The 288,358-nt window shown below is 35.9% G+C and overlaps 1 protein-coding gene across 1 annotated transcript; it reads left to right on the forward strand.

Moving 5' to 3' along the window:
- The first annotated feature begins 17,772 nt into the window (after nt 1-17,772).
- LOC123530477 (early endosome antigen 1-like) lies at nt 17,773-203,271 on the forward strand. The gene is made up of 40 exons (XM_053520786.1): nt 17,773-17,909; nt 20,580-20,627; nt 21,403-21,507; nt 23,895-23,995; nt 26,197-26,305; nt 27,740-27,803; nt 28,645-28,751; nt 29,031-29,117; nt 37,292-37,350; nt 39,243-39,383; nt 40,706-40,774; nt 41,600-41,668; nt 43,894-43,999; nt 45,764-46,140; nt 47,064-47,244; nt 51,368-51,535; nt 51,909-52,046; nt 53,546-53,632; nt 63,837-63,919; nt 67,394-67,487; nt 68,367-68,420; nt 70,319-70,342; nt 71,490-71,624; nt 72,481-72,609; nt 75,543-75,665; nt 82,071-82,169; nt 86,027-86,149; nt 88,953-89,012; nt 91,401-91,544; nt 93,678-93,767; nt 105,788-106,576; nt 106,803-106,892; nt 109,290-109,421; nt 110,930-111,025; nt 154,374-154,463; nt 170,494-170,677; nt 173,553-173,607; nt 178,646-178,766; nt 180,664-180,762; nt 199,437-203,271. The coding sequence occupies exons 1-40, from the start codon at nt 17,874-17,876 to the stop codon at nt 199,560-199,562; spliced, it is 4,992 nt and encodes a 1,663-aa protein (XP_053376761.1). The 5' UTR covers nt 17,773-17,873; the 3' UTR covers nt 199,563-203,271.
- Nucleotides 203,272-288,358: the final 85,087 nt, after the last annotated feature.

Raw genomic sequence — 288,358 nt, forward strand, 5'->3', positions numbered from 1 at the left:
ACTCTCGTCCAATCAGGCAGAGTGTTGCATAAATCTTCCAGTTTGATAAATTATCTATAATGCGTAATCAAGTAGTTTGATTTGCAAACTGAAGTCACGTGGCATAGGTAACGAAAACGAATTTAGACGGCGTCGCCGAAAAAAGTTTCTTTCATACGGATATTTCATTCATAGGTGCGAATTAATTTACCTTCATTATGTAATATTTTCTAATGTTATCTGAAAGGATAACAGAGAGCTGTATGGCATAATGATTAATCTATATCATTTACAGAATCACGTCGAAATTATAGCTATCTATGTATTGTGGACAGCTATACAAATTTATATGCCATACATGCTGAAATGTTAGAACTATTTCGGAGGCGATTGTTTACTGGTTGCTTGTAGGTAGGTCATATTAAGAGTATCTGAACCGTATTGTTAACTCCGGGGCTAATCGCCCCAAAAAGGTAAACATATCATTATTCAAACAAACTGTATAATGTATAATACTTTCTGCCCTTCAAATCACAGATCGAGTAGAAAGCGGATATGTAATCGTCATACCTATAAGAAGAACATTTTTGGAATGAGTTAAGATGTCTCACGAGTTTTGACGTGTTTTTTTTTTTTTTTTTTTTTTTGCCAGTTTTTTTTTTTTGTTTTGTTTTGTTTTTGTTTTTGTTTTTTTTTGTGTGTTTTTTTGGGGGTTTTTTTTTGTGGGAGAAACATTAGAAACATATAAATTATAATATAATTGAATACTAGGAGTAACACAAAAATCAGTGGTACTGCATACAGAACTCTTTGTAGGAAACTAAAATAAAAAATAATAAAAAATTCATTAGTTAAAATATGTTTTAGTGAAACAATATCTTTTCACAAACAACAAAAAATCACCTCAGATGTTTTATTAATTCGCATGTCATTAAAATTGCCTCGCTCAATTTTTGTATCATTTACATTAAAATCAACAGTGTTTTTGTTATAGAAAAATGTCATTATGAAGCAAAACAGGCTTTTGTATCCGTTTAGTGATATTGTTAATCAGTTTGTCAAAGTTGATCTCGGTGGCAAACAAGTTGCAGATAAATAAACAAGTTGTTGGCAAACGCGTGTCGGAATGTATTACAACAAGCCGAAATTAGCTAAAAGTATATGAGGTATTTTTTTTCGGCGAATGCCGTACTAAGAACGAATTCGTGACCTGGACTGACCCATGTCATGTGACTACAGTTTGCAAAACGCATTATTCTCCGCGCTCACAGTACGAGTACTTGTGGTGGCTTTTTGTGAGTGCAGTGTGCAGTGTATGCCGTAAATGACGAGTTTTTCCTTCCGATTAGCAAAATTTTTAATTTTTATTTTTAATGTCTGACCTGACCCTAATAATGGCATCAGAATTAACAACACAAACGAGAAAAATAAGTTTCACTAGAAAAAAGAAGCAGTAAAGAAATCAACGAGCAGAAAAGAAAGCAATTTGTGTGGGACATCACGTGGAAAATTCCTTTCGCTTTCAGTTTGATGAATGCCCCAGAAAGAAGGTTACCTTTTTCGTGTGTAATAATTTTATCTTTTTATTTTATTTTAAATACTGATTTGTTATATTGTAGGCATTGTTATTTGCCACATTTATGTCATATGATATGGTGTAATAGACCTTTTATTCCAAACGAAATTCCGGATACTGCTTTTAAAGTTAATTTATGCTAATTTTAAAACCTACTTTATTGTGCTACTTATATTTAAGTTTTATATACTTCTACTTCTGTATAAGCATTTGTTGACGATAGTCATGCATTTGTGTCGTCAGTCGTTTAGCATTGTCGAGTGTCGTTTCGCATTGTCGTGTGTCGTACATATCACAGTGTTGCAATGTCACCTCGCATAGTCGTGATGTCGCTTCGCATTGTCGTATGTTACCTTCCGAACGCGACGGGCGGCATTACAACTGGCACGAACAGGATTGCTTAGAACAACTCTTATGTAACGTTGCCGAATGCACAATGGTGAATCACCGAAAATCAAACCACTGAGAGTACTGAAATGCGGATGTATCGAGAAAAAGTTGTAACGGCATTTTTTAAGTTCAAAATTTGGAGGTATGGTTTCAGAACTTTCAAAAACGTGAATTCACCACTAATAGCTCTCCACAGAAACAATTGGCCCCACAACAGTTGCTTTAGGGAAATTTCTAAAGGCTCTAGCGGACTGAAAAATCAGCAAGACATATATTTAAAAGGCGTAGAGAAAACTTCAATATAAATCTCAAACTTGTGCTATCTGGAGAAGCTTTTAGTGTATAAAGTACAAATTATTCACTGCCATTCGTAGTTGCTTGGCAGCTATTCACCGTGTAAACAAACATGACGGATAAGATTCCTGGCAACAGGTGCATTGGATAAAAAAAAATCATTAAAATATGTTAAAATTACATTTAATACCCTGTAGAGACCCCTAGCTAGTTCAGCTATTAACAGCTCCCTCATAATTGGGAACCCAGGTCGTGTCCGGGTACAGTGTAATGGGTATTCCAAACCGGTTTTCATAAACAAATTGGACAAGTGTTTCATGCACAGTATCAATAGACCATTAAATTGACAACAAGAAGACATTTATGATTTATGAAATATCTCTCGCTTTGCATAATATTTAAATTTTCCCTACCTGTTTCGAGTCATTTCTAGGTATTCCGAATCACTTTTGTCGTTACTTACTAGTTTAGTAAAATGGGCTTCTTCGGCCTTATATGGCAACGTAAAAATGCTGTATGAACGCTGTATATATTTATTGTTACATTTTTAAACATCGGAACAAACCGAATGGTCCACACTAACTATTGACATCACTGAAAAGAATGGATATTTTAGGGTGGAAGAGAAGTGAGGCACATATAACACGGCCTAGGTTATTTAGTTATATGACATTCCTTTCAACACTACCCGTACGATGTCTTTGAAATCTCTGACTTGTGTAAATAAGGCGAAATATATAGACATATGTCCACTTTCGGTTTTGAATCAGTCCTATTTCAAAACTTTGAAAAGTTCTCACGTCAAGAGCTGCCTTCGCTCTGCAGATCGACCTGCATACATAAAAAGTATAACCATTTCTGAGTGGAAATACATTGCCCCTTTTTTGAAATAATGTCTTAAATTTGTCACAGAAAGTAAAATATACACTCACCCTCTTCCTTTGTTTACATTTCTCGTATAGTTCCGGTCATTGGTGCCGCCTCGGAAGTATCACTGACTCTTTATCAGAACAGAACAGAACAGAACAGAACAGAACTTTATTGAAGAAGCACAAATTACAAATTAACATTTTGCAATAACATGTGCGCAAAACATATATACAAGAAATTCACAAGCGGGTATTGGTATTGGTGATATATACATTTTATGTTTGTGGGGAAAGTGGTTAATCTTTTTCTTTTCTTTTGTCTAAATTTAATATATTGCAGAAATACATAAAACGGACGACAAGAGTGCTTGTAGTTTGTATATACGGGCAGGTGCAGTAATCGCCGATTCTCACAACCATTTAATATGTTTGTTTGTTTTTCTTAATAAAAACAACATTAACAACTACAAAAACATATAACAATGGATTATACATAGATAGATACTGTAACTATAAATTTAAACTTATGAACGGACATAGACGAGTATATACTGTTACATTACCTTTAAAATGGACTTAGGTGAATACTGTAACTTTAAATTTTAAAATTGTGAACGAACATTGATGAATACTGTAACTATAAAACGGCCATAGATGAATACTAAAACTAAAAAATTGAAGTTGTGAAAAGGCGTAGATGAATAGTCTGTAAATATAGAATTAAACTTGTAAACGGGCATACTTGAATACTGGAGCTATAAATTAAAACACGTGAACGGACATAGATGAGTACTGTATCTATAAACCGAACAAAGATGAATTCTGAAATTAAAAACATTAAAGTTGTACTGTAACTCTAAATTTAAAATTGTGAACGGACATAGATTAATACTATAACTGTAAATTTAAACTTGTAAACGGACCTAGATGAATACTGTAAGTATAAAACGAACATAGATGAATACTGAAACAAAGAAAAGAAAAGAAAGTTGTGAACGGACATAGATCAATACTGTAACTATATACCTAAACTTATGACAGACCTAGATGAATACTGTAATAAGAAGGACATAGATAAATACTGAAACAAAGAAAAAAGCTGTGAACGGACATAGTTGAATACTGTAATTATAAATTCAAACGTATGAACAGACATAGATAAAGACTGTAACTATAAAACGGGCATAGATTAATACTTCAGCTTGAAAAAAAAAAATATAAATATAAAGTAAATTAGTGAACGGGCATATTAAATGAATACAGTCATGATAAATCAAACTTGTGGACGGCTAAAGGCATTCATAATAAATCGAACGTATTTAGCAAGATTCGTCAGCTGTTTCGGATTTCTAGTGGCAAGTAGTTCCTTGAATTTCGGGATATTAGGTCTTGTATAGAATTTTCTAGGGATAAGTTTAGTTCGCTTTTCTTTAAAGGATGGGCATACAAGTAAGTAATGAAATTCGTCTCCCAAGTCATTTAAAGGGCACAGAACACATTTACGCTCCTCGTGTGGGATAAATGACTGGCTCCACCGGCCTGTTTCTATTGGGAATCTATGGTTGCCTGTACGGAAATGCATAATTGGGCGTCTAAGGGAATTCGGAAGTAAAGTAAAATATTCCTCAAAGGATATGCTATCTTTAAAACAACTATACATTTTTCCCTTATTTGAAGTTTCAAGTTTCGAAGACCAGGCCTGTATGTATTGATCAGTCAAAGTACGTTTAACCTGTTTATGTATAGTTTTACAACTTAGTGAGTGCTGGTTCAACCATAAGTGAGAATTTCCAGTTGAGTCAAGGATTTGTTTAATGAAATCAGCCCATTTAAAGGTATGAGTTGACTGTATCATATGTAGATAACAATTATAGGAGTATTTAGTGTTTTGGGACAGAATTAACTTGTTCCAGAAGTTGACCATTCGGGATTTAATGATTATTTCGATAGGGTAGCGTCCAAGTTCAGCATACAACATATATCTAGGGGTACTTTTTCTGGTCTTAGTAATTTTGCGTAGAAAATTGGTGTGGACTTGCTCTATCATATCCAAATTTTCAAAACCCCATATATCACTCCCGTACGTTAGAATAGGGAGGACTGTGTGGTCGAATAACTTCAATTGTAAATCGACAGGAAGGTCAAGGTTATTGATCCTCATATATAACAAATTCATGGCTTTATTTGCCTGTGAAATTACGTGTTTTCTACAAGATAGAAAAGATCCAGAGCTTGAGAAAATTACACCTAAATATTTATATTCTTTAACAGTTTCAATAGATTGACCATTAATATTGAAAATGTACTTGCTGGGTTTATTAGTACCAAAGACGACAACTTTTGTTTTAGAGAAATTAATTTTTAACCTCCACATATGACAATAGTTGTAGAAGTTATCTAGGCATGACTGGAAATTAGTCTCATTTTCACCTATAATAATTGTATCGTCTGCATAGAGTAGTACTAATATTTTCAAAAAGTGAAGGGCGTTATTCCCGTGAAAATCAATTATGATGCTGTTGTCATCTCGAATGAGGACAGATTCTAGGTCATTAAGGTATAGAGAAAAGAGAACAGGCAAAAGATTCTCACCCTGTCTCACCCCGGTGAAGCTAGAGAAGAAGGCAGATGTTTGACCATTAACATTGACGCATGATTTAATGTCAGAATACATATTACGGATGACGTTAAGGATTTTGCCTGATATGCCAGTTTCATACAATTTATTCCAAAGTCCAACTCGCCACAATGAATCGAAGGCAACTGAAAAATCTATAAAGGAGCACATCAACTTTTTCTTCTCTGACCTTAATTTTTCAATAAGGAAATAAAGGATGAATATATGTTCACTAGTAGAGTACCCAGATCTAAATCCGGCCTGATTTTCATTTAAAAGATGGTTATCATTAAGAAATTCATTTATACGGTTGTTAAGGACCGCTGTAAAAACTTTTCCGAGACAACTAAGTATTGTGATAGGCCTATAATTCGTGGGGTTTAGCGGGGACCCTTTATTTTTAAAAATGGGCTTAATACATCCAATTAACCAAGAGTCTGGTAGGACACCCGAATCCAGAATAGTATTAAAAAGAGAAACATAAAAAGGGACCATGACCGTTCGTGTACTTTTCAAGTACTCATTATTTATATTATCAATTTGGGATGCAGCTTTACCATTATTTAGCTTAGAAATAACTTTTAAAATTTCCGTCTCTGAAATTTTCCTATTTAGGGCATTATCGTTTTCAATAAACGATGGTGGCTCATTCAAATTACAACCGTCATCAGGTTGGAAGGAATTAACATCTTTAAAATAATCATAAAATTCAGAAACGCTCGGCATTTTTTCCGCTTCCCTATGAGACAGGCTATTTAAATATCTCCAATAATCCTTAGGTTTATGCGAACTCATTGCACGCAATTTTCGTTCATTATTATACCTGTGTTTATTTATAAAAACATTCATGGTCTGTTTATAGTGCTTACTGGCGGATTTTAACCTGGATTTATTGAGGTCGTTTTTATGCAGTTGGTAAGTTTTGCGTGCTTTATTGTAATTATTTCTTGCCCGCCGACATTGAGGCCCAAACCAGGGTTTAGAGGAAAGGTTATTTATCTCATTGTTTTGTGTTGGGGTAAAGTATTTACCGCATGTAAATGTCAATTCGGCAGATTGGGCAAAGATTTGTGACATTTTTTCGGTGACCTTGTTAACATGCTGTTTAATATTGGAATTTTCTACGGGTGAGTTAAGTAAACAACTTAACTCTTGTAGACACGCGGGGTTTAGGTTTTGAACGAAGTCGCTTTGCTTACTGTCAATCCATTTTGGGTGTCTCTTAGGGGTATGGGACTGTGACGGGGGTCCTGAGACACTTGCGGTTTTCTGGGCGGGGTGGTAATAGTCAGGTCCATGGTTAAAATTCGGTGGCCGTCAGAGAATAAAGTATCAAGCTCAACTACATCAAAATCACTGATGTACTGTAAACAATTTGCTGAAGAGATAGAATAATCTATTACAGAATGATCTCGAAATGTTAACATGCCACGAGATTTATCTTTACCTACCCTTCCATTCAAAATAAAAAGGTTATTATTTTTACATATTTCAAGTAACTTGCGTCCAGTGTTGTTAACTTTACTACACTGTGATATCCTGTCGCGAGAAATATTTAAATCCATTAGCTTTTGAATTTGGTTAAAAGAGTATATCGTTTCCTCATCAAAATCAAGGAACTTCGATAAAAAATCATCTAATTCAATATAATCTGGGAGATTAGATGTATGACCATTGGCATCTCCCGTCAACATAAGAAAATCATAGTTACTACATTTCGATGCAATATCAGTTTGAAATTCAAAAAACTCATCCTCATTAAAAAATCGTGATTGCTCAGGTTGAACATACATAGCACCAATGACAAATTCTTGCTTTTTACCTTTAAAAAAAGTATCAATTTTGAGCCAGTAAACGTACTCGCAATTAGATTCTAAAATATGGACTTTATCAAGAATAGAATTGTGAATAAAATAACCAATTCCTCCTGATTTGCGTTTAAATCTTTCTGAACGCGGCTTTGAGAAAAATGTATAGTTCGGAATATCAATAATATCAAATTTGTCGAGTTTCGTTTCAGTTACACAAAATATGGAAAACTGTTCGATCATTTTTATAAATTCTGGGTAATTAAGCATTGTCTTTAAACCACAGACATTTAGGCTACCTATTTTCAAATTTTGTTCACAAAAGTTTGGTTCAGTTGAGTTACACACATTTTCATTTGATACAATGTTAGGTTCAGGACAACTATGATCGCCTGGTTCAGACATAAAGTTTATCTTTTTCAAACAATATATCCCCATATACAACATATGAACTTTGTAAATGTACACAAACCCTCTGCTTAGAGGAACAAGGCAACTTCAGACACTGTTCACAGAACGCCACAGACCCCGTGAGTTCCTACTGCCCAGTGTTCACGCAACCGGTGTTGCTATCAGCACTATCTGCCATAGGTGGCTCCAGCTCAGGCTGTTGCAGTGGTCGATGAACCTCTAGCAGATAGCCCGTGGAAGTGCGAGGAATATCACGTGCGGGAGCATTGTCGTTACTCTCGCTTATGTCCTTGGCACTGAGATGCTCCTCTACCTGTTTTGTGTTGTCTCCGCCGTGCACCGGGTCATCGTCGGTGATGTCCTCAACGGTGGTGGACATGTTAGCAGAGGCTTTAATAGAGGCCTCAGCAGCACGCTGAAATTTCTCCTGGATTCGACTTTTAACGTCCGAGTTTCTCGATCCACGGAGAACATCAAACCATCCAGGAAATAAGTTGCGCACGGTATCACCATTAATTTCCAGAGCTGCAGGGAACTTCAACTTGACATTCCTAGCACCATACTTATTTCTGGCCGCCTTATATTCAGGCCATAGTTCCTGGCGTGCCTCACGGATCTCCCTCGGATAGTCACGAGAGACACCGAAATCGGAGCCCTTTAGCAGTGTGGCATTATCAAGTATTCGGTCAGTGACAGCAGGGTCACTAAACGTCACCAGAATTGGACGGTGTCGAGGTTTCACATTGGGGCGCGCACGAGTAACTTGTCGCCTCCCGATTCGGAAAGCCTTTGTGATTTTAAATGTATCTATGTTAATTTGAAGCCTCTTTCTAATGAAATCCGTGATTATTAAGACGCAGTCGTCAGAATCAAGTTCAGGATGGCCGCTAAATATGAGGTTACCACGCAGCTGACGGGCCTCCATGTCGATACTTTTATACTCGAGTAAGCGTAACCTTGACTCGGTTACGTCGTGTACCGCCGCTGTGTAATACATGTGCCTATTAATACATTCTAGTTTAAAGTTAATTGGACCAAATTGGACCATCATGTCAAATAGGCTATTCATTTTCTCTCCCATATCGAGATTCACAAACTTCTCTTTTGAAGGAGGCACGAAACAATGGCCGGGTACATCAAATGGGTGGGGTGATCCGTCTGTTGACGTGGCACTCGACGAACGGCGTTGGCGTTTTTTTGTATTGTGCACAAAATCTTCGCTCAAAGGCGCAAATTTACCTTTATATGACATTTTAAAGTCCAAATGTTCAGTTCCAAACCATAAAATACACTTTTACTCCACTTTAAACACAGTTTATTTTCAAATTTTACGGAGCAGATTTTAAAACGTCCGCCATAACCAATACCCACAATTCTCCTCCCTCAACTCACCTTCGTAAAGAGAGGGAGCCAGTGTTTAGAGGCCGTGTATATGTTATGAATGAAAAACTATTTGGTATAGTATAGTACAGAAAAAGTGTGGTGATTCGGAAAACCACATATTTAATGACTTTTGTTTGATACAGACAACTTTTTATAACAAATGTTTAAAAACTCATATACATTTTTATTATATACCTACATGAATTATGTCAAAAATACGGCTTTTATTTCACAAGTAAATATGACCAGACAGAAAAAAATGCGTATTGTACCTTCTGTATTGTATGTTGCCGGACTACTTCCTTTTAATATGCATGACCTGATATAGTTCTATGAATAGCGCACGCAAAAACTTTACTAATTTCTATTTTAACATCGACACATGTTGAAGATTTCATTTGAAAACAAAACAACAAAAAAGGTGGATTTATGTAACAAAAGGGTCATTACTAGAGTAGCTACACGGGTGGTAAACGCTCAATCCAATTCCCACTGGGAATACGCTTAAAATGGGTTGTGCGACGTCTGGTGCTGGTGTTGCGTGTCAATATATACAAAATCGAGGTAGGTGGGTTTTTGTTTTTGAAATTAATGACACATTTACGTGTGTTTTCGAAAAAAGCAATATGCTATTCGACACAAAAATGAATAAAGATTGTATGTGTGAAATACCAACTGATTAATTTAAGAATCGGCCCTGTTATCACGAAAACTGCTGGCTCGAACCATGGAGGTAATATAGTTACCTCCATGCTCGAACCGTCAAAAAAGTATGGAATCATGAAAAATGCAAATTTTCTAACTCTTGTGCATTCTTTTTGGAAATGTGACGCTTCTAATGATCAAACAGGTGTAAAACAGTCATGAATATTACATACACTTGAAATAAATGTTTCTTTTGTGGGAAAGATTGGCAAAAAAATATCGGGAATGGGGTTGCGCCCCGGGAATGGAGTTGCGCGAAGGCTGGTCTGGACCCATGCTGGTCGCAAACGCACTGTATTGGTTTTCTCATGTAGCGGCTCAATTATATGGCTATAGGCCTATGCGCTTTGAGAATATATTGAGGTCTGATATTTTCAGTCGCATTCTTTTCTTTAGCTGATCTATCTTACCTGTTTTGTAGAAAACAATTATCTACCAACATAATTATTATACAACGCTTACGTAACGATGTCTGAACGAAAATTTCTGGTTCGCAAATTTAAGAACGAACGTTGCTGTTAGACTGTCGCTGGTATACATGTATATTAAACGGAGGCTTCTTGTCACTCATCCCGGTTTCGTATCCAGTTAAATGTACTAAAGATGACACTTCAGCTCTTGAAAGGTTTGAATCAATATTGTTTTGAAAACATAAAAATGGTTCACCAATTAAGGAGACAAGAAAATACCAGACAGTTTTGTGTCGGTTCGAAGATGTAATCAATGCACGCGCTATGATAACGTGACTTTTTTGTGTTTTGTAAGTACGAAATGTACTATAATTTTAGGAAATAAACAATTTCGTTTTTTGTGTTTACGAAATAAGATTTCATTAAAACGTATTTCATCATGAATTCGTATTTAAGATAAACATTTCGTATTTACCAAAACGGATTTCGCATAAACACAATAATATTTCAGGAAAAAGGGAACTGAATGAGAAACTTAATGTGCCATCGCATACACCAACTTTGCGACAGTCATTGCATGTTTTGGAGAGAGAGTCGGTTATTTTTTATTCTTGGAAAAATACATAATGATTATACAATCGATTTAATTAAATCTTGTAATATGATTCTACAAAGTACCAATATTACTGATGAAGAAAACGTATTTCGGTGATTTTTGAAATCAATTCACATGTTCTTATGAAATCTGAAGCGATGCCACTTATGGAAGGGAATACCCGTCAGTACATGCTTCATGCTGTGTGGCGTTATACCTTGCCCGTGAAAAGAAATTTTGTCCGTTCTTCTGTCCGTCTCAAATTTTTGTCTGGCCGATGACTTGAAAACTTCCTATGGGGCTTAAATTACATTGCAGTGATAGAGAGAGAGAGAGTACTAGTACTGCATAGGAACCATGACTTTATCATATTATCTTCCTTTTCTAGTGGGAATTTTTTATAAATGTCATAATATTTAGTTGGCAATACGAGGAAATACAGAGCGCAGGAATCTGTAATTATTCTCGAATGATCTCCCTTTTTACTTACTTCTAACGTTTCACGACCCTTAGGCTACTATTAAATAGAATTTAAAGAAACTGTAATTAATAATGGGGATCAACTAGAGGAAACAGGGACTGTAACTTTGTCTTGAATAATATCCAAAGTGCCTCCCTTATTGTACCTAAATTTTGTCCAGAGAATCAATCTGTATAGATGACAGTAAGAGCAAATGCCGAAAGATAGAACCGTAAATATATTTTGAAAACTTTTTAAAGCAATTAACACTTCATAGTTTAAATAAATTGTTATCAAGTAGCAATCCATCGTAAATGACACAAGCACCTTGAGATCTGTTAAAGCGTTTTATTTTATTGAAAACATGTAGATAATTGCTAAAACTGATACGGTAGTACCGTGCTATTTTAGCGCGTCCAAACCAGAAGAGGTCAGAGTTTCACGCGCCAGGTAAACACACGCGTTACATGAAAGTGTACAAGTAAATATACCAGGTTTTCACCAATATTTCATGTAAGACTGACCTTTTTGTGACTTTCATTTAGGTTTTTGCTCTTCCTTACTTCTGTGTTGTAATCGAAAACATAGTGACAGAAGTAATGTAGAAAATAGCGAGATTTTTATCCAAGCTGTCCAGAGGGTTGGGAGAAAAGCAGACATGTTAGATAATTTTTCTTGCCTATCCCGTTCAACATAGATCATGGTGACAAATAGGTTTTGGTATTTCCTGGCATTATTGTTCTTTCTCAAGAGAAGGAACACTTATGGTGAACATGTCACACTTGACTGAGCATGTAATGGTTGCAAGGGTATCATCAAAGGAATCCGATTTCCCGTAGGGCGCCGCCATCTTGGACTCATGCATATTCATTACAAATAGCCGCTAGCCCAATATGTGTTTACGCATAATCAATCTTTATTTCAGTCTTTATAGTGCAATACAACTACTAAAATAACAGAACAACAAGACACAATAATAAAGTTTAAATCATGTAACTCCTCAATTGAATATATTATAGTAAAGAATCGAGATTAATGAAATGAATATGAATATGCATCATCTAAAAATAGACTCCCGCCAAAAAAAAATTTACGTAATGAAATTGTCCCTGGTCACGTGATTTTTTTTAGCTTCCAACGTTTCGGATTTGCAGGTGCTTTCTTTTGCGTACTTTTTTTACTCTTCCTGATTTGTTTTTCGAATCGTAAATGCATGTATTAAATTTCTTTGTGTTAAGTGTGCAGGTACTCGCTGGTGTAGTCGCGTGATGAAAATATCCGAAACACAGACTGCAAGACAAACGCTTCCAAATAGCAGAATATGTACTGCACTTGCTTATATTAAAAAAACAATTTTGGGTTATGATAAAACTGTTAATACTTAGATTAGTTCTTAATTAAGTTTGCACCAATAATGACAGCACATATTTTTCTCATTGCATTATTAAACATTACGCTAAAACAATATCCCTTAAAAAGAATATTTTATATGCGCTAGAAAGAACCTTTTGGTAAGCTAAATCTTGGTTTTATAGCTTATGATGTCATAATAGTGCACGCTATGTATAAGTTCGATAATACTTAAAAGTGTGTTACCGGCATCATGCGCGGGGGAATCTCAGGGAACGTAATTTGGGTAGCAAACGAGCCTCGTAAATTGGGTAGCAAACGAGCCTCGTAGAGTTTGCTATCAAATTACGTTCCCTGAGATTCTCCCAAGCATGATGATACTCGCCGGTAACACACGCGTATGTATTGTCTAACTGATTTCTTGCATGATTAGAAACAGTAAACTGAACACATTTTTTTAAATATCTTAAATTTAAAATTTTTAAAAATACTTCCCCTCTTGAGCCTCCCTTAGAAACATTTCATGGTAAACCCCCAACTACCATATAAAAGCCAGAAGATTGCGCTTGGCAGGTTTTTATATAGATCTAAATTATGCATGCTTCACATCAGATCCCTTTTTCAAAATTTTAAATAAACTACTGAAAAAAAAAAGTTATAAAAAAGTGCATAAGTACGCAGTGAAACATTCTTTATCGGGTGTAATTGTTTTTTCAAAACAAATAGTTGTGAAATAGAGTTTCAAAAATAATTTAAACTAACTGCTAAAAATTTGAATTTGCGTGGGGGGGGGGGGAGGCGCTAACGAGGTCATGAACCCTAGAGAAATAGGGAAGGTAAACAAACCCCACGTGGCTAATTTTATCAACAAACGTTTCATGTATCGATGAAATTAACACCTAGAGCATATTGTAAAGCTTTGCCTTAAACGTAATTTGAATTTTTAAACTGAATAGAATATCATAATCATTTTTGCAGTTATATTTTATGTTATTTAAAAAATCAAGTTTTAAATCAAGATGTAGAGAACTAAACTACAGAAATACAGTAATAAATTATTTCAAATAGCTTATCATTTTCAATACCTTATCACAGCAACACTTGCTAATTTGTGTGTATTGTTCTACATCCCAGACAGAGAAAACTGTGAGCGATACCTGTGTGTAACGGAATTTAGAGCACGGCTAACCGTGGCGATACCAGAATTTAGAAAACACAAAACTTCAAAGGAAAATGCCGCAGTCATGCAATAATTTAGACAAGGATTTTCCAAAGGGAAAGACAGGAATATCTTAGCCTGGTTCCCGTCGTAGCAGTTAAGGGACATGTAATCTAGACCAGGAATATCTATCCCTGGCTCGTGCTCGGACAAATGTATACTTTCCCCGCTAGGTAGGCAAGAATGAATCATACTTCAGCGTTGAAGCAAACACTAATGCAAATAAATGGAGCTTTTGCGAAAAAAATGCAATAGAATGAAGAAAGGATCTAAATCTAGGCATGTGAATTTACAGAATCTGATGAGCTAGATTATACCTTAGTAAAATTATGCATATCTTTGTAAAAGCTGAACTTTTCATAATGAAACTTCGTAAAGTGTTTGGCTTTAAACACGCTATAAAAAGTAGAAATATTATTACGAACCAGAGACCACCATTTCAAAAAAGAACAGGGAAATTCCTTGGAATAAGTTAATCAATCGTACACCTGGGAATAAGTGAATTTTTAGTCCATTCTGATTCGGTTTCCTCCGACCATGCCAACAATATTGTAAACTGGGACCATATCATTTACGTGAAATATCACTTTTCATACAAAGTTCTCCTTTAGTTATCTTTAAAAATCATGCATGGTTACATATATGTGCACATTTCGATTTATGGACGGTCGAACACTCTGTATCCGTAATGTTATAATGAAATTCTATGGGAAAACAATCGGTGGTGTATAAATTGGACCTTTTCTGTCTATATAATGTGGTTATTGTACTGTTGTACAATAAAGTAGCAATATACCATTAATAATCTTATTTCCTATACGAAACTAGGACCTGTTTTACAGCAATAAAACGTCTGTATAAGATCTGTATCTTGAAATTACAGCTGTAAAAGAGTTGTACATGTGATATAACCAGAAAAACAGTTGAAATTTGCATGTGTAAAATAATGTCACATATCAATCAAACTTATTAAGTATGGTTTGTAAATACAATAAGCATGATTTATTAAAATGATTTTATATTAATACATGTGTATATACAGCTAAATTACCATTTTTCAAGGCACTCATCTTGATGTTGATGAAGTAACAACTTTTTGTGTTTTGTTATGTGATAAGTGCACGTTAACTCGTGAGAAATAAGCACTCAAATCAAGCCCATAATCCATACAAATATATTAGGCTTGTTAAAAATATGTAAACAATGCAGGCCTGTGGTCAAAAATTTTATTTCCAAAACGAAACATATCTTAGTTCTCCATTTCCTCTTGCCCTTTCTCAATAGCATCGTGTTTTCTTTTACCCTACCGCGTTTCAGTATGTATCACTTAGCATTCTATCGCATGTTCCTATCACATGCTAGGTAAAAATGGCGGCGTAAGAATTTAATGTTTTGAAAGGAGAAATTGAAAGAAGCGAAAAGGAGTAAATTCAACGGGAGTAGAGATAGGGTTCTTTATGGGAATATAAGTCTCTGAAAATCTGACATGCTAGAAAATGTTGAAAAAATCGTTATAAAGTAAGTGTATTTTATATGAAATAAAGAACAGCCGGATTTAGAGGTGTTCAGCCTATACAGCGTATTATAGGTTAGAGACCACCAATTGTGTTCCCATAGACTTACATTGTAACATAATGGCGTGTACGGCCTTCCATACATCGAAACATGTATACCTAATTGCAAGTTTTTCAAAAACTATCTTAGTTCTACCAAAATATCGGACGAAAAACATATGAATAGTGATACTTTATTTAAGTAATTTTCGTGTGAATGACATGACCCCCTGTTTACATCATTGACATGGCGGGAGAAATTCGTTTAATAAAACTTTTTTTCAATACACATAAAATGTAGCAAATTTTGTCAAAATGTATAATAAAATACTGTAAATGCAGTGAAAAAATATCAATTTTGAAAAAATAATCACTTCCTGGGTTTGTTTACATGACTGACTAATCAGAACGCACAGACGTTACCTTATTCCCAGGTATACACTTACCTCATTCCCAGTAAGTTCCCTGTACTGTTTTGAATTGGTGGTCTCTGACCACTAAGGGAATAAGGTCAGTAATTCGGTCGAAAATGTGCTTCCGTGGTAGTCGAAAAAAGTCCATAGTAAATATATCCCAATTTTCCCATTTTTGCGCAAACTCGTGTAGAACGAGTGCTTAAATAAAACTTTTTCACTGCTAGAATACATTCTGCATGAAATGAGATTGTTTTCGTGTCCATACACCCCACAAGTTTTGCAGATCGAAACCGGAAGTAGTAATATGCGCCATTTTTAGAGTAGTAAAGCACAAGTGACTAGCATTTCACTAGGAACTATTCAACGTCCTATTTTCTTTTCAATTTTTCGTTAATTTATGAAAAATAGGTGTTGGGAAAAGTGATGTTCTATAAAGATACGACATGAAGTTGTCGTTTTTATATGAAACAAAGAATGATTTGAATTACTGACCTTCAACTTAAGGTAACTTTCTAGGCAAATGGCGAATACAAATAGAGTCCTCAGTTTATTTGCTCTGTAGAGCTATTTTCCTTCTTTTCTTTGCATTTATTTTGCTAAAATCACATGGCAAATCTATGCTTAACATGAAGGTAGTATTTTCATAATGAAATAACAACATGATAGAATTTTTCATGGAAACTTAGATCATACACCACAACTACAATTTGGTGTCTCATTTTTTAGCTGATTTTGCAGCTTGTGTGTTTGACTGAAAATATTTTTCTTGCATCAAACATGACCCCCACTTTTCTTTTGATTTTTTTCGGCACTGACAATATTCCTCAAATAAATGTAAGCTACAGACATTTAAAACGGGTCCTGATGTGTGCTGTGGCCATTGGAAATATGCCAATTTTAACCGTATACGTTTTTCTATTCAATATTGTAGTGATGTTAAATACAATGTCAATCAAGTGATAGCAGCTCCTCCCACTAGCTCCCTAGCAGGATACCATTATATGTTAGTTGAATACATGCATACGATATGACCACATGTAGTGCCTTAGTAAATAAACTTGTAGAATAGTTTTATTGCGTTACTCATTTCTCAATACAGTACAAATATCATAATAAATATTAATATTTTTACTTGAAAATTGACATATAAACGTGGAATTATATTCTTAATAATGGCTCAAAAGGATTTTAAAAATAGTTTCCAACTTTTAATTTTACAATTTCATTTTGCTTGTGACTTCCGCGCAGAATCGGGCGAAATCAACACCCGTATAAGTTTTTCTTTTCAAAGCCATACTAAATATAAATATTTTTTCTTGAACATTTGCATACAAACGTAGAATTATATTCTAAATAATAGCTCAAAAGGATTTTGAAAAAATATTCATTACTTTAAATCTTATGATTTGATTTTGCCTGTTACTTTAGATTTCCGCGCATATATAATCGGGCGATAACCGTATAAGTTTTTGCTTTCATAACCATACTAAATATAGATATTTTTTCTTGAAAATTGGCATACGCGCGTAGAATTATATTCTTAATAAAAGCTTGAAAGGATTTTAAAAAAAATTCATTACTTTAAATTTTATGATTTGATTTCGCTTATTTGATTTTATTTCGCTATTCAGTCATACTTGTCAGTTTTATATAGAATAAAGAAGAACAGCTATTTAGTGTGTTGTAACCTCTACAAAATTTAACGGTGGCTGACCTTTTTGTTGCATCTACTGTGACAAAATATCCTGTCACCGGTTTGCAATGTTGTGGGCGTAGTTTCAGTTAAAATCACATTTTACCGATAATTTAAGTAGTTTTACTTCTCTCTAAAGACAAGAATGTTTAAAAGACTCTTGAAAAAAGACAATGACAAGGTATTAACTATTTGTCATTTTAGGTCATTGCAATTCTGGAATATGAAATTGTGCACTCGTAGCCGGTTATGTTTATTTCGGATAGTTGCATTTGTCTACAGTGTGTAGAAAACGACTGTGTTTATGCAGATGTTAAAACCGTTGCTATATTCATAAATATCCATAGCATTTTGCCTGTCATGCCTAAATTTAATGTTAGCTGATCATAATTCGTCAAATAACAGATTTTCCCTTAGGCGCGTATATTCCTCGTTTCAGTTTGGTAATGAAAATCAGTATTTGGTTCATTCTCTGCAAATAGCAAATTCAGTTTCTGTTGCGATCAAATGTCAGAGAATTTCATCTGTCATGCCGATTTTTTCTTTTCGTTCATGTTACTGTTATGCCGATTAGTGTCCTTATCCACAATCTATACAGGTGTGGTCTTAAGACACGAAGTACACATTTTTTTCTGCCATCGAAAGAAGCGTGGTCATACGGTGATAATTATTTTACCGATGAATAATTGCTTTCGCATACAAAATGGCGCGTGGAGAAAGCGCCACTTCCGGTAAACAAGATCTCGTTTTTTTGTCACGAGAGGTTTGCGAGATTTGCTCTATATGCCTTTCAAGTTGCCAATCTATTTATTTTTATAGCTCTTTGATTAGCCTCCATGTACCATCTCGACCCAGTTTTACACTATTTTGTGGTAATTATATAGGTTAAAAAATAATCAGATATAAGATATTGACATTGATTGGTACACTGACCTTTTTCAAAGCTGTGTATTCTATTTTGGGATGTTCACTTCTACTACATGACGTAATACAGGTATGTACATGTAGGTAGGTTTGATCGATAATCACATTCTACAGAGAACCAATTCTCGACCTTTCACCAGTACTGCCTTTACGGTGTCATGAACAAAATCAGACAAATATTTCAGCAATAAAATTTAATGCATTTATTTAAATAGTCCATAAGTTTATATATAGTCTCATCAAAATGAGAAAATATGTACACATGTATGTGTTAGCTCTGACAGACGGGAAACAGATCAAAACATAAATAATTAGATTTTCTTGTAAATTTTATGAGGTCAGTGCACTTTGTCAGTTAGAAAAGGATATGAATAAAATATTCTATAAAACACTTAGCAATACTTTGCTCAAAACTGGCAAAAAAACAATGAAAATGCCAATAGATTAGTAAAGTACCTTTGCAAAGAGCGGTAATTCCATGATATATTGAAATCAATCGAGAGATGGTGGCGTTTGATAATTGGTACAAGGAGGCTATATTTCTATTTTTGACATAAGGTATATCAAAGTTAAAAGACTATTTTATTAGCATCATGATGATTGTTTAAGGTATTAAATTGTGCTCCCTGCTACAAGTAGACACCATCAATTATATGACTGAAAAATTGTTGAAAAAGATGTTAAACCCTAACACACACACAAATCAACTGACATTAAATAGATATTAAATTTAAATTTAAAACAACATTCAAAAAAAGGGTAATATTACACAGATTATACCTGTTTTCAACTAAGTAAATTAACTAATTAATGTCACAGGGTGAGAAAAATGTGCAGCCAGGTCGACTGAGACTTAAACCGTGGCCTCAGAATACTATACTGATGCTCTACCGACTGAGCTACCTGGCCGTCTACACATTTTCTGACCATTTTAATATTCAAGTCCTTTACCGCGACATACTCTCCCTCGTCCTCGAATTTCTGATGGGACATAGAACTAGATAAACATGATCTCGGATTTTATTCAGTCACGATCCCACGTTGGGTGTCAAATGTCACAGGGTGAAACAAATATGCAATCAGTCCAGGGCTCGAACCTGGGTCCCCTTGCTTACAGGGTGATTGCTGTACCGACTGGGCTAACCGGCTGCCTGACACATATTCTCCCCTAAGGTAACCAAGTCTGAACCGTGACTGACACTAATAAATTAATTAATTGCATTACAATTACTACAATTATATGAATCCTTAGAAAACTTAAAACTGCATACCTTAATTATACGTAGTTATTGTACATTAATGTGTGTTTTTTTGTTGTTTTTTTTCATAATTATGTTAAAAAAATACATATGTATACAGTATGTTTATTGGTATGGATAACAAAAATAATCGCACAACTTTTCTGTTTATACTTTTTATCCATATTCGGTTTTAAAGCTCATCCAGAGCTTACGATGTATAGTTTTATGTCTGGCTGTCATAATATAAAACTGACCTATCTTATCTAATATTATCTTTCCAGGCATGATCATGATTAATTTTGACTTTGAGTGATAAAAATAGTTGGCACAATGGTTGTGCAGATAAAGAAAATGATTGGCATGACCATCATGTGGACAGCTTTGGCCAAATTTAACTTTAAATAGACTGATTTATTCAAAATTGCTTTAACTTAATCACATTTTATTGTGTGGCATTAAACATAACGTGGTGTTTTGGTTAGCACTACAAGTTGTCTAACACGGACATTGTTCAAATGCCATTTCACTAAAAGCAAGAAATGTATAGGTATTTAGCAATTATTAGAACGAAATATTCAACACATAATTTGCAGAGATGCTATTTTCCTTACACTTTTCCCACCAATAAAGTATCCCATTACACCTTTGTACATGTATTTAGTCATTTTCCAATATTCCCCTTTCAGCCTGCTGCAGCTTCAAGCACATTCCAGCAATCCAAGACAGAAGCTCAGGTATAATTACAGAAGCACAACTGGTTGTATAAGAGCTGTAGAAAATTTTTATCTCAAGTAATATTAGACAGAGAATATAACTAGGAAGATCACATACTATTAACTAATATGGTATATTTTACATAGGAGCTTCCTTGCATAAAAAAGTATGCCATGCTTGGACCAACAAACCTTTTAGTTCTATGCAGAGAATGTTAATTTCGTGTATTTCTACATTGTGGGAAATTTAAAAATATTTGTTACAGAAACAGCTGACCCAGTTTCAAAATAATTTCATAGAAATGTTCTTTTGAGTGACCCTTTACTAGGATTGTTCTTATTATTCAGATTCATCAGAAACATGGCCTCTAGTTTCCCTATACATATATTGTTGGAACTTAAAAAATCTTATCTGATGTTTTTTGGGGGTGACCATCTGATTCTGTAAAAAATGTTCATAATATTTTGCTTTATCAAAAACACGGCTGCCAGAGCTAAGAATAGAAAAAATGTTCACATGCCATGTTCTCTTAACCACTGGTCCGATTATAGGGTTTGCTTACTGTAAAAAAGGAGATATTTCAAAATTGATAGCCTTACAAAATGAAATAAAACTGAAGTCCTGTACAAAACTACAGTTTATGTACCGGTAATTACATAAAGACCTGTACAAAAATACAGTTTATGTACCGGTAATTACATGAAGTCCTGTACAAAACTACAGTTTATGTACTGGTAATTACATGTATTTTAGATATCATTGTAAAGTTGTAGTGTTCTTCATGTCCATTTTCAGGGATTTCTTTGTCCAACATGTATGAAAAATCTACCATCTGCAGATGCCTTACACAAACACTTTGATACAGAACATAATGCCACTGCTCCTGCTGGTGATTCTGGGGTAATTTCTATATATAGTGCTTGTTCTTTAGTATAGTTTTAAAGTCAGTTTACAAGTGCTTAGAAAATGATTAAGTTTACTAGAAATAGGCCACTACTGTTAGTATATAAATGTTCAGTGGTTTGAAAACGTAAAATCCTGATCTTTGTCAAACTCTGGATTCCATGTGAGCACCTTTGTATAAAAACCAGCATTAGGGTTTTGCAACAAGCAAGCATCCAGATCAGTGCACATTCATAGTGTTTGTTTATTCCCACATCCATACTGTTACTGTTTGTTTATCTCCATATCAATACTGTTACTGTTTGTTTATCACCACATTTATACTGTTACTGTTTGTTTATCCCCACATCCATACTGTTACTGTTTGTTTATCCCCACATCCATACTGTTACTGTTTGTTTATCCCCACATCCATACTGTTACTGTTTGTTTATTCCAAGATTCATACTGTTACTGTTTGTTTATCTCCACATCAATACTGTAACTGTTTGTTTATCACCACCTCCATGCTGTTACTGTTTGTTTATTCCCACGTCCATACTGTTACTGTTTGTTTATCACGACATCCATAGTGTTACTGATTGTTTATCACCACATTCATACCGTTACTGTTTGTTTATTCCCACATCAATACTGTTACTGTTTGTTTATCACCACATCCATACTGTTACTGTTTGTTTATCCATACATCCATACAGTTACTTTTGTTTATTGTCACATCCATACTGTTACTGTTTGTTTATCTCCACATCAATACTGTTACTTTCATTTATCACCACATCCATACTGTTACTTTTTGTTTATCCCCACATCCATACTGTTACTGTTTGCTTATTCCCACATCCATACTGTTACTGTGCTTATTCCCACATCCATACTGTTACTGTTTTGTTTATTCCCACATCCATACTGTTACTGTTTGTTTATCCCCACATCCATATTGTTACTGTTTGTTTATCCCCACATCCATACTGTTACTGTTTGTTTATCCTCATATCCATACTGTTACTGTTTGTTTACTCCACATCCATACTGTAACTGTTTGTTTTTATCCACATCCATACTGTTACTGCTTGCTTACTCCCACATGCATACTGTTACTGTTTGTTTATCCCCTCATCCATACTGTTACTGTTTGTTTTTCCATACTGTTACTGTTTGCTTATTCCCACATCCATACTGTTACTGTTTGTTTATCCCCACATCCATAATGTTACTGTTTGTTTATCCCCACATCCATACTGTTACTGTTTGTTTATCCCCACATCCATACTGTTACTGTTTGTTTACTCCACATCCATACTGTAACTGTTTGTTTTTATCCACATCCATACTGTTACTGTTTGTTTATCCCCTCATCCATACTTTAACTGTTTGTTTTTCCATACTGTTACTGTTTGCTTATTCCAAAATCCATACTGTTACTGTTTGTTTATCCCCACATCCATAATGTTACTGTTTGCTTATCCCCACATCCATACTGATACTGTTTGTTTATCCCCACATTCATGCTGTTACTGTTTGCATATCCCTACATCCATACTGTTACTGTTTGTTTATCCCCACATCCATACTGTTACTGTTTGTTTATCCCCACATCCATACTGTTACTGTTTGTTTACTCCACATCCATACTGTTACTGTTTGTTTATCCCCACATCCAAAATGTTACTGTTTGCTTATCCCCACATCCATACTGTTACTGTTTGTTTATCCCCACATCCATACTGTTACTGTTTGTTTATCCCCACATCCATAATGTTACTGTTTGCTTATCCCCACATCCATACTGTTACTGTTTGTTTATCCCCACATCCATACTGTTACTGTTTGTTTATCCCCTCATCCATACTGTTACTGTTTGTTTTTCCATACTGTTACTGTTTGCTTATTCCCACATCCATACTGTTACTGTTTGTTTATCCCCACATCCATAATGTTACTGTTTGCTTATACCCACATCCATACTGATACTGTTTGTTTATCCCCACATTCATGCTGTTACTGTTTGCATATCCCTACATCCATACTGTTCCTGTTTGTTTATCCCCACATCCATACTGTTACTGTTTGTTTATCCCCACATCCATGTTGTTACTGTTTGTTTACTCCACATCCATACTGTTACTGTTTGTTTATCCCCACATCCATAATGTTACTGTTTGCTTATCCCCACATCCATACTGTTACTGTTTGTTTACTCCACATCCATACTGTTACTGTTTGTTTTTATCCACATCCATACTCTTACTGTTTGCTTATTCCCACATCCATACTGTTACTGTTTGCTTATTCCCACATCCATACTGTTACTGTTTGTTTATCCCCACATCCATACTGTTACTGTTTGTTTATCCCCACAGGTGTTTTGATTTCTTTTGTAGGAGGGGTTTCTGTGCCCAATGTGTCACAAGTCCTTGACCTCAGCAGAAGAACTTCAGACCCACTATGAGGACACACATGAACATAAAGGATCAGAAAACAGGTGAAAAATATTTCATATATGTTAAGTTTTCATTAGGTTTTTAGGAAAGGAAGACTATCTATTCAAATTGATTTGAACCAATATAAGTTTCAATCTGTGGTTCAGGAACCTGAGAAGGATGTAGATTTAAGTAAACCATTCAAACCTGGATGAAGGAATCTAGTTGTGAAGGGAAAGTAAGGTAATAGACCTGTAACAATAATCGGCAAATTACGCTTTCACCATATGTGATTTCGGCATTTTCTGATTTTCATGGAAAGTCGTGTTGAGTTTTGCGACATTTTACATTCGAAACATTCCAAAATTGCCTAACTAGAGTATGTAATTACACGAAAATTGCCGAGGATCAGTATAGGTCCATAGACTTAATGTATTATATTTCTCCAAAATGGAAAAATGTGTAAAAAGACAAAACTTTATGTACAAGTCTATGTCAGTTTCTCAAAAACAAAAAGCTTTTCAGGTTTGATGTGTCAGGTGTGTTTAATCAAAATTATGGGAGCAAAGAAACTGCCGTTTCTAAGCAGAGTCTTTAGTGAACTTAACGGATGTCATGGTTGCCAGTTTTTGATACCCACTTGCAATTTTTTGCTAACCTTAATTGTGATCGAGTCACAGATTTATATGTTTCCTTACATTATGAACTTTATCTAGTAAACAGCTTTATTTATAAATCTTATTTATTTTGATATGAACAGATTGTGAGATACATATATATTGTTAGACCTTATTGAGACTACATTTATCAATTATGAGACACTAATTATACGTCATGAGGATTTAGTCTTTAATTGTCATATTTCATTCAAAATGAGAAGACTTTATTCATAAATTATGAGGTTTTATATAGGTTGTATTAGAAATCATGACATTCCTTCTGGAAATCAAAAAGACTTAATTTATAAATGATGAGCATTTATTTATAAATCTTTCAAATGAATTTATAGATTATGATAATATTTGTACCCCCCGACAACAAAGTTGTAAGGGGGGGGGTATACTGGTTTCAGGTTGTCTGTCTGTCCGTCTGGTCGTCTGTCCGTGGACGCAATCTTGTGCGCACCATCTCTCCTTATCCCCTTGACAGAATTTAATGAAACTTCACACAAGTGATCAGTACCAACAGTAGTTGTGCATGGGGCATGTTAGGTTCTTTAAGAAAAAAAATTTGCAGAGTTATGGGACTTTGTTTTTTTGTTACTATACTATAAACATAGACACAATCTTGTGCGCACCATCTCTCCTCATCCCCTTGACACAATTTAATGAAACTTCACACAAGTGATCAGTACCAACAGTAGTTGTGCATGGGGCATGTTAGGTTCTTTAAGAAAAAAATTTGCAGAGTTATGGGACTTTGTTTTTTTGTTACTATACTATATACATAGACACAATCTTGTGCGCACCATCTCTCCTCATCCCCTTGACACAATTTAATGAAACTTCACACAAGTGATCAGTACCAACAGTAGTTGTGCATGGGGCATGTTAGGTTCTTTTAGAAAAAAAATTTGCAGAGTTATGGCACTTTGTTTTTTTGTTACTATACTATATACATAGACACAATCTTGTGCGCACCATCTCTCCTCATCCCCTTGACAGAATTTAATGAAACTTCACACAACTGATCAGTAACAACAGTAGTTGTGCAAGGGGCATGTTAGGTTCTTTCAGAAAAAAAAATTGCAGAGTTATGGGACTTTGTTTTCTTGTTACTATACTATATACATAGACACAATCTTGTGCGCACCATTTCTCCTCATCTCCTTGACACAATTTAATGAAACTTCACACAACTGATCAGTAACAACAGTAGTTGTGCATGGGGCATGTTTAGGTTCTTTCAGCGACAAAAATTGCAGAGTTATGGGACTTTGTTTCTTGTTAACATACTATGTACATACAGCCTGCATATGCAATCTTGTGCGTGCCTAATCTACCAAACCCTTGCACACAATTTAATGAAACTTCACACAAGTGATCAGTACCAACCCTAGTTGTGCATGGTGCATGTTACATTCTTTTAGATAAATATTCTGCATAGTTATGGGTTTTTTGTTACTATATTGTATACATACAGTCCACATAATTATGCAGTCTTGTGTGTGTCAAATTCAATGTACTGTGTCAGTGCATGCGGGGGGTACATTCATCACCTTTAGTGATAGCTCTAGTTTTATAAGTTGTGAAACTTTATTTAGGGATGGTGATGTGTTTGCACTACGTAGAGAGATTGAGGAGCTGAGGAAAGCACTGGCTGACCAAGCTGGCAGGCATGGGAAAAAATCTTCTAAACCATTGTCAGAGGAGGTACCCCAAAACTGTTACCTTTTTTCCTTGTCATATGTCTTTACATAACATACAGCATCATTAGTTAGAGTTTGTTTGAAAGAAAAGTTGTATAAATTTATCTGTTAATACAACATTGTACCAGACACCCATAGCAGAGTGGTAAAGGCTTTGGGCCAGTTCTTCCCACCTCTTTTGGTTCCACCTCTGCTTGGGTTGTGAAGGAAGCTATCCAGCTGACTATACCGGGGCTTATCCAAGTCTGAAATAACATCTGAAGAAGCACCTAATAGTATTCACCCTTAAAGCCCAAAAGTTGCTATTTGACTTTAATTGTGTCTGTGTGACTTTGAACTGCACAAAGCAAAGAAAGAAACAAAGAAAATTAATCCTATAAATTGCGTAGATCCTTTGTATTGAAGGTGTCGTCAAAACATTTTGACTTTACATGACTCTATGTCAAAGACTCTGGAGGCATACAGTGTTTGAATTGTCAGTCAGTAAGTCTGTCCATTCATCCCTCAGTCACACTTTTTTGTGTACTTCTACAGTTTCCATCTAATTCAAAAGAAATTGGATAAATGCCATCTGCATGAAGTGGAGTTGGACTTCATAATTTTTTTCTGTCAAGCATTTCCAGAGGGAATGTGTCATCCAATCTTGACATCATTCTTGTTAATAACTTTGTCAAAAAAGAGATACAGTTTTGTTATAGAGGCAGATGTGTTCAAATCTTCTTTTAAAGGGGAGGGGATCATCAAATGTTCTATTATAGAGGATTCTCTTATAAAGCAGTGGTAATAGAGGAGAGGTCATCAAATGTTCTTTTAAAAATGAGGGTCATCAAATGTTCTGTACTGGAGGAGTGGCATCAGATGTTCTGATATAGAGGAGGGTCATTAGATAAGAAGAGAGTGTCATCGAATATTCTGTTCAAGAGGTGGGGATCATCAAGTGTTCTGTTCAAGAGGCGGGGATTATCAAGTGTTCTGTTCAAGAGGCGGGGAATCAAATGTTCTGTTATATAGAAGGTGGCATCAGATATTCTGATAAAGAACAGGGTGTCATCAAATGTTCTGTTATAAAGCAGGGACTATCAAATGTCCTGATAAAGAGTTGGGGGTCATCAAATGTTCTGTTATATAGAAGGGATCATCCAATATTCTGATAAGAGTAGGCGGCCATCAAATATTCTGTTAAAGAGCAGTTGTCTGGTGTTAAACATTATCATGCTGGACACGATTGACCTTTGCGACCATTGTAGAGATATGTACGGATGTGCAGGCTGATCAAGATCTGCACTGTTTGTCATTCAGTCAATATCTCTTGTGTAAGCACCCCTTTTAACAGTTGATGGTACCTTCCAAATTGAAAGATGGACAAGTTCATTATAGAAATTTAGCAGGGTAAGGGTAAAACATACCCAGTAATACATATATGAAAATCTTTGGACAGGATCAAGATGAACTGGAGATGATGCGATTACAGCTGAAAGGATCTGAAGAAGCAAGGACCTTATGTAAGAATGTTTCCTATTCCAACAGTGAAATAAACTGATATAAACACAAGAGCTCATGACATTTGTTTGTTGAGAAAAATATCTTGGATCCATTTTAATTTCTTGGAGCTTATCTGGTATGTTCATGTATTTATTATAGAAATTTAATTTCTTCAAGTTGTCCTTAATATTACTTGACAGCATGTAGTGAGGGTCAAAATAGTTTCACCATTATGTCAAATGTATGGAAGAACTTTAAAAGATTCAATATTGTCTTATTATGCAATAAGTTTCTGTCTATATTTCAAATGAAGATAGAGATTTAAGATTCACAGTTAATAATGAAGTAATATTTCAGTGGGATCTGAGGTTCACCATTTACATTGAAGTAATATTTCAGTGGGATCTGAGGTTCACTGTTTACAATGAAGTAATATTTCAGTGGGATCTGAGGATCACCATTTACAATGAAGTAATATTTCAGTGGGATCTGAGGATCACTGTTTACATTGAAGTAATATTTCAGTGGGATCTGAGGATCACTGTTTACATTGTAGTAATATTTCAGTGGGATCAGAGGATCACCATTTACACTGCAGTAATATTTTAGTTAGATTTGATGATCACCATTTACAGTGCAGTAATATTTCATTGGGTTCTGAGATTCACCATTTTCATGAAGTAATATGCAAGTAGGATGTGAGGTTCACCATTTACAGTGAAGTAATATTTCAGTGGGTTCTGGGCTTCACCATTTAAAAATGAAGTAATATTTCAGTGGGATCTGAGGTTCACCATTTAAAATGAAATAATATTTCAGTGGGATCTGAGGTTCACCATTTAAAATGAAGTAATATTTCAGTGGGATCTGAGGTTCACCATTTACAAACTAAGATAGCTGAACTGTCGGCGGAAGTAGATTCTTTGAAGGAAGAAAAAACTGTGTACCAAAATAAAGCAGCTGAACTTGTAAGTATGAATTTAACAATTCTGGTCACAGTTTGTTTAACCACCTGTTTATAAATAATATGTGCGATAGGAAAATTGAAACTGTTAACTACTTTTAGATGGAGAAAGGTCCATGTCTAAACTGTACATTGTTGTGGTTTATATCTGTCTTTTAAACCTTGAAAATGACTTTTTGGCTGTTTGAAGGTTATTACACAAAGTTAAGTATGATACCTTTTCATTTGATTGTTCCAGAGACAATGAGTTGCTTACATTCATATTTTTGCCAATGTATTGCAGGCAACAGCTACAGTGAATGCCAAGGCTAAAGCAGATGAATATGAGGGTCAGAAAGGTGCACTGGAAGATCACCTTAAATCATTAAAAGTAAGTTCAATAGTTTACATTAGTCACCTTAAATCATTAAAATTAAAATCAACGGTAAACACTAAACACTTTAAATCATTAAAAGGTATGATCAATAGCTAGTCGTAAATACCTTAAATCATTAAAGTTAAAATAAGTAGTAAACATTAAACGCCTTAAATCATTAAAAGGTAAGATCAATAGCTAGTCATAAATACCTTAAATCATTAAAGTTAAAATAAGTAGTAAACATTAAATGCCTTAAATCATTAAAAGGTAAGATCAATAGCTAGTCATAAATACCTTAAATCATTAAAGTTTAAATAAGTAGTAAACATTAAACGCCTTAAATCATTAAAAGGTAAGATCAATAGCTAGTCGTAAATACCTTAAATCATTAAAGTTTAAATAAGTAGTAAACATTAAATGCCTTAAATCATTAAAAGGTAAGATCAATAACTAGTCGTAAATATCTTAAATCATTAAAGTTAGAATAAGTAGTAAACATTAAACGCCTTAATCATTAAAAGGTAAGATCAATAGCTAGTCGTAAATACCTTAAATCATTAAAGTTAGAAGAAGTAGTAAACATTAAATGCCTTAAATCATTAAAAGGTAAGATCAATAGGTAGCATTAAATACCTTCAGGATGTAGGATCAAATTTTTTATACTATTAAGAATTCGACATTCAAACTAAGTTTTACTTTTTAGTGATTCACAATAGCATCTTATTGCAGTAGAACTGTCAGCAAAGTTGATATTGCATATCTTTTCTTCAGATCTTTAAAACTGCTGGGTAGCTTTTGTAAAGGTAGCACCAGTTATATACCTCATCAATGTGGTATGCAGAACACACATTCCAGGTCACTAGGTCCAAGGTCAAGGTCATACTTTGAGGTCAAAAGTCAGACAGCATAATATAAAGTCTGCTTAGTATTTTCTAAATTGCTTGGAAGATTTTCATCATCATGACCATTTGCAGAGTACCCAACCCAGGTCGTTAGGTCCAAGGTCAAGGTCGTATTCAAAGGTCGGAAATCAAATGCTGTAAATTTGTGTCTTCTCCATATCTGCTAAACCTCTGGAATGACTTTATGAAACTAGCATCTATTGTAAACCTCATTCAGATGACATGCAGAGTGCCCAATCTTGGTCACTAGGTCCAAGGTCAAGGTTACACTTGGAGGCCAAAGATCAGATAGCTTAGATTTGTGTCTTCTCATTAGCCCACCATCATCAGATGGTGGGCTATTCAAATCACTCTGCGTCCGTGGTCCGTCGTCCTTCCGTCTGTCCGTCATTCCGTCCGTCCTTCTGTTAACAATTTCTCGTTATCGCATCTCCTCAGAAACTACCAGGGGGATTTTGACCAAACTTTGTCAGAATGATGTATTGGTACCCTAGTTGTGTCCCCCTGAAAATCAGACTGGTTCAACAATTTTTGAATGAGTTATGGCCCTTTGTTTATTTCTATAATGTACATAGATTTATATAGGGAAAAACTTTGAAAATCTTCATGTCCAAAACCACAGAGCCTAGGGCTTTGATATTTGGTTTGAAGCATCATCTAGTGGTCTTCTACCAAGATGATTCAAATTATTTCCCTGAGTCCTAATATGGCCCCGCCCCGGGGGTCACATGGTTTATATAGACTTATATAGGGAAAAACTTTGAAAAACCTCTTGTTCAAAACCACAGGGCCTAGGGCTTTGATATTTTGTATGTGACATCATCTAGTGGTCTTCTACTAAGATTATTCAAATTATCCCACTAAGGTCAAATATGGCCCCGCCCTGGGGGTCACATTGTTCATATAAACTTGTATAGGGAAAAGCTTTTAAAATATTCTTGTCAATAACCTACAACATTCAGATTTGGACCACATGTTTGGTTTTGAGTGGCAAGATGAACTTTGACATGAGTTGACCTTGATTTTGACCTAGTGACCTACTTTCTTATTTATGTAGCTACAGCCTTCAAATTTGGACCACTTGCATAGTTTTGTGCACTGAAAAAAACTTTGACCTGACATTGACCTAGTGCCCTCTTTCAATTTTGAAGGTACAGCTTCAAATTGGACCACATGCATAGTTTTGTGTCTGAATTGAAATTTGACCTTGATTTGACCTAGTGACCTACTTCACATTTTTCAAGCTACAGCTTCAAATTTGGACCACATGATAGTTTTGTGTACCGAAACAAAGCTTGACTTTTACATTGACCTAGTGACCTACTTCACATTTTGAAGTACAGCTTAATTTGGACCACATGCATAGCTCTTGTTCCGAAATAAAATTTGACCTTGTTTTGACCTGGACCTACTTTCATATTTCTCGAGCTACAGCCTTCAAATTGGGACAGCTTGCATAGTTTTGTGTACCGAAATGAACTTTGACCTTAAGATTAAACTAGTGACCTGCTTTCACATTTCTGTAGCTACAGCTTCAAATTGACCACATGTATAGTTGTGTACCGAAACAACTTTGACCTTGACATTGACCTAATGACCTACTTTCACATTTTGAAGGTACAGGCTTTAAATTTGGACCACATGCATAGATTGTGTTCTGAAGTGTAATTTGACCATGTATTTGGCCTTGTGACCTACTTTCACATTTCACAAGTTACAGCCTTCAAATTTGGACCACTTGCATAGTTTTGTGTACCGAAATAAACTTTGACCTTAAGATTGACCTAGTGACCTACTTTTAAATTTCTCAAACAACAGCCTTCAAACTTGATGCACATGCATAATTTTGTGTACAAAGAACTTTTTCCTTGAAATTGATCTAGTGACCTACTTTCACATTTCTCAAGCTACAGCTTTCGAATTTGGACCACATGCACAGTGTTGTGTACGGAAATGAAATTTGACCTTGAGCTAGTCATTAAGTCTTGAAATTTGGAACACTCAAAAATGGCACATTGGTGGGCGCAAAGATCACTCTGTGATCTCTTGTTTTTAGCTCACCTGTCACAAAGTGACAAGGTGGGCTTTTGTGATCGCGTGGTGTCCGTCGTCCATCGTGCGTGCGTGCGTCCGCACGTAAACTTTTGCTTGTGACCACTCTAGAGGTCACATTTTTCATGGGATCTTTATGAAAGTTGGTCAGAATGTTCATCTTGATGATATCTAGGTCAAATTCGAAACTGGGTCACATGCCATCAAAAACTAGGTCCGTAGGTCTAAAAATAGAAAAACCTTGTGACCTCTCTATAGGCCATATATTTCACAAGATCTTCATGAAAATTGGTCAGAATGTTCAGCTTGTGGTATCTAGGTCAAGTCAAACTGGGTCAGTGCCGTCAAAACTAGTCATAGTCTAAAAATAGAAAAACCTGGTGACCTCTCTAGAGGCCATATAATTCACAGATCTCATGAAATTGTCAGAATGTTCACCTTGATATATCTAGTCAAGTCGAAACTAGTCATGTGCCTTCAAAACTAGGTCAGTAGATCAATAATAGAAAAACCTTGTGACCTATCTAAAGGCCATATTTTCATGGGATCTGTATAAAGTTGTCTGAATGTTCATCTTGATGATATCTAGTCAAGTTCGAAATGGTCACGTGCGGTCAAAAACTAGTCATAGTCTAAAATAGAAAAACCTTTGACCTTTCTAGAGCCATATATTCATGAGTCTTCATGAAAATTGTTCAATGTTCACCTTGATGATATCTAGGTCAGGTTCGAAAGTGGATCACGTGCCATCAAAAACTAGGTCAGTAGGTCAAATAATAGAAAAACCTTGTAACCTCTCTAGAGGCCATATTTTTCATGGGATCTGTATGAAAGTTGGTCTGAATGTTCATCTTGATGATATCTAGGTCAAGTTTGAAACTGGGTCATGTGCGGTCAAAAACTAGGTCAGTACGTCAAATAATAGAAAAACCTTGTGACCTCTCTAAAGGCCATATTTTTCATGGGATCTGTATGAAAATTGGTCTGAATGTTCATCTTGATGATATCTAGGTCAAGTTCGAAACAGGGTCATGTGCGGTCAAAAACTAGGTCAGTAGGTCTAAAAATAGAAAAACCTTGTGACCTCTCTAGAGGCCATACTTGTGAATGGATCTCTATAAAAATTGGTCAGAATGTTCACCTTGATGATATCTAGGTCAAGTTTGAAACTGGGTCACGTGCCTTAAAAAACTAGGTCAGTAGGTCAAATAATAGAAAAACCTTTTGATCTCTTTAGAGGCCAAACTTTTCATGGGATCTGTATGAAATTGGTCTGAATGTTCATCTTGATGATATCTAGGTCAAGTTTGAAACTGGGTCAACTGCGGTCAAAAACTAGGTCAGTAGGTCTAAAATTATTAAAATCTTTTGACCTCTCTAGAGGCGATATTTTTGAATGGATCTTCATGAAAATTGATCTGAGTGTTCACCTTGATGATATCTAGGTCAAGTTCGAAACTGGGTCACATGCGGTCAAAAACTAGGCCAGTAAGTATAAAAATAGAAAAACCTTGTGACCTCTCTAGAGGCCATATTTTTCATGAGATCTTCATGAAAATTAGTGAGAATGTTCACCTTGATGATATCTAGTTAAAGTTCAAAACAGGGTCACGTACCTTCGAAAACTAGGTCAATAGGTCAAATAATAGAAAAACCTTGTGACCTCTCTAGAGACCATATTTTTCAATGGATCTTCATGAAAATTGGTCAGAATTTTTATCTTGATAATATGTAGGTCAAGTTCAAAACTGGGTCACATGAGCTCAAAAACTAGGTCACTATGTCAAATAATAGAAAAAAACGACGTCATACTCAAAACTGGGTCATGTGGGAAGAGGTGAGCGATTCAGGACTATCATGGTCCTCTTGTTCTTAACTACTGGAAAGAATTCATGACACTAGCTTCAGTTGTTAATCCCCCACCACTCGTGGTGGGCGGGGGGTTATAGGAATGGTCTCTGTCCATCCATCCTTCTGTCTTCCGTCCTTCCGTCCGTGCATAACAGTTAGTGTCCATTCTTTATCTCCTTAACCCCTTGAAGGATTTTCATGAAACTTGGGTCAAATGATCACCTCATCAAGACGATGTGCAGAACTCATGAGTCAGCCATGTTGGCTCAAGGTCAAGGTCACAACTCAAGGTCAAAGGTTTGAGCCTTCTATTTTTGTCCGCTCTGTATCACCTAAACCCCTTGAAGGATTTTCAAATTCATTGATGTCGTCATACATGGACTTTAAAATATACTTAACAATGTCAATGCTTCCGCCCAATACCATCAACCCTTTCACTATCCATAACAGTGGCGGGGGATATAGCTGTCTTTCAGACTGCATTGTTAGACTAGTGAGGATGACATGCAGAGTGAGTGCACAGCCCAAATCACCAGCTCCAAGATCAAGGTCATACTTAAATGATAAGAAGGTCATGATCACAATGTTTTACTTTTCTCATATAAAATCAGCATTTGGGGGCATTAATCACCGTTAGTGATAGCTCTAGTTTATATTTGGTGGTCTGTAACTTTTTAGCTCACCTGTCACAAAGTGACAAGGTGAGCTATTGTGACCGCTTGATGTCCGTCGTCCGTCGTCCATCAACAATTTCTAAAAAAATCTTCTTCTTGAAAACCACTGGGCAGAATTACACCAAACTTCACAGGAATGATCCATGGATGGCCCCCTTTCAAAATTTTTCAAGAATTGAATTCCATGCAGAACTCTGGTTGCCATGGCAACCGAAAAGAAAAACTTTAAAAATCTTCTTCTCAAAAACCAGATGCCCTAGAGCTTAGATATTTGGTATGAAGCATTGCCTAGTGGACCTCTACCAAGTTTATTCAAATCATGACCCCGGGGTCAAAATTGACCCCGCCCCAGGTGTCACTTGATTTTACATAGGAAAATCTTATAAAATCTTCTTCTCAAAAACCAGAAGCCCTAGAGCTTAGATATTTGACATGTAGCATTGCCTAGTGGACGTCTACTAAAATTGTTCAAATCATGACCCCAGGGTCAAAATTGACCCCGCCCCAGGGGTCACTTGATTTTACATAGGAAAATCTTCAATTTTTTTAAAAAAATAAACCAGAAGGCCTAGAGCTTAGATATTTGACATGTAGCATTGCCTAGTGGACCTCTACAAAAAAATTTCAAATCATGATCCCCGGGTTCAAAATTGACTCGCCCCAGGGGTCACTTGATTTTACATACAACCATGCTGAATTTACATTATGTAAAACCAATGATTACACATTGAAAAATACTAGGAGACCATTTTATCTCCGATTTGTACAATAAAGTACCGTTCTTGACAACGAATGTAGGAAAATCTTCAAAAAATTTCTAAGAATAAACCAGAAGGCCTAGAGCTTAGATATTTTACATGTAGCATTGCCTAGAGGACCTTTACAAGATTTGTTCAAATCATGACCCCCGGGGTCAAAATTGACCCCGCCCCAGGGGTCACTTGATTTTACATAGGAAAATCTTCAAAAATTTTCTAAAAATAAACCAGAAGGCCTAGAGCTTAGATATTTGACATGTAGCATTGCCTAGTGGACCTTTACAAGATTTGTTCAAATCATGACCCCCGGGGTCAAGATTGACCCCACCCCAGGGGTCACTTGATTTTACATAGGAAAATCTTCAAAAAATTTCTAAAAATAAACCAGAAGGCCTAGAGCTTAGATATTTCGCATTGCATAGTGGACCTTTACAAGATTTGTTCAAATCCCCATGGTCAAATTGACCCCGCCCCATGGGGTTACTTGATTGTAAATAGAAAAATCTTCAAAATTTTCTAAAAATAAACCAGAAGGCCTAGAGCTTAGATATTTGACATGTAGCATTGCCTAGTGGACCTCTTCAAAATTTGTTCAAATCTTGACCCCCCCCCCCCCCCCCCCCCCAATGGTCAAATTGACCCAGCCCCAGGGGTTACTTGATTGTACATAGGGGAATTTTCATAAATTTGCTAAAAATAAACCAGAAGGCCTAGATCTTAGATATTTGATATGTAACATTGCCTAGTAGACTTCTACAAACTTTATTCAAATCATGACCCCTTGGATAAAATTGGCCCCCCTGCAGGGGTAACTTGATCTTCCAAACCATTTCTAAAAAACATCAGTTTGACATTTGAAACATGTAGCTCATATTACTCAGGTGAGCAATCCAGGGTCATCTTGACCCTCTTGTTTTATGCATAGAAGAATATTCAGATAAGGTAGTGCGAATTTTCACTATAAAGTGATGGTATAACATGTTTTATTTTATGCTCTTCAGTGAAATACTGAAATTTATCAGTGAAATAAAATTGATATTTTCACTGTTTCAAACAGTGAAAATATCATTTTTAATTTTCACTGGTAGAGACCTACGGAACTACACTTCAATGCGAAATAATATGAATTATAAATGATAGAAAATTCCTTGCAAAATATTCTTCAGTAAAGGTATAGATGTATAAAATTAATAACAAGATCATAAATATTTACATTTCTATAATAATTAAAAGTAAAAGAAATCAGGAAACGTTATATAGCTATTTACATTTTTTCTACCAAGATATCCTGACGTCACGACATTATGACGTCATGATGCGAAGCATGTGACATTGCGCGGACATACTTGATATAATTTGGTTAAAACCATTAAAAATGCATAAAATAAATAGAAAATTTGTTTGTTTCAGGGTAAGATCAAAATCTTTTTCACTCGTAACACCATAATTTACATTTTCACTCGTGGCTGTGTCACTTGTGAAAATATTACATTATAGTGTTCACTCGGTGAAATATATTTCAATCTTACACTAAACAAACAAATATCCTCTATATAATGATTAAAAGGTGAAATAAGTATGTGTGATATATGCATGTATAGATATTTGTCGTTTCTAGTCTATACATTCAGTGTACCTTTTCTTTTGTCAAAATGCCATTACTCACAGGAATCACACTTCTTTTTACGGTCATATTTCTAATTTAATTGCTGACACCTAAAAGTACTTTTCCACTATTATCAAAAGAATGACACAAATGTAGACTCTTTTAAAAAGTAACATTTTAGGCAAGTTTTATTGTATTTAAAAGTAAATTTTTTTCTGGGTATAGAGCTTTTCATTTGCTGCTTTGAGACAAAATATTTTTTTTTTTTGGTTAACAGTTTTTTTGTTTTTTTTTTGGTGAAGAGCTTTTTCATTTGCTTATAGAGAAATATTTTCTTTTGCAGGAACAAATAGAAGCTAAGGAACGGTATGCCCAGAGCTTAGAGACTCAGCTGTCACAGAGGTATTGTCATTTAGTGTCTTTGTAGCTAGCCTTTAGTCAAACGTGACCCATTTTCTCCCATGTCTGTTTCAGATTGTTTATCCATTTTTTACCGACCTTACTTTCAGGTGTATATTGTATCAGTGGATGATTTTGTCCTTAAATTACACTAACTTTTAGAATATGTCCTACTATGAAATTTCTTTGATCCCACTGATCTGTAAAAATACATAAAATGCATGGTATACAGATGGAATACTGGTCTGTATGCTTCATATTTTATTTGGAATACTCATATTTGTAGGATCATTTTAGACATTTTATATGCCTAAAGAGATGTAGTGTATGATGGCACAGGTTATCATTCTGTTGGCAATTTTATGCCTGTCTATTTGCAATTTCATTTCTGCAGAAAATCTTTAGAATGCTTTGACTTATTATCCACAAACTTAATTCGCACATTGCAGGTGGGTAGTGGATGACCTCTATTGATTTTTAGGTCAGTGTGTCAAAGGTCACAGTAACTGTTAGTACAGCAAACCTATCTGCTCAATATATATTGAGAACCTGTTGGCATAAAGCTTGGCAAGTACAATTCTTATAGGAAGGGGAATAACCAGATTATTTTGAAGTTGTAGGGTTAAAAATCAAGGTCACAGTAGTTAGTACAGAAACCGTTTTCACTCAGTACCTTGAGAACCCATTGACCAACAATCCTGAGACTTGGCAGGCGCATTTCCCATGACCCCTATTGATTTTGAGGTCAGTTGATCAAAGGTCATGGTGTGTGTTAATTCAAAAACTGTTTTTGCTTCATATCTACAGAATACTTTGACCTACAGTCCACAGACCTGGCAGGCTTATTGCTCATATGTAGTGCATGACCCCTATTGATTCAGTGGGTCAAACATCACATTATTTGTTAGTATTAAACTGTTTTTGCTCAGTGTCTTAAAACATCTTTACAATCCTTTCACTTGGCAGGCATTGTATTTGATCTGATGTCTAAGGTCAAGGTCACATTGACTTAGTGAAAAACTGTCTTTTCTCAATATTTTAAGAACAGACATTAAGCCCTCAAACTGTGCAGGCACATTGTCAATGAGCAGTTGATGACTCCTATTGAGACTGCTGACAATGAGTCAAAGGCCAAGGTCAAAGTGACTGTTTGTGTAATAATTGTTTCCACTCTATATTTTAGAATGATTTGATGTATCTTGGTCAAAGGATATGATCAGTATCATGTGAAGTGATGGCCATAGTATGTGATTATGCTGATCATCCATCTGTCTGTCTGCACTTATGGTTCAGAATAATTTGACCTGTTATTCTAATACTTGATAAACACATTGCTTTGCCGCACAATGATGCTCTTGTGTAGATGTCACTATTTATCAATTTGAAATCTCTTTTGAGCCCGTCACTGATTGAGTTTGAAAGCTTGCTTGAATTCTGCATGTAAGGAATACATTCAGCTGACTAATAGAAGGTTGATGGTTCTACCCACATGGTTGCCCTTGCTGATATTATGCGCATAGGGTCTTCCTTCTCCTTCAAAAGCTCAAAAGTCGCCGTATGACCTGGTATTGTGTTGGTGTGATGTTAAATCCAATGAAAAAGATAGAATCTTATTTGAAAGTAAAATACTTAAAGTAATGATAAGATATAACAACTTGTCAAAAATAAATTTTATTCATACCTTTTCCAGTCAAGTCTGTGCTTAAGATCACCACAGAGTTTAGTCCTCAAATATAAAACCTGCTTATCCATTTGTAGTGTAAATTTACCTCTCAAAGATCCCTTTTTTCCATTTCCCTGTGACAGTCTTTACAGACAGGTCTGACTGTTCATGCACATTGTCTATGTACAACTATCCTTGCCTTTTGTTTACCCATATCTACCCATACACACAGACCTGGCACTGAAGATGTTGTTGTGTTGAAGAAAGAGTTGATATCTGTACAGACGTTGATGGACAAAGTGGCTTTAGAACAGGAGAAGGAGAAAGAGACTGTACAACAACAGTGTGATAAACTCAAGCAGCAAATAAACTTGTATGTTACTTTATTGCTACTTTACATTTAGCCTGCTAAATTTCCAAAATGGACTGGTCCATCATTCAATTTGGGCAGTACCATATTTTATTTGAAGGGGTGTTCAATGAAAATTTACTGACTGAATACCAAACAGTGCAGACCATGGATGTACAGGCTGATCTTGGTTTATCCTGGTCGCAAAGGCAGAATCACTTGTTGACAGCAGGCTAAAGGTTAAATGTGGCAGTTGAATAGGGAATTTTGAAAAATAAATTGTTGAATATTTTACATTTTACAAAAAATTGGCTCAGTAATGATTTAAAGTTATCTTCTGCCTAACCTCCGTCTTTTCTAAAAATGCTTACTATGATAAGTTTCAGATTATTGTTGGGTAAAATATTGTTAAACCTAAGCGAAAAGAATCCTATAAGATGTTTTTTCAAGTTTGAATAACTGTGAAATGCGAAAGGAATCCCTGCATAAACTTTGTCAACTGATTTCATTTTATATCTAGCATGCCTATGATAGCTTCAAATAGCTTTATAGAAAATAAGCCTAAAATCTTTCTTTAAATAAATGATCTACTGTAAATGGTCAGAGTCATCTTAGTACAATTTCCTTTGAACTTTTCTTATTCCTCCTTATTTTCGAACAATTTCAGAGTTTGCTGTTTTGTTCGAAAGTTTCTCCACCAATCGTGCTTTGCCACTGAATCAAGATAGACATGTTTAATTTGAAAGGAGATTTATCATTTTGCAAAGTTACACTAATTGAATTCCATCCCATGTTTCATGATGCAAATGTCGTAAATTGGCTAAAATATTGGTTGGGCATTTTAAATGGAAACCATGGACATGTACACAGCAACAAAGTGTTTATTTGACTCAGGTTCCCTTTAAATGTTATGGTTAGCCATGTATATTTCACTCCAGCATTTATATTAGTAAACATTCCTAAACCTTCATGTTTACTTAAGAGTCTAAGAAGGCCCTCTTGTGGCCAGTTGGTTAAGGTCACCGACTGAATCACTTGCCCCTCACCAATATGGGTTTGAGCCTTGCATGGGGCATTGAATTCTTCATGTGAGGCAGCCATCCAGCTGGCTTATGGAAGGTTAGTGGTTCTACCCAGATGCCCGCTCATGGTGAAATAATGCCAGGATGGGCATCTGGGGTCTTCCTCCACCAACAAAAGCTGAGTAGTTGCCATATGACCTTTATTTGTGTCAGTGTGATATTAAACCCAACAAAAAAAATAGATTCTAAGATAACTAAATTTGCATTTTCACTGGGCATGTGTCCTACAATATTGATGACATTCTTGTTCGGGGATATTTTTAGATCTGAGGAAGAGATTGCAAAACTGAAGGAAGACCTAGCAAAAGCTCCTAAAGAAGATGATATTAAGAGGTATGTAACGGTCTTCTCTTGTCTTATTTATTATGGTGTTACACATGTTGAATATGGTACAGTGTTATGATTTTGCTTATATAAAGCTGTAATTTGCCCTGTATATTTATACAAAGCAAAATTTATGATTGTTTTCAATGGTAAATAAGTTTGTTAATAGTATAGTTATTCTGGTGCAATGTTGTTTAGTTGTTTGGAGCTTCAGCATGCACCAGCATGCAAAGTTTCATTATGATTAAATGTTTATAGTTTATTAGCTTTTTATTGAGAAATATGCACAAGTTCTGCAGAGGAAATAGTGCGCGACTTCGGGATTCCAGTATTATTCCCCTAAAGAACAGGTGCATATTTCTTGACAGACAGCTAATAATCTTTTGGTTACGTATGTATGTATGCATACTAATATTATATAAGTACATGTAGTATGAATTTGTTCAATAGCCTGACATTCAGTAAAACTGACAATACTTAAAATTAACAAACAAATTAATGCAACAACACATGTAAAAATGATGTTATGCATTCAGTCAAAAATTCAGACATCAGTATGAAAAAATATACATGTTTCAAGTTTCATTGTAACTTAACACAGAATAAAAACAACTATGTAATTAATGCTGCCAGTCCTGTAATTTAAAAAAAAAGTATCCACAGTGTATAGTTGTGGAGAACATTTCTCTGCTCAGGGTTTAATAGCTAAAATGGCCTGCTGTAAGGTTACATGCCTTTGTGGGCATGAACATTTATTATTGCACAGTATTTAATGTAATTGTTTTATAAATCTTGTGTTTGTAGAATTCTTGCAAACATTTTTGTTCACTTCAGATATGAAGAGCAGATAAGGAAACTTGAATCAGACCTTGAGAAATCTCCAAAATCAGACGAAGTTGCAAGGTCAGAGAATTGATGTATTACACTCTTCCTTCTGTTTGTATGTGTTATTTTTGTCCCCACTAACTGCTGTTTGTATGTGATAATGTTGTTCCCACACACTTCAGTTTATATGTGTCTCAGTTGTCCCCACACACTTCAGTTTGTATGTGTCACTGTTGTCCCCACTAACTGCTGTTTGTATGTGTCACTATTGTCCCCACTAACTGCTGTTTGTATGTGATAGTGTTGTCCCCACACACTTCAGTTTGTATGTATCACCGTTGTCCCCACTAACTGCTGTTTGTATGTGATAGTGTTGTCCCCACACACTTCAGTTTATATGTGTCTCAGTTGTCCCCACACACTTCAGTTTGTATGTGTCACTGTTGTCCCCACTAACTGCTGTTTGTATGTGATAGTGTTGTTCCCACACACTTCAGTTTGTATGTATCACCATTGTCCCCACTAACTGCTGTTTGTATGTGATAGTGTTGTCCCCACACACTTCAGTTTATATGTGTCTCAGTTGTCCCCACACACTTCTGTTTGTATGTGTCACTGTTGTCCCCACTAACTGCTGTTTGTATATGTCACTATTGTCCCTATGGCATACTGTTTGGGTCAAAAGTTCCCAGATACCACCAGTAGTAATAAAATCATACCTGCAGGTATAAATTGGAAATGTTTGTATGTGCCACAGTTTTCCCCACAAACTGCTGTCCCCACACACTTCTGTTTGTATGTGTCACTGTTGTCCCCACACACTTCTGTTTGTTTGTGTCACTGTTGTCCCCACTAACTGCTGTTTGTTTGTGTCACTGTTGTCCCTACTATGCTGTTTATATGTGTCTCAGTTGTACCCACACACTTCTGTTTGTATGTGTCATTTTTGTTCCCACTAATTGCTGTTTGCATGTGTCATTTTTGTCCCCACTAACTGCTGTTTGTATGTGTCACTGTTGTCCCCACTAACTGCTGTTTGTATGTGTCACTGTTGTCCCCATTAACTGCTGTTTGTATGTATCGTTATGACGCTGGTGTCCATCTGTCCGTCCGTCCATTAGCAGTTTCGTGTCTGCTCTGTAACTCTTGACCCCCTTGAAGGATTTCAAGGAAACTTGACACAAATGCCTGTTCCGGATGACTCGCTTCAAGGTCAAGGTCACACTTAAGGGTCAAAGGTCATATATGACTTTGCTTTGTGTATATTGCTCTGCATTGCAGTGCTCTTGTCTTTGGCAGATCTCTTTTGTGTTCACTTACAATATTTTTTTTTAATTACTTCCCTTTTATGTTACTATAAATAGCTTATTTTGAAACTTTTTTATTATTGGCCGTAGGGAAAAAACGAGACCACTTTTCTGTGGTACAACATGGATGGTATCTCCAATTTTTAGGTGTATTTTTACATAACTGTACCTGATAAGGATTTTTTTTGTGGACTTTGAATATTTTTTTTGTGGACTTTGTTTTTTTGAAGTTTTCCTTTAGTTGTTCCAGTCCTTTGGGCTACAACAGTCAAGTTCTTTAAATTTTGCTCCCATCCTATGATGTAACCCTTCGGGCGTATATTGCCCTGCTTGGAGGAGCTCTTGTTGTTGTCCTTACTAACTGCTGTTTGTATGTGTCATTGTTGTCCTTGTATGTATCACTGTTGTCCGCACTAACTGCTGTTTGTATGTATCACTGTTGTCCCCACTAACTGCTGTTTGTGTGTATCACTGTTGTCCCCACTAACTGCTGTTTGTATGTGTCACTGTTGTCCCCACTAACTGCTGTTTGTATGTGTCACTGTTGTCCCCACTAACTGCTGTTTGTATGTATCACTGTTGTCCCCACTAACTGCTGTTTGTATGTATCACTGCTGTCCTTACTAACTGCTGTTTGTATGTGTCACTTTTGTCCCCACTAACTGATGTTTGTATGTGTCACTGTTGTCCCCACTAACTGCTGTTTGTATTTATCACTGCTGTCCTTACTAACTGCTGTTTGTATATATCACTGCTGTCCTTACTAACTGTTGTTTGTATGTGTCACTGTTGTCCCCACTAACTGCTGTGTGTATGTGTCACTGTTGTCCCCACTAACTGCTGTTTGTATGTGTCACTGTTGTCCCCATTTACTGCTGTTTGTATGTTAGTTTTACTATAAATTGACTTGAAATCTAATTAAAAGCAAGTTAAACTTTTCCTTAACCAAACCTTTGTTACAACAAAGACAAACCCACAAATAAATTTTGTTTGCAGACTTGAGACATCATTACAGAAGGCTGAGGAGCAGCTGAAGCTGTATGAGTCTCAAACAAGCTCCAAAGATGGTGAGGTGAAATCACTGCTTGAGAAACAAGGCCAGGTATAGTTTGGATTGTTCTGTAGAACATTTGTAATAATTAATCAACTTTATAATGTTCTATATCTTTGCTTCTTTAAATGTGTGACAATTTCTTTTTTTTGTGCAAAGTTTTACTTACAGATGATATTTTTATATAACAGATACCCGATCCTGTGCCAGACAGTTTGCAAAGCTTGAGAGTAAAAATATGTTAGTACTAGTCCACTTGTTTTTTTCCCCTCAACTTGTAGACACAGTCTTTTGGTTCAGCATGCTTCGAATGAAAGACTGGTTGTCATTACTTTAATTTGTCAGACATACATGAAACATACATCAGGCCTACATGAAACATACATCAGGCAGACATCAGACATACATCAGGCATACATCAGGCAAATATCTGACATACATCAGACATACATGAAACATACATCAGACATACATCAGGCATACATCAGACAAGCATGAAACATACATCAGGCAGACATCAGACATACATCAGGCATACATCAAACATACATCAGGCATACATGAAACATACATCAGGCACATATCAGACATACATCGTGCATACATGAAACATACATCAGACATACATCAGGCATACATGAAACATACATCAGGCATACATCAGACATACATCAGGCATACATGAAACATACATCAGACATACATCAGGCATACAAGAAACATACATCAGGCATACATGAGACATACATCAGGCATACATCAGACAAACATGAGACATACATCAGACATACATCAGGCATACATGAGACATACATCAGGCATACATCAGACAAACATGAGACATTCATCAGACATACATCGGGCATACATGAAACATACATCAGGCATACATCAGACAAACATGAGACATACATCAGACATACATCGGGCATACATGAAACATACATCAGGCAGACATCAGACATACATCAGGCATACATCAGGCAAACATCAGACATACATCGGGCATACATGAAACATACATCAGACATACATCAGACATACATCAGGCAAACATGAAACATACATCAGGCATACATCAAACATACATCAGGCATACATGAAACATACATCAGGCATACATGAAACATACATGAGGCATACATGAAACATACATTCGGCATACATGAAACATACATCAGGCATACATGAAACATACATGAGGCATACATGAAACATACATCAGGCATACATCAGACATACATCAGGCATACATGAAACATACATCAGGCAGACATATATCATATTTACATTATTTACATATCTCTAAAGACTTCAGTCATTTTGAAATTACCATTATGTGTGCATGGTATGAATCACATTTTGTGATGATTTTCAAAAATATTCAAATAACATGTAGCCTGTAATTGTACTGCCTCATGTGTGTAACAGATTATCCTTGTTTCGTGATATGACAATTAGACTTTGAATGATTGCATTATTGATGTATTATTTTTACTCGGCACATAATGACAAAAGCAGTTTAACCTTTAGCCTGCTGTCAGCAAGTGATTCTGCCTTTGCAACCAGTGCATGCCTGTGCAGGCTGATCATGATCTGCACTGTTTGCTATTCAGTCAGTAAATTTTCAGTGAGCACACCTTTGAATAATAAATGGTATATTGCCCAAATCGAATGATGGACCAGTCCATTTTAGAAATTTAGCAGGTTAAAGATTAAACTGTGGGTTATCCCTTGTCATACAATGCTATGAAAGTCTTTTAGAGATTTATTAAACCTAAGTCGCCAGTTTATATTTATTACTAATATTTCAAGGCCACACAAAAATTGGAAGATTTACAAAGGACCATGCAAGAAAAGGAATCTTATATAGCAAAATTAAAATCTAAGTTGGAAAAATCTGGAAATGAATTGAAACAACTACAAGATCAGTTTGCTACAAAGGAAAAAGAAATTACTCAGCAGTTAAATGAAAACCAAAGAAAACTTGAGGAAAAAGATAGACAAAACAGTCAGTTGAAATCAGACAAAGAGCAATTATCCAATCAAGTGAAAGAGTATCAGTCAAAGGAAGAAGATGTCAGCCAATCACTGGGCTCGACACAGAAGCAAGTGAAGGAAAAGGACAGCATAATTAAACAGTTAGAAAATGACTTATCTAAGTCAGGACATGAAAAGAAGAATCTTGAAAGGTAAGAATGATTAGGTGAGCCGTGCCATGGGAAAACCAACATAGTGGGTATGCGACCAGCATGGATCCAGACCAGCCTGCGCATCCGCGCAGTCTGGTCAGGATCCATGCTGTTCGCTAATAGTTTCTCCAATTCCAATAGGCTTTAAAAGCGAACAGCATGGAGCCTGACCAGACTGCGCGGATGCGCAGGCTGGTCTGGATCCATGCTGGTCGCATACCCACTATGTTGGTTTTGTCATGGCACGGCTCAGGTATTAATTTATCTGCTTCAAGAATGGAAGGTCATAGGTTTGATACCTGCCCTTGTCATACCAAAGATGTGAAAAATTCTATCATTACCAAGTAGCAGCCTCCCTTAGTGCTCAGCATTGAAAGGGATTCTGGTTCCTTTTCTCTTATTCCTTCCTGGCCATGGAATTCATCAGGAATGAGGTGTTCAGTATGATTAATATTATATGCTGTAGAACTTTTTCTCCATCAATCTAAAATAAATTAGTATAAACTAAGAAGATATGCCAATTGCATTGTTCAAATTATAAATTCATCATTCTGATGGTAAAATTTCAATATAAAAAATTGGTTTTGTTTGAGCTCAAATTTTAATGTATGGACAAAAACAGTTGCTTATAGATGAAGAGTAAAGAGAAAAGCAAGAACTGTTGTAAATCCATAGAGAGGATTTTGTTATGTCAAATTTCAGTTTTATGTTTTTAAAAATTGAATAAGAGTTAAATGTCTCAATATTTTGATAAATAAAGCAAGTCTCTCATACTGCCGAGAGTTGAGTGCAAAAATATTGTATGTTCTTTATTTATACCAAGTTTTGCACTTAGCCCACGTAATGTGTTAACTGCTTGATTAAAGGTATATTTTTTAACAGCACTCACTAGTATGTGAGAAATGGCTTGTATCAATTTTCAGTCAGATAAGTTCTAAGACAGAGGAGATAGGTAAAGCTCAGACAGAGATAAAGGAGAGGGATGAACAGATAGAGAAGATGAAAAGTGAGCTAGAACAGACTGTACTTGAGCTTAAACAAGCTCAGAACCAACTTGTCATGAAAGATGAACAGCTGATACATATTCAAAACACCATGCTGAAGGTACGTGTAGTATGACAGGGACCATCAGTCGAGGGGCAAAAATGAAAGAAATCTAAGTGCTTCTTTATTGATGTGCTCTCAGACACCTTTCGCATTCACCGCTTAATCAGCACTTTTTTTTTAAAGCTCACCTGAGCAGTGCTCATGGTGAGCTATTGTGATCACGCTGTGTTCATTGAGCGGCCATCTGTCTGTCATCAACAATTGTTTAAAAGACATCGCCCCCAAAACCGCTGAATGGATTTTGATGAAATTTAGCATGGATGGTCCTCTACCAAAGTTGTTCAAACGGTTCTGCTTGCTTGCACATAGCCAGAGATAAAAATAGAAAAATTTTCAAACAAGTCTCCTAAACCGATGATTCGATTTTGAAATAATTTCACACAAATGGTCCTTATGGTCACTTTCCCCTATATGTATATATTGGAAATTTTAAAAAATCTTCTTTTGTGAAACTGCTGGCCCGATTTTAAAATAACTTTACACATTGTCAAATGGTCCTTGTGTGACCCTCTACCAAGGTTGTTAAAAATTTTCTGATTCATCAAAAAACATGGCCATCAGAGGGTGGGGTCACTTTTCATCATCAGTTTCTTTAAATAACATCTCCTGCATTACCACTGAATGGATTTTGATGAAACTTTACACAAATAATCTCTGGGTAGCCCTTTCAAAGTTTTTCAAATGATTCCGGTTCATTGAACATATGGGTCTTATTGGGTAAAAATAGGTTTTCAGCTATCGGACTTTAAAAATCCTTTTCTCTAGAGCTTTGATATTTGGCATGTGATATAAGGGTTTGGCTCTCTACCATAATTGTCCAAATTATTGCCCTAAAAAAAAAGTGACATGTACTTACTATAGGCTTTTATGTAAGAAACTTTGAAAATCTTCTCTGAATCAATAATAGCTAGAGCCTTGATATTTGGCCTGTGATATCAGATTTGTAATTTCTACCTTAATTGTTCAAATTATTGCCCTAGGTTCAAAAATGTGTGTTGACGTGTATATAATATAGGCTAATATAGAAGAAACCTAACTCTGTACTTAGACAAACACACTCAAAGCCTTGTACACAGGTGAGCACTTTTTTGAAGTTGTTAGAATATTTATGCCCCCCTTCGAAGAAGGAGGGGTATATTGTTTTGCAGATGTCGGTCGGTTGGTCTGTCGGTCGGTCGTTCGGAATGTAGTCCAGTCCGTTTCCAGATGATAACTCAAGAACGCTTGGGCCTAGGATCATGAAAGTTGATAGGGAGGTTGATCATCACCAGCAGATGACCCCTATTGATTTTTAGGTCTATATCAAAGGTCAAGGTCACAGTGACCCTGAATAGTAAAACGGTTTCCGGATGATAACTCAAGAACACTCGGGCCTAGGATCATGAAAATTGATAGGGAAGTTGGTCATGACCAGCAGATGACCCCTATTGATTTTGAGGTCAGTATGTTAAAGGTCAAGGTCACAGTGACCCTGAACAGTTAAACGGTTTCCGGATGATAACTCAAGAACGCTTAGGCCTAGGGTCACGAAAATTTATAGGGAGGTTGGTCATGACCAGCAGATGACCCCTATTGATTTTGAGGTCAGTATGTCAAAGGTCAAGGTAACAGTGACCAGGAACAGTAAAATGGTTTTCAGGCAATAACTCAAGAACACTTGGGCCTAGTATCAAGAAAATTGATAGATAGGTTGGCCATGACCAGCAGATGACCCCGATTGATTTTGAGGTCATTAGATCAAAGGTCAAGGTCACATTTGCCAGGAACAGTTAAACGGTTTCTTTGATATTTTATATATGACATCATCTAGTGGTACTCTACTAAGATTATTCAAATTATTCCCCTAGGGTCAAATATGGCTCCGCCCTGGGGGTCACATGGTTTACATAGACTTATTAGGGAAAAACTTTGAAAATCTTCTTGTCCAAACCACAAAGACTATGGCTTTGATATTTTGTAATGTAGCATCATCTAGTGGTTCTCTACCAAGTTTGTTCAAATTATCCCCCTAGGGTCAAATATGCCCCGCCCCAGGGGTCGGTCACATGGTTCATATAGACTTATATAGGGAAAAACTTAGAATCTTCATGTCCATAACTAACATCATTCAAATTTGGACCACATGTATAGTTTTGAGTGGCAAGATGAACCTTGACATGAGTTGACCTTGATCTTGACCTAGTGACCTACTTTCACATTTCTGTAGTTACAGCCTTCAAATTTGGACCACATGCATAGGTTTGCGCACGGAAAAAAACTTTGACCTTGTTATTGACCTAGTGACCTACTTTCACATTTTTGAAGGTGCAGGCTTCAAATTTGGACCACATGCATAGTTTTTTGTTCCAATATAAAATTTGACCTTGATTTTGACCTAGTGACCTACTTTCACATTTCTCTAGCTATAGCCTTCAAATTTGGACCACATGCATAGTTTTGTGTACCAAAATGAACTTTGATCTTGAGATTGACCTTGTGACCTACTTTCACATTTCTGAAGGTACAGGCTTCAAATTTGGACCACATGCATAATTTTGTGTTCCGAAATAAAATTTGACCTTGATTTTGACCTAGTGCCCTACTTTCACATTTCTCAAGCTACAGCCTTCAAATTTGAACCACATGCATAGTTTTGTGTACCAAAATGAACTTTGATCTTGAGATTGACCTTGTGACCTACTTTCACATTTCTGAAGGTACAGGCTTCAAATTTGGACCACTTGCGTAGTTTTGTGTTCCGAAATAAAATTTGACCTTGATTTTGACCTAGTGCCCTACTTTCACATTTCTCAAGCTACAGCCTTCAAATTTGAACCACATGCATAGTTTTGTGTACCAAAATGAACTTTGATCTTGAGATTGACCTTGTGACCTACTTTCACATTTCTGAAGCTACAGGCTTCAAATTTGGAACGCATGCATATTTTTGTGTTCTGAATTGAAATTTGACATTGATTTTTACCTATTACCTACTTTCACATTTCTCAAGCTGCAGCCTCCAAATTTGAAGCACATGTACAATTCTGTCTACCGAAATTGATTTTGACCTTGAAATTGATCTTGTGACCTACTTTCACATTTCTCAAGCCACAGCTTTCAAATTTGGACCACATACACATTGTTTTGTACCGAAATGAAAACTGACCTTGATTTTGACCTTGAGCTAGTCTTGAAATTTGGAACATTCAAAAATGGCTCAGTGGATGGCGCCAAGATCACACTGTAATCTCTTGTTAGGTTAAAGGTCAAGGTCGGATTAAACCAGAATGGTAGAACTTTCGTTTACAGTGAGCATATCATTTCTGTTCCTTGTGCAATTACTGAATGCATCAAGGGGGGCATTTCGTGTTTGACGAGCTGTTGTATCTTTTGGCTTTGTAAAATATTGTTATATTTAAGTAGTTTTTAGCTGTTCATGTTCAAAACATCATGCTGAATGTAGGTAGATGGTCAAGCATCAAGGGTGAATAGTTGGATTGTTATGCTACCCAAAGATACGCGTGCGTCTGTGTAAATTCTTGTCAGTGCTGTAACTCTGCCATCCATAAAGGGACTTTGAAATAGGTTGGCATAAATGTTTGCCTTAATGAGAAGACTTGTCATGTGCAAGACCAGACACCTAGCTCCAAAGTCAAGGTCACACTTAGAAGTCAAATGTTAACAGGGTCTTTTTTGTGTCCGGTTCATAACTCTGCTTAAATATTCCCCATATTGAAACGATGTGTCATGCACAAGATCCAGACCTCTAGCTCTAAGGTCAAGGTCACACTTAGAAGTCAAAGGTTAACATGGTCTGTTTCTTGTCTTGTCCATAACTCTGCCATTTATCAAGGGATTTGAAAATAATTTGACATAAATGTTAATGATATTGAGATGGTGTGTCACCTTTATGACCTGGTTCTCTCGGGTCAAGGTCAAGGTCACAAAATGATTCATACCTAAACTATTTTGGCATATTTTGCACAGACAGCTGTAGCATTCTTTGGCATGCTTCAGGGGCATTTGTCACTTATAATGACAGCTCTTTTTTACTCTCCAGATGTCACAATTTAGGCCCAGTCATTACAAAACTTGATCAGTATGTTTTTTCTTAATTATTCTTTATATGTAACGTATACAGGGACAGGAAAAGAGTGACAGCGTGTACCAGAAACTGCAGGAGAAGTCTGTAAAGATAACAGAACTAACAACAGTGATAGATAAACTGCAAACAGATATATCACAGCTTAACAGACAGCTAGAGGAAAATGATGCCAAGTTTACAGACACAGCTGATGAACTTAAAAAGGTAGCATTTAGCTATATACAAATGCAAGATTATTCCATTTATTTTTTAACTTTCTGTAAAAGTGAATATAAAAATTTCCAATATGAATGTCTAGGTTTTTACATAAAAGTAAAATAAGATTCCCTTGAACATAACGAACAAAACTAATAAAAAGAAAACTTGATTGTGTTAACTGAGAAACAGCCAATACTGAAGAATCCATTTTATTACGTTGATGTCAAAGGTCATCTTTATAGTTAACAGCAACTAAATTCTTACAAATAAAAAAAAAATAGGTTGTAATGTTGAGAGTATACAATGTTGAGTGATCAAAATAGATACTAAATTTCTATGCTAGCATCTATGATGGCCAACTTTATATTGTTTATTACAGCTACAGTGTACTGTAGAAGAGAAGGACAAACTAGTGACGGCTCTTGAGAAAGAGAAGATGGAAGCTAAAATAGAATTTCAAGGACAGTTACACAACAAGGAACTACAAATTAATCAAGTTACTGTCGATTTGGAAAAGGTTTGTAGTTTCCATGCATTTAGCTTATACTACTTTATTTTAGGTTGATTGTGTAGAAAGTCCTACAACTTATTTTAGTCACTCTTAACACCTAATTCCTGATTGAATCCATCGCCATGAGGTTAAGAGATGAGAAGCCAGTTTCCCTTTTAATGCTGAGCACCAAGTGATAGAGCTATCTAAGCAGTTTCCATATGATTAGATTAAAGTTAACATTGAAAAAAGACGAAAAAACTTTTGTAATTCCAATTTTGATAGACAGTAATGGGGTAATGATAGAATGTATCTGATTCTGATATGGATGTTGTTGTAAAATTGTACTCTTTATCATGTTATTTGTGATCAGCACATGTATGTTTGTTTATCATTACCTTTATGTAACTGCATAGATGTATAGTTAAACTACTTGTCAGAATTACATCTAACTTGGTCAGTAGCATCCTGGCTTGAACCTCTTTCAAATTTATCTGAATGATCAAGCTTGGCACCTTTAAAGGGATGTCAAAGATAAGGTTAGAAAACCTTTAAACAACTTCTTCTCATGAACTGCTTTATGGATCTTCATCAACTTTGGTCTGTAGCATTATTATAAGGTCCTCTGCCAAATTTGATCAGATGAAGGGGCCCATTTTAGGGGCCACTAGAGCTAAAAATAGAAATACCTTTAAATGACTGCTCACCTCATGAACTGCTTGATGGATTTTCATCAAGTATTTTCTGTAGCATCATTGTAAGGTCTTCTCCCAATTTTTAATGGGGTTGCTTGGTCACTTTTAGAGTCAGCTAGAGTCTAAAATAGAAAGACCTTGATTATATTCAGATGAGTTGCTTAGGCCCATTTGGGCCTCTTGTTTAATATATCTTTTACTTAAAAATATAGATTTGCTACATTCATATTCTATGAAATCATTTAAATCCCAGGGCATTAAACTTTGTGGTTTCAGCAGTTACAGCATTTTCATTGGGATATGAATTCTTGAATTTAAAATTAGAAATAACTGTAACTGGAGATTGTGTTTGTTCATTTGGATTAAATTTCATTGATTAATGCAACCATGAAATTCATGAAAATTTGACCCCAACATATATTAACCTTTAGCCTGCTGCCCGCAAGTGATTCTGCCTTTGCAGCCAGTGCAGACCAAGGTCAGGCTGCACATCTGTGCAAGCTGATCGTGGTCTGCACTGTTTGCTATTCAGTCAGTAAATTTTCAGTGAACACCCCATCGATTAATAATTGCTACTGCCCAAGTTGAATGATGGACCAGTTAATGATTCTGTAGTGTGCTACAAGATTGACTATATCTAGATTTGCGGACTTCAAAAGTCAACAAAATTTAAAGAAAAGCACAAATCCCTACAACTTAATGCAGTAACATATTAGGCTACAGTACATTTTTGTAGATGTCCAACTCTTCTTCTTTGAATGCTTTATCCTGTTTGAGAAAATTACCAACATTTTATAATGATTGGAGTAAATATTTCATGGTAAATTTCAGTGTCAGTCTCTGCAGGAGAAAGGTAAATCTGAGTTGGAAGACTTGAATAAACACCTGTCATCTATACAAGAACAATATGAGACACAGGTAAATCTTCCATCATTATATATTTCTCCAGCATACCTAAAATTAAAACTTTATCTAAATTTGTCATCCACCACCTTCATTTAGGAAGAGGGAGTATAATATTTTGCTCATTGTCTGTGGGTCGGTCTGTCCTTATGTCTGTTGGTCCATCAGTCAGTAGATCATTTGATTTCTGATCAGTAAAGTTCTTAAGAATGCTTGGCCCTACAATGGTCTAACTTCAATGGATAATTGCATGCTGTTGATAGATGAATATCATTGCTTTGGGGTCAGTTGGTCAAAGGTCAAGGTCAGATCAAGATAGCAGTGACCTTAAGACTGAAAATGATTTGAGCTCAGTAACTAAAGAATGCCTTGGCTTATGTTGTCAAACTTCATGCAATGATTGTACTCATCCATGCCACCCATGATGGCATATTGGAGGCAACTGTGTATGTAACTGAATGCTCTGACCTTGATCTTTTGACCAAACATTGGGGTCATTTACAGGCTACAGTCAGGCTATAATCAATCATTCTATAAAGTTTTTAAGGCCACATGCCCAAGTATTCTCCAGATACTGACCAGATACAATTTTCAGGCTAAATGTGACTATGTACTTGACCTTCAAGCTACTGAACCCTAAAACAATAGGGGTCATGTTATCCTATGAAGTTTGACAACTGTAGGCTACATTTATAGTAAATCATTTAGCAGAAACCGTTTCCATTCACAAGATCATTGTGACCGTCACCCTTGACCAACTGACCCCAAAAATATTTAAGGTTATCATCCCACCGCAGGAAATCACCATCAAGTTTGTAGGCAGTAGGCCAGCTGGTTTTTAACTTATTAACCCTTTGAAGCATTCAGACCACTGTGACATTCACAAACTGGACTCAAAAACAAAAGGGGTCATTTACTCACCAAATGAGTACAAACAACTCTTGTTTACATTTACGACCAGTTACCAAAATAGAAGGACTTTGGTCTCTTTGTGTTTTGAAGGGTAGGGCAAGATACAGGAATTACTGATTCTTTATGTGCAAGGTGTAAAGTACCCTACACAGTCCTATCACAAAGACCATGAAAATTTTCTTATCAGAAAATTGCAAACACATCTTGCCAAACCTTTGCATGGAGATATGTGCTGTTCACAGTTATATCATTGCATGGGGGTATTTGATATTCACAGATATATCTTTGTATAGGGGTATTACCTTTTCGGAGTTATATCATTGTATGTGGGTATTTGATATTCACAGATATATCTTTGTATAGATATATTTGCTGTTACGAGTTACATCATTGTACGAAGGTACTTGCTGTTCATAGTTACATCATTGTACGAAGGTACTTGCTGTTCATAGTTACATCATTGTAGGAAGGTACTTGCTGTTCACAGTTACATCATTGTACAAAGGTACTCGCTGTTCACAGTTACATCATTGTACGGAGGTACTCGCTGTTCACAGTTACATCATTGTACGAAGGTACTTGCTGTTCATAGTTACATCATTGTATGAAGGTACTTGGAGAGATTTTGTTGTAACATGGCACAAATGTTCACCACCATGAGGCACCCTTGTTTTTAGAATTATGTCCCTTTGTTTTACTATAAATAGATTATATTGTTACTTTTTTATTACTGGCCGTAGGGAAAAATCGAGACCATTTTTCTGTGGTACAACATGCATGTTACATCGAATTTTTAGGTGTATTTTGACCTATCTCTACTTGGTAAAGAGTTTTGTGTGTACATATAATAGATTTTTTTTTTAGGGTTAAGTTCCTGTTGTTTTTACTATAAATAACTTATATGATAACTTCTTTATAATTGGCAAAAAAAATCCATACGAAAACAACTGTAGGTTTTTATATATGCAAATTTTAATCCGAGTGTTTTGATATAACATATTGTATATAAGGTACATTATTTTATTACTCAAAATAAAAACCAATTATCTCATACAACACTCTTTATTCATCAAGAATATGCACTGATACTTACAACGATAGTTAAACATACGCATGATACATTTTGTAATAATTTGATTAAATTCAGTAGAAGTATATTGACAATATTGGGAGTTGATCGGCCGCTCATGACTCAACAAGGGTCTCACCGTGTAGAGTCGTTAAAAGCACAGCAAAATCCGTCGACCGAGAGGAGAACAGACGCACCAACCCAAGGCTTGCAAAAACAACGCAACTGGGCAATCCATCGAACTTCGAATTGTGAATCCAACCCAGCCCGGGTGTCACCGGGATGCAGTCAAATGCACAACCCTAGCCAATGTAAAGCGAGGCAATATAACACAACGGACCACAAGGCAAAGCAATGCAAGACACTTTGTACTTTGTAACAGGTATCACTCAAACAACGCAAAGTAACGCAAGACACTTTGTACTTTGTAACAGGTGTCACTCAAAGGCAAAGCAACACAAGACACTTTGCACTTTATAACAGGTATCACTCAAATGCAAACACACAACAATTTCAATTGAACGTCGAGCTACCATTCCACCCATTTCGGGTTTCACCGAGAATGAGCGAAACCGCAACACGAGTCAATGAAAGGCAAGGCAAGGCAAGGCAAGGCAAGGCAAAGTGACACCACTGAGAGCAACGCAACATACGCAACATACGCAACACACGCAACACTAGGAATTGCCAAGTACTAGGGCGAAACCTTTTACTATCCAGTTAACACAAACTGGTAAACATATGATACCCCAAAGTACGCAACTTGAATGCAAACATACAGACACCGTATCCGCTCACCTCACGGCCGACAGAATTTTGCTGCCAACATATTATGAGCGACAATATCCATCAAGCCAGTATTATAAATAAACACCTTTTACTTATAGTATTATGACAAGATGAAGAAAAACTAATATTAAGGTCTATCAAATGTCACAGTTAAAAAGCCAGAGTCTTACATAATAATTGTAACCACAAGTAATAGTAGAATTTTCTTAGTGATATCCAACTGTGATCACAAAGTTTTTAAGTTCACATGAAATAATATTTACGACAGTCAATACTTCCTATAATTATTTTCCTGTCCTTGAATTTCATGTCAATACGACACATTTAACTTAAAAAGTGAAACTTATTCTAATAATTTTATTACTTCACTATTGTCTTCTTGTACATTTAGTTTATATATTTTAATACTAGAAATACGTATATTAATATCAATCAACTATCCCATGCCTTTTTAAAGAAGTATAAAATCTTTCAAATTATACTGGAGAGTCTTATACAAATATAGTCACGCCCATGCTAAACCGTTTTCTTAAATAACAAAATTTATATACACTGCATCAAAATGTCACAGTTTTTTCTTCATAACACGGTATGAACATCTCACATTTGGAAGTCCTTGGTCACGTAACAAGATGACCTCTAGCCCCGTCATACATTTTGATGGCTGGATGTGTTATCTCCTGCAGTGTTATTGCTCTCCGGTATATCACCCTCATCAATTTACTTTGGCACGGTTTAAACCCTGCAATTGTAAGTAAAAGACGGCAGTACCTAACAACTCAGTCGTCAAGACCGGGTGGACAATAACAATTAACTTAAACTAGAACATCAACGTTAGCTATTGTTAAATAGATGGACTTTATGCAAATTTCCTTTACAACTTTGAACCAATTTCATAAAACATTCCACAGATGATGTAAGATCAACATAAATAGATCAGTAAAGTGTATATAAAAATACTGACAAAGTATTCTAGCAAGTTGTTAAAACTACAATACTAGCCCGAAATTAAAGATGCAAAACTCTATGTTTCGAAAGTTTCCTATAAATACAGGGTGTGGCGGGCGGGTAGTTTTGACGTTACCGACGGTGTAGCTAGCAAAATGTGGGAGAACTGCACGAGATTATTGGTATTTATATTATATCGACTGGGTACCAGTATCAATAGGAACCAGTTCAGATTAGCCAAGTGTAACAATATCGATGACACGTTTATCTTCGAAAACAGACGACAATTTAATAAACTAGCAGACGGTAATTAACGAGCAACAATTTAAGAAAAAATAAATTAAATTATTTTAATTCTAAAATAATTTCCACTATTTTATTACTCAAAATAAAAACCAATTATCTCATACAACACTCTTTATTCATCAAGAATATGCACTGATACTTACAACGATAGTAAAACATACGCATGATACATTTTGTAATAATTTAATTAAATTCAGTAAAAGTATATTGACAATATTGGGAGTTGATCGGCCGCTCATGACTCAACAAGGGTCTCACCGTGTAGAGTCGTTAAAAGCACAGCAAAATCCGTCGACCGAGAGGAGAACAGACGCACCAACCCAAGGCTTGCAAAAACAACCCAACTGGGCAATCCATCGAACTTCGAATTGTGAATCCAACCCAGCCCGGGTGTCACCGGGATGCAGTCAAATGCACAACCCTAGCCAATGTAAAGCGAGGCAATATAACACAACGGACCACAAGGCAAAGCAATGCAAGACACTTTGTACTTTGTAACAGGTATCACTCAAACAACGCAAAGTAACGCAAGACACTTTGTACTTTGTAACAGGTGTCACTCAAAGGCAAAGCAACACAAGACACTTTGCACTTTATAACAGGTATCACTCAAATGCAAACACACAACAATTTCAATTGAACGTCGAGCTACCATTCCACCCATTTCGGGTTTCACCGAGAATGAGCGAAACCGCAACACGAGTCAATGAAAGGCAAGGCAAGGCAAGGCAAGGCAAAGTGACACCACTGAGAGCAACGCAACATACGCAACACTAGGAATTGCCAAGTACTAGGGCGAAACCTTTTACTATCCAGTTAACACAAACTGGTAAACATATGATACCCCAAAGTACGCAACTTGAATGCAAACATACAGACACCGTATCCGCTCACCTCACGGCCGACAGAATTTTGCCTCCACAATAAATTTATAATTTATCCGCCAAAATTCTACGGCCTTTCAAACTCTTCTTTAAAAAATCGCATTTTTTATGTAATCACCAAAAAACTGTAGTCCTACTTTCTTATACTGTATTCCATCTGACCGAAACAAAATGTGGCATAGCATCAATATCGAGCCTAATTATAATGAATTTGCCACCTGAATAAACTAACTTGCGGTAGGCCATATATTACTAAATCTAATCTTACAACTTCCAAAGCTATGATTTTGATATAACTTGCATCAACAATTAGACAGTACAAGCTCCCCTTTTAAAGATTTGGCTGAAACGGCAGAAAAAAGAAAAAACTGACATTTTACTCCAGATTAACGAGTAGAAGTCCTGAGTTTACGATCATTTCTCTATTAATTGAGATAATTAATGCACATACAGAACACATTTTGTCTGCGCCTATAGAAAAATTTATGTGACCCGATTTCTACTCCTTAATTCTGAAATAACGGGTTTTGATAGATACATATTTCATTGTTTTGAAATTTTATATACGCATATTTGTTCTCAACTACGGACAAGTCTGAAACTTGAACAATTTGTATGTTAATCGTTTGCTCACATAAACAAACCAAAGTATGATACAATAAACAAAGTCAAACATATTTTCAACTCGTATTCCTCGTATATCGTGCACGGGAAACAGTCGCATTTGACCTTTATTAAAAACTTTGTCGATAGAGCCCGCTTGTCTCGGGTAGCACAATTATTTCGACAGCCGTCTAACAGTTCATTTATGACGAAACCCGTATGTAAATGAAAAACCCGTGCAGTTTGTGAAATAAATTTAAAGCCCTGCTCCCGTCCTACATTTTAACCTTGAATCGTAACTGAAAAAGCAAGAAAATCCCGACTATGAACAGTGATACCTGTCAAAATAGAGTCTATTTTATATATAATTCTATATGAAATACCATTAGTTTTGCGTGCAACAGTGTGGTACGTGCCTATTATAATCATGGTTGCATACACACAACAGAATTAATTGAATAGCAGCGGGGTAGGATTTTAAGCCTGTAATGTAAGTTAAATTCGTCTTTCACAAAACAACATACACTATAAGAAAATAATGTGATGGGTTGATATCGGTCATTGTTAAGGTAAACGGTAAGTGATTTTTTTTTTTTATAATGATTTAATAGCTGTATTGTATGTAACTGAGGTATAAGTGCTACTTTTATTTAAGATTGTAACATTATGTTCGAACTCTATGGATCTACATCAGGAGCTGCTTATCTGAATCTGAATAACTTAAACCAAAAATGTCATCGTGACGACCTGGTACATGTTCAGCGTATATAGGAAAGCAATAAAATCTGACAACTACATGATAGTTTGTACAAGATACTTATAACTGCCCTATTGAGGCAAAAGAGCTTTTAGATTTATTACTTATTATTCAGCAGTTGTTTAATAAGTCTGATCCCCAAACCACAACCGCCGCTAAGATTGGAAACAATTCCGTCAATGTTATGTTTGCTGTAAATCCAGGTCTGTATCATAAATCAAGTCATCAGTGACCAGTGACGGTGAAAATAAATACCAAAATCGGAATATTCACCCGGGTACTATCAATAGACAAAATTATAAATCTTAGTTTGTAACAGAAAAAACTGAAATCCAACTGATTTTTTTTTGTAAAAATCATAACATTGTTAAATATCCTAATTCTTGTATGATGATATAGTTTTGTCAGACCAAAAACGGCGAGTAAAGATTGACCGGTAAAAATTGTCATCGTGACGAACCGGTACAATCTTAGAAATGTGACAATTTATTAGTGTTCAGCTTTGATTTATGCAGATTCTAAAATCTAGCAAACTATTCAAATGTTATGTACCTGGTTAAGTTACAAATGAAAGCTACTTTAATTGATATGTCAACGTCCTCGTGTATCTGCTTCTATGCTACATAACGTAAACTATTTATAAATGGTTAAATTGAACCTGCTGCGCATGAATGACGTAAACTGAGATCCGAAGTGACCTAATTATTGAGCCCATTTATATTAACCGTTAATAAGATCGTTCATTGTTTGGTAAATGGTGAGTTCCTCTATATTCACCTGAAATATTTTTGTGAAATGAAACATTTTACTGAAATCTTGAAATTTAGCAGTGGGACCGGCTACTCGGTCAGTTTCAATATTATTTTAAATTTGCATATTGATTATTCTGAATTCAGTGAAACGTATTTAACTATAACTCTTAAAGTGAACATAGCAATTCAATTAAATTAGAAGACAGTTTGTGTAACAGATAAGATGTTCCAACTTTTATGTTTCCTAAACTGACAGAATCTGAGAAGTGATCCTTTATGAAAGGAAACTCGAACAAAAAGACGAAAACTTTTGATTACTTAAAGACTTTATATGCGCGTTGAAATTTGTACACTTTACATCGTAAGCAAATTTGCGAATAAACCACGTACGATTACAGAAATTACAGTCATAATACATATGCATAAAAACTGATGTTAACTGGTTTAACCAGCATGTAATGGCCCATAAATTACTGTTTGACTTATACCATGGAGCTGAAGTGCTTTGACGTAAAAGAAATTGATCGTCATAACTCGTGAATGAATAAGTTCTTCTAACGCAATGCGCGATCTCTGAAGTTATACATATAATGCAATATCTCATCAATTTTGTAAGAATACCTGGTATACTGAAATGTAAGTGATGAATTCATTAGTAGATTTCTCAAAAAAACTTAATATTTTACTGTACATTCAATGCGCTAATAACTATTCAGATTAACTACCAAACCCCTTTTGACTGTGCATTTCGGTTGTAATACCTAATTTATCTACTCGCCTTAACATTTAATTAAAGCTGACCCTGAATCGCTAAGTAAACATCTGTCGAGCGTAAAGTTTGTAAAGAAATGTCAAATACAGTTCAATTACTAGGTCATTCGTACCAGAAGTTTTCAAAACAAATATTTCTCTACATGCAAAATTCTTATAAATATCAAAATATGAAAATCGTAGCTAGGATACAAAAACTAAATCTAATTTTACAAACATGATGTTTACAAGAACGAACTGTTGTTAGACACCTGCTCCAGTTCTACCTTATAACCTTAAATTGACACTGAAAAAGCATGGAAATCATGACTATGAACAGAGACGCCTGTCAAAATAGCGACTATTAAATCAAATTATACATTTGTGCATACAAAACACCTTTGATTTTGCGAGCTAAGTGTAGTACATGTTGCCTTATGTCATCAAAAGTTATATACACAGTAAAATTTGAATAACCGTGGAACCGAGTTTACTGATATTGTATGCCAAAATAGAGTCAAAAGGATAGCCTGTAGACGCGTGCGTAGATATATATTTGCGTCGCCACACCCCATTCGTGAATATTATGAAAAAACCTAAGGCTCTATGTTTGAACAAGAAACAATCTACTAAATCTGTGATATTATGTTTTGACATACCGGCAGAAGATTGGTAACACCGTCAACAACATTCTCTTCTAAAGCATCTGCACCTAGCATCCCTCTTGCCATTGTCCTGAGGAGCATACTGCAGAACATTTCTGTTGCAAGGATTCCTCCGAAATATCAGTTCCCGCCTTTGACCACGAGGCATTGCAATGATAAATCAAAACATGTAAATAGTTTTGACGTTACCGACGGTGTAGCTAGCAAAATGTGAGAGAACTGCACGAGATTATTGGTATTTATATTATATCGACTGGGTACCAGTATCAATAGGAACCAGTTCAGATCAGCCAAGTGTAACAATATCGATGACACGTTTATCTTCGAAAACAGACGACAATTTAATAAACTAGCAGACGGTAATTAACGAGCAACAATTTAAGAAAAAATAAATTAAATTATTTTAATTCTAAAATAATTTCCAATATTATTTATAAATCATTGACAGATATCAGTTCATTATGTTATACTGCAGTAGAGAAAATTAAGTGCTTTCCAGTAGGGGACTTTGTATTGCATAGCAATACTTCATTCACTTGTTTATGTGGAGGTACATGCTGTTCACAGTTAATTATTTATGTGGAGGTACATGCTGTTCACAGTTAATTATTTATATGGAGGTACATGCTGTTCACAGTTAATTATTTATGTGGAGGTACATGCTGTTCACAGTTAATTATTTATATGGAGGTACATGCTGTTCAAAGTTAATTATTTATGTGGAGGTATTTGCTGTTCACAGTTAATTATTTGAGTGGAGGTATTTGCTGTTTACAGTTACATTATTGTCTGGAGATAACTTCTGTTCACAATTTTCTCTTTGGTTGGAGGTATTTGTTCTTCACAGTTATATCATTGTATGGAGGTATTTGCTCTTCAATGTTATATTGTATGGAGGTATTTATTCTTCACAGTGATATGATTGTGTAGAGGTATTTGTTCTTCACAGTGATATGATTGTATGGAGGTATTTGTTCTTCACAGTGATATGATTGTATGGAGGTATTTGTTCTTCACAGTTATATCATTGTATGGAGGTATTTGTTCTTCAATGTTATATTGTATGGAGGTTTTTATTCTTCACAGTGATATGATTGTGTAGAGGTATTTGTTCTTCACAGTCATTTGATTGTGTAGAGGTATTTGTTCTTCACAGTGATATGATTGTATGGAGGTATTTGCTGCTCTTAGTTATATCACTATGGAGGTATTTGCTCTTCAATGTTATATTGTATGGAGGTATTTATTCTTCACAGTGATATGATTGTGTAGAGGTATTTGTTCTTCACAGTGATATGATTGTATGGAGGTATTTGTTCTTCACAGTGATATGATTGTATGGAGGTATTTGTTCTTCACAGTGATATGATTGTATGGAGGTATTTGTTCTTCACAGTTATATCATTGTATGGAGGTATTTGTTCTTCAATGTTATATTGTATGGAGGTATTTATTCTTCACAGTGATATGATTGTGTAGAGGTATTTTTTCTTCACAGTCATTTGATTGTGTAGAGGTATTTGTTCTTCACAGTGATATGATTGTATGGAGGTATTTGCTGCTCTTAGTTATATCACTATGGAGGTATTTGATCTTCATAGATATATCATTAACAATTGGTTAGACCATATTGTGACCGCAGTGTCAAAATATTCCTAGCTTTATACATGTTGGGCTTAATCTTGAGTGGTTGTTGGTGTTTTTCCATGAATTGAAAGCAAGCAAAGACATGTATGATATCTTAGCCTTGTTTAACTCACTGTATATATATATATATATGACAGTGCAAGGAGAATGATGAAAGTAAGAGCCAGATCAGAGAGTTGTCTTCTAAACTAGAAGAGGAACGCAGGCAGATTAAACTGAGGTATAAACATTTTCTGTCAAATAATCTTACAAATTATGTATCTATAGCAAATTATCATAATATTTTTATTTACTATTTATTAGGGATGGCAACGAATAGCATATTTGGTATTCGAATATTTGGTCAACCTTCGGAACGAATATTTGGTCATTAACTGATCAACAAATCAACTAAAATCCTACGGGTTTATCATACCCTAATCAGCGACATGCGTTAATTCTACTTTCGTTTACACCGGAAGTAATTCAGACATTAGACATTGACGAAATAAAACTGATAAATCGTTCTCATCACTAGTATAAAATATTTGTTATTTGCCATCATATACATACTGGTACTGATGATAAACCCAAACAGAAAATGAGGTTTTTTACCTGTAACTTTTTTATTTCTGCAAATTGTAATCAATGGTCGGTATCATAATAAAGCTTAACCTTTGCTGAAAACTTTACATTATTCAAATTTATATTTAGTAAGCAAACTCACACGAAGTGAGGCCCTGAAAGGGGTATGTAAAATGAGGATTGTATGAGTGTTGACTGATGATAAATTCGAACACTTTGTCATTTACAAAATTTTTTTGGTATTATTTTATACCTCAAAATATATGACTGAAAACAAACGTGTAACACTTGTTTTTTATTCTATCAAATACTTGTCTTTTAGGGATTATACAATACCCAAATCTAATAACATTCATACAAGATTAAAAAATGGCATGTTATGGTCACTCAATAAATCTGACGGGGTGTCCCGCCAGATTGTTCGAAATTCCATCGACCGGAAGGAGACCGGACGGTTGCTTTAAACATATACACTATCAAAGTAGAAAATTAATGAGGTGGCATAATTTAGTTGTCTGACTGATGCATAATGCATTCAGCAATTTGAGCGATTCACTATACAGCTAAGCAACGCAATACCAGCTAAATACCGATGCGACACTTGGGTGCCAACAAGGCAAACTATAACGGACACAAAGGCTACGATTCCATCAAGCAAAGCTAGGTAGATATTGTCTCAGTACTAGGACAATACCTATGCAACAACATTATTCTGCAAACGTTAGACTGATTTCATTTCTTGTTTACAGCAATTATAAACAGCAATACTACGTTAGTAGCCATAAAACAACAACACCAATACTATGACAACAGCAAAACTACGTTAACAGCTATGTAATCCACGCATTAGCCACTGGACAAAATATTTCGCGCTACCCGGATTGAAGGTCCCCGACCAGCGCGGGTGCCCGGCGCATGATCAGAAACCTGAATCCGAGATACATTTAGAATCAAGATCTTAATTTTGGCGATTACTAATATTCAGATGTTTACAAAAATATAACACATTCGGTCACCCTCCGATCGACAGAATTTTTTCGGCCCTAGATATATATGTGAAGACAGTTTAATGAGTGACTTATTTCATAGGTCTTATAAATGTCTATGTTGTTAATATACACACATAACAAAAATTAATAATTCTCGGGATACGTCACATATCTGAGACATATTGTCTTATCACTATGCGGCACAGAAAATATGAAGTCACGTATGGTATAAACATATACATTTCACTACGAAGTTCATGGTTTCCATCTTGTTGAATGCTTTAATGTTAACAGATTTAATCTCACATCGGCACATTGTTCTTCTGAGCACATCTTGATACATCTCTACCAGTTTAACGTCATACATCAATAGTTGACACTGGATTTGTCTGTGACGTCATTATCTCCCGATCTCAGTTTAACAGCAACGTTCCTGGAACATACAAACTATCAAGAACAGTCAATTTGTTCAAGTAACCTTAGAACTAAAATATTTATTGACTGTTGTTATAATCAACACATATACCATTGGGGAGTGGCGGGTGGGTTAAAGTTTTAGAGCGTCGTACTTTACTTCTGTCTTGTGAAGATTCAACTGAAAGCGTTACACGTTTGCTCGAGTTTTTCTTTACACAGCCTGGTTCCTATATACTACGCTTTTAAGATCAAAAATAGAACAGACCAGGAACCAAAACCGGTTTTGCGACTACAAGCGTGACCATCATTCTGCAGTGGCGTAGCCAGTTACAGTAGAACGCTATTTTTCGCAAAAATAAAATTAATTATTTTTATTCAAAATAATTTTAATTATTACATTGAAACTTTCTCCAAAAAGCTGCATCAGTCATTCCTGATCAAGAAAAGTTACCAAATATCAGGCCTTCATGTTTCGAGAGTGAGCATGTGCAAAAAACACCCTCTTCCCCAGTAATTTTGGATAAATATTTTTTATACAAATAAATGTAAGTCATTTATTTATACAAAATATTAACCAATTTTGTTTTTGTTTACACCAGTTGGTGTTGTAAGTGGAAACTATTAGATGGTGTGTTAAATTTTATAAATAACTGATTGCAATCGAATATTTCCAAGGTGGTCGACTTTATCATCTGTCCGGGTTTATCATCAGTACCAGTATGATTTATATAGGATTTTATTTATAGCTATTTCTTATTGGGATATAGCCCTCGCAAGAGTGGGGTTTCTCCACACATATTATTATCGGATGATCAGATGAAATACTTTAAAGTGGCAGACGTTTAGGTACATTCACTGCGGGATTGGGGTCAAATAAAGAAAAAAAATTCTTAACTTTACGGCTCTTTGTCTGAAAATTGAGTATTGATTAATGCATTTATTCGTCATTTCAGTCAGATTATCCGATTTACGTAAAAAATAATATGCATCCCATTTAACATGTTTTCTTTAGTTTTCGGCATTTATCTTTACTCAGATACATCTTTTATTGACTTTGATTGAGTAATTAGTTCAAGTGATGTCTGATACTTTTTAATTACGCGTGGTTCACACCTACCAAGAACAAGCGGGTTGTAACGGGTCTACATCAATCAGTGACCATTAAAATTTTCTAAAGGTAAGCAATAAGCAATATTTACTACAGAGTACACTGTCGTCACCATAGCGATGGACAGTCTCGGCACGCTAATATACAAATTGACATGTCTGATAACAACAGAAGCCATTTTCGCGCGAACTTATTATGAAAGCAGGTTTTGGCATATTAGAGAAACGATTTTTTTTGTTCTTTCAATTGGCTTTTTTTATTCTTATTTTTTCCGGATATTTGAATAGTGAAACGGTATTCGAATATTCGTGTAATGAACGAATATTCGAATAATTGTTGCCATCCCTACTATTTATGTAATTCCGTGGGACTACCTGTATTTTAGTAAGCTAATAATTTAAGAAATATCCTATCTTTCTTGTCTTTCCTTGGTATAAGATACTCCAGATTACAGTGATAATGTAAAAAATATGAACCTGCTTTTGCTACATGATGTTTTAAACTTTAGTTCAGACTCATTTTAATAGTTTTCTTGCTTTGTTTTGATATTGTGATGCTTTTATTATACTTGAACATAATGTGGACTTAAATTTTGATCTTAATTTTATACACTTAGGGATGAGAAACTCACTGAGTCTGACAGCCAATTAATAGCTTGTAAAAGTGAAATACAGCAACTTGGTAATGAAAGGACAGAGCTTATTGCCAAGGTAGGTAATGACAAGATAAACCTTATTGCTAACTTAGGTAATGAAAGGACAAGGCTTATTGCCATGGCAGGTAATGACAAGATAAATCTTATTGCTAACGTAGGTAATGAAAGGACAAGGCTTATTGCCATGGCAGGTAATGACAAGATAAACCTTATTGCTAATGTAGGTAATGAAAGGACAAGGCTTATTGCCATGGCAGGTAATGACAAGATAAACCTTATTGCTAACGTAGGTAATGAAAGGACAAGGCTTATTGCCATGGCAGGTAATGACAAGGTAATGACAAGATAAACCTTATTGCTAACGTAGGTAATGAAAGGACAAGGCTTATTGCCATGGCAGGTAATGACAAGATAAACCTTATTGTTAACGTAGGTAATGAAAGGACAAGGCTTATTGCCATGGCAGGTATTGAATGGACAGATCTTATTGCAAAGGCAAGTAATGAAAGGTCAGAGCTTTTTACAAAGATGGATAATGAAAGGAAAAAGTTTACTGCTAAGGTAGGTGAAAAGGCTAAAATGTTTTGCTGTGGTAAATAGTCATTTACAGACATTTCAGGAATGGCCCTGTATCTGAAGACAATAGATCTGGATGTAATGGTATAAAGCTGAGATTAATTTTAAGCCTCCAGTACCTGATATGGTTGATTTACTTGAATTTATTTTGAAATAGAACGTTTGTGTTCTGTGGCTTGTCTCTGTCCTCACAAGTTGCATGAATGATAATGTCACAGTGTGAAAAAGTAAAATTTACACTTAAATCTTACATTTCAGTAAACCACTGAAAGGCATGAAATAAAAGTATCTCTTTCACATCCTTTACATAAGAGACTTGTGCTTTGGTAATAGAATTGCTGATTTGTTTTTGTTATAGATTGAAGCAGGAGAAGGTGTTGAAACAGCTATAAACCAACTAAAAGATGAAAAGGTAATATATCTACACCCTGAACAAGCCCTGTACAAATTTAATAAATACCATAATTGTCAACTTTAGTAATCTGTGCTCATGCCTCAAATCAGCAGTGACTTTCACGAGCCTTTTCAACTGACCTCTGTTGGTACCTAAACCATCATTGTATCATTCATGTTTCGCTTTTCTGATCACAAAATGCTCTAGGTTAACATTTTGATACTCTTATTATGTTGTCTGCTCTTGAAGTGGATGCTCTGCCAGTAGGCTACAAAAGCAGTTCAATCACTACCATTGTTAATTCTGAAACATGAAATGTGAAAAATTCTGTATTATATATTTCTTTGCTGCTGTAAATTGATTTAATGAAAATATCTTCAAAAACCAGATAATCAATATCTAAAGACAACGTAGATGTCATCTCCTACATGCAAAATGAGGAAGACATCCAGCTGGCTTATGGAAGGTCGGTGGTTCTACCCAGGTTCCCGCTCGTGATGAAATAATGCACAGAGGGGCACCTGGGGTCTTCCTCTACCATCAAAGCTGGAAAGTCGCCATATGACCTATAATTGTGTCGGTGCGACATTAACTAACCAAAGGACCAAAATAAAATACTATTCATACAAAGATTAAAAGGACCAAAATAGCATAGTTAAGTGTATAAAATTACAGTGAATATCTCAACAGGAATGCCTCTGCCCACTATTGCATTAAAATGTATCAATATAAATCGCTTGATCGTTAATTCAAAGATAATTTGAAAGTTAAGTATATACTAGTGGTGTTGATTTGTCCCATTAAATACAAATGTAGGAGTCATTCTCACAGTTGACATACATCACACAAAAAAGTTAAGAAAGTGAAAAGGTCAGCTAACTTATTGCATCTGGAGAACATTGCTATAACTTCCAATACTATCGATGTTTAGGGACCATACAGAAAAAAAAATACACTTCTAATATTAAACAAAATTAAAAGACGTAATCTTGAATCAGAAAAAGACATTAAAGCACAAGAGGACATTATTCACTTTGGCATGAATGTTGGATTGTAATGTCATTTTATACCTTTTTTGAAGGTGTAGACAAACCAGTTATGTTTTGTTTGGACAGAGTTATTCTTTGCATCTGGTGTAGAGGTAGATCAGAGATAGATAAAACTAGTCATGTTTTATTCAGACACAGTTGTTGTTAGCATCAGAGGTAGATAAAACCAGTCATGTTTTATTCAAACACAGTTGTTGTTAGCATCAGAGGTAGATAAAACCAGACATGTTTTATTCAGACACAGTTGTTGTTAGCATCAGAGATAGATAAAACCAGTCATGTTTTATTCAGAAACAGTTGTTGTTAGCATCAGAGATAGATAAAACCAGTCATGTTTTATTCAGACACAGTTGTTGTTAGCATCAGAGATAGATAAAACCAGTCATGTTTTATTCAGACACAGTTGTTGTTAGCATCAGAGATAGATAAAACCAGTCATGTTTTATTCAGACACAGTTGTTGTTAGCATCAGAGGTAGATAAAACCAGTCATGTTTTATTCAGACACAGTTGTTGTTAGCATCAGAGATAGTTAAAACCAGTCATGTTTTATTCAGACACAGTTGTTGTTAGCATCAGAGGTAGATAAAACCAGACATGTTTTATTCAGAAACAGTTGATGTTAGCATCAGAGATAGATAAAAAACACAGTTGTCATGTATACTTTTATTCAGAAACAGTTGTTTTGTTAGCATCATAGAGTAGATAAAACCAGTCATGTTTTATTCAGACACAGTTGTTGTTAGCATCAAGGTAGATAAACGAATCCAGTGTACATAGTGAAAATATTTATTCAGACACAGTTGTTGTTAGCATCAGAGGTAGATTAGAACGTAGTTATAAACACCAGTCAACATGTTTTATTCAGACACAGTTGTTGTTAGCATCAGAGGTAAGATAAAACCAGACATGTTTTATTCAGAAACAGTTGTTGTTAGCATCAGAGATAGATAAAACCAGTCATGTTTTATTCAGACACAGTTGTTGTTAGCATCAGAGGTAGATAAAACCAGACATGTTTTATTCAGAAACAGTTGTTGTTAGCATTAGAGGTAGCATTAGAGGTAGATAAAACCAGTCATGTTTTATTCAGACACAGTTGTTGTTAGCATCAGAGATAGATAAAAAACCAGACATGTTTTATTCAGAAACAGTTGTTGTTAGCATCAGAGATAGATAAAACCAGTCATGTTTTATTCAGACACAGTTGTTGTTAGCATCAGAGATAGATAAAACCAGTCATGTTTTATTCAGAAACAGTTGATGTTAGCATCAGAGGTAGATAAAACCAGTCATGTTTTATTCAGACACAGTTGTTGTAAGCATCAGAGATAGATAAAATCAGTCATGTTTTATTCAGAAACAGTTGTTGTTAGCATCAGAGATAGATAAAACCAGTCATGTTTTATTCAGAAACAGTTGTTGTTAGCATCAAAGATAGATAAAACCAGTCATGTTTTATTCAGACACAGTTGTTGTTAGCATCAAAGGTAGATAAAACCAGACATGTTTTATTCAGAAACAGTTGTTGTTAGCATTAGAGGTAGCATTAGAGGTAGATAAAACCAGTCATGTTTTATTCAGACACAGTTGTTGTTAGCATCAGAGGTAGATAAAACCAGACATGTTTTATTCAGAAACAGTTGTTGTTAGCATCAGAGATAGATAAAACCAGTCATGTTTTATTCAGACACAGTTGTTGTTAGCATCAGAGGTAGATAAAACCAGTCATGTTTTATTCAGACACAGTTGTTGTTAGCATCAGAGGTAGATAAAACCAGACATGTTTTATTCAGAAACAGTTGTTGTTAGCATTAGAGGTAGCATTAGAGGTAGATAAAACCAGTCATGTTTTATTCAGAAACAGTTGTTGTTAGCATAAGAGGTAGCATTAGAGGTAGATAAAACCAGTCATGTTTTATTTCAGACAAGAGTTGTTGTTAGCATTAGAGGTAGATAACACCAGTCATGTTTTATTCAGACACAGTTGTTGTTAGCATTAGGTGTAGATCTATAAAGCCAGACATGTTTTATTTCAGAGAGAGTTGTTGTTAGCATCAGAAGCAGCTAAAGCCAGTCAGAGGGCAGACCTTGAGGACCATATAAAAACCGCTCAAAATAGTCTTGATGAGAAAAAGTCAGAACTGAACAGGGTACAGCAACAATTAGAAAAGGTCAGTAGTTTTCGATGTACACTTCTCTGCTAAGCAAAACAAAATTCCACTGCAAAATTTGGAGTATTTCAAGTTAAATGGGGATTTTTTAATGAAAGTTGTTCAATGTTTTAGGGGACTACTGATACCAGAGATTGTAGGGTTATAACTTTTGTAAATAAATGAACCACATTGTATTTTTGTGTTTATTAAAGATGAAGGTCAGACTGACTCTTAATTCCTTAATCACTGCAAAATGTTGGGCCTGTTGAAAAGAACACTATGTTGGATGGTTATAAGTGATATGTCTGTGGATTGTAGTGTTTTATGGGTCAGTGGTTACGACAGCATGGACATTGAAATGTTCCAAGCATTAACTTTAGAAGGTTTCCAGTGATTGTAAATAATAGGAGATCAGATGTTAAGGACATGTTTGAGGCTTATAATATGTCCAGCTTGTTTGCTTTGCAGTTGCATTCCTTCTTCATGGTTAGATGAAGCTAAAGTGTAAATGATGTTAAAGGCTATGTTATGTAACATATCTAAATATTGAAATAAGGGCCTCCAGGGCCTCCAGGGCCTCCAGGGCCAACTTGTGAAGGTTGAAGGCTTTAAATCACTTGGCCCTCACTGTTATGGGTTCAAAACCTGGCTTGGGGTTTAAAATTCTTTCATAGAAAGAAGCCATCTATGTCGGTGTCTGTCTATGCCAGAAATGTTGCCTGGAAGGGCACCTTAGGTCTTCTGCCACGACAAAAAGCTGCAAAAATTGCCATATGATCTGTAATTGTGTCAGCATGATATTAAACCCAACTAAAACGACATAAGAAAATATTGAATATTGAAATATGAATATTTTATGTGTTTGCTGTTACAGGCACATACAGATATAGCAAGTTTAAAGAAGAAAGGTGCAGAACAAGAGGAGTCACTGAAGAACCTCACTGATAAACATAGTGAGCTTGTACAGCAACATACAGCCCTAGATAGACACATGATTGAAAAGGTATACAATATTTTACACTGCTGTGAAGTTTATGTAAATTGAGATTCAAGTTACTGTGAAATTAATGATATTTTATGGATGGTAAAATTTTGTGTGTCTCATGGTTGCCTGAATCCACACAACAAAATATCAAGGAACAATTAAAATTTCCTTTCATTTTCCTGAAAGTTTTAGAATCCACAAATTGATATTCATACCTCATCCATCAGAGGTTCATCAAAATCCCGAGACAAACCTCTGTAGATTTTTTTCATTTATTTGATGAGCATGCACACTAGTAATTGCTACTGAGAATAGTTTCTGCCAATCTGTGTTTGCCATTATTTGACATACTAAATTGAATCTTTGAACATCATCTAAGCACGATTAATAAAAATTTATTCCTCTAGTTGGATGTTTAGAAATTTACCTCAAGAAATAATAACATATATTGTAATTCGGTGCCTATATCGGAAAGGATGCAGTCACACTTTTCACAGTCGATTTTGATTGGTTTGAAAAGATTTGTCGCAAAGCGATGCTGATTGGTTGAAACTTATACCTGTGATGTAACCAAACTAAAAGTATAGGCAAAATGTGCCAGAGATTCAACCAGGAAACCATAATATAGACCTGTGGTATGTTATAATAATTGATATTAGGAAAACACAAAATTTCATGATTGTGAAATTAAACAGTTTCAGAATACACCTTATTGTTGAATTATTGCCTACAAGTATGTAGGGTCTTGATGGTCTGATGAAATCTGCTCTTATCATTTGACAATGTTTTAGGCCAGAAATAACATATATAGGATAAAGGTCTTAGCTCAGTTTGCTTTGACCAAGGCAGACAAAATCCCCACAAAGATTTTTCAGTTAAAACAAAAGGTATATCTAAATTTTCTCTTCATTCTGTTTAAAAATGTATATTAATCATATTAAAAAATTAAATTCATTAATTTCTTTTAACCTTTTTAGCTCACCAGAGTCTGTTGTCAACAATTTGACTGTTAACACTCTAGAGGTCTAAATTTTAGCCCAATCTTAATGAAATTTGGTCAGAATGTTACCCTCAATAAAATCTTGGGACGAGTTTGATATTGGGTCATCTGGGTTAAAAAACTAGGTCACCAGGTCAAATCAAAGGAAAAGCTTGTTAACACTCTAGAGGCCACATTTATGACTATATCTTCATGAAACTTGGTCAGAATGTTAATCTTGATGATCTTTAAGGTAAGTTTGAATCTGGGTCATCTGGGGTCAAAAACTAGGTCACCAGGTCAAATCAAAGGAAAAGTTAGTTAGCACTCTAGAGGCCACATTTATGGTCATATATTTATGAAGCTTTTTCAGAATAATCTTGATGATCTTTAGGTCGAGTTTAAATCTGGGTCAGGTGGGGTCAATAAATAGGTCACCAGGTCAAATCAAAGGAAAAGCTAGTTAACACTCTAGAGGCCACATTTATGACCATATCTTAATGAAACTTGGTCAGAATGTTAATCTTGATGATCTATAGGTAAAGTTCAAATCTGGGTCAGGTGGGGTCATAAACTAGGCCACCAGGTCACATCAGAGGAAAAACTTGTTATTACTCTAGAGGCAATATCTGTATGAAACTTGGTCAGAATGTTAATCTTGATGATCTTTAGGTTAAGATCAAATCTGGGTCAAGTTGGTTTAAAAACTAGGTCACCAGGTCAAAAAATCAAAGGAAAAACTTGTTAACACTCTAGAGGCTACATTTATGACTGTATCTTCATGAATCTTGGTCAGAAAGTTAACCTTGATGATCTTTAGGTCAAAGTTTGAATCTGGGTCATGTGGGGTCAAAAACTAAGTCACCAGGTCAAATCAAGGGAAAAGCTGGCTAACACTCTAGAGGCTACATTTATGACCTTATCTTAATGAAACTTGGTCAGAATGTTACCCTCAATAAAATCTTGGACGATTTCGATATTGGATCGTGTGAGGTCAAAAACTAGGTCACCAGGTCAAATCAAAGGAAAAGCTTGTTAATACTCTAGAGGCCACATTCATGGCTGTATCTCTATGAAACTTAATCAGAATGTTTGTCTTGATGACCTCTAGGTCAAGTTCGAATCTGGATCATGTGGGATCAAAAACTACGTCACCAGGTCAACAAATCAAAGGAAAAACTTATTAACACTCTAGAGGTCACATTTATGACTGTATCTTCATGAATCTTGGTCAGAATGTTAAACTTGATGATCTTTAGGTCAAGTTCGAATCTGGGTCTTGTGGGGTCAAAACTAGGTCACTAGGTCAAATCAATGGAAAAGCTAGTTAACTCTCTAGAGGCTACATTTATGACTGTATCTTAATGAAACTTGGTCAGAATGTTAATCTTAATGATCTAAAGATCAGGTTCCAATCTGGGTCAAGTGGGGTCAGAAACTAGGCCACCAGGTCAAATCAATGGTAAAGCTTGTTAACAATCTAGAGGCCACATTCATGAATGTATCTTCATGAAACTTGGTCAGAATGTTAATCTTAATGATCTTTAGGTCAGGTTCGAATCTGGGTCATGTGGGGCCAAAACGAGGTCACTAGGTCAGATCAAAGGAAAAGCTAGTTAACACTTTAGAGGCCACATTTATGACCATATCTTAATGAAACTTGCTCAGAATGTTAATCTTGATGATCTGATCTTTAGATCCATAGGTCAGGTGAGCGATACAGGGCCGTCAGGGCCCTCTTGTTTTTCCAGAGCTTTTTCTTTTTTTGTTAACAAAATCAAAGGGGTAATTTTATATGCCTTAGGTAAGATTGAGCGGTAAGGGATTTGACCCCGGGGGTGGAGATGCAGATTTTGTACTACATTCGATTTTAGGATCTACATGTATCTATTTTGGGAATTTTTCAACAGTAGCAAGGAAACATGATGGTAAGGGAGTTTTTTACCTTGTTCTTATGTTTATTATGATAAAGGTTTCTCAGTTGGAGGAGTTACAGCAGCAACATACAACTGTTCAGGAAGATTTAAAGACCTCTCAGAACACTGCTGAAGAAAGGCGTCTAGAACTTATTCAAGTCCAGCTGGATTTTACTCATGTAAGAAATTGTTGTTTTTTGGTTGTTTTTTTTTTTTTTAGCTCATCTGTACATGAAGTGCTCAAGGTGAGCTATTGTGACCCAGTCATTGTCCAGCGTCCGTCAACATTTGCCTTGTGAACACTCTAGAGGCCACAGTTGTGACCCAATCTTTATGAAACTTGGTCAGAATGTTTTGTCTTGATGATCTCTAGGTCAAGTTTGTAACTGGGTCGTGTGGGGTCAAAAACTAGGTCAGTAGGCCAGATCAAAGAAAAATCTTATTAACACTCTAGAGTCCACAGTTTAAGTTTGAAACTCATGAGAGTTGGTCAGAATGTTTGTCTTGATGACCTCTATGTCAAGTTCGAATCTGGATCAAGTGGGGTCAAAAACTTGGTCACTCGTTCAAATTAAAGAAAAACTGTGAGTTTGCAATAGGGGTCAAATCAAAGGAAAAGCTTGTTAACACGCTAGAGGCCACATTTATGACCAAATCTTCATGAAACTTGGTCAGAATGTTTATCTTGATGAATTTTAACCCAAGTTCAGATCTGGGTCGTGTGGGTTCAAAAACTAGGGCACTCAGTCAAATTAAAGAAAAACTGTGAGTTTGCAATAAGGGTCAAATCAAAGGGAAAGCTTGTTAACACGCTAGAGGCCACATTTATGACCCTGTCTTCATGAAAGTTGGTCGTAATGTTTGTCTTGATGCTCTTTAGCCCAAGTTCGAATCTGGGTCATGTGGGGTCAAAAACTAGGTCTGTAGGCCAGGTCAAAGGAAAATATTGTTAACACTCCACAGTTGAAGTTTGAACTCATGAGAATTAGTTAGAATGTTTGTCTTGATGAAATTTAGGTCAAGTTTGAATATGGGTCATCAGGGGTCAACAACTAGGTCACCAGGTCAAATCAAAGAAAAACTGTGCAATAGGGGCTGCATTTTTGACTGGATATTTGTGAAAATTTGATCAGGATGATTTTCTTAATGAAATCTAGATCAAGTTCGAATCTGGGTCATCTGGGGTCAAAAACTAGGTCACCTTGTCAAATCAAAGATAAACCTTATGTATGCAATAGGGGCTGCATTTTTCATTTGATGTACATGAAACTTGGTCAGAATGTTTGTCTCCATGAAATCTCAGATGAGTTTTTATCTGGGTCAGGTGGGGTCAAAAACTAGGTCAGCAGGTCAAATCAAAGAAAAGCTTGTTTACACTCTAGGGGCCACATCTTTGATTCTATCTTCATAGAAGTTGTTCAGAATGTTTGTTATCATGAAGTCTTGGAATATTTTGAATCTGTGTCACGTGGGGTCATAAACTAGGTCACTAGATCAATCAAAGGAAAAGCTTGTTTACACTCGAGAGGCGATTTTTTTTTGCTCCAATCTTCCCGAAACTTTGTCAGAATGTTTGTTTTCATAAAATCTTGGATGAATTCTAATCTGGGTCATGTGGGATCAAAAACTAGGTCACTAGGTCAAATCAAAGAAAATGCTTGTTCAAGAGGCCACATTTTTGGTCCAATCTTAATGAAAATTGGTCAGAATATTTGTCTCCATGAAATCACTAGGTCAAACATGTTTACACTGTTATGGTGTGTTACTCAATAGAGTGATCTAGGGCCATCTTGGCCCACTTATTTTCATTACATATTGACTTTTAAAATGCAACAGTTGGATCTGAGTCAGATAGATCTAGAAAAGTCATTTACTCTGAAATCATTAATGTTCGTGGGGGACTAATTTTGGTGGATTTCGTGGTTGAGTCAATCCATGAAATTTAATCCCAACGAACAAGTAAAATTCCCATTCATTTTATGTTCAGAAGTTGATATCCACGAATTCATATCCCCGCGAAATTGCCGTTTTGACCAAAACCACGAAATTTCATGCCCACGAAATTAAATGATTTTACAGTATATGGCATCAAGAATGTCTTTTGTACTGGAGTTCCTCACTGAAAGAACAAGGTTGATATAATGCCAGACGTTACAGCATTGCCTTGGTTCCAGAAACTAACAAAATTTCAATAATCTTTTTAAAAAAAAATTGCTGAAATCTGTAATGTTTGGTAAAATGTGCTTTATAATTAATTGATTGATTTATAGAGAAATATTGTAAAAACAATTCCACAGCATTAAACCTCTAAAACTTACTATAACATTATTTTTTCTGGGGAGTTGATTAAGAACAAAAGCATCCTTGAACTTTGATTTAGTTTACTATTTAAGGTAACATAACTGAAATACTGTTGAAGAAAATGTCATCTAGTCAAAGTCATATCTGAAATGTCCTATTTTACAGTATAAAGTTGGCAAGAAGAGTGGAATAATTATGTCTCCCCCAGGAGACATATTGTTTTTGCCCTGTCCGTCCGTCCGTCCGTCCTTTCGTCCGTCCATCCTTCCGTCCGTCCGTCACACTTCATTTCCGAGCAATAACTGGAGAACCATTTGACCTAGAACCTTCAAACTTCATAGGGTTGTAGGGCTGCTGGGGTAGACGACCCCTATTGTTTTTGGGGTCACTCCGTCAAAGGTCAAGGTCACAAGGGCCTGAACATTGAAAACCATTTCCGATCAATAACTAGAGAACCACTTGACCAGAATGTTGAAACTTCATAGGATATTGGTCATGAAGAGTAGATGACCCTATTGATTTTGGGGTCACTCCATCAAAGGTCAAGGTCACAGGGGCTGAACATTGATAACCATTTCGATCAATAACTTGAGAACCACTTGACCCAGAATGTTGAAACTTCATAGGATGATTGATCATGAAGAGTAGATGACCCTATTGATTTGGATCACTCTGTCAAAAGTCAAGGTCACAGGGGCCTGAACATTGAAAACCATTTCTGTCAATAACTAGAGAACCACTTGACCAGAATGTGAAAATTCATAAGATGATTGTACATGCGAAGTAGATGACCCCTATCGATTTTGGGGTCACTCCTTTAAAGGTCAAGGTCACAGGGGCCTGAACATTGAAAACCATTTCCGGTCAGTAACTTGAGAACCACTTGACCCAGAATGTTGAAACTTAATAGGATGATTGGTCATGCAGAGTAGATGACCCCTAACGATGTTAGGGTCACTCTGTTAAAGGTCAAGGCCACAGGGGCCTGAACATGGAAAACCATTTCCAATCAATAACTAGAGAACCTCTCGACCCAGAATGTTGAAACTTCATAGGATGATTGAACATTCAGAGTAGATGACCCCTATTGTTTTAGGGTCACTCCGTTAAAGGTCAAGGTCACAGTGGCCTGTTCATGTAAAATCATTTTTTAGAAATAACTTGAGAACCACTTGACCTACAATGTTGAAACTTAATAGGATGATTGGACATGCAGAGTAGATGACCCCTATTTATTTTGAGGTCACTTGATCAAAGGTCAAGGTCACAGAAGCCTGAACAGTGACTTGAGAACCACTAGGCCAAGAGTGTTGAAATTTAGCGGGATGATTGGACATGCCAAGTAGATGATCCCTATTGCAGCCAACCATCAGTGTCTCTTTGACTTTCGCTCCTGACCCCTATTGACTTCTTGCCTATAGGACTTTGCATTGGGGGAGACATGCGCTTTTTTACAAAAGCATTTTCTAGTTTCTACTTGATATGGTCAGAATTCCTTTTTAAAATCTATGGCATGGTTAAAACTAACACATCTTTGGTCAAAAATAAAAAAAAGAAGAAAAAAAAGGGGCCTGAACATGGAAAACTGTTTCTAATCAATTACTTCAGAACCACTTGACCAAGAATGTTGAACTTTAAAGGATGATTGGACATACAGAGAAGATGACCCCTATTGATTTTGGGTTTACTCCATTAAAGGTCAAGGTCACAAGGGCCTGAACATGGAAAACTGTTTCCATTCAATAACATGACAGCCACTTGACCCAGAAAGTTGAAACTTCATAGATTGATTGGACATGCAGAGCAGATGATCCCTATTGATTTTGGGGTCACTCCATCAAAGGTCAAGGTCACAGGGGCCTGAACATTAAAAACCATTTCCGATCAATAACTTGAGAACCACTTGACCCAGAATGTTGAAACTTCATAGGATGATTGATCATGAAGAGTAGATGACCCCTATTGATTTTGGGATCACTCTGTCAAAGGTCAAGGTCACAGGGGCCTGAACATTGAAAACCATTTCTGATCAATAACTAGAGAACCACTTGACCCCGAATGTTGAAACTTCATAGGATGATTGGTCATGAAGAGTAGATGACCCCTATTGATTTTGGGGTCACTCCGTCAAAGGACAAGGTCACAGGGGCCTGAACATTGAAAACCATTTCCGATCAATAACTAGAGAACCACTTGACCCAGAATGTTGAAACTTCATAAGATGATTGTACATGCAAAGAAGATGACCCCTATTGATTTTGGGGTCAGTCTGTTAAAGGTCAAGGTCACAGTGGCCTGTTCATGTAAAATCATTTTTTGGAAATAACTTGAGAACCACTTGACCTACAATGTTGAAACTTAATAGGATGATTGGACATGCAGAGTAGATGACCCCTATTTATTTTAAGGTCACTTGATCAAAGGTCAAGGTCACAGGAGCCTGAACAGTGACTTGAGAACCACTAGGCCAAGAGTGTTGAAATTTAGCGGGATGACTGGACATGTCAAGTAGATGATCCCTATTGCAGCCAACCATCAGTGTCTCTTTGATTTTTGCTCCTGACCCCTATTGACTTCTTGTCTATAGGACTTTGCATTGGGGGAGACATTGCGCTTTTTTACAAAAGCATTTTCTAGTTTCCCTTATCTTTTACTGTATAAACTTTTAAGGGGCCAAGGAGTATGAAATAACTTCCCTTATCTTTTACAGTATAAAGGTGGCAAGGAGAGTGAAATAACTTCCCTTATCTTTTACAGTATAAAGGTGGCAAGGAGTGTGAAATAACTTCCCTTATCTTTTACAGTATAAACTTTTAAGGTGGCAAGGAGTATGAAATAACTTCCCTTATCTTTTACAGTATAACCTTTAAGGTGGCAAGGAGTGTGAAATAACTTCTCTTATCGTTAAAGTATAAAGGAGGCTAGGAGAGTGAAATAACGTCCATTGTCTTTTACAGGGTAAAGTTGGAAAGGAGAGTGAAATAATTTCCCTTATCTTTTACTGTACAATGGAACCCCTCAGAACCAGAACCCCTGAAAAGTGGAAACCCTCCAAACAGAACAATTTTCATGGTCCCAAATTTCAATCTTCCTTTTTCATTACAAAATCTCCCTGAATACTGGAACCCCTCTCCTCCTGAAACTGAATAGAGTATCAGAATTGTTTCTGTACAATGCAAAAAAGATGACCCCTGAATATAGAACAACCTAATTGAAAAAATATTGGGTGACACTTAATTCCTTTGCAAAATATCAACAGTTTACGGGATTTGCAATTGTTTGTCATAATTTGTTTACTTTTGCCAGTGGGGCAAGGTGTGGTGATAAGTCGGTCATAATTGTTAAAAACAAATTCAGATGTCAGTTATTGAATGGGATTTAGATCAGCAATGTTCCTTAATATTTGAGAAATTATTTTTAAAAGTCATTAATTTGATCATAAAAGTGTTGATTGCATGTGTTCTCTTAGAAAAAAAAGTCATTTTGTTCAAGGCCAAGTTGGAAAATAACTTCCCTTATCTTTTACAGTATAAAGATGGCAAGGAGAGTGAAATATTTGCATATATCAGTTACAGTTAAAACGTTCCTTATCTTTTACAGTATAAAGATGGCACTGAGAATTAAAAAGTTCTTTGTCTTTTACAGTATAAAGGTGGCACTGAGAGTTAAAAAGTTTCTTATCTTTTACAGTATAAAGATGGCACTGAGAGTTAAAAAGTTCCTTATCTTTTACAGTATAAAGATGGCACTGAGTGTTAAAAAGTTCCTTATCTTTTACAGTATAAAGATGGCAAAGAGAGTGAAATATGTGCAGTTATCAGTTACAGTATAAAGATGGCATTGAGATTTAAAAAGTTCCTTATCTTTTACAGTATAAAGATGGCACTGAGAGTTAAAAAGTTCCTTATCTTTTACAGTATAAAGATGGCAAAGAGTGAAATATGTGCAGTTATCAGTTACAGTATAAAGATGGCACTGAAAGTTAAAAAGTTCTTTGTCTTTTACAGAATAAAGATGGCACTGAGAGTTAAAAAGTTCCTTATCTTTTACAGTAAAAAGATGGCACTGAGAGTTAAAAAGTTCCTTATCTTTTACAGTATAAAGATGGCAAAGAGAGTGAAATATGTGCAGTTATCAGTTACAGTATAAAGATGGCATTGAGAGTGAAATATGTGCAGTTAACAGTTACAGTATAAAGACGGCAAAGAGAGTGAAATATGTGCAGTTATCAGTTACAGTATAAAAATGGCATCGAGAGTTAAAAAGTTCCTTATCTTTTACAGTATAAAGATGGCAAGGAGAGTGAAATAAGTTCTCTGAAAGAGATGGTCAGTAAACTTGAACAGAAAGATGTCAGCACTACTGAAAAACTGAAGAGCAAGGTAATACGCATTACAGCTAAATGAAACCCATTTCTTCCCATGGTAAATCCAGCCAAATGACCTAGATTCCATAACTCTTGCTTTTATTTTGATGAAATTATGCCCCTTTTGTACCAATTCTTATAAAAAATATTCTGATTGTGACTGGGAGTGAGGTAGAATTCTGGTAACCACACATTACAACTAATAAAACTTCACACACTTCTTCATATGGTAGTGCAAACTGAATGACATAGGTCCCATTACTCTTGCTTTCATTTTCATTGAATTATGTGCCTTTTTATACTTACATTTTTGTGCCTCCAAAAAAACTTTTTGGGTGTAGTGGCACTTAGAGTTGCCCTTGTCTGTCCATCCATGCGAATTTGTGTTGTGCATATCTCAAAAAGAATTTGACCCAGAGTAATCAAACCTCACAGGATTGTATTCAGCAAGTGAAGTTGTGCACCAAGTGTTTTAATTAGGATGTCTAGACCAGTTAGACCAGAGTAATAGCCCTTGATTAAGTCAAAAATATGCATAAATCGCATAGAAGTTTGTGTCTCTTGTATCTCAAAAAGTATTTTATTTAGAGTCATAAAACATTAGGGGATTGTTAAATAGTATGTGAAGTGTGCACCTTTTGTTCTTTTGGGATTTCACTCAGTCAGACCAGAGTTATGGTTCTTGGTTTAGTGAGAAATACACAGGAAGTGCTTAAAAGTTTGTGTTGCATAATTATATCTAAAAATCATCTAGAGTCATGAAATCAATTAGAAATATTTTTCAGCATGTAAATTTTTTGCACTTAAGTTTTGTTTTTAGCTCGACTATTCGAAGAATAGTCTAGCTATTCTACTCACCCTGGCGTCGGCGTCGGCGTCACACCTTGGTTAAGTTTTTGCATGCAAGTACATACAGCCATCAATTAAAGGCATATAGCTTTGAAACTTATTTTTTCTTTTTCTAGGACAATTACCAACCTCTCTGGGTCAAGTCCCATAACTCTGACATGTATTTTGAGCAAATTATGCCCCCTTTTGGACTTAGAAAATTTTGGTTAAAGTTTTACATGCAAGTTACTATCTCCAAAACTAATGCAGATATTGATTTGAAACTTCACATGTGTCTTCGGGGTTATAAATCTAGTTGATAGCAGCAAGTCCCATAACTCTGACCTTCATTTTGGCCAAATTATGCCCCCTTTTGGACTTAGAAAATTCTGGTTAAAGTTTTGCGTGCAAGTACATACAGCTATTTCTAAAAGGCATATAGATTTGAAACTTATTTTTTCTTTTTCTAGATCAATTACCAACCTCACTGGGTCAAGACCCATAACTCTGACATGTATTTTGAGCAAATTATGCCCCCTTTTAGACTTAGAAAATTTTGGTTAAAGTTTTACATGCAAGTTACTATCTCCAAAACTAATGCAGATATTGATTTGAAACTTCACATGTGTCTTCGGGGTTATAAATCTAGTTGATAGCAGCAAGTCCCATAACTCTGACCTTCATTTTGGCCAAATTATGCCCCCTTTTGGACTTAGAAAATTCTGGTTAAAGTTCTGCGTGCAAGTACATACAGCCATCAATTAAAGGCATATAGCTTTGAAACTTATTTTTTCTTTTTCTAGGACAATTACCAACCTCTCTGGGTCAAGTCCCATAACTCTGACATGTATTTTGAGCAAATTATGCCCCCTTTTAGACTTAGAAAATTTTGGTTAAAGTTTTACATGCAAGTTACTATCTCCAAAACTAATGCAGATATTGATTTGAAACTTCACTTGTGTCTTCGGGGTTATAAAACTAGTTGATAGCATCAAGTCCCATAACTCTGACCTTCATTTTGGCCAAATTATGTCCCCTTTTGGACTTAGCAAATTCTGGTTAAAGTTTTGCGTGCAAGTACATACGGCTATTACTAAAAGGCATATAGATTTGAAACTTATTTTTTCTTTTTCTAGATCAATTACTAACCTCACTGGATCAAGTCCCATAACTCTGGCATGTATTTTGGGCAAATTATGCCCCCTTTTAGACTTTGAAAATTCTGGTTAAAGTTTTACATGCAAGTTTCTATCTCCAAAACTAATGCAGATATTGAATTGAAACTTCACATGTGCCTTCGGGGTTATAAAACTAGTTGATAGCAGCAAGTCCCGTAACTGATATGCATTTTGGTCAAATTATTCCCCCTTTTGAACTTAAAACTCTTTTGATATTTAACCTTTTTGGGTAATATTTTCCTGCTTCTGGGACAATATTTCGAATAGTCGAGCTTGGCTGTCTTACGGACAGCTCTTGTTTGGATTTCATTCTGCAAGACCAGAGTTATGGCCCTTTGACATAGTCGAAAATATGTATTAAGGGCATAAATGTTTGTGTCCCAAGTGTTGACAGTAATCATTGATCTTAGATCACACAAGTTTTTGGAATGAAGGCCACCATAAGGGTCGCAGAACTAAAGAGGGGTACAAGGGAAAGTGTTCAGCCAAATCACGTGTTGGTTATACAGTAATGTAGTTGAGACATTTATTTTTCTTTTTTTTCCTCTGATGTATTGACAAAAAATAGTAGAAAAAACCAAGTCAATATTAGATTTATATTTTCATTAGATCAATACTGATACATGTATAACAAATTTTTATGTTACCCCTATAACCCCCGCGATTCTACCTGTTTATCGATTGATTAACACATTTGGGCACGTTGCTGTCAAGGATATAATGTATACATGCAGCAATATACATTTTATTCTAATTATAGGATGTTTATTGTTTGAGAGCGATTAGCGGTTTTGCAAAATTAAAACTGGTTTCACCTAGAAATCAAATCAGATCCGATTAACAGAGTAATCGTCCCCATCCGTATAAAGTGCCAAAAGTTTGTGTTGCACATGTCTCAAAAAGTATTTGACCTGAAGTCATGAAATATTATACTGTACTGGGTTTATGAATCATCATTTGAAGTTGTGTACCTGAGGTTTTGTATGGGATTCCACTCAGCCAGACCATAGTTATGGTCCTTTACATAATCAAAACTATGCATAAAGGACCTAAAAGTTTGTGTCACACGTGTCTCAAAAAATGTTTGAGCTAGTGTCATGAAACATTAGGAGTTTGTTTGTCAGCATGTGATGTTGTGCACATTGGATTTCGTTCAGGATTTCACACAGCCATACCAGAGTTATGGTGCCCTTGACTTAGTCAGAAATATGCATTATACGCCTAAAATTTGTGTTATATGTATCTTGAAAAGTTGACCTGTAGTCATGAAACCATGTAGGAATATTATTCAGCATGTGAAGTTTTGCACCTGGGTTTTATTTGGGATTTGTCTCACCCCTCTTTCCCCTCCTATTCTCTACACCCCCACCCAACCCCCCTCTCCTCCCCTAAAAATTACCCTTGTAGGTTCTTTAATCTTGTGTCCTTGATGATGTTTTGTAATATCCATACCTCTTCTACCCACACACCCCAATCCACAAGACTCACACTCCCAACCCAAAGTGATATGAAAGTTTATTTAGTCTTGCATTATTAACAAGTAGCATATGACCACATGGTTGACAGGAAGTTGAAGCACTAGTCTGCTATGGAGACATGTCTTGTTTTACTTTTAGTTTCTTGTGTTTTATGATATGATATCTAAGTATTCCATCATCTGCCACCCACCCACATTCACCCCCACTCACCCCATCTCTGTTATTATCCCTACACCACCTATTTACTTCTAGTTTCTTGGGTTTTATGATATTATCTCTTAGTATCCCATCATCTGCCACCCAGCCACATTGTTCTTCCCCAATCACCCCATCCCTATTATTATCACACCACCACCCATTTACTTCTAGACAACTCTTGTTAATTACAGAGTATGGAGTTTGAGACATTGAAGGACTCGCATGAAGAGACAAAACTGTCACTGTCACAGACACACAAACAGATGGAAGAGTATAAAAGTCTGTCAGAGGAACTCGAGGGCAGTCTAGAGAAGGTAGTAATTTTCTAAATGGAAACACTGAGCTAAGTCATTGAATTTGAAAACAAAATGCAGATGCATTCACCATTACAGTAGCGAATCAGACGTATCACACCAATAAATTATAAATGTAGCTGCTGACTTTAGCCTAGCTACTGTAAAAGCAGAAATTTTTGCGAGGGTTTAATTTTCGCTCTACATCTCGCGAAATTTAATCCTCGCGTAAATATTCACCATTAGTATAATTCAAATTCATATAGGATACCATTTTTACAATTTCGTGAATATTAAACCTTGCAAACATACCCAAAATTTCAAATTCGCGAAAGTTTGACCCAGCGAAAATATGTGCTTTTACAGTATATGTATACCATTCAACTATGATAGATTTAAATTAGAAAGTCTTTTCATGGCAAAAATTATTGCTTTACATGTACCTATCAATCTTTCAATGTGAAATACGTAAAGGACATTGAAATGGGTGATAGGTTACTGAATTTCCATTGTAAATTAATGAAATTTTAATCTATGTTGATGGATGCAATTCAGTCGAAAAACCAGAAATATCTGAGAGACATTGTCATATACAGGTGTTAACATACAGGAAACATCTGTTTCTATGAGTGAAACCTGAGTAACAAAGTAAGTACAGAGTGAAATATGCTGACTCGAGTACCCAGATTTGCTTGAGAATTGATGGCTCAATCAACTAGTCATGCTCAGACAAATTATGTGGTTCCATGCTTTTTAGCTCACGTCACAAAGTGACAAGGTGAGCTTTTGTGACAAGGTGAGCTTTTGTGATCACGCAGCGTCCGTCGTCCGTCCATCGTCCGTGCGTGTTTGCGTGCGTCCTCCTTAAACTTTTGCTTGTGACCACTCTAGAGGTCACATTTTTCATGGGATCTTTATGAAAGTTGGTCAGAATGTTCCTCTTGATGATATCTAGGTCAAGTTCGAAACTGGGTCACGTGCGGTCCAAAACTAGGTCAGTAGGTCTAAAAATAGAAAAACCTTGTGACCTCTCTAGAGGCCATACTTTTCAAGGATCTTCATGAAAGTTAGTCAGAATGTTCATCTTGATGATATCTAGGTCAAGTTCGAAACTGGGTCACATGCCATCAAAAACTAGGTCAGTAGGTCAAATAATAAAAAAACCTTGTGACCTCTCTAGAAGCGATATTTTTCATGGGATCTGTATGAAAGTTGGTCTGTCTGAATGTTCGTCTTCATGATATCTAGGTCAAGTTCGAAACTGGGTCACGTGCAATCCAAAACTAGGTCAGTAGGTCTAAAAATAGAAAAACCTTGTGACCTCTCTAGAGGCCATACTTTTCAATTGATCTTCATGAAATTTAGTCAAAATGTTCACCTTAATGATATCTAGGTCAAGTTTGAAACTGGGTCACGTTCCATCAAAAACTAGGTCAGTAGGTCAAATAATAAAAAACTGTGACCTGTCTAGAGGCCATATTTTCCATGGTATCTGTATGAAAGTTGGTCTGAATGTTCATCTTGATGATATCTAGGTCAAATTTGAAACTGGGTCAACTGCGGTCAAAAACTAGGTCAGTAGATCTAAAAATAGAAAAAACCTTGTGACATCTCTAGAGGCTATACTTTTGAATGGATCTTCATGAAAATTGGTCAGAATGTTCACCTTGATGATATCTAGTTTAAGTTTGAACCTGGGTCACGTGCCTTCAAAAACTAGTTAAGTAGGTCAAATAATAAAAAAGACATTGTGACCTCTCTAGAGGCCATATTTTTCATTGGATCTGTATGAAAGTTGGTCTGAATGTTTATCTTGATGATATCTAGGTCAAGTTCGAAACTGGGTCAACTGCGATCAAAAACTAGGTCAGTAGGTCTAAAAATAGAAAAAACCTTTTGACCTCTCTAGAGGCCATATTTTTCATGAGATCTTCATGAAAATTAGTGAGAATGTTCACCTTGATGATATCTATGTCAAGTTCAAAACTTGGTCATTTGCCTTCAAAAACTAGGTCATTAGGTCAAATAATAGAAAAACCTTGTGACCTCTCTAGAGGCCATATTTTTCATGGGATCTGTATGAAAATTGGTCTGAATGTTCATCTTGATGATTTCTAGGTCAAGTTTAAAACTGGGTCACTTGAGCTCAAAAACTAGGTCACTATGTAAAATAATAGAAAAAACGACGTCATACTCAGTTCAAAACTGGGTCATGTGGGGACAGGTGAGTGATTCAGGACCATCATGGTCCTCTTGTTCCTTATATCTTCTATGTTTGTATCACTTGAAATTGCAGGATAACATGACCATTTTGAATACCCCCGTGTGACTACTAGTGATCGGTGTTTTACAGTAACTGGTTAAAAGAAATCTTTAGTAATAAATTTGACAAGCTTTAAATTAGTCTGTACAGTAGATGTAAAATAAATAAAAATTGTGACAAGGACTTTGTCGTGATTACAATTTTGTCTAAGGAATAAATTGGCTGGCTGATATAAACCTTCTTATTTGTAGGTGATTGCATAACTAAAAACATTAAAACATCATACAGTTATGATTTAAGATCAAAACTTTTGTAGCTTTCTTTGTTTGTCACAGACAGGAAACTTAAAAAAGTATTGGTATTTAGTATGAAGCAGCTATCACATAGCTATATTTCCAAGATTTTGCCTAATAGAGCAAGGAGCCGTTTCACAGGCCTCATGGGGTGTTTGTGAAGGTGTTTGTGAACATGATGTAAACAACGTTGTGTCAAATTTTAATTATTGCAGAAAAAAACTTTATATGTGTGAAATAACTGGATAAAATTTTTTTGCTTCTACAGGAAAAAATGGATCGTAAAAACGAGAAACAAAAATTGCAAGACCAGGTTGAGGCACAACAGGTGAGTGTATTTGTTCAGTATCTGTATAACATTAACATTGTGTTGTTCTCGGCAAGGTAAAAAGACTCTGAATGAGATACTGTTTAATGGCAAAGAAACATCATGTAATAGGCAGTGGCTTGTAAATATCACAGTAAGATACTTCTTTACTTAAATTTATAACTGCCCGAAATGAAATGTTATTGAATTTAGTAGTTGTTTGCTACATGTATTTAGTTCACAGACAAGGCTTGTGGCTTTCAAACACTACAGAGGGGTGCTGTGTTGTTTCGTTTAATCAAAGAAAGTCTTTTAAATCTTATCATGCTGGGCACGATTGATTCTGCCTTTGCGACCAGTGTAGATCATGATCAGCCTGCACATCTGTGCAGTCTGATAATGATTTGCACTGTTCACCATTCAGTCAGTATCTTTTTGATAAGCACCCCTTTTAACAGTTAATGGTACTGTCCAAATTGAAAGACGGACAAGTTCATTATAGAAATTTAGCAGGGTAAGGGTTAATGACAGAAGTTTTAGTACTGTAGGTCCGAGACTGTGGAATGATATACCTATATTAGTCAGTCTAAATCCATTTTTAAGAAGAATCTGGAAATATTGTGTTTAAGAGATTTTTTATGCATTGTTTAAGGACACAACAGTTAATTTTGTTTTGCATAGCTGTGCCAGTTGTGTTTTTATGCTTTCCTTATAACGTTAATTGGTAGTGCTTCTACATAAAATGGATATTTTTATGGTTTTTATAATTATTAGAATGTGTCATAATAGCTTTTTAGCTCATCTATGCGCAAAGTGTTGCAGTCACTCACGGTCTGTCTGTACATTGTCCATCCGTCCACAGAAGACATCTTGTCTAAAGCCATTTGTATTATGAGACTTGGCCCGGATGTTCCCTTAATGGTCCTTTACAAAAGCTTTTCAAAGAGTTTTATTCCTTGCAGAACTACCGTTGCCAAGCAACAGAAAATAAAAACTTAAAATGTCTTCTCAGAAACTGTTTGCCAGATTTCAAAGTAATTTGACAGAAATGTTGCGTTGGTGACCTACTAATAAATTTGTTCAGATTATTCTAATTCATCAAAAATATGGTGGCTAGAGGGTGTGGTCACTTTTCCCAGTATGTATATAGTGGGAACGTTGAAACTCTTCTCAGAAATTGCTTGCCCTATGTCATAGTAATTTCACAGAATGTTCTTTGCTCTACCCTCAACCAGGATTTTTAGAAATTCTCTAATTTAACAGAAAACATGGCTGCCAGAAGGTGTCGCTTTTCCCTATAACATATGTAATGGAACATCAAAACATCTTCTTGTCAGAAACTTCTGGTCAGACTTCAAAATTATTTCACACAAGTGTTCCTTGGCTGACCAACTCCTAGGATTGTTTTAAGTTATTCTGATTTGTCAAAAGACATGACAGCCAAAGGTCATGGTCAGTTTTTCCTAAATGCATGTATTGGGGAGTTTACTGGAAGTGAGGATTTGACCCTCCTCTGAGCACAGGTTTATTTGAAGTGAGGTTTTGACCCTTCTCAGAGCACAGGTTTATTTAAAGTGAGGTTTTGACCCTTCTCAGAGCACAGGTTTATTTAAAGTGAGGTTTTTACCCTTCTCTGAGCACAGGTTTATTTAAAGTGAGGTTTTTACCCTTCTCAGAGCACAGGTTTATTTAAAGTGAGGTTTTTACCCTTCTCTGAGTACAGGTTTATTTAAAGTGAGGTTTTTCCCCTTCTCTGAGCACAGGTTTATGTAAAGTGAGGTTTTGACCCTTCTCAGAGCACAGGTTTATTTAAAGTGGGTTTTGATCCTTCTCTGAGCACAGGTTTATTTAAAGTGAGGTTTTTGCCCTTCTATATTAAGTTAAGTTTTGGTTTAGGAAGTGAAATTAGACCTTTTTGTATGAGCATTTTTAAAGGATGTGAAGTTTTGGCCCTTCTTGGAGCTTTTTAAGACAAAAAATGGTATGGTTCTAGAAGTGAAGTTTAAGCCTTTTAAGACAATGTTTGTAGGAAGTAATGTTTTGGCCCTTCTCTGAGCACTTTTGTTGGAAGTGAGATGTAGGTCTAGCTTCTAGCAATTTTATAGGGCTTTGGCCCATCTTTGAGTTTGTATGTAGAGGGGTTGGCCCTTCTCTGAGTTCTAGTTGATTTTGAGTGAAGTTTTGGTTTTTTCATGTTTATAGAAAATGAAGTTGTGAGATTTTTGCCACTCTCTAAGCAGTTGATTTTGACAACTGTTCTCTAAGCATGCTTGACCTAATTATTAGTCCTAATATATGCTATAGACTTAAGTGACAAGAGTTAACAGCTGAGCTTGAGTTAACCATTCATTTGTGTTGAGAAAAAATCTTAGAAGTCATTCTCTTCATAATATTGTGTACATGTTACAGAGAGAATTATCAGAGAAGACAGTTAATGAAACACAGCTGACATCAACAGTATCAGAACTTCAAGAGTCAATGTCCAGCCTACAGGAAGAGAAAACACAACTAAAAAATCAAGTTTCTGTCTTGCAGGAGCAGCTACAAACACAGGTGATATTCATAGTGATGTCAACTTTGTGTAAGGTTCAGATACAGGTAAAACTCCTACTGAGGTCAACTCAGTAGTTGGAAAATTACTACTGAGGTCAGCTACAAACACAGATAATATTCATACTGAGGTCAGCTTTGTGTAAGGTTGAGATACAGGTTAAATTCCAACTGAGGGCAAGTATGTAGTGTTAAATTACTACTGAGGTCAATTTTATTTAAGGTTCAAACACAGGGGCCTCCGTGGCCGAGTGGTTAAGGTCGCTGACTTCAAATCACTTGCCCCTCATCGATGTAGGTTCAAGCCTCACTCGGGGCGTTGAATTCTTCATGTGAGGAAGCCATCCAGCTGGCTTACAGAAGGTTGGTGGTTCTACCCAGGTGCCCGCTCATGATGAAATAATGCACGGAGGGGCACCTGGGGTCTTCCTCCACCATTAAAGCTGGAAAGTTGCCATATGACCTATCATGTGTCGGTACGACGTTAAATCCAACAAAAAAAAAAAAAAAAAAGGTTCAGACACAAGTAATATTCCTATCAGACCCTTTCTCACAATTTTGTGAATGCCACCAACACCAGTTAAATTTGGAAAATATCCCAATAACTTGCCTAAATTGAGAAAAAATTGAACATTAATAAATGTATATATTTTTCTTGGGTATTATTTGGAAATTTTGGAATGCAGCTTTATAATGCTGTATAAGAAGCTGTTATTTGCTTACTTAAATAAATATGAATTCATACAAAGTAGCAAAACTATCGAAAAATAGTAAAATACATGGGATATTTAAGTTTAGAAATGGAAAAGACATACTTTTTAGCTCGTCTGATTTTTGAAAAAAAAATCTACGAGGTATTGTCGTCACTTGATCGTTGGCGTCGGTTAAAATTTTTGTTTAGGTCCACCTTTTCTCAAACACTGTAAGAGTTACAGATTTGAAACTTTGCACACTTGTTTACCATCATTAGGGTACTATGTAGGCAAAGAACCATAACTCTGATATGCATTTTGTCAGAATTATGGCCTTTTTTGTACTTAAAAAATTTTAGTTTATCGGTTAAAATTTTTGTTTAGGTCCACCTTCTCCCAAAAACTATAAAAGCTACAGCTTTGAAACTTTGCACACTTGTTTATCATTATTAGGGGACTATGTAGGCCAAGATCCATAACTCGTTTGCATTTTGTTAGAATTATAGCCCTTTTTGTACTTAGACGATTTTAACTATAACTCTTTTCTACTTGCAGACGAGCAATGGCACCCATAGGCGGTGCTCTTGTTTACTTTGTTATTGCCTCCTCTTCATAAAACAAATATCTGCCTTCTGAGGTGAAATGTTTATGAGGTTTACTCCTACTGGTGTCAACTTGTATAAGTTTCCAACACAGGTAAAGTTCTACTGATGTCAGCTGTGTGTTAGACATGTAAAATTCATACTGTTGTCAACATTGTGTAGGGTTCAAACATGGGTAAATTTCTACTGAGGTCAGCTTTGTGTAGGTTCAAACATGGCAAATTTCTACTGAGGTCAATTTTGTATAGGTTCAAACATAGGTAAATTTCTACTGAGGTCAGCTTTGTGCAGGTTCAAACATAGGTAAATTTCTACTGAGGTCAGCTTTGTGTAGGTTCAAACATGGTAAATTTCTACTGAGGTCAACTTTGTGTAGGTTCAAACATGGTAAATTTCTACTTAATTCAGTTTTGTTTCTACTGTGGTATTTCAATTTTGTGTAAGGTTTAGACTAGTAAAATTCTGATGAGGTCAGCGTTTTGTAAGGATCAACCACAGGCAAATTTCTAGTGTGGTCAGTGCTGCATAAGGTTCAAATACAGGTAAATTTCTACTGTGGTCAGTTTTGTTTAAGACTCAAATGCAGCTAAATTCCAGCTGAGGTCAACTCTGATGAGATGTAAGAAAGTGGTAAAATCCTCCTACTGGGGTCAACTTTAAGTATTAAGTGTATTGCGTATTTCATTGAATCGCATGTAAATGTACATTGTATAACAAGGTATAAGAATGGTGAAAATCCAGAAATTGCATGCATTCAATGTAACATTTAACCAGAAAGCAAATTATTATAGTGTTGATTAAAGATGAGCATTTTAATGGATGCTTTATTGATTGTGTTTCAGGTCGAAACATTTGAGTCAGAGAGAAAACTTTCAACAGATCAGTTACAACAAAAACAGTCTGAGCAAGTGCAATTAAACGATAAACTAGAGGTATTTCTTGTTGCGTTTTTGCACTTCTAGAATTTGCCAATATTGCAAGTTACGATTCACATGTAAATTGTGGTGCTCAAGTAAAACAGATTAGAGGAAGTAATTATAGGGAAAAAAAATTTTCTGATGTTTATGCATGTGCAGACCCTGCATGATAATGTGCACATTTAACACTAAAAGTTGTCTGTTGATTACATACATGTATGTATTCTTCACTGTGTTTGAATAGTAGTATTATATTCAAAATTTAAATCTTTCACATTCTACCATGATTTGTGGAACATATTTGCTATTTGTATTTTCATGACAACAACTTGAGAAACATTTTTGTGCCCCCATCCCTTCCATTTTTTTGGGGGGTGGGGAAGGGGGCAGGGCTGGGGGTCACTTAGAGTTTCCCTCGTCCATCTGTTTGTATTGTGCATATCTCAAAAAGTATTTGACTTGAGTCATCAAACCTCACAGGATTATTATTCAGTATGTGAAGTTGCGAATCAGGTGTTTTTATGGCCCTTGACTTAGTCAGAATATGATTTGGGGCACCAGTGTACAGTGGACATTCATCTAGTTTACTGTTTCAGTCTTTTTATATTTCTGTATTTTTTAAAGATCACTATAAGCTATATGCAGAAATTCTTTGACTTTTACTCAAATTAAACAAGCATTGATCATGGTGTAATGTCACTGCACCCTTCTCTGCCCGATCTTCATGAGACCCATACCAAATAGACAGAAGGTTTGACTTTATGACATCTAGGTCAGAAACTGGGTCTTCTAGGATGAAAAGCAAATGTCACTAGGTCTGATCATAGAAAAAAGCTTAGAGGTCACATTTTCTACATGACACTATGACAGAATGCAGGCCTCCTAGTGAAACCTTTAAAACCTTTAAAAACCTTTAATTTCAGAGCAAACCTTTAAAACCTTTAAATCTTTTGAAAAAACCTTTAAAACGGCCAAATAGCCTGATATTTTCACTCAGAACCTATATTTTTGTTCAAACTGCTTGCCGTGCCAGTTTAAAGCAAGAAATGGTTATACTACTGTATTTCTTCCCCCCTTTTAAGTGTTGTTATTAGGATACTGCTTGTGTATCTTTCATCTTGAGTTTTTCAGAATGCTGTTGTGTTCTCCAGACCACATACATGTAATAAATACATACATGTGATACGTCCCGGATTGTCCAGGATTGTCCCGGAAATTACATACTCGTCCCAGTGTCCCGGAAGTCTTGAATTGTCCCAGAAAAATAAAAATACAGGAACAAATAAAAATAATCCCCCAAAAAACTTGTTTTTTTTGTCTATGACTTGTTGAATTTTACACAATAAACAGTCCCCGGTGTCACATTGTTTCTTCCTAATCAGTTTCATGCCCTCGAGCGGGACACGTGTTGATTAAGTCCGCTTTGATCACGCGACGATCTTTTGATGACACTGATTTAGTTACAGTCAGTTATTATGATGACCCTGATTAAGAACTGACAGGATTATGCAATCAATAACTGTTTTATGGTACTTAAATTAGGAACAATAGTCGTAAATCTGTTTGTTTTAGCACGTTGGCGGTAAAGCTACATCTAGCCTTTATGGAAGAGATTATTGAAAACTGTCAATTAAACGATAATTATTTTAAAAGGTTGTAATAATTTAAGATCAAGAGCGATTGTCACACATTCTAAATTAAAATATTGAATGCCTTTGCCGACGGACCCATGGAAATTGACCCGACTCCAAATATCTGATATTGGCGATTTTATTTACAAGATATATTTTATTCCTTTAAGGATTCAATTTAATTTTTAGCTCATCTGATTTTTTGAAAAAAAATGATGAGTTATTGTCATCACTTGAGCGGTTGTCGGCGTCGGCGTCGGTGTCGGCGTTGGCGTTGCTTGGTTAAGTTTTATGTTTAGGTCAGCTTTTCTCCTAAACTATCAAAGCTATTGCTTTGAAACTTGGAATACTTGTTCACCATCATAAGCTGACCCTGTATAGCAAGAAACATAACTCCATCTTGCATTTTGCAAGATTTATGGCCCCTTTTGTACTTAGAAAATATCAGATTTCTTGGTTAAGTTTTATGTTTAGGTCAACTTTTCTCCTAAACTATCAAAGCTATTGCTTTGAAACTTGGAATACTTGTTCACCATCATAAGCAGACCCTGTACATCAAGAAACATAACTCCATCTTGCTTTTTGCAAGAATTATTGCCCCTTTTGGACTTAGAAAATCAGTTTTCTTGGTTAAATTTTATGTTTAGGTCAACTTTTATCCTAAACTATCAAAGCTATTGGTTTAAAACTTGCAACAGTTTTTCACCATCATAAGTGGACCCTGTACAGCAAGAAACATAACTCCATCCTGCTTTTTGCAAGAATGATGGCCCCTTTTGGACTTAGAAAATATCAGATTTCTTGGTTAAGTTTTATGTTTAGGTCAACTTTTTCTCTTAAACCATCAAAACTATTGCTTTAAAACTTGCAACTGTTGTTCATCATCATAAGCTGACCCTGTAAAGCAAGCAACATAACTCCATCCTGCTTTTTGCAATAATTATTGCCCCTTTTGGACTTAGAAAAATCATTTTCTTGGTTGAATATTATGTTTAAGTCAACTTTTCTCATAAACTATCAAAGCTATTGCTTTAAAACTTGCAACAGTTTTTCACCATCATAAGTGGACACTGTACATCAAGAAACATAACTCTATCCTGCTTTTTGCAAGAATGATGGCCCTTTTTAGACTTAGAAAATCATGGGTAGGACAATATTTCTATTATACAAAAAAAAATCAGATGAGCGTCAGCACCCGCAAGGCGGTGCTCTTGTTAAATAAATGTTTAAGCCTTAGAATGATACCAAATTAGCTAGAATCTAAATCACGATGACCAGGTTGATTCTTCATATATACATGTAGTAAGTCTCCTAATTCTGTTCACCTCGGGAACGCAATAAATTCACGTGCCGAACTATAGATGTGTATTACCCGTACAATGTATTTACCTCCCTTGGAAAGCTAGACGACATTTGCAGCAAATTAAACAGTAAGTGAGTGAACAATGTTTATCTCGCAAAACTACATGTAATATTACGATATTTTTGCATGAAACAGACGAATACCAATGTCACGATGTATGTCCCAGACAAAAGGTAAAAATCCCGGAAATTTTAACTCAGAATCCCGGAAACGTTCTGAAAAATTATGGCATGTATGAGTAAAAACCTATATATATTATGTGTTTTCAACGAGAATTCCGACAAAAATAGCCTTTATTTACTCTTTATTTTTTAATATTTTACACTAAAAGGCCTTTATTTCCATAGATAGGAGCCTTTATAAAAACCTTTATTTTTGTTCAGGCCTGCTAGGAGGCCTGCAGAATGATTGTTAAATGAAATCTGGGTAAAAGTGGAAATGGGTCAATAAGGGTGTCAAACAGGTCAAGTGAGTGATACAGGGCCTTCATTGCTTTCTTGTTTCATATTATGGTTTACACTTCCAGATTATCGGTAAGGTCAACATACGTAGCTTCATTTGCAGTATGGATCAGAGGGTCAGCATCTCTTGTTGAGGATAATATAGTATTAGTCGGATCGTTCTTTGCCTTATTCATATTTCCAATTTTTGTTTGCTTAAAAAAAATCTGTATAGACATATTGAACTGCTTTTTGTACTAATATACATGTACAGTGATTTGTGATTTTCAACAGTATATTGTAGAAGCAGTTATAGGACAAGGGGTAGCTGGAGAATCAATTTTGATTTGGAACTTTCAGGCTTGTTGTCTTGTCAGCATGATGTCCCATTAAGAATCAGATAATGTGAATTAATGGCACTGACCAATTTGATAAGCTTGAAATCTGTTCTAATGGTGGTTTGAGAATTTTAGAACATGTTTAATGATTGTAAAACTTTAGTCAATGTTAAATTTTGTGTCTCACAACAAGAATGAATGTGATAACTCAATAGTTGTTTTATTTTGAGATGTGTTTTATTAAAACTCTGTATTGAAACTGTTTTAACGAAATTAAGAATAAACAATATAATCATTTTATATTGTAGCGTGTGATAAAATATAATTTACATTGTAAATGGCAATGTTTTATAATACTATAATATGAATGCAACTTTGAATTACAAGACCTAAAGCTTGAAATTTATAATTCAGGGGTGTAGTTCGGCTAAAATGGAATTGTAGGCCACTGCCAAAGGAGGGTATGGCATGCTTCCACAGAAACGTTCACATTATAGATGCAAAATGGTGCTTTTTGGTTTATATCTGGACTTTTACGTTTTTCATTTTTCAAAATGAAGTGTAGACCCAGGATAGCTATTGTACAATTTAGAATGTACACCAGTGTCAAAGACATAGCTTGACCGTTATGGAAGTAAAAGTCACTGTTCTAATGGTGATGGGGGGATGTTTCCCCAGAAAAAAATGCATTCCAGATAAAACATGATGCGTTTTAGCGAAATTCATAATTCAAGGGCTTTGCTAGGCTAAAATGGAAATACATGCCTCTTGGGCATGCTCCCCCATAAAAATTGCACAAATTAGATGCAAAATGGTGTATTTTAGCAAAATTCACAATTCCGGATTTTAGCAAGGCCAAAATGGAAGTGTAGGCCACTGTCCTAGGGGGTGACCGGGTCAGGAAAAATTGCACATTAAAGATACAAATTGATGCGTTTTTTTGTGTATATCTGGACCTTTAAACTTTTTCATGAAGTGTAGGCCCGGGGGAACTACAGTACCATATAGAAAGTACAACAGTTTCAAGTGGGTAGCAGGGCCAAAATGGAAGTGTAAGCCACTGTTTTAGGGTGTTTAGTGGGGGAGTGGGCAGTCATGCTCCCCCGGAAGATTTTTTACATTCTAAATGCAAAATATGGTGCTTTCTGGCGAAATTCATAATTCAGGGGCGTGGCTAGGCCAAAATGGAAGTGTAAGCCACTGTACAAGGAGTATTTGGAAGCATGCTCCCTGTAGAATTCTTACATTATACATACAAAGTGGTGCAGGTTTGGTGTACATCAGGACTTCAACATTTTTCCTAATGAAGTGTAGGTCAGGGGCAACTACTGTACCTCAAAGAAAGTACACCCGTGTCAGTGTAGCTGGGCCAAAATAGAAGTGTAAGCAATTGTTCTAGGGGTTAGGGGGCATGCTTCCCTGGAAAATTGTTGCATTCTTAGTTAATTTCTAAATGCAAAATGATGCGTTTTGGCGCATTTGTAACCTTTCCGGTGTTTAAATCATCGATGCTACAGACTAAAACACTGGAAAGGGAATGCATGACCAGTGTATAATATTGATATATTTTTTGCACTGCCTCTTTCCAAAATTAAATACGCCAATGTTTATTTAGTACACACATATATTTCCAGTTTTTTCTATAAAACTGTGTACATTTAATGAAGAAATACCATAAGTACTTTAATATTCAATTTATATTTTAACATTATGTACAATAAGTAAATATTTAAAGGTCTTTCAAATTTACTTACAGAATATTACTTTTTATTGACTCGGCCTGACAATAATTCATAATACCTATGCTCTTAAGTCAATGATTACAATCTTAAGTCAGAATGCCTGAAAGACCTTCAGTCAGATTGTCTGACGTTTATTCAGAATAACTGGGACTAATAATATCAGAATGCCTATGCTCTTAAGTTAAAATGATGCGATCACAAGTCAGAATGACTGTGACCTTAATTCAGAATGTCTTTGAATCAAGTTCAGAATGCCTATGCCCTTAAGTCAAAATGACTGCAATCACAAGTCAGAATAACTTTGACCTTTATTCAGAATGTCTTTGAATCAAGTTCAGAATGCATATGCCCTTAAGTTAAAATGACTGTGATCACAAGTCAGAATGACTGTGACCTTTCTTCAGAATGTCTTTGAATCAAGTTCAGAATGCCTATGCCCTTAAGTCAAAATGACTGCAATCACAAGTCAGAATAACTGTGACCTTTATTCAGAATGTCTTTGAATCAAGTTCAGAATGCCTATGCCCTTAAGCCAAAATGACTGCGATCACAAGTCAGAATAACTGTGACTTTTATTCAGAATGACTTTGAATCAAGTTCAGAATGCCTACGCCTTAAGTCAAAATGACAGAGATCACAAGTCAGAATAGCTGTGACCTTTATTCAGAATGACTTTGAATCAAGTTCAGAATGCCTACGCCTTAATTCAAAATGACAGAGATCACAAGTCAGAATAACTGTGACCTTTATTCAGAATGTCTTTGAATAAATTTCAAAATGCCTATGCCCTTAAGTCAAAATGACTGTGATCACAAGTCAGAATAACTGTGACCTTTATTCAGAATGATTTTGAATCAAGTTCAGAATGTCTATGCCCTTAGGTCAAAATGACTGCGATCGCAAGTCAGAATAACTGTGACCTTTATTCAGAATGTCTTTGAATCAAGTTTGGAATGCCTATGCCCTTAAGTCAAATGACTGCGATCACAAGTCAGAATAACTGTGACCTTTATTCAGAATGACTTTGAACCAAGTTCAGAATGCCTATGTCGTTAAGTCAAAATGACTGCGATCACAAGTCAGAATAACTGTGACCTTTATTCAGAATGTCTTTGAATCAATTTCAGAATGCCTATGCCCTTAAGTCAAAATGACAGAATAACTGTGACCTTTATTCAGAATGACTTTGAATCCATTTCAGAATGCCTATGCCCTTAGGTCAAAATGACTGCGATCACAAGTCAGAATAACTGTGACCTTTATTCAGAATGACTTTGAATTAAGTTCAGAATACCTATGCCCTTAGGTCAAAATGACTGCGATCACAAGTCAGAATAACTGTGACCTTTATTCAGAATGACTTTAAATCAAGTAACTACAATGATAGTGACATTAATTCAGAATTAATCCAGAATGACTATGACAGTAATGCAGAAAAACATACCTTAACTCACAATGACTTTCATGGATGACTGACAAAAATGAGACTACTTTTCAGTGCAAAAAATAACTCTTATGTGAAGTTTGGTAAATAAAAGTCTGTTGACCATACAATGACCAAGTGTGTAGCAGTTGTCCATCTAAAGATGAGAAGACTGCTTTCAGTGCAAGGAATAACTCTCAGCTAAGTGTAGTAAATGATATTAACCTCCACAAACACGTAAATTCAAAGGAATAATTCAGGAAATCAGACACTGAACTTGTTGAAAAAGAGCCGTGTGATTTTCATTAATAATAAAAACAAATCAATGCTTTTGTTGTATATAGTTACATTGTGAACATAGCTGAGATGAGCACACATTTTTGATAGAAAAATGTATCTCACTGCATTTTATACATTAATAAAATTATGCAACATTGAAACACTGAGACTAGAAATAGAAAACTAAGCCATCAAAACTGTGGACTTAAAGAGTTGGTGCTGTTGCCATATACATGTGTAGTTTTTTGTTTTACACATTCCTTCTTATCATTTCATACAATGTCCAGAATTGACCACTGTTTTAATTTATAGCCCTGCTGCTGAGTGTTAATGTCCATTTTATTGACTTTGGGGGTTAATATTAATTACATGCCTCATCTTAGCAATCTAGGAGAAATTCCCTCTCTACCCTTGTCCTATAACTGGAAGGTGAATTTTGCTCACGATCACAAACATGGTAGACTGGAGTGAGTGTGAAGATGAATGACTAGTTATTTGTTCAATTTATATGCAGTCTTACCAATAATTTGACCTGCGACTATTTGTTATGTGCTGAAGCTATTCAGGTTGTGTGTATTTCATGTCAGATGTATTTACACAAATATTTGTAGCCACTAAATCCCCTGTCGTCATGAAAACGTGAAATACAGTGTTTGCTAACATTTTAGGATTGTAGTACTGTTACCGCAGAGCCATTGCTTTTTAGTCCCCTACCGGTGGAACACCAGACGGGACTATAGGAATGCCCCCAGTCCGTCCATCCATCCGCAAATCTGGATCCTACGATAACTCAAAAAGTATTCAAGCTAGGTTAATAAAACTTGGTATGTTATGGAGGGCAGTATGTAGATTATGCAGGTACATGACACATGTTTGTCGGTCAAAGGTCAAGGTCACTATTGAAGGTCAAGTAAAAATTGTTTCTGCTCCATTACTTTTATTTGCATTGATGGATTATCTTAGTGCTACACACAAACGTTCCCCATGATGAAACAATATGTCAACGCATGATCTATGCTTGTCAGTTAAAGGTCAAGGTCACTGTTCAAGGTCAAGTAAGTATTTGATTCTGCTCCATTACTTTTAATTGCATTGAAGGAATTTTTTTAGTACAACACAGAAATGTTTCCCATGATTAGACTATGGTCGAGCATATGACCCATGGTTGTCAGTCAAAGGTCAAGGTCACTATTGAAGGTCAAGTACAAAATTTGTTTCTGCTCCATTACTTTTAATTGCATTGAAGGATTTTTAGCTCAACTATTCGAAGAATAAGACTTAGTAGAGCTATCCTACTCACCACGGTGTCGGTGTGGGCGTCTGTGTCACACCTTAGTTAAGTTTTTAGCTCACCTGAGTAATGCTCAAGTGAGTTATTGTGATCACTCGATGTCCGTCGTTTGTCGTCTGTCAACATTTTGCTTGTGTATGCGAGAAAGGCTGTAATTTTCAATTGGTCTTCATGAAATTTGGTCAGAATGATTGCCTTAATGAATTAGAATATGGGTCATTTGGGGTCAATAACCTTGTGTATACAATAGGGGCTGCATTTTTCAGTGGATCTTCATGAAATTTGATCAGAAGTTGTCATGATGAAAGCTAGGTCTAGTTCAATATGGGTCATTTTAGGTCAAAAACTAGGTCACTGGTCAAATCAAAGAAAAACCTTGCCTATGCAAAGGGTGGCATTTTAGCAGGATATTCCTTAAATTGATCAAATGTTTCCTATGATGCAATCTAGGGCAGTTCAGAATGGGTCACTTGGGTCAAAAACTAGGTCACGGGTCAAATAAAAGAATAATTTGTGTAAGCGTTAGGGCTGCACTTTAGATGGATATTCATGAATTTGATCTGCAATGTCAGCCAGTATATCAAGAAGTACCTTGTTCTATGTCACAGTGGCGACCTAGGACCTTGTCTCTGTTTGTACCATAGTCCATATTTGAAAAACATTTAAGATAAAGCTATGAAACTTTTCACACTGTGTACATCATAAATGTTCTGTTTTAGCTAGAGTAATAACTCTATCAAGGTTTTGCTGAATATGGCCCCTTTAATACAATCTTGGTTAGTTTAGCTCGACATACAAGTATAAGAGAACTATTGTACTCGCTCCTGGCGTCGGCGTCATCTGCATCCCACCTTGGGTTAAATTTTGGTGCACTTTTTCTTTTTAACTTATATCGTAATACTGGTATGATTGATTCAAACTGAATCATATTCCTCATACATCCACATCATGACATAAGGGCCATATTGCCACCAAATATTTCATGAATTATCCCCCTTACTTAGATTTTCAGTAATGTTTGATGCACTTTCACCTGTCTCTGAATTACTGAATGGATTTGTTCAAACTTAAAATATTGTTCAAATCATCACCCATATATATGAACAAGGAGATAACCTTGGCACCATTTTTAAATGAATTATTCCCTTTTACTTAGAATTTCAGGTTAAAGTTTGGTGCATTTCAGCTTACACTGTATTAGCTGAATGGATTTGATTCAAACTAATAAGTGTCAGCATCACACCACATCAGTAGACAAAGATGGTAATTGCACAATATTTCTTGAATTATCCCCTTTTTACTTAGAATTTCAGGTTAAAGTTTGGTGCACTTTCACTCTATCTCTGTTATTACGAATGGACTGATTCAAACTAAGCAATTGTTCAACATATTACTTATATATGACACTAAGGTCTACTCTGGGCCAATTTTTCATGAATTATTCCCCTTTACTTAGAATTTAGTTAAAGTTTGATTCATTTTCACTCTGTCTCTGGTTTAATTACTGAAATGGATTGATTCAAACTTAAAACTAGTGTTCAACATCATCACCCACACATATGAGCAAGTGCATAACTCTGGCACCAATTTTTCAGAATATTCCCTTTTTACTTAGATTTTAGGTTAAAGTTTGTTCACTTTAACTCTGTTCTTTTAACTGAAATGGATTTGATTCAACTTAAAACTGTGTTCAACATCATCACCACAAACTATGACACAAGTAATAACTCTGGAACAAATTAATGATTTGCCTTTTGCTAGATAAAACTTATGTGTTGATACATTTTATTCTACCTCTTGTTACTCTTGTTGAATTTGAGATAACTCAGGCTATTGTGCAATATCTTCATCCACAATTGGAGTCATTAAACACTCCAGTGACAGCTCTAGTTTCCTCAGATGTGCCCAGTTTCACTATCCAGCATCGAAATAGTCGAGCACGCTGTCTCCTGTGACAGCTCTTGTTCGTAACCTGTTTGACATATGGCTTTGAAACTTTTATCACTTATTATAACAGTTTATATCTGTAGGCAAGAGTACATAACTCTGTCAACTATTTTGGCTGAATTATGGCCCTTTTTGGACTTGGAAATTGGTACAATTTTCATAGAAGTCAACGTTTTGTCAAAACTATTTGACATGTGGATTTGAAACTTTGAACACTTTTTTATCATCATGATTTCCATCTGTAGGCAAGACTACATAACTCTGTCAACTATTTTGGCTGAATTATGGCCCTTTTTGGACTTGGAAATTGGTACAATTTTCGTACAAGTCAGCATTTTGTCAAAACTATTTGACATGTGGCTTTGAAACTTGAACACTTTTTTATCATCATGATTTCCATCTGTAGGCAAGACTACATAACTCTGTCAACTATTTTAGCTGAATTATGGCCCGTTTTGGACTTGGAAATTGGTACAATTTTCATAGAAGTCAACGTTTTGTCAAAACTATTTGACATGTGGATTTGAAACTTTGAACACCTCTTAATTGTCATGGTCTCCATCTGTAGGCAAGACTACATAACTCTGTCAACTATTTTGGCTGAATTACTGCCCTTTATGGACTTAGAAATCAGTTAAATTTTTCATACCAGTCCATATTTTGCCTAACCTGTTTGTCAAATGGCTTTGAAACTTTGGCTGCTTGTTTACCATCATAGTCTACATATGTAGGCAAGACTACATAACTAGGACAAGGTCTTTAGCTCAGTTATGGCCTCTTTTTTACATAGAAACTAGTTAAATTTCGAATACCATTCCATATTTTGTCTAAACTGTTTGATATATGGCTTTGAAACTTTGAACACTTGCTTACCATCATGGTCACACATTGCCATATAGTGCAAGACTTATCCAAATCCACAAATACAGGTACACTGTTTGTCTTATCTATTTTTATGCCCCCGAAGGGAGGCATATTAGTTTTCAACTGTCCGTCCGTTCGTTAGTTAGTTAGTTCGTTAGTCACAACGTTAACTTTTTGCATGAAGGCACTTTACTCGTGAACCACTGCACCCAGGACCTTCAAACTTCACATGCTGATAGTACTTATTGAGTATACCACCCCTACTGACTTTGGGGTCACCAGGTCAAAGGTCAAGATCACAGGGGCCAACGTTAACTTTTTGCATGAATGCCTTTTACTTGCAAACCACTGCACCCAGGACCTTCAAACTTCACATGCTGATAGTAATTATTGTTCTTCTTTTGTCTGAAAATCTCTGGTAATATTTTGACCCCATACTTCCCTCAATTCTTTGAATAGTCAAGCACGTTCTCAACACACAGCTCTTGTTTTAGTACTACGCAGAAATGTTCCCCATGATTAGACTATGTGTCGCGCATGGTTGTCAGTCAAAGATCAAAGTCGCTATTGAAGGTCAAGTGAAAAAAAATTTCACCGGTAGGGGACTTCTGTATTGCCACTGCAGTACTCGGTCACTTGTTATATTTACTTTAAAGATTATATTTTGTTTATTTTATATCACAAGTGTCTTTTCTAAGACTTTGTATAATTTTATAGGATGTACAAAAGGCATTATCAGGTACGCAAGAGAAACTGAGCATAACAGAAAAACAACTGTCAGAAAAACTACAGGAGTTAAATGCTGTTAAGGAAACAAAAAATAAAAGTGAGAATGAGTTCAGTGAACTGCAGGCTCAGTTCACAGTGACAACTGCTGATCTTAAAAACACTAAAGATGAATTGAACACTCTGAAAAATGAGGCTAAATCTTTGAAAGATAATTGCGTTTTACTTGAAGAGGAAAAGGATAAAAGTGCTAAAACACTTACACATTGCCAAAATGAATTAGAAGAAAAAAGAAGTGCCATATTGTCATTAGAAGAAAAACTGTCCAGTACACAGGGAGATTTAGAAATTACTAAGTCAGAGTTGCAGGAGAAAAAATTGTCATTAGATGAGACGAACACACTCTTAACAAAAGTAAAAAGTGAGTCAGAAGCTCTGAACACTAAGTGTAAAGAAAGCGATGAGAAAATTGTCATCCTTGAAAAAAGTTTGAATGAAACAAAACAAGTTGGAAGTGAGAAAAGTAATGACCTTGCTAAAAGTGAGGCAGAATTAAAAGAAACGACTGAACATCTGAAAAATGTGGAAGAACAGCTTACTGTTTGTAGAGCTGAACTGCAGAAAACTGAAGAAAACTTAGCTACAGTTTCGTCTGAGTTAAAAGAAAAGACAGAACAGTTCAATAGCTTGCAAGAAAAGCAGTGTAAACTGGCTGAGGAATTAAATGAAGCAACTGAAAGAGAGAGGGAATTGAACAACTCATTTGATGAGCTCAGTGAGGTATTTAGCATTAAAAACGTATTATGGACCAGTTAAGTAGAAATCACATTCACCTCTTACAATCAGTCTAAATGGTCAAAGTTGAATACATTGTTTAGATGTGTGAATTAACTGATTTCTCAAGGTGAGCTTTAGAATTTGTATTCAATTTGATCAGAACCTTTTACAGCCAATGCAACAGTGGTAACAGATGCCAAAGAATGATGTCAGAAAGTTTCTGTTTTAGGTTCGTAATGCTATGAATGCACAGATGGTGAAATTGGACCAAGAACTTCAAGAAGCTAGAGCAGACAGTGTGGAGCTGACGAAATATAAAGTGAGTTGGTGGATTTCCATCTTAAAATACATTATTCTTTGCCATAATTTGTTCAAATTATTTCAACATTTCAAAGATCAGTATAATGAACACAGCTGTCAGAGGACAGTAATGTTTATCTGTTTAAAAGCCTTGTCACTATAAGCAGGTAAAATATTGAAACAAGTATAAAAGCCTGCTCGCTTAGGGAGAGCTCAGATCTACGATTCATGGGGTCGCGAGTTCGATAACTGGGCAAGGCGCATGTTCTCCGCGAGGATTTGATAAAAGACTGTGTCTGACATCATTCGTCCTCCACCTCTGATTGGTTTAGTCAAGATATTGACATTGCCATTTGGTGCAGAAATTAAGCAGAAAAAATCAAACAAAACAAATGAATTCAAATTCTGGAGACAGCAGGTTAAATGCTATCACTTGAAGCAAAGAAATCATTCTACTCCCAAACAATCAATGACAATAAACACAACCTATAATTGCTTTGGAAAAATCTAAAAGATCTTGTCGGGCAAAACTACCTCTTATCAAACTAACTACATGAATGATGAGCAAAATAATCCAATACTAGATCCTCTGGTTACTGCTGAAGCATTCAACTCATTTTGTGATAAATGTGTTTAAAATGGTTCAAAATCCTCTTCAAATAATAGACAAGACCAGTGAAACTTTGATACACAATTTTGTTAGCAGCAGAATAACAACAGCACCATTTCAGATTCCGCTTGTCACAGAAGAATTAATATTAAAAGAGCTCAAGGTCTTAGATGCATCAAAAGCAACAGGGCTTGATGATATTGGACCAAGAATTCTTAACCTAAGCCACATTGTAATCTCAAAACCACTCACCAAAATATTTAACATGAGCATCACTACAGGCAAATTTCCAGAAAGGTTCAAAATGACAAAAATAACACCAGTTTTTAAAGAGGGATCGAAGTCTGCAAAGGCAATTATAGACCTATACTAGTTTTATCAAAACTTCCTGAAAAGCATGTGTCTAATAATCAAAAAACTTTTTAGACATTAATGAACTTCTACATCACAAAGCCCGCCCACTTAGCTCAGTAGGGAGAGCGTTGGTCTATGGATCGCGGGGTCGCGAGTTCGATCCTCGGGCGGGGCTTATGTTCTCCGTGACGATTTGATAAAAGACATTGTGTCTGAAATCATTCATCCTCCACTTCTGATAATTCATGTGGGGAAGTTGGCAGTTACTTGCGGAGAATAGGTTTGTACTGGTACAGAATCCAGAAACACTGGTTAGGTTAACTGCCCGCCGTTACATGACTGAAATACTGTTGAAAAACGACGTTAAACCCAAAACAAACAAAATCTACATCACAAACAGTCTGGCTTCAGAGCAAATTATTCATGTGAGGCAATCATTGACGATTGGATAATTGCAATTAACAATAAATCTTACGTTGGGACCATATTTCTTGATTTGACCCAACGCTTTCGACCTAGTAAATCACTATAATTGAGCCGTACCATGAGAAAACCAACATAGTGCATTTGTGACCAGCATGGATCCTGACCAGCCTGCGCATCTACGCAGTCTGGTCAGGATCCAAATACTGTTCACTTTCAAACCCTATTGCAATTAGAGAAACCTTTGGCGAACACTGTATGGATTCTGACCAGACTATTCTATTCTGGACCTATAATCTGGAATAGTATCCAAAAATTCATTCGCTTTCCAGACAATCTACAAAAATTCAAAACATCCTACATAAGGTGGAAGTACACTGGTAGGATACCATAAGACTTAATTTTTAACTCACCATGTTTATTTAAATACATGTACATTTTAAGTTTAACATGTGTCGGTCATTTTCATTACACTTGATCTTTACCACATTAACTTGCCTTTGTATTTATGTATGTACATATATGTCATTTTTTTCACCATTTTCTAGACTTTTTAACTTAACATATGAATTACAAATAGTAGGAAATACCTTGCAAATATACTAAACAAAGATATACATATAGGTACCTGTATGAACATAAAGATTATAGCTGAGCCATAAAAAAGTGTGAATGAAATCTTAAAAAACTTCTTAGAAATATTTGACAATATTTCAACAAAGATATTGTGAAGTCATGACATTGTGACGTCATGACGCAATGCACATGTTGTGCGCTGGTAAAATGGGTATAATTTGAATAAAACCATTGAAAATCATAAGAAAAAGAAAATTTGTCTGTTTAACATGTAAGATTGAAATATATTTCACTTGGGAACACTATAATTTACATCTTCACTTGGGCTATGCCATTTGTGAAAATATCACATATGGTGTTCACTCTGTGAAATATATCATAATCTTACACTGAAACAAACAAAACATCCTCTATGTATTGCAGCTCTTGTGTACAATAATATTTTGTTTGCAGCAAGCTGCAGAGCCTGAATTAGAGGAATTAAAGAAGGTAAACACAGAATTGAAGGCAATGACAGAATCTTTTGAATCAGACATTCGGAATCTGAAGGCAAGTCTGGAAGAAGAGAAAAAAGAGAGACAACAGGTAAAGCATTCTTACTCTTTTTCTAATAGCAAAATTACTGTCGGAATAAAGACTGGAATTTGCAAGTTTGTAAAATGCTGAACCTAAAAATAACTAATTGTTGACACATTTATGAAATTGATTGTTTCATTTCGAGACTGTTTATCTCACTCAAGTATTCAAATGCTTAGATGGGATTGAAGTAAGTATTGAAAAGTCTTTGAACAACTTATGAATTACTTGATGGAATTTTACCAAAGCTGTCCTGAATCATTTAGATTTACCCTTGTTCATATGTCTGTTGGTCCGATCAGATGTCCATCCATCTGTCTGTTTGAAGTTTCGTATGTCTGTTGGTCCGATTAGATGTCCGTCCATCTGTCTGTATGAACTTTCATATGTCTGTTGGTCTGATTAGATGTCCGTCCATCTGTCTGTATGAAGTTTCATATGTCTGTTGGTCCGATCAGATGTCCGTCCGTCCGTCTGTACGAAGTTTTGTCATGCATATCTCAAAATCTATATGATCTGGAATCATAAAACATCATAGGATTGTAATTGAGCATCAGAAGTTATGTGTTTGCGGTTTTGTTTGGGATTTCACTCAGTAAGGCAAGGTTTTTTCAGCTTCTTGTGTTTCTTGATGTTTGGTAATATCTATTCCCTCACCACTCCTTTCCCTCCCCTTCTCCCTTTAAGTGATTTCAAGTTCTGAACCTGTGGTTTTGTTTTAGATTTCCTCAGTAAGATGAGAGTTATGGCCCATTGACTGTTAAAAATATGCATAAAGTGCCTAAAAATTTGTATTGCACATATCTCAGTAAAAAACCTGAAACATATGGCTATTGTTAAACATGTGAAGTTATGCCTTTTGGATTTTATTTGGGATTTAACTCCTTACTTACCCGTCCCTCACTGATACCCCATTTATGCACACACAAAAAAAGTGTTTACTCTTTCAGTTCCATGCATTTCTTGATGGTGTTTTGTAGTATCATTCCTTTCCTCTCCCCGCCGCTCGCACCCCTAGGTCAAGGTTATATGAAATAATATTTGGTCTTGCATTGTCAACAAGTAACATAACAATATAGTGACAGGAAGTGGGGGCACCATTGTCGTAACAACACACATCTGGTTTTTCAGAAATATATACAGAAATGTATTCAAATTGTAAAAAACGATTTGTCAGTTATGAACACTGTGTCAGTTGCAGGAAAGTTTTACTTGTACAAACAACTTAAATGAATACAAATACACAAAACAGATTACTGTGGAATCATTAATATTTGTGGGGGACTAATTTTTCGTGGATTTCATGGCTGAGTCAATCCACGAAATTTAATCCCAACGAACAAGTTTAATTTCCATTCATTTTACCCCTGGGGTGAAAATTCAAATCCACGAATTCATATCCCCACGAAATTGCCATTTTGACTAAAACCACGAAATTTCATGCCCACAAAATTAAATGATTTTACAGTACTTGTCAGATATTCCATGTAAAGCACTAGATGTGTTTGTTCCTGCAGGAAGTAGCAGCACTGGAGGAAGCTAAGGGAATTCTGATAACACAAAAAGTGGAACTACAAAATCAACTTGATGGCATGGAAGATAAAATTAAACAGGTATGTTTATAGACTGTATAAAGTACACTAGTAACGTTCTGGCATCCAGTCATGCTGAGAGCTGAACTGAGTTAAATGAGGAATAACTTACAAAATTTTTTCTCCTTTAATGTTTGGTATGTAGCATTGCCTTGTGGTTCTCTACCAAGATTGTTCAAATTATGCCCCTGGGGTAAAAAGAAGCCCTGCCTCGGGGATCCCAAGTTTACATAGACATATAGGATTTTTTTTTAAAAATCTTCTTGTCTGAAACTGCAAGGCCTAGGCTTTTGATTTTTGATATGTTGCATTGCCTAGTGGTTCTTTACCAAGATTGTTGAAATTATGCCTCTGGGATAAAAAGAGGCCCTACCCTGGGGTCCCAGGTTTTACATAGACTTACATAGGAAAAAACTTCTAAAAATCTTCTTGACTGAAAGTTCAAGGCCTGTGCTTTTGATATTCAGTATGTAACATTGCCTAGTGGCTCTTTAACAAGATTGTTCAAATTATGCCCCTGGGATGAAAAGAGGCCCCGCCCCGAGGGTCACATAGTTTTTATATGAGTTATATAGGAAAAAATACTTCAAAAATTATCTGATCATATTTCCTAGACTGTTTAATTATAATTACCATATGACCCCAAGTAATTAGGTGTCATTTGACTGTAACCTTGACCTACTGACCTACTTTCTTGTTTTTTAAGATACAGCCTTGAAATTTGGATGACACGTACAGTTTTGCACACTGATCTTAAAACTGACTTTCAGTGACCATGAATTTGACATACTGACCTACTTTCTTGTGTTTTAAGATACAGCCTTGAAATTTGGATGACATGTACAGTTTTGCATGACGATCTTAAAACTGATTTTCAGTGGCCTTGAATGTGACCTACTGACCTACTTCCTTGTTTTTTAAGGTACAGCTTTGAAATTTTGATGACTTGTATAGTTTTGCATGCCGATCTTTAAACAGACTTTCAGCGACCATTAGTGTGACCTACTGACCTACTTTCTTGTTTTCTAAGCTACAGCAAAAGGATTTGGACCACCAGTCCTGTAATGTTTTTTTTACAGATTTCAAAAGTAATTTTGCATAATCTTTACCTTGACCCACTCTCCTAATTTTCTTGTTTTTAAAGACATAGGTGAGAAATTTGTTCAAGCAAGCAACTCTACTCAGGTGAGCGGTATAGGGCTATTATGGCCCTCTTTTTTGCAAGAATTATACCCCCTTTTGGACTTAGAAAATATCAGATTTCTTGGTTAAGTTTTATGTTTAGGTAAACTTTTCTCCTAAACTATCAAAGCTGTTGCTTTAAAACTTGCAACATTTGTTCACCATCAATAGCTGACTCTGTACAGCAAGAAACATAACATAACTCCTACTGCTTTTTGCAAGAATTATGGCCCCTTTTGGACTTAGAAAATATCAGATTTCTTGGTTAAGTTTTGCGTTTAGGTCAACTTTTCTCCTTAACAGTCACAGCTATTGCTTCAAAACTTGGAGCAGTTATTCGCAATTAAAAGCTGACTGTGCACAGCAAGTACCATAACTCTACATTGCTTTTTGCAAGAATTATGGCCCCTTTTGGACTTAGAAAATCAGATTTCTTGGTTAAGTTTTGTGTTAAGGTCAGCTTTTCTCCTAAACTATCAAAGCTATTGCTCTAAAACTTGCAACACTTGTTTACCATCAAAAGCGGACTCTGTACAGGAAAAAAAAACCCAACTCCATCCTGCTTTTTGCAAGAATTATGGCCCCTTTTGGACTTAAAAAATATCATAAAAACACACGGGTAGGACAGTATTTCTATTATACAGAGACAAAAAAATCAGATGAGCATCTTCACCCACAAGGCAGTGCTCTTGTTTATATTTTTAATGAGTAAAAAGCAATTTCACTATATAAATCTAGGTTTATTTCCAATCTTTTTTTGCTACTGCACATGTGCAAAAAATCTAGGAATGTCTAAGATGTGCAGATTATCAATGGATATTCGCCAAATAAAAAGAAAAGATATGCCAGTAAATTTCATTAATTCCTCTGCTTATTAAGTGACAATTAAAAGATAATAAAATCAATACTTTTTTTTGTTTAAAATGCAATTTACAACCTCTGAAACCATTTCCTAAGTCAGTTAAACATCTAAAAAAGGAAATGTTCAATTTATTTTTGCAGTTTCGTATTTGTCCAGACAATTTCCTAAAAAATGCCGGTCTATAAAATCTCCAAGATTTTTATCAAATCTCCTTGAAATTCAACTGAAATCTCCTGGAAAATTGTCCAGGGAACTTTACATGCTTGTGTAGGTCAAAGGTCAAGGTCACAGTAACCTGTAGACTATGAAACAGTTTCTGCTGAAAAAATAGGGGAAAAAATGTTTTCGCTGTCATACTTCTTATGATGATTGCCTGTAGTCAGTAGAGGTTAGTTGTTTTTGAGGTAATTTAGCAAAAGGTCAAGGTCACAGCATACTAAATTACTTACCCACTTTCCTCCAAAAGGCCATAACACTTACCCCCAACAGGCCATACCCACTTACCTCCAACAGGCAATACCCACTTACCCCCAACAGGCCATACCCACTTACCTCCAACAGGCCATACCCACTTACCCCAAACAGGCCATACCTACTTACCACTTACCTCCAACAGGCCATACCCACTTACCCCCAACAGGCCATACCCACTTACCCTCAACAGGCCATACCCACTTACCTCCAACAGGCAATACCCACTTACCCCCAACAGGCCATACCCACTTACCCCCAACAGGCCATACCCACTTACCTCCAACAGGCCATGTCACTTACACCATCATCAGATGGTGGGCTATTCAAATCACTCTGCGTCCGTGGTACGTCGTCCTTCCGTCCGTCTGTCATTCCGTCCGTCCATCCATCCATCCTTCCGTTAACAGTTTCTCGTTATCGCATCTCCTCAGAAACTACTAGGGGGATTTTGATTTTCAACAATTTTTTAGTAAGTTATGGCCCTTTGTTTATTTCTATAATTTACATAGATTTATATAGGGAAAAACTTTGAAAATCTTCTTGCCCAAAACCACAGAGCCTAGGGCTTTGATATATGGTATGAAGCATCATCTAGTGGTCCTCTACCAAGATGATTCAAATTATTTCCCCGGGGGTCACATGGTTTATATAGACTTATATAGGGAAAAACTTTGAAAAACATCTTGTCCAAAACCACAGGGCCTAGGGCTTTGATATTTTGTATGTGACATCATCTAGTAGTCTTCTACTAAGATTGTTCAAATAATCCCCCTAGGGTCAAATATGACCCCGCCCCGGGGCTCACATGGTTTACATAGACTTATATAGGGAAAAACTTTGAAAATCTTCTTGTCCAAACCACAAAGCCTAGGGCTTTGATATTTGTAATGTAGCATCATCTAGTGGTTCTCTACCAAGTATGTTAAAATTATCCCCCTAGGGTCAAATATGGCCCCGCCCTGGGGGTCACATGGTTCATATAGACTTACATAGGGAAAGGCTTTTAAAAACTTCTTGTCAATAACCTACAACATTCAGATTTGGACCACCTGTATGGTTTTGAGTGGCAAGATGAACCTTGACATGAGTTGACCTTGATTTTGACCTAGTGACCTACTTTCACATTTCTGTAGCTACAACCTTCAAATTTGGACCATATGCATAGTTTTGTGCACTGAAATAAACTTTGACCTTGACATTGACCTAGTGACCTACTTTCACATTTTTGAAGGTACAGGCTTCAAATTTGGACCACATGCATAGTTTCGTGTTCCGAAATGAAATTTGACCTTGATTTTGACCCAGTGACCTACTTTCACATTTCTCAAGCTACAGCCTTCAAATTTCGACCACATGCATGGTTTTATATACAGAAACAAACTTTGACCTTTACATTGACCTAGTGACCTACTTTCACATTTTTGAAGGTACAGGCTTCAAATTTGGACCACATGCAGAATTCTGTATTCCGAAATAAAATTTGACCTTGATTTTGGCCTAGTGACCTACTTTTACATTTCTCAAGCTACAGCCTTCAAATTTGGACCATGTGCATGGTTTTGTGTACCGAAACAAACTTTGACCTTTACTTTGACCTAGTGACCTACTTTCACATTTTTGAAGGTACAGGCTTCAAATTTGGACCACATGCATAGTTTTATATTCCGAAATAAAATTTGACGTTGATTTTGACCTAGTGACCTACTTTCACATTTCTCAAGCTACAGCCTTCAAATTTGGACCACTTGCATAGTTTTGTGTACCGAAATGAACTTTGACCTTAAAATTGACCTAGTGACCTACTTTCACATTTCTGTAGCTACAGGCTTCAAATTTAGACCACATGCATAGGATTGTGTACCGAAACAAACTTTGACCTTGACATTGACCTAGTGATCTACTTTCACATTTTTGAAGGTATAGGCTTCAAATTTGGACCAAATTCATAGATTTGTGTTCTGAAGTGAAATTTGACCTTGATTTTGACCTAGTGACCTACTTTCACATTTCTCAAGCTACAGCCTTCAAATTTGGACCACTTGCATAGTTTTGTGTACCGAAATAAACTTTGACCTTAAGATTGACCTAGTGACCTACTTTCAACTTTCTCAAACTACAGTCTTCAAACTTGATGCACATGCATAGTTTTGTGTACAAAGAACTTTGTCCTTGAAATTGATCTAGTGACCTACTTTCACATTTCTCAAGCTACTGCTTTCGAATTTAGACCACATGCACAGTGTTGTGTACGGAAATGAAATTTGACCTTGAGCTAGTCAGTAAGTCGTGAAATTTGGAACACACAAAAATGGCACATTGGTGGGCGCCAAGATCACTCTGTGATCTCTTGTTATTTTCATAAGTTCAGCATCTGTCAAATGGTAAAAAAAAAAAAAGTGGAAAGTTCAGATATAAAACCTTTTATTTGATCATTTTCAGAATAAACAGTATACAACATCTGTCTGCCATAAGAACAGCCAAGCCATAAAACCATGATCAGTATGTTATTTTTGCCCAGTTTTTCTAGTAGAAACTACTAGGGCCCCTGCTTACTTGTGAAGCAATTAACCTTATCACCATAGCAGTAAAATTCCTGGCCCCTGTAGAGTAATGGGACCACAGGTCATCACAATTAGTGATTTATTGTGGTGTAGTTGTTTCTGGATCATTTTTGATGTACATGGTTAATTTGGACAATGCTTAGATTTATATACAAAAAAATTGGTTATTTTATAGTGACATATTTCACATTTTCAATAAAGTATTTGGATAGTTGCATATTTGTGTCGAAATGAACTTTGAATAAAATTATAGATCTATTTCATTTCTGTAGTACAGGCTCAAATTCCACGCTAGATGTTACAAAATTGCTTGCATTGAATTAGTATCAAGATAATTCTTTATATATGGCTCAATGGCTGCAACTAATCTTTTTCTGGTAATTACTTGATTTTACTTCTTTTCAATTTTCGCTACGAGTTAAATGTTGTCGCTCATGCATAAGTTGTGTACCGACGACATAAGATTGACCTGGATAATGTTGACGCTCAAGATAAGTTGTATGTGCACATATAGATTTTGTAACCGTGAAAGATTTGATCCTTCAAATAAGATGTTGTGATGCACAGATGCAAGTGTTGTGCTACAATAAGATGTTGATTGGCTGAGATAAGTGTTGATCGACTCAAGATAAGGAATTGTGCGCACGAGATAGTGTAGGCGCAAGAATTATTTAATCCTTAAATAAAAACAAAATGAGTCTAAAATACACCTTAGAGTGTACATAAATATCATATATGATTTGATAATTGTCGCGAAATAAGTCAGTCCAACTTTGTTTAAATGCTCAACTTGCATTGGTCCAATGGTAAATTATCGAGACATAGGTAGTTCGAACAATGATTTCAATATTATTAGGTAGACTTGCTAGAGAAACATGTGTACTGCATATTTCTAGCATTACTAAGAAAGTATGGAAAAGCATAAAATACAGTTTTATGCTATTTAAAAACTTATTTATACCAATAAGATGTGGTTTTAAAGGCAAATGGATCAATTAAAATAGATGGATCATCATCTGGTTCATGCATAATAATTGGATGTAATAAAATTTATAATCTATAAACCTTTTACTCATCTGTTTTTTGAAACAAAATATTATTGTCTCTTGAGGTTGATCGCGTCGGAAGTGGTGTCGCGTCGGGTCTGCGTCGCGTTGCCTGGTAAGTTTAGTTTAGTAGTTTTCTAATATAAGCTGTTGCTTGAAACTGGATACTTGTTACCATCAAGCTGATGTTAGCAAGATAAGATGATCCTATTTGCTGTTTTGCTAAGATTATGGCCTTTTGTACTTAGAAAATATCAGATTCTTGGTTAAGTTTTATGTACTTAGGTCAAATTTTTAAACTGTCAAAGACTAAATTGCATTGAAACTTAATATGTACCATATTCATAAGCTGTACCTGTACAGCAAGAAAATATACATCCATCTTGCTTTTTGCAAGATAATTATTGCCCCTTATTGGACTTGCAAAATCATTTTCTTGTAAGCTTATTATGTTCTGTCAGTTTTATCCTAAAATATCAAAGCTAATTAGCGTTTAAATTTGCAACACTTGTTACCATCATATAGTTTGACCTGTAAGCAAGAAAATAATCCATCCTGCTTTTTGCAAGATTATTGGCCCCTGTTTGTACTTAGAAATTATCCAATTTCTTGGTTAAGTTTATGTTTAGGTCCAACTTTTTCTCTTAAACTATAAAGATATTGCTTTAAACTTGAACTCCTGTTCACCATCATAAGTGACCCTGTACAGCAAGCAGCGTAACTCCATTCTGATTTTTGCAATAATTATTGCCCCTTTTTGACTTAGAAAATCATTTTCTTGGTTGAGTATTATGTTTAAGTCAACTTTTCTCATAAACTATCAAAGCTATTGCTTTAAAACTTGCAACCGTTTTTCACCATCATAAGTGGACACTGTACATCAAGAAACATAACTCTATCCTGCTTTTTGCAAGAATGATGGCCCTTTTTAGACTTAGAAAATCATGGGTAGGACAATATTTCTATTACACAAAAAAAATCAGATGAGCGTCAGCACCCGCAAGGCGGTGCTCTTGTTTATATTTTTTACAGCTATAATTCCAGTAACTTTATGCTGCTTAAATCTATGATATTATGATTATTTTTAAAAACAGTGCTGTGTTCGTAAAGAATAAAACAAAATAAAGAACAGTTAAATTCAAGTATTTTTCATGCATTTGGCTTAACAGTCTGTACTCAGACAGACTGGAAAGCAAATGTGTATCAAGTGAATATATAAATTATAAAATCATGTATCTGGTCGGTCTTATTTCTGCAGATAGGATACTAAGGATAGCCATGCAGTGGTTTCTTAGACCATAGTTAGGTGACATGTGAGGTATTGCCACTGATCATATCAATTTGCACCAGTCCTTGTCTGAATAAACAGCTTTTGATTAACTAATGTTCATTAAATGGTCATAAAATTGCATGCATGGATTAGGGGAAAAGAGAGAAATTCTCTGAGATCTGGGCAAAAACAAACTGGGATATCTTCCATACTTTGATTTTTCAATTATAAGTGATTTTGTCAGTGCACGGTTCGATAAAATGTAACGGGATTGTTATTGCATCTTTAAATGAATTATGACAGTCGATTCATATAATACTGATTGACGTGCTGTCTTAGAGGCATCATTGTTGCAATAAGGTATTTAGTTGAACTGTTAATATTATCATCCATGAATCTTAAATGTAAAATAGTTAGTTTATTTGCAAAAAATTGAATCGTCTTTAGAGGTGGGCTAGTGCAAAAAATCAAAAAGTATAATGCTTCAATGTCTAATAAATTAATTTTCATAAAATCACTGGTTCTTCCAGTTTATAAATTCTATACTAACTTTTTAAAATTATCGCAGAGGAATTTGGAGAATTATGTACAATTATGACTGCACCATTTAATTAACATTACTTCTTTTCTATGAAATTGCTTAGCTATCCCATAGCGATACGCAGTAAAATCTGAAGTCAGTAAAATTGTTCCAAAATGCAGCAATAGATCCAGCAAATCAAATGGCCCTATTAAACTTGCTGTTTTATCAAGGAATTATTTGACCAATTTCATGAAGATCTGAAGATTCAGTCCCAGTTAGAAGGTTTTTCTTGAGTTTGCTAAGCCTAGTTTTTCCTGTATGAACTTTTCGATTGCCAGATTTCTAAAATATTTGCAACAGTTCATGGATAAGTTGATTAAGCTAAACACATCACAAGTTTAATGTTAAGACACAGCGCCACATAGTAAATAGACTAATATCAAGAGTTTATGCCCCAGAGTAACAAAATGATAAATTTCATTATCAATAAATTTTCGTTAGCATGATAATAAATAAAATGCATTCATATTTTCCTTAGCATCTTCTGTAAAAATAGTTACTTAAATTTCCCGTTTTGACAGCCAGAAGAATTTGGAACTCCAAACACATTTCATAGCTTATTTCCTCAATTTTGATTGAACTTAGGTTACTATTGCCTAACTCAATACCTGATATTTCTCCTTAAGTACATTTGATTCATGATTTTAACTGAAAGTGGGCATGACAAGGCAAAAAGTGGTTAATGGGGATGTAATATTAAGTTTTCTAAAGCACCTTTATACAGCAGATTTCACCTATTAAAGACTTGACTGGCTGTCTTGGTCCAGAGGCATAATTATTTGTAATAAGTGTGAATTATGTATGAACTGTTAATAATTGATATCCAGATTTGTACAATAAAATTGTCTAGTTTATTTGCAAAAAATGATGGAAGTTCAGTCTTTGAGGAAGGAGGGGCTTAAGGGAAAAAAATAAAAAAGTATAATGTCTTTCAATGTCTAATTCAATGTCTTCAATGTTAATATTCACACTGTCAGTTTCTTTTCAGTTTTATCCCAAAATTTTGACATATTACTTTTTAAATCTTTTTGATAAATTATTGCCAGAGGGAATTCTTAAGAGAGACATGTATGTAAAATATTTATGAAAATATCTCAAGCACACACATCTTCAATATAACAACTTACTGTCCTTTTCTATGGAAGCATTGCATACCATTCCCCATAGAATTTTTTTTTCTTGATTCAGAAGTATAACATCTGAAGTACAAGTAAAAAATTGCTGCAAGATGCAGCAAATAGATGGTCGCACGGCCCAAAAATCAAAGTGTTTGACCCATATTCAAACTTGACCTAGATTTTATCAAGGCAATTATTCTGACCAAATTTCATGAAGATCAATTGAAAAATACAGTCTCTATTGCATACAGAAGGTTTTTCTTTGATTTGACCTAGTGTCCTAGTTTTTTACCCCAGATGAACCATTTTCGAACTTGGCCTAGATTTCATCAAGATAATCATTCTGACAAAATTTCATGAAGATAAGTTGAAAAATTAAAAGCCTCTATCACATACACAAGCTAAATGTTGACAGACGACAGACGCCGGACATCGAGTGATCACAAGAGCTAAAAAATCAAAGAGTACAAATATGCCCCCAAGAGTAAACAAAATAGTGGGGAATAAATTTATTTCAAGGTAAATACTGTGTTACAGCAATATAAGTAAATAAAATGCATTTTCATATTTTACCTGTAGATCTTCTATAAAAAAACTGGAAAAGTTAACTTCACAATGCGACAGTTTGCACAGCCAGACCAGAATTTGAACCTGGAACCTCCCCAAAACACAAATTACCATACGTTATTTCCTCAATTTTGGATTGCTCTGCCAGTTGAGCTATCTGGCCAGTGGAACTGCAATATCCTAGCAATATCACTTAAGATAAATGTTTGATTCACGTTTTTAAAGCTGAAAGGGAGCATGAAAATGTGCAAAAAATGGTAATGGGGATATTAGTAATCATTCAAGTTTTCTACCAAGTCAACTCTGTATATAAGCTGATTTACCACCTTTTTTCTATTGAGCCTGCTGAAATTCTGTCAAAAATATTAATTAAAATCCTCTTTTAATATTTAAAACAAGCATTGTCACAAATAAATACAAATTAGGTTAGAAAAAAAGTTTGTTTCCGGTATCCCAACCTACCCTAAATTTTTGGCCAGACCCTAATTCTTTTTCATTGCCTCTGGGATTTTTTTTTTTTAATTTAATGAAAAAGTTAAAAAACTGCACTTAGAAATAAAAATAGCTGTTTATATCCCTGTTACTGATGCTCTAAAGGAATAACCCCCTTATTCGTATTTTTTGTACACAAAAATAGTTTCCAAAAGGTCCCACTTAATAATAAAATCAGGAAGTACATGTATGTACCAGAAGACAGGAGTCAAAATTTTTCACGAGGTCTCAAATCGCCCATTATCTGGACTATCACTGGACCTTATAATAAGACGAAATGCCCCCTTGTGCAGGACATTGGATTATGTTTAAAAATAGTTCGCTTTAATAATTGGAAAAACTGCCGAACTGCCAAGTGTAACATATGTACATGTTTAGTAAATTCGCGCCATAAGTCAAAAGGTCTATTCTAGGATTTCTTCATTTTAAAATATATACTGTACAGTACATATATAGACCATCCATGATTTCAAAGATTTTTCTATCTTTAATTTTACAGAACATACAAAATCCTAGACCTGTTATCTCTTTAGACAAGTTTATACGTCCGATTATTTCGACTGCTTCGTGACAGGTGAGCTAAAAAACCTTACACAGCGACACCTGCCAAAAGTAGCATATGTACATTTATGTGTAGTAAAATCGTGCCAAAAGTCACATGGTCTATTGTTTACCCTATTCTGTCTCCAAAAACTTCACATTTATACACATTAAAAAAATGATACTTTGACTGCAACTCACTTCTATAAACCTATTAAAATGTGTAACTAAGCAAAAAGTCTTCTAAAGCATGCTATTTATTTATGTTTCCTATTGATTGTGTAAGTAGGTCATCACTTAGGGTGACTCGCTAGGAGTTTGGTTTATTTTAAAATTTGGATCAGCGCATGTGAATTGGCACTCAAAATGCATTGTTGTCAAAAACAATATTGTTGGTAACAACTTACCTTGTTCTTGACAAAATCCACTTCAAAATATTTTAATAAAAAGACTACACTTTAATATACAGCAAGAATGACATAATTTCACTGCGCATGTGCGAATGGCCCTGCGCGAATAACTTGAAAGGCTGAAATTGATCAAATCCGATTCAATATAATGCAAATTCTGCAAATATTGAAAAATATAAACCAGAAGGAACAAAATTAAATAATATCAATTCCATTATTCAGTTTCTGAGTGTCAAACGAAAATTTAACAGAAATATGACTCGAAGGGAAAAAATTGTCAAATCCGAACCCATGGCACATTCTTAAATCACCTCTATATGCCGGCCCTGATGGGCCGTGCAATAACATACTCCTGTGTCAACAAACACACTTCCTTATTTATAATATGATTTTCAAAGTGAAGCCAACAAGCCAACTTCAACTAAAGGGAGTCAACCCTTTACTTTGATACACAGCAGAATACCTGAAAATTGTGACATACCAGTTTTAAAGGAATACCAATTAAAATGTATTGGATAATTATGAATTAAAGAAACAATGATTTTTTAAGGAGAAAGTATGTTCTGAACAAAATGAAAAAGTAAACGGCTAAAGATTACAATTTTTTCATACAGTTTTGAAATCAAGACCTTACCGTTCATACATGATAAGTATGTATGAGTGCAGCTGTGTGAAAACCAATGTTAGGGTTGCACAGATACTGGTCGCAAAGCCCAAACGTTGGATCACAAAATTTATTTATGTGTGGCCATATTACCAAGACTTTTACCAGAAAGTTTTTAAAAATCTTCTGGTCTAAAATCATCATGCCCTGAACTTAGATATTTAGCATGTAGCATTATGTAGTAGTCCTCTACATATTATTTGTTCAAATCATACCCCTGGGGTCAAGTTTGGCTCTGCATTTGGGTTCACTTGTTTTGCATAGACATATATAGAAAAAACTTTTTTTTTTAATTCTTGTCTTAGGTCCTAAAGCTTAGATATTTGGCATGTAGCATTGTGTAGTGGTCCTGTACAAAATTTGACCAAATCAATGCCCTGTACACAATAATGGATCCACCCTTGGGTTTTCATTTTACAGTAATAAAAAAAACTTTGACCTTGTGATTTGAACACAAAAATGAAATTTCACCAGAAGAAGAATAATTGTTAATGTCATAGGTTGAAGCATGAATAAGAATATTCTTGTAATTCATATTGATAGAACCCTTAATGATTTTTTTAAGTCAACTGAGAAATGATAATCCCAGGAAAGGGACGTATGTCTGTCTCTGTAATGTCAGAAACATGTTTTGCTATTAAATCTGAATAATTAAGCATTTCCTCTATAATGTCAGAAACATGTTTGGCTATTAAGGTAGTTGCAAGTTCTGATAAAAAAAAAACAGATTTCTACAATGTAGAATTTGATGTAACCCGGTTTGTTTTTTAGCTCACCTGAGCACGAAGTGGTCAAGGTGAGCTTTTGTGATCGCCCAGAGTCCGTCATCAGTCGTCCGTCCATCGTCCGTCGTCAACAATTTGACTGTTAACACTCTAGAGGTCACAATTTTGGCCTAATCTTAATGAAACTTAGTCAGAATGTTATCCTTATAAAAATCTTCGACGAGTTTGATATTGGGTCATCTGGGGTCAAAAACTAGGTCACCGGGTCAAATCAAAGGAAAAGCTTGTTAACACTCTAGAGGTCACAATTTTGGCCCAATCTAAATGAAACTTGGTCAGAATGTTACCCTCAATAAAATCTTGGAACAGTTTGATATTGGGTCATCTGGGGTCAAAAACTAGGTCACCGGGTCAAATCAAAAGAAAAGCTTGTTAACACTCTAGAGGTCACAATTTTGGCCCAATCTTAATGAAACTTGGTCAGAATGTTACCTTTAATAAAATCTTGGATTAGTTCGATATTGGGTGATCTGGGGTCAAAAACTAGGTCACCAGGTCAAATCAAAGGAAAATCTTGTTAACACAGTAGAGGTCACATTTATAATTGTATCTTCATGAAACTTGGTCAGAATGTTACTCATGATGATCTGAAGGTCCAGTTTGAATCTGGATCATGTAGGGTCAAAAACTAGGTCACTAGGTCAAATCAAAGGAAAAGTTTGTTAACACTCTAAAGGCCACATTTATGACTGTATCTTTATGAAACTTAGTCAGAATGTTAATCTTGATGATCTTTAGGTCAAGTTCGAATCTCGGTCATGTGAGGTGAAAAACTAGGTCACCAGGTCAAATCAAAGGAAAAGTTAGTTAACACTTAAGAGGCCACATTTATGACCATATCTTAATGAAACTATCTTGATGATCTTTAGGTCAATAGGTCAGGTGAGCGATACAGGGCCTTCATGGCCCTCTTGTTTTTTTTCAAAATTTAAAAAAAAAACACAGAAAATCTGCAAATAAAAAAGATAGGGTTGAGTGCTTTATTTTTTGCTAGAGTAATTTGAAAAATTCGGAAATCACTCAAGTTTTCATAACTGGAGTCTATTATACATACATGTGATACCTCTGGCGGGAGGGTCAGAATCCAGATTTTTATACGCCCGTCTCTGAAAGAGCGGGGCATATTATGTTAACACCCGTGGTGGGCGGGTTGCGGGCAGTCGTCATCCAAAAGCATGTCCACTCTCTAAGTCAAATAGTTTTCATTTGATCTTCACCAAACTTGCTGACAATTTTTGTGGGCATAATATCTCGGCCAAGTTCGATATAAGATAGGGTTGAGTGCTTTATTTTTTGCTAGACTAATTTGAAAAATTCGGAAATCACTCAAGATAATAATTGGAGTCTATTGGAAAATTCATACATGTGATACCTCTGGCGGGAGGGTCAGAATCCAGATTTTTATAGGCATAATATCTCGGCCAAGTTCGATAACCAGCCAAATCGCCCCAGGCACTCTTGGATTATGGCCCTTGAATTACTCGAAAAACTGCGAATTTAGCCTTGTCCGCTCTCTAAGTCAAACAATTTTCATCCGATCTTCACCAAACTTGCTGACAATGTTTGTTGGCATAATATCTTGGCCAAGTTCGATAACCACCCATATCGCCCCAGGCACTCTTGGATTATGGACCTTCAATTACTCAAAAAACTGTGAATTTAGCCTTGTCCACAGTTTTCATCCAATCTTCACCAAACTTGGTGACAATGTTTGTGGGCATAATATCTCGGCCAGGTTCGATAACCACCAAAATCACTCCAGGCATTCTTGGATTATGGCCCTTGAATTACTCTAAATCTGCAAAATTAGCATTGTCCATTCAAACAGTTTTGATCCGATTGTCAATTTCATCCCACATGGCAGAACCTCACAAATACCTTGATTCCTTCTTATTCTTTTTTGGGGTAAACAAGGCATACTACATCAATATTATTTGACAACGCCAAGAGGCGACGTCGAGTATATGGGATACACTTTTATTTTGGACCATGTAAAGATGGTAATGAATAGTTTCGAAATGATAAATAGAACACAGTGAATAGTGTGTTAATGGACCCACAATATTGCACAATATAATTTAGTTAATAAACAAAAAATGGCAAAAAGAAAACATCAACAATGTATGTAATGCGAATTATTATGTGATACAAAACAATCTTATTTGTCATTCCTTTCCTTATATTGTAGAGCAGAAAATGATTTTTAGCTCACCTGTCACAAAGTGACAAGGTGGACAAGGTGAGCTTTTGTGATCGCGCGGTGTCCGTCGTCCGTCGTCCGTCCATGCGTCCGTGCAAGCGTCCGTCCGTAAACTTTTGCTTGTGACCACTCTAGAGGTCACATTTTTCATTGGATCTTTATGAAAGTTGGTCAGAATGTTCATCTTGATGATATCTAGGTCAAGTTCCAAACTGGGTCTCGTGCCTTCAAAAACTAGGTCAGTAGGTCTAAAAATAGAAAAACCTTGTGACCTCTCTAGAGGCCATATATTTCACAAGATCTTAATGGAAATTGGTCAGAATATTCACCTTGATGATATCTAGATCAAGTTCGAAACTGGGTCACTTGCCATCAAAAACTAGGTCAGTAGGTCTAAAAATAGAAAAACCTTGTGACCTCTCTAGAGGCCATATATTTCACAAGATCTTGATGAAAATTTGTCAGAACGTTCACCTTGATGATATCTAGGTCAAGTTCGAAACTGGGTCACGTGCCGACAAAAACTAGGTCAGTAGGTCAAATAATAGAAAAACCTTGTGACCTCTCTAAAGGCCATATTTTTCATGGGATCTGTATGAAAGTTGGTCTGAATGTTCATCTTGATGATATCTAGGTCAAGTTCGAAACTGGGTCACGTGCAGTCAAAAACTAGGTCAGTAGGTCTAAAAATAGAAAAACCTTGTGACCTCTCTAGAGGCTATATATTTCATGAGATCTTCATAAAAAATGGTCAGAATGTTCACCTTGATGATATCTAGGTCAAGTTCGAAAGTGGGTCACATGCCTTCAAAAACTAGGTCAGTAGGTCAAATAATAGAAAAACCTTGTGACCTCTCTAGAGGCCATATTTTTCATGGGATCTGTATGAAAGTTGGTCTGAATGTTCATCTTGATGATATCTAGGTCAAGTTCAAAAGTAGATCACGTGCCATCAAAAACTAGGTCAGTAGGTCAAATAATAGAAAAACCTTGTGACCTCTCTAAAGGCCATATTTTTCATGGGATCTGTATAAAAATTGGTCTGAATGTTCATCTTGTTGATATCTAGATCAAGTTCGAAATAGGGTCATGTGCGGACAAAAACTAGGTCAGCAGGTCTAAAAATAGAAAAACCTTGTGACCTCTCTAGAGGCCATATTTGTGAAGGATCTCCATAAAAATTGGTCAGAATGTTCACCTTGATGATATCTAGATCAGATTTGAAACTGGGTTACGTGCGGTTAAAAACTAGGTCAGTAGGTCAAATAATAGAAAAACCTTGTGACCTCTCTAGAGGCCACATTTTTCATGGGATCTGTATGAAAGTTGGTCTGAATGTTCATCTTGATGATATCTAGGTCAAGTTTGAAACTGGGTCAACTGCAGTCAAAAACTAGGTCAGTAGGTCTAAAATTGTTTAAATCTTTTGACCACTCTAGAGGCCATATTTTTCAATGGATCTTCATGAAAATTGATCTGAATGTTCACCTTGATGATATCTAGGTCAGTTTCGAAACTGGGTCACGTGCAGTCAAAAACTAGGCCAGTAGGTATAAAAATAGAAAAACCTTGTGACCTCCCTAGAGGCCATATTTTTCATGAGATCTTCATGAAAATTAGTGAGAATGTTCACCTTGATGATATCTAGGTAAAGTTCAAAACAGGGTCACCTACCTTTGAAAACTAGGTCAATAGGTCAAATAATAGAAAAACCTTGTGACCTTTGTAGAGACCATATTTTTCAATGGATCTTCATGAAAATTGGTCAGAATTTTTATCTTGATAATATGTAGGTCAAGTTCAAAACTGGGTCACATGAGCTCAAAAACTAGGTCACTATGTCAAATAATGACGTCATACTCAAAACTGGGTCATGTGGGAAGAGGTGAGCGATTCAGGACCATCATGGTCCTCTTGTTTATTTAAACATTCGTCAAAATGTTGATCCGATTTATTGATAAGGGAGGTTACTCTAAGTAAAGTTTTCCGAAAGAGCAATGTTTTCCAAATATCCAATGAAATTATAGGAAATCCATTACCAGATCACGTGAAACTTTATCAGTGAATAGAAAACACTTGTAACATTATGATAATAAAAATAATAGTTTCTGTGAACCACAACTATGAAATAATTAACTTTCAGCATTTCCTCATTTCCAAACAAACTGCATTTATTTTATTACTCGAAACAAAAGACAAATAAATCCTGTGCTATTTATACATATTTATTTCTATAACATATAGTTCTGTATCATAATCATAAAACACAACGAAATGTATGTAATGCACTGCATAATATTACACGACTAAGTTTAACGTACACTATCAACGTTTCGGAATATAACTGTAAATAAACTAAGGTTGGAATGAACTGGCCGCTCAAATTTTACAGAGAAACATCGCTGGCTAGCCTCAGCGCATGTAGTTGTCTGAAAGGAGAACAGATGTGTTGCAGATGCCAATGATGAATAAATTTGTATCAGTCCCAGCGGCAACTAAACCCGCAAAAGTATCATACTAACGCAACGCAATGCAAACGCAATAATACAGTGATAAACGGTCCAAGTTGCCACAAATGATTGTCGAATTAAAGATTCCATCCATCGCTGGCTAACCTCAATGCATGGATAAAAATCTCAACCCGCATCACTGTATGGCAAAGCCATGCACTGCAACGCAATATTGGAATTACCAAGCACTAAGGGCAAAACCAATGACGCAATACTTTTATGCAAATAGTGTATGATACATCTCCCAATTAGTGTTCTGATCAAAGGTCAGCCTACCCTGACGGGTGCCCTGTCACGAGAAGTAAGAGTCAGTTTTAAGATTTAGAAAATATAGACACGCCTGATCGTCTCTCGGTCGATAGAAGAGCAACTGATTTTAAATAATTATATCATAAAATGATTTCTTAGATATATCGTCCATTGTAAACTCCTTAAAGTTTTACGAAGCAAATGCACTTCCTCTAATGAAGTAAACCAATCTTTTAAATTAAAATAATTAAAGCCATAGTAACATAAACATTTACAAATAAAACTGTGTATGTGTCTATATAGCATCACTGAACTTGCATTTCTGATAAGAGAACAATAAAACACTGATCTATGATTTTATACATCCTATAAATCACTGTTACTGAATAGTGAAACGTTTGTACTTAAGGTCCCAGCTCACAATTTAATGTCATATTAACATCAAAGCTGGGGTAGACTTGTTCTCATTGCAGTGCTCATACAGCTCTCATCAGAGCAAATACATGACTATTAACTTCAGTACAGCTACCAGTAATTAGATAAACTCCGAAAAGCAGTAACTTTGTCAGAACTGTTCAAGATAAGCAATATTTACATCTTATATTAACAGAATAGTCCTGACCCTTTAACAATTGTTTGAGAATATTCATATATCTAAAATATTCATACACAAAATTATTTCAGGGTGTGGTGGGCGGGTAAAGTTTTCTTGTGTTGAAAGCAACATGTCGATATCTAACTGAGAAAAGTGCACGGGATTTACATGCTTATATACTGTGGACTTTAGCCCATTCATAAACAACAAACGGGGAACCAACGTAAGACAGTGAATGCAATGATAAAACCCGAGAATAACCAAATGAATAGCAACCGATAATGCTCGTCAATAGCAAGACATATGACAATTTCTCCGAAAAATAAATTGAATTATTTTTAAAAGAAAAATAATTTTTATTGTGTGAAACTTCATACACATGCACCTGCATATAAGACTTTTCCACAGGTGCTGACCTTAGTTGGTGAAATAATTATTTTAATTGTGTATGTAAAGGGATCACCTACTCGCAATGTCAATGTCATTGCAGGTAGAAGATTTGTATTGCATGGTAATACTTCTTTATCAGGTTTATTCTTGAATGTTTCTAACAGTTTATAAATATTGTGTTGCTGATGTTGGTAATTTGTAACCAGTCAGTCTAATATAGTAATAATTAGGTAATTTCTCATTTTGCAGTAAATGTACTTCAGACACAACACTTGGCGGCGTCTTTGATGATTGCATCAATGGATTTCCTTGTTAATGGCTCTGGTCTCCCCACCAAAACCATAATTCTCTAGCTTTTCAAAATATTCAATTTTTAGACCTTTTTCCTAGCTACAATGACTGGGTCGTTACTGAGACCTGCCAAACATGATTACAGTTTAAATCAAAGCATCACCAACGATTGTGTATTATAGATGTGTGACATGCCTGTAGCTTAATAAAATATTGTTGTTTTTCACAGGTGACTTTTGATAACATGAGTGATTGTTGTTTTGATAAAGGGATTAGACCACTGTCTCATGGGTCCCATTCCCAATGCCAATTAGGCTTTGAAGCAAAAAATTCCTGATTATTCAAAGAAAGTTCTTGCATAGTAAGGTTTGTTCACTAATGAAATCTGACACAATTTTTGGAAAAACCAACCTTTACTATTCTTGGTACATGACTGTCTGCACCTCAGTATCAAATAGATAATTACATATGATTCTGTCAGAAAATTGTATGTTTTGTAAGTAAAAACCTCTCAAACACATAAATACATCAACATTTATTGAATAAACTACCAAAACCATGTTGACAGATAGTTTTACTCCATTAAAATGAAATGTCACGTATTTTCACGACCCAGTTTTTTCACCCAAACACACATACGCACACACACACTCTACCTTTTAAACAATTCAGTTGTAACTGTGGTGAAAAAGTTCTAGGCAAGTGTAAATAACAGTTTGAGCATGGCAAATTCAAAGTTATTCAATTTTTGCAAGGACTGTCATTAATCAGAAACTTAGAAAAAGTCCTGAAAAGTAAATTCTCTTAATTTCACTTGGGGATACTTTAAATTTGTAATTCATTTGAATGTCTACCAGTAAAACTTGAAAATTAAGTTTTAAACAATCATAATAAAAAATGTTTCCAATTATTTTCAAATTTTGGATAATGATAGAAAAAAAATATATTCAAAATTATTGATTTCAAAATGCCTAAGCGTCGAGTCCTAAACCAGAGACACCTAAGTATATGACATAAGTTACTAACTTATATGAAACAGAAAAGGGATATTGATGTGCAAATATTGTCATATTCTGGAGATATAAATAATGTGCTACTTGTTTTTAGCTCACCTGTCACAAAGTGACAAGGTGAGCTTTTGTGATCGCGCGGCGTCCGTCAGTCCGTGTGTGCGTGCGTGCGTCCGTAAACTTTTGCTTGTGACCGCTCTAGAGGTCACATTTTTCATGGGATCTTTATGAAAGTTGGTCAGGATGTTCACCTTGATGATATCTAGGTCAAGTTTGAAACTGGGTCACGTGCCATCAAAAACTAGGTCAGTAGGTCTAAAAATAGAAAAACCTTGTGACCTCTCTAGAGACCATATATTTCATGAGATCTTCATGAAAATTGGTCAGAATGTTCACCTTGATGATATCTAGGCCAAGTTCGAAACTGGGTCACGTGCCATCAAAAACTAAGTCAGTAGGTCTAAAAATAGAAAAACCTTGTGACCTCTCTAGAGGCCATATATTACACAAGATCTTCATGAAAATTGGTCAGAACGTTCACCTTGATGATATCTAGGTCAAGTTCGAAACTGGGTCAAGTGCCTTCAAAAACTAGGTCAGTAGGTTTAAAAATAGAAAAACCTTGTGACCTCTCTAGAGGCCATATATTTCATGAGATCTTCATGAAAATTGGTCAGAATGTTCACCTTGATGATATCTAGGTCAAGTTCGAAAGTGGGTCATGTCCGGTCGAAAACTAGGTCAGTAGGTCAAATAATAGAAAAACCTTGTGACCTCTCTAGAGGCCATATTTTTCATGGGATCTGTATGAAAGTTGGTCTGAATGTTCATCTTGATGATATCTAGGTCAAGTTTGAAAGTGGGTCACGTGCCATCAAAAAGTAGGTCAGTAGGTCAAATAATGAAAAAACGTTGTGACCTCTCTAGAGGCCATATTTTTCATGGGATCTGTATGAAAGTTGGTCTGAATGTTTATCTTGATGATATATAGGTCAGGTTTGAAACTAGGTCAACTGCGATCAAAAACTAGGTCAATAGGTCTTGAAATAGACAAACCTTGTGACCTCTCTAGAGGCCATACCCTTGAATGGATCTTCATGAAAATTGGTCAGAATGTTCACCTTGATGATATCTAATCCAAGTTTGAAACTGGGTCACGTGCCTTAAAAAACTAGGTCAGTAGGTCAAATAATAAAAAAACCTTGTGACCTCTCTAGAGGCCATACTTTTCATGGGATCTGTATGAAAGTTGGTCTGAATCTTCATCTTGATAATATCTAGGTCAAGTTCGAAACTGGGTCAACTGCGGTCAAAAACTAGGTCAGTAGGTCTAAAATTAGAAAAATCTTTATACCTCTCTAGAGGCCATATTTTTCAATGGATCTTCATGAAAATTGATCTGAATGTTCACCTTGATGATATCTAGGTGAGTTTCGAAACTGGGTCACGAACGATCATAAACTAGGCCAGTAGGTATAAAAATAGAAAAACCTTGTGACCTCTCTAGAGGCCATATTTTTCGTGAGATCTTCATGAAAATTAGTGAGAATGTTCACCTGAAAACTAGGTCAGTAGGTCAAATAATAGTAAACCTTGTGACCTCTCTAGAGACCATATTTTTCAATGGGTCTTCATGAAAATTGGTCAGAATTTTTATCTTGATAATATCTAGGTCAAGTTCAAAACTGGGTCACATGAGCTCAAAAACTAGGTCACTATGTCAAATAATAGAAAAAACGATGTCATACTCAAAACTGGGACATGTGGGAAGAGGTGAGCGATTCAGGACCATCATGGTCCTCTTGTTTTCTTAAAGTCTTTCGTCAGTTTCTTTCCTTGTCATGGAATCAGTATTGAACAGGATAAAATGAGAAAATTGCAATTTCTGAAAGAGGATAAGCTTTTTTTTTTGTCTAAGTTCTTTCTTTCAATTAATGCAACTTTATCTAGAACTGACATTAAACAATAAAAAGCAAACCAACCTTTTTCTTGTTCCTTAAAGGCTCATAATGCCTTTGTTTAAAATGCAGCTGCCACATTTTCAGAATGAACATAAAATACATTAATTTCTTGTTAAATTTTATTTCTTATAATTACTTTCTTTAACATTTGTCCAAGGTTTGAATATTGCTTAATATACTAGAATGTTTAATTGAATCTATTGTTTTTTATTACCTCCCTTTATGGCTCTAACTATTACAGTTCATGTGCAATATTAAAAGTAGTGTTTTTCTAACCATGTAAGCATAACATCTATTTGGAAAGCTGTTTTATCTGTTTGTAAGATAAAAATTTAAAACATTATGGACCTTTAAAGATGATTAATCAGATTTTGATCAAGTAAAGGATTTGGTTGAAAGTTTAAGAAGTCATCATTTACACTTATTTATGTCCACTGACTGCTTCATACATGTTAGAATTTCACTGTAACAAAGTACTTTTATAATTTAATTTTCCTGTCCAGGTTGACCAGCCAAGATAGAAATACTTTAGCATATGTATAAATATAATAAACATCCTAAGAACTTTACGAATATAAGAACTTTTGTATTATATTTGTCAAATATTTACATTGACAAATATATATTTTGCCAAAATTCATTAGAAATGCAAGTTTGTAAAAAATACTATCATCTCCCCTTATCACTCTTAGTTGCGCAACCAGGATAGATTGGAAATATTTGAATTTCGAAGCTGTATGTTGTTTTAAAACTTTCCTTTTGGTACAGATTGTTGAAATATTCCAATATCTATCAAATGCAAATGTATAATTAGAAATTATATTGAAATCAAAAGCAGTATTCCAATTTTTCACTACTTTTGTATTGAAGGAGAGTAATTACAAAATTCCATGATGATAAAACCTACATTTCTTAAACCCACAGACAAAACATGGTCACAAAAATTGTGGAGTTTTTTTCCTGTGAAAAGATCCTTACTTGCCCGCAGGCTTTACCATAAATCTAATTTAAACATCAAACAATTCTGACTGATTGAATGGAATCATCAACTCTTTGAAAAAATAACAGAACATCTTTGCCTAGACAGGTGCCTTTTGAGAATAAAATCATTCACAGGATGACTTCTGCTGTCTGAAGTAACTTTTACAGGAACTGAATTTAATGATGAGATTTTTATTGGATCATTGAACTGTTTTTTCTTAAAGGGATACACAAGTAAAATTGTGGATAAAAATTGAAGTCCTTGTAAAACTGATAATTTTTACATAGTCTGACAAAGGATATTTATGTCTTCCACCCCCCCCCCCCCCCCCACCACACCACCGGGGGAGACGTATTGTTTTTGCCCTGTCCGTCCGTCCGTCACTCTTCATTTCCGATCAATAACTGGAGAACTATTTGACCTAGAACTTTCAAACTTCATAGGGTGGCAGGACTTATGGAGTAGACGACCCCTATTGCTTTTGGGATCACCGCGTCAAAGGTCAAGGTCACAGGGGCCTGACCATGGAAAACCATTTCCGATCAATAACTTGAGAACCACTTGACCCAGAATGTTCAAACTTCATAGGATGATTGGTCATGCAGAGTAGATGACCCCTATTGATTTTGGGGTCACTTAGTTAAAGTTCAAGGTCACAGGAGTCTGAACATGGAAAACCGTTTCTGGTCAGTAACTTGAGAACCACCTGACCCAGAATGTTGAAACTTCATAGGATGATTAGTCATGCAGAGAAGATGACCCCTATTTATTTTAGGGCCACTCTATTAAAGGTCAAGGTCACAGGGGGCTGAACATGGAAAATCATTTCTGGTCAGTAACTTGAAAACCACTTGACCCAGAATGTTGAAACTTCATAGGATGATTGGACATGCAGACTAGATTACCCTTATTATACCCCCACAAAACGAAGTTTGGGGGGGTATATAGGAGTGAGTTTGGCGGTCGGTCGGTCGGTCCGTCCGTCCGTCCGTTGGTTTTGCATGGTTTCCGGATGATAACTCAAGAAAGGCTTGACCAATTTAAGTAATTTTTGGTACACAGGTGTAACATCAGAAAATAAGGTCAAGTTCAAATTTGGGATCAGTAGGTCAAAGGTCATGGTCACAGTGACCCTGAACAGTTAAACGGTTTCCAGATGATAACTTGAGAACTCTTGGGCCTAGGATCATAAATTTTGGTACACAGGTGTAACATCATGAAATGCAGGTCAAGTTCGACTTTGAGGTCTGTAGGTCAAAGGTCAAGGTCACAGGGACTCGGAACAGTTAAATGGTTTCCGGATGATAACTTGAGAACGCTTGGGCCTAGGATCATAAATTTTGGTACACAGGTGTAACATCATGAAATGCAGGTCAAGTTCGACTTTGAGGTCTGTAGGTTAAAGGTCAAGGTCACAGTGACTTGGAACAGTTAAACGGTTTCCAGATGATAACTTGAGAATGCTTGGGCCTAGGATCATGAAAATTGATAGGGAGGTTTGTTATGACTAGCAGATGACCCCTAATGATTTTGAGGTCACCGGTCAAGGTCACATTGACCCAGAACATTTAAACAGTTTTCGGACAATAACTTGAGAGTGCTTGGTACTAGGATCAGGAAACTTAATCTGGAGGATGGTCATGTCAAGCAGATGACCCATATTGATTTTGAGTTCCAAAGGTCAAAGGTCATTTAAACTTTTTATGGACAATAACTTGAGAACGCTTTTGCGGAGGATCATGAAACTTCATAGGGAGGTTGATCATGACTAGCAGATGACCTCTGTTGATTTTGTGGTCAGTAGGTCAAAGGTCAAGCAAGTTCGGCTTTGACATTGGCATAGTTCTGTGACAAGGCCATATTGTGGGGGTATAATTCATCACTCCTGTGAGTTTTTGTCTAAAAACACCCAAAAAATCATTTTATGTTTGAAATAAGTCTTTTTTTAATGATATTCGTTTATTTCCAACCTTGAAATATTTTGTATGCTATTAAAACAAAACATTTACATAATTAACTGTATAATAACTGAAATCATTGTCTAATTATAACACTAGGCTCTTTCACAAGCACTCATTTCAGTTTTTTCACCTTAAGTTAAACAACTTAAATTGCATCTTCTTGTAGCCATTTCTTTCTCATGGTTGCCATTTTTCTGTGATAAGGCCATATTGTGGGGGTATTATTCGTCACTCCTGTGACAGTTCTAGTTGATTTTGGGGTCACTTGATCAAAGGTCAAGGTCACATGGGCCTGAACATGGAAAACAAATTTCATTCAGTAACTTGAGAACCACTTGACCCAGAATGTTGAAACTTCATAGGATGATTGGTCATGCAGAGGAGATGACCCCTATTGATTTTGGGGTCACTCTGCTAAAGGTCAAGGTCGCAGTGGACAGAAAATGGAAATCCATTTCCAGTTTATAACTTCAGAAACATTTGACCTAGAACCTTCAAACTTCATAGGGAGATAGGAATAACAGAGTAGGTGACCCCTATTGTTTTTGGGGGTCACTTCATCAAAGGTCAAGGTCACAGGGGACTGAACATAGAAAACTCTTTCCAATCAATAACTTGAGAACCACTTGACCCAGAATGTTGAAACTTAAGAGGATAATTGGACATGCAGAGTAAATGAACCCAAATGATTTTGGGGTCACTTGATCAAAGGTCAAGGTCACAGCAACCTGAACATGGAAAACCATATCCAATTCATAACTTGAGAACCACTAGGCCCAGAATGTTGAAACTTAGTGGGATGATTGGACATGCCAAATAGGTGATCCCTATTGCAGCCAACCATCAGTGTCTCTTTGACTTTCGCTCTTCTACCCTATTGACTTCTTGCATATACGACTATGCAGTGGGGGAGATACGCGCTTTTTTACAAAAGCATCTTCTAGTTGGTTTCTTACTTTGATGACGTGGGTGCACAGATTTTCATGTGTTTGCTAACCTGACACACATAATAAATTATTGGGAGTGGTGGTCTAGCAGTTAAGGTGTCGGCTGCTCAATCCAGGGGTCATGGGTTCAAGCTCGACATGGGTCATGACCACGCCTTCTCTTGTGACACCAGTACTGGTTTTTCCAGGAAGCAGACTTGAGAGTGGTTCAGATAAGCTTGAAGCTTTTATCACAGTCAAGCTAAAATAAATTAATATAAACTAAAATAAATTAGTTAAATATGGCATGTCAAGATAACAACTCAAAATTGCTATAAAATTCCACTTTTCTTCTTGAAGTAACTCACTTTAACTATGACCAAGATAAGATGATTAGTGTTTGATTATCAAATTCTTGATTAGAGGATTTGTCATATAATGTTTTTGTGCCTCCAGGTATAGTCTTATTGTGATTACAACAGCAAGATTTAATTCAAGAAAGTGGCCTCTTTCTGTTTCCTTTAGTAAAATTAGTTAGATACGAATGAATAAATCATCAATCCATGTCTTGAAAAAATGCCGAGTACGTATCCCTTTAAAATGGCCATTGATACAAGACATTTTTCTTTTTCTATCTAGATTATTATAGATTCTTGAAAGAACGTTTTCAGCTCCCTTATGGTTTAAATCTTGCCATGATAATTCTATTTGTTTGAAGTTGAAACATAACCTTAAAAGTATAATGGAAGACCATATAGTAAAACCAAAGTATCACTATAACCATTCTGTCTTAAAATTCAGAAGTTAAAATTATTATTTACTTCAGTTTCACAACCCTGAATATTAGATTTGCCAGAATTCTTCCTTTTTACAATGTAATTAAGTTTAATTTAGTTCTGCACGTTTGATAAACTGGAAGTGATGGCATAATGTCATTCATCCGGAAAACATAGAATATAGCCTGGATTCGGCATACAGAAATTAAATTCATTTGAGAATTAAGGGCAACCTGTGAGTACATTTATTACAATGGCACTGTTACTATCTTCCTAAAGTTGAAATATGGTATTAAAACATTTGACATTTTAAATAATTTAAGATATTATTAATGTCTTAAAATTAGCATGAAATGTGCGGTTCACTTTAATCATGATCAAATGTCTCAAAAATAAGCACACAGACCTATACATTTTATTTCACCACATTATAGGTCATACATTTATTTACAATGTGAGAAGTTTCATTAAAATCTAGTAACATTGTAGAAAAATTTCTATTCGTGAAATTGTTATGAAAGTTATGATTTTCCCATAGACTCCCATTATAAAAATTTGCGTGTGGTCCAAATTTTTCAAATCATTATAGCAAAAAATCAAGCACACGACCCTGCCTTTTTTTATTTGCTGAATTTTCTAAGTAAATTCTGAAGTTTTGAAAAATCAGAGTTTAATCAAATTCTACATTGTAGAAAAAACTTTGATCCGAATGTGCAGAACTACCTTAAAGCATCTTGATCAAAATTGAACTTAATAACTTTACATTTCTTTGAATGATAGCAGAAACAGGTACTGAAATTACTGTAGTATGTGTTAGATTTGCATGATCCATGTTCAATCCCAAATCTTTAGCTTTGTTCAAGAATACATTCTCATCTTCAACTGAGATATTAGAAATATGATTGTGTTTGCTTACCTGCATCTTTCGTTTGGTTGCTTGGTTTCGTATTTGCGATGCTATCGACTTGAAACAACTTGCCAGGTATATATCTGTGATTTCTGTGAATTTCACAATCAATAAAAAGTTTGCCTTACCTCCCATTGTCATTGCACAAGACATGTTGATCCCATTCCATGCAATGACGGAATTGGCTCAATCAAAGCCACAGAATTGATCGGAATTTTGGACAAACGCACAGGAATGACCGTTTGACCATTTGGTTTCAAAGTAACATCAGCACAAGCACATGCTAAACCCAAGCAGTAAGAACTTTCAGGAGAGACAAGCGCTATCAGAGTGTTATTAATTCTCAAACAATTATCTCTGAAGTCAAGAGTACATTTGTATTTCTGGAGAAAATCTAGCTCCAAAATACAGTCGTTGTGCAGTCTTTTAAACATATGAAATACTTGCAAGAACTGTGAACCACCTATATGAAAAGTGACAACAAAGCACCTGTAGGATTTCGCCACCTATACCATACACCTGTGAATATTCAGATTTTCCAATTTTGCTGCAACAGTTGGAAGAAGATTTAATTTTGTTGTACAGGGACAAAGATAGACAAGAAATATGAGCACCCCAACCAATTAACAATAGTACATTGTATGAATCTATGTACACAGGAATTTTGTTTGATGTCCGTCGTGCGTCAACAATTTGTAAAAAAAATATTCTTCTTGAAAACCACTGGGCAGAATTACACCAAACTTCACAGGAATGATCCTTGGGTGGCCCCCTTTCAAATTTGTTCAAAGAATTGAATTCCATATAGAACTATGGTTGCCGTGGGAACCGAAAGGAAAAACTTTAAAAATCTTCTGCTCAAAAACCAGAAGACCTAGAACTTAGATATTTGGTGTGTAGCATTACCTAGTGGACCTCTACCAAATTTGTTCAAATCATGACCCCGAGGTCAAAATTGACCCCGCCCCAGGGGTCTCTTGATTTTACATAGGAAAATTTTAAAAAATCTTCTTCTCATAAATCAGAAGCCCTAGAGCTTAGATATTTGACATGTAGCATTGCTAGTTGACCTCTACTAAAATTGTTCAAACCATGACCCCGGGGTCAAAACTGACCCCACCCCAGGGGTCACTTGATTTTACATAGGAAAATCTTCAAAAATTTTCTAAAAATAAACCAGAAGGCCTAGAGCTTAGATATTTCACATGTGGCATTGCCTAGTAGACCTCTACAAAATTTGTTCAAATCATGACCCCCGGGGTTAAAATTGACCCCGCCCCAGGGGTCACTTGATTTTACATAGGAAAATCTTCAAAAATCTTCTTCTCAAAAACCAGAAGATATTTGACATGTAGCATTGCCTAGTGGACCTCTACTAAAGTTGTTCAAATCATGACCCCGGGGTCAAAATTGACCCTGCCCTAGGGGTTACTTGATTTTACATAGGAAAATCTTCAAAAATTTTCTAAAAATAAACCAGAAAGCCTAGCTAGAGCTTAGATATTTCACATGTAGCATTGCCTAATGGACATCTACAACATTTGTTCAAATCATGACCCTGCCCCAGGGGTCACTTGATTTTACATAAGAAAATCTTCAAACAATTTCTAAAAAGAAACCAGAAGGCCTAGAGCTTAGATATTTCACTTGTAACATTGCCTTGTGGACCTATACAAAATTTGTTCAAATCATGTCTCCCAGGGTCAGAATTGACCCTGCCCTAGGGGTCACTTGATTTTACATAGGAAAATTTTCTAAGAATGAACCAGAAGGCCTAGATCTTAGATATTTGACATGTAGCATTGCTTAGTAGACTTCTACAAAATTTGTTCAAATCATGACCCCCGGGGTCAAATTAACCGCGCCCCATGGGGTTACTTGATTGTACATAGAAAAATCTTCAAAATTTTCTAAAAATAAACCAGAAGGCTTAGAGCTTAGATATTTGACATGTAGCATTGCCTATTGGACCTCTACAAAATTTGTTTAATCTTGACTCCCCCCCCCCCCCCCCACCAGGTCAAATTGACCCAGCCCCAGGGGTTACTTGATTGTACATTGGAAAATCTTCCAAAAAATTTCTAAAAATCATCAGTTTGACATTTGAAACATATAGCTCATATTACTCAGGTGAGCAATCCAGGGTCATCATGACCCTCTTGTGACATATCTGTACCTTTAAGAAAATTTCAGCTCTATTTTCTCATGATTCTTTTGATTGATCTTGATGATTTTTTTACTTTCTTGTCCTTAACTGCAGTGATAACAGGTGAGCGATATAGGGCCATTATGGCCCTCTTGTTGTTTATTCTGTTTCATGCAGACTTTTTGAATGTGACCTTTAGTTTGGCAATTATTGTAGACTGCCTTCCAGAAACGGCATTCAGAGCGTTTGTGTGAATTTGACCCACATGAGTAACATTTGTATGTGGCGTTATGTGTGCGATATTGTTTCTAATTTTAATGTGAATATGAATTTCTTATATTGTGAAACTTCTGTGTACAGTTTGTGTTTTGATGTTTAGTAATGACTGAAAAATTGTTGAAAAAGATGTTAAACCTGAACACACACACACACACGCTAAAGTCATGAATTATTATTCATCATGTGAATTTGTGCACTTAGACGTAATGCCAGATTTGAGTTTTTATGTTATTTGTTTGTTTTTCTTTTTTTGTTTGTTTTTTTTTAACTCACCTGTCACTTCGTGAAAAGGTGAGCTATTGTGACCGCTCGATGTCCGTTGTGCATAGTGCGTTGTCCGTCAACAATTTCTAAAAAAAATTCTTATTGAAAACCACTGGGCAGAATTACACCAAACTTCACAGGAATGATCCTTGGGTGGCCCCCTTTCAAAATTATTCAAAGAATTGAATTCCATGCAGAACTCTGGTTGCCATGGCAACCGAAAGGAAAAGCTTTAAAAATCTTCTTGTCCAAAACCACAGGGCCTAGGGCTTTGATATCTGGTATGTAGCATCATCTAATGGACCTCTACCAAAATTGTTCAAATTATCCCCCTAGGGTCAAATATGGCCCCGCCCCGGGGGTCACATGGTTTATATAGACTTATATAGGGAAAACTTTGAAAATCTTCTTGTACAAAACCACATGTCCTAGGGCTTTGATATTTGGTATGTAGCATCATCTAGTGGTCCTCTACCAAGATTATTCAAATTATCCCCATAGGGTCAAATATGGCCCTGCCCCGGGTGTCCAAAGTTTTACATAGACTTATATAGGAAAAAAAGTTTAAAAATCTTCTTGTCTGAAACCACAACACTTAGACCTTTGATATTTGGTTTATAGCATTGTCTTATGGTCCTCAACCAAAATTGTTCAAATTGTCCCCCCTGGGTTGAAAAGAGGCCCAGCCCTGGGGGTCCCAAGTTTTATATAGACATATAGGAAAAAGCTTTAAAAATCTTCTCGTCTGAAACCATACGACCTAGGCTTTTGATATTTGGTATGATGCATTGCCTAGTAGTCCTCTACCAAAATTTTTCAAATTATGCCCCTGGGGTAAAAAGAGGCCCCGCCCTGGGGTCACTTAGTTATTATATGAGTTATATAGGAAAAATACTTAAATAATCATCTGATCCTATTTCCAAGACTGTTTAATTATAATTACCTGATGACCCCAAGTAATATGATGTCACTTGACTGTGACCTTGACCTTGACCTACTGACCTGCTTTCTTGTTTTTTAAGATACAGCCTTGAAATTTTGATGACATACACAGTTTTGCACACAAATCGTAAAACTGAATTTCGTTGACTATGGCTTTCTTAATATTTTATCATCAGTTTGACATTTGAAACATGTAGCTCATATTACTCAGGTGAGTGATCCAGGGTCATCATGACCCTCTTGTTTTAATGTTTTACTTGATGAGCTAGTAGAACTATTTGAACTACTAGATAAATCAGATTTAATTGTGTTTCGCCTTTTTCTTCTTCAATTTCTTCTTTTTATGGCCCCGAAGGGAGGCATATTAGTTTTCAACTGTCCGTCCGTTCGTTCGTTCGTTCGTTCGTCACAATGTTAACTTTTTGCATGAAGGCCAACGTTAACTTTTGCATGAAGGCACTTTACTCGTGAACGACTGCACCCAGGACCTTCAAACTTCACATGCTGATAGTACTTATTGAGTTCACGACCCCTACTGACATTGGGGTCACCAGGTCAAAGGTCAAGATCACAGCGACCAATGTTAACTTTTTGCATGAAGGCACTTTACTTGCGAACCACTGCACCCAGGACCTTTAAACTTCACATGCTGATAGTACTTATTGAGTACACAACCCCTACTGACTAGGTCAAGGTCAAAGGGGCTAATGTTAACTTTTTGCATGAAGGCACTTAACTCACGAACCACTGCACCCAGGACCTTCAAACTTCACATGCTGATAGTACTTACTGAGTACATGAGCCCTACTGACTTTGGGGTCACCAGGTCAAAGGTTAAGGTCACAGGGGCCAATGTTAACTTTTTGCATGAAGGCACTTTACTCGCAAACCACTGCACACAGGACCTTCAAACATCACATGCTGATAGTACTTATTGAGTACACGACCCCTATTGACTTTGGGGTCACAGGTCAAGGTCATCAGGTCAAAGGTCAAGGTGCTGTGGGGGCATTTGTCACCATTAGTAACAGCTCTTGTTATGTCTCCTCCAGGAGACATATTGTTTTTGCCCTGTCCGTCCGTACGTCACACTTCATTTCCGAGCAATAACTGGAGAACCATTTGACCTAGAACCATTAAATTTCATAGGGTTGTAGGGCTGCTGGAGTAGACGACCCCTATTGTTTTTGGGGTCACTCCGTCAAAGGTCAAGGAAGGACGGGTCCGTCCGTCCGTACATCACACTTCATTTCCGAGCAATAACTGGAGAACCATTTGACCTAGAACCTTCAAACTTCATTGGGTTGTAGGGCTGCTGGAGTAGACTACCCCTATTGTTTTTGGGATCACTCCGTCAAAGGTCAAGGTCACAGGGGCCTGAACATTGAAAACCATTTCCGATCAATAACTAGAGAACCACTTGACCCAGAATGTTGAAACTTCATAGGATGATTGATCATGAAGAGTAGATGACCCCTATTGATTTTGGGGTCACTCCATCAAAGGTCAAGGTCACAGGGGCCTGAACATGGAAAACCATTTCCGATCAATAACTAGAGAACCACTTGACCCAGAATGTTGAAACTTCATAGGATGATTGGTCATGAAGAGTAGATGACCCCTATTGATTTTGGGGTCACTCCATCAAAGGTCAAGGTCATAGGGGCCTGAACATGGAAAACCATTTCCGATCAATAACTAGACAACCACTTGACCCAGAATGTTGAAACTTCATAGGATGATTGTACATGCAGAGTAGATGACCCCTATCGATTTTGGGATCACTCCATTAAAGTTCAAGGTCACAGGGGCCTGAACATTGAAAACCATTTCTGGTCAGTAACTTGAGAACCACTTGACCCAGAATGTTGAAACTTAATAGAATGATTGGTCATGCAGAGTAGATGACCCCTAACGATTTTAGGGTCACTCTGTTAAAGGTCAAGGCCACAGGGGCCTGAACATAGAAAACCATTTCCAATCAATAGCTTGAGAACCTCTCGACCCAGAATGTTGAAACTTCATAGGATGATTGTTCATGCAGAGGAAATGACCCCTTTTGTTTTTGGGGTCACTCCGTTAAAGGTCAAGGTCACAGGGGCCTGAACATTGATAACCAGTTCCGATCAATAACTTGAGAACCACTTGACCCAGAATGTTGAAACTTCATAGGATGATTGAACATGCAGAGTAGATGACCCCTATTGATTTTGGGGTCAGTCTATTAAAAGTCAAGGTCACAGTGGCCTGTTCATGTAAAATCATTTTTTGGAAATAACTTGAGAACCACTTGACCTACAATGTTGAAACTTAATAGGATGATTGGACATGCAGAGTAGATGACCCCTATTTATTTTGAGGTCACTTGATCAAAGGTCAAGGTCACAGGAGCCTGAACAGTGACTTGCGAACCACTAGGCCAAGAGTGTTGAAATTTAGCGGGATGACTGGACATGCCAAGTAGATGATCCCTATTGCAGCCAACCATCAGTGTCTCTTTGACTTTCACTCCTGACCCCTATTGACTTCTTGCCTATAGGACTTTGCATTGGGGGAGACATGCGCTTTTTTACAAAAGCATTTTCTAGTTCTTCTTTAGTATAATGGAAGATTCCCTCATGCTCATACTCAGAACTGTCCAATTCTAACAAGCAAACTTAATTTGATCATTTTATTTTAATTATTTTCTTTGTCACTTTCTTGTTTTTAGCTCACCTGAGCATAAAGTGCTCATGGTTAGCTATTGTGATCACGCTGTGTCAGTCGTGCATCCGTCCATCCATGTGTCAAGTCGTCTGTCATCAACAGTTGTGTTTAAATGACTGTGTATAATCTCCTCCAAAACCACTGAATGGATTTTGATGAAACTTGGCATGGATGTTCCTTGTATGGTCCTCTACCAAAATTGTTCAAAGGTTTGCACATAGGGGCTTCCAGAGCTAAAAATAGAAAAATCTTCAAACGACATCTCTTCCTAAACTGATGGTCCGATTTTGAAATAATTTCACCAGAAATGGTCCTTATGTCACCATCTACCAAGATTGTTCAAATTATACCGATTTGTCAAAAAACATGGCCGCCAGAGGGCGTGGTCACTTTTCCCTATATGTATATAGAGGAAACTTTTAAAATCTTCTTGTGTGAAACTGCTAGCCAGATTTTAAAATAATTCAACACAAATGGTCCTTCTGTGACCCTCTGCCAAGATTGTTCAAATTATTCCGATTCATCAAAAAACATGGCTGCCAGAGGGTGTGGTCACTTTTCCCTTTATGTATATGCTGCTTTCTCCTTGATTCGAGCCTCTTAAATCTTATAGGGTTGTGCATATTTTTGTAAACCTGTTCAATTGAATAATTTTTGTTTTTTTGTTACAAAAATATTTGCATTTAACAATGGGCAATAAGAATTACAATGTTACCATCTTTTACATGTACTTTTTGCACAAGACTGAAGGAGGTCAAACTCCACATCATTTTAAAGCTTTCTCATCGATTCGCGCCCTTTATTTGGAAGGTCATCAAGTGTTTATGTTTGCATATTCTATTTCCATAAAGCAAATAGCTATCAAGATTGACTTCTTGTTCACTCCTTACAACAGTTGAAATATGCTCAGGATGCTTTTAATTTGAAATTTGGGCTCACAATATTACCCACTATGTAATTTTCTTTTGAAAAAAGCAATTTTTGATGCAAAATATTAAAACAGGTATTTACTCAATTTTTCAGTGGTTTCATGACTAATTTTTTTCAAGGCATTTTAAAATGTTAATGACACATTTCTGATGGAAGAGCATGCTACATGAGCATGAATTCTACTAAAACACAAGGGCTCGAATTGATGAGAAAGCTCGAATCGACGAGAAACAGGCATATAGTGGAAATTTAAAAAATCTTCTTATGTGAAACTGCTGGCCCGATTTTAAAATAATTTTACACAAATGGTCCTTGTTTGACCCTCTGCCAAGATTGTTCAAATTATTTCAATTCGTCAAGAAACATGACTGCTAGAGGGTGTGGACACTTTTTCCTATATGTATATAGTAGAAAGTTCAAAAATCTTCTTGTATAAAACTGTTCGCCCAATTTTAAAATAATATCACACAGATGGTCCTTGTGTGACCTTCTACAAATAAGTGTTCAAATTTTTTTTATTCTTAAAAAACATGGATGCCAGAGGGTGTGGTCACTTTTCATCAACAATTTCTTTAAACAACATCTCCTCCAAAACCACTGATCTCAGGGTAGCCCGTTTTGAAAGTTGTTCAAATGGTTCTGGTTCATTGAACATTATGGGTCTTTTTGGTTAGAAATAGGTTTTCAGCTATCAGACTTTAAAAATCTTTTTCTCCAGAGCTTTGGTATTTGGTGTGTAATATAAGGGTGTGTGACTCTCATCCAAGAGAAACTTGATCAGAATGGTAATCTTGATGATATATATGTCAAGTTTAAATCTGGGTCAGGTAGGGTCAAAAACTAGGTCACTAGGTCAAATCAAAGGAAAGGCTTGTTAACACTCTAGAGGCCACATTTATGACTGATCTTCATGAAACTTAGTCAGAATGTTAACCTTGGTGATCTTTAGGTCAAGTTCGAATCTGGGTCATGTGGGGTCAAAAACTAGGTCACCTGGTTTTTAAAGAAACTTGGCTTAAATGTTCATCAATGACTTTGTTTCATGTTTTTATTGCTCTGCATTGTGTTGCTCTTGTTTCTATTTGGCAGATTCCTTTTTTGTTCACTTACAATAAATTTTGTATTGAATTACTTCCCTTTTATATTACTGTAAATAGATTATTTTGTAACTTTTTTATTACTAGCCGTAGGGAAAAACCGAGCCCACTTTTCCGTGGTACAACATGGATGGTACCTCCAAGTTTTAGGTTTATTTTGACATATCTGTACCTGGTAAGGATTTTTTTGTGTGGACTTATAGTTATTTTTTCTGTGGACTTTTTTTTGGAATTTCTTCCCTTTGTTGTTCCTGTCCTCTGGGCTTTAACAGTCAAGTTCTTTAAATTTTGCTCCCATCCTCCTCTGATATAACCCTTCTGGCATATATTGCCCCGCTTGGCAGAGCACTTGTTGAAACTGGATTACTTGAGCTTTTGAACTGGGTCACTAGGTCAAGTCATGGAGACAAGCTTTGTAAACACTGGAGGCCACATTTTCTACTTGATTTTCATAAAGCTTTGTCAGAAGGTTTGTTTCCATGAAATGTAGGTCATGCGTGAAGCCTGATTATCTACATCCAAAACTAGGTTACTTGGTCAAACCATTATTATAAGAAAGACATTGTTAATGCTCAAAAGGTCTCGTTTTCTACCTGATCTACATGAGACTTGGCCAGAATGTTTGTCTGTTAAAAATCTAGGATAAATTTGTACCTGGGTCATAAGGTGAAATCATAGAAAAACTTTAACACTGTAGAGACCAGCTTCTCAACTTGTTTACTAAAAATCTTTTTCGAAATGTTTGTCTGTATGAAATTTAGGTAAAGTTAAAAGTAGGGTTCCCGAAGTCAAAAACAATGTCACAGTGATCAACCTGAATTGCATAAAACATGGTCAAGATGTTTGTCTCTTTGAAATCTAGGTCAAATTAGATACTAGGTTAACATGGGATAAGAACTAGGTCAGGTGAGCAATACAGAGCTTTCATGGCCCTCTTGTTTTTGATAATTTTATGGCCCTCTTGTTTTTGATAATATGGTGTTATTTTGCTTAAAAAGTGCCTATCATTGAACAAATTAGGTAAATAGCAAAATAAACCAAATGACATTTTGTCCCTTAAATGTCACAGATTTCAAGATGACCAATTGTTCCATGCCATGGATTTCTGTCTTATATGTCTTCGAATTATTTGTAATAGCAAACTTTCTTCACTCAGATTGATGCATAGGCAACATCTTATAAAATGCAGGTATCTCATACGATATTGTGATGTTTGTAGACAAATATGGCCAATCAAGATTTTGGCCTCAAGAATATTTGCCTATGGTATAAGTAGATTTCATGGGAATCAGAATTCAGTATTAAGTAAGGCTGTTAATATAGGGAAATGATGGGACCACATATAACCATGATATGAAATAAACATCATGTGAGATCCTGATATTAAGTCTAGCTGCCTTTAAAGTCGCCCATTTTCTCTTCAGTAAGCAGTTATTTATCGAGAGTGAGTGCTCCTTAATAAATTCACTATGAAGAGGAAGATGTCTGAACTATGGGAAATGACAGCATAAATGCCTGCTTCAGACACATAATTATGAGTTTAAAGTTTGTAAGTTGAATTTGTCTTGTGAAATATTGCTTCATTTGCTTCACACTTCTTCTGGGATGCAATTGTCAGAGACTGAAATGATATTTTTCTAAATTCAGTTCCCTTAAATACCATCATCTGTATAATTACATGTTTATTTCACTGTAACCAGCAGCTATTTATTAGTCTAGAGTGCACTGGGAATAGCTTCTCTGCAGTGTTTGTTGAAAGGCAATGGTTGATTGCTTAATTTAAGTTAACGACTTATCACTCTTGGAAAAAGAAAGCAGCAGTAGCTATTTAATTAGATTGTCTTGCATGTGAAAATTAAAACACATCCAGTAAATATATCTGAAGTGATTTTGTACAAAAGTGAACTTGAATTATTTTGTTGAAGCATATATCGTTATCTTGTTTTTAGCTCACCTGTCACAAAGTGACAAGGTGAGCTTTTGTGATCGCGCGGCGTCCGGCGTCCGTGCGTGCATCCGTAAACTTTTGCTTGTAACCACTCTAGAGGTCACATTTTTTGTGGGATCTTTATGAAAGTTGGTCAGAATGTTCATCTTGATGATATCTAGGTCATGTTCGAAACTGGGTTACGTGCCTTCAAAAACTAGGTCAGTAGGTCTAAAAATAGAAAAACCTTGTGACCTCTCTAGAGGCCATATATTTCACAAGATCTTCATGAAAATTGGTCAGAATGTTCACCTTGATAATATCTAGATCAAGTTTGAAACTGGGTCACGTGCCTTCAAAAACTAGGTCAGTAGGTCTAAAAATAGAAAAACCTTGTGACCTCTCTAGAGGCCATATATTTCACAAGATCTTCATGAAAATTGGTTAGAACGTTCACCTTGATGATATCTAGGTCAAGTTCGAAACTGGGTCACATGCCATCAAAAACTAGGTCAGTAGGTCAAATAAAAGAAAAACCTTGTGACCTCTCTAAAGGCCATATTTTTCATGGGATCTGTATGAAAGTTGGTCTGAATGTTCATCTTGATGATATCTAGATCAAGTTCGAAACTGGGTCACGTGCGGTCAAAAACTAGGTCAGTAGGTCTAAAAATAGAAAAACCTTGTGACCTCTCTAGAGGCCATACTTGTGAATGGATCTTCATAAAAATTGGTCAGAATGTTCATCTTGATGAAATCTAGGTCAGGTTCGAAATTGGGTCACGTGTCCTCAAAAGGTAGGTCAGTAGGTCAAATAATGAAAAAACCTTGTGACCTCTCTTGAGGTCATATTTTTATGGGATCTGTATAAAAATTGGTCTAAATGTTTATCTTGATGATATATAGGTCAAGTTTGAAACTGGGTCAACTGTGATCAAAAACTAGGTCAGTAGGTCTTAAAATAGAAAAACCTTGTGACCTCTCTAGAGGCCATATCCTTGAATGGATCTTCATGAAAATTGGTCAGAATGTTCACCTTGATGATATCTAGGTCAAGTTTGAAACTGGGTCACGCGCCATCAAAAACTAGGTCAGTAGGTCAAATAATAAAAAAACCTTGTGACCTCTCTAGAGGCCATACTTTTCATGGGATCTGAATGAAAATTGGTCTGAATGTTCATCTTGATGATATCTAGTTCAAATTTGAAACTGGGTCAACTGCGGTCAAAAACTAGGTCAGTAGGTCTAAAATTAGAATATTTTTCAATGGATCTTCATGAAAATTGGTCAGAATTTTTATCTTGATGATATCTAGATCAAGTTCAAAACTGGGTCACATGAGCTGAAAAACTAGGTAACTATGTCAAATAATTGAAAAAAGCAACGTCATACTCAAAACTGGGTCATGTGGAACAGGTGAGCGATTCAGGACCATCATGGTCCTCTTGTCTGTAATTTAGATCATTGAAAGTGATAGGTTTCTTGGTGTGCTTATAAGTACATGTAAAATTTGATCATCTGTTGTTATCCCCTGACGAAAGTCGGAGGGATATAGTTTTGGCGTTGTCCGTCCGTCGTCCGTCCGGAGCCATATCTAGGAAGTGGTTGGGAATATTTTTATAAAACTTCATATACTTGTTCACTACAATGAGTTTATGCGGCTCATCAAGTTTCAGTCAGATTGCCCAAGTAACACCAGAGTTATGGCCCTTAGAAGTTTCTAGTGTTAACTATATAAGGTACTATAAATATGGCAATTTCTGCATCATAACTTTTAATATATTTGACCTAGAACTATGAAACTTAAACAGCATTTAGATCACCATAATATGGTTGTACACTTCTGAGTTATTGCCCTTTAATTGTATAAAAATCCACATATTTGTACATAACAAACTTACCATTTGATAGAATTTCATTAAATTTCTTTCATTCTGTTCCATGAACATTTATTATAAACATTTGAAGTTGTGCACCCACACCTGGTCACCCCCTTACCTTGGTCACACCCACCCACCGCCCCCTCACCCAAAAAAAAAAAAAGAAAATAAATAAATCATTTCTTATTTTAGATTTGTTTTCAAACAAACTTCACACATGTCCACCACTATGAGGTTATGGGGCCTGTCAAGTTTCAGTCAGATTGCCCAAGTAACACCAGAGTTATGGCCCTTAGAAGTTTCTAGTGTTAACTATATAGGGTACTATAAATATGGCAATTTCTGCATCATAACTTTTGATATAATTGACCTTGAACTATGAAACTTAAACAGAATTTAGATCACCATAATATGGTTGTGCACACACAATTTCATTCAGATTTCTTTTGTAACTTCAGAGTTATTGCCCTTTAATTGTATAAAAATCCACATATTTATACATAACAAACACCATTATGTAGAGTTTCATTAAATTTCTTTCATTCTTTTCCATGAACATTTATTATAAACATGTGAAGTTGTGCATCCACACCTGGTCACCCCCTTGCCTTGGTCACACCCCCTCCCCCTCCCAATCCTCCCCCCACCCCCCAAAAAAAATTAAAAAATTAATATATATTTTTTTTTTTCATTCCTTATTTTAGATTTTTTCAAACCTTCCATGACTTAATTTATCAACATGCAAGTTGTACCATTCCCCCACCTCGCTCCTCCACCCAGTCATACCCACCACCGGTCATGCATCCCCTGCCCCCTTTCCTTCACCCATTTTTTTTTTGTTTTGTTTTTGATTTTTAATTTTCCATCAATATTTGTAATCAACATGTGAATTTTTGTTTCCTCACATGTTTACACCCCCCCCCCCCCCCCCCCCCCCCGTCTCTTTTTTTTTCAATGTTCAAACTGTCAACATGTTAAGTTGTAACTGCCCCAACCTTGCCCCCAGCCATGTTCAAGATATCTTACTTGATTGTGTTCTCTTAAGAACATCTGTTCTTTTAAGTTCAAATGTACATGTTAAACAGCAACACTTGGTGCTTAAACTTCAAGCTCACATTTCAATTAACTGCATTTAATTTTAATAGCTAAGCTTATTACAGTAAGCATATTCCATTCAAAATAAATTCTTTAGTCAGGATCAAAGTATCATACATTTATTATGTACGCTTTAATTAAACATTTGTTTTCTGTTAAATTGATTTTGACTAATGAAATTATTTGCTTTTTAGTAACATCCTTAACTTTTAGCCGGATATATTTTTTTGTCATTCCTCACCACAAACCCTTTCGGCGGGGATACCAATTCATCAAATTTGCTTGTTTTCTAGAATTTCAGAGTTTAAGGATGCTTGATTTGTAAATGATGTACTTTTTAGCACGTACTGTAGACTGGATATTTTTCGTGACACTTTTTTTAATAAAATTTTTGAATAGACAACAGTCCTTCCTCCTGAAGTGACGTTACTAGATTAGTTTTGATGGAGAGTCACTGTTAAAGTTTAGGAGAAAAAAACATTCTGTCCAAAGACCATAAAATTGTGGGTACTGTGAATGTGACCAGTGGTATAAACTTCTTGACACAGAATTTTTGCAAAATATCTTAACAAATAACCAAAAATATTGTGCAGAAGGGAGTAAACATTTGCAGGGCTTTTGAAACAATAGAGAAATTAAACATTCTTCTTGCTTTTTTACCAATATTTAACACTTACTTTCACTCACTTGATCATTTTTCAGTGTCATATACATGTGTACATTAATATGCCAAAATTTCACCCCAGCTGTGGGCATTAGCTTTAACACATATAGCATACATGTGATAAGTTCAGAATCCCAAAACTGGAGGTTTGCCATTTTTCAGCTGGAGTTGGGGTCTCAAAACTTGAGGTTTTTTATCGACATAAATTCAGCGTGTGGACACAAAATTTAGAGACAAAATCCAACAATTTAGGCCACACAATTACGCATAAGTCTACACCATAAGAAACAATCCCCATAACTCCTGATTAGAATTTTGACACGTTTAGCTACTTTCCTTAACTTACATTTTTTTGTTAAAGTTCTATATAACATCTCTGTTACATTCAAAGCTATTGATTATTTTGCCCCTTTTACTGGCAAAGCTGTAATTCAGAGTCAGTCACTGAGAAAAGTCAAGCATGCTGTCTTACAGAGGCCCTCTTGTTCTAACTTTAAACTTTTTTAACAGATTAAATTTTTAGAAACAAAGTCTCAATTTAGGTCTTAAAAGTAGGTGAACATGCATTAACATTATTCTACTCGAGGACTTAAAAAAAAACGAAGCTCTAAATTGGTCTGAACACAACTCATAATTTATGTAAATTCCTTACCCCACCCATCTTTCGTATAAATACTGATCAGTAATGAATTTGACATGAAAAACAGAAAACAGAAATGCATCAACATGTATTTAACCTTACCAAAATAATGTAGATTGATGTTATCAATTCAGTGAGTGTGTGTTTTCATCCATTTTTCAATGAAATAAGTCCGATTTTATTAGCAAATTAATATTAAACATTGGAAGAAAATGGCGTAACTGCATAAGGGGAAATAACATTCATTTTCTAAAAATAGTAATGGGTTGGTTATTCCAACAATTATTTATGTGATTTTATTATCGAACAAAACTTTTCTTTGGATAATCAAAAAATCATTTCAGCTGGGAATTATTTCTTATGACTGGAAGTTTTTTTTGCTTTAAATTGGTTAAAAATGGAGCCTAACTGACATTGAGAATGGGCCGATAATCGGCCCCGTGAGACAGGTGGAAAAGGCCCAGCTTGTCTAATCCCTTATCAAAACAAACAGTTAATTATGTTATCAAAATTCACCTGTGAAAACCAACTCTTTCCTCCAGCTACATGTGTGTCAAACATGTATTGTCCAATTTATTTGACCTGTCAAAAAATGGACCCAGCTTTTATTATATTCTGTTCAAGCTTATATAAGATTAACATGAAAGCCGGGAACATGTTTTGACAGGTCAATTAAATAGGAGAGATCATGTTTGTACACAAATCCGTTGTATATTCTATTTTTAGAACTGATAAGACCAAGATCGGGTGGGCAGGCGCTGAGCGACCATGTTTTTGTTAACAGTGATGTTTTTCTAACTGCTTAAATTTTCTTAAAACATAAATAATATCAATAATTTTTTGATTATTATTTCGAAAAAAAAAATGGATTAATTATGAACGCTTAACTTACAGTGTTTTTTCTAAAAGTTTGGAGCATCTCTACGCCGCTATTAAAATCATATGTCATTTAAAACGGTAATTTATTTTCAAAAGATATTTGAATAAGAAAATATGAAAATCGTAAGCATTTCAAAACTTTTTGAATTTTTAAAATCCATGTATGAACGAAAAAGTTATTAAAAATTAAAAATTCCGATCCCATACACAAACGATGTAAAAATATTTTGTTTTGCCCACCGCAAGATAAACAGGTGTTGATGCGTGACGTCAGGGCGATCTCTCCTATAGCACAATATAATACACAAACAACAGTCGGTGACACTTTGATTTACTGTGTAAACATGTTTGGCACTCCTCGGTAATTATCAACCCAGTAATAATACTGATTTTTTTTTTTTTTTTTTTTTTTTTTTTTTGAAAAGTGGGAGAATTATGGTTTTGGTCGGGAGACGGGAGGCAAGGTGAAAAAAATCAGGATTTTGACCCTCCCTCGCGGGAGATCACATGTATGCATATAGAAGTGAAAATAAGAAAATATGAAAATATTGTGATTTTTACCAAATCCAGAATAGGCTCAATATTGATGCATGTATGTGTATTTTCAGGCAGAAGAAGCTGTGCAAGAAGCAGAGAAGAAGTCTGCTAGTGTTCAGCAGATGTTGCGAGAAGAAAACTCAGGACTTCAGACACAGCTGGTAAAATTATCTTGTGTTATTCTGGCATAATGCAGTAAAACCATTTAATCAAAAATGCTGGTCTCGGTCACAAACTTTCCAGCAGGCTTCTGCAGACGATGATATACAAAAAAACGTGTATTATCCCTACATTCTCATGGATTTTTGCAACCAGGAAATCCACAAAACTAATCAGTCTGCCATATGTTCATGCGTGCGTCCGTCCGGACTTGTTTGTCAGGACCATAACTTTGACATGTATGGAGCAATGTTTTTTTAATTCTGCTTTGGTCGCAATTTGTAGGACCTGTAATGACACCGGTATATATACACGGCCCCACCTCCCAGCTTATTTTGAAGAAGGCCGACAAATCGCCTCAAAATTTTAAGTTTAGTCTTTAGTTCATCTGAGCGCAAGATGCTTATGATGAGCTTTTTGGATTGTTGGATGTCCATCATCCATGCAAAATTTCTTCTAAAATCTTCCCCTCAGAAACCACTGACTCAGTTTAGAAATGCTTACCTAACAGTGGAACTCTGTAGAGCCTCGTTATTGCCTAAATAGTTACCCTTGAGCCAGATATTCCCATCTGCACCTACAAAACAGTGAAAGAATCATGTATGGCTGTTAGTGAGTGAGGCTAGTTATAACCCCAGATACAAAGTATGTGGGTGCTATGCTTCAGTCAGGTATGTCCATTTGTTCATCCATCATTCTGTTCATATTCATGTCCACTTGACGTCTTTCTAACCCTTTTTGAAGATTTTCACGAAATTAGCATTCTGTTGTTAACCTAATCAAGACAACATGCACAGCATACAATCTAGATCACACTGTCCAGGGTGAGGGTCAGTCACACTTGGAGGTCAAAGGTCAAATAGCCTAACTTTGTGTTTGCATCAACTCTTCAAAAGGGCTTGGAAGATTTTCATTAAACAACAAAGTGCTTGTAGTGAGCTATTGTGACGGCTCAAATGATCATAGTGAACCAGATTCCACATCTCCCAATTACATTTTGTCAAAACTATGTAACTTTTTCATCTGGTTATCTGTCTGTCTATCCAAATTTGTGTCACTCATGTCTCGAAAGTATTTTGATCTAGAGTCATGAAACATAAAGGATTTTTATTCAGCATGTGAAATTGCACATCTAGTGTTTAGTTTTGGATTTCACTTAGCCAGACAAGAGTTACAGTCCTTGAGTAAGTCAAAATATGCATTAACTTGTATTGCATATATCTCAAAATTATATGACGTAGATTTTTATTCAGCATGCGAAGTTGTGCACCTGGGCTTTTATTTGAGATTTACTCCCACCATCCATCCCCACCCCTACCTCTGCCCAACTCCTAAACAAAAATATAGTATTAATGATTAAGTATATATCTTTTAGCTCATCCGAACCTAAGGTTCAAGGGAAGTGATAGTCTGGTGTTCATCGTCCATCTTCTACAATTTACATCAACATTTTCTCCTCTGAAACTACTGGTCAGAATTACACCAAACCATTCTTAATTCATCTTCATTAGACTTGGTTGTTATCAATTAGGGCACTTAGTCCATTTTAGAGGCAACTAGAGCTAAAAATAGAAGTAATCTTAAACTCTCAATGGATCTACATTGACCTTGGTCTGTAGCTGCATCATAAGATCCTCACTAAAATTTGTTTAAATGATGGAGGAGTCAGCCCCTTTTATGGGCTGCTAAAGTTTTAATAACATGGAAATGCCTCAAACAGCTTCTTCTGAAGACCCACTTAATGGATCTTCATCGAACTTGGACTTAAGGAGGTAGGTTACCTTAATATTTGTATGTGCGCATGTCCAACCGGAAGCTAACGTGACGATTTACGACGACGTTTACGACAAACTAAAATCGTTTGTATATCAATTTTACTGAAAACAATTCATGAACCTGTCTCCGATCTGATGCTTTATGGTTTAATAATGCAGAAATAATGAATAAATTGCCGCAGAAATGCTTCAAAACAATATTGCCTTAAAATGACGTCATTGACGTCATGACGTTACGTGTCAGTTACTGCGCAAAATCAATAGCTTTTATTTTGAAAGTACGTAATTCTGTGCATTTTTAGCCCACCATCATCAGATGGTGGGCTATTCAAATCACTCTGCGTCCGTGGTCCGACATCCATCCTTCCGTCCTTCCGTCCTTCCGTTAACAATTTCTCGTTATCGCATCTCCTCAGAAACTACCAGGGGGATTTTGACCAAACTTTGTCAGAATGATGTATTGGTACCCTAGTTGTGTCCCCCTGAAAATCAGACTGGTTTAACAATTCTTTAGTGAGTTATGGCCCTTTGTTTATTTCTATAATTTACATAGATTTATATAGGGAAAAACTTGAAAATTTTCTTGTCCAAAACCACAGAGCCTAGAGCTTTGATATTTGGTATGAAACATCATCTAGTGGTCCTCTACCAAAATGATTCAAATTATTTCCCTGGGGTCTAATATGGCCCCGCCCCGGGGGTCACATGGTTTATATAGACTTATATAGGGAAAAACTTTGAAAAACCTCTTATTCAAAAACACAGGGCCTAGGGCTTTGATATTTTGTATGCGACATTATCTAGTGGTCTTCTACTAAGATTGTTCAAATTATTCCCCTAGGGTCAAATATGGCCCCGCCCCGGGGGTCACATTGTTTACATAGACTTATATAGGGAAAAACTTTGAAAATCTTCTTGTCCAAACCACAAAGCCTAGGGCTTTGGCATTTGTAATGTAGCATCATCTAGTGGTTCTCTACCAAGTTTGTTCAAATCATCCCCTAGGGTCAATTATGGCCCCGCCCTGGGGGTCACATGGTTCATATAGACTTGTATAGGGAAAAGCTTTTAAAATCTTCTTGTCAATAACCTACAACATTCAAGTTTGGACCACCTGTATGGTTTTGAGTGGCAAGATGAACCTTGACACGAGTTGACCTTGATTTTGACCTAGTGACCTACTTTCACATTTCTGTAGCTACAGCCTTCAAATTTGGACCACATGCATAGTTTTGTGCACTGAAAAAAACTTTGACCTTGATATTGACCTAGTGACCTACTTTCACATTTTTGAAGGTACAGGCTTCATTTTGGACCACATGCATAGTTCTGTGTTCCGAAATAAAATTTGACCTTGATTTTGACCTAGTGACCTACTTCACATTTCTCGAGCTACAGCCTTCAAATTTGGACCACATGCATAGTTTTGTGTTCCAAAATGAAATTTGACCTTTATTTTGACCTAGTAACCTACTTTCACATTTCTCAAGCTACAGCCTTCAAATTTGGACCACATGCATAATTTTGTGTACCGAAACAAACTGACCTTTACATTGACCTAGTGACCTACTTTCACATGATTGAAGATACAGGCCTCAAATTTGGACCACATGCATAGTTCTGTGTTCCAAACTAAAATTTGACCTTGATTTTGACCTAGTTACCTACTTTCACATTTCTCGAGCTACAGCCATCAAATTTGGACCTCTTGCATAGTTTTGTGTACCGAAATAAACTTTGACCTTAAGATTGATCTAGTGACCTACTTTCACATTTCTGTAGGTACAGGCTTCAAATTTAGACGTACATGCATAGGATTGTGTACCGAAGCAAACTTTGACATTGACATTGACCTAGTGACCTACTTTCACATTTTTGAATATACAGGCTTTAAATTTGGACCACATGTATAGATTTGTATTCTGAAGTGTAATTTGACCTTGGTTTTGACCTAGTGACCTACTTTCACATTTCTAAAGCTTCAGCCTTCAAATTTGGACCACTTGCATAGTTTTGTGTACCAAAATAAACTTTGACCTTAAGATTGACCTAGTGACCTACTTTCAAATTTATCAAATTACAGCCTTCAAACTTGATGCACATGCATAGTTTTGTGTACAAAGAACTTTGCCCTTGAAATTGATATAGTGACCTACTTTCACATTTCTCAAGCTACAGGTTTCGAATATTGACCACATGCACAGTGTTTTGTACGGAAATGAAATTTGACCTTGAGCTAGTCAATAAGTCTTAAAATTTTGGAATTCTCAAAAATGGCACATTGGTGGGCGCCAAGATCACTCTGTGATCTCTTGTCTTGATTTCAACTATTTTCAAACAGCCATTATTTGCTGAAATATTTTTATGCCCCCGAAAGGAGGCATATAGTTTTTGAACCATCTGTCTGTCTGTCAGTCTGTCGGTCTGTCCGCATTTTTCGTGTCCGGTCCATATCTTTGTCATCGATGGATGGATTTTGAAATAACTTGGCATGAATGTGTACCACAGTAAGACGATGTGTCGCGCGCAAGACCCTGGTCCGTACCTCAAAGGTCAAGGTCACACTTAGACATTAAGGGATAGTGCATTAATGGGGGTGTCCGGTCCATATATTTGTCATCGATGGATGGATTTTCAAATAACTTGGCATGAATGTGAACCACAGTAAGACGATGTGTCGCGCGCAAGACCCAGGTCTGTACCTCAAAGGTCAAGGTCACACTTAGACATTAAGGGATATTGCATTGATGGGCGTGTCCGGTCCATATCTTTGTCATTGATGGATGGATTTTCAAATAACTTGGCATGAATGTGTACCACAGTAAGACGTGTCGCGCGCAAGACCCAGGTCCGTAGCTCAAAGGTCAAGGTCACACTTAGAAGTTAAAGGTCATTTTTCATGATAGTGCATTGATGGGCGTGTCCGGTCCATATCTTTGTCATTCATGCATGGATTTTAAAATAACTACGCATGAATGTGTGACACAGTAAGACGACGTGTCGCGCGCAAGACCCAGCTTCGTAGGTCAAAGGTCCTAAACTCTAACATCGGCCATAACTATTCATTTAAAGTGCCATCGGGGGCATGTGTCATCCTATGGAGACAGCTCTTGTTTATGAGTCTTTTGCTCTGAATTATAATCAATATTTTGCTTCTGTTATGTAGTTATATTGAAATGTTATGCGGAATATAAGAAAATGGATGATGGTAACCAACGTAATTTGGAATATAGTTGGGTGAAAGGTTACTTGTTACGGCAGTTTTCAAATAAAAAACTTTCAGTTTGATTTGAAATACCTATTTTTCAGTTCTCTTGATAGTTTGTCACATATATATACTAAAACTAAGCTCTAAAACTGTTCAAATTTCAGTAGAAAAGTGTGGTTTCTTGAATTGAATTGATGTTACCATGGAAACGAAGCCCGTGACCTATATATCTAAATGTAAAATTCAAAAGCGTTGACACTGGTCTATTTAAGGAACACAGCTTCGGCTTTTTATTAGCTCACCTGTCACAAAGTGACAAGGTGAGCTTTTGTGATCGTGCGGTGTCCGTCGTCCGTGCGTCCGTCCGTGCGTCCGTCCGTGCGTCCGTCCGTCCGTCCGTAAACTTTTGCTTGTGACCACTCTAGAGGTCACATTTTTCATGGGATCTTTATGAAAGTTGGTCAGAATGTTCATCTTGATGATATCTAGGTCAAGTTCGAAACTGGGTCACGTGCCATCAAAAACTAGGTCAGTAGGTCTAAAAATAGAAAATCCTTGTGACCTCTCTAGAGGCCATATATTTCACAAGATCTTCATGAAAATTGGTCAGAATGTTCACCTTGATGATATCTAGGTCAAGTTCGAAACTGGGTCACGTTCCATCAAAAACTAGGTCAGTAGGTCTAAAAATAGAAAAACCTTGTGACCTCTCTAGAGGCCATATATTTCACAAGATCTTCATGAAAATTGGTCAGAATGTTCACCTTGATGATATCTAGGTCAAGTTCGAAACTGGGTCATGTGCCTTCAAAAACTAGGTCAGTAGGTCAAATATTAGAAAAACCTTGTGACCTCTCTAAAGGCCATATTTTTCATTGGATCTGTATGAAAGTTGGTCAGAATGTTCATCTTGATGATATCTAGGTAAAGTTTGAAACTGGGTCACCTGCGGTCAAAAACTAGGTCAGTAGGGCTAAAAATAGAAAAACCTTGTGACCTCTCTAGAGGCCATATATTTCATGAGATCTTCATGAAAATTGGTCAGAATGTTCATCTTGATGATATCAAGGTCAAGTTTGAAAGTGGGTCACGTGCCGTCAAAAACTAGGTCAGTAGGTCAAATAATAGAAAAACCTTGTGACCTCTCTAGAGGCCATATATTTCACAAGATCTTCATGAAAATTGGTCAGAATGTTCATCTTGATGATATCTAGGTCAAGTTCGAAACTGGGTCACGTTCCTTCAAAAACTAGGTCAGTAGGTCTAAAAATAGAAAAACCTTGTGACCTCTCTAGAGGCCAAATATTTCACAAGATCTTCATGAAAATTAGTCAGAATGTTCACCTTGATGATATCTAGGTCAAGTTCGAAACTGGGTCACATGCCGTCAAAAACTAGGTCAGTAGGTCAAATAATAGAAAAACCTTGTGACCTCTCTAAAGGCCATATTTTTCATGGGATCTGTATGAAAGTTGGTCAGAATGTTCATCTTGATGATATCTAGGTCAAGTTCGAAACTGGGTCACCTGCGGTCAAAAACTAGGTCAGTAGGGCTAAAAATAGAAAAACCTTGTGACCACTCTAGAGGCCATATATTTCATGAGATCTTCATGAAAATTGGTCAGAATGTTCATCTTGATGATATCTAGGTCAAGTTTGAAACTGGGTCATGTGCCTTAAAAAACTAGGTCAGTAGGTCAAATAATAGAAAAACCTTGTGACCTCTCTAGAGGCCATACTTTTCATGGGATCTGTATGAAAGTTGGTCTGAATGTTCATCTTTATGATATGTAGGTCAAATTTGAAACTGGGTCAACTGCTATCAAAAACTAGGTCAGTAGGTCTAAAATTATTAAAATCTTTTGACCTCTCTAGAGGCCATATTTTTCAATGGATCTTCATGAAAATTGATCTGAATGTTCACCTTGATGATATCTAGGTCAGTTTCGAAACTGGGTCACGTGCGGTCAAAAACTAGGCCAGTAGGTATAAAAATAGAAAAACCTTGTGACCTCTCTAGAGGCCATATTTTTCATGAGATCTTCATGAAAATTAGTGAGAATGTTCACCTTGATGATATCTATATAAAGTTCAAAACAGGGTCACGTACCTTTGAAAACTAGGTCAATAGGTCAAATAATAGAAAAACCTTGTGACCTCTCTAGAGACCATATTTTTCAATGGATCTTCATGAAAATTGGTCAGAATTTTTATCTTGATAATATCTAGGTCAAGTTCAAAACTGGGTCACATGAGCTCAAAAACTAGGTCACTATGTCAAATAATAGAAAAAAGGACGTCATACTCAAAACTTGGTCATGTGGGAAGAGGTGAGCGATTCAGGACCATCATGGTCCTCTTGTTTTTATTTCAACAATATCTATGAGAATAATAGCAGCATGCTGAACGATTTTTCCATGAAAAATGCCAGACGAAGGGTACTGCTGTAAGTATTTTAAGCTGTGAAATTTATTTAAGTAAATGCAAATAAGACAAAAATATTACTTACTTTAGAAATAATATGTTTTAAAGCTACATTAACAAGAAAGATAATTTTATTCAATATTTTTTATAAGAAATTACGAAAAAGAGCAAGATACAAGCTATTTTAAACATCTCTGTTGCCATGGTTACTTTAAACTTTAAGAAAAATAGGGTACCATGTAAAGTGCTTGGTATTTTGCTAATAATATTTCCCAAATATTCCATGTTGGTCATTAACAGAATTGTACTAAGGCTGTCGGAAACCCCGTTTTTTATACATAGTTGTTTAAAAAATGAGAGAAAATGCGTTACCATGGAAACACGATACCCGCAACATATACATTTTAAGCTTATTATAGAAAGCTAACACGCATACAAGTAAAATTATCAATTATACAGACTTCTACGGATATCAGTGAAACTAAAATACACTGAAAAGTGTGAAATTTCCGTGTTTTCCTTCATCTTTCAATATAAAATACCTTTGGAGGGTCATGTTCTTCAAACCTGGATAAAAATTGAACTCGAAGGGACAGAGATAAACGAAATTGGGATTATAGCAGTTAAAACATCATATTACATGAAATACAAAAAATTGCTGCAGTTCAACTAATTTGAATTTACCCTGGTAACAAGGTAACCTACCTCATTAAGCGTCATAATAAGGTCCTCTCTGAACTTTATTAAAGTAGGGGGCACTTGGTCACTTAAAGGGACAGAAAGACCTAAAGTTTAACAACTACTTTAATGAAGTGCTAGATAGATCTTCATCAAACTTGATTTGTAGTGTCATTATGAGATCCACAAATTCTCAAATGGGGGAGCTCTGCCCCTTGTAGGGGCCACTACAGCTAAAACTAGAAATACATTTAAACAAATCCTTCTCATGAACTGGTTGGTAGATCTTCATCAAACTTGATCTGCAGCAACATGTGGTCCTCTTTCAAATTCTTCTCATGAACCACTAAACAGATCATCAAACTTGTTATGTAGCATTATTATAAGGTCCTCTCACAAATTTGTTCAAATAGGGGCGCTTGCCCTATTTAAGGAGCTGCTAGAGCTAAAACTAGAAATACCTTTAAACCAGTTCTTCCCACGAAGAGCTTCAAGGATTTTCATCAAATTTGGTCTGAAGCATGGTTGTAAGGTCCTCTCCAAAATTTTATTAGATGGGGGCAATCAGCCCCTTTTAGGGGGTCACTAGAGCTAAAAATAGAAAAACCTTTAAACAACTTCTTTTCATGAACTGCTCAATGGATTTTTTATCAAACTTGGTCTTATCATCAATGTGAAGACCTCTCTCAAATTTAATGGCTCCTTCAAGGGGTGGCCGCAACCAAAAATAAAGATCCTTCAAGGGGTGGCCGCAACCAAAAATAAAGATACTTTCTAATGACTTATTTTCATGAACTGCTTAAGGGATATTCATGAAACTTGATCTGTAGCATCATTGTAAAGTCCTCTCCCAAGTTTTTAGCTCACCTGTCACAAAGTGACAAAGTGAGCTTTTGTGATCGTGCGGTGTCTGTCGTTCGTCCGTCCGTGCGTGCGTCCGTAAACTTTTGCTTGTGACCACTCTAGAGGTCACATTTTTTGTGGGATCTTTATGAAAGTTGGTCAGAATGTTTATCTTGATGATATATAGGTCACGTTTGAAACTGGGTCAACTGCGATCAAAAACTAGGTCAGTAGGTCTTGAAATAGAAAAACCTTGTGACCTCTCTAGAGGCCGTACCCTTGAATGGATCTTCATGAAAATTGGTCAGTATGTCCACCTTGATGATATCTAGATCAAGTTTGAAACTGGGTCACGTGCCATCAAAAACTAGGTCAGTAGGTCGAATAATAAAAAAACCTTGTGACCTCTCTAGAGGCCATACTTTTCATGGGATCTGTATGAAAATTGGTCTGAATGTTCATCTTGATGATATCTAGATCAGGTTTGAAACTGGGTCAACTGCGGTCAAAAACTAGGTCAGTAGGTCTAAAATTAGAAAAATCTTTTGACCTCTCTAGAGGCCATATTTTTCAATGGATCTTCATGAAAATTGATCTGAATGTTCACCTTGATGATATCTAGGTCAGTTTCGAAACTGGGTCACGTGCGGTTAAAAACTAGGCCAGTAGGTATAAAAATAGAAAAACCTAGTGACCTCTCTAGAGACAATATTTTTCAATGGATCTTCATGAAAATTGGTCAGGATTTTTATCTTGATAATATCTAGGTCAAATTCAAAACTGGGTCACATGAGCTTAAAAACTAGATCACAATGTCAAATAATAGAAAAAAGGACGTCATACTCAAAACTGGGTCATGTGGGAAGAGGTGAGCGATTCAGGACCATCATGGTCCTCTTGTTTCAACTGTTGGCACTTTGGGCAACCAGTTTATACTAAACATACTTGTTACCATTCATGATATGTGGTCAAGGTCAAATAGTCAAGACCAGGCGAGTGATTTAGGGCCACTTTTGCCGTCCTGTTTTTACCCTTCCATTTTCTTATATCTTTTGCTTTTTTATGTGTTGTAGTATCCATACTCCACAACCCCTCCACACCAAATCGCCTACTCTAGCTTACATTTTGAAGAACATATATCCATTTTTAGGTTGAAACCGCAAAGCAGTTGAAACCTATTACAAGCATATTCTGGATACTGCGACAGTTTTCACTGAAGCAGATTAATCCGCTGTTCTATTTCCACACTGCTTTTATTATACGCCCATCCGTCTGTCCGTTAGCAATTTCGTGTCCGCTCTGTAACTCTTGAACCCCTTGAAGGATATCAAAGAAACTGGACACAAATGTTCACCGCATCGAGATGACGTGCAGAGCGCATGGTTTGGATGTCTCGCTTTAAGGTCAAGGTCACACTTAGGGGTCAAAAGTCATATATGACTTTGCTTTGTGTATATTGCTCTGCAATTGCAGTGCTTTTGTTTTTATTTGGCAGATACCTTTTTAGCTCGACTATTCGAAGAATAGGGGAGCTATCCTACTCGAGATATTGCTTTCGTATTTTGCATACTTGTTTACCATCATGACCCCAGTCTGTAAAAAGGAGGAGGCAACTCTATCAAGCATTTTGACTGAATTATGGCCCCTTTTCAACTTAGAATAAATGTTAAAGTTTGTGTACCACTCCAAATATTTTCAAAGTCCATTCAGATATTGCTTTCATATTTTGCATACTTGTTTACTATCATGACCCCAGTCTGTAAAAAGGAGGAGGCAACTCTATCAAGCATTTTGACTGAATTATGGCCCCTTTTCGACTTAGAAAAAATGTTAAAGTTTGCGTACCACCCCAAATATTTTCAAAGTCCATTGAGATATTGCTTTCATATTTTGCATACTTGTTTACCATCATGACCCCAGTCTGTAAAAAGGAAGAAGCAACTCTATCAAGCATTTTGACTGAATTATGGCCCCTTTTCGACTTAGAATAAATGTTAAAATTTGCGTACCACCCCAAATATTTTCAAAGTCAATTGAGATATTGCTTTCATATTTTGCATACTTGTTTACCATCATGACCCCAGTCTGCAAAAAGGAGGAGGCAACTCTATCGAGCATTTTGACTGAATTATGGCCCCTTTTCGACTTAGAATAAATGTTAAAGTTTGCGTACCACCCCAAATATTTGCAAAGTCCATTGAGATACTGCTTTCATATTTTGCATACTTGTTTACAACCATGACCCCAGTCTGTAAAAAGGAAGAGGCAACTCTATCAAGCATAATGTTAAAGTTTTACTCACTGCTTATATTATGCTATCAAGCACTGAGAATAGTCGAGCGTGCTGTCCACTGACAGCAGCTCTTGTTTGTTCACTTACAATAAATATTTTTGAATTACTTTCGTTTTATGTTACTATAAATAGCTTATTTTGTAACTTTTTAGCTCACCTGTCACAAAGTGACAAGGTGAGCTTTTGTGATCGCGCGGTATCCGTCGTGCGTGCGTGCGTCCGTAAACTTTTGCTTGTGACCACTCTAGAGGTCACATTTTTCATGGGATCTTTATGAAAGTTGGTCAGAATATTCATCTTGATGATATCTAGGTCAAGTTCGAAGCTGGGTCACCTGCCATCAAAAACTAGGTCAGTAGGTCTAAAAACAGAAAAACCTTGTGACCTCTCTAGAGGCCATATATTTCAAAGATCTTCATGAAAATTGGTCAGAATGTGCACCTTGATGATATCTAGGCCAAGTTCGAAACTGGGTCACGTGCCTTCAAAAACTAGGTCAGTAGGTCTAAAAATAGAAAAACCTTGTGACCTCTCTAGAGGCCATATATTTTACAAGATCTTAATGAAAATTGGTCAGAATGTTCACCTTAATAATATCTAAGTCAAGTTCGAAACTGGGTCACATGCTGTCAAAAATTAGGTCAGTAGGTCAAATAATAGAAAAACCTTGTGACCTCTCTAAAGGCCATATTTTTCATGGGATCTGTATGAAAGTTGGTCTGAATGTTCATCTTGATGATATCTAGGTCAAGTTTGAAACTGGGTCATGTGCGGTCAAAAACTAGGTCAGTAGGTCTAAAAATAGAAAAACCTTATGACCTCTCTAGAGGTCATATATTTCATGAGATCTTCATGAAAATTGGTCAGAATGTTCACCTTGATAATATCTAGGTCAAGTTCGAAAGTGGGTCACGTGCCTTCAAAAACTAGGTCAGTAGGTCAAATAATAAAAAAACCTTGTGACCTCTCTAGAGGCCATACTTTTCATGGGATCTGTATGAAAGTTGGTCTGAATGTTCATCTTGATGATATCTAGGTCAAGTTTGAAACTGGGTCAACTGCAGTCAAAAACTAGGTCAGTAGGTCTAAAATTATTAAAATATTTTGACCTCTCTAGAGGCCATATTTTTCAATGGATCTTGATGAAAATTGATCTGAATGTTCACCTTGATGATATCTAGGTCAATTTCGAAACTGGGTCACGTGCGTTCAAAAACTAGGCTAGTAGGTATAAAAATAGAAAAACCTTGTGACCTTTCTAGAGGCCATATTTTTCATGAGATCTTCATGAAAATAAGTGAGAATGTTCACCTTGATGATATCTAGGTAAAGTTCAAAACAGGGTCACGTACCTTCGAAAACTAGGTCAATAGGTCAAATAATAGAAAAACCTTGTGACCTCTCTAGAGACCATATTTTTCAATGGATCTTCATGAAAATTGGTCAGAATTTTTATTTTGATAATATCTAGGTCAAATTCAAAACTGGGTCACATGAGCTCAAAAACTAGGTCACTATGTCAAATAATAGAAAAAACGACGTCATACTCAAAACTGGGTCATGTGGGAAGAGGTGAGCGATTCAGGACCATCATGGTCCTCTTGTTTATTATTAGCCATAGGGAAAAACTGAAACCACTTTTCTGTGGTACAACATGGATGGTACCTCTAATTTTTAGGTGTATTCTGACATATCTGTACCTGGTAAGGATTTTATGTGGACTTAGAATTTTTTTTTTTGGAATTTCTTCCCTTTGTTGTTCCTGTCCTTTGGGCTTCAACAGTCAAGTTCTTTAAATTTTGCTCCCATCCTATGGTATAACCCTTCGGGCGTATATTGCCCCACCTAGCAGAGCTCTTGTTTTTAGCTCACCTGTCACAAAGTGACAAGGTGAGCTTTCGTGATTGCGCTGCGTCCGTCGTCCGTGTGTGGGTCCGTAAACTTTTGCTTGTGACCACTCTAGAGGTCACATTTCTAATGGGATCTTTATGGAAGTTGGTCAGAATGTTCACCTTGATGATATCTAGGTCAAGTTCGAAATTGGGTCACGTGCCATCAAAAACTAGGTCAGTAGGTCTAAAAATAGAAAAACCTTGTGACCTCTCTAGAGGCCATATTTTTCACAAGATCTTCATGAAAGTTGGTCTGAATGTTCACCTTGATGATATCTAGGTCAAGTTTGAAACTGGGTCAAAAACTAGGTCAGTAGGTCAAATAATAGAAAATCCTTGTGACCTCTCTGGAGGTCATATTTTTCATGGGATCTGCATGAAACTTGGTCAGAATGTTCATCTTGATAATATTTAGGTCAAGTTCGAAACTGGGTCATGTCTGGTCCAAAACTAGGTCAGTAGGTCAAATAATAGAAAAACCTTGTAACCTCTGTAGAGACCGTATTTTTCATTGGATCTGCATGAAAATTGATCAGAATGTTCACCTTGATGATATGCAGGTCGCGTTCTAAACTGGGTCACGTGCGTTCAAAAACTAGGTCAGTAGGTCTAAAAATAGAAAAACCTTGAGACCTCTCTAGAGGCCATATATTTCACAAGGTCTTCATGAAAATTGGTCAGAATGTTCACCTTGATGATATCTAGATCAGGTTCGAAACTGGGTCACATGCCATCAAAAACTAGGTCAGTAGGTCAAATAATAGAAGAACCTTGTGACCTCTCTAAAGGCCATATTTTTCATGGGATCTGTATGAATATTGGTCTGAATGTTCATCTTGGTGATATCTAGGTCAAGTTTGAAACTGGGTCCTGTACGGTCAGAAACTAGGCCAGTAGGTCTAAAAATAGAAAAACCTTGTGACCTCTCCAGAGGCCATACTTATGAAGGGATCTTCATAAAAATTGGTCAGAATGTTCATCTTGAGGATATCTAGGTCAAGTTTGAAAGTGGGTCACGTGTCTTCAAAAAGTAGGTCAGTAGGTCAAACAATGAAAAAACCTTGTGACCTCTTTAGAGGTCATTTTTTTCATGGGATCTGTATGAAAGTTGGTCTGAATGTTTATCTTGATGATATATAGGTCAAGTTTGAAACTAGGTCAACTGTGATCAAAAACTAGGTCAGAAGGTCTTAAAATAGAAAAACCTTGTGACCTCTCTGGAGGCCGTACCCTTGAATGGATCTTCATGAAAATTGGTCAGAACATTCACCTTGATGATATCTAGGTCAAGTTCGAAACTGGGTCAGGTGCCGTCAAAAACTAGGTCAGTAGGTCAAATAATAAAAAAACCTTGTGACCTCTCTAGAGGCCATACTTTTCATGGGATCTGTATGAAAATTGGTCTGAATGTTCATCTTGATGATATCTAGGTCAAGTTCGAAACTGGGTCAACTGCGGTCAGAAACTAGGTCAGTAGGTCTAAAATTAGAAAAGTATTTTGACCTCTCTAGAGGCCATATTTTTCAATGGATCTTCATGAAAATTGGTCAGAATTTTTATCTTGATGTTATTTAGGTAAAATTCAAAACTGGGTCACATGAGCTCAAAAACTAGGTCACTATGTCAAATAATAGAAAAAAACGACGTCATACTCGAAACTGGGTCATGTGGAAACAGGTGAGAGATTCAGGACCATTATGGTCCTCTTGTTGTTGTTGAATGATCTGGAGGCCAATGCCTTTAACTGTTAAATTTGAATATCTAATATTTCTATTATCTATATTCTCTTTGTGAATATTTGTGTATTTCTCATTGGTATCATTATAGAAAATTTTAATAAAGCCGATATAGGGTGTCTTACCCAACTCATCAGTGTGTTTCAAGACACTTGATGGTTTTAGTCAGAGCAGAATTTCAAGTATATAATGTTTTTTTGAATGTTATACTGTTTTATGGAAGTGAATTTAACTGTAACAGCGGAGTGATTTATTGCACATCAAATGCGTGTTTCAACCTTTCTGTGCTGTCAGCACTTTGATCAAATAAAGTGTTGCATGTAAGCATGTTTCTCAGAAAATACTGGACTAAATGTTTTCAAACACGTCTCATCACCTGAAAGGTTTTATAACTCTGGCTTACATTTTGTCAAAAGTATGTCTCTTTTTCACTTTGAAATTTAGTACAAGTGAAGTATAAAGTGTGCTTTCAAATGTAAACTTTTAATTTAAAAACAATATGAAAAAGGGAGGAGAGTAGGGGTCGTCCACCTTTGTCAGATTGAGTAATGAGGATTTTGCGCTACCTTCTGACTGAGCAGAATATGAATGATGTTGAATAAATCTCAAGAGCTTTCTGAATATTGACAAGCGTCTGTATAGTGTTAATCTACTTAGGCTTCTCACTGTATGACATTTGTTATTGTTTTTTGTCAGGCTGTCTATAAATTGTTTGCATGTAAAAAAATCTTTAAATCTGTGAAGTTGAGATGTTTATCAGACAAGACTGGGTTTTAATGTAAAGGTCACACCTCTGATTTATACAGATTGTTCCTTCAATGTGTCTGGTCCAGAATATTTGTTCTGACAATGTATTGGTTAGCTTAGATAAGTATAGTGAGCAAAGTTGGTAGGCCAGATGTATTGCTTGGCATTGTTCCCTACACTTGTCTATAGCTTTTAGGGTTTAAATTTAGCCTTTAGCCTGCTGGCAGCAAGTGGTTTTGCCTTTGCGACCAATGCAGACCAAGATCAGCATGCACATCCGTGCAGGCTGATCATGGTCTGCACTGTTCACTATTCAGTCAGTAAATTTTCAGTGAACATTCCTTTGAATAAGAAATGGTACTGCCCAAATTGAATGATGGACCACACCATTTTAGAAATTTAGCAGTGTAAATGATGACTAGTTGTATTGTTACAGGATGAAAAAGAGAAGGAACGTGGGGAGTTACAGCGTCAACTTGAAGAGGAGAACGCGAGAACTGACCTCCAGTTATCAGTGCTAAATGAGAATTTAGGAACTGTACGTGCAGATCTTGTCTCGGCTCAACAACAAGTGTCAGAACTCACTAAGCTCACTGATGAATTAAAAGGAGAAAAATTAGGTATAGTTTCAACTATAAGAGCTATATATAGATTTGTGTATTTATTTTACAAAAAAAAAATACAAAGAAACCTGTATTCAACTCCCATTCAAATACAGAAAAATAACAGATGGTGGAAGTAATTGCTTAAATCCTGACATCAAATTTAAAGAAAAGAAATGAAATGGTGTCATCTCAATGATCTATGCGTCAAAAAGTTCATCATTTCAAACAGATTTTAGTATTGATGAAAATTATAGTTAGTATTGACTGATAGGTAGAAATACTTAATAAAAGGGCCATTAAACAGTATCTTGATGCACGATGATGCATTCGTCTCTAGATAATGTCACTGTCACAGAACTAACTTAACGCATTATTATTGAAATAGAATATGGAAGTTGCAAAGGAGTGAGGATAACACAAGTCAGTGAACAGTATCAAGAAGCACTAAACTTTATTAAACTTCATTTTAGACTAGTTGATCTGTATGTCTATATTACAGAGCTTAAAGCTTGTATTTATCACAGACTGGTTGCCCCTATATGTCTATATTACAGAGCTTAAAGCTTGTATTTATCACAGACTGGTTGCCTCTATATGTTTGTATTACAGAGCTTAAAACTTGTATTCATCACAGATTGGTTGCCCCTATGTGTCTCTATTACAAAGCTTAAAACTTGTATTCATCACAGAAATTGGTTGCCCCTATGTGTCTGTATTACAGAGCTTAAATCTTACATTCAGCACAGACTGGTTGTCCCTGTATGTCTGTATTACAGAGCTTAAATCTTACATTCAGCACAGACTGGTTGTCCCTGTATGTCTGTATTACAGAGCTTAAATCTTACATTCAGCACAGACTGGTTGTCCCTGTATGTCTGTATTACAGAGCTTAAATCTTACATTCAGCACAGACTGGTTGTCCCTGTATGTCTGTATTACAGAGCTTAAATCTTACATTCAGCACAGACTGGTTGCCCCTATATGTCTGTATTAAAGAGCTATCTTACATTCAGCAGAGACTGGTTGTCCCTATATGTCTGTATTACAGAGCTTAAATCTTACATTCAGCACAGACTGGTTGTCCCTATATGTCTGTATTACAGAGCTTAAATCTTACATTCAGCACAGACTGGTTGTCCCTATATGTCTGTATTACAGAGCTTAAAGCTTTATATTCTTCACAGTCTAAAGTCCCTGGCTGGGCTCAGTAGGGAGAGCATAGATCTACAGGTTTTGGGGTCATGAGCCAGGCATATGTTCTCCATAAAGATTTGATAAAAGATACTGAGAAATAATTAATTCCTATTATGAAGCTTGCAATTACTTGCAGAGAACAGGTCAGTACTGGTAGAGAATCCAGGTAGGTTAACTGCCTGCCAGTAAATAACTGAAATATTGTTGGAAAACCAGCGTAACAGGGCTAAACCCAAAACAAAGACAGAAATCTTCACAGGCTTTGCTGTTATAGAGGTAGAACTCTGTTTTGATACAGGTTATGTCTACATTACAGAACCTGAAATTAATTTTATATTCATCACACACATGTTCTGATACATTTTTATACGCCCGTTTGAAAAACGGGACGTATTATGGGAACGCCCCTGGCGGGCGGGCGGGCGGCGTCCACAGACCTTGTCCGGAGCATATCTTCTACATGCATGAAGGGATTTTGATGAAACTTGGCACAGTTGTTCACCATCATGAGACGGAGTGTCATGCGCAAGAACCAGGTCCCTAGGTCTATGGTCAAGGTCACACTTAGAGGTCAAAGGTCAAATTCAAGAATGACTTTGTCCGGAGCATATCTTCTTCATGCATAGAGGGATTTTGATGAAAGTTGGCACAATTGTTCATCATCATGAGAAGGAGTGTCGTGCGCAAGAACCAGGTCCCTAGGTCTAAGGTCAAGGTCACACTTAGAGGTCAAAGGATACAAGAATGAAAACTTTGTCCGGAACATTTCTTCTTCATGCATAGAGGGATTTTGATATAACTTGGCACAAATGTTCACCACCATGAGGCGGAGTGTCATGCGCAAGAACCAGGTCTAAGGTCAAGGTCACACTTAGAGGTCAAAGGATACAAGAATGAAAACCTTGTCCGGAGCATGTCTTCTTCATGCATAGAGGGATTTTGATATAACTTGGCATAAATGTTCACCACCACGAGACGTAGTGTCATGCGCAAGAACCAGGTCCCTAGGTCTAAGGTCAAGGTCACACTTAGAGGCCAAAGGTCAGATACAAGAATGACTTGTCCGAAGCATTTCTTCTTCATGCATGGAGGGATTTTGATGTAACTTGACACAATTATACACCATCATGAGACGAAGTGTCGTGCGCAGTTCCCTTCTTTCGAATTACTTCCCTTTGTTGTTACTATAAATAGCTTATATTGTAACTTTTTCATTACTAGTCATAAGGAAAAATCGAGACCACTTTTCTGTAGTACAATATGCATGCTACATCCAATTTTGAGGTGTATTTTGACCAGTCTCTACCTGGTTAAGATTTTTGTGAGGACTTACAATTTTTTTTTTGATTTTTTTTTTTTTTTTTTTTTTTTTTTTTTTTTAAGATTAACTTCCCTTAGTTGTTACTATTAATAACTTATATTGTAACAGCTTTTTTATAATTGACCGTAGGGAAAAACCAAGACCACTTTTCTGTGGTACAACATAGATGTTACTTTCCAATTTTAGGTGTATTTTAAGGTATCTCTACCTGGTAAGGAGTTTTTTTGTGGACTTAGAAAAACAAAACACTTAGTTATTACTAAACAACCACAAAGTTAAAATTCCATTTGCAAATACAGGTGCTAGAGTAAAGAAATTTGCTGTGACGGGCGTATATTGTGACATTCTTGCACTCTTGTTGTGTATATATTACAGAGCTTGAAGCGAAGCTGGGGAACAGCAATGATGAGAGAAGATTACTGCTAGACAGGTTTGTAATCAGTAGAACTTTCTTAATAATAAAGGTCTCAGAAAAAGTATTTGATATAAAGTTGATAAAACCTTGCATGAGTCTTTATCATGATATGAACTTTTGCACCTCCTATTTTTCGTCTGGCTCCACCCCCTATTTTCAGAGTTATGGCCCCTGAAATAGTAAAATATAAACATTTTCACCTTGTGACACGCCTAGCTTAAAAAGTATTTGATATAGATTCATGAAACCTTACATGAGTCTTAAGGTAGTTCTGCACGTTTAGATCGAATTTTTTTCTACAATGTAGAATTTGATTGAACTCTGATTTTTCATAACTTTAGAATATACCTAGAAAATTCAGCAAATAAAAAAGACAGGGTCGTGTACTTGATTTTTTGCTGATTTGAAAAATTTGGATCTCAAGCAATATTTCATAATGGGAGTCTATGGGAAAATCAGTACTTACATAACATTTTCGCGAATAGGAATTTTTCTAGAATGCAGATTTTGATGAAACTTCTCACAGTTGTAAATAAACACATGACCTATAATTTGGTGAAATAAAATGTATAGGTCCGTGGGCTTCTTTTTGAGACATTTGACCATGACTAAAGTGAACCGGACATTTCACGCTAATTTTAAGACATTATTTTGATTGTTTTAACATGTTATATGTTTTAATATTATATTTTGACTTTAGAAATATAGCAACAGTGCCATTGTTATAAATTTACTCACAGATTTCAATTAATTCATAAAATGACTTTCATTTCCGTACGCCAAATCCAGGCTTTATTCTATGTTTTCTGGATAAATGATGTTACACCATCATTTCTGGTTTATCAAACGTGCAGAACTACCTTAATCATGATATGAACTTGCGCACCTCCTATTTTTCATCTGGCTGCGCCCCCTATTTCCAGAGTTATGGCCCCTGAAATAGTCAAAAATACACATTTTCACCTTGTGACACGCCTAGCTCAAAAAGTATTCAATATAAATTGATTAAACCTTGCCTGAGTCTTTATCATGATATGAACTTGCGCACCTCCTATTTTTCATCTGAATCCGCCCCTATTTCTAGAGTTATGGCCCCTGAAAAAGTCAAAAATGCACATTTTCACCTTGTGATGTGCCTAACTCAAAAAGTATTTCATATAATTTGATTTTGCATGGGTCTTTATCATGATATGAACTTGTGCACCTTCTATTTTTTGACTCCCTCTGCCCCTTATTTCTAGAGTTATTGCCCCTGAAATAGTCAAAAATGCACATTTTAACATTGTGACACACCTAGCTCAAAAAGTATATGATATAAATGGATGAAAACTTGCATGAGTCTTTATCATGATACAAACTTGCCCACCTCTTATTTTTGGGTTGGCTCCACCGCCTATTTTTAAAGTTATGGCCCCTGAAATAGTCAAAAATGCACATTTTCACCTAATATTGTGCCTTGCTCAAAAAGTATTTGATGTAAATTCATGAAAACCTTGCTTGAGTCTTTATCATGATGTGGCCTTGTACACTTGGCATTCTTCTTGGGAATCTTAGTGCTTATTACAGAGTTATGGCCCTTGAAATAGCCAAAATAGTGGATTTTTTGTTTGTGATGCTCATAGCTCAAAAAGTATATGGCCTAAATAATGAATCCTTTTCATTAAATGTTTGTTGAGGCTATACCCCCTTAAGACTGCAAATATTTGAATTATTGCCCCTTATTTGTGAGAAATATACAAGTGGGGGCACACCCTGTGTCCTACAGACACATTCTAGTTTTAAGGTGATCTGTATGCAGAGGTTTGAATTACACTGTAAATTTTCTAGTCAGAATTGAAACCAGTGTTTTTTAAGTTAAACCTATTTTAAAATGATTGGAGATTTAAAAGATTTTTTTACAAAGAACTACACTGCATTAAAGGATAGGGGAGATGGCAATCAAATTCTGCTTTCATTAAAATTTGAACCTGCCACCTCCAGATCAGGAGTCTGGTAATTTACCCCTGTACTGCAGAGCCTCTGTCTTAGCAGTCTTTTTAGCCAGGTAGTAATTGTGCACAAGAGACTTGTACAGGTATGACTATGGTCATAATTCTATATTTTAGATAATTACATTGAACAGAAACCACATTATAATGTATGTACACTGGGACCCCTTTATAACGCTGTCGTTGGGGTCCAAGATTCGAGACCCGTGGATCTAGCGGGGTTAAATTTATAACGCTGGTTGGCCGTATATGCAATACCCCACCCACACGTAATGCATTTGACATATTTTGAATGCTGCTTCATGTTATATAAGAAATTCTATGAGTATAAACAAGACACTTATTTATCTTATATGCTACTGGAAAATACATTTAAAAAATTATAACGCTGTGTCAGCTTCCCATTTCCTTGTGATTCTAAAAGAAAGTTAGAATTGTGTATCCCGGAAGTAAACATATAACGCTGTGTGAGAAGCACGTGGTCGTGAAAATTACAATGCAATTGCAATACAATAGCGACAAGCTGAAGGGGTTTATAAACTCGTGGATTTAAAAGAAGAGAAAATATGCGGACAGCTTTAAAAAAAATAAATTTTGAATATATGTACCCGTATATGGCTTTCAGTGGATTGAATCTTCGTTAATTCCGATGTTCTGAATGGGATGATTATGAAAAACGGCTGCATTTTTAGCTCACCTGTCACAAAGTGACAAGGTGAGCTTTTGTGATCGCGCGTCGTCCGTCGTCCGTCCGTGCGTCCGTAAACTTTTGCTTGTGACCACTCTAGAGGTCACATTTTTCATGGGATCTTTATGAAAGTTGGTCAGAATGTTCATCTTGATGATATCTAGGTCAAGTTCGAAACTGGGTCACATGCCATCAAAAACTAGGTCAGTAGGCCTAAAAATAGAAAAACCTTGTGACCTCTCTAGAGGCCATATATTTCACAAGATCTTCATGAAAATTGGTCAGAATGTTCACCTTGATGATATCTAGGTCAAGTTCGAAACTGGGTCACTTGCCTTCAGAAACTAGGTCAGTAGGTCTAAAAATAGAAAAACCTTGTGACCTCTCTAGAGGCCATATATTTCACAAGATCTTCATGAAAATTGGTCAGAACATTCACCTTGATGATATCTAGGTCAAATTCGAAACTGGGTCACGTCCTCAAAAACTAGGTCAGTAGGTCAATAATAGAAAAACCATGTGACCTCTCTAAGGCCATATTTTTCATGGGATCTGTATGAAAGTTGGTCTGAATGTTCATCTTGATGATATCTAGGTCAAGTTCGAAACTGGGTCACGTGCGTCAAAAACTAGGTCAGTAGGTCAAAAATAGAAAAACTTTGTGACCTCTCTAGAGGCCATATATTTCATGAGATCTTCATGAAAATTGGTCAGAATGTTCACATTGATGATATCTAGGTCAAGTTCGAAAAGGGTCATTAACCTCAAAAACTAGGTCAGTAGGTCAGATAATAGAAAAACCATGTGACCCTCTAGAGGCCATATTTATGGATCTATAATAAATTGGTCTGAATGTTCGTCTTGATGATATCTAGGTCAAGTTCGAAAGTGGGTCACGTGCCGTCAAAAACTAGGTCAGTAGGTCAAATAATAAAAAACTTATGACCTCTCTAAGGCCATATTTTTCATGGGATCTGTATGAAAAGTTGGTCTGAATGTTCATCTTGATGATATCTAGGTCAAGTTCGAAACGGTCATGCGTCAAAAACTAGGTCAGTAGGTCTGAAAATTAAAAAACCTTTGACCCCTCTAGAGGCCATACTTTTAATGGATCTCACAAATTGCAGAATGTTCACTGAGAACTAGTATTCGAAAGTGGGTCACGGCTAAAACTAGGCAGCAAAAAAAAAACCTAGACCTCTCTAACACTTCAGCGTATGAATGTTGAATGTTCATCTGAGATAGCAAGTTGAAACGATCACTGGTCAAATGGTCTATCAAATAAATCTTGACCTCAAGCCATATTTTTCATGGATCTCATGAAAATTGATCTGAATGTTCACCTTGATGATATCTAGGTCAGTTTCGAAACTGGGTCATGTGCGGTCAAAAACTAGGCCAGTAGGTATAAAAATAGAAAAACCTTGTGACCTCTCTAGAGGCCATATTTTTCATAAGATCTTCATGAAAATTAGTGAGAATGTTCACCTTGATGATATCTAGGTAAAGGTCAAAACAGGGTCACGTACCTTCGAAAACTAGGTCAATAGGTCAAATAATAGAAAAACCTTGTGACCTCTCTAGAGACCATATTTTTCAATGGATCTTCATGAAAATTTGTCAGAATTTTTATCTTGGTAATATCTAGGTCAAGTTCAAAACTGGGTCACATGAGCTGAAAAACTAGGTCACTATGTCAAATAATAGAAAAAACGACGTCATACTCAAAACTTGGTCATGTGGGAAGAGGTGAGCGATTCAGGACCATCATGGTCCTCTTGTATTACAAAAGTGGGCATGTTGTTTTATTTTTTATCCACTCAAATTTTCGTGTCGTCTGCTTAATCGGTGCAAACTTAAATGGTTTGATAGTTGAATGACCAATGTTACATGCTTGTTATGCAAACAATCTAATTTTGACACGGTACTGATTGCCTAATTGTCACATGTCTACATGTAATCAAAATTTAACAAAGGCATTTCCCAAACAGGTAAGCTTGCAGACAATTATTGATTTTTGTCACCGTTGTCATGGCAAAGGTGTTAATATACACAGGTACATGTAGTTTTAACACTGGTTATGATCAAATTAGATAACATCCGCGGACTCAGGGGGTGGGGGGTTGGGGGGGGGCGTGGGTGGTTTTGCCCAAAAATTCGGGAGCCAAGAGCGTACCATGTTATACCGAAATATACTGAAAGCGTGTATCATATGCATGTCTGACAGTTGACGAATCTATAAAAATAAGTTAAACAGAGCAAACTTTCCAGCCATTAAGTCTAGCTAGCACAATTTGATTTCGATGTAAAAATGCAATTGATGGATGATCAACACCAGCAGGAGTGAAGGTTGACCACATTGTTGTTGCTGTTGCAGGTGTGTAAAGAGTGAAGGAGAATGTGAGAAGCTGCAGCAGAAATCTGTAGATCTGAAACGGAAAGTGGATGACATGACCACTGCTTTACATGAAATGGGAAGAGAAAATCAGTCCCTGCAGGTCAGTTTCTTTGTTTTATTAAGTTTTAATTCATTGTAGATTCAGTTTAAGTCATATAGGAATATTCCAGCATGATTGATATGGAAACACTTCACATACCTGACAATCATGAGCACCATCCAGTAATAACAGTAAACAGGAACCCAGACCCCTAGCTCAAAGATCAAGGTCACAATCTGAGGTCAAAGGTCAACAGGTGTAATGTATAGGTTATAAAAAAAAATTACCAAACATTTACCCAGATATTACTTGTCAGTTACCACTTCCATTCAGTGAGGGGGAGGTTGGGGACATGCACCTTTTCAAAAGTAGTTTCTTGTTTGTTCATATATCACTGTAGGAAATTAAGAGTATAGGGGTGTGACACTATATCATTATATTATGGGTTTGTTGCTCTCATGTCTCTACAATAAAAGAACAATCAAGGGGTACCACACTACTGACCAAATGTGGCCTTAATAGTGGACTGGCCTTAATAGTGAATTTGAGATTTCGCGTGTTACTGTACTATGAGGTCATAATGATGTTTCTAGATATAACCATGAAGTGTCATACTTAAATCCCTCATTTATATGTTTGATTTGGATGTGGAGTTTGATCTTAATCCATGTTTTGGGTCAGTTATGTACATGTAGAGTGTCATAATTTTCTATGTTCAGTAAAGTCAGTTAGGCCTACAAACCAAATTAAAGAACAAAAATCGCCTGCATAATTGACACAATTATCTTATCATTCAATACAATTAATTTCTTTTTTGAGATCAAAAAGGTTAAAATGATACTTACATGAGGATAACTGCTGCTAATTGCTCAAAGTTTTCACAACAAAATTGACAAAATAATTTCAGCATTTCATCATGGATCTGTAAACGCTTGAATTTGCTCTTACATTTGTATAACAAGCGTCCAGGCGATACCGAATAAGTGTACATAATTGAAATACACATGTATTGCTCGATGTACCTTGTTGTAGGTGGGCCGGTGGTCTAGTGGTAACACGCTTGACTGTCAATCCAGAGGTCTGGGGTTTGAATCCCAGTCCAGGCACTGGAAATTTCTGAGATGCTCTTGAGTGTCTCCCACCTAACTAGAGGCCTGTACTGGTTCTTCCCAGGAAAGATGGTTTCGCATGTATCGGTGCTATACACATGGCACTTTAAAGAACCAGACTGTCTCTTCGAAAAGAGCTAGGCTAAGTTAGCCGGACACGTCTGTATCTGAAAAGTTCTCTCTGTCTGTTCTGGGGGCTTTATCTCACTCTGTCCCTCTGGTCAGATCGCTCTGTATCTGTACTAGTAGAGGATGATTTCGCGCCCAGTGTGGCTGCAGTATATGTAAAGCGCCTTTGAATGTTTTTATCATGAAAAGGGCGCTATATAAATCTGGTAAAATAATAATAATGATAATTGTAAATTGCCCGAGGCAGGGGATCATTTACACTCTGCTAAATAAACAAGGTCCCTCTGTTAAATAAACAAGGTCAATGTGTTAAATAAACAAAGGATGTCTGAGTCCATCTTTTTGTCTGCCCGTAATTATGGTCAGTTAGCACATAGTAAATAAGCAATTTATTCCACAAAAAGTGACCACAATGCCGCATTAGCGACGTGACCACAGTACTGGTCAATATTTATAATGAAAAAAGAACAAATTTATTTTGTACTTTAAAAAAGTGGCCGCAATTTCGGCGTGCCCATTGTTTTGGCGTGCCCGTTAGGTGGAAATCTACCGTACTTTGTATACCAAGTTTCTCTTAGGTAACAGCAACAACAGAATGGGGCATAATCACACCATAAATAATATATATGTTTGAAGGCTTTCTTGTTAACTACAACAAAAAAAGCACCAGAAGTATGTAATACTGCATGCATATCTAAAATGATTTTTCCTTATTTAAGATCACTACAACGAAGGTACAGAGTCGTAAGTGGGCAGATGACAGTGAGGTGAAGGAATGTATGTTGTGTAGTAAGAAATTCTCCGTCACTGCAAGAAGGGTAAGCTGCATTTTATTTTCTGTTTCTGTTATATTTTGTAGTAATGCCAAGCATGTAGTGTAAAACTGATGAAAGTCAGATTGGGGACAATCAGTATGCCCTAAATCGAAATGCCCTCCACAAAAAAAAGACATTGGCTTACAGAGTCTTCTTCATAGTTAGCAAGTATTGTCATAATCTGTAATTGTAACAGGGCTATCATAATCCCCTAGTTGATATCTTAGCATTGATGAAAGTCAGATAACTCATAGGGAGTCAGTTGCGCAGTGGTTAGCAGGTTGGATTACAATGCCAGCAGTCCAGGTTTGATTCCCGGTCTCAACTAGTGTTCAGTGCTGGGTGATTTACTTAAATTGGTACCAGCAGTATCGGCCTAGACTGGGTACTGGGGAGGTAAATATGATGTTATGGGCTCGGCTGGAAGTAAGTGGTTCCATCCATCCCAGGTGGGGACTTTCATTGACAACTTCTTTTGTGCCCCTCACCCCCTGGGGGCATATAGATTTGCTCTTGTCCGTGCGTCCGTCCTTCCGTCTGTGCATCCGTGCATCCGTCCGAAGTTTGTGACACGCCTAGCTCAAAAAGTATTTGATATAAATTAATGAAACCTTGCATGAGTCTTTATCATGATATGATCTTTCACCTTCTATTTTTCGACTGGCTTCGCCCCCTAATTTTAGAGTTATGGCTCTTAAATAGTCAAAAATGCACATTTTCACCTTGTGACACGCCTAGCTCAAAAAGTATATGATATAGGTTCATGAAACCTTGCATGAGTCTTAATCATGATATGAACTTGCACACCTCCTATTTTTCATCTGGGTCCCCCCCCCCCCCCCTATTTCTAGAGATATGGCCCCTGAAATAGTCAAAAATGCACATTTTCACATTGTGACACGCCTAGCTCAAAAAGTATTTGATATAAATTAATGAAACCTTGCATGAGTCTTTATCATGGTATGAACTTGCGCACCTCCTGTTTTTCGTCTGGCTCCGCCCCCTATTTTTAGCCCACCATCATCAGATGGTGGGCTATTAAAATCACTCTGCGTCCGTGGTCCGTCCGTCCGTCATTCCGTCCGTCCGTCAGTCCGTCCGTCCGTTAACAATTTCTCGTTATCGCATCTCCTCAAAACTACTGGGGGGATTTTGACCAACTTTGTCAGAATGATTATTGGTACCCTAGTTGTGTCCCCCTGAAAATCAGACTGGTTCAACAATTTATGAGTGAGTTATTGCCCTTTGTTTATTTCTATAATTTACATAGATTTATATAGGGAAAAACTTTGAAAACCTTCTTGTCCAAAACCACAGAGCCTAGGGCTTTGATATTTGGTATGAAGTATTATCTAGTGGTCCTCTACTAAAATGATTAAAATTATTTCTCTGGGTCAAATATGCCCCGCCCTGGGGGTCCCCATGGTTTATATAGACTTGTATAGAGAAAAACTTGAAAAACCTCTTGTCCAAAACTACAGGGCATAGGGCTTTGATATTTTGTATGTGACATCATCTAGTGGTCTTCAACTAAGATTATTCAAATTATACCCCTAGGGTCAAATATTGGCCCCACCCTGGGGGTCATATGGTTTACATAGACTTACATAGGGAAAAACTTTGAAAATCTTCTTGTCAAACCACAAAGCCTAGGGCTTTGATACTTGTAATGTAGCATCATCTAGTGGTTCTCTACCAAGTTGTTCAAATTATCCCCTAGGGTCAAATATGGCCCCGCCCCGGGGGTCACATGGTTTATATAGACTTATATAGGGAAAAGCTTTTAAAATCTTCTTGTCAATAACTACAACATTCAAATTTGGACATGTATATTTTTGAGTGGCAAGATGAACCTTGACATGAGTTGACCTTGATTTTGACCTAGTGACCTACTTTCACATTTCTGTAGCTACAGCCTTCAGATTTGGACCACATGCATAGTTTTGTGCACTTGAAAAAACTTTGACCCTTTATTTTGACCTAGTGACCTACTTTCACATTTTTGAAGGAATAGGTATCAAATTTGGACCAAATGCATAGTTCCGTGTTTCAAAATGAAATTTGACATTGATTTTGACCTAGTGACCTACTTTCACATTTTTGAAGGTACAGTCTTCAAATTTGGACCACATGCATAGTTTTGTGTTTCCGAAATGAAATTTGACCTTGATTTTGACCCAGTGACCTACTTTCTCATTTCTCAAGCTACAGCCTTCAAATTTGGACCACATGCATGGTTTTATGTACCGAAACAAACTTTGACCTTTACATTGACCTAGTGACCTACTTTCACATTTTTGAAGGTACAAGCTTCAAATTTGGACCACATGCATAGTTCTGTATTCTGAAATAAAATTTGACCTTGATTTTGACCTAGTGACTTATTTTCACATTTCTCAAGCTACAGCCTTCAAATTCGGACCACATGCATAGTTTTGTGTACCGAAATGAACTTTGACCTTAAGATTGACCTAGTGACCTACTTTCACATTTCTGTAGCTACAGGCTTCAAATTTAGACCACATGCATAGGATTGTGTACCAAAACAAACTTTGACCTTGACATTGACCTAGTGACCTACTTTCACATTTTTGAAGGTACAGGCTTCAGATTTGGACCACATGCATAGATTTGTGTTCTGAAATGAAATTTGACCCTTGATTTTGACCTAGTGACCTACTTACACATTTCTCAAGCTAAGCCCTCAAATTTGGACCACTTGCATAGTTTTGTGTACCAAATTAAACTTTGACCTTAAGATTGATCTAGTGACCTACTTTCACATTTCTCAAGCTACAGCTTTCGAATTTGGACCACATGCACAGTGTTACATGTGTACGGAAATGAAATTTGACCTTGAGCTAGTCAGTAAGTCTTGAAATTTGGAACACTCCAAAATGGCACATTGGTGGGCGCCAAGATCACTCTGTGATCTCTTGTTAGAGTTATGGCCACTGAAATAGTCAAAAATGCACATTTTCACCTTGTGACACGCCTAGCTCAAGAAGTATTTGATATAAATGGATGAAACCTTGCATGAATCTTTATCATGATATGAACTTGCACACCTCCTATTTTTCATCTGGGTCTGCCCCCTATTTCCAGAGTTATGACCCCTGAAATAGTCAAAAAATGCACATTTTCACTGTGCCTCACTCAAAAAGTATTTAATGTAAAGCTTGAGTCTTTATCATAATGTGACCTTGCACACTTGGCATTCTTCTTGAGAATTTTAGCGTTTATTACAGAGTTATGGCCCTTGAAATAGCCAAAATAGTGGATTTTTTGTTTGTGATGCTCATAGCTCAAAAAGTATATGGTATAGAATAATGAATCCATTTCATATTATTTTTTTTTAGGCTATACCCCATTAAGACTGCAAACATTTGAATGATTTCCCCTTATTTGTGACAAATGTACCAGTGGGGGGCACACCCTGTGTCCTACAGACACATTCTAGTTTTAAAATAGCATTGATGAAAGTCAGAGATAGTCAGATATCTTACTGTAGTAGAAATGAAATATCAAAAGTGCTCTAATTTTCTTGTCTATGATGCGTATGCTCATTTATCCCTAATTTCTTCAAACTTGATGTAGAACTCCACATGAATATTTATGTTAAATTTACTCCACATGAATATTCATGTTAATTGGAGAAATGAATTGCTGTGGCCACCAAAATGTCAAGTTTTCCATAAATTAAATTACCAGAATTGATAGGCCTGGTGAACAGGTGATGCTTAAAAGGCAAGGAGTGCCTGACAATAAGTTAATTTATATGAAAGCCATCCTCAAGCCATTTATAACGCTGAAAGTATTTTTAGCCCACCATCATCAGATGGTGGGCTATTCAAATCACTCTGCGTCCGTGGTCCGTCGTCCTTCCGTCCATCCGTCCGTCCTTCCGTCCGTTAACAATTTCTCGTTATCGCATCTCCTCAGAAACTACCAGGGGGATTTTGACCAAACTTTGTCAGAATGAGGTATTGGTACCCTAGTTGTGTCCCCCTGAAAATCAGACTGGTTCAACAATTTTTTAGTAAGTTATGGCCCTTTGTTTATTTCTATAATTTACATAGATTTATATAGGGAAAAACTTTGAAAATCTTCTTGTCCAAAACCACAGAGCCTAGGGCTTTGATATTTGGTATGAAGCATCATCTAGTGGTCCTCTACCAAGATGATTCAAAATATTTCCTTGGGGTCTAATATGGCCCCGCCCCGGGGGTCACATGGTTTATATAGACTTATATAGGGAAAAACTTTGAAAAACCTCTTGTTCAAAACCACAGGGCCTAGGGCTTTGATATTTTGTATATGACATCATCTAGTGGTCTTCTACTAAGATTGTTCAAATTATCCCCCTAGGGTCAAATATGGCTCCGCCCCGGGGGTCACATGGTTTATATAGACTTACATAGGGAAAAACGTTGAAAATCTTCTTGTCCAAACCACAAAGCCTAGGGCTTTGGCATTTGTAATGTAGCATCATCTAGTGGTTCTCTACCAAGTTTGTTCAAATTATTCCCCTAGGGTCAAATATTGCCCCGCCCTGGGGGGTCACATGGTTCATATAGACTTATATAGGGAAAAGATTTTTTAAAATCTTCTTGTCAATAACCTACAACATTCAGATTTGGACCACATGTATGGGTTTGAGTGGCAAGATGAACCTTGACATGAGTTGACCTTGATTTTGACCTGGTGACCTACTTTCACATTTCTGTAGCTACAGCCTTCAAATTTGGACCACTTGCATAGTTTTGTGCACTGAAAAAAACTTTGACCTTGACTTTGACCTAGTGACCTACTTTCACATTTTTGAAGGTACAGGCTTCAAATTTGGACCACATGCATAGTTTTGTGTTCTCAATTGGAATTTGACCTTGATTTTGACCTACTGACCTACTTTCACATTTCTCAAGCTACAGCCTTCAAATTTGGACCACATGCATAGTTTTGTGTACCGAAACAAACTTTGACCTTTACATTGACCTAGTGACCTACTTTCACATTTTTGAAGGTACAGGCTTCAAATTTGGAACACATGCATAGTTCTGTTCCGAAATAAAATTTGACCTTGATTTTGACCTAGTGACCTACTTTCACATTTCTCTAGCTACAGCCTTCAAATTTGTGTACCGAAATGAACTTTGACCTTGAGCTAGTCAGTAAGTCTTGAAATTTGGAACACTCAAAAATGGCACATTGGTGGGTGCCAAGATCACTCTGTGATCTCTTGTTATAATTGGAGCACTATTAAAAAAGACATGGGAGTTTGAAATTGGGGAAAATTGCTGATCATAAAGGCAGCTAATTTAATGTGTTTAATAACATTTTTTTTTATACACTCCTGAATTCTTTATTTAGCAAGTAACCTTTTTAAGTTTCGTGATTTTTTTTTGCAATAATAGATTTTAATGAAATGTTCTGTATTACAAGATCATTTTATCATGTATTGAAAAATGAAATAAAAGTACTAGATCACCAAGTACAATAACTAGCATAAATTTGAAATCTTTAGAAGCATTTTTATTAGCTCACCTGGTGAGCTTTTGAGACTGCTCAATGTCCGTCGTCTGTTGTCAGTCATCCGTCGTGGGGCGTGCGGCCGTCAACAATTTGTAAAAAAATCTTCTTCTTGAAAACCACTGGGCAGAATTACACCAAACTTCACAGGAATGATCCTTGGATGGCCCCCTTTCAAAATTGTTCAAAGAATTGAATTCCATGCAGAACTCTGGTTGCCATGGCAACCGAAAGGAAAAACTTTAAAAATCTTCTTGTCCAAAACCACAGGGCCTAGGGCTTTGATATCTGGTTTGTAGCATCATCTAGTGGTCCTCCACCAAAATTATTCAAATTATCCCCCTAGGGTCAAATATGGCCCCGCCCCGGGGGTCAGATGGTTTATAAAGACTTATATAGGGAAAACTTTGAAAATCTTCTTGTATAAAACAACGCGGCCTAGGGCTTGGATATTTGGTATGTAGCATCATCTAGTGGTCCTCTACCAAGATTGTTCAAAGTATCCCCCTAGGGTCAAATATGCCAGGGTCCCAAATTTTACATAGACTTATATAGGAAACAAAGTTTAAAAATCTTCTTCTCTGAAACCACAACACTTAGACCTTTGATACTTGGTTTGTAGCATTGTCTTATGGTCTTCAGCCAAAATTGTTCAAATTGTACCCCTGGGGTGAAAAGAGGCCCTGCCCTGGGGGTCCCAAGTTTTATATAGACTTACATAGGAATAAACTTTAAAAATCTTCTTGTCTGAAACCATACGACCTAGGCTTTTGATATTTGGTATGATGCATTATCTAGAAGTCCTCTACCAAAATTGTTCAAATTATCCCCCTTGGGTCAAATATGGCCCCGCCCCGGGGGTCAGATAGTTTATATAGACTTATATAGGGAAAAACTTTGAAAAATCTTCTTGTACAAAACCACACGGCCTAGGGCTTTGATATTTGGAATGTAGCATCATCTAGTGGTCCTCTACCAAGATTGTTCAAATTATTCCCCTAGGGTCAAATTTGGCCCTGTCCCAGAAAAATCTTCTTCTTGAAAACCACTTGGCAGAATTACACCAAACTTCACAGGAATGATCCTTGGGTGCCCACCTTTCAAAATTATTCAAAGAATTGAATTACATGCAGAACTCTGGTTGCCATGGCAACTGAAATAAAAAACTTTAAAAATCTTTTTATCCAAAACCACTGGGCCTAGGGCTTTGATATCTGGTTTGTAGCATCATCTAGTGGTTTCAAATTATCCCCCTAGGGTCAAATATGGCCCTGCCCCGGGGGTCACATGGTTTAATAGACTTATATAGGGAAAACTTTGAAAATCTTCTTGTACAAAACCACATGGCCATGATATTTGTTATGTAGCATCATCTAGTGGTCCTCTACCAAGATTGTTCAAATTATTTCCCTAGGGACAAATATGGCCCCGCCCGGGGGTCCCAAGTTTTACATAGACTTATATAGGAAAAAAAAGTCTGAAACCACAAGACATAGGCCTTTGATATTTGGTTTGTAGCATTGTCTTATGGTCCTCAACCAAAATTGTTCAAATTGTACCCCTGGGGTGAAAAGAGGCCCTGCCCTAGGGATCCCAAGTTAAACATAGACTTACATAGGAAAAAAAAAATTAAAATCTTCTTGTCTGAAACCACAAGACCTAGGCTTTTGATATTTGGTATGATGCATTGCCCAGTAGTCCTCTACCAACTTTGTTCTAATTATGCCCCTGGGGTTAAAAGAGGCCCCGCGCCGTGGTCACTTAGTTACATACATGTGATAAGTTCAGAATCCCAAAACTGGAGGTTTGCCATTTTTCAGCTGGAGTTGGGGTCTCAAAACTGGAGGTTTTTTATCGACATAAATTAAGCGCGCGGACACAGAACTTTGAGACAAAATCCAACATTTTAGGCCACACAGTAATGCATAAGTCTACACCAGAAGAAACAATCCTCATAACTTTTGATTTGAATTTTGACAGAGTTATGCCACATTTTAACTTACATTTTTTGGTTAAAGTTTTATATAATGTCCAATATCTCTGTTACATTCAAACTATTGACTATTATGCCCCTTTTACTGGCAAAGCTTTAATTCAGAGTCAGTCACTGAGAAAAGTCGAGCATGCTGTCTTATAGAAGCTCCTTGTTCTAACTTTAAACTTTCTTAACAGATTAAATTTGTAGAAACAGTCTCAATTTAGGTCTGAAATGGTGGCGAACATGCATTAACATTCTACTCGAGGGCTGAAAAAAAAATTGGTCTGAACACAACTCATAAATTATGTAAATTCCTTACCCCACCCACTTTCGTATAAAAATACTGGTTATAAATGATTTTGACATGAAAAACAGAAAACAGAAATGCATTAACATGTATTTACCCTTACCAAAATAATGTAGATTGGTGTTATCAAATAAATGAGTGTGTGATTCCATCCAATTTTCAATGAAATTATTCCATTTTTAGTAGAAAATTAATTTGGTAAACATTGGAAGAAAATGGCGTAACTGCATAAAGGGGAAATAACCTTCATGTTCTAAAAATAGTAATTGGTTGGTTTTTCCAACAATTATTTATGTGATTTTATTACCGAACAAAACTTTTCTTTGAATAATCAAAAATTCATTTCAACTGGGAATTATTTCTTATGACTGGGAGTATTTTGCTTCAAACTGGTAAAAAATGGAGTCTAATTGGCATTAAGAATGGGCCGATATTGGTCCTGTGAGACAGGTGGAAAAGGCCATTGTCTAATCCCTTATCAAAACAAACAATCATTTTATCAAAATTCACCTGTGAAAAACAACTCTTTCCTCCAGCTACATGTGTGTCAAACATGTATAATACACAACAGTCGGTGACACTTTGATTTATTGTGTAAACATGTTCAAGGCACTCCTCGGTAATATCAACCCAGTCATAATACTTGTTTTTTGGGGGTTTTTTTTGAAAGGCGGGAGAATTATGGTTTTGGTCGGGAGACGGGAGGCAAGGTGAAAAAATCGGGATTTTGACCCTCCCGCGCGGGAGATCACATGTATGCTTAGTTATTATGTGAGTTGTATAGGAAAAAATACTTAAGAAATTATCTGATCCTATTTCCAAGACTGTTTAATTATAATTACCTGATGACCCCAAGTAATATGATGTCACTTGACTGTGACCTTGACCTGCTGACCTACTTCCTTGTTTTTTAAGATACAGCCTTGAAATTTGGATGACATACGCAGCTTTGCACACCGATCGTAAAACAGAATTTCATTGACCATGAATATGTCACCTACTGACTTTCTTAATATTTTAGCATCAGTTTGACATTTGAAACATGTAGCTCATATTACTCAGGTGAGCGATCCAGGGTCATAATGTTATACATGTATATTATTATACATGAAAGTATAAAAAATGTTGACACAATACTGATTTAATAATAAATATAGATATATCAAATTATCAAACGGCAGATTTCTGAATAAGCGAACTTTTACGTGTCCTGAAGTATTATGATGTTAAAGATGTAGGTTTCCGCTATTTTCTGAGCAAAACAGATATTTCCCGAAAATGGATGTACAGTATGGGTACGGTACAAGGATTAGGAACAACCAATTCGCACGGTGTTTGAGTAAATATCAACCTGTCCAAAAAAACTACTGCAAGATTAATTTCATAATTATGTTTTTTTGAGTGTAAGATGTAAAACCTGGTAATTTCTTCCATTATAAATGGAAAAAGTAGAGATATTATTTTACAGAAATAAGAAAATACAGTTCAAATATGTATCTAGAAATTTAATAAATCTGCCATTTTGTATTTGTTGCCATGGAAATCATTTTTAAGCCAATTTTGAAAATTCTTTCACGTCTTTAAATGGTTAAAGAAATCCTAGCAGATGGAATTAACATAAGAATTTTCCCTCTAACTAGTAGATGGGATTCCCTTTTCAGTTGTACTTCTGACTGTGTAAAAATATCTCTTCAAAACCTTAAAGACCTTTTATAGACTTAATCACTATGAACAGAATCTTTATAAATGGGTATTACATATATCTACTTTTTGGTAAGCACCCCTTTTAACAGTTAATGGTACTGTCCAAATTGACAGATGGACAAGTTCAGTGTAGAAATTTAGCAGGGTAAGGGTTAAGACATGGTCATATCTTGACATCAACAATGTCAAAATTTTGTGGAAATGCCATTCTTTCTGTGACATTCTGTGTTTTGTAACAATAAAATGACAGAAAATTGTCAATTTTTTTGTTTTAAAAAAATGCAGGCTTCCATTCTAAAATATTTTAATAGAATCAACTTCATACTTGAAGTATAATTTCTATAATAGAACTAGAAATGTATGTCTACGAAACGGCTGATATAAATGGCTGAGGATATTCGCCAGTGTTATTAAAATATTACAGGCTTAATAAAAATGTTCTTATAGAACAAAATATTTTGAAATCTACTTCTGTCTACAAAAAATGCATGTTAGAAATGTCAAAATTACATCTAGAAAATTGCCAAAAATTTTATGTAATGAATCACAAGGACAAGTACAAATTGAAGCAGAATAAGTGAAAATTCTAGGCAGCTCGTCCTGCAGGCTTTCAAAGTATGTCACACCCTTCTGATTTTGAAAAAAAAGTTCAATTTTCCTACTTCTCTTCAGAAACCAAAAAAAATGGCATAAGGCTACTGGAGCGTGTCAAAAAAAGTTCATTCTTTCTGTACGGCTGAAAGATCTCTATTTTCAAAAACAGTGAATAGTTTGAAAAAAACTAACAGTTTATTTTAAAAAGTTATTCTTTTTCTCTATGTGAATCTTGAAAGATTCCTGAAACCAATGATCAGAATTTGATATTTTGTAGCTAAATTTAATACTGTTTCTTGGGTAAATGACACATTGCCATTAAAATTGAATTATTATCCCTTGTTTAATACTAGATTATAGTGGCAGCCAGGATTTGAAACTTTGGAGTTAAAGTTATAGATGTAATAAAATGCTGCACTTTATCATTATTAGACAGCCTGACATTTGAAGATAACTTTACTTTCTTGTCATTTGCCAACAATTAATTTTGATGCACAATAGAGAATTTGGAGTTGTATTGATTAAACATGCCTTTAAATAGTAGAGTATTTTCAGGTTTAGATAGGTACCCCAGCATTTTTCTGATCTTAACCTTTAGCATGCTGGCGGCAAGTGATTCTGCCTTTGCGACCAGTGGAGACCAAGATGATCATGGTCTGCACTGTTCGCTATTCAGTCAGTAAATTTTCAAATAATTCACACCTCTGAATAAGAAGTGGTACTGCCTAAATTGAATGATAGACCAGTCCATTTTAGAAATTGAGTAGGGTAAAGGTTAAACAACTTTAAATAAAAAAATTCTTATCATAATTGTCTTTTAATGTCCTTAGGTTAGGGGTAAGGAAAACCACGGGATAAGATTGAGGTTGCTGTAAGAAAAGATATACGGTAACTAAGATGCATCAAAATGAAACTTGGACTGCAGATGTTTCTTTTGGCTCAAGAGTACAGCCATTTTGTTAATCCCCCACCATGGCGGAGGGATTATAGGAATGGTCTGCGTCCGTCCTTCCGTCCGTCCTTCCGTCCATAACAAATTCGTGTCCGGTCCATATCTCCTAAACCCCTTGAAGGATTTTCATGAAACTTGGGTCAAATGATCACCTCATCAAGACGATGTGCAGAACCCATGAGTCAGCCATGCCAGCTCAAGGTCAAGGTCACAACTCAAGGTCAAATGTTTGAGCCTGCCATTTTGTGTCCGCTCTATATCTCCTAAACCCCTTGAAGGAATTTTATAAAACTTGGGTCAAATGATTACCTCATCAAGACGATGTGCAGAACCCATGAATCAGCCATGCCAGCTCAAGGTCAAGGTCACAACTCAAGGTCAAAGGTTTGAGCCTTCCATTTTGTGTCCGCTCTATATCTCTTAAATCCCTTGAAGGAATTTTATAAAACTTGGGTCAAATGATCACCTCATCAAGATGATGTGCAGAACCCATGAGTCAGTCATGCCGGCTCAAGGTCAAGGTCACAACTTAGGGTCAAAGGTTTGAACCTTCCATTTTGTGTCCGCTCTATATCTCCTAAACCCCTTGAAGGATTTTCATCAAACTTGGGTCAAACGATCACCTCATCAAGGCGATGTGCAGAACTTATGAGTCAGCCATGTCAGCTCAAGGTCAAGGTCACAACTGAAGGTCAAAGGTTTGAGCCTTCTATTTCGTGTCCACTCTATATCTCCTAAACCCCTTGAAGGAATTTTATAAAACCTGGGTCAAATGATTACCTCATCAAGACGATGTGCAGAAATTATGAGTCAACCATGCCAGCTCAAGGTCAAGGTCACAACTAAGGGTCGAAGGTTTGAGCCTTCCATTTGGTGTCCACTCTGTATCTCCTTAATCCCTTGAAGGATTTTCATCAAACTTTGGTCAAATGATTACCTCATCAAGAACTCATGAGTCAGCCATGTCAACTCAAGGTCAAGGTCACAACTGAAGGTCAAAGGTTTCAGCTCTGTATCTCCTAAACCCCTTGAAGGATTTTCATGAAACTTTGGTCAAATGATCACCTCATCAAGACGTTGTGCAGAATTCATGAATCAGCCATGTCAGTTCAAGGTCAAGGTCACAGCTAAAATCAAAGGTTTTACCCTTTCACTTTCCATAGCAGTGGCGGGGGATTTAGCTGTCTTTCAGACTGCCTTGTTTGGTCTGGATTACATTGCATCTTTTTATATAATCTTATTCCTTCAGATAAAACTGATAGAATATTTATTGTTGCTGATAGTTTGCTGAATGTTTTCCTAACCCCTAACCTAAGGACATTATAAGTTTTAATCACACATCAGCCATTAATTAACCCTTACCCTGCTGGCAGCAAATGTTTCTGCCTTTTCCACCAGTGCAGACCAAGATCAGTCTGCACATCTGTGCAGTCTGATCATGGTCTGCACATGGTCAGCACTTTTCGCCATTCAGTCAGTATCTTTTTGGTAAGCACCCCTTTTAACAGTTAATGGTACTGTCCAAATTGAAAGATGGACATGTTCATTATAGAAATCGAGCAGGGTAAGGGTAAAAAAGACAATTATGATAGGATTTTTAGCTTGACTATTCAAAGAATAGGTAGAGCTATTGGACTCACCCATGTGTCTGCCTCGGCGTCCCGATTTGGTTAAGTTTTTGTATGTAAGCTTGTATCTCAGTAACCACTTGTGGGAATGGATTGAAACTTTGCACACTTATTAACTGTGATAAACTGACTTACACTGCACAGGTTCCATAACTCTATTTTGCTTTTTTACAAAATTATGCCCCTTTTTCGACTTAATTGGTCAATTTTTGGTTAAGTTTTTGTATGTAAGCTTGGTTAATCTCAGTACCCACTAATGGGAATGGATTGAAGCTTTACACACTTGTTCACTGTCATGATATGACATGTACTGTACAGGTGCCATAACTCTACTTTGCATTTTTACAAAATTATGCCCCTTTTTCGACTTACATATTCATTCAATTGACAAGGCTGTTGAATAGTCGAGCATTGCTGTCTTCTGGCAGCTCTTGTTTGTATTTAAAATTGTTTAAGGTCAGGAACATTCTAGGGTCAGTTAATCACCTCAGTAGCCCAGTGATAAAGTGTCCGTTCCAGTGTGGGAGGTCATGGGTTTGATCCCCAGCTGCGTTATACCAAAGACATGAAAAATGGCACCAGTAGCTCCCTTGCTTGGTGCTCAGCATTAAAAGGGAAACTGACTTCTCCCTCTTGATGATGGATTCCATCAGGAATGAGGGGTCAAGAGTGATTAATATAAGTTATAGAACTTTCTTCCCACTCTGCCTAAAATAAATCAGTATAAACTATAAATCTGATTGAAAATAAGGTCACTAAGCCTGATATGTTTTCTGAGTAAAATTTAAAAATTAAAGCTTAATTGATTATACCCTGTCACCTTTCCTTGCCTCAACCCTGCCTTTTCCAAAAAAAAAAAAAAAAAGACATTAAGAGGCAAATTGTTTTGCACATTTTGGTTGGTACATCTGCTCATCACAAAACATTTTTCAGTCTCAGCTGAGTTTGAGTTTGTAATTTTAATATCCATTTTACTAAAACTTCAAGGTTAAATTCCATCTGAGACTGACCAATGCTGAATAGGCATTTGAAAATAGTTATTAACTTAAAATTTAGTTTTAAACATGCTATTTAGATATAATATGACAAATAAAGTTTCATTATCAAACTCAGCTGAGACTGAAAATGTTTCGTGAACACAGGGCCTGAAGGCTGTTTGATTCCCAGTCATTCATTACAGAATACTTAGACCTACAGTAATAGTTGCCTATGGTCAGTATTATGACCCCTTATATTTAGGGTTTTAGTGAGCATATTTGCATATTATATTAAAAAAACTCTTAATATACAGTGTATATTATTTTAAGTTTCAGTTTTGCTCATTTTAGACAATTTCCAAGGACATTTTTCCATTGTGTATTCCCACATTGATGTAAAATAAGGCCTGCTAGACGATTTTTGCTCCATCTTCATTAAATCTTAGTAAAGTTTGAAACTAGGTCATTTGAAGTAAAAAATCCAGGTCACTAGATCAAATCGTGGAAAAGCCTTGTTAACATTCTAGAGCTTTTTGTGTCATCTTTATGAAAAATGGTCAGAATGTTTGTCTTTTTGATATCTGGGTCAAGTTTGAAATTGGGTCATGCTGTGCCAAAAGCAAGGTCACTAGGTCAAATAGGAAAATGTTCATAGATGATTATTTTCTACTTCATCTATGTAAAACATGGTGAGAATGTTTATCTGGGTCATGAGATGTAATAAGCTAGGTCAAGAAGTCAGATTGTGCAAAAATCTTGTTAACATTCTAGATGCCATATTTTCTTCTTGATATATATGTAACCTGGTGAAAATGTTTGTCTTCATTAAATCTGGATCAAGTTTGAACTGGTTCTTCTAGGATTAAAAACTAGATCAAATAGAAAAATTTTGTTAAAATCTTATCGGCCATATTTTCTACTTGATATGGTCAGAATTCCTTTTTATGCCTCCGAAGGTGGGCATATTAAAATCGCACTGTCCGTCCATCTGGAATGACCACCTAATACATGAAGCGTATGGGCGTCCGTACTGTTAATTCTTGTACGGGCTGTAACTTTCATCCATTAAGGAATTGAAATCACTTGGCATAAATGTTCACCATAATGAGACGATATGTCATGCGCAAGACCCAGACCCCTAGCTCCAATGTCAAGGTCACACTTAGAGGTCAAAGGTTATCATGGTCTGTTTCGTGTCCGGTCCATAACTCTGCCATCCATGAAGGGATTTTCAAATAACTTGGCATAAATGTTTACCATAATGAGACGGCATGTCATGCGCAAGACCCAGACCCCTACCTCCAAGGTCAAGGTCACACTTAGAAGTCAAAGGTTAACAGGGTCTGTTTCGTGTACGGTCCATAACTCTGCCATTCATCAAGGGATTTTGAAATTACTTGTCATAAATGTTCCTCATAATGAGACGACGTAACATGCGCAAGATCGGCCACACTCAGAGGTTAAAGGTTAACAGGGCCTGTTTCTTGTACGGTCCATAACTCTGCCACCGATGAAGGGATTTTGAAATTACTTGGCATAAATGTTTCTTGTAAGGAGATGAGGTGTCATGCACAAGACCCAGACCCCTAGCTCCAAGATCAAGGTCACACTGAAAAGTCTAAGGTTTTTCTTGTCCGGTTCATAACTCTGCCATTTATCAGGGGATTTGAAAATAATTTGAAACAAATGTTATCCATATTGTCACGATTATAACCCGGGCCTCTTAGGTCAAGGTCAAGGTCACGAAAGGATGTGTGATTTTTATGCCCCCGAAGGGAGGCATATAGTTTTTGAACCGTCTGTCCGTCTGTCGGTCTGTCAGTCTGTCTGCAATTTTCGTGTCCGGTCCATATCTTTGTCATTGATGGATGGATTTTCAAATAACTTGGCATGAATGTGTACCACAGTAAGGCAACGTGTCGCGCGCAAGACCCAGGCCCGTAGCTCAAAGGTCAAGGTCACACTTAGACATTAAAGGATAGTGCATTGATGGGCGTGTCCGGTCCATATCTTTGTCATCCATGGATGGATTTTCAAATAACATGGCATGAATGTGTACCACAGTAAGACGACATGTCGTGCGCAAGACCCAGGTCCGTAGCTCAAAGGTCAAGGTCACACTTAGACATTAAAGGATAGTGCATTGATGGGCGTGTCTGGTCCATATCTTTGTCATCGATGGATGGATTTTCAAATAACTTGGCATGAATGTGTACCACAGTAAGATGACATGTCGCGCGCAAGACCCAGGTCCGTAGCTCAAAGGTCAAGGTCACACTTAGACGTTAAAGGTCATTTTTCATGATAGTGCATTGATAGGCGTGTCCGGTCCATATCTTTGTCATTCATGCATGGATTTTAAAATAACTACGCATGAATGTGTGACACAGTAAGACGACGTGTCGCGCGCAAGACCCAGTTCCGTAGGTCAAAGGTCCTAAACTCTAACATCGGCCATAACTATATTTTCATTCAAAGTGCCATCGGGGGCATGTGTCATCCTATGGAGACAGCTCTTGTTTTACGCATACAGCTGTAGCATTCTTGGGCATGCTTCGGGGGCATTTGTCACCAATAGTGACAGCTCTTGTTAAAACCTATGGCATGGTTAAAACTAACACATCTTTGGTCAAGAACAAGCCACAGGGGCCTGAACATGGAAAACTGTTTCTGATCAATTACTACAGAACCACTTGACCAAGAATGTTGAAACTTTAAAGGATGATTGGACATACAGAGAAGATGACCCCTATTGATTTTGGGTTTACTCCATTAAAGGTCAAGGTCACAAGGGCCTGAACATGGAATACTGTTTCCGATCAATAACATGACAGCCACTTGACCCAGAAAGTTGAAACTTCATAGATTGATTGGACATGCAGAGCAGATGATCCCTATTGATTTTGGGGTCACTCCATCAAAGGTCATGGTTACAGGGCTTGAACATGAAAAACCGTTTCCAATCAATTACTTGACAGCCACTTTATCCAGGATATTGAAACTTCATAGGATGACTTGCTGTCTCTTGATCGATGGTAAAATTTAGGTCAGATTTTAAATTGGGTCCACTTTGATTAAAAATAAGCTCACTAGGTCAGATCACATAAAACCCTTGTAAACACTCCAGAGGTTATATTTTTCTGCTTTATCTGTATGTAATCTGGTCAGAATGTTTTTTCTTTATGAAAGCTAGGTCAGATTCCAAAATTGGTCTTGGAGGGTTAAAAAGTAGGTTATTAGGTCTAAATTTTGTTAATCCTGGAGAGGTCATGTTTTGTACAAGATCTCTATAAAATCTGGTCAGAATAATTGCCTTTGTTAAGTAGTATAGATCATGTTTGAAACTGGATTTTCTGGGATTAAAAAGGAAGTCAGTAGATCAAATAATAGAAAAAAAATATGGTAATGCTCCTGTGATCATATTTTCTACCTGATCTGTATGAAATCTGGTAAGAGTGTTCGTCTGAATTAACATGTTTGCAACTTGGCCATTATGTCAAACTGTCAATGTTAGGTGAGCAACATAGAGCCATGTTGTAAAAGGATCTGATCACAGTTTCCTTTCAATAACTAGCAGTACCAATACCTGCAGAAGTCAGGTTTTATTGGATGACATTTTCAGTAGATACAAAATAATTGTTTATAGGAATAGTAAGGTCAAGGTCACAATATTCTTGAGACTTTGTTGCTTTTGACTGGCTGGCACAGGGGGGTGTATATGTTTTACAAACAGCTGTTGTATTATATGAATGTCCCATATCTATCTTCTTACACTGCTTCTTGTTATACATTGATTACACAATTCTGTCGCATCTTCTCAGAATCCTGCATCCTGCATTTATTGAAAACATGTCAACCTGCATGTATTCATGATGAATTAAGTTGTTAGTTACTTGCAGAAACCATATTAATATTGCTAAGGAACATTAGTTAGTTTATAACTGGGGGAACACAGGTAAGAAAAACACTTTGGGAACACTTTCTAGATCCATACATGTGATTGGGGCACTGGTTAGATCAGTACTGGGTTACTGGGGAACACTACCTTGATTAATACATGGAGAATACTGGTTGTATAAATACTAGGGAAACACTGGTTAGATCAATACTAAGAAGATACTGGTTAGTTTATTACCTGTGGAACACCGGTTAGATCAATACTTGGGGAATACTGGTTAGTTTATTACCTGTGGAACACCGGTTAGATCAATATTTGGGGAATACTGGTTAGATCAATACTTGGGGAATACTGGCTAGATTATTACCTGGGTAATTCTGGTTAGATCAATACTTGGGAAACACTGGTTTGATCAATACATGTGGAATACTGGTTAGATCAATACTTGGGGAACACTGGTTAGATCAATACTTGGGGAACACAGGTTAGATCAATACTCGGGGAACACTGGCTAGATCAATACTTGGGGAACACTGGTTAATTCAATACTTGGGAAATACTGGTTAGATCAATACCAATAGAAAACTGGTTGGATTAATACTGGAGGAACACTTGTTAGATTAATACTGAGGGAATGTTGGTTAGATTACTACTGGGGGACGCTTGTTAAATAAATATTGGGGGAAAGCTGGCAAAGTTCATTCTTGGTGATCACTGTGTACATGATTACTGTTAGGAATACTTGGGGAACACTGATTAGATTAATACTGATGAGGAATGCTGGTTAGATAAGTACTGGTTAGAGTTACTGGTGAGATAAATACTGGCAAGGAATACTGGTTACATTAATTCTATGGTCACTGGTTAGATTATTATTTGGGGAATACTGGTTAGATTAATACTGATGAGGAACACTGATTAAATTAATATTGGAAGAGAACCAGTTACAGTTAGATAACTGATTAAGAAAGATTTGCAAAGCTAGCAGCCCTTGTGTATGTGTACAAAGTATTCCCTATACCTTGCTTGTGTATGTATATTTATATTGTATTTGCATTTCACAGTAGCTATGTCATATTGTATTCACACATTTTTCCTTTTACCCTATAGCACCATTGTAGACACTGTGGCAATATATTCTGTCATGAATGCTCCTCAAGAGAAGCCAGGACGGCCATGTCCAGAAAGCCAGTTCGTGTGTGTGATACCTGCTATATAGAGCTTGTACAGGAGTGAAACAGCACTGTAGAACAATACAGTTTGTGAAGAAGATATGTGATACTATAATCCTGCCATTATCCAAGGAATGGGAATATACCATATAATTATATGCTTTATTAGTATGTAATATATGCAAGGGTCTCAAAAATGTTTTTATACTCAAATTGCTTTATCAGTCATGCTCTAAGAATGTAGAGATAAGATAAATCCATTAGGTGAGGTTATATTACCGTCATCCTACGAATATAAGACGCACATATTTTTACAAGATTCTGGTCTCGAAGGACTGATGTGTCCTATATATAGGGATAGAAAAAGACCAAACATTTCCCCCGACTCAAAAATTAAGAAAATCGATCTTTGTTTACCCCGCGTACCTCTATATTGAAGAGAATTAAAGGGAAGTAAATACCAATGACTCGGGCATAGCTAATAGCCGGTATCGGGACCCGGCATCTTAAATTACTTTTGTATAAAATGTAAAATTTAGAGCTTGCGTAAAAAAGATAAATAAATGCTGTTTTTCATTAAAATATATTTTACAACGCATTTCTGTAACTGATCATTAAGTTTTTAACAAGACCTGTGTAAAACTTTCCCGGCGTGTTTTCACACATTTTGCTTTAAAATACTTGAGACTCCATGTCAGCAAAGAGTTATAAAAATAAATGTATTTTATACTTCTTTGATATCAGGAAGCCCGGAAATCAATTATCTAATCTTCAAACATAATTTTGATAGTTCTGTTGTCTATAATCCTTTTGTTCATCGAGAAATTCATGCCCGAGGCATTACTTATCTTACACCTACTGTCACAATCTGCAAACAATCGTTTAATCATACCCGGAGGCAATTGTAAACTTGTGCATGGGAGATTTTAGACTGATCCAATATGATCATAGTCGCTGATCCGTAAATAATTTGCAAACCAGTCTTAAAATTACGTCATTTTACCGCCACGTGCCAAAGTGTACTTTTGTTTTCACTGGCGTCAATATTCATGGAGTGGTCAGAGGATGCGGCAGTTTAGTGCTTACACAGAGTTTATGCTTTTCAATTTAAATACTTGCCACAACATCCAAAAACATCGACAATGATTAAGCAAAAACCGGCGAGTTTGTAGTAACTATAGTGAATTTCGGACATAAATTCGGATAAGTGATAAGTGGGTATAAGCATTTTTCCAGAATTCTGCTGAAATTCACTGCTTCTTATACTCAAGTGCGACCTATATTTGGCCAATTACGGTATGCAGTGCAGCCTTTCTTGAGAAGGCACTTCTTGGGAAAGTTGTTGTTAAGAGGTTGTTATTGAATGGGAAAAGAAATAGTAGATGTCTTTCTGTTTGCCTTGAACTTTCTTATGTACACTTACTGTGAAACCATTTAATTTCAATAGCACCAAATTTCTTACTTTGTTCCCAAAACAGCAGTTTCATGTGAGATGTGAATTTGTGCATTTCAACTTTTAACATAAAATGAATGACAGTTTTACTTGTTTGTTTGGATTTTAATTTTGTGGATTGCCCTTACATCAGAATCCATTTGTTCGGATAGGGGTACTTGACCTGTTTTTTTTTAGCTCATCTGAGCAAATAGTGCTGTTGTGATTGCTCACCATCCGGTATCTGTCGGGTGTCAATGCATCTACACATTCCTTTCAGCAACACCTCCTCTGAAACCATTTAGTGGATCTTGATGAAACTATGCCTGGATGTTCCTTGGGTTGTCCTCTTCCAAAGTTGTCTAGAGCTAAAAATAGAAAAATCTTCAGATGACGTCTGCAACTTAACAGCTGGTCCTTTTGTAACCCTCTATCAAGATTGTTCAAATTATCCTTATTCATAAAAAAACTTGGCCGCCAGTGGAAGTGGTCTCTTTTCCCTTTATATATGTATTGGAAACTTTAAAAATCTTCATGAATGGCCCAATTTTGAAATTATTTCAAACAAGTGGTCCTTGTATGACCCTCTACCAAGACTGTTGAAATTATTCCAATTTGTCAAAAATCTTGGCCACCAGAGGGCATTGTCACTTCCAAATATGTAGATGTAATGGATCCTTAAAAAATCTCATTGTCAGAAACGGCGGACCCTTTTTAAAGAACATATGGTGACCAGGGGCCTGGTCACTTTTCCCTATATGCAGATATAATGGATCCTTAAAAAATTTCATTGTCAGAAACTGCGGGCCCTTTACGAAGATTATACAAATTTACCTTTTCAAAATAATTTCACAGACATTTTCCTTGCATAATTATCTTCCAAAACTGTTCAAGCAAGCAGTGTAACTCGGGTGAGCGATCATGACCCTTTTGTTTACATACTTAACACAGTTGTTATTATATTCATGTTATAGTAATTCATCCATATGTATTCAAGGTCAAATAGTCAATTTCAGTTGATCCACTTTGAGCGCTGTGGTCCTCTTGTTTGAATATATCTGTTCAGTATTGTAAAGTAAGAGAAGCTTTGATAAAGAACTATTTTCTGTGAGATGACATTCTTCCTGATCTCATGATCTTTGAAGGCATGAATATCAAATTAAAAATAAATATACACCTGGGGAGAGTTATTCAAGGGCTTGTTCAGTTTCTTTCACAATGTTGTATCCAAGACAGATGAGTTTTTATCGATTTCTTTCTTTAAAGAATTCATTTACCGCCAGGAGTGACTTCATTGATATTTACCAGACAATTTGAAAATTGCTCAATTTATGCTATCAACCACAATCTACAGGTTAATACACTTTTTTGGCTTCTGTAGTTATAAAATTAACTTAACACGGAGATTTAAGAAACTGTACAAAGTTGGTTGTGTAATTTCATCAAACTGTAGGTATCAAATTCAGGGGAGGGCACTACAATTTGCCCGTGTCTGTCCTTTCCATCTGACGAAAATGCACATAATTATATCCAATAGTTTTTTACATAAAGGCATGAAATTTTATAGAAATATTGTTCTTGGGTTTTCTGTGGGATGTCTCTTAGTATGACCAGCCCTTGACTTAACTTAGCGTACACATAAATAACCAAGATGTTTGTGTTACACATTTCTCAGAAAGAATATGACCTGGAGTAAAGAAATTTTATTGGTCAAAAATTAAGTCATTGTGTAAAATTTAGAAAAAAATATTAAAAGGCCATATTTTGTAACCTGATTTACAAAATACTTGGTTAGAATGTTTGTCGGATAGTTTTTGTTCAGCAACTTAGTCACTAGGTCAAATAATAGAAAATGCTTGCTAACACAAGATGCAACATTTTTACCCGATTTACATGAAACCTAATCGGAATGTTTCGTTTAGCCTGCCTGCTTAGCTCAGTCTGGGGTCACTCCATCAAAGGTCAAGTTCACAGGGGCCTGAACATTGAAAACCATTTTTGATCAATAACTTGAGAACTGCTTGACCCAAAATGTTGAAACTTTATAGGATGATTGGACATGTAAAGCAGACGACCCCTATCAATTTTGGGGTCACTCAAAATCAAGGTCACAAGGGCTAGAATTTGTCACACTTCATTTCTGTTCAATAACTGGAGAACCATTTGATTTAAAACCTTCAAACTCATTCTGAATTTTAAGACAGAATGGTTATAGCGATATCGAAACACATGGGGTCACCAGGCATCGAAATATTATGTAGATAGCTTACTTTTAAAGGTGAAAGTCGCCTTTTTGTAGGTTTACACAGGTTTTGTCCGAAGGTAAATTTGCACATTCCAATCAAAAACAAAAATGATTTCACAGGATAGAATTTGATTAAACCAGAATTCAGAATATATAAAGAAAAACTGGTAAATAAAAAATAGGGTTGTGTGTTACTGATTTGAAAGATTTGGACCTCATGCAAGCTTTCATAAAGGGAGTCTGTGGGGAAGGAAATAATGATTTTTGTGACATTTTCGCAAATATTTTTTTCTGCAATGTTGATTTTAATGACACTTCAAACTTGAAAATCATTATATTGTCAAATAAAATGTGTAGGTAAATGTGGTATATTTTCCTATTGATTTAAAAGATACAAATTTCAAGCTGATTTAAAGGCATTATTTTGAATTAATTTTTTTATCACATGTCAACATTTTTATTATGCCCCCCTTCAAAGAAGGAGGGGTAAATTGTTTTGCAGATGTAGGTTGGTATGTGGACAAATCCGTTTCTGGATGGTAACTCAAGAAGCCTTGGGCTTAGGATCATGAAAGTTGATAGGTTGGTTGGTCATAACCAGCAGATGACCCCTATTGATTTTGAGATCAGTAGGTCAAAGGTCAAGGTCACAGTGACCCAGAACAGTTAAACAGTTTCCAGATGATAACTCAAGAATGCTTGGGCCTAGGGTCATGAAAGTTGATAGGGTGGTTGGAGGGTGGTTGGTCATGACCAGCAGATGACCCCTATTGATTCTGAAATTAGTAGGTCAAAGGTCAAGCTCACAGTGACCCAGAACAGTTAAACGGTTTCAGGATGATAACTCAAGAATGCTTGGGCCTAGGTTCATGAAAGTTGATAGGATGGTTGGTCATGACCAGCAGATGACCCCAATTAATTTGAGATCTGTAGGTCAAAGGTCAAGGTCACAGTGACCCAGAACAGTTAAACAGTTTCCAGATGATAACTCAAGAATGCTTGGGCCTAGGGTCATGAAAGTTGATAGGGTGGTTGGAGGGTGGTTGGTCATGACCAGCAGATGACCCCTATTGATTCTGAAATTAGTAGGTCAAAGGTCAAGCTCACAGTGACCCAGAACAGTTAAACGGTTTCAGGATGATAACTCAAGAATGCTTGGGCCTAGGTTCATGAAAGTTGATAGGATGGTTGGTCATGACCAGCAGATGACCCCAATTAATTTGAGATCTGTAGGTCAAAGGTCAAGGTCACAGTGACCCAGAACAGTTAAATGATTTCCAGATGATGACTCAAGAATGCTTGGGCCTAGGATCATCAAAGTTGATGGGGAGGTTGGTCATGACAGCAGATGACCCCTATTGATTTTGAGTTCAGTAGGTCAAAGGTCAAGGTCACAGTGACCAGGAGCAGTTTAATGGTTTCTGGATAATAACTCAAGAACAATTGGGCCTAGGATCACGAAAGTTGATATGGAGGTTGGTCATGACCAGCAGATGACCCCTTTTGATTTTGAGATCAATAGGTCAAAGATCAAGGTCACATTGACCAAGAACAGTAGAACTTTGTGCACAGTGACCAAATAATTTCTGTTCCTTGTGGAATTACTGAATGCATCAAGGAGGACATTTCGTGTTCAGTAGGAGCTCTTGTTATTTATGTTTTGAGAAGAAATTTTCACAAATGTACAAATGAAATGAGAGTTATGTGTAGGATGATTTTCCTTTCCAATTTGCCAAGTCCAGGCTTTATTCTATATGATCTGGAAAGATGTGCAAAACAACCTTGACATAAAAGGTTGTTTAAAATTTCATCACACTTACTTGGTAACTTTTTCGCTCTAATATTCAGAGAAAGAAAAACAGATAATCATTTCATGAAAGTCCAATAAACGGATGCACAATCTTGTCTTTGTATCAAACTGATTGGATAATGGGCCAGAAATTATCCTGGAAAACTTTCAGGACATTGAGGATTATAGGAGAAGAAAGGTACTTTACATGACATTACGTAGGCAGAAAGGCTTTGACTGGAAATTCATTGGCGGGATTATAAGAGGAATCTGTCAATGTGTCATGAGTCTTACTTTTACAAGATGGTACAGATATTAGATATTTTTAACATTGTGGAAGAATTATACTCTCAGTACATACATGATAATGTACAGCTTTCTTCATTAAGTAGGGGAAAGGTTTTTGTTTGTAAATGGGATGAATCAGATTCATCAGGCTTACCCAAGTGATTTAGTGGCATATAGTTCAACAATAAATGCCCAGACATGGGTTGACAGGCAGATACTAGATGATCGTGTGTCAGTATTTATGATATCTACTGGTATACTAGGAATTTATTTTACCATATTTTATGAAAAATATTAAAAGGATCAAATTTTAGTTATTTTAATGTATAATGTAGATGACTTACATATTTTATTCAAAACATTTTATCAGTAACAAATTCTGTTCTGTGTTTTATGGAAAAGAAGAAGCGTTTACTGGTATCTTTCATCAGCACACTTAGGCATCTCTTTTCAGGATTATGTCTTAGAAGTCTTCAGTTTTACCTTACTTTGAGGTTTTGATCCCTGTGCCTAATATATCTTAAAAATTGGTTGTCACTTTGTGGCTTTATAACTAGCGCTCTTGCACAACTGTAGTAAAACAAAACGAAAAGTTGCAAAACTGCACTTTTTATGCTTTAAACATGGCCAGTGATGTTAGAAATCAACTTACTGATGCTCTTAAGGCATAACCCCCTTATATGTATTCATTTTTTGACACAAAAAAGAAAAAGAAATTACCAACCTACCTACCCTAATTTTTTAGCTCACCTGAGCCAAAGGCTCTGAGCTATTGTGATCGCTCCCCATCCGGCATCCGTCCATCCGTCCGTCTGTCGTCCGTCCACACTTTCGCTTAAACAACATCTCCTCCTAAACCACCAAGCCAATTTTGATGAAACTTCACAGGAATGATCCTTGGATGGTCTTCTTTAAAAATTATTCAAAGAATTGAATTCTGTTTGGAACTCTGATTGCCATGGCAACCGAAATGAAAATCTTTAAAAATCTTCTTGTCCAAGATTGTTCAAATTACCCTCCTAGGGTCAAATATGGTCCCGCCCTGGGGGTCACATGGTTTATATAGACATATATAGGGAAAAACTTCAAAAATCTCCTTGTCCAAAACCATAAGGCCTAGGGCTTTGATATTTAGTATGTAGCATCATCTAGTGGGCCTCTACAAAGATTGTTCAAATTATCCCCCTAGGATGAAATATGGACCCGCCCATGGAGGTCACATGGTTTATATAGACTTGTATAGGAAAACAACTTTAAAAACCTTCTTGTCTGAAACCACAAGATATTTGGTATGTAGCATTCCTTGTGGTCCTCTGCAGATTTTTCAATATTCTGGTGAAAGAGCGCACAGTTCCTATTTACATAACTATAAAAAAATTAATCTCTTCCTGAAGCAAGGCTGCTTGATAAAGGTATGTGCATTGCCTGTGCTACAATTGTCAAATTAGCCGGGATGAAGAGCTGCCCTGGCGGTCCATTTACATAGACTTATATAGAAAAAGCTCAAAATCTCTTGTAAAGTTCAAGGCCATCCTTTGAATTTGTATGATCATTGCTAGTTGATCTTAACAAGATTGTTTGAATTATGCCCCTGGGGTGAAAAGAGGCCCTGCCCCATGGGTCATTTGATATATGAGTTATATAGGAAAAAATACTTCAAAATTTATCAGATTATATTTCCTAGACTGTTTAAATATATTTTTCTGATGGCCCCAATTGATCAACTGACTGTGACCTTGACCTACTGACCTACTTTTTTGTTTTTTAAGATACAGCCTTGAAATTTTGATGACATGTACAGTTTTGCACACTTATCTGAAAACTGACTTTCAGTGACCATGAATATGACCTACTGACCTACTTTCTTGTTTTTAAAGCTTTAGCAAAGAAATTTATTCAAGCAAGCAACTTAACTCAGGTGGCGATAGCCATATGCCTTTGAGTATGTACGAACAATCTTTTTTTAGGCCTATACTGTTTTGACCATGTTTATGGCCTGTATATCATAGGTAAGACAGCATACTTGATCTCTTTGTCATCTGCTCTTATTCACTGAAATTTGGATTTAACATGCCAAAGTCATAAATTCACTAGTACTGCCCATATCAACTAGTGTGTTAAAAGTTCTTTACCAATCATCATTGATCACGAGTAACATTTACCCTAGAGTTTTGTTTGCACACACAGAATCTTCACAAGTAATGAGCATTAAAAATCCTAAACTACAAATCTGTCACTGTTATTTGCTGTCAGAATTGACTCGTTCAGGTTGAATAAACATTTGTAGAATTTTCAGAATGTTTGGTAAATACTTAATTTCGCAGCACTACTCAGAAGGTGGTGCAGTAATCAGTCCATAATATTGTCCTGTAGAAGCTGTGTCAACTTATCATACATTTAGCTTTTATCTTAAAACCTTTCATTTCATTTGGCAATAAAAAAGATTTTGAATCTATTTACTTGTATTCCAGTTTATTAAGACTGTATCATAAATGCCTTGGTTTAGGTGTCTTGGCAAGTATCTGGATGATACATGTATATGTAGAACTGTTTTAATATCAAGATTTAATAATTTCTTGTTAGGGGAACATTTCATATTCCAATCATTTGTGAATAATTCTAATATGCTTGTCTCTGTTAAAACACGCTTACGCTAGAATGACGTCACGTTAACGTGGGGTGACGTCAAAGTTTTTGTTGCGACCAAGAAAGAGCGCTACCATAATTTATCTACTGTTTTAGATTAAGGGCATATTACAATCGAAATAATTTATAGCGAAAGAGTGTTTTAACACTATTTATACACGCGGGGCAGTAATACCTTTTACAAATAATTTCAGGAGGGCTGTGCCCTCGTGAAATTGTTACGCCTGACGTATAACTGCCCATTGTGCATAAATAATATTAAAACACTCTTTTGCTATAAATTATTTCTTAATTCCACACTTGTGTACATTCCAATTTTTGAAACTATTGACTCTAATCTAGGTTACAAAAAACATTAAATTGAAAAAGTCTGGTTAGGTGACCTATTTTAGATAGTTCGGCATATTTTTGTCTCAAAATCCATCATTTAATCCTGGATCCAATGTTTGTTAAGCCCCCACCCCCCACCCGTGTAAAGAAAAGGGGTTATATTGTTTTGTTCATTTTCAGTTTGTCTGCCAGATTGACTTTTTGTTTTCCAGTTCTTTGCTTAAGAGTGCTTAAGCCTACAGTTATCAAACGATGATTGTCTGTAGCCAGTAGTTGACCTCTGCAGCTTTAGAGGTCAAGGTCACAGTGACTTCAAGCCTGAAAACTCTTTCTGCATATATCTAAAGATCCCCTTGGCCTACAGTCCTCAACTTCATGGGATGGTTGCCTGTGGTCAATAGATTACCCCTAATGTTTTGGGGGTTAGTGAGTCAAAGGTCAAGGTCATAGTGCCCTTCACACGGAAAAACATTTTGCTCAGTTACTAAAAAACACTTTATCTTACTGCTTTTAAACTTCATAGTCTGATTGCCTGAGGTCAGTCGATGATGGCTATTATTTTATGGGTCAATAGGTCATAGTTCAAGGTCATGACACTGACCTGGAGACTTAAAACAACTTCCAATCAATGTGGTTGCCTTAGGTCAGGGGAGACAGCCTGTATTTATTGTAGGGTCATGCTTCAGCTGTTGCAGATTTAAAGCTGTGTCTGTGACCTTCAAACATCATAGGATTATTGCCTGTAGTTAGTAGATGACCTCTGTTGTTTTTAGGTCATTAAGGCAAATGCTTAGGAAACAACATACAAAATTACATGCACAGTTTCCTCCGGCAGGCCATTTTGAAGGGGCTTATATGTTTAACAAAATTTGTTTTCTTTATATGTAGTTAAGCATTCCACTCTACAAGTAATTCCATTTGTACTTTTAGCTCACCAAAGCACAGAGTGCTCAAGGTGAGCTATTGTGACCGATCATTGTCCGTCATCAGTCGTCATTGGCCTTGTTAACACTCTAGAGGCCACATTTCTGACCCAATCTTTATCAAACTTGGTCAAAATGTTTGTCTTGATGATCTCTAGGTCGAGTTTGAAACTGGGTCATGTGGGGTCAAAAACTAGGTCAATAGGCCAGATCAAAGGAAAATCTTGTTAACACCCTAGAGACCACAGTTTAAGTTTGAAACTCATGAGAATTGGTCAGAATGTTTGTCTTGATGACCTCTAGGGCAGATTCGAATCTAGGTCATGTGGGGTCAAAAACTAGGTCACTCGGTCAAATCAAAGGAAAAGCTTGGTAACACTCTAGAGGCCACAGTAGTAACCCATTCTTTATGAAACTTAGTCAGAATGTTTGTATAGATGATCTCTAGGTCAAGTTTGAAACTGGGTCATGTAGGGTCAAAAACTAAATCAGTAGGCCAGATCAAAGGAAAATCTTGTTAACACTCTTAGAGTCCACAGTTTAAGTTTGAAACTCATGAGAATTTGTCAGAATGTTTGTCTTGATGACCTTTAGGTCAAGTTCGAATCTGGGTCTTGTGGGTGAAAAACTAGGTCACCCGGTCAGATCAAAGGAAAAGCTTGTTAACTCTCAGGAGGCCGCAGTTGTGACCCAATCTTTATGAACCTTGGTCAGAATGTTTGTCTTGATGATCTCTAGGTCAAGTTTGGGGTCAAAAACTAGGCCAGTTGGCCAGATCAACTCTGGTGAGTGATATAGGGCCATCATGGCCCTCTTGTTCATAATATGTTTCACAGTCCTGATAGATTTTGGCCAAATATGTAGTTTCAAAGCTTTATAGCTGATAATCCTCATCCCCTCTGTAACTTTAAATGTTGCATTTTTCATCCCTGGGAAGGTTGTGTTTTACTTTCTGTCTCTCAAAAAGTTATGTTGCATTTTTAGCTCACCTGTCACATAATGACAGGGTGAGCTTTTGTGATTGCTTTTCGTCCGTCGTATGTCCGTCTGTTCACAATTTCTTGTGAACACAATAGAGACCACATTTGCAACCGATTTTAATCAAACTTGCACACAACTTGTATTGGCATAATATCTCGGTTCCTTTTGAAAACTGGCCAGATCCCATCATGGGTTCCAAAGTTATGGCCCCTTAAAGGGCCAGAATTTGCTATTTTTGGCTTGTGAACAAGGTAGAGACCACATTTTGCAATTGATTTTAATAAAACTTGCTCACAACTTTTACTGGCATAATATCTCGGTTCCTTTTGAAAACTGGCCAGATCCCATCATGGGTTCTAGAGTTGTGGCCCCTTAAAGGGCCAGAATTTGCTATTTTTGGCTTGTGAACAAGGTAGAGACCACATTTTGCAATTGATTTTAATAAAACTTGCACACAACTTGTATTGGCATGTGGGGTCAAAAACTAGGTCACCACTCAAATCAAAAGAAAAGCTTGTAAACACTCTTGATACCATATTTATGACCCTATCTTCATGAAACTTGGTCAGAATGTTTATCTTGATGATTCCTAGGCCAAATTTGAAACTAGGTCATATGGGGTCAAATCCTAGGTCACCTGCTCAAATCAAAGTAAAATCTTATTATCACTCTAGAGGCCATGTTTATGACCCTATCTTCAAGAAACTTGATCAGAATGTTTATCTTGATGATTACAAGGTCAAGTTTAACAGGTGAGCGCTATAGGGTCGTCATGACCCTCTTGTTATGTTTTGGTTGTAGGGGGCACTCCAATTTGACCTTGTCCATACATTTGTCTATCCATCCATCCTTCCAAGTTTGAGTTGTTTATAGCTCAAAAAGTATTTTACCTAGTAGCATCAAACCTCACAATATTGTTATTCGTTATGTGAAGTTTTGCACCTGTGCTTTAATTTGGATTCCACACAGCCACAACAGAGTTATGGCTCTTGCCTTAGTCAAAAATATGCAGACAGTGACAGGAAGAGGGGACACCAGTGGCCTATGTACATACATTTAGTTCATCTCTCATACAGGCCATGTTGCGTTTTTCATCTGTCATCCAGGCGATGTTGTATTTTTCATCTGTCATCCAGGCCATGTTGCATTTTTCATCTGTCGTCCAGGCCATGTTGCATTTTTCATCTTTCGTCCAGTCTGTGTAGCATTTTTTATCTGTCCAGGCCATGTTGCATTTTTCATCTGTCGTCCAGGCCATGTTTCATTTTTTATCTCTCATCCAGGCCATGTTGCATTTTTCATCTGTCGTCCAGGTCATTTTGCATTTTTCATCTGTCTACCAGGCTGTGTTGCATTTTTCATCTTTCATCCAGGGTATTTCTTTTATCTCTCATACAAACTAATTGTATCATATTGAGTACAGGTAGACTGTAAAGACACATATGACTGGAAACAATGGAATTTAGCATGTGGCATTGCCATTTTTTGTTTCTTTTCCTTCGGCTTCAGTTGTTTGATATACTGTGTCTCTTAAGTAATTTAAACCTTGACAAACTATTGTTATCTACACTATAATTTAAATAATAAATGGTCAAGTACTATATAGATACCTCTTTCTTCTGCTACTGTACTTACGATTTACTTATATGAACAAGATGGTCATTAAACATACATAAACTTCATAAAAATTTCATGTAAAACTACAGTAGTTGTGTAAGTGAATATAACGTATATAATGTTTTGAAACAAAGTAGTCAGGGAACGTTTTACAGTCTTCCATACTGTTGTTAATCGTGTTATAGTATAATATGATATTTATTTTCGTATACAGATGTCATATGCATGGTTTATTTTTATCTTTTTGATTATATTGAATTTGTGCTTTGTGAGCTTTAATGCATATTTTATCATACCACTACTAATATGAATAAATATATTTTTAAACTTTTTTGTTCCTTTGTCTCATAGTTTATTGCCACTTTTTCAAAGGAAAAGGAGGAACATATAGAAATGGGCTGCATCTGTCTGTTAGTCACACTTCCGGTCAGGTCTATAACTCTGCCATCTATCAAGAGATTTTTGTATAGCTTGGCAAAAGTGTTCCCTATAATGAGATGACTTGGTATACTCATGATGTAGGTCAGTGTCAAGGTCAAGGTCTGACTTAAGGAGTCAAAAGTTAACAAGGTCTATTTTGTGCCTGATCTATTATTGTGACATGCTTTAATGGATTATGATGAGTTCCCATAATGAGAGGATATGTCTTGTGCAAGGAACAGACCCTGTACTGAAAGGTCAAGGTCATACTTTCAAGGCGAAAAGGTCATTTTCATCCCCCACTTTGCTTTGCACCTGTAAGTGGCAGCTGTCTGTCTGTTGGTCCATAGAGCAAATGGTCTGGAGAACCACTTGACAGAACCTTCAAGCTTGATAGCATGATTTAGCTTACTAAGTAGTTGAATCGTATAGCTTTAGGAGTCAGTAGGTTGAATCAAGGGCACAGGGGCCTGATACTTGAAAACAGTTTATAATTTTAGAATCTCTTAACCAAGATCCTTCAAATTTGGTATCATGATAGGGCTTTCTAAACAGATGACCCTTATTGTTTTTGCAGTTAAAGGTCGAGGTCACAGGGGCATGAACCCTGAGAACTACTTGACCCAGAACTATCAAGCTTAATAGCATGATAGGGCTTATCAAATTGATGACCCCTGTTGTTTTTGGCTCACCTGAGCACAACGTGCTCAAGGTGAGCTTTTGTGATCGCCTTGTGTCCGCCCGTCCGTCAACAATTTGACTGTAACACTCTAAAGGTACAATTTTGCCAATCTTAAAGAAATTGGTCAGATTGTTCTCATAATTTTGGACGAGTTCGATATTGGGTCACCTGGCTCAAAAACTAGGTCACGATCAAATAAGAAAAAGCTTGTAACACTCTAGAGGTCACAATTTTCCAATCTTAATGAAACTTGGTCAGAATGTTACCCTCAATAATCTTGGAAAGTTCCAAATGGGTCACGTGGGTAAAAACTAGGTCACCAGGTCAATCAAAGAAACAGCTTGTTAACACTCTAGAGGTCACAGATTTTTGCCCATTCTAATGAAACGTTGGTCGAATGTTACCTTAATACTAGTGGAAGAATTTGATATTGGGTCACTGTGTCAAAAACTAGGTCAGCAAAGGTCAAATCAAAGGAAAAGCTTATACCCTGTAAGGCCATTTATGATATATCTTCATGAAATTGGTCAAAATGTTAATGTTGATGATATTAGGTCAGTTGAAATCTGGGTCATGTGGGATCAAAAACTAGGTCACAGGTCAAATAAAGAAAAAGCTAGTTTACACTCTCAGAGGCCAACTTTATGACCATATCTGAATAAACTTGGTCAGAATGTTAATCTTGATGATTTAGGCTGCTGTAGGTCAGGTGAGCATATACTGGGCCTTCATGGCCCTCTTTTTGGTAATGATCTAGATCATGGTTACAGGGGCTGAACACTTTTGGAACTAGTTATTTTCATAACTTGGAATCACTTGACCCAAAACTTAGATAGGGCTTAATCAATGTTGACTAGATGGACCCTAAAGTTTTTTGGTTCAAATGTCAAGGCCACAAGGACTGGAACCTTAAAAACTGTTTCTGCACAATAAAATGAGAACTACTTGACCCAGTCTTCAAACCTAGTAGCATGATTTTGCTTATGAAGTAGACGACCCCTATTGTGTTTGGGATCAGTAGGTCAAAGTTTAAGATCACGGGTCCTGACCTTGAAAATATTTCCGGCCAATAAATGAAAACCCCTTTGACCTAGAACCTAGGTCAAGGTCTCTTGAATTTGTGAAAGCAGAATGTATGTATAAATTCTAGGTCAAGTTCGAAACTGGGGCCAACATTTGTCAACAAGAGGGCCATGATGGCCCTATATATTGCTCACCAGAGTTGATCTGGCCTACTGACCTAGTTTTTGACCCCACATGACCAAGAGTCAAACTTTACCTAAAGATCATCAAGACAAACATTCGGACTAAATTTCATAAAGATTTGGTTATATCTGTGGTTTCTAGAGTGTTCACAAGCTTTTCCTTTGATGTGACCAGGTGACCTAGGTTTTGATCCCACATGACCCAGATTCGAACTTGACCTAGAAATGATTAAGACAAACATTCTGACCAAGTTTCATAAAGATTGAGTTACAGCTGTGGCTGCTTAAGTGTTCACAAGCTTTTCCTTTGATATGACCAAGTGACCTAGTTTTTGACCCCACATGACCAAGATTCAAACTTTACCTAGAAATCATCAAGACAAACTTTCTGACTAAGTTTCATAAATATTGGTCACAACTGTGGCCTCTAGAGTGTTCACAAGCTTTTCCATTGATCTGACCTACTGACCTAGTTTTTGAACCAACATGACCCAGATTCAAACTGGATCTAGAGATCATCAAGACTAACATTCTGACCAAGTTTCATAAAGATTGGATCACAAACGTGGTCTCTACAGTGTTCACAAGCTTTTCCTTTGATCTGACCTACTGACCTAGTTTTTGACCCCATATGACCCAGTTTCGATCTTGACCTAGAGATCATCAAGATTAACATTCTGAACTAGTTTCATAAAGATTGGATCAAAAATGTGGTCTTTAGAGTGTTCACAAGGTTTTCCTTTGTTCTGACCCACTGACCTAGTTTTTGACCCCACATGACCCAGTTTCGAACCTGACCTAGAAGTCATCAAGACTAACATTCTTACCATGTTTCATAAAGATTGAGTCACAAATGTGGTCTCTAGAATGTTCACAAGCTTTTCCTTTGATCTGACCTACTGACCTAGTTTTTGACCGAACATGACCCAGTTTCGATCTTGACCTAGAGATCATCAAGAATAACATTTTGACCAAGTTTCATAAATATTGGGTCAAAAATGTGATCTCAAGAGTGTTCACAAGCTTTTCCTTTGATCTGACCTGTTGACCTAGTTTTTGACCCCACATAACCCAGTTTCGAACCTGACCTAGATATCATCAAGACTAACATTCTGACAACACTTGTTCACCATCATAAGCTGACCCTGTACATTAAGCAACATAACTCTGTCCTGCTTTTTGCAAGAATTATTGCCCCTTTTGGACTTATAAAATCAGATTTCTTGGTTGTTTTATGTTTAGGTCAGCTTTTCTCATAAACTATCAAAGCTGTTGCTTTAAAACTTGCAACACTTGTTCACCATCATAAGCTGACCCTGTACAGCAAGAAACATAACTCTGTCCTGCTTTTTGCAAGAATTATGGCCCTTTTTGGACTTAGAAAATCATGGGTATAGGACAATTTTCCTATTATACAAAAAAAGAAATCAGATGAGCGTCAGCACCCACAAGACGGTGCTTTTGTTTTTTAAGATACACCCTTGACATCTGGATGACATGTACAGTTTTGCAGACCGATCTTAAGACTGAATTTCAGTGACAATGAATTTGACCTACTGACCTACTTTCTCGTTTTTCAAGATACAGCCTTGAAATTTGGATGGCATGTACAGTTTTGCAGACTGATCTTGAAACTGAATTTCAGTGACCATGAATGTGACCTGCTGACCTACTTTCTTTTTTAGCTCACCTGTCACATAGTGACAAGGTGAGCTTTTGTGATCGCGCAGCGTCCGTCGTCCGTCCGTCTGTGCTTAAACTTTTGCTTGTGACCACTCTAGAGGACACATTTTTCACGGGATCTTTATGAAAATTGGTCAGAATGTTTACCTTGATGATATCTAGGTCAAGTTTGAAACTGGGTCACGTGCGTCTAAAAACTTGGTCAGTAGTTCTAAAAATAGAAAAACCTTGTGACCTCTCTAGAGGCCATATTTTTCATGAGATCTTCATGAAAATTGGTCAGAATGATCACATTGATGATGTCTAGGTGAAGTTCGAAACTGGGTCAACTGCGGTCAAAAACTAGGTCAGTAGATCAAATAGAAAATCCTTGCGACCTCTTTGTGACCTCTCTAAAGGCCATATTTTTCATGAGATCTTCATGAAAATTTGTCAGAATGATTACCTTGATGATATCTAGGTCTAGTTTGAAACTGGGTGAACTGCGGTCAAAAACTAGGTCAGTAGGTCAAATAATAGAAAATCCTTGTGACCTCTCTAGAGGTCATATTTTTCATGGGATATGCATGAAAATTGGTCAGAATGTTCATCTTGATGATGTCTATATCAAATTCGAAACTGGGTCATGTCCGGTCCAAAACTAGGTCAGTAGGTCAAATACTAGAAAAACCTTGTGACCTCCCGTTTTCATGGGATCTGCATGAAAATTGGTCAGAATGTTTATCTTGATGATATCTAGGTCGAGTTCGAAACTGGGTCAACTGCGATCAAAAACTAGGTCAAATAGTAGAAAATCCTTGTGACCAGTCTAGAGGTCATATTTTTCATAGGATCTGCATGACAATTTGTCAGAATGTTCATCTTGATGATATCTAGGTCAAGTTCGAAACTGGGTCACGTCTGGTCCAAAACTAGGTCAGTAGGTCAAATAATAGAAAAAACCTTGTGACCTCTGTAGATGCCATATTTTTCATGGGATCTGCATGAAAATTGGTTAGAATGTTCATCTTGATGATATCTAGATCAAGTTCGAAACTGGGTTAACTGCGGTTCAAAACTAGGTCAGTAGGTCTAAAAATAGAAAATCCTTGTGACCTCCCTAGAAGCCATATTTTTCAATGGACCTGCATGAAAATTGGTCAGAATGTTCATCTTGATGATATCTAGGTCAAGCTCGAAACAGGGTCACGTGCGGTCAAAAACTAGGTCACTAGGTCTAAAAATAGAAAAACCTTTTGGCCTCTGGAGGCCATATTTTTCATGAGATCTTCATGAAAATTGGTAAGAATGTTCATTTTGATGATATCTAGGTCAAGTACAAAACTGGGTCACATGTCTTCAAAAACTAGGTCATTATGTCAAATAATAGAAAAACCTTGTGACCTCTCTAGAGGCCATATTTTTCAATGGATCTTCATGAAAATTGGTCTGAATTTTTATCTTGGTCAAGTTCAGAACTAGGTCACATGAGCTCAAAAACTAGGTCACTATGTCAAATAATAGAAAAAACGACGTCATACTCAGTTCATGTGGGGACAGGTGAGCGATTCAGGACCATCATGGTCCTCTTGTTTCAAGATACAGCTTTGAAATTTTGATGACATGTACAGTTTTGCAGACAGATCTGATCTTAAGACTGACTTTTAGTGACAATAAATGTGACCTACTGACCTATTTTCTCGTTTTTCAAGATACAGCCTTGAAATTTGGATGAACTGTACAGTTTTGCAGACTGATCTTTAAACTGAATTTCAGTGACCATGAACATGACCAACTGACCTACTTTCTTGTTTTTTAAGATACAGCCTTTAAATTTGGAGGACATTTACAGTTTTGCATACCGATCATTTTAGCATCAGTTTGACATTTGAAACATGTAGCTCATATTTCTCAGGTGAGCGATCCAGGGTCATCATGACCCTCTTGTTAAAATAATTTCAGAGTAACGTTCCTGAGGCGACCCTATAGAACTTCCTTCAAATTGTTCTCCTGGCTGTACCAACACCCATCTACTATATATTAATTGAATAAAGTACTCAGTTCTGCAGTGCTGCATTTCACGATGCCCTTCTTTTCACGCTCTGTCATTTTTCAACAAAAAAAAATATGGCCAAATAGCCGCATGCACACACCTGTTGAATACATCTTACAGTTCCTGGGTAAAACATTTATATGTCATTGTTCATTTCTGAGAAACAGATTTTTAAACACTGACAAATTTTGACGAATGCGTCATTCAAAAAAAGATCATGGCGGTACGAATGCCACGACTAAACAGCCATGCAAAAAAAAATCTACAAATAAAATACAAGCAAAATTTCAAAAAAAAATACAGCAATGAACCTTGGGTGGTCCTCTATCAAAATCATTCAAGTTGTTGTAATTTATCTAAAAACAACCAACAAGGGCTGGGCTAGTTATGTGTGTGGATGTAAGGGAAATTTGGAAAATCTTAGAAGCTGCAGGTCCGATTTCAAAATGATTTAAAAGCAGTATTCATTGACGGGGGTGGGGGCTTGGGGTGGGGGGGGGGGGGCTCTACAAAAAATATTTAGTCCAGTTGTGAATCTCGGGTAAGCGTCGATTACCATCATAACTGGTTTATTTAAGAACATAGCCTTTAGTGGGAGAGGTTTGTTTCCATATGTGTTTTCTATGCCTGTTTGAGTTTAGCAATTATTTACAGCCATCGTGGCCAACTTTCGTGCTTACATTTTGACCGGAACAGTAACTTTGCAGTGAAAGGAAACGTGTCTTAATGACTGGTGACTTTGAGAGGAACTTCAGCGCGAAAGAGAACACTCCATCTTGAGCATTTTTCATAATCTCCCTTACTAGCTGTCTGTGTCAGTTGCCCATATCTGTTGTCAACAAGGTTACTGTTTACGTTTAAGAGGTCACAATTCCTTGAAACTTGGCCAGTAAAATCACCACGAATGAGTTTGAAAATGAGTTATCAAAGAGATGAAAAACTAGGTCTCATTTGCTACATGATCTTTATGATATTGTTTGTCTTCATCAAATCGAAGCAATGTTCGAAACTAGAGTATATCGGGCCAAAAACTACGTCACTAGATTAAAATGTAGACAAATTTTTTTTAACGCTATAGAGGCCATTTTTACCCGATTTGAGGAAACATTAATTGTCATGACGCAGAATGTTTGACTCAATGAAGTCTTTGTCCTGTTCAGCTAGGGACAAAGGGTATGTTACAACAGGAAGGTCTAATACGCACCAGTCGTTCCAGGTTACAAGGTGGAAACACAGGAAAGTTACAAGGTGGAAACACAGGAAAGTTACAAGGTGGAAACAGTTACAAGGTGGAAACAAAGGAAAGTTACAAGGTGGAAACACAGGAAAGTTATAAGGTGGAAACACGGGAAAGTTACAAGGTGGAAACACAGGAAAGTTACAAGGTGGAAACACGGGAAAGTTACAAGGTGGAAACACGGGAAAGTTATAAGGTGGAAACACAGGAAAGTTACAAGGTGGAAACACAGGAACGTTATAAGGTGGAAACACGGGAAAGTTACAAGGTGGAAACACAGGAAAGTTACAAGGTGAAACACAGGAAAGTTACAAGGTGGAAACAAAGGAAAGTTATAAGGTGGAAACACGGGAAAGTTACAAGGTGGAAACACAGGAAAGTTATAAGGTGGAAACACGGGAAAGTTACAAGGTGGAAACACGGGAAAGTTATAAGGTGGAAAAACGGGAAAGTTACAAGGTGGAAACACGGGAAAGTTACAAGGTGGAAACACAGGAAAGTTACAAGGTGGAAACACAGGAAAGTTACAAGGAGGAAACATAGGAAAGTTACAAGGAGGAAACACAGGAAAGTTACAAGGTGGAAACACAGGAAACATTGCTAAAACTCTTGGACTCTACATTATTTTCTTGAGTGTCATGAAACCTGTTCAGAGCCTTTGCTGTTATTGAATCTATTCTAGCATTTCAAAACTTGGGTTATCTTGTATCAAAATTTAGGTCACAAAGTCAAATCGTGGCAAAGTGCTTCTTAACTCGAGATGTCACATTTTCTGCCTGATTTTTATGAAGTTTGTCCTTATCATATGAAGGTATAAATCTCAAACATCTGGGTGTCAGAAAACAATTAAGGTCGACAGACAAGTCAGAAAATCCTTGTTAACTCTCTAGACTTGGCACGATTCAAGCACCGCTGGTGCTCCGCGGCACTACCAGTGAACGATTTGCGCACATGTATAAATTCGACAAATTTACTTTTGGTAACTCACTTTTCTTCAAATTATTCTGTTTTTGAAATAGGATATTGCAAATCGGGCTTCGTAGTCCGACCTGTTTGTAAACAAAGACTTAATTATCCTGGAAAATATATTTGCTTGATAAGTGAAAGAACAAGTGAGAAATTCTGCAGAATTATGTATCAAAATATTGTTTAATGATATCTGAATGCTGTACATAAATGTTTTGTTATTGCTGTCCTTTCCAGTCCGAAAGAAAGTATAGCTAACAAATCTAGAGGCCATACACCACACCCTGGTACCGGCGCTCCCAAGAACAGGTGGCACTCACACATACAGCGCTCGATAAGCGATTTTGAAGGAGCGGTGGTTCAAGTATTTCTTATTGTATCTCCAGTAATTCAAAGCTTTTCTTAAAATGAAAGATATCTGCGCCCTGATGAATAATTGGTGACTATGTTTTGTGAGTGTCACAACATTCCATCTTGAAATAAACAAAATACGGCGAGCTAAACGTGAACGTTTGACTCAAAAATGTAAAATGTCAAAAAAACACGTAAAATACTCAGTAAATACTCCAAATGTATTCATTTTTGATAAGTATCGTATAGTCATGTCTTCATACACTAACCAGTTCCAATTCCAAGACTTAATTTGTTATATTTAAAGAATGACTCGTGTTTAAAGATGGTATGGGGTTTCAAAACGGCACTCACATGGCACAGGTGTTAATTTTTTTGGCGCTCAACAAGTACAGCTAGAGAAAAGTCTTCAGAAATGTAGACCTTGTTGTTGTTTACTCTCAGTGTTGTGTCTGTATATATGATCATAAATCTTTATACCGTTAAAAAACTGACTCTAGAAGTCGACCTTTTTATGTTAAAACTTACGGTGACAATATTTTAACATTATTTTTTATGAAAAAGCTTGTTGAAAACTGATAAATGCTGAAATTTGATATGTCCTAGGAATTCGTTGAAAAATGAAAAACGTGCTTCAAAACATTCTTAGTGGGATCAGTGGACGGTAAGGTTTGCAAGAAGATATGTGTGTGCTTGCGTGCGTTTGTGCGTGCGTATGTGTTTGGTTAAACGCCGTTACTAAACAATATTTCAGGTCAATCTCAACGTTTTTGAGTACCAGTATAATGCTATGAGCATCCGTATGAAATATATATATATATATACAGAGCCAGATCGATACTTTTTGTTGGGATGTGGAATAAATGTTTGATTACAGAGTTAGTAAAACTCATTTATAACGGACTGACAAGTTTTCTATTCTTTTCTTTATTTTAACAATTTACCATACGCCTACATTGAATGTATAATAAATGTTGAACTTCTTACGAACAATATTTTACTTGTATTATTAGATTTAAGATTCAGTAAACACACATAACAGAGAAATGGAAGATTTTTACGGTGGCTGATTTATACCATTTCATCAATTCGCCACGCGACCCCGTCGAGCGGAAACACGAGAATTAAAAAAAGTTAAACGCGGAGTGTTTAGCGAGCAAAAATTCGATAACATGTGCGGAGCGAAAACACGATTATGGGGATGGGGGTGGGGGGGGGAGGTGCTGGCGTTGAGCGAGATTCAAGATGTAAAGCGGCTGGGTGCCCGGGTGCCCACCAATGTTATGCCTTTCAAACCTCAACTCCTTGCTCGGAGCCCGCTGATCGGCCAGTTTTCGCTCGACTCCCCCCAACGATTTACATATTAAATCTAATCTTTTGGTCTGCGATTCTCCATAGAGAAAATTTCAGGAATAAGAAAGGGCGGGAGCGTGGATTGAAAACATGATAATTAGTGGGGGCGCTGAGCGAAAAGTCGATATTTACGTTATAAACCGGCGCCCAAAATTAGTGGAAGACGGATGGCATATATCAGCCATTAAGAATTTTGTTAAAATGTCTGTTAGGTCAAAGACGCTCATATTTTAATATCTTATTAATTCAAAGAATTATCAATAATAGTTCTTGTTTGGCTCTCTCATGAATTGATGTGAGACATTCCGATTTAATAGCAGACATGAGACGTGATGACTAGTTCCATTAACTACTGTTTAATCCAACATCAGACTGTTCTTGGTGGTAGTATCTCTACCACACATAACTAACCAGTCCGATTCATCTTTTTTCCGTTGTAGTTGCCTTAGAGCTGACGATTTCTCCACATTTCTGGCTGTACTTGGTGAGCGTCAAAAAAATACACACCTGTGCCATGTGAGTGCCGTTTTGAAACCCCTTACCATCTTTAAACACGAGTCATTCTTTAAATATAACAAATTAAGTCTTGGAATTGGAACTGGTTATTGTAGGAAGATATGACTATACAATACTGTATCAAAAATGAATACATTTGGTGTATTTACTGAGTATTTTACGTGTTTTTTTGACATTTGACATTTTTGAGTCAAACGTTCACGTTTAGCTCGCCGTAGTTTGTTTATTTCAAGATGAAATGTTGTGACACTCACAGAACATAGTCATCAATTATTCACCAGGGCGCAAATATCTTTCATTTTACAAAATTTTTTGAATTACCGGAGATACAATAAGAAATACTTACACCACCGCTCCTCCAAAATCGCTTATCGAGCGCTGTATGTGTGAGTGCCACCTGTACTTGGGAGCGCCGGTACCAGGGTGTGTACACCCTGTCTTTATGAAACTTGGTAATAATGTTTATCTTGATGATTCCTTTGCAAAGACCGAAACTGGGTCATGTGGGGTCAAAAACTAGGTCAACATTCAGATCAAAGGAACAGCTTGTTAACATTGTAGAGGCCATACGTACGACCCTGTCTTCATGAAACTTAGTCAGAATGTTTATCTTGATGATTCCAAGGCCAAGTTTAACAGGCGAGCTATAGGGTCATCACTCATCATGGCCCCCTTGTCTCATATTCTCAGGGGCCTAACGGGTTGTTTTATTCCAATATCAGGTCAACCATTTAATAAACAGTATTTTGGAGTAATTTTGTAGAAAATTCACTTGTCTTTCAGATGGAGCCAGAAGTTACAGAAATTATCCAGATTAATTGTTTTGATACATTATTTTATACCATCCCAAAACCTCAGAAATTGACCAAGAGTTTTTCATATTCCCGCGGATTTATATTTGACTCTTCAGCACGAACAACTTATAGAATTCAAAACATTTAAATTACCAAGGTGCAATAAAGAGATATATTTTGTAGTTGTGTAGTTGCATGAAGATATGACAATTAATAGCAAAATGAATTATGGCAATTTTGCTTACTCTGTCAGAAAAAAAAAATAAGAATCAGTAAAATGCTAGTATTTTCATCCATCTTGAAATTTCCAATGTGTCAGTTCTGTCCGATACCTGTCTTAAAAATAGCGAACATTGTATCATTTGACAGCTTTATGGCAAAAAAAAACGAGAATATGAGAAACCCTGAGAATACGAAAAAAGGATAATTGCTTATTGAATTTTGTAACTAAAAGCCTTACATTTACGTGACAAGAGCTTGTTAGATACCAAGCCTTTGTCACGTAAATACTGAGGACCTTGAAAACAAACAAAGACTGCTATCCTTGTAAACACCATCTTTCTCCATTGTTGCATTTACTCGGTCCATATAAATTATACATTGATGTACAATGTATATTGTTTCTGGTTTTCTGTTTCGTGCGAAGTGGGAAAATTACATACACATGATAACTTGATAATGACAGATATAACCGAATCGAAGTACTGGACATTAAATAATAATCTGGAATATAAAATGTAAGAACAAAACGTTCAACGTATCTGAAAAGAAAACCATATGTGTTCACATCAAGAAAGACAATGAAACAATTTAAGCACAATTTCCATCCATACTGAAGAATTGGGTAAAAATCGATTCTATTATCTTTCCTTGTTTATCGAGATCAACGCTATACATAGTTGTCTCTCTTAGATCGTCTAGCTAGATATCGACCACTATCAGATATTTTTAGCGAGTGTTGCAAACCGTTATGGTTCGGCTATCTCCGCTTATCATATCACGGGAGGTGCCGATCATAAATAACTAGGATCTTAGAGATCTACTGTAAAAACGTAGGAAGGGGGAATTTATTTTACACCAATTTTAAGTACCGGTAAAACAACAACAACAAATATAGTCATCTTTATATTTACAAGGTTACATACAATGTAACAATTTGGTTTAATTCTTTTTTCATTAATGTAAAATACAGAACGGAAAAATAGAAGACATTACGTTATTTGATTCTTTTATTTTGCATTAAATATTATCAATCACTTTCAATTATAATAAATTGATGTGAAATACGCTTCTTCTTTTTTTTTTTTTTTGTTACATTCAATGGAATTTTAATTGGAATGAAAATTTAACTAATTAATCAATTATTTGTATTTAATCATATTTAATTTGTCAAAACTAATTTTGCTATGTAATGAACATTTGAAAAACATATTGTCACACACTAATAAAAAAAAATCAGAAAAAAGGTATCTATTTATGACACCAGGACCTGTTTAATAGGAAGTGTGACCTATTTGTCCCCGAGCCAGTCATTACGTAATAAAGTATGTGCGAATTGTGACTTCCCAAAGACTGATTTAATAAATATCAGATTTTGAAAGTCTTTTAAGAAAGATTTAAGATAATGTGACACTAATGTAGTAGAAAGGTTATTCATAATAATTATCACGTATATTATTACTATATGAACTAGGAATTACATATTTTTCATTTCAAAATTAGCGCGTGCTATATCTGTTTGAGATTATCTGTGCGTACATTCAATTCTATTCAATTTCGATTTATTGCATAAAGCTTATAATGTAATCTACACAAGTGAAAGCATTATAAAGAGCACAAGGTACTAATATTCAGAGAGACATAAACTTATATATCAATAAACGACAATTTTTCGCAATGTGGTCGGAAAACTTACAATATAATATTTTCACTCTAAAGTTCTATGTTTCTATACTTTAGTATCGAACAATTAACCTGTATTCAGGAAAAAATACTGTTAATCAAATACAAGTAAATACTAAATCACTGTCACATTATCCTATATATCTTTCATCATTTGTTGTTGATTAGAAAATTATTTTTTTTATATATATATATATTTATAGTGTATTTAAGTGTCGTTCATTAAACATGTTACAATTTTTAAAATGCTGTTAAATAGACGCAATCACCGAGAAGATTATTATCTGTGTACAAAAGATCTGATCACACCTATAGTGGACGCGACTTGACCCCGATGGTTGACCTTTGCATTATAATACATAATGAGGCACAACCTATTATTGAAAAGGAGTGTACGTAAAACACGAGCTGCACGAAAAGAAGGAAATATGAATTTATGTAAATATAAATTAGTGTATTTGAAAGTTTTAACTGATCAAATGTAAGTATATATACTTTGATACTGCAATGTATACACACTTGTTCAATATAAATATACATGGATACCCTAAGCACCCTTGATTACGCACCCTTGCGCACCCTTGATTACTATAATGAAATAATCGATATGAATAATCAGCCTAAGGTCAACCATCGCGGTCAAGTTGCGTCTACTTTTTATAGTCCCCTAATAAAAAGGTGTTGACACGTAATAAACTTGCAAAAAGCTGTTAACTGGTAATAAACAACTATCAAATAATGCGTTAATATGGCTGTTTGAGAGGCTCCGAAAACAGTTTACTCAAAATGTTGCATTATATAAAAAGTCTTTATAACATATATATGGTTAAAACTTAAACTAAGGGGTATAAATATAATTATGCGAATCTTTAAAATACGAGACAGTGGCTATATCCTTTAATAAATATATATAGTTGCAAAGCGCATATTATGAATTTTTAGCAAGCAGTAAAATATAGACCATTTATATACTCTAGCTTCTTTTCTAATTGTGTAAATTTCACTCATGAAATTGTTATGACTTTCCTTTCTTCTCTCTCTACATTTCTTTCTTTTTTTCTTTTATATTGATGCATGCAGTAAGAATTACCAATACAACAATGCAATATTTCCTTATTTCGTCACAGACAGCTTAACTTCGGTCGAGTTCGTGAGTTTCCGCGCGCGTTCGGAAATACTACGGACACCAGCAATAAAGAAATTTTACAAAAATCACCAACTTTTAAACGTCGAGGGAAGCAAAAAGACATTAAAATAATTTCAAAATAAAAAAAATATATATATATATATAAAATTTATTGTTTGTAGAATACTTCAATAGGATAATAAATATTCTCAATTTATGAATAAAGTGGCTACATGGGAAAGAATAAGATACGTATCACAGGTTTTTGCTTATTTTATTCAGTAACTATATGCCGTAAACTGAGGCTGATAGTGGTGTTTTTTAATCGCCAAGGGAAGCATTAATTCTTCTTTTTAGATATATAATTTTTATATCTTTGTAAAGAGAAAAGAATGACGAACACTTCAATAGGATAATAATTATTGTGAGTTCATTCTAATAAAAACAATATTTGTTCAAACATTTTTTCCTTCTTTGTTTCTATTGGAAAATATCAACCAGATAAAAATCGATATCGACCAGCCAGGTGATTTCAAGGGGGATAATTTTACCGATAAAGCGGCAAATTTTACCGAATTGTTATCATGATATCTTACAGTTGGTTGGTCAGTTCCATTTCATAGGGGTTCCGGATCACAGCACTGTATACACTTATATGAAAAACATAATCATTTAGTTCTTAGCATGAATATTTGCTTCAATGATGGAAATAACATACTAAAATATAACTTTTGCAGATCACAGGAATGTGAAAAGAAATCGTATTTTGTCAATCTATGTGATCCGGAACTCACGCAACAGGGACACAACACAATCGAGAAATTGTTTTTTTTTTAACAAGAAAATATTTTTATATTTCCAACTTGCCAATGTGTAATGATTTGTTTGGATGAGAGAAAACAATTATTATTTCACAGGTGTCTCAGTGCGTTTTAGTTTTATTGAAAAATGATCATGGATAGACAAAAATGATCCATAACTGACCAAAGTGGTGACACCACTGTTGCTCCTACAGTATAATTATTTACTTTGAATTTTCAAACCAAATGTGGTGATTTAAAAAGCAGAATGATTTTCCTTCCTCCCTGTGCAAAAATGTGTTTTTAAAAATATGTTTTCGAAGCTCAATATATAGCACTTAGTGATCCGGAACTGACCAATATCAGGCCTAAGACCACAGTTATTTTTACTATATGTTCTATATAAGCACTGGACACTATAGCAATTTTGCATGCATTCCAACCCCTATAAAAATACCTGAACTCAACAGAACTATCCAAGAGAAAAAATTCCAGCCACAGTAAACATTGGGTTGATCGGCTCTTTTTTCCACCATTTTGAACCAAATCACATGCGTATGAAGAATACTCTCTAGATGGCCGCAAACAGGCAAAACAGGTCCTATCAAAAAGTCATGTTATGCATATTCTGACATTTTTATTCTGTCAAATTGTACATGTACCTACTATTTCATATCTCCTCTATTAAATCATACCATTTATTGCAGGTCTTTCACTCAAAAATTCACCAATATTCACCATCAAACAGAGGAACTATTTTCCGCGTAACCACTTCCGTATTGTCAACCAAGGGCAAATAACTGTGGTCTTGTGCCTATTTTCAACTGTACTTGTTCTTTCACTAAGAAGATATTTTACAGGATATATCTTTGTTTGTATACAGGTCGGACTATGAAGCCCGATTTTTGATATCATATTCCAAAAATAGAGTACATTGTAACGCACAAAAAAAAGAAACGACTCACCGTAAATTTGCTATTTTTCTTGCGCGAATCGTTCACAGGAAGTGCCGCAATTCCATTCAAGCGGAGCACCGATGGTGCTCGAATTCCGTGATTAGCAGCCGTGCTAGAGATCGCATTACCAATCTGCTTTACGGGGAATTTAGTCAGACTGAATGTTGGATATATTAAAAACTAGGTCACTTACCAAGGTATAGAAAAATCATACTATAACGTTAAAGGTTACATGTTCTATCTGATACACATGAAACTTGATCTTTGAAAAGTGAGGTCAAAATCAAAATTCGGGCATTTTTGGAAAACACTTGGTCACTATCTCGTAGAGAAAAAACTTCTTAAATGATAGAAGCCACATTTTCAAGCTATTAAACCTGGTTAGAATGTTTGTCATTATATTACGTTTGGTAATATTGACTCAAATCTATTCTTGAGGCAGTTTGACTGTTCAAGTTAAAGGCTGGATCGTTTTAGGGTAGTTGGCCAGATCATTTGGTCCAATCCTAGAAAAACCTTATCACTCTAGAGGCCAAATGTTCTAAGATTTTACATTTTTAAATACTTTGCAGGGCTCATCGCAAATGATGATTTTATGAAATCTATGTCAGTTCCTAAACTGTGTCATATTTGATCAAAGTCTAGGTAATGAGCTTTGTCAGATGGAGTTCTGAAACTGGGGAGATTAATCTTGGTCCGTCATTGCCCTTTTATTATACGAAATTTTATAAATTTCGTCCATTAACGTTGTAAGTATTGAAGTTCTCACATTGATAGAAATGCATAGCACAAGAACTATAAATCTGTCTTGAATGGTTTTTGAGTTATCTCTCATATCATACTTAACAGACTGAAGCTTTGTATCTACGTTGTCAACGGTTGTGGAACTTCGGCTGCCTTATTACGGTTATTCATTTATATCCCGTTACATCATAAGACATAGCTGTCCCACAGACTGTTGGTCCCCTTTTTGTATAAATAGTGTGCTAGTTTTCCTAAGATGGCTTTATGGACTAATTCCAAATCTTCTCCTCTGAATCCACAAAGAAATTTATCTCGGAAGACTATCGCAGTTGTAACCCTCTGGATCTGATGCACCTTTGACGTAGACAAAAAAAAATATTTCTTCACTGTCAGTCGTATTTTAGGGGTATTAATCACCATATAGGATAGCTTTACTTCTAACTACAGTGAACTGTACTGATGTTCAACATTTTTATTCAAGTCAACATATTTATTGCTAGCAAATATAAATTAGAAAATGTTTGATACCTTTTGTGTTTCTAAACGATAGTATTATTCAAATTATTCACATTCGTCAAAAGTATGTATAATAGTGTAGTCCATCTCTAGAAACTATCTTGCATGGCCATTCGATAAAGTTAGATGGAACCTTAAAAAATCCACCTTTGGTGCATGGGGGCACAAAGGACAAATTTGTATATGTGTTTTTGTTTTGTTTTCCTTTTTTGCGACAAGATGAGTATGCCCCTGACTGAGTGCAGCCATTATCTAGAATAATGTATACAGTTTGTGAAGTCCTGCGACAAGATGTTCATTAAACCCTATAATGTTCAATGGTAAACGTTTATCTTCCCCTTCCCTCCCACTTTAGATTCTAGCAGTTGATCCCCGTAGGATCAGTAGGTTTTCATGTCGGGTATGGCTAAAAATGTGTGGTAGTTAAAACAAATCAATTATTTGATTTCTTAGTGACCTCCCATGGGAATGTGTAGTCAGTATGACAGATGTGTGGACTTAACTTACGCCTCGTCCCCCATTTATTATACTGACCCACATCCCTATAGGTCCATAGATGGCCACTAAAAACAATAATTAATAGTGTTATCGCAAGAACTCCAACAAATGTGGGCCCATATTCGTCAACTTTTAAAATGAAACTGCTAAATTTTTTTTTTTGCTTTTGCATTGTCATACATGCATAACTTACAACGAAACTAAAAGTCATTCGGCAAGTAATGATGATGCAGCAAAATTTCAGTATAACGAGTTGCTATGTAGACGAATATCATCTCAGTATGAATGCTGGGTAAGAACATTTTGTGGTGGCAGGCTTTATATTGAATAGTGGAAAGTTTCAATCCACTTTGGAAATACACTGTTAAAGTTAACCCGATTCGTCAAAAACATAGCATTGAAACATCTTCAGACCTGCTGGTTCGATTTTGAAATACCGTTCATAGAAATACTGCTTTGGTGATATATAATACTACGAAGACTGGTCAGATTTGTCAAAAACATGGTCGTAAAGGGGCATTGTCACTTTCCCTGTATGTATATTGTGGAGAGTTTTAAAAACTTCTTGCCTAGTTTAGAAGTAACATATGTTCCTTTGGTGACCTTCCACCAAAATTGTTTAAGCCATCTTGTTCGGAAAAAGCAAAGTGGCCAGTATTATATGATACACAGTGGATATACATGCTTACACACTAGAGGACCTCATGCATTGTGGGATTCCGACCTCAAAATAAAAATATTGTTATAATGTTTCCAAACAATAAGTCAAGTGAAAAAGTCAAATACTACTATTTTTAGCAATATTTCCTTTCGTCTCCGGTATTATTTTTCAATAAGATGAAGACAAGTACTCACTGAACCTATCCATCCCCGATCAATTTCCTTTCCCAGGGTTCCACAACAGAGCTCGAATTATGCCTGATATGTACTCGATACTGACAGCAAAACCTTGAGAATAATATTTTTCACTGGTCTGCTTTATCAAAAGTTGTTATGTGGTTTCATAACCTCTCGATGGTTTTCTTCATAAATATATATATATTATACAATACCATGATATTTCTTTTATATCAGCAACAGTAAAATTGCTTTGAAGTGGTTTATCAGTTGTAAACTGTGATCTCACGTATCAAACAGAGTATCAGTATGAGTTGTATGAGAAAATTTCAAAAGATGTCATTCGTTATTATGTACATTTGTTGTTGTGGTGGTGGTTGTGTTTTTTTTAAGATTCTTTGTGTTTTATCATTTCAGCATCACTGTAGAAGTTGTGGAAATATATTTTGTGCCGATTGCTCTTCAAAGAAAGCCCAACTTGCCATTGCAAAAGAACCCGTTAGAGTGTGCAATAACTGTTATAAAGAACTACAACATTACTGATCTAATATCTCGAAGACAATGCAATCAGATTTTGCATTTTTTGCAGATTTGTTAACTATAACTTCCATTAAATGATATTGCACGCGCTATAAATGATTTTTTTTTTAATTAGAGTAACTGTCAAAATTCAAATATCATTTAAAAAAGAAGATTGCGAAGCAGATGTATTATAAAAATGTTTCAATATTGTGATTGTATTCGCTGATAATGTAATATTCACACGTTATTTCCTTGAACTCATCTAGTAATGTGTGCCTTACGTTTCTAGAGTGAATAAGTTTAGAGCCAAATGTAAACCACATTTAGTAAGAAATGCAGCTATAAAGAATACAAATAAAATTGACGACAAGTTCGGAAGTGGCGACAAGGGGGCGTGGTTCCGTTTGTTAATGATATGCAATTACTGTGATCAAAATGTCTTAAGAAGGATCCATAATTCAAACGAACGCGACCCCTCATTCACCAAAGGAAGATTTCGGTTCAGAAGTATTTCCACTTTTCACTGAGTTTCACGGTACTTAATTAAACTACTTGATTAATCCATAATGATTTTTCAGCGGCGTGTAGCTTTCTCATCAATAACATAAGTATATATTTGTTACCATACAAAATAAATTGTCTCTCCACTATAACTAGGGTTTTTTTCTTTTTGTCCTGTGAAAATGAATGTGCCCTTAGCCTCTGATAGTTACAGTAGTCCATTAGATGAAACATTGACGATAGAGCAAATTATTGTTCTTATCTCTTCAGTAAAAATGTTACAATTGTTTCACTTATATACAACAGTTGTCCAAGATGTACAAGGCAGGAAAAAATATTATACTGTTCATTTAGTTGCGGACACTTAGAAAAGTAACACTAGACACGACTTAAAACCAAACACCGTCGCCAGGCTTAATATCATTAATTATCAGATATTGTAGCTTGCAGAACCACTGCGGCGAAGAATGAAAAAAAAACCTGACCAACTTATACAGCCTAACTCTAAAGTTTACTCTATCATATTTTTTTGTCATTATTCTCAGCACTGGAACAATTTCTTTACACATTTCGCTCTCTTTTCTTTGATAGTAAGTTTTTCAGAAAAGGTAGGTTTTTCGGAATTACTTAAATACACGATCTTAAGGCATTGCCTTACCCAAACAAAAACAAAATCCATTTCAGCGCATCAAAAGCTCATTTGCCTTAAGCAATATCAAAGTATGGAAACCCATAAGACCTCATTTGATCTTGAACCATCTCTGACCCGACCAGAATCGTATAAAAACACTCTCATTTAACCTTAAACAATATGCAACTACAAAATATCCAGTGAAGGACCACGTCTGAATATGTCTAAAAATCGCCTCCCTCCCAAACCCGAACGTTAAATGCGCAAAAACTTCAAAAAGGGCATGTAACATTACATGAAAATAACTTCAGCATTTAGTCTCAGTAAATATGTAAAGTCTAAATATGCGTCCCTGGACATATCAACAAATTATCCCCTTTTCTTGAGTTCTCAATGTTTCTCATATTCTCGTTTTTTGTTTTTTGCTTTAAAAGTTATCAAATGATGTAATGTTTGTTATTTTCGAGACCGGTTTGTGGTTGAAAATTTCAAGTGATTTGAACAAATTGGCATTTTACTGATTTTTTTAAAACAAGTCTTTATGGTTGGGGTAAGCAACATTGCCATGAATTATTCATTAGGCTATGAATTGTCATAAATCTTGATGCATTTACTACAGAATATATCCTTTTTATTGAACCATGGTAGTTGAAATGTTTTAAATTCTACAAGTTGTTTGTGCTGAAGAGTCAAATCTAAATCCACGGGAATACGAGAAACTCTTGCTCCATTTCTGGGTTGCGGCGGTATCAAATACTGCATCAAAACAAGTACATGGACTAAAATCTATAACATTTCATGAATCCATGTGAAAGACAACAGAATTTTTTTTACAAAACTACACCGAAATACTGTTTATGAAATGGTTAATCTATTATTGGGAATAAACAACCCATTAGGCCCCTGAGAATATGAGAAAACAGCTTACCTCCATTATGAATTTTTGGGGTCTGAATAAATAAAAGACAGGCAAACACGTTTAACCCATCTTTTATTGATACATTATCGAGAAAAAATACATTTTACCATTGGTAAAAAGGGACATGGTCACCATTTCACTAGTCATAAAAACATGGGCACTAGAAGGCATATTATCTTTGAAAAATCTTTTAGCCAGAAACTGCTTGGCCCACTTTTACACATAAACATGTCTTTGCTGATCTTGTACAAATTAATCCCATTCACCAAAAGTATTGCCGCTAAATGGTTTGGTCACTTTTCGCCTCTATTTATATTATGGAAACTTAAAGACATTGTCCAAAACTGCTTGCCCGTCTTTAAATGATTTCACGGATTTTTTTCTTAGGTTGCCTCTACAGAGAATTTTTTCCCAAGTTATTCAGAATCTTCAAAGCTAAGCCGCTTGCTTGATTTTGAATAATATCAACAGTGTTCAAATTGCCGGTGCATGATCAGTTTTTCCTACATTCATTCAGTGGACATCTAAAATTCGGTTTTTCAGAAATTGCCAGTCCAATTTCAAAATAATTTCATTGAAATTCTCCTTAGGTGACCTGCCAGTCCAATTTCAAAATAATTTCACTGAAATTTTCCTTTATAGACCAGCTACCAAAATTGTCCATTTAGCCTTACAACAAACTTGGTTTGTAGTATCCTTGAATGGACCTCTTCCTCTTAAAACGAATTCTTCCCATGAACCGCTAAATGTATCTTCACCAAACTTCATCGACAGCATACTTGCACGTAGCTGTCTTAAAATTATGAAGTTAGTTTTGACTGACCCCATTTAGGAACTTTTAAGGGCTATCAAAGCTTAAAGTAGAAAAAACTTCAAGTGGTTTATACTCCTGAACCACTTGATGAATTTTCATTAAACCGTTTACCTGTAGTGTCATTTAACGGTCCTCTCCCAAATTTATTCATACTACCGGATGGATCTTCACCAATTTGTTCGTTCTTGCATGTACCTCTCTCTCTATAGTTTGCTCTTATGGTTCGGCTTATTAGAACTAGAAATAGAAATAGATCATCTCATGAAACCGGTTGATACTTGTAGATCTGCCATAAACTTTCTTTAAACATTTTTTGATTTTATTCAGTGTTTCCGTCTGAGTGCGGATAGGGGCTGTCACGGCAGAAAAATCTTTAAACAACTTCTTCTCATGAACTTGATGGACCAAACTGGTTCTTTAGCCCCCTTGGTTTGATATATCTCAAGATCGCTCTATTTATTGGGGCCATTGAGGCAAAAAAAGGTTTTTAAAAAATCAAATAGTTTTTAATGAGCAGCTTGATAAATGTTCACCAAACTCTGTCAGAAGCAATATCAACAGGTTAATATCCTCCTCAGAGTGAGCTACTTGTGTCAATGTTGGCCTCTTGTAAAATACTTTCACACAATTGTTGCTTGGGCAACCCTCTACCAAACTGCTACCTGTTTAAGCTACCATTTACGTTGATTTGTTGTTAATGTTATAAAGTATGGTTGCCAGCTGGTGGGGTTAGTTTTTTCTATAGCTACAATATGGTAAGTTTTTTTAATCTCCTGGGAAACCGCTGGCCAAATTTAAGAATAGCCAGTTGTGATAGAACTGGGTGTCATCATGGCCCTCTTGTTCTATTTTAAGCTCTGACTGCCCCTCAGAAGGACTAAGTGGAACCATTTTAACAAAGTTTCCATTGTAGTCCTGTTTGGCGCCATATAACCTATATACTGTGTTGGTGCGCCGTAAAACCCAAATAAATGAATGAATAAATAAATCTCCCGGTCAAGGACACCGAGCTAACGCAGTGATCCAGAGGTAACACTGTCTGACTACGAAACCAGTAGTCGAAACGGATTATATCCAAATTCCTGTTAACATGTGTGGAATCAATTTTCCTAAGTTATAACTACCTAATATACGCCTTTCTCAGACAGTAAAACAGACATTAATTCACACCGTGTACAATTAAAATAACAGTAGACAGAAATGCGATATCAAGCAGGATTCACGATATACCATGTAATTTACTGACTAACTTAACATAATATACTGACTAGATTAACAAGATATACTGACCATGGGCGGATCCAGCGTGGGGAGTGGGGGGGGGGGTCAGGGTGGTCCGGATCCCCTCCCCCTACCCCCCTCTAGAATTTTCAAAGTTAATTAATGGTGAAAACTTTTAAAACTGCATAATCACAGTTAAACAAACAGTACAAAAATCGCATTATAACGTACTGCGTACATCAGGAAACATTCATTACAACACCTTTTAGAACATACAGGAAAGCCCTTGGAAAAGATTCCTACCTTTTGAAACACGAACTTTTTGAGATCAAACGGCAAAACTACATCGATAATGGCAATATATGATTTATATTATGTTTTAATAACCCTTTAGAAGTCGGCAAGTCTTTGGCAGGGGGCTTAATTAAACTAAGTCAAGGCCAATAATGAATTTTCCATCCTTGGTCATCCGTACCCCCACTACGCTCGTTTTCATATCATGGGAAAGTTTGTAAAATAATATTGGATTTCTAATTTTCGAAGTGATGGTTACATTTTTGATGGGATTAAGATTCTTGTTTTTCTTACTCTAAAGCGCTCGAAATTCGCTCTCCGTTGACCGCGAGAAACAAAAATTTTCCAGGGGAGGCCCCCGTACCCCCCACCAACAGCAAGGAGACACACTCTCCCGCACCTAACCCCATCTGGACCCCTCCTGGAAAAATATCCTTGACCCGCCACTGCTGACAGCTGTGATGTAGTAAAGTAACTACATTAGCTTACAGTCTCAACAAAATATACTGACTACATTAACTGGATATGCTTACTATATAAACATAATCAACTGACTACCTACATTAACAAGATAAAGTGACTACATTAATAATGTGTGTTGATTACACTAACATATTATACTGACTGCACGAACACGGTATATTGCATGTTTTCCAGTGAATTATCGAAATATTAGTGTGAAATATATCTAGTAGTTTCATAATCAAAATATCAAATATATTTTTCACTGGTAAGAAACTTTAAAATGTATACATTTAATCAAAACATGAAATGAAAAGAAAATGTGTTTGTTCGAAAATATCTTCAACTCATGAACACCATATCTTACACTCTCACTCGTGGCTATGCCACTCTTGATCAAAGCACTGAAGTACTGAAGGGGCGATTTTCTTGTCGATCTGAGGGAAATTTTAGGTTCGAACCCCGCTACGAACCGGACTGATTATGGTTCTAAAGTCCTGTTCCTTCCCTAATACGATGGTTAGGAATATTGATGGACCCGTAATAGTGTACCTCCTTTTTTGAAGAGTATTCAATTCCTACCAGAAACCTACTTTAACTAAGTTTTCAGGAGGACGTAGGTTCAAGTCCCACTAGGACCAAACGTTTTTTTTTTTTCGTTTTTTTTCATTATTATTTCTTTTATCTAGTAAGATAAACTGTTTTTTTTTCAAGACTTATTATTGATTTGTTGTACAAAAGCGGAAAGTTTTTATTTGATTAGCCATTTCTTGCTGTTTAAAGTGAATTTAACCTCTGATACAGAAGGGTGAAGGTTTGGACATCTTTAAAAATACTTAGTTACATGTGGTTAATGTTCTTTAGTTTGCATTTATTCTTTAGTTTACATAATTTTGAAGAAATGTAGGTTTTACTTCTGTCCTATGGTTATTTTTGAATGCAGAGAGCAAGGCCATAATTTTTCAGTGTTGGAGCATAATTTCTATCCGATTGAATCCTTTTACTTTAGGCTCCACAGAAAAAATGTTATTGTGTTTTATAATTGTTACATAATACATTGAGGTTTATTTTGTCAAAATGTTTGGTATAATGAATTCTCTGCGATCGTTTTGCGCAGTGGTTATTGTAATGTATCACCAAGTACCCCTGGTTTTTATGTATCATACATGCTTATATATTGTAGTATTCTTTGATAACGCGGGAGTCTTAGCTTAGATGCTGTACTATGTAGACGCATGATAAATGTATATTAAACCTTCGATGGTGTTGTTCCTTAAATGATGTTAGTCTTATAGACAGAGACTTTATAATTGGCGACGAGGATAAATCAAAAGGATATATTAACTGGATGTTAATAGACATAATTTAGATTAAATTCTGATATTATTTTTGGATTACATTCTGTTGTGCGAAATGGCGAAAGCTGTAACTGGTGTCAATTCGCTTGAACCCTTTAACTGTAAAGGTGAACCTTCAACGTTAGCACCGCGATGGACTCGCTGGATACGTGGATTTGAACTGTTTTGTGTAGGAAAAGGACTTACAGACGCAAAACAGAAGAGAGCTTTACTCTTGCATTGTGCTGGTTTGGAAGTCCAGGATATATTTTTCACGATGGAAAATACAGGTGATGAAAAAGATTATGATATTGCAAAATCGAAATTGTCAGATTACTTTGGATCTCAAGAAAATGTTCCATTTGAGAGATATGAATTTCGACAGCTGTATCAAAAAGATGACGAATCAGTAGATCAGTTTGTGGTTAGACTACGACACAGAGCAGAAACTTGTAATTTTGGTGACTCTAGAAATGAACAAATCAGGGACCAAATCAATGAGAAATGCAAATCAACAAGTTAGAGAAAGAAATTCTTAGAAAAAGGAAAAGATCTCACTTTGGAAACTTTGCTAGAAATCGCAAGAGCATACGAGAAGGCAGATGTTCAAGCCAGATCTATGGTAACCCCATCAAATCCACAGACAGGAGCAATAAACAAAATTTCATTGAAAAAGCAAAAGCCAAAGGAGTCAAAAGCAGAAGCACGCAAAGATTCTGTATTTTTCAGATGTGGATACAAAGGACACAAAGCAAAAGATCCAAACTGCCCGGCCAAAAATCAAAAATATAAGAACTGTGGGAAAATTGGACATTTTAAATCCAAATGCAAAGCCAGGAAACATGAAAAGTGGAAATATAAAGTAAGATCGGTGGACGAAAGCGATGAAGATAAATTTAACTTTGGAATCAATTCGAAATTTACATGTACGACCATCAAACTTCATGTGGGTGGTATAAATCTGAATATGATTATAGATTCAGGCTGCACAACAAATGTCGTGGATAGAAAAACATGGGAATTCCTAAATTCGAGAAGAATAAAATGTATTTCGGAAAAACATACAAAAAATTGTACCCATATGTTTCAAGGAAATCATTGGATGTAGCGGGTGTATTTTCCGCAGATGTTTCATACATGAACAAAACACTGAAAGATGTTGAATTTGTAATTATAGAAAGTGAAGGACAATCATTTCTTGGGTTTAATACAGCCACAGAATTAGGTATTTTGAATATCATGAGACAAATAACTGATTTGCCACCTGTTGCAAAGAACTTTCCGAAGTTGTTTGAAGGAATATGAAAACTGAAGGATTTTCAAATAAATGTTTTGATAGATGGAACAGTTACACCGATAATTCAGCCACAACGACGAATTACTTATCAAATGAGGGACAATTTGGAAGCAAAACTGACAGAACTCGAAAGTCTAGACATTATTGGAAAAGTACAAAGTCCCAGCAAATGGGTAAGCCCAATTTTATGTGTTCCAAAAGGCGATGACATTCGACTGTGCGTGAACATGCGGAAAACCAATGAGGCTGTAAAACGAATTAGGTTTCCAAAACCTACGGTGGACGAGGTGATCCAAAACTTCAACAACAGTCAGTTTTTAGGCTGGCGATATTCGCCAGACTATTATAACCATACATCGAGTTTCCACAATGTTCAACAGGTGCTGAGTCTGACAACACAAAATAAAATTTCAAGCGCAATTCAAATAGTCCGCCACGTTTATCAGTTTTGCCATAGAGTTGTTTAAAGATTGTTAAACTTACCTGTTTCAAGAGATCTATTTGCTCAAACGTGTTATAATAATGTTTTATTTTTCTAACGGTAAATACTTGAAAGATATCATTAGAAAATATTACATAATGATGGTAAATTAATTCGCCTCTATGAATGAAATGTCCGCATGAATGGAATTTTTTCGTAACTCAACACTGTTGACCGCTTCGTTGTAGATGATGACCCCGGTCTATAAGTAACTAATTAAACAAACGCTGGTCCGAGAAACAATCGTCGATATGAGTTATACTGCGCATTATTCGACGACCTGACATGGGAAATAAGAAAATGAAATATCAATTAGAATGAACTTAAAGTGATATGAGTTATAAGAACCTATCTTCCAGATCATTTACTATAGGTACTACGGGACGTAATCGCTTCGTGGAATTGCCACAGTAACGTGAGAAGAAACAAATGACCACATTATACCTTTTTTAGGCTATTTTTATACTAAATTTGTTTTAAATATTTTGACGAATACTGAAAGATATAATGTAAAAAGTGCTTTAAGGACGGGGTGGGGAGCGTAGATGTAAGCGAGTTTTAATTAAACACACGTTTTCAACTGTTTTCGGGTTATATTAAGATAGTGGATCCGTATTTGTAATGTTTAACAATTGTATTAACTTGATACAGCCCTGAAGTTAACATATTTTCGCACTGTGATTTATCTTTAAACGACTTTTACCGTGTCGTTGTTGTTTGTTTGTCTTTTTTTCTTACATGTATTTGTTAATTTTGTATAAATTATGTCTTTTTGCCTCCAGCTGAAACAGAGACAAATTTCAAAGTGATAGCCATTACGCAAAACGATCGCAGAGAATTCATTTTACCAAATATTTTTCTAAATGGAACCTCAAAGTATTGCGTAACAGTTATAAAACACAAAATAAAATTGTCGATACCAATTTTTCTGGGGAGCCTCGAGTGAAAGGATTTAATCGGACAGAAATTAAGTTCCAACTATTAAAAATTATGGCCTTGCTCCCTGCATTCATAAAAGAACCATAGGGCAATAGTAAAACCTAGCTACCTAAATTTCTTCCAAACTTTGTAAACTAAAGAATAAATGCAAAATCAAGAACTTTTACAAATGTAACTAAGTATTTTCAAAGATGTCTAAACATTCATCCTTCAGGTTAAATTCATTTTAAACAGCAAGAAATGGCTAATCAAATAAAACATTTCCGCTTTTGTACGACAGATCAATCATAATTTATTAAGTCTTGAAAAAAACAAACAGTTTATCTTACTTGAAAAAAGAAATATAATGAACAAAATTTGGTCCTAGTGGGACTTGAACCTACGCCCTCTTGAAAAATTAGTTTAAGTAATCTCATGGTAGGAATTGAATACTCTTCAAACAAGAAATATCTTTTAAAAAGATGGTCGGCGAATTGTATTAAGGCAATAAGTTTATGAGGTTTTCATATCATTTGTGTTATTCTAGCATCTATCTAACATTTTGAAAATAGCAAAACTAAACACAACACTTAAACAATTTAAATGGTTCTCTTTTAATTTTTCACAAAGGTCTCGTAACGGTGCAATATTGTTTCGTTTTTTTTTTTCTATGTCGAATAATCACAGCAGTGGTCTTGAAGTCACTTCTCTACTTAGAAGACATTAATCGATCGGCTAACACACCCTCATTCATGTGATACGCAGACCATAATTGGTATTTGAACAGGTTTGTTTCTATTACAGATAAGATAAGATAAGAAATTCATTTATTATAGTGACATGTGTAACAACAATGATATGATACATACAAACAAGAAACATGAAATTTACACCCGGCCCAATGGACCTATATGTCACCTTGTTTATAACGTACATGTATTTACAATTTTCAAAATTATTTGCACATGAATATCTAAGAATGGCGGTTATAAAATTTGTAACAATCATAGAATAAAACAATGAATTGAAGCTCCCATATGAATGAAAACTTAATTAAATGAATTTTAGTTAATTATCAGTGATATGTCAGGATAATCAATAGAAAAAAGTAGTGTACTTAATGTAAATAAGAAGTTTTATCTGATGAAGTAATACTACACAGATTATATTTATAGCATTGTTGTAACACCAACGTTAAATTGCAAAAAGCGACTTTCTATAATAAATTATGTCTCTCATCCTTAACTATAGCTATATTACAGTTTATGATTGCAATGATTATCACACATCGTACTACCATACATACATGTGCGATTAACTATTTCATTATATTTGTACAATTATCACAAACAACAACCTTATACGAAACGAAAAGACATAAGAATGAGATGTGAAATTGAACTGTTAAAATATATTGTAACAGAAGTGTCGGTCTTGAAACGAAACGAAAATTCAAAAAGAACACTACTAGTTTACAATTACAAGATAAGGTATGGAGTATATCTGGACTATATCTACAGAATTCACGTCCCTTAATTTTACATGATAATCATAAACTAATGGATATGATACAAACATACAGTATATTTAAAAGTATGCATTTTAACGATATAATAAACTTCTTCGTAATAGGAATGCTTTAACAATATATTTTGCTACTTTTCTAGTAAATGACTGCATTAATGAACTTAATAGATCAGTCTCAGATAAATTGTTCTGTGAAGTGTTTATATCATTAAATGTATTAGTTCTCAAGGTTGTGTATTTATCACAAGATACCAGAAAATGAGTTTCACTTTCAATCTGGTTATTGTCACAAAACAGACACAGTCTTTCCTCCAGACGTTCACCAACGAAGCGGCCGGTTTCTATCCTTAACGGGAGGATTCCGAAACGAAATTGGCACAACAACGAACGCTCGTACTTTTTTAAGTTCAGTGTTAAGTACTCCTCTTTTTTAAACGAGGATTTGAACAGGCGATAAGTTCGTAGCTTATTCACATTTATGATGTCATTTTGCCATCTGGTGTTGTACTTTGTCTTTAAACAATCATTCACAGTTGTTAAGTTAACAGTAGTTTTTGTCGTAAATTGATGATTTAGATTTAAGTAGTTCATAATTGTTTTCACGTCACTAGACCAATTATTCGTACACCGTTCGTAATCGTAGTTAAACACTTTCTTTGTGATTCGGTCGTTGTCCATTTTTTGTAAACGGTTCCAAAAACGTAGGATACATAGCTTCCGCTTCTCAACCGTTGGTAGCCACCCTGAGTCGCCGTACATAGCCAGAATTGGAGCGAAGCGGTGGACCCCAAAGAAATACCTTAAAGCACGATGCTGAATGTTGTAAATGCTTTGAAACTGCTTGAATCCCCATGTTGAAGCCCCATACTCTAGAATTGGCACAACACAGCTGTTATATAGTTTTTCATATGCATTAAAGCCGACATCTTTCAAGTTGTGTATTTTACTTATCACGGAACCCAGTGCTCGACCTGCTCCTTTTGCCAAGGTTTCACAGTTTACAGAAAATGAGTTTTTCTCATCAAAGATTACGCCTAAATATTTGTAGTGTTCCACCGTTTCCAATATATTATCACCAACCCTGAACACGTAATCAGCACGACGTGTGCGCCCTTGCCGGAAGTGAACACATTTGGACTTGTTTGTATTTATAAGGACGCGCCATTTCTTGCACCATGAGTGAACCACGTCCAACATTGATTGCAGTTTCTCTTCAGAGTCCGATATGAGAACTATATCATCTGCGTATAGTAGTATCGAAACGTTTACGTTTCCCATATTTACCCCGAGTTCAAGTTCATTGATTTCTTGCACTAAATCGTTGGCGAACACCGCCCAGAGTGTCGGCGATAACGTGCACCCTTGTTTTAGGCCAGAGGCACAATCAAACCAGTCAGTTAAAGTGTAACTATTTGGCAGGTCCTTACTAGAAATTTTTACACAGGCTGAAGAACTAGCATATATGCTTTTAATCGATTCATAAATTTTTCCATCTATGTTGTGCAACAGCAATTTATATAACAGCAACTTTCTGTCTACAAAATCGAAGCATTTTTTCAGGTCAATAAATGAAGTATGTACATTTTAATTGTTACGTATTATGCTTTCAAGTGTAAATATATGGTCTTCGCATGAACGTCCTGCTCTGAAGCCGTTTTGTTCGTCTGCCAGAAGATTGCTATGCTCTAGGTGAGACGTCACTCTTTTATTGATAAATGACGTGTATAGTTTGTTCACACATGAAAGAAGACTAATACCTCTATAGTTCAATGGCACTCTTTTATCAGTTGAAGGGTCTTTCAATATGGGAAAGATAATCGATTTACGCCATACCGAGGGGATAATACTGCAATCGAATATCAACTGAAATAGTCTCTGTAATACAGTAATTACAGTGGGGAACTTCAAAACGTCGTAAGGTATGCGATCAAATCCCTGAGCAGAACCATTCTTTGCGTTCATAATTATACCCGTAATCTCCTCTATTGAAATATTTCTATTCATGATCGCGTTGGGTGTATATAATGGATCTTCGAGTCTTTGCTCAAGTAACACTTTATGGTTTAAACACTGTCTATAATGATTCTCGTCAAAACCGCACGTGTTCTCGCTGTTATAGATTTTCTCAAAATCATGCTTCCACCTGTTCAAAACAGATTGTTCATTTCTGATTATTTCACCATTTTCATCGATTATTTCTACAGGTATTGAGTTATCTTCCCTTGGGCCGAGTTTCTTTATTTTTCGCCAAAAGTCATTTGGATTTGAGGTGGATATTTTTTCTATCTCCAGCGCCTGTGTATATCTATATGCTCTCTCGGATTGCCTCAACAGCTTATCGAAATCATTTCTAGCACTTATGTATTCCCTATGCAGTCTCTGTCTGTTTCTGTTATTTTTCTCGCAATTCAAGAAATTTTTTTCTTTGACACACATGGCGTTCCATAAAACTTGTAATTCTTCTTCCAATACGGTTTTAAATGTTTTCGCCGTTTTCTAGACCGATGGCTGACATTGATTGCTGGAATCTTCCCAGACATTTCATTCAAAATGACCTCACACAAATTGTCGTACAAAGTGTCTATTTGTTCTTGTGTTTCTCTACAGCGATCTATTCTTTCAATGACGTTCAATATGGCATTTCTTGCTATATCACTTTCCATAAAGTCACTTGGAATGCGTTTTAAATTAAAACGCTTTTGGACATTCCCTGCACTATCTGAGTTCATGTTTCTGAGGGACGGTAAATTATTTAATCCATAGTCTATTTCAGTAATCAAAACAGAGTGATCAGGTACACGCGATCGTGCACCAATTAATCCATGAAGATTGAACTGATCAATGATCTCTTGCATGGTTATAACGGCAAACGATCTATATCTTTCGAACGTATCTTGAGGTACACACAGGTAGTCGACGATCGCTCGGCTTTGGGGGGAAATAGAGGTCCAATTATCCTGCGTAACTGTAAAGCGCCCATTCAGAACACAAAATTTAGCTTCGTTTAAGAACTCTATGAATGAGTGTCCATGCTGATTAACAGTATTGTCTAGAATTTTACGTTCCGGCACTGAGTCACAATATTCCATTACATCCCTTAGGTTCCCTATTCTGGCATTGAAGTCAGCCCCTATGAACATGTGGTCACTTTTGTTATAGGTGTATATCAGTGATAAAAGATGTGCAAAGAAACCTTGACTATCACGGCCCCAAACGGAGTTCTCTGGAGGCAGGTAACATGAAAATACAATCATCTCAGAGTCGGTTTCGCGGTGCGTAAGTTTAAGTGCTAAAATTCCGTCGTAAATTCGGTCTATCACATTAATTTCAAATGTTTCCGTAACCCAGTTTTTAACAAAAATTCCCACTCCACCCGACGCTTTAGGTGCCCGTATGTGTATTTCACGTCTATTAAATCCGTACCAAGTAAATCCATCACAGGTTATTGTGTTTTCGCCCGATAAATGTGTTTCAATAACAGTAACAATATCAGCATCCAATTTTTTTACAACTTGCTCACGTAAAGAATGATTTTCAAGGGTCCATCCGCCTACATTGATATGTGCGAGTTTTAAGGTTCCAGTGGGTCGGTGCACGTCCTAGTTGTTTCCATTTTGGTCTTGAGAGGGTTGGGGTGTATTTCCTGGAATAGTTTGGTTCACTTGTTGGTTACGTTTCTGTATGCGCCCGTTCGCATCCAAACGGAAATCATGTCCCTGTGGTAACTGACGCAACAGAGTTCGTGCATTCATTTCTATAATCCGTTCTGCATGTGACTTGCAACTTTTTATATATACCGTACTGTACTGATCAGAATTTTTCAGCGCCATCTTGTTTCTGAGCACTGTGACTTTCTCTTTCTTATTTCTAAGAACGATTTTGACGAGACCGGGGCGACCGTCAAAGCGCCTTCGAAATCTTACTGCGTTAAGCACTTGTGTATTGGTACTAACATCTTCTCCTATGGCACTGATTAAATCCTTTGCTTTCTGCACGATATCCTCGCCGACTCCGAACTCGAGCCCGCTAGCGATCACTGATCTGTCGTAATCGTCACCGCTATTTGGCCTAAATCCCACAGGAGCTTGAGTGGTCTGATCATTGTCACCGTTCAAAGAAGTACCGTTAGCGCTCTGGGCCGATTGCTCCAGTGACCCCAGACGGCCCTCTAATGACTGAACTGTTTTCAAAACGTCGTCAATGCGTCGGCTTTCATTGCTCATTTTCTCGGTGATCTCGTCGCGTAGGGATTTCACTTTGTTATCAATTTCGCTAATAAGTTCCATTTTTATACTATCAATTTTATTTTCTAACACTATACGATTTGTCTCTTGATTAGCCTTCATCTCTGTTATAGCTGATACTAGCCATTTAACATTCTCGTCCGTAGTTTTGCCTGCCATTGTCGACCCCGGTGTACGAGAAGGACTATTTTCAGGTTGATTTTGACCTACGGGGTCCGATCTATTTTTAGTTGGGACAGGTGAATCGAAAACAGAGTTTGACGTACCTGAGACGCTGTTTATATCACAATGTATATCCTTATCATATAACACACTGTTTGCAAGCCCAATAGCCTGACTCACATTAATACCGGTACCCTCACTCACATTCGAATCACTGTCACAATCTGTATCATGAAAATCCCATTCGTCTTTATATATGTGAATGTTACGGCCATATTTGACCTGTTTCTTTGTTCTATCGTCAGAATCGTTATCACTGCTACGTCTACGTTTCTGTCTCTCTCTATGCTTTTTTCCTTTACCCATATGAATAACGTTCCCTTTAAATCCAATTTAAAACCAATTTTATTCCATTTTACACTTCGAACAATGTTAATAAGTCCAAAAATATTGAGTTTTCAGGAGCGTTTCAAAATAGCCGCCATTCTCGGCAAGCCTCGTTTCACTATTACATTTATTAAACTTACTTATCATTTTAGATATATCAATATTCTTGCTAAGTATACTGGGCGAAGCGTAGCTTCAAAACTGTAAACAGCGTCATTAAACGCTCCTTGTCTGACATTTCACTTAGCGTTTCACAATCAGGAGAGTGAAAATCAAGAACAATCTTTAAAAAAGATTGTTGGCTAATTGTAGTAAGACAAGAAGTATATGAGGTTTACAAATCGTGTCATTCTATCATCTATCTAACATTTTGAAAATAGCAAAACCAAACACCACACTTAACAACAATTTAAATGGTTCTCTTTAAAATGTTCACAAAAGTTTCCTAATGTGCAATTTTGTTTCGTTTATTCTACGACAAATAATTACAGCAGCGGTCTGGAAGGCACTTCTCTGCATAGAAGACTCTAATCATACCCTTATTCATGTGATACGCAGACCGTATTCAGCTCTTTCTGTAAATTGATATATGTTGGTATTTGAACAGGTTTTTATCACATTTATTAAACTTACTTATCATTTTTTAGATAAATCAATATTCTTGCTAAATATACTGAGCGAAACTTAGCTTTAAAACTGTGAACAGCGTCATTTAGCATAAATGCTTTGTCTACATTTCACCCAGCGTAGCACAATCAGCAGAGTGAAACAAATAGACACTCTCGTCCAATCAGGCAGAGTGTTGCATAAATCGTTCATTTTGATAAATTATCTATAATGCTTTATCGAGTAGTCTGATTTGCAAACAGAAATCACGTGGCATAGTCACGAATTCGTTCTTAATACGGCATTCGCCGAAAAAGGAGTACGTACATTAGTACGGGTACGTCAATTTTCCTGGGGGGTTGTGTGTGTGGGGGTGGTGGGGGGTGGGGGGCGATTGCATAATGAAATATAGATGTTGTGTTTGTTACCTTTATATCTTTATATTTTGTCTGAGTTACGTCCCTCAATGTTTATTATCGCTTTTTTAGAAAACATATATAAACGGTTGTGGCACGCTGGCACGCCAATTGTCCAATAATAACGTGAACCAAGGTTCACGGTCGAAAAACTAGGATTAACAATAGATTACTTACCCATATGTTCGAGCGGAAACACGCCCGTGAACTAGGTTTATGAACGTGAACATAATTTTGTTAACGATCGAGAACTTACGTTTACGACCGTGGACAGGGGTTTACGACCGTAAACATAGGTTCACGCTCGTGAACATAGGATAATGACCAAAATCATAGTTTTGTTCAAGAAACCAAGTTTTTCTAACGTAAACCTAGGTTCACATTCGTAAACCACGATTCTCGCTCGTAAACCCAGGTTCATGGTCGTAAACATAGGTTCACGTCCGTAAACAATGGTTCTCGGCAAACAAATTATCCAATAATTACAATCTTGGCCGAAAATCTAGAATTACCGAATACTAACATACATTTTCGAGCGAAAACACAGGATAACGGGCGTAAACTATACTTTACTCTCTTGAACCCATGTTTACGTCCGATAAACTAGGTTTCTCGACTGAACTTTAACTTGGATGCACAAGTTAATCAAGATGGTTCATCACAACAATACCCTATGCTCGCCTAAGTTTGATATGGAAAACCAATTATATCTAAGATTTTGCAAACATCTTTCCCGCACAGTTTTCATTCAGTGTTTTGTGGTAGCCAGCCTTTCTGTACTTTCAGTACTTTGATTCAGTAAACTGCACATAGCAGGTGCATACCATCAATTAGAACGTTCAGAACAATCAAGGGAAATAACTACATTTACAACACATGTTGGAACATTCGGGTATAAACGTTTAATGTTTGGAATATCATGTGCCCCGGAAATGTATCAAATGACGTTACAAAAAATCTTGCAAGGTTGTGATCGAAGGTGTTCACAATATTTTAGATGACATAATTGTCCACATTGAAACGAGAGAACAACATGATAAAAGGTTAGAGAAAGTGTTGTCAGTTTTACAAAGTAAAGGATTGACCCTTAATAGAGAAAAGTGTCAGTTTTATATGCCAAAGCTTACGTACATGGGCCATGAGTTGTCTGAAAAAGGTATTTGACCGACCGAGGTCGAGGTTAAGGCTGTTTTAGAAGCTAGAGAACCACAAAACGTGAGTGAATTGCGTAGTTTTCTTGCATTATTTCAGTGTAGTTCTAGGTGCATACCGGACTTACCGACCTCGTCAGCGCCGTTACGCGAATTATTGCGTAAGAATACCACGTTCCGTTTTGGTGACAGGCAACGGATAGCTGTTCAAGAGTTAAAGAATAGATTAGCTAGAGCCGAAACTCGTTACTAGAGTCTAGTTCAGAAACAGAAGGGAGAATACCGTGTTATCCGTTACGCATCGAATAGTTTGTCTGATGTAGAACGTAACTGCCAGACTGAGAAAGATGGACTTGCGCGTGTTTGGGCTTTAGAGAGATTTTATCCGTGGTTGTACGGTACTGAGTTTGAGCTTCTTACCGATTGTAAAGCATTAGAGTACATATATTCTGCTAGATCGAAACCTAGTGCACGTCTAGAACTAGGACTGAGACGATTACTCGATTAATCGGATCCGATTCCATTACTAGGTGAAACCGGTTTCAATTTTGCAAAACCGTTAGTCGCTCTCAAACAATAGACATCCCACAACCCGAGTAAAATGTATATAAGCTCTACTTCACATAACCTTGACAGCAACTTAGACCCGGAGTATATTTCCGCTAAAACACATCAACATAATCAATAGTCCATGATTTGCTTATTGTTGATTTATTTTAAAAGTACACCGAAATATGACTAATTAATTATCACACTTCTTGCAAACGATAAATGTTCACATGTTCCTAATGAAGTCAGCTGCCGGAGGTACCTTGATATGGTCGTCAAGAAAGAAAACATTATGGCGATCGATTAACCGGTTCGATTCGATTTCATACATACGATTAACCGGTTTCAAAGTTTTGAAATCGTCCCAGCCCTATCTAGAACGCTGGATTCTGAGGTTACAACCTTATAGATTTAAGGTGAGACACATAAAAGGAACTCAGAATATTGCTGATGGTTTAGGTAGGCTTTTTACAAATCAGCCCACTGATACGCTTGATCACACCGACGCTTACGTAAAATTCATAGCCAGGGAATCGACTCCAAGCGCTATGACGACGCGTGAAATTGAAAAAGTATCGCGAGATGATGATGAATTAACTGCTGTTCGTGAGTGCGTATTGTCTGGAAAATGGTCAAAATCCGAGAAATTGAGGCAATATATGACAATAAGAGATGAACTCTGTGTCATAGGTTATCTAGTTCTGCGTGGAACTAGAATTCTCGTGCCCGAAATCTTGCGACAACGCGTTCTACAGTTGGCTCATACAGGACATCCTGGTATAGTATCAATGAAAGATCATATCAGGACAAAAGTATGGTGGCCTGGTGTAGACAAGCAAGTCGAACGTTATTGTAGATCTTGTCATGATTGTCAATTGGTAGGCCAAGCAACATAACCTGAGGAAATGAGTAGAACTGCTATGCCGACCGCAGTCAGAACAGATAATGCTCAATGTTTTGTCAGTGATTACTTCCGGAATTTTCTTCGAAGTAACGGGATTGAACATAGGTGTAATTATCCGCTATGGCCTGCGGCGAACGGAGAGGTCGAACGCCAAAATCGGTCAATACTGAAACGATTGAGAATTTCCCAGTCTGAGAAGCGTGACTGGAGATCCGACTTAGATGATTACTTAATGATGTACCGCAGTACGCCACATACAACAACAGTGGTAAGTCCTGCCGAATTGCTGTGGTAGAAAAATTCGGACGAAAATACGATAGTGAAATACGTGACCGCGATTCTGAGAAAAAGGAAAAAGAAAAGGTATATGCAGATGAAAAACGCGGTGCGAAATCAAATGATATTATTTCTGGCGATACCGTGCTTGTTTAACAGAACAAGTTAAATAAACTGGACACGCCGTTTAGTCCAGATACACATACAGTTGTTGACAAGGAAGGCAATAGTGTACTGATTAGGTCAGATATCGATGGTTCCGAATACCGCAGAAATGTTACTCATGTCAAGAAGTATGAGTCAGACCAGTATCAGACAAATACTGGGTCATGTACGGAAGAAAATAGTGTTGAAATTTGTGACAAAACTGAAACCGCAATTAGTGCTGAAAATGGGTGTTATGAAACAATGACTGCAAGTGACATTAACACAAGACCAACAAGAATCAGAAAAATGCCTGAGAAATTTAAAAGATTTGTTATGACTTGAGTGTTAAAACTTTTCTACAAAACCCTGTGGAAATTTTCAAGTTCAGAGTAAATAAAAAATATATTCCCCTTAAATAGACATTGGTATTTGATAAACTGGTAAATATCACACTGCTGATAAGCAGACCATACCATGATTCTGACATTGCAAATTAATGACTGTGTTGTTATATCTTGTAACTGTAACCTTTATTGCTTTGTGTAATTTTTATTATAATATTGCTGATAACATTAGAGGATGTTTTCTAATTGGAAATTAGATTGTGGGAATATGGAATTTTGTGAAGTGACGTTTTTCTGGAATTTTGGCCAAATTATTTTTGATATTGAGTTTTCAGTATAATTAAAGTTTAAATGTTTTGTTTTGTATCTGAGGTTATTGCAAGTTGTTTTAAGGTTGATTAACATTTTAAAATGGGAAGGATATAGTGTATCACCAAGTACCCCTGGTTTTTATGTATCATACATGCTTATATATTGTAGTATTCTTTGATAACGTGAGAGACTTAGCTTAGATGCTGTACTATGTAGACGCATAATAAATGTATATTAAACCTTCGATGGTGCTGTTCCTTAAGGTATTGAACCCCTAATAGTAATGTTTAAAAAATGGCATTTGCTTCGTATATTCTTAAAGTTGACCATGTTTCGCACTGTGTTGCAAATTTTAAACAACTTTTACCGTGCCGTTTTTTTTTTTTGTTTTTTTTTGTAAATTTTGTATAATTTATGGTATTTCCTCAAGCTCAAGTAGAGACAAATTTCAATGTGATGACCACTATCTAAAACGTTTGCAGAGAATTCATTACAGCATTAATTTTGATAAAAGAAACATCAAACTATTGTTAAACAATTATGAAACACAAAATAAAACTGTAACTATCATTTTTTTCTACGATGCCTCAAGTAAACAGATTTAATGAGACAGAAAGCTAACCCCAGCATTGAAAAATTAAGGTCGAATCCTGTGGGTCTGTTTAAAATTTTGCTCACTTCATTCAAAAATAAGCTTGGGGCAGAAGTAAAACCTACCTGTATTTTTTCCACAATACGTAATCTAAATAATGAAAGCAAAATAGAGAACTTTTACCGCATGTAACTCAGTATTTTTAAAGATGTCTAACTCTACCCCTCCTGATTCAGAGGTAAATTCACCTTGAACAGCAAGAAATCGCTTATAAAATGAAAATTTTCACTTTTGTACAATACATCCATAATAAGTCTTGAAAGAAGTAAAAACTTACTAGAAAAAAGGAAAATATGGAGACAAAAATTTTGGTCCCAGTGGGGCCCCTGAAAATTGCAGTCAAAGTAGGTTAATGGTAGGAATTGAATACTCTTCAAAAAGGAGGTACTCTATTACGGGTCCAATACCTTAAATGATGTTAGTCTTATAGACAGAGACTTTATAGTTATCACTGTGAAATTTGTCTCTGTTTGAGCTTGAGGAAATAACATAAATTATACAAAATTTAAAAAAAAAAAGCACACACACACACATACACACAAAACCGACACGATAAAAGTTGTTTAAAAATGCAGCACAGTGCAAAAACAATGTTAACTTAAATACTGTATCAAGTTAATGCAAGTATAAACTTACCATTACGGGTCTACTATCTAAATATAACTGAAATACAATGAAAACGGTGTTTTAATTTCATTACCAAACTCGCATTGCTCTCTCTCCGACCCCCCCCCCCCCCCCCCCCCCCAATTCCACGCAGCGTTACCTACCTAAGAACCTATAGCAACTGATCTGGAAGAATTTATTTTTAAAACTTATGCTCCCATTTTACATTATTCATATTTTGTGCTCATTATTTATTGCATTATATGCAAAATTTGTTATGAATGAAACTGCGCTTGTTTGATGAGCTATTTATAGACCGAGGTCATAAGTTATAAATAAGTGGTCGCTGGAATCCCGTTTCCATCTAAACAACATTAACATTATCTAAGTTTAAATAAAATTTTAATTCGATGTATTGTATATTTTTCGCTCGTCATGCGTAAACGGTTTGGAACTGGGTTTTGAAGTAAGGTTTTTCTGAAAGATTAATCTTTTGCCGAAAAGGCGGCCAATCATTGATAAGGAAATATTGTTTTGAAAAAAAAATACGGACCTGGAAGCAATGCACATGTCAAACTGTTCTTGATCACCTTTCTCATGGTCACAGGAGCAAAAAAATTTTAAAAATGGCGTTTTGTCATTTTTTTCCTAAGAAAACATTATAATTGTAGTAAATTTAAATGCATATAACTCATAGACCCATACTGTATCCTAGGTACGTTACTGCCACCTGTGCTCTGGGGCTCTAAATTCGCCCCAAAAATATTGCATCTGGTGTTCACTCGTGAAAGATATTTCAATCTTACAAATATCCTCTATATATTGACTACCTTAACAAAACAATATAACTGCATTGAAATGGTTTACTGACTACTAGTACCTTAACATAATAAGTAAGGTGTGCTGAACTGACATGTAATATACTTGCTACATTTACTTGTAAATTAACAGCATTTACATGATATACAGACTACATAATTATGGTATATTTGCTTTTATTATACCTCACATAAATGTCCAACGCAAATTTCCCATTAGTTTAACTTGAATAATATATCATATTCCCCAGTGATTTTATATCACATGCGCAAAATCGTTAATTTCAATTTCTGCGCAGGTGATATGATCCATAATTTCATATCACATGCGCAACAGCGTTATTTTGTTTTTCTGCGCATGTGATATTATTTTTTCATATCACCCGTGGAGAGATTGATACTTTTGCATTGATTAAGAGTGAGTCGATTAATTTTCAGATGAGGCGCTTATATAATTATACTTGCATGTGCGAACACGGTCGAATTTTCTTTTTTAATGCTATGTGCAAAATATTTCGAAAACAATTTTTCATCAAACATTGAATCGAAACTACCACAATAAGTTTGGAAATGATCTAACTAAGAAAATGAGTGCTCACACTTATATGTTTCGTTTAGAAAAAAAGAAAGTTATCGCCGTTTTTCGAATGCTACTGACTGACGCAATGTTAAAATATTGGAATAAATAGGCCTATAGGGGTCAGCTATAAACGTCTCGATTAAATCTATCAAAAAAAGTCTTATTATACGGCAAACTCGCCACATATTATAATTGCTAACAAGTAAAGACTCTTTAATTCTGTTTTCATTATAAGGTTAGTAATAACTTTAATGTTAAATACTGGCGCCTCGGTCAATATTCATATATCTCGCGGTGAACATTTTTCATATCACCCTCTCAGGAATGCAATATTTATATAGTATCAGCATGATATATTGACTACCTTAATTAGCTTGAAGTATGCTGAAACAATGTTCAAAGTGCCTAACAGTTCAGGCTCAAACCGTTTTCTGTGTATTTCATAGCACCAACATTCTAGGTCCGGTATTTAGTTTTACTTTAATTCTTGCTGGGATGAGGACTCTGTTAAAACACCTGACTGAATGTAAGACAAAAAAAAGCACAGTTCGAGTTCAAAACACCTCTCTATGATTTTTGATGAAAAAGACATAATTATCCCCGCCGTCGGACAAACCCACTTAAATTCTAAGACAAAGCCACATCCGCTAGGTGGACAGCGGACCAAAATACCTCCCGTCGTATTGTAGAGTTGTTATTATGTATGAGAAGGTTTTTGTCCTACCTGGTAAAATAACGCCAAGGGTTTTGTCCTACCTAGTGAAAAAAATATGAGGAATGTTCTACCTGGTAATAATAATGCGAAGGTTTCTGTCCTACCTGGCAAAATAATGCCAAGGGTTTTGTCCTACCTGGTAATAATAATGCCAATGGTTTTGTCCTGCCTGGTAAAATAATACCAAGGGTTTTGTCCTACCTGGTAAAATAATACCAAGGGTTTTGTCCTATCTGGTAAAAATAATACCAAGTGTTTTGTCCTACCTTGTAATAATTATGCGAAGGGTTTTGTCCTACCTGGTAATAATGAGAAATGTTCTACCTGGTAATAATTTGAAAAATGTCCTACGTGGTAAAAATAATGCCAAGGGTTTTGTCCTACCCGGTTATAATAATGCCAAGGGTTTTGTTGTCCTATCTGGTAAAATAATGCCAATGGGTTTGTCCTACCTGGTAAAATAATGCCAAGGGTTTTGTCCTATCTGGTAATAATAATATGAAAAATGTCTTACCTGGTACAAAATATGAAGGGTTTGTGTCCTACCTGGTTATAATAATGCCAAGGGTTTTGTCCTACCTGGTAATAATAATACGAAGTGTTTTGTCCTACCTGGTTATAATACAGTGAACGGGTTTGTCTCACCTGGTAATGATAATGCCAAGGGTTTTGTCCTACCTTGTAATAATTATGCGAAGGGGTTTGTCCTACCTGGTGAAAATAATTTGAGAAATGTCCTACCTGGCAAAAATAATGCCAAGGGTTTTGACCTACCTGGTAAAATAATGCCAATGGTTTTGTTCACCTGGTAAAATAATGGCAAGGGTTTTGTCCTACCTGGTAATAATAATACGAAGTGTTTTGTCCTACCTGGTAATAATAATGTGAACGGGTTTGTCTCACCTGGTAATGATAATGCAAAGGGTTTTGTCCTACCTGGTGAAAATAATTTGAGAAATGTCCTACGTGGCAAAAATAATGCCAAGGGTTTTGACCTACTGGTAAAATAATGCCAATGGTTTTGTCCTACCTGGTAATAATTATGCGAAGGGTTTTATCCTACCTGGTGAAAATAATATGAGAAATGTTCTACCTGGCAAAAATAATACCAAGAGTTTTGTCCTACCCGGTAATAATAATACCAATGGTTTTGTTGTCCTATCTGGTAAAATAATGCAAATGGTTTTGCCCTACCTGGTAAAATGATGCCAATAGTTTTGTCCTACATGATAAAATAATGCCAATGGTTTTGCCCTACCTGGTGAAATAATGCCAATGGGTTTGTCCTACCTGGTGAAATAATGCGAAGTGTTTTGTCCTACCTGGTAATAATAATGTGAACGGTTTTGTCTCACCTGGTAATGATAATGCCAAGGGTTTTGTCCTACCTGGTAATAATAATACGAAGCGTTTTGTCCTACCTGGTAATAATAATGTGAACGGGCTTGTCTTACCTGGTAATGATAATGCCAAGGGTTTTGTCCAACCTTGTAATAATTATGCGAATGGTTTTATCCTACCTGGTGAAAATAATACGAGAAATGTTCTACCCGGCAAAAATAATACCAAGGGTTTTGTCCTACCCGGTAATAATAATGCCAATGGTTTTGTTGTCCTATCTGGTAAAATAATGCAAATGGTTTTGTCCTACCTGGTGAAATAATGTCAATGGTTTTGCCCTACCTGGTAAAATGATGCCTAATAGTTTTGTCCTACATGATAAAATAATGCCAATGGTTTTGTCTTACCTGGTAAAATAATGCCAATGGTTTTGTCCTACCTGGTAAAATAATGCCAATGGTTTTGTCCTACCTGGTAAAATAATGCCAATGATTTTGTCCTACCGGGAAAAATAATGCCAATGTTTTTGCCTTACCTGGTGAAATAATGCCAAGGGTTGTGTCCTACCTGGTAATAATAATGCAAAGTGTTTTGTCCTACCTGGTAATAATAATGTGAACGGTTTTGTCTCACCTGGTAATGATATTGCCAAGGGTTTGCCCTACCTTGTAATAATTATGCGACGGGTTTTGTCCTACCAGGTGAAAATAATTTGAGAAATGCCCTACCTTGCAAAAATAATGCCAAGGGTTTTGTCCTACCTGGTAAAATAATGCCAATGGTTTTGGCCTACCTGGTAATAATAATGCCAATGGTTTTGTCCTACCTGTTAATAATTTTGCGAAGGTTTTTATCCTACCTGGTGAAAATAATATGAGAAATGTTCTACCTGGTAATAATTTGAGAAATGTCCTACGTGACAAAAATTACGCCAAAGGTTTTGTCATACCTGGTTATAATAATGCCAATGGTTTTGTCCTACCTTGTAAAATAATGTCAATGGTTTGTTCACCTGGTAAAATAATGGCAAGGGTTTTGTCCTACCTGGTAATAATAATGTGAATGGGTTTGTCTCACCAGGTAATGATAATGCAAAGGGTTTTGTCCTACCTGGTGAAAATAATTTGAGAAATGTCCTACGTGGCAAAAATAATGCCAAGGGTTTTGACCTACCTGGTAAAATAATGCCTATGGTTTTGTCCTACCTGGTAATAATTATGCGAAGGGTTTTTATCCTACCTGGTGAAAATAATATGAGAAATGTTCTACCTGGCAAAAATAATACCAAGAGTTTTGTCCTACCCGGTAATAATAATACCAATGGTTTTGTTGTCCTATCTGGTAAAATAATGCAAATGGTTTTGTCCTACCTGGTGAAATAATGTCAATGGTTTTGCCCTACCGGTAAAATGATGCCAATAGTTTTGTCCTACATGATAAAATAATGCCAATGGTTTGGTCCTACCTGGTAAAATAATGCCAATGGTTTTGTCCTACCGGGAAAAATAATGCCAATGGTTTTGCCCTACCTGGTGAAATAATGCCAAAGTTTGTGTCCTGCCTGGTGAAATAATGCGAAGTGTTTTGTCCTACCTGGTAATAATAATGTGAACGGGTTTGTCTCACCTGGTAATGATAATGCCAAGGGTTTTGCCCTACCTTGTAATAATTATGCGACGGGTTTTGTCCTACCAGGTGAAAATAATTTGAGAAATGTCCTACCTGGCAAAAATAATGCCAAGGGTTTTGTTCTACCTGGTTAAATAATGCCAATGGTTTTTGCCTACCTGGTAATAATAATGCCAATGGTTTTGGCCTACCTGGTAATATTAATGCCAATGGTTTTGTCCTACCTGTTAATAATAATGCGAAAGTTTTATCCTACCTGTTAAAAATAATATGAGAAATGTTCTACCTGGTAATAATTTGAGAAATGTCCTACGTGGCAAAAATAATGCCAAAGGTTTTGTCATACCCGGTAATAATAATGCCAATGGCTTTGTCCTACCTTGTAAAATAATGCCACTGGTTTTGTCCTACCTGGTAGAATAATGCCAAGGGTTTTGTCCTACCTGGTAATAGTAATACGAAGTGTTTTGTCCTACCTGGTAATAATAATGTGAACGGGTTTGTCTCACCTGGTAATGATAATGCCAAGGGTTTTGTACCTTGTAATAATTATGCGAAGGGTTTTGTCCTGCCTGGTGAAAATAATTTGAGAAATGTCCTACCTGGCAAACATAATGCCAAGGGTTTTGACCTATCTGGTAAAATAATGCCAATGGTTTTGTCCTACCTGGTAATAATTATGCGAAGGGTTTTACCCTACCTGGTGAAAATAATATGAGAAATGTTCTACCTGGCAAAAATAATACCAATGGTTTTGTCCTACCCGGTAATAATAATGCCAATGGTTTTGTTGTCCTATCTGGTAAAATAATGCAAAAGGTTTTGTCCTACCTGGTTAAATAATGTCAATGGTTTTGCCCTACCTGGTAAAATGATGCAAATAGTTTTGTCCTACATGATAAAATAATGCCAATGGTTTGTCCTACCTGGTGAAATAATGCCAATGGTTTTGTCCTACCGGGAAAAATAATGCCAATGGTTTTGCCCTACCTGGTGAAATAATGCCAAGGGTTGTGTCCTACCTGGTAATAATAATGCGAAGTGTTTTGTCCTACCTGGTAATAATAATGTGAACGGTTTTGTCTCACCTGGTAATGATATTGTCAAGGGTTTGTCCTAACTTGTAATAATTATGCGACGTGTTTTGTCCTACCAGGTGAAAATAATCTGAGAAATGTCCTAGCTGGCAAAAATAATGCCAAGGGTTTTGTCCTACCTGGTAAAATAATGCCAGTGGTTTTGGCCTACCTGGTGATAGTAATGCCAATGGTTTTGTCCTACCTGTTAATAATAATGCGAAGGTTTTATCCTACCTGTTTAAAATAATATGAGAAATGTTCTACCTGGTAATAATTTGAGAAATGTCCGTCGTGGCAAAAATAATGCCAAAGGTTTTGTCATACCCGGTAATAATAATGCCACTGGTTTTGTCCTACCTGGTAAAATAATGGCAAGGGTTGTGTCCTACCTGGTAATAGTAATACGAAGTGTTTTGTCCTACCTGGTAATAATAATTGAACGGTTTGTCTCACCTGGTAATGATAATGCAAGGGTTTTTTCCTACCTTGTAATAATTATGCGAAGGTTTTGTCTACCTGGTGAAAATAATTTGAGAAATGTCCTAGCTGCAAAATAATGCCAAGGGTTTGACCTATCTGGTAAATAATGCCAATGGTTTTGTCCTACTAGGTAATAATTATGCGAAGGTTTTATCCTACCTGGTGAAAATAATATGAGAAATGTTCTACTGGCAAAAAATACCAAGGGTTTTGGTCCTACCCGGTAATAATAATGCCAAATGGTTTTGTTGCCCTATCTGGTAAAATAATGCAAATGGTTTTGTCCTACTTGGTGAAAAAATGTCAATGGTTTTGCCCTACCTGGTAAAATGATGCCAATAGTTTTGTCCTACATGATAAAATAATGACAATGGTTTTGTCCTACCTGGTAAAATATTGCCAATGGTTTTGTCCTAACGGGAAAAATAATGCCAATGGTTTTGCCCTAACTGGTGAAATAATGCCAAGGGTTGTGTCCTACCTGGTAATAATAATGCAAAGTGTTTTGTCCTACCTGGTAATAATAATGTGAACGGTTTTGTCTCACCTGGTAATGATATTGCCAAGGGTTTGACCTACCATGTAATAATTATGCGACGGGTTTTGTCCTACCAGGTGAAAATAATTTGAGAAATGCCCTATCTTGCAAAAATAATGCCAAGGGTTTTGTCCTACCTAGTAAAATAATGCCAATGGTTTTGGCCTACCTGGTAATAATAATGCCAATGGTTTTATCCTACCTGTTAATAATTATGCGAAGGTTTTTATCCTACCTGGTGAAAATAATTTGAGAAATGTTCTACCTGGTAATAATTTGAGAAATGTCCTATGTGGCAAAAATAATGCCAAAGGTTTTGTCATACCCGGTAAAAATAATGCCAATGGTTTTGTCCTACCTTGTAAAATAATGCCAATGGTTTTGTCCTGCGTGGTAAAATAATGCCAATGGTTTTGTTCTACTTGGTAAAATGATGCCAGTGGTTTTGCGCTGCCTGGTAAAAAATGCCAAGGGTTTGTCCTACCTAGTAAAATAATGCCAAGGGTTTTGTCCTACCTGGTAATAATAATGTGAAAAATGTCTTACCTGGTAAAAATATGAATGGTTTTGTCATACCTTGTTATAATTATGCCAAGGGTTTTGTCTTACCTGGCAATAATAATGCGAAATGTTTTGTCCTTCCTGGTAATAATTATGCGAAAATTTGTGTCCTACCTGGTGAAAATAAAATGAGAAATGTTCTACCTGGTAATAATAATTTGAGAAATGTCCTACCTGATAATAATAATGCGAAGGGTTTTGTCCTACTGTGTAAAAATAATGCTAAGCGTTTTGCTATGCCTGGTAAAAGTAAATCAAGGGAACTTGGTCGGTAAAAGAATGCGAGGAGTTTTGTCCTATTTGGTAATAATAATGCCGTGGGTTTTGTCCTACTTTGTAAAGATAATGCGAAGGGTTTTGCGCTACCTTGTAATAGTAAATCAAGGGGTCTTAGCTGGTAAAAGAATGCGTGGAGTTTCTTCCTGGTAAAAATAATGCGAGATTTTTATCATACTTATTTAAAATAATACGAGAGTTTTTGTCCTATTTGTTAAAACAATGAGAGGGGTTCTACCCTACCTGGTAAAAATAATACAAGGGTTTTTGTGCACTTACAATTTAAAGTAAGAGCATTTTGTCTGCCTTGAAATTTTAACTTTATGGGTGTGCCCTTCATGTGAAAACTACCAGAGGGCCTTCGACCAGTAGTATAACAAATGGGGCTTCTGGCCCGATTGTGACCCAACTTAATTCTAACCATTGACCTAAACTGACCAATGCTGACCAGTTCAAAAAAACACAGGTTTTAACAAACTATTGTGAAAACCTCTGGTTTGATGGACGTAAGTCCCTGGGAGCTGGAAGCTGCAAAGTGAAGAAAACATATATTTAAAAAATGAAAAAAAAACCGGGAGGAAACTTTAAACTCCACACTGAAAAACAATTTACAATAGTTTTGTCCTTATTAATTAAAACTAATTTATAATTGTTTGTTCATTTTGTTTAAACATGATTAACTTTTAGTATTTTATACAGTAAATCATACAACGGCACTTTGTCTTGTAACATTTTTATGAAAAATAAACAAGAATCACCACACAATACACTTGGTTTATACTGATATTGTATGTTATTGTATTTTACACCCGGGATATAACTAATTACTTCTTTTGGTGGAGGAAGTCCGAATGGGTCAAAATATATTTTATTTACATAACATACCCAATGTGTTCCAGACCCAACAGAGTCATCCAAATTTATAATTCCACACGGCAGCGAGCCACCGGGGACTATGGTTCTCTTGTTGTTTTTTTTATTGATGTTTTTGGTAAATTATTTCTACTAAATACACCCCTAAAGTTTTCAGTTTTTAATTGTTTTACCCATTGTTCAATTTCAAAGTTAGAAATTGGTTTGGTTATGAATTTTACTTTTTCTACTATAGGAATTCATCTGTAAGGTCTTCGTTGAGAATCAGTCTGTATACCTTTTCCTCTAAGAAGGGATGTAATCAAAGGTATTCCCAGACTAGCAGCCAGCATACCTAGGAACCCACCATCTTGTTTCTGTTTTTGTGTTAATTTAATTACTCCAGATCCCACTAGTTGTTTTCTTTGATTAGGTGTAAGATATGGTGATATCATGTTTCTCTTATTATTAGCTACCGAAATCATACCATTTCCAAATACATTGTAATTTACTAACACCAGTACTAGCAAGTCCTGACAAAGTTCCAACGCCTAATGGTCCTAATATTTTGGAGCTATTTTTGCAGCTATTGGAAGTACTGTTCGACCTAACAGACTAGCCAAAGCTCCCAAAATCCGCCATTTTGACATTGTCTGGACATTTGTTTTTTTTGAAATTGTAATTTCTAATCCCTTCGTATTCCTAATAGACTTTTCAATTTGATTAATCTGTGTTTTTGTTAAAAGTAAAGGAAGGTTTCCACGTAATTGTTCATATTTTAATCTAAAAGTATGTGAAATTTTGTTGTTATAGGCTAGTGCTATTTTTTTTTCTGTCCATCTGTTATATTTACTTTATATTCAATATAATTTGATGTCATTATATATTTTATATATATATATTATTTACACAATAACAAGTTCATTTCCAATAGTATTTATTTCAACTGTTTCTTCATACAATACAATTGCGTAAACACGGATATTAGCTGCTGGCGGAATATTTAATTTAGCTGTTAATGTAATATGCTTAGGATCTTCTGTTATTCCTTCCTTTTTAAATTCTAAGTAAAAAATGAACAAATCCAAACAAACTTTTAAAATTTAATATATTTAAGAGACTTCCAGTGGTTTTATTAATTTGTTTATGAAAATAATTAAAAACATCATCATAAATTCTTGATATACTTGTATATTCCGTTTCGGGATTAAAAACACCATTACCAACTTTAAGACGGCAAGATTCCAGCCTGCAATTATCATTTGCTGCATTAATTTTAAATGTATCTAATAAATGTGGATTATGTTCTTGCGAATTACTTTTATCAGGTCGTTGTAAATAAACAAACACATGTTCGGGTTTTTTTTTTTACACCGGCTGGTTTTCTAAAAGTTATATTATTTTGTTGTGTATCTGTTGATTGTGTTATCATTTCCCGGAGGTATTTCCAACTTGTTGCTTTCATATATCTTTCAGAAATTAAATAAATTCCATATAGATTAAAAATTAATCGTGGAACCCACAAATTAATTTAGTTACAATTACCCTACCTGCATCAGCAGCATTAGCTCTGTAAATTAATTCATCATCATTTGTTAATTGTAATGTTATTTGGATTTGGCTTGGGGTAACATGTTTTGTTCCAAACTCTGAAAAAATGAATAATTATTTAACGGAATTTTAGCATTTACATTATTACCACCCTGGATTAATACCTTTCTAGAAGCAAAACCTTTATTATCTCCAGCTTGACCATCCCTGCTTTCAGCACTAGCGGTATCATCTAAATAAATAAATTCATTTGTTCCAGTTGATTCTGCATAATTCTTAGATAGTTCAACTAAATTTTTTACATTTATTACCTTATATAAATTATTACTATCATAGACAATTTTTCCATTTTGTTTAACTATTAGTTGATCAATTATTGAAGCTGCATTATTAATTAAAGCAATTTGAACTCCATCAGCATAATCATTACCATTAGCAAGTTTATTAACTTTAAAACTTACTTCAAAATAACCATTAAACCAATCAAAATATGAACTTCTATCATTAATCGTAAAGTGATACCCACTTTTTTGTTGTTTAACATTATTTCCCAAGGCTGAAATTAAAGGTGTATCTAATTGAATAGGAGTTAGTTCGTATCTTTCACAATACTGTTTTGTTCTAAACATGTATATTATTTTATTTTTTATGAATTAATCTGTTAATACGTTTACGCCGAGCTGAAGTCCCAGATCCTGACAATATTTTATTTATTCTTATATTAATATCCTCCTCATTATTTTTACTATTATTTGTTGTTTTTTTTTTTTGTAATTCCTTAACAATCAAATCACCAACAGCAGGCGTTACAGGTTTTTTAAAACTTTTAATTTTTTCTGCAATTTTATCAGCAACTAAATTTCCAATTTCTATTCCAATCTTTTTTGTTCCACTTTCAAGTGCAGATTTTCCTGCAGTTTCAAGAGCTTTTTTCCAGCACTACCAATTGAAGATGCAACAGAAGATGAAAACAATTTTGTTAAAGTGTCAAAGATACCTGAGCCTTGTATATTTTCTTCTCCGGTTTGAGCATCAACATAAATAAATATTCCTTGGTTTTTGTATATTTATATTTTCTTCTAAAATTATTGTAAAACTTGTTTCAACTTCATTAAAATTGATTATTCTACCAAATACATCTGTAATATGTATTCTAACTGAATTTATAACATTTTTATTAATTTTAGAATATCCGACTGTTTGGCTCTTTTGTAAATGGATAAGCTCTTGTTAAATCTGCAGTGCTTAAAGCATACTGTGAAATCATTTAATTTCGCCGGCACGAAATTTTGTGGTTTTGGCCAAAACGGCTGTTTCGTGGGGACGTAAATTCGTGGATTTTCAATTTTTGTAAAAAAAAAAATCATAATTTCCACAGATATAGATCTAATAGTACTTCTGTCCTTACATGGTGAAACCTACACGTGTCAAACAGCGCTACCATGGTTACCGAATTTGCAGTCTACGCCGCGGGAGATTAGCGAGTGATCATGTGCCAATTAACGACCGCATTATCTATAATAATATGACCCCTTATTTGCAAAACCTTTTAAAACTGTGAAATATTCAATAAAAAAGGTCAGCGTCAATTAAAAAGTGTCAAATTCGTAGCACCTTGCACGATTGGCATTCATAATCGAAACAAATATACAAGTTGATCATTGATCATTTGATCGTGTTTTAAACAAGAACTGGTTATTGTACTGCAAATTAAAACAAACTATTATAGATTTAAATAATGTTGTTTTTATTCCGTATTACTAGTATAACCCTAGTAATTCTTACATGTACATAAACTATTTTAAACAGGTCCTGTTTTTATTTTTTATTTTTTTGTTTTTGCAATATGAATGGCGCGTCTGCATCTAAAATTACAAGCTGTTGAACTTGTGCATGTTTTATTTCCTGCCGAGAAACGTGTAATATGAATTAAGTAACAATGCACCGGACGAAAATCTAGCAATTAGATTTTCTAATTTAATAGCTCCAAAGTCGTAGTATTTTACTACAAAAATAAACATTGCATAGCGGGGCCGAAAAAAATCAAATAATAGCCGTATTATAGTGCGGTTGGCACGTGACGCTACGTCAAACTGCTATTTTAGTATCTACTTTTATTTTGACAAGAATTTCATAAACAAACCACTGGTACATTTCTAAATGAAATAATCGGTTTTGTTATCACGCATACCTATGTTTATCGTTGATGGAGCCTCCATAATATACACGGAAGTTGCAGGTTAGGTTAGTACTGCCGCATGCATACAACTACGGATCAGATCGAATGGCTATGGTGTCTTTTTTGGCGACTTAATTTGCGTACAATTAAAATTATCGTGGGCACAATTTGTTCGTTGGGACTTAAATTCGTGATTGAGCTCAACAACGAAATCCACGAAAATTAATCCCCCACGAATAATAATGATTTCACAGTAGATAATATCACTAAATTTACCGCCAACAAGTGAATTATCAATAAGATCACAATGAATGTAATTTGTATCCACAGAGTTAGTTATATTTGCTGTCGTAGTTCCCCATTCAGTATTTCTCAAAGCTTTTTTTCTCAAATCCAAGCAATGTATGAAAATTTGACATTCTCAAATCCAACATAAAATTATCATGAATTGAAATTAGGAATTTAAAACTACTTAAATCAAATTCCAAACTTATTGGAGCAATGTCTGATTTATCAAATTCAAAATCACCACTACTTATTAGTGTTTCCCTGATATAATTATTAATGTCTCTATGATTGTAAGAACCATTTGTAAATATAATATCTTTCCATTCTTTACCATTATTATAATGAATTATTTTATTCTCGTATTCATCACTAATATTATGCCAAGAGTAAGTCTTAGTGTTAATAATATCCAGACCAACAACATAAGTTTTATTTTTATCTAAAATTAAAGGACGACTGAATCTGATTGTAAAATCACTTGGAGTATTTTTATTATTGTTTTTAACTGTTTCAGAACTTAACACTATTTTTTGTTCCATTTATATATTCAAGAAAAGTAATTTTTATATAACATTTCATGTTGTTTTGGTAACAATTTATTCATTTTTAATAGTTCATCAGTTATGTTAATACCTTCATTTTTTAGTTCTTCATTATTATTTCCGGCATCAATTGAACCACAAATAAGCTCTAAGTTATTAACCAGTTCTTCTGGATTGCATGGACAAAGGTCATAACCTTGACCCCTAATTACTTTTTTTTTCATGGATCTTTTATTGATAGGTAATCCTGATTTTTCTGTTAATTCTTTAAATATTTTTCTAGAAAGTATTGAATGTTTTTTATTATTATATTTTTTATTAATCAAATCAATCAAATCATTATCTACCATAACGTTAATTACTTCTTTTCCAGTTCTTTGATCCTTTGCAATTAATTTGTTTTGATCATAAAGTTTATTAAGATCAATCATTAAATTACCATATTGTCCATTTGATGAAACTTTATATGTATTATATTGTCTTATTCCTTTTCCAAATACCTCTGAGTCTTTAATCATTTTTGATAAGAGTTCATTGTATTTTCTAAGATTTTCTCTGTGTAATTCTAATTCCAAAACATACCTGCAGCCATAGGTTCTGCATTTTTAAATTTAATTTTTTTTATTCTTTTTCTCCACTATATTTATTTATATCACGAGTAAAGTTCTTTAAATGCTGTGTAACCTCTTTTCTTGTTTTTATCCAATAGTCTTTATCTTTGCTTATTGCTAACTCTGATAATGTGGGTAATTCGTGTTTTGATAATACATCTTTATTGATATTTATATCTAAATTTGCCTCCAATTCTTCTTCTGATTCTTCAGTTGTTTCATAATCCTCAGATTCTTTTAATATATCAGTTGTCGGAACCGGTTTTTCAGTCATTCCCATCTTTTCTCTTCCAAAATCTTCTAATTCTTTTAATTTATCTCCAGCTATCCATCTAACAGGTTCATCCCCCCCCCCCCCCCCCCAATCTACTGGTATATATTCTTGTTGTCTTTTCGATTTTTTAAATTCTCCAGGAGACCATGTAATTGGTTGTGGTTCTTGGAATAGCTGTGGTAAACCTTGATATGTTTGTATGTCTTTTATTTCATCGCCGAGTGACTCAAATTGTTCTTTAATTCCAGGTAATGCTTTTAATTGTCTTGATAATTTTTCTTTTTGACTTTCTATTCCTTCTGTGATTGGTTTATAAATTTCACTATACATTTCTCGACCAGTAGCTTTTCTTATTTTTTTCTCCCATTATTTCTTCTCTTTTAGCTCTTACTTTTTGTTCAAGTGGTTATGTAACTAAAAAACTTTTAAAAACTTAAAAAGGACATGGACTCGTATCTTTATAAAAATAATGAACTTGATAACACAATGAACAGATCATTAGATATGGGCGGTAATGAAATAATCAATCTAGAAAATCCACATAAACCCAATGATGCAGTTTCAAAACGGTTTATGTTTTTAAAAAAAGTCAAAGTGTAATAGAAGACTATAATCTTGAAGACATCAAAGGCATTAAACAGACACTAGAAGCAGAAGTAAAGAATATTGAGAATTAACAAAAGACTTAAAAACAATCAAGCATTAATGGATGAGTTAAAAGATAAAATTGAAAAAGAAATGAAAGCTATGGTTGATTCTGTTGAAGAACTTGAAGAGAAATCTGATTTAACAGATAGTCAGTTGAAAGAAGTATTCAGAGTTAATTTAGAAATTTTATACGAGCAATACGAGGAATTAAAAGATAGTATGATTAAACATGAAGAATTAAAAGACAAGATTACTGAAGCTGAGAAAAAGTTATAAAATATGTATCAGTTAAAAATCTGAACAGAAATAAATAAACTAGATACTGACCACATAAAAAAGAATCAAGATTTACTTGACACATTTTCAGATAAACTTGCAGAATATAAATCTGAACTTGAAAAGGCAGCTTCACAAAGAGGTGATGATCATGATACAACATTAGATAACCTTGAAAAAGAGTTTAATTCTAACATAGAAAATTTGAAGAAACACTTTCAAAACTGGATAAGTACTATCGACGTACGTCACAATTTAAAGTACGCAGACTTAAGTAAACTTACAGAAAAATTACAAAAAGATATAGCGCAGCTTAATGCTAAACAAGAGGGCCATGATGGCCCTATATCGCTCACCTGAGTTTAATTGCTTTCTTGAAAAAAAATCTTTGCTAAAGCTAAACAAATAACCCCATGAGGTGGGGTCAATTTGACCCCGGAGGTCATGATTTGAACAAATTTTGTAGAAGTCTACTAGGCAATGCTACATGTCAAATATCTAAGATCTAAGCCTTCTGGTTTATTTTTAGAAAATTTTTGAAGATTGTCCTATGTAAAATCAAGTGACCCTTGGGGTGGGGTCAATTTTAACCCCGGGGGTCATGATTTGAACAAATTTTGTAGAGGTCCACTAGGCAATGCTACATATGAAATATCTAAGCTCTAGGCCTTCTTGTTTATTTTGAAGATTTTTCTATGTACAATCAAGTAATCCCATGGGGCGGGGTCAATTTGACCCCGGGGGTTATGACTTGAACAAATTTTGTAGAAGTCTACTAGGCAATGTTACATATCAAATATCTAAGATCTAGGCCTTCTAGTTTATTTTTAGAAATTTTTTGAAGATTTTCCTATGTAAAATCAAGTGACCCCTGGGGTGGTGTCAGTTATGACCCCGGGGGTCATGATTTGGACAAATTTTGTAGAGGTCCACTAGGCAATGCTACATGTCAAATATCTAAGCTCTAGGCCTTCTGGTTTATTTTTAGAATTTTTTTGAAGATTTTCCTATGTAAAATCAAGTGACCCCTAGGGCGAGGTCAATTTTGACCCCGGGGTCATGATTTGAACAATGTTAGTAGAGGTCCACTAGGCAATGCTACATGTCAAATATCTAAGTTCTAGGGCTTCTGGTTTTTGAGAAGAAGATTTTTAAGATTTTCCTATGTAAAATCAAGTGACCCCTGGGGCGGGGTCAATTTTGACCCCGGGGTCATGATTTGAACAAATTTGGTAGAGGTCCACTAGGCAATGCTTCACACCAAATATCTAAGCTCTATGGCTTCTGGTTTTTGAGAAGAAGATTTTTAAAGTTTTTCATTTTGGTTGCCATGGCAACCAGAATTCTGTATGGAATTCAATTCTTTGAACAATTTTTGAAGAAGACCATCCAAGGAACAAGCATGTGAAGTTTCATCAAAATTGGCCTGTTGGTTTAGGAGGAGATGTTGTTTAAAGGAAAGTGTGGACGGACGGACGGACGGACGGACGAAGGAGGGACGGACGCCGGACGGTGAGCGATCACAATACCTCACCCTGAGCACTTTGTGCTCAGGTCAGCTAAAAATAAGAAATTGAAAATAATCTGACTTTGTAGTTGGTAAATCAGTTAAACAAGGAGACTCAATTACCTCTAATACTAAAGCAATTACCACTAATACCGAAGAAATTACAGAAGTAAAAAAATGTTTTTCTACAACAAGAAACACAACTGGCCAGAACAAAAAATACTGTTAACAATTTGTCTGCTTCTGAAGTTGCTACAACAAAACGAGTTAATGATTTAGCTGAAGTAATTCTTGAACATGAAAATAAATATAAAGCAATAGAAGAATAACTAGAAAAAGTAAGACGTGAAGTATTTCTTTTTGAACATTACAATAGCAGACAACTACATGTAACGGTTCATGGTACAAGATTATATTTTATTGAAGATAAACAGTTACGACAAAATTGGATGCCCAAGATTTTTATACATTATTTGAAATACGGGTTAATAAGATTACAGATTATAAAAGTTTTATTAAAAAAGAAAGGGGTAAGTTTGAAATTCAACAAGATGGGGATTACATAATTGAAGTTAAAATTGAAGTTAACATTATTGGTGAATACTCTGGAAGAGAATTAGATCGTTTTATTTTTAGATGGCGAGATGATAACACAAACGGACAAGAGTATATATCAACTGAGGCTAAAATACAACACGGGTTTTCAAGAAAAAAAATGAAATTAATTTAACAAATGGAACATGGTTTACCATTTTGCCAGATTCAGACGTACCGTTACCACCTGGAATAAATTTACTATAGAACCAGGAAGTTAAGTTAGATTCTGTCTAGTTAATAAATTACTGGTTTTTTATATAATGGGAATATTCAATAGTATAAATGAAAAAGTAAATAAAATGGAACGGCAAATAATAAGACACTTTCCTGTTATATGACAATGGTCTCTTACTTGCCCTTGGGGACTGTTGTCCTCATTTAGATTTTCATTTTTCTTATATTGTTTTCCACAAATATGACAAGAGGTTTGTTTTTTAAATAAAGCTTCATCTTTTTTAGACATTTTTAATTCTTTGTTACAGTTTTCATTAAATATTTTTTTACAATATTGTTCTTCCTCAAGCATTTTTCAATAAACTTATAAACTGCATTAGGACCTCTGTAAACTTGTGTTGGTTTAGTATATTCATCGCCATAACAACAAACAACTTTATAACCATAACCACAATCTATATGTTTTTGATATGATATGGTTCAGTAAATGAAGATTCAGGTGATGGTAAAGCAGTTGATATTTTTTCAGTTATTGATTGAATGTATTTTACTTCCCTTTTTTTTTGGCATTTTTACAGCTTGAACGCCATTAATAGTTAAAAATTTGGAATATGTTCATTTAATATTATTTCTTGGGAAAAACATTGTAAACATGATGTACAGAAATGCTTTTTTTCTTTATGTTTTGTTTTGTTAAACATTAATCTATTAAAATCTTTAATCCAGACATAATGTGTTTTTTTTTTGTTATTACTGATTAATAACATGTCACAGTGTTCTTCATATTGATATTTTGAAATGTATAATGGATAAACATTATTATCTTCATATCCAAATATATTAAATGAAATATCATTCTGAGTTTCTATTTTAGGTATTTGATTTAATGTTACAGGAAATGTTATTCCTTTATAATTGAGTTCTTCTATATGCTTTTTATATTTTGAAATTTCTTGAGGGTTTTTTTAAACAGAAAATTTGTAAGCTAAATGGCACCATCTAAAACATTTATTATCATGCTCATTCTTTATATTTATTAATCCTTTCTGTGGATTCTGTAATGGTTTTGGTAATTCTGAATAACTTGAAGCGGCTAATGGATTATATTTATATCTGTTTATATAATGAGCATCAACTGACTGTATTCTCCAGCCACTTCCTTCTGAAATCCAATTATCAATCCTATTTATTATTTCATCAAAAGTTTGACGTAAAGTGTTTTTTTTATTTCGTTTGTGTTAATAATAATTAAAGCCTTTGATTGAAAATAAGCTGATTTATATATTGTATCTGTTTTACTAATTTTCGCAAAATTGATTTTTAAAACAACATTTATTTTTATACCTTTTAAAGTTTTAAGTTCAGATTTAAGAATATCAAATGAGTCTTCTATATTTAAATATAATTGATTTTTTTTATCTTGTCTATATGTAATTTTAATTTCAAATTTCTTAATGTATTGATTTGTAGACCTCTCAATTTCTCTTACAGCTATCTATATATTATATTTAGAAAAAATCTTTAAGCAAAAAATTAAAAAATTAAGTTTAAGAAGAAATAAGATATTTATATTTATATCTTTCTCCATTAGTTTTTGATATTCCACGTTTTACTCTGTTTTTCCCTTCACAGCACATTTTTATTAACCCAGAATTAATATCAAGGTCTTTAGATGCTGCGTAAGTGCTTCTATACATTTTTCTTGATTAGTGTCACAATCGGTAGCAATTATCTTTTTAGGATTGTTTCGATAATTATTTGGTCTGGGACAATCACATAATATTTTAAAATCAGAAGTTTTAGTACCCGAGGGTACATTACTTTCCTCTTCTGTCATTAAACAGCCACAATCCCATTCAAATAAATCTTTATTCTTTTCAAAAAGATAAGGACCTATATCATTTTCCAATCTATTAATTACTTTATTTTTATAATTTTCACTGGTCAATTGATTAAGCTTTGATTTAATAATGTTTCTATTTTTCCTTACTTTTTTAAAATTTCTACTGGTTAGTTGATTAATCTTTGATTTAATAACGTTTCTATTTTTCCTTACTTTTTTATATATTTTTTTTTTCTTGTATTTTTTCTTTTGATTCTTTTATTTCTTTTTCTTCATTCCATATTCTTCCTAAAGTACAAGCTAGTTTTATTGAAATATTATTATCTATATTTCTATTAGCCATTTATATAATATACTTATAGAAAAAAATCTTTAAAAAACGCACGTAAAGAAATAAATTCAGCAATCTAAATTTAATAAAACATTTTTTATTTTTTATTTTTTATTTTTATATCCGTTAAGTTTAAATTCCTTCATATGCATATCAAGAGGTGTTGAATAGTTGGTTTTTTTTCTGCATTTCTAATAGTATTGTAAAAATGTCTTGAATAACTTTTTTTCTCATCTTCTTTATTTACTTTTCCAATCAGTGCTTTTGTTATTAGTTGTTTTATTTTGTGATAATGTAATTCTAAAATAAAATGTCTTCAACTTTTAAACCTTTAATAAATATTTTAATTACTGATGGAACAGCGCCAGCAAATGCCACAAATATAGGAAAAGCAGGAACAAGTACTAATGCAGTTGAGCAACCAAAGATACCTGCTGTAATTTGTAATCCTGTATATACTCTTCCACAAAATCTATAACTTTTTCTGTAAGCAGCAGAAAGTTTAGTTAAGTGATCTATTAATTGATCTTTTGTTTCTATTCCATTAGAAATTAGATTTTTATTACTCATTTATATAATATATATTTTAAATTAAATTTCTTCCAATTCACTAAACGGAATCCAACTATTAAACTTTTCACTATAACCTTTCCACTTTACTACAGCTTGTTTTTAGCTCACCTGAGCACGAAGTGCTCAAAGGTGAGCTTTAGTGATCGCCCTGTGTCCGTCGTCCGTCGTCGTCCGTCATCCGTCCGTCCGTCCGTCCGTCGTCAACAATTTGACTGTTAACACTCTAGAGGTCACATTTTTGGCCCAATCTTAATGAAACTTGGTCAGAATGTTACCCTCAATAAAATCTTGGACGAGTTCGATATTGGGTCATCTGGGATCAAAAACTAGGTCATCAGGTCAGATCAAAGGAAAAGCTTGTTAACACTCTAGAGGTCACATTTTTGGCCCAATCTTAATGAAACTTGGTCAGAATGTTACCCTCAATAAAATCTTGGACGAGTTCGATATTGGGTCATCTGGGATCAAAAACTAGGTCATCAGGTCAGATCAAAGGAAAAGCTTGTTAACACTCTAGAGGTCACATTTTTGGCCCAATCTTAATGAAACTTGGTCAGAATGTTACCCTCAATAAAATCTTGGACGAGTTCGATATTGGGTCATCTGGGATCAAAAACTAGGTCATCAGGTCAAATCAAAGGAAAAGCTTGTTAACACTCTAGAGGTCACATTTTTGGCCCAATCTTTATGAAACTTGGTCAGAATGTTACCCTCAATAAAATCTTGGACGAGTTCGATATTGGGTCATTTGGGTTCAAAAACTAGGTCATCAGGTCAGATCAAAGGAAAAGCTTGTTAACACTCTAGAAGTCACATTTTTGGCCCAATCTTAATGAAACTTGGTCAGAATGTTACCCTCAATAAAATCTTGGACGAGTTTGATAATGGGTCATCTGGGTTTAAAAACTAGGTCACCAGGTCAAATCAAAGGAAAAGCTTGTTAACACTCTAGAGGTCACAATTTTGACCCAATCTTAATGAAACTTGACCAGAATGTTAATCTTGATGATCTTAAAGTCAAGTTTGAATCTGGGTTACGTAGGATTAAAAATTAGGTCACCGGATCAAATCAAAGAAAAAGTTAGTTTACACTGTAGAGGCCACATTTATGACCATATCATAATGAAACTTGGTCAGAATGTTAATCTTGATGATCTTAAGGTCAAATATAAATCTGGGTCAGGTGGGATTAAAAACTAGGTCACTAGGTCAGATCAAAGGAAAAGCTTGTTAACACTGTAGATGCCATATTTATGACTGTATCTTCATGAAACTTAGTCAGAATGTTAAACTTGATGATCTTTAGGGCAAGTTTGAATCTGGGTCATGTCGGGTCAAAAACTAGGTCACCAGGTCAATCCAAAGGAAAAGCTAGTTAACACTTTAGAGGCCACATTTATGACCATATCTTAATGAAACTTTGTCAGAATGTTAATCTTGATGATCTTTAGGTCAAGTTTAAATCTGGGTCAGTTGGGGTCAAAAACTAGGTCACTAGGTCATATCAAAGGAAAACCTTGTTAACACCCTAGAGGCCACATTTATGTTGTATATTCATGAAACTTAGTCAGAATGTTAAACTTGATGATCTTTAGGGCAAGTTTGAATCTGGGTCATGTCGGGTCAAAAACTAGGTCACCAGGTCAAATCAAAGGAAAAGCTAGATAACACTTTAGAGGCCACATTTATGACCATATCTTAATGAAACTTTTGTCAGAATGTTAATCTTGATGATCTTTAGGTCAAGTTTAAATCTGGGTCAGTTGGGGTCAAAAACTAGGTCACTAGGTCATATCAAAGGAAAACCTTGTTAACACCCTAGAGGCCACATTTATGTCTGTATATTCATGAAACTTAGTCAGAATGTTAAACTTGATGATCTTTAGGTCAAGTTCGAATCTGGGTCATGTCGGGTCAAAAACTAAGTCACGGGGTCAAATCAAAGGAATGGCTAGTTTATACTTTAGAGGCCACATTTATGACCATATCTTAATGAAACTTGGTCAGAATGTTAATCTTAATGATCTTTAGGTCTGTAGGTCAGGTGAGCGATACAGGGCCTTCATGGCCCTCTTGTTTCTTATAGTCTCGTCTAATAACTTTTTCTATTCTAAAAACCTCTTGTTTAATAGGTAAAAGTTCTTGCTCATAGAATGAACCCTGAATTATTTCATTTTTTAAATCTTTAATAGTGTATGTTCTGGGATTTGTATTATTAATTCCATAAATTATAAATATTTCCTCTGTCCAGTTTGGTGTATATCCTTTTTCAAAATGTCGTTTAAGTTTGCTTAAACGAACTCGATCACCAGTTTTAAACTTTGGTTTAATCTTTGGTATCTTTAAATTACCATATAAATTAAAGTAAACAGTACCTTTATTTAAAGTAAACAGTACCTTTTTACCTTTTAAGTTTTAACTGGCTTCAGTTGGTGTCATTGTTATACTAGAATGTTTTCTTTTGTTATATTTGTCAACCATGTCCTGCACATTATCTAAATAAGTGTAAGTATTATTTGCTGTAAAATATTTCCACATTATTCTTTTTAAACTTCTATTAAATCTTTCAATTACTACAGCTTTTCCTTCATTAAATATATGATACATGTTAATCTTATTTTTATTCAAAAATGATTCAAACTTTTTATTATAAAATTCTTTTCCTTCATCTACCCATAAATCTGTTGGTGTTCTACCTTTAGAAATTATTTTTTTCAAATGCTTCAGTAACAGATTCTCCAGTTTTATTCTTTAGTGGAATAACCCAAGCATATTTGCTGGATATATCAATAACGGTTAATAAGTATTTTACACCTTTATTATATTTTGAAAAAGCTTGCATATCGACTAAATCAGCAGACCAAGTATCACCAATATCATTAACTATCACTCTTCGTTTCATAAATTTTCGTTTAATTGGTTTATGTAATTCTTCTGCTAATTCATCACTCCATGTTATTTCGGGGGTCTTTTTGAGTGAGCTTTTAGCTCCCAAGGACTTGCGTCCAAGTAAATACTCTACCCACTTTTTACGTTTTTTGATTTTTGTTTTTGCCCGAGTCCAATATATATTATATTTCACATTAATTGCAGGTTTTACAACTAAATTATTTGCAATCTTTTCTCCAAATGTTTTTGATTGAGTGTTATTTAAGTTGGAAAGTATTTGCTTGTCACATATACCCTTTTTTACACCACTGTCGTAGCAAAAGTCATGGTCCATACATACTGCGTCTAGTTCATTAACAGGAGGTCCATTATCTAAAGGATTTCCTGGTCCACAATAGTTATAACCTGGAAGTGTTAAACCTTTCTTAGGTAATAAAGGTAACATTGCTTTATGAATATCTAAATTACCCCATGTACTTTTAACAAACTTTGATTTCATTCTTCCACAAGATGAACAGGTAGCCATTATCATTTTTCCCGTTTTTTGCTGTAACATAATGAGGATTTATATTATCAGTAAATTTTCTTTCTTTCAAACAATATATTTTATTCTGTAAACTCATTTATATTATATGTATTTAAAACTTTTTATTTTTTCACTGGGTTCAAAACCTGTGTTTTCTTTAGTTTGCTGGTATTGGTCAGTTTAGGTTAAGGGTTAGAATTAAGTTGGGTCAAAATCGGGCCAGAAGCCCCATTTCCTATACTACTTCGACCGTTTCATTAAAATTCAATTTGAGGGGGTTTTCCGGGAAGGGGTATGACCGGCGTCCTATATTTAGTAACGCTCACCCGAAATGTAAACAGTGACATGCCAGTAATAATTGTTGGTGTGTATAGATATGCGAAGGGTTTTGTCCTACCTGGTGAAAATAGTATGAGAAATGTTCTACCTGGTAATAATAATTTTCTTTTCTTTTTATTTCATATTTTGATTAAATGTATCCATTTTAAAGTTTCTTGCCGGTGAAAAAAAAGAGTAATTTAGAAGACCATAAAATGAAATTCCTTTAATACTATAAACTTTATTTTACAACTTCGTCGGTGCTGCTGTTAGATTATGTACAACGATTTCTTGCATACTAGACGATTTCCAGCATTTTCACCGTTGCTGGAAAGCTCTATCCTACACCCGGGGTGTAAGATGACTCTCGTGCTGTAAATGATGTATTACGAACTGCTTATGTAGTAATTTATAGTTTATTTGAGAAAACGGAATAAAAATCCAATACCTTGATAGTTCCTCTTTATTCCTTATAGATCTAATATATTTCTCGATTTAAAAAAGACAACAAAACGTAAGTTTAGTTAAAATATATAACGTTACGCTACAAGCGATAAAACAAAACCGTAACTAAACATTGTTTAAGAAACAATATATCTCATTTAGTGATTTGTCGCTGAATAAATCATTGTTTGGAGTTCAGATGCGAAGGAAATATATCACGAGGGCGCAGTCTGATTGATATAATAATACGCATCTGAACGACAAACAATGCTTTTATTCAAGAGCAAATCACTAAATGAGATATATTATTTCGATTCTAACACGTAACCAGCCGTAATGACTGTGACGTCAGAACAGTGAATTGTTGTATAATAATTCACTTTTTTCAGCCTGGAAAATGAATCGGGTCGTGTTAGAATATTTGTTTTTGGAATTTCATGACGTCTGGCCTGTTAACGGACGTTGATTTCCCGGTCATTGTTTAAATACGCTGCCGTAGGAAAATAGTTCAAAAATGAAAGTCGTTTGTTTGATTTATTTTTCACTGTTATCTCTTGAATTTGGTATGCAAGAAAATTTTCAATCAGTGGCTGTAAGTGCAGATGGGAATACCTGGCTCTTGAGTAACTGTTTACGCGGTAACTCGTTACCCTTAAACAGTTCAGTTACCCTCGAGGCCGGATATTCCAATCTGCACCTACAACCAGTGATCGTATCGTGCGATTAACGCACATTTCTTGAGCGGCTGTCATTAAAAACAACTCTTCGCTGCAATGTTTGTCGCAGAGGAAGCAGATGAAAATTGCGGTACAAGTCTTCGTTAGTTAGCCGATGCTGCCTCCGTCTTTTGCAACAATAACACAAATATCTGCACTTCAAATACTTCCGGAATTTCCTGCTGCTTACACTATACAAAAGGAAATTGACTGCGAAATTGAAATAGTATATTATCTGAAAGACATGTTGCGCGTGGTAAAGAACGGAGTCACTTGAATGCATCAGATGGTTTACTATGATATAGAACCGTATTCCGTGACTAGGAACATTCGTTATAAGCAGAACGGCAGAAACGAGAATAAAAGTACGTGTTATGTGATACTGTGCTTTTGACAAGACATCCCAGTTTGTAATATCCGTCCGCTGAACTCTGTCTCGTAGGTAACTGTGTCTCAGCTGAAACCGTTTCATAGAAATTATCACAATTATGTTCAGTACGAAGATGATTGCAAACGGCACGACGAACGTGACAGCAGAATCAGCATAAATGAAGATAGATATAACTTTGACCATGAATGGTTTGAACTGTAAACGGCAATTGTCGCCCATTTCTGCAGTAAAGAATAAGTGTGAGTACAGAAGGGCTCCAAATGTTGTAAGAACACCAGTTGCAATTCTTGCACGTTTCTTTGTACACCAGTCTGGTACGTGAAGTGAGTGGCAGACGACAATGTATCTGAAAACAAATAATTCTCATTGCATTATATGTATATGTCTGTCTACAAATAAAGCATACGGTTTCATCTTTGTCATTGGTTATTAGCGTGTTATTTCAATTTCAAACATAATAATAGTAGGCTTTTCGTAATAAATCTAACAATAAAGTCTGTAAGAAGATCCTTTTTGAAGCATAGAAATAATAGCAGACTCGGTTTGGTAGAGCCTAAATGGACTGAAGTGTCACTTTAGTTACAAGTTATATAAAAGTGGAGGCAAAAGAAATGAGACATATTTTTTACCAAAACAAGGCTTAGTATTTAATTACTTGCATCCTTGTACTATAAAGTTACTTTTGTATTAGAATTACAATCCAATATTTGCAACAAAATAGAGCAAGAGCTGTCCGTAAGACAGCCAGTGCTCGACTATTCGAATTGTTGTCCAAGAAGCAGGAATATTACCCTAAATGTTAAAATATCTATAGAGTGTTTTAATCCAGTATCTGCATTAGTTTTGGAGATAGCAAATTGCATGCAATACTTTAACCAGAAGTTTAAAGTTCAAAAGGGGACATAATTCTTGCAAAATACATATCAGAGTTATGGACCATGATGCTATGACCAAATTTTATAAATCCAAAAAATTATGTGAAGTACTAGTTTCAATTCAATATTCGCATTAGTTTTTGAGATAGTAACTTGCATGCAAAACTTGACTTTAACCAGGATTTTCTAAGTCCAAAAGGGGGCATTATTTGGCCAAAATGTATGTCAGAGTTATGGGACTTGACCCAGTGAGGTTTGAAATTGACCTAGAAAAAGAAAAAATAAGGTTCAAAGCTATATGCCTTAAAGGAATAACTATATATACTTGCATGCAAAACTTTAACCAGGATTTTCTAAGTCCAAAATGGGGCATAATTTGGCCAAAATACAAGTCAGAGTTATGGGACTTGACCAAGTGAGGTTGGTAATTGACCTAAAAAAAAGAAAACATAAGTTTCAAAACTATATGTCTTTAAATGAAAGTCATATGTACTTGCATGCAAAACTTCAACCAAGATGTGACACCGACGCCGACACAAGGGTGAGTAGAATTGCTATAAAATGCAACTATTTTTTTTCAATGATTTAATGGCATTGCATAGTGCATCTGTATGTACTTGTGAAGATTTTTTTTAACCAAAAGCAGAAAGTAGTAGGAAATGTTTCAAAATGATAAGAATTTTGCTAAATCGCGTATTTTTTATATAACAATATTATAGACGTAAAATGTTTTAATATATTTGGATAGCATAATGGTATTTTAAATATTCAGTTTATAGCACTGAGACTGTTCAATAATGAACCTCAGCACGCGACAAGACATAAACTAACTACGTGGACTATTATGTTTATCTCGACCCACAATATCCGATTATGAGATAGATTTATGGAACGCCGTGGCTGTCTTATATGGACATTTTTCATGTTATTCATTCGTTTTAAGAATATATAGGTTCATTCGCTCATTATGTAAATTGGAAAAATGCAATATATGGAACCTTTTCGTCTTTATATGGAACCAGCTTTTCATTATATAATAGCAATTATTATATAGATTTGATTATTTCTTTATATGCTTCAAAATGCAATATATGGATCCGTTTTGTCTTTATAAGGAAACAACTTTTGTTATATGATAGCAAAACATTATCATATATATTCGATTTCCCTTTATATGCATTCCAAATGTATATATGGAACCCATTTGTCTTTATATGGAAATAACTTTTTTCAATATATGATAGCAAAATAGTTTATATAGATTCGATTTCCCTTTATATGCATTCAAAATGTAATATATGGAATCGTTCTGCCTTTATACGGAAACAACATTTCATTATATGATAGCAAAACATTATTACATGTATATGTCAGTGAACAACAGGCTTTAATCTTTTGTAAAGTTTTTATCCCCGTACTCATGTTACAACATGTGCTTGCGTGTTTCGGCATAAAGCACGCATTCATAACCTATTAAAATCCGCTAAACAATAATTATTAGAAGATTTTTGCCTGTATTGAAGTTAGTTTCGTATTGTTTAGAAGTAAAGAGATATTTTTCTGAGTTTTCTATTTCGTTTCCGTGTTAATGATTAACATGGTTACTGTTCAACCCTGTTGAGTTCAGTTAAAACCTTTTCAAATTCCATTATTTTGGGAGCTCGCTATTACTTTATACTGTAACAATCTTAGAAACTGGGGTATTGTTTGCTTATGACGCTTTGGAGTTCACCTGGAGTTCACCTTCAACAAGGAATATATTTTTCTTGCGTATTCTTCAATTAATATGCTATATCCATCAAAGCGGCAATATGTAAGGTACAGCAGATGAGGTATTGCTATATCCATCAAAACGGCAACATGTAACGTACAGTAGATGGGGATTGCGATATCCATCAAAACGAAATTGTAAGTACAGAATGAGGTTTTGCTTTATGCATCAAAGCGACAATATGTAAGGTATAGTAGAGAAAAATTGCTATATCCATCAAAACGGCAATATGTAAGGTACAGTAGATGAGGTATTGCTATATCCCCAAAAGGGCAATAGTAAGGTATAGCAGTGACGTATAGTTTAAACCCACTAAAAGGGCAATACGAAAGGGTCGGGAGATAGGTATTGTTTTAAATCCCCCAAAAAACGGCATATGAAGGTTCAGAGTTTTGGGTATTGCTTTATCCACAAAACGGAATATGTAAGGTACAGCAGGGGGGTATTGCTATACCACCAAAACGGCAATTTTAAAGGTTCTTAGTTTTGGTTTGCTTTTCCAAAACGGCAAAAAGAAAGGAAAGCAGATGAGGTATTGCTAAATCCATCAAAACGGCAATAGAAGGGTACAGCTGGGATTGCTTTACCCACCAAAACGGAATATGAAAGGGTACAGCAATGAGGTATTGCTATATCCACCAAAACGGAAATTGAAAGGGTACAGCGAGAGGTATTGCTATACCATCAAAAGGGCAATATGTAACGTACAGCAGATGAGGTATTGCTATATCCACCAAAGCGGCAATATGTAAGGTACAGTAGATGAGGTATTGTTATGTCCATCAAAACGGCAATAGGTAAGGTACCGTAGATGAGTATTGCTATACCATCAAAAGGCAATTGTAAGGTACGCAGTTTTGAGGTTTGCTTATCCATCAAAACGGCAATTGAAGGGACAGCAGATGGGGTATTGCTATATCCCAAAAAAACGGCAATATGAAAAGGTACAGAGATGTGGTATTGCTATATGCAAAAAAGCGAAAATGAAAGGTACAGGAGATGAGGTATTGCTATTTTCCATCAAAACGGCAATTTTTAAAGACAGAGAGGGGTTATTGTAAGCATCAAAGCGACAAATATGTAAGGGGTACAGCGATGGGGTTATTGTTTTTCCATCAAAAACGGCAAATGAAGGTATGAGAGAGGTATTTATACCAACCAAAAGGGGCAATTGAAAAGGTATGCAGATGACTTTTGCTATTCCACCAAAACGGCAATATGTAAGGTACAGGAGATGAGGTATTGCTATATCCACCAAAACGGCAATATGTAAGGTTCTGTAGATTTGGTATTGCTATATCCATCAAAACGGCAATATGTAAGGTACAGTAGATGAGGCATTGCTATATCCACCAAAACGGCAATATGTAAGGTACAGTAGATGAGGTATTGCTATATTCACCAAAAACGGCAGTATGTAAAGTATAGCAATGACGATTGCTTACCCCCAAAAAGGGGCAATATGTAACGTACGCGATGAGGTATTGCTATTCCAAAAAAAGGGGCAATATATGAGGTTTTTGCTAATCCCCAAAAAGGCAATTTTTTAAAGGAAGCAATGGGGGTATTGCTATACCACCAAAACGGAAAATTTTTAAAGGGACAGCAGAGGGTTTGCTTATCCACCAAAAACGGCAATAAGAAGGTAAGCAGTGAGGTTTTGGGGCTATATCCACCAAAACGGCTTTATTAAGGTACGCAGATGAGGTTTTGGGCATATCCACCAAAACCAATTTTAAGGTCACGAAGGTTCCATAAAAAAACGGCATTGTAAGGTTAGTAATGGGTATTGCTATACCCCACCAAAACGGCAATATGTAAGGTATGCGTGGGGTATGCTTTTATCCACAAAACGGCAATGGGAAAGGAACAGCAGATGAGGTTTGCTTTTTCCACCAAAGCGGCAATATGAAAGGGTTTAAGCACATGAAGTATTGCTTATACACCAAAACGCAGCGATGAGGTATTGCTTTTCCACCAAAACGACAATTGTAAGGTACAGCAATGGGGTATTGCTTTATCCCCCAAAAGCGGCTTATGTAAGTATAGAAAATGAAGTATTGCTATATACAAAAAAACCAGCAGATGGGTTTTGCAAATTTCCATAAAGCGGAAATAGGTAAGGTAAGCGATTAGGTATTGCTATACCCCATAAAAAGGGCAATATGTAACGTACGCAGATAGGGTATTCTTACCCACCAAACGGCATAGTAAGGTACAGAGATAGGTATTGTTTTCCCATAAAAACGGCAATAGGTAAGGTACCGTAGTGAGGTATTGCTATATCCATCAAAACGGCAATATGTAAGGTACAGCAGATGAGGTATTGCTATATCCATCAAAACGGCAATATGTAACGTACAGCAGTAGGTATTGCTATACCACCAAAACGGATTTTTAAAGGGGTACAATGGGGTTTGCATATGCTTTTAAAGCGAGAATATGTAATTTAAAGGAGATGGGTTTTTGCTAATCCATAAAAAACGGCAATATGTAATACACGAGGGGTATTGTTTAAAGCACAAAGCGACAATATTAAGTACGAGTGAGGATTGTAACCCATCAAACGGCAAATTTAAAGGGTAATGCAGATGGGGTTTGCTTATCCCCCAAACGGCAATAGTAAGGTATAGCAGATGACTTTGCTATACCCAACAAAACGGCAATATGAAAGGACAGGAGATGAGGTATGCTATATCCACCAAAACGGCAATATGTAAGGTTCTGTAGATTTGGTATTGCTATATCCATCAAAACGGCAATATGTAAGGTACAGTAGATGAGGTATTGCTATATCCACCAAAAACGGCAATAGTAAGGTCAGTAGATGAGGATTGCTAATTCCCCAAAAACGGCAGTTTGTAAGGTATAGCGGATGACGTTGATATCCCCCAAAAACGGCAATTGAAACGTACAGAGTTTGAGGTATTGCATACCCACCAAAACGGCAAAATAGGGGGTTTGCTATACCCAAAAAAACGGCATAGGGGTCAGCAGATGGGGTTTGCATTCCCCCAAAAACGGCAATATTTAAAACGAAAAAGGGTTTTGCTTATCCCCCAAAACGGCAAAAAGAAAGGTTTCCCGAATGAGGTTTCTTTTTCCACCAAAACGGCAATATTAAGGACGGAATGAGGATTGTATATCCACCAAAAGGGCAATATTTAAGGAAAAGAGATGAGGTTCGCTATATCCCCCAAAAAACGGCAATATGAAAGGGTATAGTAGATGGGGTTTTTGCTTTTATCCCCAAAACGGAAATTAGGTATAGCAGATGGGGTTTATTGCTATATCCACCAAAAGGGAAATAGGAAAGGGAAACAGCGATGGGTATTGATATCCCCCAAAGGGGAAATAGAAAGGTAAGCACATGAAGTTTTTGCTATAAAAACCAAAAGGGCAGCAGAGAGGTATTGCTTTATCCCCAAAAAACGACAATATGAAAGGTACAGCAGTGAGGTATTGCTTTCCCCCAAAAGGGGGAATAGTAAGGTTAGACTGAAGTTTGCTATTTCCCCAAAAACGGGATGGGTATTGCTTATCCATAAAAGCGGCAATAGGTAAGGTACAGCAGATTAGGTATTGCTATATGCATAGAAACGGCAATATGTAAGGTACAGCAAATGAGGTATTGCTATATCCATCAAAGCGGCAGCAGGTAAGGTACAACAGATGAGGTATTGCTATATCAATCAAAGCGGCAGTAGGTAAGGTACAGCAGATGAGGTATTGCTATATCCATTAAAGCGCCAGTAGGTAAAAAACAGAAGATGAGGTATTGCTATATCCATCAAAGCGGCAATATGTAAGGTACAGCAGATGAGGTATTGCTATATCCACCAAAACGGCAAATAATAAGGTATAGCAGATGAGGGTTTGCTATATCCATCGACTGGGCAATATGTAAGGTAAGCTTGAGGTTTTGTCTCCATAAAAGCGGCAATAGTAAGGTACAGCAGTGAGGTATTGCTATTCCATCAAAGCGGAAATGGGTAAGGTAAAGCAGATGGGTTTGCAAAATCCATCAAAACGAAATTTGAAAGGTACAGCGAGAAGTTTTGCTTACCCATCAAAGCGGCAATATGTAAGGACAGCAGATGGGGTTTTGCTATATCCCCCAAAAACGGAAATTGTAAGGGTAAGCAGATGGGTATTGTATATCCACCAAAACGGAAATATGAAAGGTATAGTGATGGGTATTGTAATCCCCAAAACTACAATATAAAAGGGTACAGAGATGGGGTTTGCTATACCCCCAAAAACACAATATGAAAGGTACAGCAGTTGAGGTATTGTATATCCATAAAAGGCAATAGTAAAGTATGTGAGTGTAATGTATGGGAATGGGTATTGTATATCCCCCAAAAAGGCCATTGTAAGGTAAGTAATGAGGGTTTTGCTAATCCACCAAAACTACAATATGAAGGACGCAGATGGGGTTTGCTTACCTCAAAACGGCAATATGTAAAATATAGTAATTGAAAGGTTATTTAAAAGGGGAATTGCTATATCCCCAAAAAACGGAAATTTTGAAGGTATGTAGATGGGATTGCTTTTTCCACAAAAGGGGCATATTAAGGTAAGTAGTTGAGGATTGCATATCCAAAAAACGATAATATGAAAGGGACGCAGATGAGATTGCTATATCCACCAAAACAGCAATATGTACTGTATAGCAGATGAGGTATTGCTATATCCACCAAAACGGCAGCAGATGAGGTATTGCTATATCCATCAAAAGGCAATAGGTAATGTACAGCAGATGGGGTATTGCTAACCCATCAAAGCGCATAGGAAAGGGACGCAGTGAGGTATTGCTATACCCAAAAAATGGAAAGGGGAAAGGGTACAACAGATGAGGATTGCTATACCCTCAAGGGGCAGTGGGAAAGGGTACGCAGTGAAGTATTGCTTTCCATCAAAAGCAATTGAAGGTATAGTAAGGGGTATTCAAAACACCAAAAGGCAATATGTAAGGTCAGCAATGGGGTATTGCTAAACCCATCAAAACGGCAATAGGTAAGGTACAGCAGATGAGCTATTGCTATATCAACCGAAACGGCAATATGTAAGGTACAGCAGATGAGGTATTGCTATATCCCCAAAAGGGCAATTTGTAAGGTATGTAGATGGGGTATTGCTAACCATCAAAGCGGAATAGGTAAGGTAAGAGATGAGGTTTTGCATATCCCTAAAGGGAATGGGTAAGGTACAGGAGTGAGTGGGCATTGCTATATCCTAAAACGGAAAAGGTAAGGTACAGGGATAGGTATTGTTAATCCATCAAAACGGCAATATGTAAGGTACGCAATGAGGTATTGCTATATCACCAAAACGGAAAATATGAAGGTTAGTAATGGGTATTGCTATTCATCAAAGGGGCAATCTGTGGGGGTACGGGGTTGAGGATTTTTTAACCCATCAAGCGGAAATATGTAGGTACAGCAGATGAGGTATTGCTATATCCATCAAAGCGGCAATATGTATGGTACAGCAGATGAGGTATTGCTATATCCATCAAAACGACAATATTTAAGGTACAGCAGATGAAGTATTGCTATATCCACCAAAACAAGAATATGTAAGGTATAGTAGATGTTGTATTGCTATATCCATCAAAACGGCAATATGTAAGGTATATTTAATGAGGTATTGCTTTTTCCCCAAAACGGCAATATGTAAGGTTTTCACAGATGAGGGTTTGCTATACCCACCAAATGGCAGCGAGAGGTATTGTTTTCCCCCTAAAAAAGGGGCAATATGTAGGTACAGCGATGAGGTTTTGGTATACCATCAAAACGGCAGTATTAAGGGTAAGTAATGGGGGTTTTGCATATCCCCCAAAAAGGGAAATAGTAAGGTATAGTAGATGAGGTATTGCATATCCCCCAAAATTAAAATATTGGGGTCAGAGATGGGGTTTTTGCTATTCCTCAAACGGCAATGTGTAAGGTACAGTGATGGGGTATTGCTATATCAACCAAAACGGCAATATGTAAGGTACAGCAGATGAGGTATTGCTATATCCATCAAAGCGGCAATATGTAAGGACAGTAGATGAGGTATTGCTATGTCCATCAAAACGGCCATATGATAGGTACAGTAGATGAGGTATTGCTATGTCTATCAAAACGGCAATAGGTAAGGTACAGTAGATGACGTATTGTTATGTCCATTGAAACGGCAATAGATAAGGTACAGTAGATGAGGTATTGCTATATCCATCAAAACGGCAGCAGATGATGTATTGCTATAACCATCAAAGCGGCAATAGGTAACATACAGCAGATGAGGTATTGCTATATCCATGAAAACGGCAATATGTAAGGTACAGCAGATGAGGTATTGCTATACCCACCGAAAGGAAAAAAGGAAGGTACAGCAAATGAGTATTGCTATATCCCCCGAAACGGAAATTAAGTCCAGTAAAGGGTTTCTAACCCCAAAGGGCAATATGTAGGTCGCAGATGAGGTATTGGAGAGGTATTGCATACCCAACAAAGCGGCAATAGTAAAGGTCAGCAAGAGGTTTGCTTATCCTCGAAAGGCTTGGGAAAGGTATTGCTATACCTCAAAAACGGAATTGTAAGGTCAGCGATGGGTATTGGTATTCCTAAAAAGGGCTTTTGTAAGGACAGTAGATGGGTTTGCTATATCCATCAAAACGTAAATCTAAGGTACAGCAGATGATTTAGCATATCATAAAAACGGAAATAGTAAGGTACAGCAGATGAGGTTTTGTATACCCATCAAAACGGCAATTTTAAAGGGTACAGCAGATGGGATTGCTTATCCCCAAAAAACGGCAATAGGTAAGGACAGTAGATGGGTATTGCTTATCCCCCAAAAAACGGCAATATGAAAGGGGACAGAGTGAGGTAGTAATCTCAAAACGGTTTAATGAAAGGTACAGCAGAGAGGATTGTTATCCCAAAAGGGAATATGTAAGGTACGGAGATGAGGTATTGCTTTTTCCGTAAAAACGGCAATATGTAAGGTACGCAGTGATTTTGCTTTATCCCCCAAAACCGGAAAATTTAAGGCATTGATGAGGTGTTGCTAGTCCATCAAAATGGCCTTACGATAGGTCCGAAATTTGGGTTTGAAAATGCCCTTAAAAACGGCAATAGGAAAGGGTACATGGATGGGGTATTGCATGTCCTAAAAAACGGCAAAGGTAAGGTACGGGAGATGAGGTATGCTATGTCCATCAAACGGAATAGGAAAGGTCAGTAGATGAGGTTTTGCTATATGATCAAAACGGCAATAGGTAAATTACAGTAATGGGTATTCTAACCCATCAAACGGGCAAAAGGAAAGGTTCATAATGAGGTTTTTTTGCTATACCCTTTTAAAAACGGAATGGTAAGGTACAGTAGATGTGGTATTGCTATACCTAAAAAGGCAATAGGTAAGGTTCGAGATGGGTATTGCTATATCCATCAAAGCGGAAATATTAAGGACGTAATGAGGTTTTGTTTCCTCAAAACGGCCATATGTAGGTACAGTAATGGGTTTGCTTTTTTCCCATCAAAGGGAATGGTAAGGTACAGTAGATGAGGTATTGACATGCATAAAAAGGGCCAATAGGTAAATTACGTAGATGAGGTATTGCTATTCCATCAAAACGGCAATATGTAAGGTTCAGGCAATAGGTAAGGTACAGTAGATGAGGTATTGCTATATCCATCAAAACGGCAATAGGTAAGGTACAGTAGATGAGGTATTGCTATATCCACCAAAACGGCAATATGTAAGGTACAGTAGATGAGGTATTGCTAACCCCCAAAACGGAAATTGTAAGGTACAGTAGATGAGGTATTGTTTATATCCCCGAAACGGAAATATGAAATCCATAGAGAAGTTTTTTTATATCCCCCAAACGGAAAAGTAAGGTACGTAGATGAGGTTTGCTATATCCCCCAAAGAGGGTAGGAGTGGTATGTATATTCATCAAAGGGCAAAGTAAGGTAGAGCATTGACGTATTGCTATACCATCGAAACGGAAAAAATGTAAGGTACACAGATGAGTATTGCTATACCCATCGAACGGCAATTGTAAGGTACAGTAGTGAGGATTGCTATACCAAAAAAACGGAAAAAGGTAATTTTCAGTAA

Source organism: Mercenaria mercenaria, chromosome 13 (assembly GCF_021730395.1).
Source record: "Mercenaria mercenaria strain notata chromosome 13, MADL_Memer_1, whole genome shotgun sequence".
Classification (NCBI taxonomy): Eukaryota; Metazoa; Mollusca; class Bivalvia; order Venerida; family Veneridae; genus Mercenaria; species Mercenaria mercenaria.

Coding starts and splice junctions, on each gene's coding strand:
- LOC123530477 (XM_053520786.1), top strand. CDS start 17,874: ATGTTTAAAAGACTCTTGAAAAAAGACAATGACAAG. Junction 26,306..27,739: donor CTAAACCATTGTCAGAGGAG/GTACCCCAAAAC, acceptor ATCTTTGGACAG/GATCAAGATGAACTGGAGAT. Junction 82,170..86,026: donor CTGAAAAACTGAAGAGCAAG/GTAATACGCATT, acceptor TGTTAATTACAG/AGTATGGAGTTTGAGACATT.